The 286,823-nt window shown below is 40.4% G+C and overlaps 19 protein-coding genes across 29 annotated transcripts; 5 read left to right on the forward strand and 14 right to left on the reverse strand.

The window, feature by feature from the left end:
• Positions 1–1,034: 1,034 nt before the first annotated feature.
• Positions 1,035–14,763, reverse strand: inpp5ja (inositol polyphosphate-5-phosphatase Ja). Its single transcript, XM_074617780.1, has 13 exons — positions 14,169–14,763; positions 11,548–12,177; positions 9,864–9,971; positions 9,579–9,687; positions 9,120–9,236; positions 8,562–8,737; positions 7,128–7,239; positions 6,827–6,936; positions 6,519–6,729; positions 6,272–6,409; positions 6,113–6,178; positions 5,918–6,022; positions 1,035–3,743 (listed from the first exon to the last, which is right to left on the reverse strand). The coding sequence occupies exons 1-13, from the start codon at positions 14,174–14,176 to the stop codon at positions 3,258–3,260; spliced, it is 2,376 nt and encodes a 791-aa protein (XP_074473881.1). The 5' UTR covers positions 14,177–14,763; the 3' UTR covers positions 1,035–3,257.
• Positions 14,764–16,739: 1,976 nt separating this feature from the next.
• smtna (smoothelin a) lies at positions 16,740–21,460 on the reverse strand. 2 transcript variants are annotated; one of them, XM_074618173.1, is made up of 8 exons: positions 21,160–21,460; positions 20,488–20,566; positions 20,167–20,242; positions 19,927–20,058; positions 19,806–19,839; positions 18,258–18,375; positions 17,979–18,130; positions 16,740–17,840 (listed from the first exon to the last, which is right to left on the reverse strand). In XM_074618173.1, exons 2-8 carry the CDS (start codon positions 20,548–20,550, stop codon positions 17,693–17,695), a joined length of 723 nt encoding a protein of 240 aa, XP_074474274.1. In that variant the 5' UTR covers positions 20,551–20,566; positions 21,160–21,460; the 3' UTR covers positions 16,740–17,692. The 2 variants fall into 2 exon arrangements, with proteins under 2 accessions (XP_074474274.1, XP_074474273.1); XM_074618172.1 differs by having other exon boundaries at positions 20,488–20,569.
• Positions 21,461–22,362: 902 nt separating this feature from the next.
• On the reverse strand, positions 22,363–31,200 carry slc35e4 (solute carrier family 35 member E4). 4 transcript variants are annotated; one of them, XM_074618167.1, is made up of 3 exons: positions 31,130–31,200; positions 29,553–30,166; positions 22,363–26,210 (listed from the first exon to the last, which is right to left on the reverse strand). In XM_074618167.1, the coding sequence occupies exons 2-3, from the start codon at positions 30,145–30,147 to the stop codon at positions 25,696–25,698; spliced, it is 1,110 nt and encodes a 369-aa protein (XP_074474268.1). In that variant the 5' UTR covers positions 30,148–30,166; positions 31,130–31,200; the 3' UTR covers positions 22,363–25,695. The 4 variants fall into 4 exon arrangements, with proteins under 4 accessions (XP_074474268.1, XP_074474267.1, XP_074474266.1 ...); XM_074618166.1 differs by lacking the exon at positions 31,130–31,200 and adding an exon at positions 30,382–30,994; XM_074618165.1 differs by lacking the exon at positions 31,130–31,200 and adding an exon at positions 30,264–30,994.
• Positions 31,201–35,282: 4,082 nt separating this feature from the next.
• On the reverse strand, positions 35,283–49,825 carry osbp2a (oxysterol binding protein 2a). The gene is made up of 14 exons (XM_074617763.1): positions 49,276–49,825; positions 48,190–48,395; positions 44,162–44,412; positions 43,862–44,030; positions 42,300–42,420; positions 42,149–42,215; positions 41,899–42,036; positions 41,559–41,804; positions 41,301–41,421; positions 40,243–40,346; positions 39,822–39,917; positions 39,094–39,278; positions 38,755–38,975; positions 35,283–38,203 (listed from the first exon to the last, which is right to left on the reverse strand). Exons 1-14 carry the CDS (start codon positions 49,440–49,442, stop codon positions 38,061–38,063), a joined length of 2,235 nt encoding a protein of 744 aa, XP_074473864.1. The 5' UTR covers positions 49,443–49,825; the 3' UTR covers positions 35,283–38,060.
• Positions 49,826–51,978: 2,153 nt separating this feature from the next.
• Positions 51,979–66,438, reverse strand: atp6v0a2a (ATPase H+ transporting V0 subunit a2a). Of its 2 annotated transcripts, none has more exons than XM_074617905.1 (20): positions 65,834–66,438; positions 64,902–64,980; positions 64,610–64,707; positions 62,929–63,066; positions 62,457–62,533; positions 62,247–62,373; positions 61,533–61,615; positions 61,339–61,432; positions 61,043–61,255; positions 59,490–59,640; positions 59,246–59,385; positions 59,004–59,161; positions 58,829–58,919; positions 58,618–58,736; positions 56,671–56,881; positions 56,457–56,576; positions 56,250–56,369; positions 54,802–54,919; positions 54,530–54,701; positions 51,979–52,560 (listed from the first exon to the last, which is right to left on the reverse strand). In XM_074617905.1, exons 1-20 carry the CDS (start codon positions 65,942–65,944, stop codon positions 52,458–52,460), a joined length of 2,523 nt encoding a protein of 840 aa, XP_074474006.1. In that variant the 5' UTR covers positions 65,945–66,438; the 3' UTR covers positions 51,979–52,457. The 2 variants fall into 2 exon arrangements, with proteins under 2 accessions (XP_074474006.1, XP_074474005.1); XM_074617904.1 differs by having other exon boundaries at positions 52,317–52,560; positions 62,457–62,554; positions 65,834–66,087.
• Positions 66,439–68,292: 1,854 nt separating this feature from the next.
• Positions 68,293–73,416, reverse strand: nfkbil1 (nuclear factor of kappa light polypeptide gene enhancer in B-cells inhibitor-like 1). Its single transcript, XM_074617765.1, has 4 exons — positions 72,985–73,416; positions 70,694–70,806; positions 69,576–69,687; positions 68,293–69,492 (listed from the first exon to the last, which is right to left on the reverse strand). The coding sequence occupies exons 1-4, from the start codon at positions 73,265–73,267 to the stop codon at positions 68,906–68,908; spliced, it is 1,095 nt and encodes a 364-aa protein (XP_074473866.1). The 5' UTR covers positions 73,268–73,416; the 3' UTR covers positions 68,293–68,905.
• An 8,469-nt stretch (positions 73,417–81,885) lies between these two features.
• On the reverse strand, positions 81,886–83,837 carry aplnrb (apelin receptor b). The gene has a single exon (XM_074617916.1). The coding sequence runs from the start codon at positions 83,768–83,770 to the stop codon at positions 82,688–82,690; it is 1,083 nt and encodes a 360-aa protein (XP_074474017.1). The 5' UTR covers positions 83,771–83,837; the 3' UTR covers positions 81,886–82,687.
• Positions 83,838–98,126: 14,289 nt separating this feature from the next.
• LOC141757584 (TBC1 domain family member 10A-like) lies at positions 98,127–110,839 on the reverse strand. Its single transcript, XM_074618160.1, has 9 exons — positions 110,147–110,839; positions 107,295–107,394; positions 106,831–106,938; positions 105,576–105,682; positions 105,379–105,493; positions 103,681–103,746; positions 102,823–103,012; positions 100,876–101,030; positions 98,127–100,707 (listed from the first exon to the last, which is right to left on the reverse strand). Exons 1-9 carry the CDS (start codon positions 110,326–110,328, stop codon positions 100,315–100,317), a joined length of 1,416 nt encoding a protein of 471 aa, XP_074474261.1. The 5' UTR covers positions 110,329–110,839; the 3' UTR covers positions 98,127–100,314.
• A 1,270-nt stretch (positions 110,840–112,109) lies between these two features.
• Positions 112,110–121,096, reverse strand: LOC141757589 (protein phosphatase PTC7 homolog). Its single transcript, XM_074618168.1, has 6 exons — positions 120,548–121,096; positions 117,608–117,787; positions 116,459–116,657; positions 115,082–115,205; positions 114,842–114,971; positions 112,110–114,584 (listed from the first exon to the last, which is right to left on the reverse strand). The coding sequence occupies exons 1-6, from the start codon at positions 120,747–120,749 to the stop codon at positions 114,526–114,528; spliced, it is 894 nt and encodes a 297-aa protein (XP_074474269.1). The 5' UTR covers positions 120,750–121,096; the 3' UTR covers positions 112,110–114,525.
• Positions 121,097–123,713: 2,617 nt separating this feature from the next.
• LOC141757585 (uncharacterized) lies at positions 123,714–128,773 on the forward strand. Of its 2 annotated transcripts, XR_012591673.1 has the most exons (3): positions 123,714–123,872; positions 124,444–126,719; positions 126,765–128,773. XR_012591673.1 is itself a non-coding variant. In XM_074618161.1 (2 exons), the coding sequence occupies exon 2, from the start codon at positions 124,448–124,450 to the stop codon at positions 125,834–125,836; it is 1,389 nt and encodes a 462-aa protein (XP_074474262.1). In that variant the 5' UTR covers positions 123,714–123,872; positions 124,444–124,447; the 3' UTR covers positions 125,837–128,773. The 2 variants fall into 2 exon arrangements, 1 of the variants encoding a protein (XP_074474262.1); XM_074618161.1 differs by having other exon boundaries at positions 124,444–128,773.
• Positions 128,774–131,177: 2,404 nt separating this feature from the next.
• Positions 131,178–132,305, reverse strand: sprn2 (shadow of prion protein 2). Its single transcript, XM_074618666.1, has 2 exons — positions 132,175–132,305; positions 131,178–131,664 (listed from the first exon to the last, which is right to left on the reverse strand). Exons 1-2 carry the CDS (start codon positions 132,276–132,278, stop codon positions 131,178–131,180), a joined length of 591 nt encoding a protein of 196 aa, XP_074474767.1. The 5' UTR covers positions 132,279–132,305.
• A 1,429-nt stretch (positions 132,306–133,734) lies between these two features.
• LOC141757489 (calsenilin-like) lies at positions 133,735–153,767 on the reverse strand. 2 transcript variants are annotated; one of them, XM_074618001.1, is made up of 10 exons: positions 153,635–153,767; positions 153,416–153,500; positions 148,132–148,306; positions 139,392–139,516; positions 136,563–136,632; positions 136,347–136,417; positions 136,150–136,257; positions 135,941–136,045; positions 134,371–134,433; positions 133,735–134,275 (listed from the first exon to the last, which is right to left on the reverse strand). In XM_074618001.1, the coding sequence occupies exons 2-10, from the start codon at positions 153,419–153,421 to the stop codon at positions 134,228–134,230; spliced, it is 771 nt and encodes a 256-aa protein (XP_074474102.1). In that variant the 5' UTR covers positions 153,422–153,500; positions 153,635–153,767; the 3' UTR covers positions 133,735–134,227. The 2 variants fall into 2 exon arrangements, with proteins under 2 accessions (XP_074474102.1, XP_074474103.1); XM_074618002.1 differs by lacking the exons at positions 148,132–148,306; positions 153,416–153,500; positions 153,635–153,767 and adding an exon at positions 141,684–143,644.
• A 7,377-nt stretch (positions 153,768–161,144) lies between these two features.
• trim69 (tripartite motif containing 69) lies at positions 161,145–166,863 on the forward strand. The gene is made up of 6 exons (XM_074618153.1): positions 161,145–162,067; positions 162,692–162,787; positions 162,948–163,181; positions 163,860–163,882; positions 163,976–164,091; positions 164,653–166,863. Exons 1-6 carry the CDS (start codon positions 161,435–161,437, stop codon positions 165,195–165,197), a joined length of 1,647 nt encoding a protein of 548 aa, XP_074474254.1. The 5' UTR covers positions 161,145–161,434; the 3' UTR covers positions 165,198–166,863.
• Positions 166,864–168,507: 1,644 nt separating this feature from the next.
• On the reverse strand, positions 168,508–192,706 carry LOC141757571 (bone morphogenetic protein 1-like). 4 transcript variants are annotated; one of them, XM_074618141.1, is made up of 21 exons: positions 192,653–192,706; positions 188,591–188,642; positions 181,666–181,776; positions 181,416–181,565; positions 181,163–181,280; positions 179,360–179,538; positions 179,161–179,266; positions 177,999–178,123; positions 177,677–177,792; positions 176,219–176,321; positions 175,938–176,054; positions 175,612–175,757; positions 175,315–175,510; positions 175,108–175,233; positions 172,881–173,044; positions 172,553–172,733; positions 171,296–171,421; positions 170,792–170,919; positions 169,506–169,719; positions 169,057–169,307; positions 168,508–168,966 (listed from the first exon to the last, which is right to left on the reverse strand). In XM_074618141.1, the coding sequence occupies exons 1-21, from the start codon at positions 192,659–192,661 to the stop codon at positions 168,832–168,834; spliced, it is 2,853 nt and encodes a 950-aa protein (XP_074474242.1). In that variant the 5' UTR covers positions 192,662–192,706; the 3' UTR covers positions 168,508–168,831. The 4 variants fall into 4 exon arrangements, with proteins under 4 accessions (XP_074474242.1, XP_074474241.1, XP_074474240.1 ...); XM_074618140.1 differs by lacking the exons at positions 188,591–188,642; positions 192,653–192,706 and adding an exon at positions 187,432–187,720 and having other exon boundaries at positions 172,881–173,041; XM_074618139.1 differs by lacking the exons at positions 188,591–188,642; positions 192,653–192,706 and adding an exon at positions 187,432–187,720.
• A 103-nt stretch (positions 192,707–192,809) lies between these two features.
• Positions 192,810–208,860, forward strand: antxr1b (ANTXR cell adhesion molecule 1b). The gene is made up of 18 exons (XM_074618152.1): positions 192,810–193,282; positions 195,335–195,406; positions 196,340–196,411; positions 196,520–196,601; positions 196,730–196,763; positions 196,910–196,989; positions 197,987–198,055; positions 198,157–198,237; positions 198,357–198,417; positions 198,653–198,751; positions 200,477–200,546; positions 200,656–200,734; positions 201,455–201,550; positions 201,650–201,691; positions 201,793–201,885; positions 204,981–205,139; positions 206,495–206,575; positions 207,289–208,860. Exons 1-18 carry the CDS (start codon positions 193,128–193,130, stop codon positions 207,664–207,666), a joined length of 1,803 nt encoding a protein of 600 aa, XP_074474253.1. The 5' UTR covers positions 192,810–193,127; the 3' UTR covers positions 207,667–208,860.
• Positions 208,861–214,877: 6,017 nt separating this feature from the next.
• Positions 214,878–241,037, reverse strand: LOC141757570 (AP2-associated protein kinase 1-like). Its single transcript, XM_074618138.1, has 20 exons — positions 240,022–241,037; positions 238,612–238,730; positions 236,459–236,567; positions 236,128–236,270; positions 235,464–235,585; positions 235,005–235,086; positions 234,391–234,523; positions 234,144–234,247; positions 233,736–233,818; positions 233,412–233,572; positions 232,259–232,380; positions 231,762–232,124; positions 230,860–231,005; positions 230,520–230,752; positions 230,344–230,433; positions 227,486–227,581; positions 227,070–227,177; positions 226,699–226,869; positions 224,253–224,360; positions 214,878–217,439 (listed from the first exon to the last, which is right to left on the reverse strand). Exons 1-20 carry the CDS (start codon positions 240,182–240,184, stop codon positions 216,754–216,756), a joined length of 3,342 nt encoding a protein of 1,113 aa, XP_074474239.1. The 5' UTR covers positions 240,185–241,037; the 3' UTR covers positions 214,878–216,753.
• Positions 241,038–246,552: 5,515 nt separating this feature from the next.
• On the forward strand, positions 246,553–257,398 carry anxa4 (annexin A4). Its single transcript, XM_074617191.1, has 13 exons — positions 246,553–246,693; positions 248,163–248,212; positions 249,413–249,500; positions 250,508–250,602; positions 251,495–251,608; positions 252,860–252,950; positions 253,553–253,632; positions 254,086–254,142; positions 254,217–254,310; positions 255,463–255,558; positions 255,967–256,025; positions 256,150–256,272; positions 257,158–257,398. The coding sequence occupies exons 2-13, from the start codon at positions 248,204–248,206 to the stop codon at positions 257,212–257,214; spliced, it is 963 nt and encodes a 320-aa protein (XP_074473292.1). The 5' UTR covers positions 246,553–246,693; positions 248,163–248,203; the 3' UTR covers positions 257,215–257,398.
• A 9,714-nt stretch (positions 257,399–267,112) lies between these two features.
• LOC141757357 (prolactin-releasing peptide receptor-like) lies at positions 267,113–277,377 on the forward strand. The gene is made up of 3 exons (XM_074617793.1): positions 267,113–268,047; positions 272,289–272,772; positions 275,008–277,377. The coding sequence occupies exons 2-3, from the start codon at positions 272,324–272,326 to the stop codon at positions 275,639–275,641; spliced, it is 1,083 nt and encodes a 360-aa protein (XP_074473894.1). The 5' UTR covers positions 267,113–268,047; positions 272,289–272,323; the 3' UTR covers positions 275,642–277,377.
• A 2,112-nt stretch (positions 277,378–279,489) lies between these two features.
• brf2 (BRF2 general transcription factor IIIB subunit) lies at positions 279,490–286,600 on the reverse strand. Its single transcript, XM_074617792.1, has 4 exons — positions 286,260–286,600; positions 282,536–282,592; positions 282,120–282,432; positions 279,490–280,548 (listed from the first exon to the last, which is right to left on the reverse strand). The coding sequence occupies exons 1-4, from the start codon at positions 286,411–286,413 to the stop codon at positions 279,726–279,728; spliced, it is 1,347 nt and encodes a 448-aa protein (XP_074473893.1). The 5' UTR covers positions 286,414–286,600; the 3' UTR covers positions 279,490–279,725.
• Between the last annotated feature and the right edge of the window lie 223 nt (positions 286,601–286,823).

The raw sequence follows: 286,823 nt of genomic DNA on the forward strand, positions 1-286,823 counted from the left end.
GATTGTATATTAGACAATAAACTATATAGAGAGAGTATGGCGGTAAAAGTCAAATGTCAATAAAAAAAAATCTAATTTCTTGCAAGAATATCCACTTCAAAGGACCAGTGTGTAGGATTAATTTAGTGGCATCTAGCGGTGATGTTGCAGATTGCAATCAACTGAATATCCCTCCGCTCACTCCTCCCATTCCAAGCGTGTCGGAGAACTACGGTGGCCCTCAGGTAACATAAAAATGTAAAAGGCTCTCTCTAGAGCCAGTGTTTGGTTTGTCCGTTCTGGGCTACTGTAGAAACATGGCGGACTCTGCTCCCTATGTAGATATGATATAGATAACGAAAAAACAACACTTCTTAGTTTCAGGTAATTATACACTAATGAAAATATTATGAATATTATATTCCATTTCTTCTAATAGATCCCCCGAAATCCTTCACACTGGCCCTTTAATTGATAGATATGCTCTTGAAATATTGACAGGGGAACTTGTACAATGCCATTTTGATTATGCCTGCACTTCATGGTATACTAGCGTCCCTAAGATCCTGAGAATGAAGTTACAGACCTCTCAAAACTAGTTCCTCAAGTGGCTCAGAGTGGAGGAGACAGTATCATATATTAAAATGTGTGTCAATAATGTGGTATACCCAAATATTTATGTATGTATTTTTCTAGGGTTAGTGATGTCCAGTTATCCTGCTGGAGGGAGCGTTACTGATGTTGTGCCACGCTTCTGTAGAAACCTCAAGATCTTCTTTGTCTTCTTTCCATACTAATTGTATGGATATTCCACAAGATTGACATATTGTTTTGTTGTTTCTGTTTGAAAATTGTCAGATTCATTCGTGGCATTTGGTCTGTGTGAAAACACCATCAGGAAATCAATGATTTCATGCTGAAGAAGCTGTTTCCTATCTGCCGCTGTCTTGCTTAACCTTATAGACTCACTTTGTGTCATTATGCAACTCCCATGTACACACAAATATATACTTCCTCTAACAGTGTGAATGAGTGTTTGTCCAGTAAAGCGGATTTTGTCAGTTTTGTTTGTTCTTGTTTTATTTGCCCACTTGTATCCGTTCCTTGAAGCAAAACAAACACATTAGCCTAAACACTCTCTCCAAAATGTTGGTTTCATACATGTATTTTAACACATATCCCCCACCACACCCCCACACACACACAAACACACTCTGATGTGAACTATGATACCATCAATACTTCTGGTCCAGGGTCCTTATTTTGATATGAGACTGTATACATGGATCCATATTGCTGTCAGTAATAACTGGTCACATCCATCACAGGTTTACTCTGACTTTGGTTTCACATTCAATATGTTTGTTAAAGGTATAATATGCAAGAATTAACTAAAAATCAATGCATAGACTGATACAAAAATAATCCCTCTCAATCATCACTTATGCCCCACTAGAAGTGAGTGATGGTGTCTGTTTCTGCAGAGACCCTGCAGCCCTCTGCCTGTATTTTCTCCTTTCTTCCTATATGGCTTTACTTAGGACGCTTTTGGGCATCTGCAAACATCCTTTGGGACCCACGTGGGGGTGTAACCCCCAGTCAATCACCCGTTCAGGCAGTCAAATGCCGCCGCTGTGTCGGCTTCTGACACCGAGGCACAAGTCTCCACATACAAAGCGGCCATATTTCACAATTGAGAACAGGTTGTGTAAGCCTTGGGGCACACATACAATGTCAGGAGCGTGTGGCGCCGCGCGACGCTGCATGTCTGCTGCTGCTGTCAGCCCTTTCCTTATAGAGTTTGCCTTTTAATGGCCATTTAACGTCATGATAAATGAGATTTATATTTATTTTAGATAGAGAAAGGTTAAGAAACGTGTGATAATTTGTAAATAATAGTAATAATCCACAATTAAAACACTGTATTATATTCATTCATGGAGCTCTCCAAGTCACTGCATGTTCTAGAACACTGTCCGGCACATATTTCAGAATAAAAGCCTCGTGTTAACAGATGAAGGAATTCTGTCCACAGAAAAAAACGCTTTAGGGCTTTTATTTTCAAATGAAAGCAGGAAGTGTTGATTTAAACCCCATACTTTATCAATTCATGGAGCTCTCCAAGTCACTTCAAGTTCCACAGCACTGACTGCTCATATTTCAGAATAAAAGCCTTGTGTTAACAAATGAAGGAATTCTGTCCATAGAAAAAACGCTTGAGGGCTTTTATTTTGAAATGAAAGCAGGAAAAGTTGATTTAAAAATAAGTCTTTACTTTTTTTCATCTCCAGAACATATTCTACAGATAGACCTCGAAACTGTAGTAAAGTCTTGCTGGTATGAAGTCAATATACAGTCAATAGATCACTTTCACTGTCTGTGACATATTCTACAGATGTCTAGACATTGAAACTGTAGTAATGTAGCTGATATGATGTCCATATACTGTCAATAGATCACCTTCACTGTCTGTTGCTGCTGTGAGACGCGCAGCTCGCGTCAAAAATAGGCCAGACCTCTGACCGGCAGTGTGGCTGCTCTAACCTGTTAACATGGACGCCGAAATAAAAAACAACACGCCACGCAGCCGCCACGCACTCCTGACGTTGTATGTGTGTCCACGCTGTTATGTGCATGTGTTCCAGTGATCCCCCGGTTCCTTTCTGTGCTGTGAGTGCAGCTATGATCGGTGTGTGTCTGTAGTTTGACGAGAGCAGCGCTGAGCCACAGCCAGCAGACAGGAAGCCTGCATTCATTCAAAATCCGGCAACTCTGCACCTTCCCGCAGAGTTGTGCAGAGTTAGTTGTGTATTTTAGAACATAACCGCCGGGAAACAATCAGAAAATAACGTTTTATTTCTCTGATTCGCTGCTTTGTTCTCACTAACGCCACTCTCTCTCTTTAGTCACTCTATAGCTTGCTCGACCATCGCTGCTCTCTCTCGCCCTCTCGGCTCGTTGAGCTGTGTTTGAATGCGGCGTGTTTACAACCAGGAACCAACAATGGTTACATATTATACCTTTAACTTATGATATAGCTTATGAGTCTATAAAAGCACTTGTCGTCGGGAGTCTGGACACATCTAGGACCCCGAGATACACACAGTGTATGAGATGATTCAGAGAACTGCAGGGCTACAATGTGGAATGTTTGCAAACTACATTAAGAGTCATTAAATGTGCTGTTTCTACGAGCACAGTGACTGTGGGAACAGATCAGATGCTGAATGCATGGATATTGCCGTCATTCTCCTTGTACAGCACCTCCTTTTTAGCTATTATATTCTAGTGTCTGTTTCCCCTGTCTTCCCTATCTGTTTGAACCCCGTGGGGCTAACCTGAGCTGGTCTGTGTTCACCTAAGATGGCAGCGATCAGGGCCTCCGGCGCAGTCACCCCACCGCCTGGAGACACAGGGCTGCGGGGACTGAGCGGGCTGAGGGTGGGGGACGCCACAATGTCGGGAGAGACCAGTCGCTCCTTCTTAGCAGCAGAGCAGGGCGAGCGGCTCCGAGCCTGACCTTCTTTGGAGCGAGGACAGAGGCTGAGGCCCTGCAGGGAGGGGAGGGGGTTGGAGGAAAGGGCAGGGACAGCGGGGCTGCGGCTACGACGGTGGCGGTGGTGGTGGTGGTGGTGGTGCTTGCCGTTTTTAGGGCTCGGGCTGCGGGAGTTTGGAGCCAGCAGAACCAGAGTGCTGTCGTCTTCTGAGCTGACGTCTGAGCTGTCGGAGCGTTGCGCGGTGGGGCTGTGGACTGGTATCTTGATCTGTTTAGGATGGAGAATTCAAGAGAAGATAAGGGTATGAGCAAGGATGCCAAAAAGGAAACTACATGATCAAAAGTATGTGGGCACACCTCTCCATATCCTTTACATACAATGTAGAAATACTCCACTACAAGTAAAAGGGCTGCATTCAAACTTTTACTTAAGTAAAAGTACAGAAGTATTAACAGCAAAATCTACTTAAAATACTTTTGAGCTCAAACTCAAAAGCATAAGTACTAATTGTGCAACAGATGTCAGTGTAATGTTTATGAGAACTTTTTGAGAAACATTTTAATGTTTTAGTTGGTTAAGGAGGAGCTAATTTTAACTACATATATATACTGTTGACAGGTTAACCTATAGCAATGCATCATATTGTATACACTGGTCTTATGTTTTGTATATACAATGCAGATAAATGCAGTAAAAAGTACAATTTCCCTCTGAAACGTAGTGGATTATAAGTATAAAGTAGCATAAAATGGAAATTATCGTATAGGAAGGGCTGCAACTGATGATAATTTTCATCATGAAAAAATCTGCCCATTATTTTCTCAATTAATCTATTAATCATTTTGTCCAAAAAATGTCAGAACATAAAAAAAAAAATGGCCATTGCAATATCAAAAACAATTAACCCCAAATTGACTTATTCACGTCTCGTCTTATCCGACCGACAGTTGTACAGTATTTGAGTAGATGTACTTTACCCCACTGATTAAGGGAAATCTTAATGCAAACAGCACACAATGTTTCTAACTTTGTGGCAGTTTGGAAAAGGTCATTTTCTGTTACAAGATGACAATGCATCTGGGAACACTGTTATTCCCTGTTTGGTGTGGAAGCACTTGACCAGCCTGCTCAGAGCCTGGACCCCAACACGTTTGGGATGAACCGGAACGCAGACCGTGAGTCAGCCTATCGTCCTACGTCAGTTGCCGACTTTACTAATGCTCTTGTCCCTCCAGCCCGGTTCGAAAAGGTTAGGTTAGGAAACAATCATGGGTTAAAATAAGTACATTATGGGTGCCCTGGTAGCTCACCTGGTAGAGCAGGCGCCCCATGTAACAAGGCTGAGTCCTTACTGCAGCAGCCTGGGATTCAGATCCAATCCGTTTCCCTTTGCTGCATGTCATCTCCTCTCTCTCTGGCTCTATCCATTAAAGGCAATAAAAGCCCACAAAACAATCTTTAAAAAAATAAGTACGTTTGTTACGTATGTGGCTTTAGTTAAGTACGCAAGTTATACAATAAAAGCAAGTTAAACTAGAGACCATGGTGCGTTCCAAATCGCATACTTTTTCTTTTTACTTTTAGTACATACTGCAGCTGCCATTACAAAGTACGTACTGTTGCATGCAGTATGCATACAATTGGGACGTACTACTTCGTCATAACATTGCGCCTTAAACTTTGACCCTCTTGCTCATATATCCGCGACGCAGAGGATTGTGGGTAGCCAGAAAAGCATGCTGGTTTGCATACTGCAAAATGAGACCGGATGTAGTAGGACATCCTGGTATTTTTGCCATACATCATTTGATATACCATGTATTGGGACATACTAAACCCTTTTGTGGCCTACTAAATAGTATGGTAGAATGGGTATTGGATTGCACAGCTTCTTGCGATGGGATCATACCAGCCACAACGCCAAATTGGGGAAAAATAACCCCTTCCCCACTTCCTACCCACACCCATGTTCGAACTCGGCCTTCATTTTGATCTCAATTACATCTATAAAGTTTCGTGACTGCATCTTGCACAGTTGCGACGTTAGCGCGGTGACAAAATCTGTCCAAAGACAGATATATACGGTAAACACTTTAACCCGACCTCCTTCCTACGCAGACTTTGTTGCTCTTTATACTATGTCACTTGACTTCCTTAGAGGTAGCCCTCTAAGGAAGCCCTGGCTCACAATTACGTGGGCTATATACAAATTATAGTGCATTACTTTTCATAGTTACAAGTACAAACAGCTGTAATGCTTGGGTGTCCACATACTTATGGACATACATCTTTTGGATGATCAGATTATTTTTTCTATTTTTCAGTTCAGTGATTCAGAGTGTCCTGTTGTACTGCAGCTCAGCCTGGCTCAGTAGTCTATCTGTAAAACTTAGAACTAAACTTTATAGCCAAATCAAAATTTGTCCTCTGACTTTTGTTACCTGAATTGGCGTCGACAGTCCAACAATGCTGTTCATATTATTACTGTAGTAACCCAGGATGTATTCACAATCATCTCTCGGCAAATCCTCCTCTGAAAACGTCACCTGGTGAAGAAAAAGAACGGAGAAATTAACCCTGAATTCAGCTGTGGCACATACTGTAATAAATGTGTCAACTTAAAGTGTGTGACACACCTGTGTTGCATGCTCTCCCTTGGCCCATATGTATGCCTGGTAATCTTTGTGATGTCTGAATCCAACCTGTGCAGAAGTAATGAAATGGACACCTTTTCAAACACTGGGCATCAAATTGTAAGAATTTATCCAGAGCTTTTGAGCAATCAAGAGAATCACCTTGTATATTGCTACCCAGTCCCAAGAGCTGCGCTGATAGGTCGATGCAACAGTGAATCTCGCTGTAGCGTCTGAGACTTTACACCACTCTTTGTTTACCTGCAGCTCCACCAGGGGCATATCCACCTTGAATGGGAACTAGATAAAAAAGAGCAGAATGCAGTTATATAAAGCATAATCAAGCAATACAAAGAGAGATGTCATTAATACATTTGGCTACAGAGTATTTGAGCAAATATGATCTCACATGCAACGAAAACACGGCTGAAACAGGTTTGTGGTCGCTGATGGTGTAGCCCATGTGACTTCGGTACACATGCTGTGTCACTTTGGTCGCCCCACCCAACCATGAAGTCAGACCCCGCTGCAGTGCTGCATTGTGGGTAGGAACTGGGGAGCCGGTACGACGAGGGCGCCAGAGGATGCGATCCGTCCAGGCAGGTTTCCTCTTCTTTGCGCTGACAGAACAGAAGCAGAGAGGGACAGACTGTAAAAGTGGGCAGCAACAGTTTAACAGAAAAATAAAAGTGGAGATGGAGTTTGTGCTGGACAAACCTGGTGTCGTACGTGTGAGTGCCCACATCAAACTTATACGTGGGTGGGAATTTGAGAGGTCCCTCAATGAAGCCGTCAAGGATGGACTCTGTGATTTTAGCCATGTTGAGCTGTAGAGGAGACACATGATGGAGAAGAAGCAGAGTGGATTTCATTCACCCTGACAGCAGGTGATGTTTGTTCACTTTGTGCGACAGCGCCCTCTGCTGGTTGTAGTTGGTGATCAAGAGACAAACAGGTGGTGTAAAGACTACGGGAAAAATCCATCTGTCAAGGGGCGAATGTTTTTAAAAGGCCTCACCTGATCTCGCTCCCACAGAAGAGGCAGCTTATTGCTGTCGATGGCACATTTCACCACATGGATGTCATAGTCTTCAATACGGAAATTTAAGTCCCCGAACCAAAAAACGACACTGGGGACAGAAAGGAATTTACATTTTAAAAAAGGGAAAGATGTTATTTATTTTTTTTTACTTCTAAGAGGCAATTGTAAAGGCTCTATTGAATACCCTACTTTAGTTCATGTTTATTGCTATACCACGAAAGCTGTAACATTGTTGGTCAAATAAAATGTGACACATGAAACATCTTATAGTGAGACTTTTAAGCTCCATCATGTAATATGGCCCATAATATTTATTTATCATTGGTGAGCAGCTGCTGCAATTTATACTTTAGGTCAGGTTGAAAACTACGGAGGAAAGAACCTGCCAAAATAAAAAAATTATAAATAAATGAAGGTATTAATTGATAAAATGTGCCATAAATTGATATTTCTGTAATATTATATTTATTTAATTTGCTTCTATATTTATTTACCTTTGTATTAATGACCCTATCTATCTATCTATCTATCTATCTACTCTTCTATTTAATTTTCCCTTTTTTTGTGCTTTTAACAATCAAAACTTGCAAAATGCAACTGTCCACATGAGGTCATACAAAGTATTATAATTATAATATATTGTAATAAAGAATCTGTCATATAATACAAATTTACAGCTCACAGAAGAGTGTATTGCCTTACTAACAGTCTTACCAACAGAAAAAAGTAATAATTAAAAAAATATATATTTATGTTTAAAATAAATAATATTATAAATATGAAATAAATAAATAAATAAAAATTAAAAATTAAAAAAGGGGGTGGATGCAGATCTGCAGATGGTCTGTCCGAATTCTGTTTCTATAATGAAGTGTGACTAAAGAGTAAGTGGGAAACTCGTAATGAAGATGGTGGTATTCATATTTGTTAATGTTTCAGTTTCTGGTCTGGCTAAATTAATTTATAAAAGGAAACTATATTTTGTAGAACTTACCCAACTGTCTTTTTAATGAGAATTTTATTTTCACAAAATCTTAACTTTCCCTTTTATATATTTACTTTTTTATTGATTACATGTATTTATTTTAAATTAATTGTTCTATGTATTTATTCATTATTAAATTGTATGTGTTATATAAGTATTTATATATATTTATGTATTTATTTATCAATGATTTTAATAACATATTCGGTACATTTAATTGCATATTTATTTATTGAGTTATTTATTTTATTTTTCATTCTATTCAGTCATTTTATTTGGGCACATTCCGTTCTCCATAGAAAAACATTTTGGTGCAAATAACAAAATAAACGGAATATTTTATGAATGCATGTGTGCTTTTTTATGGGTGGGCAATCTTCGGCTAAATTAATTAAACTCGTATATAAAAACATGATGTCACCCACTCGTGGTCCAGTACACCAGTGGCAGTGCCTCCTTCAAACTGCTGCTGCTGCAGGATGCTTTCAAAGTCCTCCACCCGCTGCTCCAGGTTCCTCATGTGAGCTGGCAAGTGACAGTTGAGGAAGCACACCGGGTGGCCAAACATGGTCATCCTCGCGCTGACACCCCCTTTATTCCCCTTAGAGTGAGAAAAAAGGGGAGAAATGGATCCCTTAATATGCATTAAATTAAAAAATGTACCGGCATGTATCTGTGTTCAGGGACAAAGTCAGGATGTGTTTTTCTGCCCCTGAGTCATATAACCAGAAAGCCAGACAGCCTGCTGCTGCACTGACCTCAAAGAGAAGGAGACTGCACCAGCAGCAGCCAGGGGTGATGCTGACATCAACACGCACAGGAAGGTCACACACTGACATATAATGCACCCACGCATGCACGCACCTGCTGGCAGGAGGGAGCACACACACACCCCACCCCCCTAAATCCCACTGACACAAGCCCACCAGAAACGTAATAAATCTCGGAGGTCAGAGCGACGCTTTTCAATGCGTGGCACGTACCCAATATCCCCCAAGTCCTGTGCGCGTACTCTCGGTCTGCACACCTCTGAGGAACGGGAGATGGCAGAATTTAGAGAAAACCAGCAGCAGCACGCCTTGCATACGCTGGGACGCCACCTGAACAGATGGGGCGGATGAAAAATATAATAATCAATGGTAAAAAAAAAAAGATAGGAGTAAAAAAAATAGACAGTATCTACAATTAATTTAATAAAATTCAAATAAATAACTCAATAAATAAATAAATAAACATGCAATTAAATGTACCAAATATAAAACATAAATATATATAAATACTTATACAACACATACAATTTAATAATGAATAAATACATAGAAGAATTAATTTAAAATAAATAAATGTAATCAATAAAAAAGTAAATATATAAAAGGGAAAATTACGATTTTCTAAAAATAGAATTCTCATTAAAAAGAGAGCGGATTTAACTCCCTACTGACCAAAACATATCCAAAAGGACTGAGTGTGTCCATGCAAAGCTCACTCCACTGGTCTGAGAAAAGAGCCTCCTTCAGCCGCTTGTTTATCATGGAGTTAACTTCCTGGAGTCTGTGTGGTGCCAGAAAAGTAGAGAAACGTCATCAACAAGTGAAAATGAAACACTAATAAAAAAGGACAGTGATGGGTAACAGGAGGGGACGCATCAGAATGAAACACAGATGACTGAGTGGGCACTCGCGGCTGTCTCCCTGGCACTGCTGAGCCTGGTGAAAATACTTGCTTACCCGATGATGAACATGTCAACGCTCCCATCTGAAACATTTGGTCCGAACAGAGAAGTGATGTCATCTGGCGGGACGGCTGATCCCACGTTCCACGTGACGATGTACACCCTTTCAGAGGACAGAATCGGTGGAAACGCTGCATTAGGTTTAAGTACTATATGCTGTATACTGTGGAAAGAGGACATAATCTGTGCTGTAATCCTCAGAGAAATAGCTTCCATCAGTGTTGCTGTATATAGAAAAAAAAAGATACGCACAATTAAGCACCCCTTTGTACCTCGATGATGACTAAGGTGTGTGTGTGTGTGTGTGTGTGTGTGTGTGTGTGTGTGTGTGTGTGTGTGAGGGCTAGAAGAGAGACAGAGAAAGAGATGGAGCTAACTATCCTTTGAAATCAAACACTGTTTCATTACAGACACAACAGAAGCACCTAATTTATATAATCAATTAATCATTTTGTCTATAAAATATCAAGAAATAGGGAAAAATTTCAAATATAGTCTCCCCAAAATCCAATGTGATGTCTTCTAATGTCTTATTTTTGTCCGACCAACAGTCCAAAACCCCAAAAGATTCAGTTTATTATTATAGAAGACAAACAAAAGCAAGATATTTGGCATGTTTGACTGAAGTATGACTCAAATGATTAATCAGTTACCAAAATAGTTGCTTCTGATTCGCTAATCGCTAAATCAACCATATCATCATAAAATCTTGCTGGATTCATGATTTCTGCCATCACATGAAAACAGTTTTAGCAATAGATCCAAATGTAATTAAATTAAAAAGGACCACATTGGTGGTTTTGCATGTTTTAGCAAAATAATCATTTATTTGCATTACTGTGACAAACTTTTTCAAAAGCATACCATATGATTTAAGATTGTTTCCATTGATTTCAGTAGCCTACAACATGAAAATCAATGTGCAGTAATTGGAAATTTGCTTGAGAGACAAAAGTCACCTTTGTTTTTGTCAATGTTCGATCATAATCACGCTGTTCGGTGTTTTGGCGGTGCATTCAAGAACACTTTGATATTTAAGATCTGAGAGTTATTTGTGAACAGCATTTTATTGTCAGAATTGACCTAATTCACATTTTCCTTTTCAAAATCTACTTGTTTTCTTACCGTTTGTTTGCAAAATCTAATTTCCACACAACATAAGTTGGTCTATCCAAGTAAACACCACCAAGAACAATTATTTCAAAACGGTACCTGCTCACAACGCTATTACCTGGTGACATGTAATTGAATGTAAAGTATATGTAGTTCGGTAGTAAAACATGCAAATTCACCAGTATGGTCTATCAGAATATAAGCTGTGTTTGAGTTTAACAGTAGGACTAGCAGAGGATGTTGCCATCTGAAGACCTTTAGACATATTTTCTCCTTCATATAAACACAGTTCCGCTGAGTTTTTACAGGCGGTCGTTGTTTATGGGCAAGGATCACAACAAACGTTGCCTCTGGGAAGTCTGCCAACAAAATGTGGCTATGTCACTCTGTCAGGTTCACAAAGCTCTTAGTAAAATATGCAGCTTTGATTCATGTGACATCAGCTTTCAGACTGCCGCTGACTGCAGGACAGCTGCTGCAGCTGTATTTAGACAGGATAGGAAACAACATTCACAGTAATATAAATATATATAAAAATTTTAATAGAGGTGTCACTATTTTCTCACCTGAAGTCATTGTTCCCTCCTGCTGGCTTCTCGGACTGCTCTTGGCCCTGCGTGGAGCTCCCAGGTGAGGAGGTCCTCTGTGGCTGAGGACTGAGGCTACAGGGTTTGGGGCTGAGGCTGGAAGCCAGACCAGGATTGGGGCTCAGGTAAGGCTGGCTGGTGTAAGACTGAGGGCTGCGAGGACTCTGAGGACTGTGACGGCAGACGGAGGACTCCGTCGGGGAATGCGACAGGACGTTGGCACTCTGAGGTCCTGGGATACAAACTGGGATCAAATCGATTTCCTTGGAGGGGTCCACTGAGATCCTGGCCGACTTTGGAGCAGGTTTAGTCCCGAGAGCGGTCGGTCTCGGCCGGCTTATGCTCACCAGCGTCGCTGGATGGGTCCAAGACTTTGGCTGCCCTGACTGCATTTGGTCCTTCCCTTTCACAGGTGCAACTGCAACCTGCACGGGGCTCGATCCAGACTGTTTCTTGAGCACCTCTGACGGGTTGATGAGAGGCAGCTCCTGGATGGCGAGCTGCGGAGGTAAAACCGGACCGACTCCGATCAACGCACAGGGTCCAGGTTGCACTTTGGGCCCACAGGGGTCAGCGCCGATTTGTTTCTGCTGCATGCGATCCATCAACCTGCAAGAGGCAGTGTGTGGATTATTATTATTACACATTTCTCTTCATAGTGTTCGAAAGAAAACACATAAAAACAAGATTGCAGACAGCATAAAAATGACTTTTGCATTCTTCGCCCTCGTCTTGAACCGGCCTGCACTTATAGCTCACAGAGCCTCATCATCAGTCAGTCAGTCTTCGGTAAACAGGTGCCACAGCAAAGGATTTTTCTGCATTGAGTGGAAGCTGAGAGAATGCATCACATTGCATTGAGCACTTGTCCACATCATGCTCCGCAGGCGTCACTGATGACGTTATCATGAGTAGGCAACTGGGCCGAGACAGTGACGGAAGAAATACTCAGATCTCTGTTACAAGTAGAAATCCTGCATTCAAAATTTTAAGTAAAAGTACAGAAGTATTAGCATCAAAAGAAGTGCCAAAAGTAAAAGTACTCATGCAGATCAGATCATATACTGTATATATATATATTAGCCTATATCACTGGATGAATTAAATCTGCAGTAGGCAGAATGTTTTTGGCATCATTGGGCTAAAAACATCCGTGGTAACCTTTCAGCACATTGTAATTCAAGTGTTAAGATTCAAGAGAAAACTAGACTTCTGCACCTCCTCATGGCTCTGTTTTCAGACATTAAAAAATCTATTCAGAGAGAGAGCGTTCCTATTGGCTGTTCATTCAACAGAGGCAGCTGTCAATCACTCGCACACTTCGATCAAACGGTCAAACTAGGCAGCGCTGATCAAATATGAATCAATATTCTGTTACTGTTACTAAACAGTACACTACAAGATGTTTCTGAAAACATTTGAGGGGCAAAAAAATAGGCATTACAGTGACAAAATATTAATTCATATTTGATCAGCGCTGCTTAGTTTGATCGGAGTTTGCGAGTGATTGACAGCTGCTCAGAGACGGCAAGGCTCCAGCTCGGCTCTGATTGGTCGTTTTCCTCCGGTCTGTGGAATCTTGCAGATGCCATTAGGAGCACCGGAGGACACAGAGGACACATGATTTTTTCAGATTACCTGTCTCATGCACTACTGTCAGGATATAGTCACCGTTTTACAAAAATCACTTTTTAAAAAAAATCATATATTTGCTCCAATTCTACCCACTGCTGCTTTGATAAGTAAGCATTATTTTAATGTTACAGCTGGTAAAGGTGGGGCTGCTGAGTAGCTTAATCTATAACATTACATCATAATTGATTAGCTGATTAGCTCTTGTATCAGTCATTTGAATCCACTAAGTAAACCAGTAGCTAAAGCTGCCAGATAAATGTAGTGGAGTAAATGTACTTAGTTATTTTTACACCAGCAGGGCTGAGTAACTCACTCTGTACCTATATGTCCTGGATTATATATCCTTGTTGCCTAGCAACACTAATTAGCCTCCCTGACCTTGTTGGTTCTCATTATGGGATGGCATCAGTGGTTCAACATTTGATCTCAGTCTCAGGGCACAAGGCTCACACACACACACACACACACATAGCTGCAGATCACAGAGCACATCAGACAATGTCAACAGACTCTGTATAGGTCACAACAAGGAAGAAGAGGAGGACATAAATAGGAGGACCAAGGGCCTCCCACCATTTTGTTTATCTCCCAACACCAGAAATTATACACCCTTAATTTAATCATTCATGATATGCAAATGAGGATCTCTTTGTACCAGAGAGCGTCTCATGTGACCACAGTAGTAACCTGCAGAACAGAGCGCTGACTAATGGTGATCAGATGTAATGAATTCACTTTAGAAGTGGAAAAAAGGCAACTTTCAGAGCTTAACTGGGCCCTTTATATACATTTAATAATCCATTTCATATATCCATTTCACATATCTATGAGCATGCAAGACTGAATGACAGCTCCATTATCTACAAAAGGTGCAAGGATTGACTCATGAAAAAAAAACACCACAATTACACAACAATATTACATGCAAAGTCAACACATCTGTATAGTGAAAACATCTGTCTTACCTTTTCATGCGTTTTTTCTCTCCAAGGTGAACCCTAAAGGTTGATCTCACACATCCACACAGGGGAACAGCATCGGTCTCTGTTTGTCTCAATCAACGCGACAGGGTTTGTCACATAAAGGCGAAGGTGGTTTTAGTGGTCCGGACACAGACTGACTGACCCAGCAGGCAGCCTGCAGGACGGACGAATGGACGGATAGATGTACCGAGGACAGTCTCCGTCACGGTGCAGACACCGGCTGGCTGTCAGGACAGCAGGCGGTCACGGTGGATGCGTCCGGACTCTTGCATGTTGATGTTTGGCTGGTTATACCTCCATCCTACTTATTATTGTCAGATGTGCACGTTTTGTTCAGCATCCCGCCTGCACCTCCTCCTGCACACCGGCCGTACAACCAGCCATCATCATGACGCGCCTCTCGGTGTGCAGCTCTCTCTCTCTCTCTGTGTCTCTCTCTCTCTCTCTGTGCACTCTGGGTAATAAAACACACGGGCACCTGAGGGTGGGGTGAGTGGACGGGCATGGAGCAGGAGAGGCAAAACAAAATCAGCTGCCAAAAGTGCATCCGGCCAGAAATAATGAGCATCTGTCCACTCGGTGACGCATTAATCTGGCATCAGTGCGTCACTGGTGGTGGGGGGGATTGATCAGCATGCCAATATTTGAATTTCAGTCTGGCAAAAGCTGCCTATCTGTGATATGCAATCAATGAAGCCACGCTACTTTAAAAAAAACATTTTATTGCTTGTATGCTTATATATATATATATATATATATATATATTTACGTGTATATATACATATATATATATATATATATATATGTATATATACACACACATAAATATATATATATATATTTACGTGTATATATATATATATATATATACACACACATAAATATATATATATATATATACACAAATATATTTACATATATATATATATATATATATATATACACACACAAATATATTTACATATATATATATTTATGTATATAAATATGTATATGTATATATATGTATGTATATTTGTAGACTATATATATCTATATATACATAAATACATATATATATATATATATACATACATGTATATATATATACATGTGTATATATATATATATATACACACATGTATATATATATATATATATATATATAAAATGAGTTGATTAAATGTAGTAATTTCATTATTATAGGTCTTATTGATAACATTTTTATATAAACGAATATTAAAAAAATAATAATACATCTAACGTGGTTTTAGAAATGTGCCGAATACAAGTATGGCTTTTCCCTAAAAAAAAAAAAAAGATAAAGTGAATTAATCATTAAAAATAAACTTGACGGGTCCAAAATGGATGTTTTGTTTATATCTGTGGAAGATATCTGACATTGGGTTCTCACTTCTAACAAGGCTTGTGAGCCAATAGTATAACGACGTTGGTATCACGTGGTGTCTCTCTGTTGTCAGCATGCTTTGCACTATAAGTGTACTATAGATCAACATACTTTTGTGTGAATAAACAGTCATTTATGTCGTCACTTCCTGAGAGCCTGCTTGCCAGTTGAAGACGTGTAACCATAGTAACCCGTGGTTGGTGAGAATCAAAGTCTGAATTAATTTAAATATATATATCACGCCTAGCAAAGTGAAATCTTATATGTTCAGTTAAATTGAAGTGTTATTGATGTTACAGAGCTGTCCGTGGGATGTTGTCGTTACTGCCGCATTGCATTGTGGGATATTCATGCTGCACACTGTAATATTTCACTAGATAGTATGCGATTCGCATACTATTGGTTTCATACTAAGGATCTGCACACACTAAAATATCTCACATACTGTTTTAGAGTACTAAATAGCATGGTATGACTGAATGTTATTAGTATGGAATTTCGGACGCAACCTTAGTGTGGAAAAAAAGTGGCTGAATTTGACGGTTAGTGCCTGGCAACCACTTGTTGTGAAGTATGCAATGGAACGGGGGAGGGAGAATGCAGCATCTAGTGGCTGAATGTTATAAATTGTGCCTTTAAATTGAGATTTTCCTAATATTTTCATGATTTTCCAGATTATTTTAAAAAAGATAACATGTGGCTATTATTATTTTTATTATTATTAATAATAATAATACTAATAATAATAATAATAATAATAATAATAGTAGCTTTAGTTCTGGTCGTGCCTATGTAAAGTACATAAATTATTCAGCACATGAACTGTGCAATGTGTCAATTAGGGCTGGGCGATGATTCAATATGATAATTATCGTCTTTCAGTGGAATCGTATCGAGATTAAATCATATCGAGATATACAATTGCACGTCTAAATTGATAATAACAAGTACATACTAACTCAAATTTCTCAGAAAATTTGATGGAATACTTTGAGGGAATATCATTTGAAGATTGCACTTTAAACTTCCCATTACCACTCAGTTCATTGTGATTAACGAACGATGTTTGTATGGAAATATTTATTCATTTAATCCTCCATAATTTCACTTGAAATTTTGTTTATATTCATTTTGCACTGAAGTTCTTAATTAAATGAGAAAAGTACTTTTCATTTGTCAAGTATTTAATTCACACAGGAGTATACAAAAATAGGCTTTACCATGCGGTTATAGACTATTTTTTTTAACTGCAGAAAACATGCTATATTGTGATATATATCGTTATCGCGATATGAAATTATCTATATCGTGATATAAGATTTTGGTCATATTGGACAGCCCTAGTGTCAATATACCCATTAGAAAAGCTGGTGCAATTATAATTATTTAAGGAATCCTTAGTATTAAATTAAATGTAGTATTGCACCTCCATAAAGTCAGGGGCCTCACAAGAGGTAGATGATAAAAAGCAGAGGCCGAGATAGTTCCTAGTGTCAAGCTCACAAAACACTGGATCCTACCATTTACAATTTACCCTTCCTGTCAGTAAACGCCCCATGTCTTTTAAACTCAAAGCCTCAAGTTTGTAACACAGGCTTTCTGTTACAAAGGTCATAAAGTCTCAAACCCAAGATGAACACAAATCTGAACCATTTATAACAAAGTCCAGGCCGAATAGTTTTCAATAAAACATGAGGAGTTGCTGAATATTGTATCAGGCAAATAGAAGACATTACCATTTAATTCAACCATCAGCTATAGTTAAAGAACAACAGCATGAATAATGGAATGGATATTTATAAAATGTGTCTGTGGTACTCACACCCTCGGGCCCTCAACAGCACACAATTTGTTCCCAGATTCTCTATGGCTCTGACTGGGATTAATACAGATGTGTAATCTCAGTGGAATGTACTGATCTTAAGCGCACAGCTGTCCACTGAGAGCACAGACACCCAGTAGTCCCTGCTAATGCACAAACCAATACAAAAACCACGCATTAGGCATGTAAACATTCAATTGAAAAAGGTGCATAATATTATCTTTTTGAATCTTATGTGTGCATTAATTGTAAAAAAAAAAGAAGAAAATCATAGCCAATCAGGAGACCTGTCAGACTCTATGGTCGCTTTTTGGTTTTGACCAGGCCTTTCTCCACCAGGCAGCGGTAGAACTCCTGGATGTACGTGTACACACACTTCCAGTCGGGCTCTTTCATCCGGACTAAGTCGTCAGCGTCCAGCAGAGGGGGGCAGCCGGCCAGCCTCCTGCAGACAGACAGACAGACAGAGAGTGTCACTATGACACAGAACTGTAAAGACACTTTGTTTTTATCTGTAATGCACTGCTGGAGTTTGTTCCTGACAAGATGCATCTGCTTCTTCATATAAGGAATGACAGCTCACTCTGCAGTGTCGAAAGCCAGCTGGAAGTTCTCCCTGTGCTCGTTGGGGTTGAGGATGGAGTACTCGAACGCGTCGGGGAAGAAGCGGTGCACCAAGGCGCAGAAGGCTATGCCGTCTTTCCAACTTGAGGAGAAGTTATTGATCGTCACCCCCTGTTTCACGCCAGAGGGGAATCCGTTTAGAAGAAATAGTGGCAGAGAATGAGACATAAGGGGGCAGAGCTATGTATAGCTACACTGGGTCATAATTCACAGACAAAGAAAGTCAGGGCATGTTTACCTCATATGGCTCGGTTTTGGCCCTGCACCAGTCCAGAAGCATCTGTTTGACATTTTTAACGTTGGGTGCTGCAGCAGGAGGACAGTTCTGGGCTGAGGCTACAGCGGGACTGGCCTTGCTGAGGAGAAGAAACAAAGACGAGGAGATACACATGCACAAAAACTATGGCTTACCTCATCTTTTAACTTGGCAATTGCTTCGCATAAGAGAAGTGTTTTATTTCCTTTTTTGGTTGATTACTAAACCTACAAGAAGACTTTGCTTTGTAGCTAACAAGCTGCCATTAGAAGTTAACACAATGATGCTGACAGGCTTCAGTAGTGGCGCCACATTAAATTAGGATTCACCTCACAGTTAACACCATGTAACGTTTCGTGGATGTGGCGCTAGGGACGCACCGATCTGACTTTTTCAGTCCCGATACTGATAGCGATACCTGGGCTTTGGGTATCGTCCGATACCGAGTATTGATCCGTAACCATGTGTTTAATTATGTGGAATTGACTGGAATCATTCTTTTATGTGTAAGGCAACATATGGCTTGATTTAAACATTGTTTTTCTTAACTTTGTAAAACTAAATATAACAAATTAATTAGGGGCGTCAAATAACGATAATAACCCGTTAACGATATTCGTTTTAACGCCACTAATTTCTTTAACGCAATCAATATTTTGGAGTTTGTAGCGGGCTCAGTTTTAAAGCTAGAGTGAAGATATCAAATAAAACTAGAAACTAGCTTGTCGTGAAGGAGGTTAAATAATGCTCCAAAGTTACGCTAAATTTTGGCGAGGAAAAACTGGCATGGCCAGGGGTCAAGGGGTCCCTTGACCTGAAAATGGGTTCTATGGGTACCCATAAGTCTCCCCTTTACAGACATGCCCACTTTATGATAATCACACGCAGTTTTGGGCAAGTGTTATGATGTTATAATTTGAGCATATGTTTTATGCTAAATGCAGTAACTGTGATCAAAAAATCTATTTTGAAAAAGTGTGATTCATTTGTGATTAATCACGATTAACTATGGACAATCATGCGATTAATCGTGAATAAATATTTTAATCGATTGACTAAAATAAATACATGTATGTAAATTTGCTACATCTAATAGTTATTATTAAAATTATAAATCATGCAACAGCAACTTGGTAAAAATAAATCTTCAAAATGAACAGGAATTACAGTTCAAGTGTAAACCTTCTTAATGCAGCAACTAATTTGTCAAAACTTAAACAGAAATTAAAATCCCAGTATATAATGTATATAGTATATAAATATAGAACTCAATTGAATAGATCGGCCCGATCTGTGTCACTGATATACGATTCAGCTATTTGAGTCAGTATCGGCCCGATATCGGTGCATCCCTAGAGGCTACTTAAGTTTCAAAAAAAGGTTTTGCATTCAAGGCCAACATTGTTTTTAATAAAAAGGTCATTAAGGTGCAAAAAGAAGCAAATTATTCGGGCATGGCGGGGATTTAATGAATGATTTTTTTAATCTAATGAACCCAAACATGCAAAACTGATCCTCCAATAGACTCACCTGCCTGCTGATGGAGAGGGCTGGCCTGGCATCTCTAACAAGATGCAGAGAATAAAATCAATATCAAGAAGTAAATCATACAAATAACACAGGCTGTCCCAGAGCGTCTTTTTAAACTCACTGTTTGTCGGTGGCTGCTGGTTCATGGATGCTCTGCCTACGCTAACAGCCCCCCCGCCTGTCGTCCCTCCTTTGCTCAGGCCCTGCTGTCTCAGGTCCTGCTGCCTCGACCCTCGATCCTTCTCCCGTTTATCTGATGAGCGAGAGATGGTGGAGGATTTAGAAATCAAGCAAAGCATCAGAGGAATAATGGAGATAGCATTATATGGTAACTTGCATGTGAAAAAGTATCAGATTTGACCTCTCTTTTTCTTGAGCAGGTCCCTCAGCGCAGCACGTAACATCCGTCTCTCTTCAAAATCTGTTGCATTATCCAGCTAAAAAGACAAAGTTATAGTTGATTACTGGGTTAAAGGTCATCTCATTTTCAAAAATAAGAAGTGATGACAGAAAATCTTCAGCACAGCAAATACAAAAGGTTTGATTTTGAATTGAACATTTTAGATTATGTGTAAGATTTTTTCTCTTTTTGCACAAAAGCAACTCCTTTCCTGCTCTTGCAACACTGCTTGCATGACATTAAACATACATGACGCTAAGAGACGCAAAGCCATTGGCTCACCATCTTGTTGAGAACCTCTTCATCCTCAATGGCAGCCAGTTCTTCGCTGGTTTTTGACTCCATGTCTGAAGAGAGAAATCTACTGGATGGTGCGAAAAACAAAACACAGCAGCACTAGTAGTGACACATATTTACATTCCCTGAGAATATCTAACAGGACAAGAACTGAAAGACGGCAAACAAACACGCAGAAACACACTTGCGAAGCATCTTTCTCACATGCAAATTCAGCAACTTGGCCTGAATAAGAATTGGAAATGTTTGAATTATTTACGCAGACCAAACAGACATTATTATTTACACTAAAACAGTGTCACAAACGGAGCATAAAATCACAAAGTAATTCAAATATAAACATTTGTGAGTCTTAACAGACACAAACTGAGCAGCCGTGCAGAGAAATGTTTGTCTAACTGAAGCACCCCTCAGTGTATCTCAGCAACTGGCTGAGTGCAGCAGCACAGAGGGGGCAAAACACGTACAAATATAGTAATGTAGTGGAACGAGACTATTGCTGAAAGAATCTGATAACAGCGTACAACTATGCGCTCAGACACGGGGAAGGAGTCGCAGCAGAGCTTGATGGCACAAGATAGGAAGAATTAAGTAATACAAATGTGAAAAACAAACACTGATAATAGTGATGTGGTGGCTGTTGAGGTGTCAACTCACCTGTTTTCAAGATGCAAACTTTTGTCTTCTTTAGAAGTTTTTTGCCTCTCCTTGATCCTCCTTTAGACTGGTCTAGAGAGCTCAAACCTCACACCGCAGCGCTTCATAAGGATGGATGTTTGGAGAGCAGAGTGGAGGTTGCTTACATGAACCACCCAAGATTGAGGAAGAGGAGGAGGAAGAAGAGAAGTCTCTGTCACCCTCAGCAGAGTCTCTCCTTCCTTGTGTCACTGCATCCTGGATGATGTCATGTGAAACTTCATCACAATCTTCACTTGGTTCTGCGTCATTTGGATGGTGCTGAAGGCAACTCTTTAGGCTGGAAAACAAAGAGTTAACAAGGGGGAGAAAAAGTGAGGAGCACTGCCTTATTGAGGCAAAAGGCTGACCAAGTGGCACTCTGTTTGCAGAAAGAGAGGAATCTGTACAAGACATATACAGAGAGAGCACACACGACACAAACAAATCTGGAAAAAAAGACCATTAGCAAAATACACTCCTCAACTTCAGCAGTGATTATTTAGTGTTTAATAGTTGAGGCAGATTTAGAGAACGATCTAATAAATCAGAAAGCAAGCAAATTGCTCCACCGAGTGGTGAACACTTGCAGCTGCTTCAAAATAGTTTTCACAATGTATGACAACATGCTGATTTCACAGTAGTCTCCTGTGCTTGAATACGGTGACATGTCAAAAATAAGGCTTGTCCCTGTGTCTGGAAAGGCATGTAATGCTGACACTATTAGGGAATTAATTGATTAAGTGATTGACAGAAAATTAATCAGCAAAAATGTCCATAGTCGATTCCTTGTTTAAGTCATTTTATGAAGAAAAAAAAATACAAAATAATCGCTACAGTAGTTCCAGCTTTCCAATCTGAGGATTTGCTGATTTACATGATTTAAAAATTAATATTTTCTATTTTCTATTTTTTTTACTGTTGGTCAGATGAAACAACAATTTAAATGTGTCACTTAGAAATCTGGGGATTATCAATGGACATTTTCCACTGTTTTATAGGCTAAATGCTTTATCAAAATCAACAAATTAAATGATAAAAACTATTAAAAAGAGCCTTTTATAGCATCAAGAAAAAATACCGTAAACATGTATTCACACATTAAAAATCTAAGAGGGGAAAAAAATCAATTAAAATTAAAATATGCAGGAGTTATGACAGTGAGAGGGCAACAACTCTGACTCAGTCCACTTATTTTTATTCAAGCAATTGCAGCTCATGTGTATATGGATCGCTCACATCTTTGCCCCTAAACAGAAGCACCTGCGGCTACTGTTGGCGTTCAAAGTATGAATCCAAAAACCTTTGACAAAATGACAAATCAAATCACTCCTTCCTTATCTACAGTATGTCCAAATAAGGCATGAGGCAAACGTTTCATTCTTCAACCAGCCATATATGACTATAAAATACATTATTATTATTATCATAAAATAACTATTTACACCAAACTAGCTTTGCAAACAATTAAAACCAGTATGTACACAGGAACCGTAGGCTTTGAAGGCAGCGACGTCTTCGTACCTCTTAAGTGCAACAGTTTCTTTACTCGACATGATATCAACGAGAACAAGCAGCCAAACTTCCACCAGCTTGTGACCGTTTTAAATGAGATAAAACTAAAACAAATGGCGGTCTGATCATAGGATGTTAAAATATGTTGACATCTGTGATCTGAAGTGAACACAGTGAAATCCATCATTCACATGCTGCAGTTGTATTGTGGTTATTGAAAAGCTGCTTGATCTCAGTCCAATAGTTAATAATCAATGAACATAACAAGTCCTATATAACAGCTGAGGTATTCAATAATGTAAAACCAGTGAAATGATCTGCTGTACATAATCCTAAAAAAAACTGTAAATATTAAACCAAGAAGCTATTTATCAAAGTGCAAAATAAAACCGTTTAATATCTTTCTTCCACTGTTTTCAACTGACTGGGGGATTATGAAAAGCATCATATATGATGCTCCGGACAATGTAACTTTAAGAATGGCACCCTTGAAATATTATCATGTAACAGTGATACATGAAGCAAAATACAACCCTGCTTGCGGTTATTTTTATGGCAAAATATAAAGAAATTGTGGCGGGTGTCATAAAAGAAATCTTTGACGTATGGCTTTGTTGTCGTCTTGTGAGAACTCAAACTGTATGTGAGAGAAATGTTCGCGTCTGGTCAATGACAGAACCAGTGGGACCAAAACAAGCTTTCAAAGACATTTGGCACACACCATACATGTAGGAGGGAGTGCACAGTACCAGACATCCTGGATCATTTAAGATGCTTTCAGGAGCAGCGGCATGCAATCTTCTGCCTCGGACTTTTCTCTAAAGAGAGAGGGAGGACAGGAGAGACTAGCGCCGTCAAATATTACATGTATGCATGTGCAAGACACTTGAGGACCAAAATCTACAGCATTACAAAGCCAGCGACTGCTACAGTCATTCAAAAATAAATATTTTCTTTCACATAAATATTAAGAAAAGGGGAATAAAATGTGTTTTGTCAGTTAAATAAAATCATGTCAATAAAATGCTCTTCAAATACTGAGAGAAAACATAACACTGTCCAGCAGAGGTCAGCTTTTCTAGATGTGCTGGTGACCAGGGTCTGAAATTAGTACCCGCAGGTAAATTGTCATATGGATAAAATCGTCAGGCCACCCGCCACTTTGGCAGGAAAGGGAAAACGCTGGGGATGGGACTAGAGAATCGGTTTCTGTTGGTTCCTAGTTGTTCGATTCCTTGGCATCTCATGCCTCTGAGACTATCGAAATCTGCTTATTGATGCTTCCCAACAGTTACGCATGCACAATGATGCAACGCACGCTGTATCACGTTTCAGTTTGTTTGGCGGAGAGAAAAAAAAAAGCGCTCAACATGTTGCTACTACTACTAAACCTGTGGGGCGCACCCTATTTTTCTCTTGATAATGTGACACTGTGAACCACAAATCCGTGTTGCAATCAAACGGAGGACAGCTAGTAATGTTACCTGTTAGAGGCCGCTGGGCAGCACGACGTTATCATGCTGTGTTCAAAATGTAATCTTGTAAAATTACGTTTTTGGCGAGAAACTTGAATAAATCCATTTGTTTGTAAGAGATGTTTTCACAGCAATACAAAATAGATAATAGAGAGAGAATTATGACCGGTTTAACTTCCTAACAGCTTGCCAAGAATTTTTTTAAATAAATCATAAATCATTTGAAATTTGTATTTTTATGCAAATAACCACTATAAATGACAATAACAAAGTACAGTTCAGTACTCTGTACAGTACCCTCCCTCCCACGAAACATAGGGCTCCCCCGGAAGCCATGGTGTAATTCGAACACTGGAATTTACCATGTATATAATGTTTTATGTAAAATATATCGAACATTGACATCAGATCTAAAATGTTATTCCTTAATTTTAGCGCATAGATTTCAAAAGTTGCAGATCAAATTTCTGAGTGGTAGGCTTTACTTGCCTGCCACAGTGGCATACAGAGAAAAAATGTTAATTTCAGACCGTGCTGGTGACCAACTTTGTTTAAAAATTAAACCTAACAGATGACATTGGCTGGGATTTAAGAAGCGACCTTAAAAGACATCTCAATCTTTTTTTCTCATCTCTTCCGCAGGGAAAAGACAGCTAAAGTTGAGTGACATTCCTTAGAGAAGCTGTGAACCTAATTATCGAGGCGAGCTGCGGTGTTGTAAAAGATGGAAATAATTGGACTAATTCTACAGAGACTGCCTGAGAACAAAATCTAGGCCTTAAGTGGGAAGCCACACTGAGGTTCGTAAGGGAGGACAAAACATGGAGCCTCTTATTTAAGAGTGTGCTTCGGTAGAGGATAAGAGGCGTCTCATTGTAACGTCTGCCTCTAAATTAAAGATTTAGCGTCCTTATTTAACAAGCTTCACATACTAACAAAAAAGAAGCTGCCAAAAACCCAGTCCCTTACCATGACAGGGCCAGGTGAGTGTCAGGTAACAGTACCATTAGTATATACTTTTTATACAAATTGTGCCCGTTCAGATTTGAGGTGGAGTGCTCTCTAAGCCTCAAACAAGGCTTTCTGCAGCCTGCAAATATCCACGACAGCCACCCAAAAAATATCGATTAGAGCCCTCTGTCAATGAGAACGTTTTCACAGTGTAGTATGAGTGACAGTGTGAATACCTCATGAGGTATCAAACAGTTTAGTGTGCTCGTGCATGCATATACCGCTATAGGCTATGTATGAGTGATTTACAGATGAAGGAGAGAATCTAACTATCATCGCGACACATAAAGGCAACCTTTTCCCTCTCTGCAGACTCTACTTTCTGTGTGACCAGGGGAGATTTAGTGAGGGAGTTAAAAAAAAAAAATACTAAAAAAGATCACATCATCAGTGATGATGGCCATATAAGGTCACACTCCCTCCGCTGCTCTTCACCTCACTGACACACTACGACACGCCAGTGTTCTCTTCCTTTTATCCACGCATTTTATTCTCTCCTTCATCCTTTCAGTTCAGTTCAGTCTATCTTGTCTTCCTGTTTCCCCTCCGTCCGCTGCTGATGATATGTTGGTTCAGATGCACTAGCTTTGTCCTCTCCACTCGCAGCGTGAAAATCCTTTTCAGCTTTGGCCCTGCGCGCGTCCAGGTAGCTGACGATAAACTCAGAGTTCTGATAGATGAGCATGCCGGACAATGTCAGCACGGCGCCGGCGCAGCTGAGGGCGGACAACTCGCTGCCGAACAGCAGCTGAGACAACAGCAGGTTTCCCACCACGCTCAGGTTGCCGAGGATATGCAGAGTGACGGCCGAGGTGAGCGTGATGACGCAGCAGCTGGCCAGGTTGTACATGACTGAGCCCAGGCAGCTGAGCAGGATGAAGACCCACAGGTGGCGGTCGTAGTGGAACGGCGACTCCAGCATAGCCCAGTTTTCTAAGGCCAGAGCTGCCACGGCCAGGATGCAGAAGCTGGGAATGGACATCATGTAGAGCAGGAACACAGAGTTGATTTTCTCCTCCTGAAGTAAGATGCCTGAGTAAACAGAGAAATGTGTTTATTGACATTGACAGTGTCACGTGTAAAACAAAGCTTTGACTGGAGACATTTAAACAAGACATGCACTACAACGTGTGTTCAAGTAAACTGTAACAACAACAAGAGAAAGATAGCTTGCGAAAAGTTGATTTTCTCTACCTGATTTAACACAGAACAATATGCCGCGCCCGTTGCAAACCTGACTATAAAGCAAAAGACCAGAGTGATGTCAGAAAACAAAACTCATTTTTCTTCGACTGCATTTCCTACTTAGAAGAAATATCACATTCTGCAACTACAAGGCCTGTTTCTTTCCTCAAATATTTTGAGAAACATTCAGTATTTTAGTGGACTGTTCAGGTGAATTAACAGAGGGTTGCTGTGTTTATCTAGTCAACATAAGGACAGACTCTATTCTGTTCACTAATCAGCTCAGTCAAAAGTTGACAACGAGCTCTGAAGCTGTCTGAACATGGCAGAAAATTATGCAAAACTCCTGTTTGGAAGCTCACACGTGATATTCCTTGAAGTCTGAACATGTAGGAAGCAAAACACATCTATAAAACCTCTTGATGTTGCTTCACTCAATATATAAACACGTCATAGTGTTTACATACAGTGCCAAAGCTGTGAAAATGCTTAGAGTCCAGGCCTTTAAATAAAAACATGTGCACTACCAAAGAGAAAAGTTAACCTATAAGTGGAAACTGTGACAACAACAAGTGAGAGGAGGATGAAAATAGCTTGTTGAAACTTGAGACAACATCGTCAAGCTGGTTTGGCACCTCGGTATGGACTCAAATGTTTAGTCATGATTAAAAATAAAAGTAATGGGGCAGCAGCTTTGACCTGCTGGACCTTGTTTACAAATTCTGCTCTAAATGCAAAAGCAGGAATTAAATTTCCTGTATATGTAGTTACCCTCATTTAACAGAGAAAACTGACAACTTTCTAAACACACGTCTGCAGTCTGGTACTGCTTGACACCGAGCCGTACTGGAGTATTTGAACTGATGACCCGATAGTCACAAGCCTGTAACCGCGAGGTGCCCCTCTGCTCCTACATTACATCCTTCTGAGCAAAACTGAATATCTGCTAATAGTGTGATGTAACAATACAGGGCCTCTATATATTCTTCCTCTATATATTTTAGAGTCTCATTACCTTCTTTTTTTCTTTTCTGACAACTACAATGTTGTGGAGACTAATGATGTTATACAAACTAATCCTCTGCATACTGAACCAACTTTAAAGCAATTCCTTCCATGAATGCTTCTGTGAGAGCACAGAACATTAGATAAAGGAGAACATTGGATAACTGTGTGAAGGCAGCCCATGTGACATCTATTCAAGAAAGGAATCTGTCTCTTTCCCAGGACATGTTCACTTAAACTAAAGCCCTGGTTTGAATAGCCGGTTCCATTTTGGATTTGTGAAGCTTCGACGATAACAAATCTGCTCGCTCTTATTAGCAAAGAGCACTGGGAAACACATAGATATAGATAGATATTCTGAGCTGACTGTCTCCGGTAAAAATGACACATATCACTGTGGCAGATTCATGTTAAAGCTAATTAATGTTACGGCTAAAATGAAAAATGTGGCTTCTTAAATGTGGATATTTTCTGGTTTCTTCACTCCTCTATGACAATAAACCGAATATTTTTGAGTTATGGAGAAAACAAAACATTTGAGGACGTCATCTTGGGCATTGGGAAACACTGATCGGCATTTTTCAACATTTTCTGACATTTTATAGAACAAACAACTAATCGATTAAATCGAGAAAATAATGGACAGATTAAATCGACAATGAAAATAATCGTTAGTTGCAGCCCTAGTTGTTTTGTATTGACAGTTTACTTTGGATAATCCACTCAGTAAAAAGCAAAGAAAAAGACAAAACACATTATCAATGTTAATAAAAATGAGTCACGATTTTTTAAACTGTTAACTGATCTGCTACTAAACAGTGTTTTATACAGTTTGTATAAATAGTCTATTCAAAAAACAGAGAACATGGGTTGCTAATAATAAAAACCTTTACAAAGCTTCCTTGAACCTATCACTTTTTAAATCAATAAAATAACATCAGCTGACCAGATGATGACTGTGAAAAAGTTCTGCCTTTCTTTGAAAAACCAACGTTACCAGTCAGCATTCCCCAGGATGTAACCCTGCCCATTCTAACTCACTCTTGATGTTTGTATCATGTTCCCTAAGAAACCAGGCAATATGCTGTGCTTTTCCACCTCAATGTGTGTGTGTGTTACTAGTCTGAGGAGTGAATCACTAAAAAGTTCCAAGACCACAGACTGCTATGGTGTCCAGGGGGAAACACTAAAATAAACTCTGATGTAATGAGATGAAATTTCCAGTAATAAAAAGCGTATTTAACTTACAAAAGGCAACTTTCTATAGCGACAACAATAACACAACAAAAACAAAATATAAATGTCGGAGTTGACACGTCGGACAGAAAATAAGCTGCATCGGATATCGGTGACAATGGGGCCGATTTATTCAATTCAATTCTATGTTTTTTATACCATATACTGTGCATTATATTGAGGAATTTGAATTCCTGTTTAAGTTTTGACCAATTTGCTCCTGCATTAAAAAGGTTTACACTTGAACTGTAATTCCTGTTCATTTTGAATATTTTTTTACCAAGTTACTGGAGCATGATTTATTATTTTAATAATAAAAAAACAATTCAGTAAATTTTAATTTGTTACATTTTGTTTTACAAAGTTAGGAAAGCAATGTGTAAGTCAAGCCTGATGTTTCCTTACACACATAAGAATTATCCCAGTCACTTCCACACATTGAGACATACAACTTATCAATTATACCCTGCTATCGGATCGGTACTCGATATTGACCGATACCCAAAGCCCAGGTATCGGTATCGGGACTGAAAAAGTCGAATCGGATCATCCCTAGGGTCCCAAGGTGTAGAACAAAGCGCTACAGGAACAGCTTTGTTCCAGCTGCAATTGTTCATTTAAATAAGTCCTAGCAGCTTTTGCAAATATTTATGGAAAGTTTATCCCTTTTCTCATTTATTATGTCTTTTTTTGTCCTGATATTTCAGTGTTTTTTTATATTGTTCTAGTGGCCTTCTTTTTGCTGGGTCCTGATCCCAGTAAGCCTTTGAGTACTCTTTGTCATGTGTTTGGTATGTCTGTCTCTTGTCTTTGCTCTACCTTATTGTCAATACGGATGTCATCCTCTATTTTTGCTGCAAAACAAATCTACCTACGGTTACAAATAAAGTCACCCGAACCTGAACCCTACAGAAAACACTGAAGTGAGACAATGAAAGTGGTACTCACTCTGCTGAATGGACTTGACACCCCTCAGCATGGTCGCTGCAAACACAAAGATGCAGCCGGTCTGATCATACTGGACCTCTCCCATGATGCTGAAGGAGGCTCCCAGGCAGATGGGCATCATGGCTGTGTATTTGAGGATGTGATGTTGCTTGCCCAGGATCAGCGTGGAGATGGCCAAAGTAAAGAGCGGAGTGGTGGTGTAGATCATTTGTGCAAAGGACAGCTGGACACAGTTCAGACCCATGTTCCCAAAAGCAATGCTTGCACAGAAAGTCAGACTCAACAGGAACACCTTACATTTAGCACTGTGGGTCAGGTGCTGCTCCTCAACCCCTCTGTGGCGGATCACCTGCAGCTTGATCAGCCCATAGTCCACCACTATGGCTGTCAGCATGTGCAGAGCTGACAGCAGCAGAGGGTACCTGAAGTTGTAAACAGCAAAGATCCATTTGTTGAGGCTGGAGATGGTGGTCCCAGTCACCAGCCAGACAATCACAGCTGACAGCAGATGGAGCATCTCTGCAGGTGGCCTCCTCCTCCCGCCTCTCTCTGGCAGAGTCGCCTCGCATTTTGAGAAGCCATCGGCGCTGATCATGTTCGTATCATTGTCCTCTCTGAAAGGAAAACACATGTTGAGTCTCTACCTCTCATCTCCAAGTGAAAAGCATGATCAAACCAGCACCCCTTGAGGCTATAAACCGCCATAATAACCTGCGACACAGCTGTTTTTCCTCCTCCTCCAAGTCTTTTGTTGTTCAGTAAACCTGTATTTTTGCAGCAGCACCGCCTACAGACACGTGTTTCTATTTTGCATGGTTGTGTAACTTACCCGGCGCAGGCAGAATGACTATGTTGTTGGGACCATGGAGGAGGAATGAGCTGTTCAGGGCGGGCTTGGAAAAAACAGTACGCGCCTTCTCCACGACGGGGACTGAGGGGATTGGTTACTACCCAGACACATGCAGCAAAGGACTGACGGTGACGGTGACTTCACTGTGATGCACCAAAAACCTCCCTGTAGTAAACATCATGGGTCGACTTACTCACTGGATATGCCTGTAAATAAATCTTATAAATACCAGGCAGCGCAGAGACGGCGTTTTTCCTCCCTGCTGGCTTTAAATAGCAGCTTACTTCATTGCCAGAGGAGATCTTGTGATTCCCTTTCCGAGCACTGACGGCAGCAGAGGGAAACCCTGCTTCACTAACACCAACTCGCATGTTACACCGCACCACTAACACAAGAATGCCTTTGTCTGACAGAATAAAAGGGTACGTTAACGTTACCTGACCTTCTGCTTACAAACTGTCATTTGACACCATTCGTGTTGTCATGCTAACGTTAGCTTAGCAACCCTCTCCATAACAACAGTGAGGAAGGAGGTCGCGCGCTGGTTAAGCTAACGTTAGCTTAGCAACCCTTTCCATAACAACAGTGAGGAGCTAACGGTCACAAAAACAACCGTCACACTGGCTTGACAGTTAGTTTACAGTTGTAAAGTGACCGTTAGCTACCCGACGACATAACTGTTGGCCAGTGACATTTTCTCAGAGAATGAAGCTTTCGTGTTTTTTACCTTGTTCTTCGACGAGTACCTTGACAGCACTGCTGGCAGCATCCTTTAAACCTCCGTCAGTCGGTCACCGGTGTTACGGTTTATCAGGCGACCCTGTTAACTGGCGACTTTCAGCCGAATGAGTCTGGTTGTCGTAGTTACGGCAGCTGTTGAAAGCAGGAAGAGAATACGTAGCTGTCCTCGTGAATGCCTCTTTGTTTAGTATTTCATTACAATGTTTAAACATACCGGATTGGTCTTTGGAGCTTTGGAGTCTTGTTTGTGGAAACGTGTCCGCTATATTCTGCTCGCGTTTGAAACGTTGCTTGTTATGATGAATATGTTGAAATCAGTAAGAGCAGCGTCGCTCTTCCTGTAAGCTAATACAAGTTTCTAAATACACATATTCGACTTTGGAGCTTGTTGTAGTAAACATGTGTCACGTAGAAGAACTCTTCATCCCTTTAAGAAAAAAAAAATTAATAAAAATGTCAGGTTTTACGGGATTTTAACTCATACCAAAATCACAGCTTGTGAGACAGACGGAGGTTTCCTCCAATGCGCCACCAGCACTGGGGTGGTCACAGGTGAATGTCATATTTATCTCAAATATCACACGCTAAGTAGTCGCTCTGAGACGCAGAAGGCAGCCAGATTAACTTGTGACCACACTGTCCGTGTACTTCACACCATCTGATTTACAACACAAATAAGTGTCTGTTTATGTTTATGTTGTTGTATTCACGTGGAAATATTGAAGTTTGAAGATCTCGCATCAGCTGCACCATAAAGAAAATGTTTTCAAACCAAAAAGGCACTGGATTGAGAATTGACCCAGACAACAACACAGAAGTCAAACACTCAAGTTATTTTTATTTAGGAGAGGCAAACAAATTTCACTTGTAGCCAATCAATCTGCAAAACATATGACCCTCTCAAGGGGAAAACATACTATTTATACAAAGGGAGAAGAGGCAGAGAATATTGCAGGGAGTACATTATGTTATGTTCACAATATATGCATCCATTTTTGACATATGGATTGTCCATGTTATATTTTCATTATATTGTTACTCTGTACACACGGACAGTGTGGTCACAAGTTAATCTGGCTGCCTTCTGCGTCTCAGAGCGACTACTTAGCGGATGATATTTGAGATAAATATGACATTCACCTGTGAACACCCCAGTGCTGGTGGCGCATTGGAGGAAACCTCCGTCTGTCTCACAAGCTGTGATTTTGGTATGAGTTCAAATCCCGTAAAACCTGACATTTTTATTAATTTTTTTTTTCTTAAAGGGATGAAGAGTTCTTCTACGTGACACATGTTTACTACAACAAGCTCCAAAGACGAATATGTGTATTTAGAAACTTTTATTAGCTTACAGGAAGAGCGACGCTGCTCTTACTGATTTCAACATATTCATCATAACAAGCAACGTTTCAAACGCGAGCAGAATATAGCGGACACGTTTCCACAAACAAGACTCCAAAGCTCCAAAGACCAATCCGGTATGTTTAAACATTGTAATGAAATACTAAACAAAGAGGCATTCACGAGGACAGCTACGTATTCTCTTCCTGCTTTCAACAGCTGCCGTAACTACGACAACCAGACTCATTCGGCTGAAAGTCGCCAGTTAACAGGGTCGCCTGATAAACCGTAACACCGGGCTGTCTGTCAGACGAGCTCCAGTATCATTGGATAGTTCACTTAAAGCTGCAGTAGGCAGTGTGTTTTTGGCATCATTGGGCAAATCCATAATAACCTTTCAGCATATTGTAATGCAAGTGTTCTGAGAGAAAACTAGACTTCTGCTCCTCCTCATGGCTCTGTTTTCAGGTTTTAAAGGTCCCATATCATGCAAATTTTCAGGTTCATACTTGTATTTTGTGTTTCTACTAGAACATGTTTACATGCTGTAATGTTAAAAAAAACACTTTATTTTCCTCATACTGTCAGCCTGCTTATACCTGTATTCACCCTCTGTCTTAAACGCTCTGTTTTAGTTCATTTCAACGGAATTGCATTGCTAGGCAACAGTTTGGGTCCATGTTTACTTCCTGTCAGCTGATGTTATTTACATACACTGCAACCAGGAAATAAACGGTGACACATTTAGAATGTTTATGTTTAAAACCATGTAATGGTCTAAATATTGTACATTTGAGACATCACAAATGGACAGAAATCCTAACGGCTTGTGTCAAATGCACAATTACTGACTACGGGCTGTGTGTATTTCTCCGTATATTGAGCGTTCTGATAGTTTAACAGTATTTATAAAGCACTTAAACCTGCTTTATAATATAAAAGACATGAAAATCGTACTTTTTACAATATGGGACCTTTAAAATATCTAGCCCGTGATGGGAGACTTTGATCAATCACAGGTCATTTCATTGAGAGAGCGTTCCTATTGGCTGTGCTCCGGTCATGTGACTGGAACTTGGCGTTCCTTCACCAGATTTTACAATGACGGCTGCGTCACAAACTTTCTCAATTTACAGCTAAACCGTGCACCACAAGATGATTCTGAAATCATTTGAGGAGAGAAATAGGCATTACAGTAACATAATATTGACTCATATTTGATCAGCGCTGCCTAGTTTGACCGTTTGGTCGCGAGTGATTGACAGCTGCTCATAGACGGCAGCTGGATAGCAGACCTCAGATCAGCTCTTACTGCTTGTTTTCCTCCGGTCTGTGAAATCTTGCAGATAACGTTAGGAGCACCGGAGAACACAGAGGCACATGATTTTTTTCAGGTTACCTGTTTCATGTACTACTGTCACGGTATAGCGACTGTTTGTATAAAAAAATACTTTTTTTTTAATCATATTTGCTAATCACGCCTACTTCAGCTTTAAAGGGCAATGCCACTCATTTATGGCCGGATTATTATTATTCCGTGCATGGTGCAAGATGAATGTAACCGCTCTCCTGTGCAGGTTTTGAAGTGTTGGAGCCTCACATGGTCATGAATCATCCAATGAAAATGATGAATTGCGTTCCTGTATTTCCTGTCATCATTTCCCCCCCACAAGATTAATGAATTTACAAACAGTAAGGCAAAAATCATTACAATAACAAAGTTATCATCCTCAAAACTGAGCAGATATCACATTAGACATAATACATTTACACACAGACAACAAATACAAAATAAATAAATACATTTTAACAAAGCATGACATAAATAAAACAAAGTTAAAAAAAGGGATCTGTTAGTTATAGGGTCAAATCATTTTCAAGTAATATAAACAGATCTTTGGTATATTTAGATTCCATTAATTTAAGGGACTTAATATAGAGTTGTTTCATCATAATAGCACATGAAGATGGGTGGGTCTTTAGGAATTTTGCCTTATGAATAAAGCATTTGGCTAAAATTAGTAGAGTCCAATTTTCTGTCTTCAAATAAAACACCAAAATGATACTGTTGTGATCAATAGTAGGCATTGCTGTGGATTTGCTCTGTAGTTTCAATATCACCTTTAGAGAAAACACTCATTGCTCTCAAAGCCAAAATCTTAATCTTAAAAATTCACTGGAACTTTCCTGTCATCACATGAAGTCTTCAGGGTGAGTTAGGACACATGCAGTAGCTAGGAACAGCAAGGTTTCATTTGCAAAATGCTAATTATTACTCATAAAGAATGCATATGTTCTTTGTTTGAATAGACAAACATCAACATTGATTAGACATCATTGCAACCTTACCACTCCATGTTCCTTCATCCCTTTTTTCTCTAAATGAGGACATGAGGTTTGTTAATCATGCTATTTCAGGGTGTAGAGTAAATGTAACTGAAATATCAACCATGAAAATTGTGATGTGGTTTATGTGTAGATGACAGTTGAGTTCAGGTGAAAGCATAAACTATGTCTAGATATCCACATTTCCTTTAGCACATCTTAAAACTGAGTTAGCACAGCCTTTATTTATTGTCAGATGAGACATTTCAGTTGTCTGGTTTGTTATTTTGCACCTATGACAGCAGCTGACACTCAACCTCAGCCCAGGCTTGTGACATTGTCCCAAGATAAATCTATTGGTGACCTGGAGGCATCATGACAGACAGTGTTTCTCTGGACGTCTTCTGTATCGTCTCTCCCTTGTGAGTTAAAAGATATGGACAACATTGTTTCGACAGTGAACAACAGCACGGTGACAGCTTTATGTTTTTATTTGAGCTCAAAAATAGAACATTTTTTGAGGTCATTGGGCACAAAAGGTGAGTTCACATCATGTTTCATCATGTAAGAGTCCACGAACTATGATCTAGGTGAAGAGGCTGTCCACTACAGTAGCACTCTAAAACCATGCATAGCTATATGATGCTATGAGAGATTATGTAGCATGTATCATTACCTGACATAACATTGTGCTTTATTTGAACAACACCTTATTTGCATCATAATTATTACATATCTTATGAACTTATATTCATAATTTCATTCCCCCCAACAGCCCAATAACCGGTACACAATCTTGACTCCATTTAAGATTATGTATACACATATAGAGTTTAAGTAAGTGCCCAAAATGTGAATGTTCAAGTAATGTGAAACAAGATTTTCTAACAGTAATTATACATGAGGCAATTCTATTTCTATTATATTCTTGCTATATACAGGCCAAAAGCAACCAGGCAATTATACATGTTCCATCATGTATATCATGCCCTATTATAATACACAGTAAGATGAAAGCTATAAATAAATAGGTTACTATTGGTTATAGTATGCATATTTACTACTAATGTACACACAAAAACCTCGGCATATGTATTGCTAAGCCTTCTGCAATTGCTTTCTGGTCCTTGACTGATGTGTATAAATTGGATTTCTTTACATAACTATCATTCAACTAATGGAATACTGTAACCAAAACATAGTTTTTGCGCTGCATAAAACACATCTCGGTCTTGGGAGTGTTTTCTTCTCATGTGACTGTGCAGTTTTGACGGAGGGTGATGTGTGCTGTACAGATTGTAATGCCCCCTGAGGCAAATTTGTGACATTGGGCTATACAAATGAAATTGACTTGACTTGTGTTATTGCTGACATGTCCAAATAAAGCAATCTTAAAATAGAAACCACTCATAGAGCTAGCAATTTCTGCTGTTTTTTACTAGGGGAAAAAACAAGTTTGTGGCTACTTACCAAGATGACAAACCCTGATATTTTGGGGGAAAAAATAAACAAAATAAAACTCACCCTGAAGTAAACATGTAAATCCCCTCAAAAGAAAAAATACCCTGCCGGATTTCTATAATCTGTACAGAATCTCAGAATTTAGATGCAGAGGTTAGGGACTTACTACTTCATTACATAATTAAGGCTAACATTACCATTGAGCACCAACATTATTCCTTGCTGAAGAAAATCCCCCGGCTAAGCAGACTAATACTTCAGTGGGACTTCAGAATTAAGATATCTGAAGTGGTACTCCAGCCATTTATTGTTCCATTAAAGAGGACCTATTATGCTTTTGTGCATTCCCATTCCTTTAGTGTGTTATATAGTTTTTTGTGCATGTAAAAGGTCTCAAAAATGTATAAAGGGAGTTACTCTCCCCCATAGAAACACTGCTCCTGAACTGCCTGAAACGCCTTGCTAGAAGTCCCGCCTTTTCTTCCGTAATGTGGTGATGTCACCAAGTAACACATTTGCATAATACCTGCCTAGTAGTTTGGCATGCCCTCAAATAAAGCTAGTTAGAGCGGAGCTGGAGCGGAGTCCGAAGAGTTTGATTCAGTTGACCAATCACAACAGAGTGGGCCAGCTGACCAATCAGAGCAGACTGTGCAGGAGCTCAACAGAGCGTTTCCGACAGAGGGTGAAAAGAGGTGCTGCAGCACATAAAAGTAATGCGTTTTTTGAACATTAAAGCATGTAAACATGTTCTAGTGGAAAACTTAAATAAAAGTATGCACCTGAAAATGAGCATAATAGTTCCTCTTTAAGTTTGGGGATGAAGCAGAGATTGAGATATCTTGACTTTTAGTTCTTAGTACGGGTCAAGTTCCAAAAAGGCTGGGTCCTACATTTCCCATAATGCAACTCAATGGTGTCTTTAGTTAGGACCTCCCAGTTTGGTAAATTTATCAAACTGCACGCCCCCCAGTTTGTAACACAAGCTGTCTGTTACAAATGTGTACAAGTCTGAGCCGAGATTACTGTAATTTTCATTGACTCGACAGAGCTCCTCCAGATCTCTCTAGTAATCTTCATACTAGTAAATAGTGTAGTGCTCCTTTAATGCAAACAGAAACATAATTTCAAGATCATGTGGGAAGCAGCGGTTGTCTATAAAACAGCATGGTGTATTCAGGCAGTAGTCCATCCAAAGTAAATCCTTCAAGATACAGTTTGGGCAAAATAGTAAAAATTCCCCAAAATCCGGGGGAACAATAAATGAAATGCTGCTGTGAAAAAGCCTTTAAGCACAGAAGAATGCGTAGTCCTGCTACGGTCCTTTAAATGCCGGGTGTCTCTGTCAGAGCCCAGCATGAAGAGGAACATGTTGTTCCAACTTTGAGGAGAACAAGACATTCAGTGCTTGTACCAAAACAACTGCGGCGCTCCTTGTCCCCAAGTTATCCCCATGCACACATTGAAACATGTGTGTTTTGGTGCAGCCCCACACACATAAGAACTTGATGTACTCTCATGAATCCGTTCTATACGGTGCTGAATAAGCGTACACACACAAACTGAGGCCATGCATTCTGGAAAAACAAGTTATAGTAGAGCAGAAGAGAGTAGATTAGTAAGTGGAAGCGGTGCTTGAAATTCTGGGAGTGTGACGGCTTCTTTCAGCACCTGGCTCACTCACTCACTCATTCCACACACAAACAACTGTCCATAAGTCACGGAGTATCCTTACATCAGGAGGAACCACTCAACCTGTCTGATGCCACGGTGTAAGGGGAACTTTAGTCCTAGAAGATGTCAGGGCATAGGCTCCAGTCCTGTCTGTCTTTAGCCTCCCAGTAGCCGCCCCTGTAGACGTAGGTGCTATCTCCCGTTGAATCATCTGCTCTCTTCTCAAACCACATTGGCTGGTAGACCTCGATGTCTTGCCCTAATGACACAAAATCATGTTATCTTAAAGAGGTAAGAGCCATGTAAGAGGTAAAAGGCAGAGTCTCAATTGTAAAGATCCCCTCCAGACATGTTTTGTTTGATCATTACTCTACTTTAAATAATAATTTGTGACACAAAAAAAGGTCAATTTCACAGTTCACAGTCATTGAAAAATCCAGAATATGCAAATATTGTTCATTATAAAACACAAGATGTGTCTTACTTCATTGAAATCTTTCAGTGTATGTGCACTGGACGTTTCAAGTTTCGACATCACACTTGTGTAAGCTGCATATTGGACCACTATTGGTGTCCAAACTAATTGTGAGCCTGCTTGTATGTTCACATGTTAAATGATTTACTGTAAACTGAGAAAAGAGAAACTTTCCCCCTTCAGCAGATGAATTTGAAAGCTGCCCTCTAGTGTCGAACTGCACATACAGTACATCATTCTGCACAGTGAGGCTCAAACTACCAAGTGAAAATAACAATAAGTAAAACACATTTTTGAGCAGAGGGGTGCTTTCTCGTTGGTTTCCTTGTTCTTACGTTCCTCCAGGGCCTGATTGGATTGCGCCTCCCTTCTTTTCCTCTCCAGCCTCTGACACTCCTCCAGACGGTGCTTCTGGGTGTTTGCTTCATCCCATACGCCCGCCTCCATGAGCCGCTGGTCTGGCCGCAGACGACTGTCAGTGGGCGCAATGCCCTCCTCTGGCTCGTTGAGAGTCAGAGCCAAGGAGGAGAAGTAATGCATGTTCTCTGCATTATCTCTGGAGAGTGAAAGATAGAAGAGAAATAGGAGCGGGCCGATGACAAAGGGGAGTAGGTTGCAATGCCACAATCAGTCATCAAGGTAAAGTGGAAATGTGTTCGATAAGATAAACATACGGGAGAGGATATTTTTTCCACAACAGTTTGGGCTGAAGAGTCTGATAAACTGTCTTTTGTTTGCCTTCAGAGCCGCCGCATCCTTGGCTGCTGTCTACTATTTTGGCACTCTCCATCTTGTCGTCCCAGGTTCCTGACAGGATGTAATGGGCTGTGCCCTCTCTGTCCTCTATCACCCCTGTCACCTAGAGACACCAGAGTAGATGACACACAGGAAGAGATCAGTTACATGCATGCTCTGGCTGCTATAGGCACTGACATATTCACAGCTGGGTACTGCTTTACTTACTTTTTAAATTCTAATTTGGACAGCTCCTTCAGATTTTGAGTGTGTTTGAATCATGTACCTATTGTGCATAATAGACTATATGAAACAGAGGAAAAGCTCAAAGGATAATATAAACTCTTAGGATCCTGCTCCTCACTAGCTGATGAGTCTGTGACTTCATTGTGGGAAGATGCTGATATTATGACACAACATCTTTCATGAATAATACATCTCTTTAAGGTTATCTGCACTGGTAGACTAAGCACGGAGGACACAAGACTTGTTAAACATATTAAGAACCACAAGAATGACGCTAACAGCGTTTCTGGAAACAGGCTTGTGCAGAAGTAAATGCAATGAAATCTGAAAGAAGACAAACAACAAAGATGATAGCTGTCTGTTTCCCATCTGACATGACGCCCTGTAGAATGGAAAGAATGGAAAGGCACAACAGACTCACTTTACGTGGGACATCTCTGGAGAAGTAGCTGTAGGGGGAGAATTTGAGACGGCAGGTGTCCTTGGTCGTGTTGTTCACAATGTCAATGTCCCCAGACTGCCAACAGCAACAGACAGGAAAACAGCAAGAAAAACAGATGTGACTTAAAAGTGTATGATGACCCGAATTCCTTTCCTCTGCAACACAAACAACCACACACCTACTCATTGATGCAATGCAAATTCAATTTAATTTGTCAATTTTGTCTTTCGGAACAGTAATTACCTCTCTGTTGCCTAATTCAGTTTGTTTCTTTGGAGTGAACTGTTTTTTAGCAGGCCAGAAAAGTTATTATTTTCATATTTTACTGGTCTAAAAATAAGCACACACTCACACAAGGCAGTTTGTGGTTTTGACAGTTAAAGTAGAGAAAGGGGCACACCTGATCAATCCAAAGTTTCCCCACAATGATGTTGTGCACCGTTGAAGTCACTTTGCTCCAAATGTAGCGGTTTCCGCTTGAGTGGAACTGCAGGTGAATGTTTCCTACAGAGAAGACACACAAACATCAAAAAGTTTTACAGCTACTTGAATATGGTGAATTATCCGTGTTCTAACAAATATTTAGTGTGTATTTACAGGTTATATCTGGCTTGTAGTGGTATTTATTATATTTTATAAAACGAGTAGCTTAAATCAAGCAATTTGATTGTTTCCTAGCCATGATATAATACCCACACACCACTGCTATGAGGTCTAATTCCTTTGCACTTTCAGTATCACTCTGCGTCTGGGGAAAAACTTTAGACTAATATGTTGTCATGGTTGCTTAGCAACAGGGTCACAGGGGCTCACTTCCGCCAACACCGAACAGATTACAGATACAAAGTAAGAAAGTCAGCTGCTAAAACCCCATACAAAATGGAAACAATACTTCCTCCACAGCACCACGATTCAGACACTATTCGATGTGGGCCTTGACACCAGAGAAAGTATGGCCGTAAGTAGATTGGCAACCGAAACTTGGGGACCGGAGAAACCGGAGCAACATCCTCGCCATGCCAAACAACACACCGCCACCGAACAAAAAAAGGCAAAACTAGTACAAGCAGTTATCAGAGTCATCCTACTGATGCTGGACAGTTGTGGTTGCACAATAAATGTCAACATACAGATAATGTAAATAAAGAGCCAAATAATGAAATCAATATAACGCTAGCTTGTGATGAAAAAAGAAATATGCTAGCTGCTAGTGTACGTTCCATAGCAACCGCCTTTGTAAGTGCAGGCAGGACGGCCTATTGTGAACATTATTATTTGTCAATAAAAAACTTTTTAAGTTGGAATGTGTCTATAACTTGCCATACTTGATGACCGTTTTATTAACAACGCTCGTTAGCTGTGATTTAATCACAACATAAAATGGCCTGTTATGTAGTGAGCTATTGCTTCAGTATTCTGATTTTTGGCATGAATGGCATCAATTGACTTGTTTCTTACCTAATGGCATGACAGAAATATATTTCCCCCGAAACTTGCTATCGATGGTAATATGCTGCCACAGGGTCCATCCTCGCTGTGACGTCACATGGTGGGCAGCAGCTGGTGGGTGATGACTGACCTGAGGGTGAATGGTTGCAGCTGGTGTGAGCAGGCAATACAGACGGGTATTTATGTTTTTGTCCTTCACTACATGGGGTAATTTTATCTGTGTGTGTAAAATATACCTGTAAGGATATTTGTCTGTGTTTGTCTCACCTGCTCTGAGATGGAGCGATAACCATACTCCTCCAGTCGGTCCAGCTCGTAAGTCTCCCCCAGCAGAGGGTTGAAGGGCTTGGCTGTGCGATGGACTGTGGTGGAGTAGGAGGAGACAGAGAAGGCGGCCACCAGGCACATCTGCTCCAGAGAGGAGTCACAACGAGCCGCCCGGTCCAGGAGCTCGCTGTACTCCAGATCCTCAGTCAGACGCTGTAGCATCGACAGCGGCTCGTTGAAGTTTACCTGCAATCAAACACAGACAGAAAAAGACTCAAATTAAAACTCTAATTCAAAAAACTATATTACAGCCAATTTGTACTGTGCATTTTTCATTTACAGGCATGGGTATCTTGGAGAGGTCTTTGCCAATACAGTTCTTCATGATGCTCCAAAGGTTAAGGGAGTAATTTGGTTTGTCAGGAATACGACTGCGTCTTGGTCTTCGTAGCTGCATGTGGTTTGTGCCTGAGGTGTCCTGAAAAAAATATGACAACATTTTTAATTGTCTTAAATTTAAGTGCATATGGTGTGCATAAGTGTGTGTATAGCAACAACTAGTAAGACAGCTAAGCATGCTTGGGACCTACATTCTCATTGTGAGTCCAGTCATTGGACATCCCTCCGCTCATCATACTCTGATTGCTCCCTGAGCGCCTGAGAGAAAGCAACATCATTTAAACACAATGGCTGATGGAGAACGCAGCTCTGAGATTAGTCTGTATAGAGATGATGTCTCACTTGTGCTGTATGTTGCCACTAGCAGTCACTGTTATGAATGCAGGGGAGTCCTCCATGGCATCGAAGAACTCTGCCTCGTCATTCTCATCGCTCGCGTCCCCCTCCTGAGAGCGCTCCACGCCTGCGGTGACAAACACAGGACAAGGGGATGGGTTATCGGAGTGTCTTCAATCTTTATATATAAAAGTCATACATATTGCAGTGCTGGTTTACAAGGTGGCCAAATAACAGAGACATCTTACCGTAATACACAATAGCTAAAAAACAACAACTTGAGACTCGACTCTGGTTGATTATCATTCCTTAATTGTTTGCAAGTGATGCAACAGAAGTTAGTTGTCCTATTTACAGCTCTGTAAGTTGCTTTATGTTGCCATGAAAAAAAAAAAAAAAGGGAATACCAGTGGCAACTTAATATACAAGTCACTTGTGTATTGACTTTTCTTTGATTTACATTAGCTGTTGCCTTAATTACAGCTATAAATTGCAACCATTGTAAAATTATGTAATGTAGCTAAAAAAAATCTAATAAATTATGAGAATATGTGACAAACAAAAAAAAAACTATACTGACAAAGAGGAACAGTTGTTTCAAGAAGACCTTTACCAACACTAATTGGAAGACGCTTAATAAGATATTTGCTTCACACGCTGAAGCTTTGTTTATACTCGCCTCCACAGATGGCCCGCGAGCTACGAGCACGCACAAAGGCGTTTATGCTCAATGTTGGTCGCAGATTTCTCTGAAACGCCAGAGGGCATACAAAAAAATATTCTGTGAAGAAGCAACAAGTCAACGAGTGTTACTGGCAAATATGCCATGAACCAAACTCCTGAATGCCAAGGAGGAATTGTAATTAACTGTAAACTCATATCTCATATTCATGGATATACTGTACTTTATCACCTTTATACAATCCCTTTAAAGAAACAAGTCAAGTATTAAATGTATTATAATGAAACAAAGGTTGAAAGGTTTAATATTCTGTAAACAATTGGATGCAAAATATTTACTCAAATATAGATATCTCCTGCTTTTAAAGCATTTAAAAACAAATTAAAACACTTTCTATTTCATTATGTTATTTCATAATTTAAGTTATTTGCTTTTATCTTATTGGGGCAGTCATTTCTGAAAAAGGCCTATTCACAAAAATTCAGAGGTGCACCACAAAGTGCTGCGACAACTTGCGGGGGCCTTCACGCTTTATGCACAATACGTGATGATGTTAATTTTGGCTTGCACACCTTTGCACCAGGGACACTACGTCAATCATAAACCTTAATATCTATGAACTCAAAATGTTTGTTAAATTAGCACATATGACAATCAGAACAAAAAACAAACATTATACTTGTCACTAAACTACTATTTTGTTGTTATGCGATTCTTTTACTTCCCATGTAGAAAAATGCACTAAAAATATAGATATGATAATTCTGACTGAGCCACATTTCTGTGATAGACATGCACCACTACTACTGGACAGAAGAGGGCCATATTCCTATTCTGTGAGACTTTACTTTGCCTTTCACACTAAAAAGAGAGTGATGTGTCTCACCTGTGTATGAGGTCGGATTCTCCCTCCAGGCTCTCTCCAAGCTGTTGTGCTGTTTGGCTAACTGTTCGATGGTCTCTTCCAGATGGTGACGCTGCTCTCTCTCATGCTTCAGGGTCTTTTGCCACCTCCGGCTGTGAGATTCTGCTACGTCCAGAAAGTCACGACAAGCCTGAGGTGTGAACACAAAAAACACACATCAGAAAGATGCAGGCAGAGCCCTTGGGCTGCTTTCCACTCATTAGAAGAGATCATTCACAGCAGCTAGTTATACTGGCTGAGGCTTGCATGGCGTGAACTCACATTGATCATAGCATTGGAGGTGATGCGGAAAAGGGTGGCTCGCTCATTAACAGCTTTCACTCTGTCTGTGCTTTCGACGGATCCACGCAGTTCCTCGAGTTCGCTGAGGGAGCGCTGGAGAGCGGCGCCGTGCTTTCCTATCAGCTCATTACAGGTGCTCAGGTCGTCTAGCTTGCTGGCCAGAGTCTTGAGCACCCCTTGGGTTAGGGCTCGGTCCTCCTGGGGTACGGGGCCTTCATCTCCAGAGTCATCTTCACACAAAGACAAAAAAAAGAAAGACAGTAGAGAAATTACGTAATTAACCAAAGCTGACGGGTATCATTAGAGGTTATTATGTCTGTAGTAAACAGCACATGTCTCATCTGACATCGGGAAAGCTATTTTAATACTCTAAATTTAGATTGAAACGAGTTGAGAGAATGTTTGTGGGGAACGGATGGGGGAAGATAATAACACTTCACACTCCGATCCCCCCACACCCCTTCCTCTACAAGATCGGAAAGCTGTGAATGAACACCGTTGCCCTGGAAACATAGGCCCATGCAATCGGGAGGCAGAGCTATTTTTAGAAGAAAAAGGAGAAAAAAAGATGACGCACTACCCTTTTTCTCCTCTCCTCTCTCTACCCCTCATTGGCATGAGCTGAGCTATCAGTCTCAGGGATTTTAGAAGAAGAGCCGACAGAAAAATTATGACATTGACTTTAAAATGTCTTAACTACTTGAAACGTACAGTATTTCTCTTCTAGTTTTTTTTTTTTTTTTAGCTTAAAATTCAGGAAAAAGGCTTCAAAGTTAGATGACATTTTTTCTATATCTACTTGATCTACTTGGTTATTGAAGCTAAATCACTATTATGCACCTTTTTTGTATGGTTGCAGCATGACAACTATAAATGTCAAGATACATTTGACACTAAACCTTGGCTTTTAATTAAATTCTGAGGCTTTGAATAGTGATTATAAAAATAGACCTGGGAAAGAGTCTGTAGGTCGGAGAGGGTAATAGAGCAAACTGTGCTCTATTGAAGAATCTCAGTGAAAAAAGATTCAAGACACTTAAAAAGCTCTACTATCATTTGTACAAATTAAGATAATGTCTGGTTTGCTGTAGACAGTTACAAATGATTGACTCCGTCATATGCAATGGAACTTTTCTGGGTCAAAACATTTCTTCTCTGCTAAAAGAAACAGATTGTGTGTGTAATCTGAAAACTCCCGAGCACGATGACTGAATCTAGGCCAGTCTGCATTGCCTGTGAGTAAAACCAAAGCAGGGAGGCAAACTACTACTACTTATTAGAGGGGGAAAGAAATAAAAAACAAACAATCAGGACAAACTGGTATTATAAAGTCTCAGGAGGGGAAGATTAAAAATGCGAGGGTAAAAAAAAAATCCTTCAGGCATCTGTAACGATTTCATGACCCATATACAGTAGAGAGAAAAAGGATCTCACTCAAGGTGTTAAAACACTATATTCTGAATTTGATTTGTATATATGGAAGTGCATTTCTTCTTACACATCCATGGAAACATAACATACGTGCTGGGGAGAGGCTTACTGGTCTGCTCTGTGTCTACTAATGGGTTATTTTTCACGCAGGACACTGGAGAGTCTGAGACAAACCGGTGACTCATCCATCGTTGAATCATGAAAACACACCTGCAGGTGATAGAGGGAGCACCAGTATGGACACAGCGTGGGAAGAGATCGGTGTTAAAAATCAGGGGATGCACTGTAAGCTTCTGCAATCAGAGTCTGACTGTAATGTGCTGAAAGCTTGCTGTAGCACAACCTGAGCTAGCCCTTGTAAACAGTTATTTCAATTCCTACTCAGAGATGTTAAACTTTCTCCCTGGATTTAATGGGTGTTGGAGAGTAATTTTATATCACAACATATTTATGCATATTCTAAAAATGTTTCTCAAGTGAGGTGCCAGATAACTTCCACAACATCCACTTAATTACTGCTCTTCTAATCCACTTCTAGACAATTTATTTGCCCTGCTATAATTGCCACTAAGCCCATAACCAAAGGCTCATGCAATAATAATCCATAATCACATCACACACACACACTTTACCAAAACACACAAGGATCTGTGTGTGTGCTTAAATTATTCTGAGTCGAGATATTTTCAAGAATAATACATTAGATTAGGATATTAAAATGGCCTTGGTCAGCTAATAAATCTATGATGAAACTAATTGAAAACAATGAAGACAAAACTGAACCGTGGGAAACCTCAGTGAGAAAGAAAAGCTGTGTAAAATCTTCTAAAAGGGCTCAGCTCCTTAAATCTGGTTTAGTATTTTTGCTGTAATCTCTCCCAGTGAGGCCAAGTCCATTCATTGTTATACGATGGTAGATACAGCATAAAACCCTCAAACGGTCTCCATATGCTAATGTGGCCAGACGGACATAAAAACAGTGATTTGCATCTTGCAGGTGAAAACTGTTTACTCCACAGTAAAGGGTGCTTAAAGGCACACACCTTTTATAGGAGTGAATCCTCTAGCAGCTGTATTTACAGTAATAATCCGGAGAAAGCGTAGGATTCAAATCAGTCAAATACGACTGAGACTGACTGTTAAATACTGTCCTGTTGTTCTGCAGTGACTTTGAAAATTGCGATGCCATTTTGTCAACTTTAAAGCAAATTCTGTCTTGTGAGAAATCCAATTTACACAGACATATGTACAAAATACAGCCAAACTTACTGAACTCCATAAACAGACACAGTGCATTAATTACCCACACATGCATGCAGGCAAGCACACAGCTTCTATCTTAATTCTTATTCGGCTCTTAGTAAAAAATAGTTAAAAGGTTACTTACAAGGTGATAAACATTGAAAAGGCTACACTCGCGCCTCCCTATTGTCCACAGAGTGTATGGCGGAAAAATATTTTCAATGAAAATCCTCACACCCTCTCTCTTTTTTACCCCTCCTGCTACCAGAACGGGAGGAGGAGTCTAAAGGAAGGTCATTTCATTCAGCTCTCACTGTCGTCACACTGAAGGAGACAGGAAGGGAGGAAGGAGACGGAGTGGGAGGGAGGGAGGGAGGGAGGAAGGTGGTAACTGCATGTGCATTTGTACACATTTGTGCAAGAGATGGAGACAAAGAGAGGGGGAAAAATCCACTGTGCATTTTTGCTCCTATTTTTTCTTTTAAGCAAATAAGGCTAACAGGCAGCAAACTAAAAATGTCTCCCAGACTCTTAAAATACAATACATATATTATATTACATTATATCAAATTATATTGTGTGATAAATAAAAAGTGAATATTGTTCAGAATAAGCAATTTAAAATGACATGATTAAATGCAGATTTTGCATTAACACACATCACACACTTGCCCCAGCTGACCATCTCCATCAGAACACATGGAACAACATTGCCCTCTTGTGGCTTGTTGTTTATATAACAAATAAATAAAAATATGCATTTAGGTAAATAGGTCTTGAATGAGCCTGGTTACAGCTAAAATTAGTTTGCCTACCTTGGACTTTCTCAGGTGATCTGTGTTGTTTCTTCAAGGTATGTTTGGGGCATTCTGCAAGTTATTTCTTAAAAGGGACAACAAAGCTATCAATTAAAAAAAATGACACTGGTTAGTTTGCCTGCGGGCTGCACGGTGGTGCAGTGGTTAGCACTGTCGCAGGTTCAAACCCGGCTTTGGCCCTTCTGTGTGGAATTTGCATGTTCTCCCGTGTTAGTGTGAGTTTTATCCAGGATCTCCGGCTTCATGCAGGTTAGGTTGACTCTAAATTGCCCGTAGGTGTGGATGTGAGCGTGAATGGTTATCTGTGGTCTATGTGTCAGTCCTGTGATAGTCTGGAGACCTGTCCGGGTGTACCCCGCCTTCGCCCAATGTCAGCTGAGATCAGCTCCAGCACCCCCGCGACCCCGAATGGGATAAGCAGTTACAGATAATGCATGGATAGTTTGCCTGCATGAAGAGGCTGCCCATTTTGAGCACTGGCACTGGGTCACACAGAATAAAAAATATCCATCTCACCTGAGTGATTCATCAGCTGAGTGGAGTTGGCCCTGGCTTGCTGCAGGGCAGAGACCCATCGCTGACACTCTCCCTCAGAGGTGGCCTTCAGGTGGTAGCTTCGGCCTCCACTAGTTAACACCAGGTGGCAGGTGTCGCCCACCTCGATGTGTGCTGTTGCCAAGGGAATGGTGCCCCGGCAGGTATGCGCCATCTCCGCCTGAGTCCTGAGGGAAACAAAAAAAAAACAGTTGGAGAAAAGATGACCAAGGGCAGCTCTACTTTTGATTGATTTCAAAGTAGTTTACTGTTAAAATAGCATCCCATAAGTCTCTCAAACATGATGAAGCCTTTTCTCTGCTGTCATGCTTTGGACAATATGTAGCCTACATTTCTCTAGAGGCTTTAGAACAATATGTACTGTAGCTTAACACTTTGACCTTTAATCTTATATCATTATAGCCGCTTTATATTGAATATTCTTTACAAGGTAGTTTAGCAATCCCTTATGGTTTGTTTATAACATACAAAACAAACATGTTATCTTTATATTATACAATTCGTACATGGACTAACAGCCATATTTAAAATGTATAGTAATATATAGAACAGATGAGTCACTCTTCTTAGGCTATATTTAGTCTTCCTACATCTCTCTCCAGCATTTATCATTGTCATAACACTATATAGGTTACAGTTCAGTTAACACCATCTTTGTCGTTTGATTTCAACTTGTGCAAACAAATAAAACTAAAATTAGTTAGTTAGTTAGTTAACTAACTAGCTAACTAACTGGTTAACTAGCTGGCCAACTATTTGTATTCCTATATGTATTATTCACAACTCATGTCTCTACTCATGGCTAACTACCTACTGAGGTGATGTGTATTGTTGCTAAGCAACAGGCATCACTCAGGGCACTCCCTCCTCGCCGGATGTAACGGTACGTTAACGTTAAAAACTTCACTTCACATCACAAAAAATCCTCTTTTTCAACAAATCAACGATCCAACAAATGTAATAATGATAAACTTCCATGTTAAATGTTAAATACTAGCTCTAGAGAGTGTATTTGTGGTTCAGTGCTCTACTATAGCCGTGAGTTACCTGTAGTAGGACAGCAGGCCGTTACTGAGGACGAACCAGCGCCGCTGGTAGCCCTTCAGGTAGTTGGTCCATTTAAAGAGCCAGCCTTTGTAGGTCCCGGTCAACAAGCACGGCAGCTGGAGCCCCGGGAGGGTCGGGGAGGGCAGACACTTCCCCAGCTCGTTCATTTGCTCCTCTCGGGCCGGGTAACGGTAATACCTCCAGCGGGATGTGCACGGAGAGTCCGGTGCCGGAGTCTGTGGAGTATCCGCCGCCTGTCAGCAGCTGTAGCCGGTAGCTAGCTGCGTGCCAGCTGCAGGGCTGCACCGGATCCTCCGCTAGAGCTGCTGCTGTTAGCTTGCAGCTGTTTCCTCTCTCTACTCTGAGATAGTTTATAAATATCTACGTAGTATCAGCTAGAATGACATAACAGCCACATTATGACACTACATACATAAGGGCTGAGCCTGCACTTTGACTGCGTGTGATAATAAAGCCTGTGGATGTGAAAGGATGTGAGAGAGGAGAGAGAGCAGATCATGATGACGTCCTTATCACAGGATGGTAGCATATGGGTGCAAGTCTCTGTGTGTGTGTGTGTGTGTGTGTGTGTGTGTGTGTGAGTGAGTGTGTGAGTGTGTGTGTCACACATATGGCATGCACTGCAGTTTTCTACATCATCGCAGGAGAGGAGAGAGTTAGAGGATGAATACTGCCAAGAAAAAAAGGGTTTGATATTAATTTCAACAAGGTCATGACACAAAATAAATATATATATATATATTTTTTAGATCTTTCAGACATCTGAGAAAAATAGTAATTAAGAGATTGAATTTTTCCTATTAAAACAGTTGAAAATGTCAGAATTCAACTACTTAAAAGCTGCAGTGGGTAGAAATGGAGCAAATATGATTAAAACAAGTTATTTTTTATAAAACAGTCACTATATCTTGACAGTATTGCATGAGACAGGGTTGGATAAATAGATCTTTCAGACATCTGAGGAAAAATAGTAATTAAGAGATTGAATTTTTCTATTAAAACAGTTGAAAATGTCAGAATTTTAAAGACTTAAAAAGCTGCAGTGGGTAGAAATGGAGCAAATATGATTATTATTTTTTTATAAAACACTATATCCAGTAGTGCATGAGACAGGTAAACTGAAAAAAATCATGTGCCTCTGTGTCCTCTGGTGTTCCTAATGGCATCTGCAAGATTTCACAGACCGGAAGAAAACAACCAATCTGAGCCGAGCTAGAGCCTGCCGTCTCTGAGCAGCTGTCAATCACTCACGAACTCCGATCAAACGGTCAAACTAGGCGGCGCTGCTCAAATACGAATCAATATTCTGTTACTGTAATGCCTATTTCTCACCTCAAATGTTTTCACAAACATCCTGTAGTGCACTGTTCAGCTGCTAAAATGAGAAAGATTGTGACCCGTCAGCCATGTTGAGATCAGTTGAGGAAATACCAAGCACCGCCCACCAGCCGGAGCACAGCCAATAGGAATGCGCTCTCTCTCTCTTTTTCTCTCTGAAATGACCTGTGATTGGCCAAAGTCTCCCATCACATGCTAGATTTTCTAAAGCCTGAAAACAGAGCCATGAGGAGGTGCAGAAGTCTAGTTTTCTCTCAGAACAATTACAATATGCTGAAAGGTTATTATGGAGTTTTACCCAATGATGCCAAAAACGTTCTGCCTACTGCTACTTTAATTCAGCATTTTCAAAGAAATCATAATTCATAGATTATAATCAGATATTCTAAGACATAACACAAACATTTGCTACTAAAGTCAAGTAAATCAGAATCAAATTCTGACACATTGGCTTTAATCATACTATGTAATACAGTACATGGTGCATCTTTGGCACTCAGTTGCACTGTGAGGTTAAAGCACCAGAGGGCACCACCTCCAAAGATGGCTTAGATTTCACACAAAAATATATGCTTTGTTACTAGTTTTATAAGGGTCTACTCTAAAACCTTGTGAATCCTAGAAATTAAGACATTATTTTGGATATTTAAAGATTTTTCCCTGAATTTGCGCACACTTTTTCCTTTATTGTATATTATAATTTATTCTATATTATATTATTTTATGATACGTGCCTCTTCAAACTGTCTCTGAAAAGTAAAATAAATGTGGAAACATGAAATTATCATAGACAGAATATCTCACCAAATTTATATTCTGACAGAACCGCCTTTAAGTTAACAGTGATGGATGATTATTGTATTCATTTTTTGTTATCAATTAACCCACCAAAATTAATAAATAAGGGAGCTAAAAAAATAAAAAATAAATAAAATCACACTGAACATGAATGCTTGCTTGCATTTCTTGAAACCTTTATTCAACACATCAAAATGGTAAAATATTAGACTCTTGTACAGACAATAATTTAAATAAATACCATGATTAATTATCATTAACAAACGCAACAAGCAGTATCATCAAAGAAAGGCCTAACACTTCTTGACTTTTTCTGGAGTATTTGACTATCGATTACAGGGGAGGTTACGCTTAAATAAATACAGTAAATGCTTTAATAAGTAAATAAGCAAACAGCTAACAGTTGAAGATTATTTTCATTTGGCATCATCACAGTCGTCAGTGAAAACTTAATTGTACAATCATTTCTGCAAAGTGCTTTGTGACAGTATGCCTCACAAAAAAGGGTTGTAATGTTGTTTTTTTTTAATCTTTTCTTTAGGTTTTGATGCAGATTTTCTCTCATCAGCATCCCCATATCATCATCATCAGAAATAAATCTCTATGGCACTACATCAGGATGCTTGATATGGTCTCCGATAGATATTTACATTGCACTGTATAACATGTTGTAAATAATACAAAACTGGTTTACACAGCACAATGCAAATAAACTCACCCAACTGATGTGGCAAGTAGAGTTAAGCGATATCTCACCTACAAAATGAAATCAACAGAGGAAGAATTTTGAACCTCTGTATATTCAGAGGTCTGCTGGGTACAGTCGTAAGGCAGTCAGCACAGCCGATAACATTTTAAAAATCGTCACGGTGAAAAACGTTGCTACAAGAGTGAGTTTCAGTCCATTGTCTTGAAGGTCTGTTGTCGTCATCACAGTGTGAATTGTTCCAGCTTCCAGCATCTTTCCCCAATCATAAAGTCTGCTCCCACTCATATGCAAAACTTCAGAGTCCATATTTTTTATTTTAAAGCAAGCCATCTTGTTCAAAAACAGAGGGCAGGAGGGAGAAGTCGAAGGGCAAAAACTTGATGCCGGTCCCGTGGTAGAATTTGTTCTGAAACTCCACCCTGAAATCAAATGTTCACATATTTTTAAAGGAGGACCTACTAAGCTTTTTCCCTTTCCTTTAGTGTGTTATATAGTTTTTTGTGCATGTAAAAGTTCTGCAAAGTTACAAAGCTCAAAGTCCAGGCCAAAGGGAGTTACACTCCCCCACAGAAACACTGCTCCTGAACAGCTTGAAACACCTTGATAGAAGTCCTGCCTTTTCTTCTGTAACGTTGTGATGTCACCAAGTAACACATTTGCATAATGCCTGCCTGGCGGCTAGTTTGGCACGCCCGCAAACAAAGCTAGTTATAGCGGAGCTGCAGCGGAGTCTGAACAACAGAGAGGGCCAGCTGACGAATCAGAGCGGTTCAGACAGAGGGGTAAAAAGAGGTGCTGCAGTACAGCTGGTATGAGAAAGATAAAGATTTTTTTGAACATTAAAGCATGTAAACATGTTCTAGTTTTTACTAGAAAAATCAGAAATACAAGTATTCACCTAAAATAAGCATAATAGGTCCTCTTTAACACATTGACCTAGCACTACATATAACCTGCCTGGGTTTTCTTTCTTACTGTATCTCCAGTTAAGGTCCTCCGTATGGCGTCCCGTGGAATACACCACTCACCCCTCACGCTTTGCATAGCATTTCAGATAATAATGGTATCTGTTTTGTACTCCCTATTCTCTTGGTCTTCTTACAAGTGTGGTCTAGGGATCTTCATGTTGATAACGAATCCATACTATGGAATAGAATATGGGACACAGTGGTAGAGTCCTCTAAGAACCCTGATCATCAGCAGATCCACTCAAACTTTAACCACAGGACATACTTTACTCCAAAAAGCGCCACGAAATGAAGATTATCCCCACTATGTGACCTCTGCCCTGATAGACACATAGTGGTGCAACGGTTCAACAAGCCCACGGTTCGGTTTGTATTGCGGTTTTTGTGTCACGGTTTTGGTTTGTTTTGCAAATTAGGAAGAAGAAAGAAATAACCATTTCCAATGTGTTTGAATACCAAAATATATAAATAGATTGATTGATCGAAATGAATGATATTTCTATATTATATGAAGCCATTACACTGCTTTTATACATGAAATAAAGCAGGCTACTTAATGGTCAAGTAGGCCTTTGTCCAGACAATTGCCTCTTCTATGTCTCTGGAAACTCATCAAATAATAACGTCATTGAACAGTTCGTTTAGGTTCTTTTATATTTTGGGAATACAGCAATGTGGTGTTTTTTTTAATCAGGTGTCCTCTAAGCTGTCAGATGTGTTGGGAACTGTAGTACCATGTTCACCTACAGCCACGCTCTTGATTGATTTCTAGTCATCATATCCTGAAAAACGTCTACTGTTAGCAGGCCTGACTGCAGCAAAAAATGGTGGCTCGTTGATGCAAGTATGATGCTGTAAAGTTTCAACTCTTCCTGAGATCTGTTTTCAATCGTTGTATTTCCTCTGTACACGTGTACCGGATGTAACCTCCTTGCTCTCTTTTGAGAAAATGGGAAACATTTGATCAACAAAAACTCTATATTATTTTAAAGACCCATTATTGAATATCTCATTAAAAAGGGCATTTGGTCTATTTAAATCATCTAGAACAGTCAAAATTGCACCATTTAACTTAATCACTGTCTTACACAGTAGGAAAAGCCATTAACCATTAATCCTTTGCTCACTGCCCCTCAAAGGTAAATATTTGCTATTATTTTAGTCTTCTCTGCTAGTAAATTGTCTTTGGGTTTTGGACTGTTGGTTCAAACAAAACAAGAAATCATCTTTAGTTCTGGGAAATTGTGATAGGCATTTTCCACTATTTTCTGACATTTTATAGACCAGATGATTAATCAGTTAATTGAGAAAATAATAAGTCTAATTACAATAGCTAAAATCCAATACAATGTCTAGTCTCATATCACAGTATTCATATTATATTTCTGAGCTGTGAATATTCAGATCGGTTGAGACTCACCAGTGAAGTCGTAGAGCGTGGAGGAACGCTGACAATCCTTCCATGACTAACAGGATGGACACGGTGAGCACGGCGAAGAGGCCAAACACGGGGACTAAAAACACCACTCCCACTCTGGTGGTGATCCTCAGACCCAGGCGCATCACCATGCCCCACAACACCTCCGACAGCTCTGAAAGCAATACAAACAAAGAACCATGAAGAGGCAATAATACACAAAGACACACAAAAATGAAATCATATCTCAGGTAGAGGAAAAGCAAAGCAATTACGGGCGTGAGCCAAGCTGAGCGCCCAGAGACGCAGGTACGATGCCGTGTTGGAAATGCAGCCCAGGCAGTACTCGATGGTGTGAATGGCCTGGTACAGGAGCACATCCCCGAAGTCAAACTGCAAAAACAGTTCAAATCATATATTAGATATAATAATTCATACAGATGAAAATTAAGTTAAGATAATGTGGCTCTCCTGTTTTAATTCAGCATACAATATTTATGTATTTTAAAATTTACTGGTGATCACACGATAATAAACTAGCTCCACAATTCTTTTCCGAGCCTACTTTCTCCCTTACATATATATTTTTTTCATTTATTTATTTATAAGGATTAATAAACATTGATGTATATTTCCAACTGCAGTCCTTTTAGCAAGATGTTCTAAAACCAATGACGTTACAGGTTAAAGGGACAGTGTGTAGGACTCCTCCCTTTCCAAAACCGTGGTAACGCCGTTCGCCTCGTTCAGAGGACATCCTTACATAATAACACGATTTTAGGAGCAACAGAAGTCAGACGGCAGCTGGCGGTGCCACGGTTTTGCACTCTGCGGCTCACGTTACCACAGTTTCACAAGCGTGTCAGAGAAAAATGCGAAAGGCTCTCACTGGAGCCAGTGTTTGGTTTGTCTCTCCTGGGTTACTGTAGAAACATGGTGGATTCTGTGAAGAACGAATACACAATGATTCTTAGTTTCAGCTGATTATACACTAATGAAAACATAGTTATATGTCTTGAATAGAGTGTGAGGTAGGCATATGTAAGAAAGCTAAATGTGACTGCTGATAGTTTGATGGAGAAGTATGCATGGGCATGTAGGCTGTATACGCGTGAGTATGCAACTGAATATTGATGTGTAGATGTGTTAAATCTGGACTTGTGGAACGGTTTACACGGCCACGTAATTCAGAAAGTGAGGTTGGAGGACCCACAGTTCTCCAGAAGACTGAGTTGACTCACAAGTACTGTGGCATCCACATGCCTCTTTTCGTGCATATGCATATAAACTGTACATGTATATTAAAACGGGAAAAGAGTTAAGTATAACTATCTGTAAAGCTTTGTATACACTGTGATAACGCCTCTTCCAAATAAAAATAAAATAAAAAAAGAAGATATTTCTGCCAATAGATCCTCTTAAATGTTAGATACTGTTCCTTATAAGAAATAAAAACATAAGACAATAAGATGCCAACAAAATCAGCATACACACGACAACAACACAATGACCACATCCACTATTCAGTACATGCAGCCTTGCAAAGCAGTAAACATCTTTTAATGTGCAAATACAGCACATGTCGCATACACTTGAAAATGTTGTGAGTACCGTTCAAAAGAAAATTTCAGTATGTATAATGTCGGGTCATTTAAAGTTACACATATCAGCTGGAAATGCAACATTTAACACATAAAAGGCAGAGTACTGGTGGGTCTCTGACCTCTTTGGGAAGAGCTTCTCTGTTCGGCATTTCATCAAGTCCCTCCTCTTCATCATCATCTTCATAGGATGGTGCTGTGGAATTATCATCCTCACTTACACGCCTCACCCTCTCATAACCCTGAGGTGAGACGACAGCATTGATTTTATTGTCAAATTACCAAAAACTGAACATAAATATATTTCAAATATGTCTGATCACACATACTCTGCGTCTGCGCAGGCCTTTGCCTCCGCGGTACAGCCAGTACAAGTAAAGAGGTTTTCCTAACAGCAGCACAGGAACTGACAGCATCGCTATCACAACTAAGAAGATTTGCAGCCCGGTCTGTGGAATCACGACAACAAAACAATGCATTAACAAGGATCAAAACACATCCAGAGCTGATAATGTTTCAGATGATATCGTCGTCAACACGTACCTGTCCTGGGTAGAGAGGAGTGATGTCCTTCCCCTGCATGACGAACATGTTAATGAAGTGGATGAGGATGCTGGGAGCCTGGCTGGAGTCTTGTGCGCCGAACGCCAGCCACTTGTAGAGAATCATGAAGACCAGATAGCCAAAGAGACAGAGCAGGAAGAGCAGCTCAGGAAGAAATAGCAGATAGACATTAAATTTCTGTCGGAAGTGCCTGAAGGGAGAGAACAAAGTGTGGGAATAGAGAAAGTGATAAGAGAGTGGCATCAATGATTTGACCCATAAATGCTCATCAAAATATGAGTATATAATATACACAATATGTAGCCTTTAAGCAATAATACATGAAATTCTGTGGAGTAATGCACCAATGCCAATATCGCGTATAGCATGCTTATTGATACATTACTGTTCTTATATTACAGATTTATTAGTGACATTTCTGATTAGCTGATTAACTATAACTGTTAAAAGTTTCTTGGAAAGATCTATGTAAATATTTAATAGTACACAGTCGGGTTTCCTTAAAACAATCCTAAAATATTAAGATAAGATAAGATAAGATAAGATAAAATAAGATATTCCTTTATTAGTCCCGCAGTGGGGAAATTTGCAGTGTACAGCAGCAAAGGGGATAGTACAAAAAACAAGATGCATCAGCTAACAGTAAACAAAAAGAGCTAAACAAAGTGTAACAAAATGTGAACCATTTAAATAGAAGGAAGTATAAAAAAAGGAGCAGTATATACAGTATTGACAATAAACAGACTATTAACAAAATTGCACAAGTGGAAATGATATTGCACAGTGACAATGAATGAAATTCCACCTGAAAATATCAGGTTATTGTCAGTTTTTGGTGTGTAAGTGTAAGCGGTCTACTGGGAGCAGTGCTGGTTGTGGAGTCTGACAGCTGCAGGAAGGAAGGACCTGCGATAGCGCTCCTTCACACACTTTGGCTGGAGCAGCCTAATAGTTTTTGTACAACAATGGATGTCTATGGCTCAGACACTCATTCAAATATTTAAAGCCAATACATTTGACAAAATCATTACAGTTAATTTTCATCGAGTAGAACCATCGATGCTGGTTAGTTAGTGCGTTAATAGGTTGCTACAATACAAATTTAGTTGTAACAGTTGTAGTGCTATATCAGAAGATACTAGCAAAATAATAAAGATACCTGTCAGCCAACCACAATGCACAGAATACTGAAATATATATCTATATCAGGAGGCAACCTAGAGTTCTGAAAAGTGAGGCCAATGCTGAAGTGCCTTAAACTTGCATTCTTTCCAATAGCCAGCAGGGGGCGACTCCTCTGGTTGCAAAAAGAAGTCTATGAGAAAATGAGCCTACTTCTCACTTGGTTTATTACCTCAGTATACATTGTAAACATGAGTTAATGGTCTCAATCACTAGTTTCAAGTCTTTTTCAATACAGCATGATGTTCATTTAGTAAATTATGGTCCCATTTAGAGTCAAATAGACCATAAAGCAGGGGATGCTTTAGGGCGTGGCTACCTTGTGATTGATAGGTCACTACCACGGCGTTGTCCGGTCTGGAAATAGTCCGTGTTTTTGTCTTAGAACTTTAACCCTTTCACAGTGTGTTTTCAGTTTATTGAAGTTAATTCTAACCTTTTTGGTCGCCTAAAAAATTCGGTTGTACATAGCTCCACCCTCTTGTGTCACTTCTGGTTGCAAAAAAACAAGGCCAAAATGCCGAATTCAATGCTTCAAAACAGCAGTCCACAAAACAATGGGTGACGTCACAGTGACTATGTTCGCTTCTTATATAAAGTCTGTGTTCTATATATCTAGAAATTAATTTATAGAAATGAATCCGCACATACTGATGCCTGACACTGATGGATACCTGTGCTGTAAGTACATGAAAAAGGTGATGTAACGGTTAGGGTTAGAGACTTCTATGTGGAGCCACTCACAAGTGATTGAAGACACTCAGCACCACTCCAAAGCTCATGTGAATGACCCCGATAACAACCGACATCTTCATCTTGTAGGAGTTGAGGAAGGACAGCCGGTTCACTGCCATGTTCCATATCTGATGGGATATTAAAAAGCATCTCAGTGAAAATGATCGGAAATTGATCATCAATTATATCCTGACTGTAATGTCTGAGTGCATTTACTCACAGGATCGATTCCAAATGGATACGGTCCGCTGAAAACGCCGGTGACGTTGGGGTCCAACGTGAGCAAAGCGTTTGTTTGGAGGGTTTTATTTCTGCAATGTAGAAAAAAAACATCAAAACACCACATGTACTGACAGAAAGAGTGTTTCTGAGTGTGTATTTTACTGCTAACTCACGTCCACTTCTGATTTGTGAACATCGCCTTGACGCTCCACCCAGAGCCAAATATGTTGAGAGACTTCGAGAAACAGTCGTTGTAGATCAGCCCGGTGTAGATAGAGAAAAGACCCATCATCAGGATGATGTAACGCCCATGGAAGAACGTCGTCCATATCTGAGGTCAACAGAGACACGGCTATCAGCTGAAACAAATTCACAATCATCATCAGACTGGATGAGAGGAACAGCTAAATCCCACCTCATTACTGGAGCGTTTCTTCTTCTGCTTTTTCTCCGTCAGCACCATCCACAAGGCAAAGAGACTCAATAGCATCCCGTGGCCGAGGTCGCCGAACATCACGGCGAACAGGAAGGGGAACGTGATGATGGTGTAGGGAGCTGACAGTGAGAGACACATCTTTAATGTACTTAGTCTGAATTTTCTCCAAAGCAAACAAAAAACAGTTTATTCTTTACAAGACACAGACAGTGTGAGTTCTTACCTGGGCTTACCTCGCGATAGTCCCCCACCCCGTACGCCTCCACGATGCTCTGGAAGCCAGATGTGAACTTGTTGGTTCTCAACAACGTGGGCGGAGTGTCGGTACTCGGTATGCGGTTCACAAAAGATGGTACGGTGGCATCGCCTTTTCTCTGTTAAAAAACAATTCTGAAATCAAGTTCTGTATCAACTAGCGTTATTATTATTTACAGAAAAAGACACACTGACGATGTTTGGAGCTCCCTCATGTCAAATATTTACAGGTTTGAGTGATTCTCTGACCAGAGAGTATTTTAGCTGGTGCATTCTGGGTAAGATTGATCTGAAAACTACCAAATAAGCAACCTGGAGCAGTAGGAATTGCTGGCACATACGGTACAGCAACAAAAACTACAACAACAACAAATGATACAGCCAATAATAAAACAAAAAAACATGACAGATGGAGTGGTTCGGGAGAGAGAGTCATCCAAAAAGCCTGCTGCCAGTAATAATGGGAAATAATTAAAAATGCATCTTAGTGATACTATTTGAGTTCTTAACAGCTGATAATCAATGCCAATTCAATTAAGATGCCAAAAATGATTTTTATAACCAGCTCAAAATTTTGTTTTTTTTACATTGCAAGTGTTATTTTAGAGACCAGTGGGATTACCGGCGATCCCAACCAAGATTACTGTCTGTAAAAGGCTGTAGCGGGCTCAGTCTTAAAGCTAGAGTGAAGATACTGGTATCTCCACTTTATGATAATCACATGCAGTTTGGGGCAAAAACCATACAGTGTTTTTGCATGCAGTGAAAATGTGTGATTTTCGCCTATTCTAAAAAAAGCTATATTTGAATATTTCTACATACTGCGGTCCTTAAACAGTCTTGGAATTACATAAATTGGGTATGAATGGAAAGCTGAGACTCTTGTGGATCCAATTGTATTCATGTGGGATGATGTTAGTCCCCATAGTAGCCATTTCATATAGAGATACCAATTTTTGAAACTTGACATCACTGTATAAAATGACCTGTGGTGTCCTGTAGGATAATCACAGCCTCATGAAACTTTACAGCCACAAACTACAGTCCTAGAGCATTCAGAGGATGGATGGCTTTCCTAGCTAGATTGACAATAAGGGGGTTTCTGAGCAGTTTACACAACAGAAGTGCTCACCATCCGATCGCTAAAAAATGCAATTCTTGCAGAAATCTCGAAATGTCAAAAGTTTTTGATGCATGGTGTTCCTCAAAGTCTCAAAGTGTCTTAATGTGGTATTTTGGAGGGATTATTGATCATTTTTATCAATTCTCGAGAGGTAAAAAATTGTTAAATTTAGCACCAAATCTGTGTAACAAATGGTATCAACACAAAAATTGCTGTAAGAATTGACGAGACATAATAGATCATGGGAATAACCATCATATACTTCTATAATAATATTCTAAACCTTATACACTTTCACAATATATTTTAATGAATTAATTCATGTTTATTTCTGATTAATGACGAGAACAACTTGACACACTGAGTTGAGCTGAGCTGCATCTCAAAATTAGTCTCACCGAGCCCTCTTCTAGCGCCCCCCGCAGGTTTGCCAGGTCACTGACGGGACACCACACCTCAGCGATCAGACACTTGTTAGTGACGTCAAAGCTGCAGAGGTTCAGGATGTGGTAGATCGCCTTCATCTTTTTCACCTGCACCACCCAGCTGTAGGCCGACTCCGAGGCCTTCTGCAGGACCTGCCTCAGGTAGTCCTCGGTGCGGTGCAGCACCTGGAGGGAGGAACGCGGCAGTTAACCACAAACTCACTGAGAATTATGTGTTAAATGTTCCCGTCTATCTTCATCAGCCCTACGTTGTTAAGGTCTTGGATGCGAGTCCTTAAGCTGTCCAACACATCCGCCCGCTCCTCATCGTTCTCAGGGTGCGGGTAAAGATGGCAGTGGTAACTGAGGACAACAAAGACAGAGATATGTACGCTGATAAAGAAGAAGAATACAAACAGGAAGTTAAACGTAAAAGTCTTAAATGTGATGATGGCGTTCTTACCAATCGCAGATTTTTTGTACTTTCTGTCCAATCTGGTCTCCCCAGAAAGAGAGGAGGAACACAACGCTTTTGCTGATCTCACCCTGAAACAACACAGATCAGACAGGTTATCACTACAGCTTCATATAAAGTGATGAAAAATTACTTTTATAAGTATCCCTCCCACAATACGTTTTTCCTTTTTGCAGGTACACAAGTAGGATGTCTCACTTACATTATCATCACTACAGCATCATTTGATGACATGCCAGCAACATCATGGTCATGGAGTTCTCATTTAAAGCCCCTGGAAGCTTTAAAACTATCTCTCTATTATTTCTCTATTTCTTTGTAACTTTAAATAACTATATACGTGTTTGAGAGTGAGGTGCGTAATAGGGTGCTCGCCAAAAGTTAAGCCAAAACATCTTGATCTCGGTTAGTTTAGCAAGCGCTTGATTTGATATGCAGCTTTTCTATGAGCGGAGCACAAATTCTAATTGTCAATATCGTAGTCGATCATTTAATTGTGGGAAGCCAAAATCTTGATCGCGATTAACATTCGATTAATTGTGCAACCCTAGTTCATGTTAAGACCCTGTTGCTCAGAGTAAGAAGCTGATAAAGGTTTTCAAGTGCCTTAAATAACAAATAAAAAACAGCAATTCCAAATTGATTTCGACAGGCAGAACAGATGTTACGTCTCTCTTGGCGTCCGTCGTGAATTTGACTCACGGTGTCGAGATCGGCGAGGTTCTCGTCCACCTCTGCGTAGCTGAGGATGGTGTAACCCTTGCACACTCTCCACAACATGCGCTCGAAGGCCTCCACCTTCACCCGCTGGATGAGACCAGAGACAAACCTACAGCCAGGAGAGATTAAGGTTTATTTCTTATTGATAGCACACTTTATGACGTCCTAAATGTACATGATATTGCAGCTCACCCCAGCTTGGCTCCAAGTCTTTGCATACCGGTGCATCCTGTCACAGAGTCCGTCTCCATTGTGGGGAATTCTTCATACTGGGGACCAAGAGCCTCATGCTAATTATAAAAGGGAACATGTTTCATTCATGACAGCTTACATTAACTGCTCCTTACATGGTCCTATACACACACAAAGCCTATGAGGTGTTCACACGCTGGAATGGGATGTTTATTCTCACACAAGCACCGTTTGCGGCATCCCTTTTTAACACGGCAGCCTGGATGAGTCAGGGGGCTGCGCTGTGACCGTGTCTTTAATTAAAGTCGCCTCTAGTGCCACCTCTGTCACCCCGGGGATACAAAACACGTCAGTGACAAGAAAACAAGACGGAGGTGGAGGTGTAGGTGTAGGTGGAGGGGGGGAGCGTGTTGCCTGAGATGCAAATTAAGAGTGTCTGTCGTATATGACAGACGGTTGGAAACACACTCACTCTGGAGCGGCTGTGTATGAAGGTCCGTGTGATCTTCAGCATGTGCGTGTACTCGGTGAGCTCCAGGAGGTTCCTCCGCAGCTTCTCTTTGTTTCGAGTCACCTCGCTGAGCTCCATCTCCAGCCTCTGAAGCTGCTCCTGCACACCCAACACACATCGAACACCAGCTTAAATCTGAATTCAGCAGCGAGATGACTTGTCCAGTTAACCAGCCGATTAGACTGTTGTCAGGCTATTAAATAGGCGATATCAGTCGCTATAAGAACCATAGGTGTGGGTCAATAGGGGCCTACTACACCCACTAGTAGGTTGCATCATCTATTCACATGGTAGTTCACCGAAAGAAGGTATAAAAGAAGACAACAGCGACCTCTAGCGTCCGTAATTAATTATGTTAAGTAATTAAAAAAGTTTGCTCCGGCTGGTCACAAACTTTCTCATTTTACAGCTAAACAGTACACTACAAGATGTTTCTGAAAACATTTGAGGTGAGAAATAGACATTACAGTAACATAATATTGATTCATATTTGATCAGCGCTGCCTAGTTTGACAGTTTGATCGTAGTTTACGAGTGATTGACAGCTGCTCAGAGACGGCAAGGCTCCAGCTCGGCTCTGATTGGTTGTTTTCCTCCAGTCTGTGAAATCTTGCAGATGCCATAAGGAGCACCGGAGGACACAGAGGAACGTGATTTTTTTCAGATTACCTGCTCATGCACTACTATCAGGAAATAGTGACTGTTTTATAAAAATAACTTTTTTTTTAATCATATTTGCTCCATTTCTACCCACTGCTGCTTTAAATCATGGCTGAAATGAAAACCAACATTGTTCTTACACCTAATACCCCTGTAGACAGACCTGTATTTTGTATCTTGTGGATGTTTTTGTGTATGTATTTTTGTGTATGTATTTTCTTTTCTTTTTCTATTTTAACTCTTCTTTTAAAAAGCCCTCCTGTAGACACTAAACACAGTGCATCCGGTCCTTGTGCATAAATGTAAGTTATGTTCTAATGACATGGTGATGTCCATATTAAATAAACTAAACTAAACTATTGTAGCATGTAAACGACTCATCCAGGTTTCTAATCATTCTCCACCGTGCGTGCAGGTGAGTCCTCGACTCAGGTTATGTAGAGCGGGTCAGAAAAACTAAAAATATGAGGATAAGTGATGTAACAATGGGCTACATGCTGTAATTAAAGTGAAAGCCATCAATGTCATCAATGCAAAGGCTCAATTTTCTTGTCTCATTTTCCATTCCTGATGGCTACATGGAGACACTAAATCCAGGCAAGAAATATTATCTATTAGAAGTCCCAACAATTCCCAAAGATACCAAACATGTCAGGCTTAATTTGGGAGAAAATCTATAATATTTCTATTTGATGGATTGGTGCACGCAAGAAGAAGAAGAGCTGAAACAAGATGATGCAGTTTATGTATGATACTGTCAGACAGTGTGGAATAATGTAGGATTTTTCCAACCATAAAGGAAGCTGGAGGAGACAACGACATGCCTGCATCACTGTAGCAATCAAAAACCTGTATATTATTAGGCTCTATATATAAATAGCCAGGTTTCTCTGTGTTCCAAATGTCTACTAGTGTGCATATAAATATACTAAACTAAACTGGTGAAAAGTGTACAAAATGGGTACTTGTAAATGACACTTACCATGATCTCAAGGACTTGTCTGGGTGGAGGAGCGAGCGGGCCCTCCTCCTCCTCTGGCACGGCGATGTTGGCCTTCTGCATCTCCCTCAGAAGGTAACCTGTCCACAAAATATGCTGACAGTTTGTTTCATGGTAATTATTATTATTATTACTGGAGGAGTGTCAGAGCAAGCTGTCTGAATCCAACTCTCTGAGGGACCACTGCTGCTTAACTGCCCCTGGTGATATATCATGCAGGTGTATGCTCAGCTCACCACCCCTGCAGGTGCTCTGCTCTCTCTCTCTCGCTTACCCAGAATCCTCTCCATCTCCTCACATCTCTTGATTTCGCTGACGAAGCGCCGCTGGAATGAGCTGACACTCGGGTTGAGCTGAAACCAGAGAGAGTACCATCACATCATCACAGGTCAGGTGAGCTGCAAGTTACTGCACCAGGCAGCCAATAGCATGTGCAATAATAACAAGGTTCATCATTATCATCATCATCATCATCATCAGGGCATCTTTATACAGTTTCAGACTGGCTCTAATACTGTAAATTTTCCTTCATTATTGTTTAAATATTGTAATAATACTGCTCTACCCCAGTCAAGTACGTGAAAAGTCAGTCATAATGCAGACAGGTAGGTAGGTAGGTAGATAGATGGATAGATAGATGCAGTAGATTGAAGGACAGACAGACAGACAGACAGACAGACAGACAGACAGACAGACAGATAGATAGATAGATAGATAGATAGATAGATAGATAGATAGATAGATAGATAGATAGATAGATAGATAGATGGATGGACAGACAGACAGATATAGATAGATAGGTAGATTTTACAAGTGCACAAGTACATTGTGGTTTATCAGAATCAGAATCAGAAAGGTGTTTATTGCCAGGTGTAAGGGGTATACACGAGGAATTTTCTTTGGCTTTTTGGTGCGAGACAAACAGTATAATAACAAAGAATAGATAAAACGTTAGAATAAAATAAGAATAAGAATTTATAGGAGGACGTCCTCATCCATCCTCCTCCCTCCAACATACATGCACCCAGAGAGAAAGGGAGAGGTAAGGTATAGAATTAATTTATTCTGTATTAAAAAAATAATAAAGACAAACTTACTAATAAACTAATAGCCTACACGTATAAATAAGCATACGGACTTTCTTTAGCTGGTGATAGAATATGTAAAAACAGAGTTAGTGCATCATCATCATCTCTCTATACTTACATCTCTGAACTCGACCAGCCCCAGCTCACCGAGCTCACTGATGCAGTCATACTCAGAGCCGGACTGCAGGAACAATTGCGCCAAGCACATCTCCTCACTCCGAAACACCATCTTTATTTATCTGACAGACAGATCTCCTCCGCTTTATAATCTGTCTGTATGGCCGACTGGAGCTTGGGCACCACAAGCGAAAATAGGACCTCACAGACAATGCAACGAGTCGGTGCGTCGCTTTAAAGCCCCTTAACCAATTAACATCCCCCAAGAGGATTATTAATTATTGTCTGTCAATAAATGACACGTTTTCTCATCCCGACCGTGTTGTTTCCACCTTTCAACGCCGTCTATATAATAAACAACATGAAAACAAAGAGAGAAACCTCCCTAATGCAAATGTTGCATCTAGCGCTCCTGGAGAAAGGCGTCATCCTCTGAGCTCCTCTTCACCTCCTTCAACACCTTTTACCTCATTATGGCGCACAAACACGAACACGACGCAACGCTGAGACAGAAACCGGCAACAGATAAACCATCAACCCGCCATGTCGACGGACGGGGCTGCAGGCAGCATCACACGTTATAAAAAGCCTGTCAGTCAGAAATAGGCTCCGGCCTTTATTCCCGCTACGTCGCCCGGCCGGCAATTGACACAGATCGCGTCTCCTCCGGGTTGCCAGGTTTCGTCGCATCCGCTGAAATCATCGTTTGATTCTTGAATTAGAAAGTGACAGGTTTTTAAGGGGTTTGAGTTGACAGTTATCAGTTCATAAATGTAGTTTTACTGATATTAATTTGTACTAGGGCTGCACGATTTTGAATTTTGCTATTTTTTATTATTATTTAATTACATTTATTATTATTATTATTATTAATATTTATTTTAAGGTATTTATCTACTAATTTGATTTCATTTAGATTTATATAATTTCATTTGCATATTTACCTATTAACTTACCTTTCATTTTTATCAGTCCATAAATGTAGTTTTACTGATATTAATTTGGACTAGGGCTGCACGATTTTGAAAAAGTATCTAAATTGCTGTTTTTATTATTATTTAATTACATTTATATTCATGTTAATGTATTTATCTATTAATTTTATTTCATTTAGATTTATATAATTTAATTTAAATATTTACCTATTCATTAATTTGTAAATGCCAGTCTTTCATTGTTATCAGTCCATAAATGTAGTTTTACTGATATTAATTTGGACTAGGGCTGCACAATTTAGAAAAAAAATATCAAATCGCTGTTATCATTTAATTAAATTTATTTTTATTTTTTGTTATTTATTTTCAATTCATTTATTATTTTTAAATTGTATTTTTTTATTTTAAGGTATTTTATTTCATTTAGATTTATATAATTTAATTTATCTATTTACCTATGCATTTATTTTTAAATCCCCATCTTTCATTGTTATTATTATTTTGAGAAGGGTTGGGGTTTTCATTGAAAAACATTAAAATTATTATGGTGTGATTTTAGCAGGCAGATGTTTTCTTATATCTGTAGAATATGATTTGTAGGCCAGGACATCTCTGCAGCACCACAATATTTCATTTTAAATGGTATTTTGACACATTTCGCCTTACACAAATATTGCGATTTCCTCCTCATCCTGTGATTTGAAAATTGCAGTAGGTCATATTGTGATTTTGATTAATTGTGCAGCCCTAATTAGACTGCATTGACACTTAACCTGTAGCTATCACGCCCTGCTGTATCACAAGCAGGCATTTGTCATACTCTAGACAAAATTTGCTAAACATAATGAAGCACACTAATGTGACTGCAGCTCACATGAACAGCTTTGATACGAGGACGCTGTACTCAACAAAATACAAATATAAAGATGAATTTTCTATTCCAAAATGATAAAATATTTTTGAAGATCTATTAATCACTAAAACTTTTGCAATCATAACAAAGGCCTTGACCATCCATTCTGTATTATACTTTATATATTTTGCTAGCCTATCATCTTTTAAATATATATCATCATAAATGAGAAGAAATAGGTATAATTTATTCATATTTTGCTCTTCTAAAAATAATAATAAAATGATCCATAGTATAAATGTTGGGTGTAAACAATCCAGATAATTCCTTTGTCTCGTTTAAAATTATGCTCGTAAATGGCAAGTTAATAAGGGGGTTAGCCCTCAAACCTGGCAACCAGCGCATCTTCTTATTCTGTTCCATCACTGAAAGCAGGCCGACCATCTGCTCTTCTTTGTGTGTGAAATCCTTTATTTAGGGTGTTTCAGGATTATATGTTCATTTTTGCATTTTTAGAACAAATGTATTAAACTTATATTAAATGATTAATGTGTGCTTTAGTAGACCTGCAGATCACAGGTACGAGACTCTGTGACAACATGCCGTTACGTGCTTTAGGAGTAAAAATACCAGTAGTAGGCCCACTTGACACAACACAACTGTTACTCAGGGTTTGAGAAATCTGGATTATGCATTTCATTTTATTTTCTTTAAATCAGGGATTCAACAGAAGCATGTTTATGCTCAGTGTTCTATCCGGCGATTGGTCTCATCTCTGCTGTTTGAATCCTACAAGTACACACTCATATTTCAGGAAAATGTAAGTGGCAAGGTTTTTTCCATTTTCATTCAACTTCAAGGGCAGAGGTGGCCCTAAAGGTTTTAACCAGAAGGTCGCCGGTTCGATTCCCAGTCTAGCAGGACAGATCCGAGCATTATATCACCACCATTGGTGTGCGCTTGAGCAAGGCCCTGCTCACCGGTGAGACTGGGACTTTACTGGGGAGCATCCAGGTGTATGTGTGAAACCTGAAACCACCTGAAATCGTCTCCTTCATTTGTATAAATGCAAAGCGGTGCCCTCTGATTTGTGTTTTATTTTCCCTCGGCTAAGTTTACATTTACATCGTGGTGCTGTGCGTCTGTATGAATGTCATTCATGAAGGTCTGAGGACCAAAATGTTCGTTATTAAACAGTGTACTGGATTTTATTTTGGGTTCTTTTGCATTAATGGAACAAATTTTTCCAGAAAAGCACAATATATATGATATTATTAGCTAGATTTTAAGTCCTCAGAGTCTGGGCCAGTCTGTTGAGCTCCTGCGACAGAGCTGTAACCGTCTCAAGGATCCGCTGCTTGTCCTTCTCCTCTAACCGAGCTTCACATCGCTGAGCGAATTTGTCAGGATGCCACCGCGTTTGCTGCTTCAAGAGCATTTTCCGAAACACCGGCACGTCCTTCCTGTCCACGCCGTGCAGCATCACATCCAGCATCTCCTTTACAGTGCCTCGTGGAGCCGGCCAGGGGATGTCGCTGTAGCTCAGCTTCGTGCCGCCAGACGAAGAGCCGCCGTCAAAAGTAGCTGCGCACCTTTCGTCGTAGCTGCGCTTCTTACCCTGCTTAGTCTCTTCCTCTTTACGTGCCGCCCGCGCCAGATACTCTTCATGCTCCTTCTGCAGCTTCGCAAGATGCTCCTTGTGGCTCTGACGTTCCTGGTCCGTCTCTTGTTTCCTTTTCTTCCTCCCAGAAGACGCCGACGCCGCCAGCCTTTGAGCTTCAGCGTGCTTTTTATCGAAATATTCTCTTCTGATGCGGTCAGCCCAGTCCCCGAAGTCTTGCTCGTCATCGTCGACAGGTAGAAAATCATCAGCTGTGAAAAAAATGCAGCACCGTTATTATTATGAAGCGAAAGTCAAAATAAAATTCTGCATTGAAGAACGAATATACATTTACCATCATATACTCCAAAGGTCTCAAAGAATTCATCCTCGCATTCACCAAACAGCTTTTCCTGCCACTCCTTCTCAGGGTCTCGGTCAGATGGACGGCTCATGTTTTCTGCAGTCTGAGGGTATAAAAGGAAATTATATGTAAATATGATCCAGTACTAACAAACGGATCAAATTGTGCTCTGCTGACATGCCCACCAGTTTCTGCTGTCACAGCTATCGAGAATAATAATCTAAATAGGTCTGGGTATTTTGATAATTAATTGACAATTCATTATTTTTCAAGCATAAATGACAAAAGTTCCTTGTTCCAGCTTCTTGCGTCTTCTCACACATAATTATTATTTTCATTATTAATCAATCTGCCAATAATCTGCTCGATTGATCTTCAAACTCAATGTGTTACATTAACGCACATTTTTGGCATTCATTCTTTAGTCAATATTTTAAACACTGTACATCTCTTTTATTGTAAAACAGATATATTTATATATATTTTTATTGTAAATTTCTATTTTATATTTATGATTCTTGACTTTTGCAGTAGTTTCTATACTTGCTCTTACTCTTGCTGTGTTTATTGTTTTGACCGGTATGCACCAACATACCAAGGCAAATTACCTGCATGTGAAAACCTACTTGGCAACAAACCAAGATAACTTGTTCAATGTCTTGTTTTGTTCAACCAACAGCTCCGAACCCAAAAGGTATTCAGTTTACAATTATAGAAAACAGAGAAATCAACAATTCCTTACAATGAAGAAACAGCAATTGTGGAGTTTTTGTGTGTCATTTTTACTTGGAAAACATCCAATCCAAATTAGATTCTGATTATTTTTCTGTTGATAATTGATTAATCAATTAATTGTTTCAGCTCTGTCACTGTAAATATTCATGAGAAATATCTGCGTTTTAGTCAGGCAATGCAAGCAATTTGAACCTAGTTGTTCACTATTTTTTGACATTTTACAGACACAATTACTACAGGGGAAAGATCACAAACAGATTGATCTACAATGAAAATGATCATTAGTTACAGCTCTACATTTCTTTTTTTAATAACAGCTATCAAAATACAACATCGGACCATTTCATTGATTCTTATCTAAATGTTTAACTTACGTCTTTCTGTTTCCTCCAGTTCAGCAGGTCTTGAGGTGTGACTCCAGCACTGTTTGGAGTATTCAAAGCGTCTGGGCAGCTGTTTTTCAGAGGCACAACCAGGTCATCATACGCTGAAGGAAAACAACAAATAAAAGCTAAAAGACTCCAGAATAAGGGCCTTGTTTCAGGACAACATGGTTTCTATTACGGCAGCAACATTTTATTGGAGTAGTTTTGTTAGTGATATTGACTGGAGGAAAGTTTGGTCCTCACCACAGAAGTTCCTTCTGACAAATGAAGTAAAAATAGGTGTCATTTAAATTTATCCACAGATTCTATCCAGTGAAACATTTCTTACAAAAAGTAAAAGAGTGACATAGATGTAAATTGTTCTTTCTGCGAATCACATCCTGAAACTTGCTCTCATTTATTTTGGTCCTGTAAATTTACATATGAGCTGTGGAAAGATGTTGACAATTTTACACATTACATTTTGCACTCTACTATAGAAATATTATATTTGGTTGCTATAATTACAGTGACAAAGACAGTAATGCATTTTTTTTATTTTATTAATCTAATTTTAATTCTCGCAAAATTCCACATTCACAAGTGTAAATTTACCAAAAAAGAAAGCCTAATTTCTTTGTATTTATGAAGGAAATGGAACAATATCTGTCAACGATTTCTTCCTCACATAACAAAATATGAGCTGTGGAAAGATGTTAATTTTATACTTGACATTTTCTTAGATTTTGCTCTGTACTACAGAAATATTATATTTAATATATAATAATTACAGTGACAAAGACAGTAATGCATTTTTTAAATCTTATTAATCTAATTTTAATTGTCGCAAATACCCCATTCACAAGTGTAAATTTAACACAAAAAAGCCTCAACAATGAATGTATGCTATATGAAAACAATGAATGTATGCAATATGAAAACAACGAATGTATGCAATATGAAAACAATGAATGTATGCAAATGAATGTATGCAATATGAAAACAACGAATGTATGCAATATGAAAACAATGAATGTATGCAATATGAAAACAACGAATGTATGCAATATGAAAACAATGAATGTATGCAAATGAATGTATGCAATATGAAAACAACGAGTGTATGCAATATGAAAACAACGAGTGTATGCAATATGAAAACAATGAATGTATGCAAATGAATGTATGCAATATGAAAACAACGAGTGTATGCAATATGAAAACAACGAGTGTATGCAATATGAAAACAACAGTGTATGCAATATGAAAACAACGAGTGTATGCAATATGAAAACAATGAATGTATGCAAATGAATGTATGCAATATGAAAACAACGAGTGTATGCAATATGAAAACAATGAATGTATGCAATATGAAAACAATGAATGTATGCAATATGAAAACAATGAATGTATGCAATATGAAAACAATGAATGTATGCAATATGAAAACAATGAATGTATGCAATATGAAAACAATGAATGTATGCAATATGAAAACAAGGAATGTATGCAATATGAAAACAACGAATGTATGCAATATGAAAACAACGAATGTATGCAATATGAAAACAATGAATGTATGCAAATGAATGTATGCAATATGAAAACAACGAGTGTATGCAATATGAAAACAACGTGTATGCAATATGAAAACAACAGTGTATGCAATATGAAAACAACGAGTGTATGCAATATGAAAACAATGAATGTATGCAAATGAATGTATGCAATATGAAAACAACGAGTGTATGCAATATGAAAACAATGAATGTATGCAATATGAAAACAATGAATGTATGCAATATGAAAACAATGAATGTATGCAATATGAAAACAATGAATGTATGCAAATGAATGTATGCAATATGAAAACAAATGTATGCAATATGAAAACAATGAATGTATGCAATATGAAAACAACGAATGTATGCAATATGAAAACAACGAATGTATGCAATATGAAAACAATGAATGTATGCAATATGAAAACAATGAATGTATGCAATATGAAAACAATGAATGTATGCAATATGAAAACAATGAATGTATGCAATATGAAAACAATGAATGTATGCAATATCTCAATACATTTTTAAGTGAATTTATTGTCATAATCTCATGTTATTTTTTATTATTTTCTGTTGGTTTTGTTTCATTTCTGTTGTCCTTTATATGTTTGGCCCTGTTCTTTGTTTATGTTTTGCTTCTTCTGTATGTGAATGGCTTCAATGTTTGCTGTCATTTCTAATTAAAAGCTATGAAAACAACATCTTGGTCCCCCTGTGTGTCCTCCTCACCTGTCTTCCCGTGTTTCAGAGCCCTGTTGACCGCGATGTGTAGCGCCGTGTCTCCCTTGCTGTCCCTCTGGAGGACCTCGGCTCCGTGTTTGAGCAGCAGCCGCAGCACCGCGTCGTCTCCCAGGCGAGAGGCCAGCTGCAGCGGGCTCCTCTGCCTCCGGCCCCGGGAGAAGTTCACCAGGTCCTCCTCCAGGTCGCGGTGCTTCCGCAGGTAGGACTTCAGCTTCAGCAGGCTGCCCTCCTCCACGTACCTCCACACGCGCTGCTGTTTACGAGACAACATGCGGACTAAACTCAGCCCGGACTGAGACACACAGGAGGCCGTTTGAGTTAAAGGGACGGAGGATGTGTTGGCTTCAACAAGGCCTTTAGCATCCTGGATGTAGCAGCATCCATGCTAATCCGGTCCTTCTTCTTAATCACTCCGAAGGTAGCATCAACTCGGACAGACTGGTTCCGGTGCTCTTCTTCTTCTTCTTCTTTGGGTCAAACCAGCTTATAGGTGCATTACCGCCACCATCTGGACTGGAGTGTGGAGCAGTAGATTGGCACGAAAAAAATAATAATAAATAAATAAATAATAACTAACTAAAATAAAATAATAATAATAATACAAATAATTAAATTCTCTCCATTATTCCTGTTGCCCTTAAGTAATTCATTAGAAGATTGTGTACTTTCTTAGATGTCTTTCCTAGCAGAATACACATTGTAATATTTCCATCATCAATCAGTCAATCAATACCTTTTTTTGCCATGTCAACCCACAGTTGATTGGAATTTGTTTCGGTGCAGTGCTCATTAAAAGCAGACAAAAGACAAAAGCACACACATAAAAAACAAAGAAGACAACCACCTATAGACGTAGGCAAAGTTGTTGGTAACGTTCCGTTAAAGAGAGAAAAACCCACAATGGTCACTGAAATAACTTGAAACTGACAAAAGTAATAATAAATAAAAATTTACTGAAAATGAACTAATGAAAATCAGATATTGTTTTTGAATTGTGGTTCAACAGAATCATTTAAAAAAACAAACTGATGAAACTGGCCTAGACAAAAATGATGGTAGCCCTAGAAAAGATTGAAAATAATTTGACCATAGGGACATATTAAACTAAGGTGTGTCCTGTAATTAGCATCACAGGTGTCTTCAAACTTGTAATTAGTCAGTCTGCCTATTTAAAGGGTGAAAAGTAGTCACTGTGCTGTTTGGTGTCATGGTGTGTACCACACTGAACATGGACCACAGAAAGCTAAGGAGAGAGTTGTCTCAGGAGATCAGAAAGAACATTATAGACCTTCATGTTAAAGGTAAAGGCTATAAGACCATCTCCAAGCAGCTTGATGTTCCTGTGACTACAGCTGCACATATTATTCAGAAGTTTAAGGTCCATGGGACTGTAGCCTACCTCCCTGGACGTGGCCGCAAGAGGAAAATTGATGACATATTGAAGAGACGGATAATACGAATGGTAACCAAAGAGCCCAGAACAACTTCCAAAGAGATTAGAGGTGAACTCCAAGGTCAAGGTACATCAGTGTCAGATCGCACCATCCGTCACTGTTTGAGCCAAAGTGGACTTAATGGAAGACAACCGAGGAGGACACCAAATCATAAAAAAGCGAGACTGGAATTTTCCAAAATGCATATTGACAAGCCACAAAGCTTCTGGGAGAATGTCCTTTGGACAGATGAGACAAAACTGGAGCTTTTTGGCAAGTCACATCAGCTCTATGTTCACAGACGAAGAGATGAAGCATCCAAAGAAAAGAACACTGTACCTAATGTGAAACATGGAGGAGGCTCGGTTATGTTATGGGGCTGCTTTGCTGCATCTGGCACAGGGTGTCTTGAATCTGTGCAGGGTGCAATGAAATCTCAAGACTATCAAGGCATTCTGGAGCGAAATGTGCTGCCCAGTGTCAGAAAGCTTGGTCTCAGTTGCAGGTCATGGGTCCTCAAACAGGATAATGACCCAAAACACATCTAAAAACACCCAAGAATGGCTAAGAACAAAACATTGGACTGTTCTGAAGTGGCCTTCTATGAGCCCTGATCTAAATCCTATTGAACATCTGTGGAAGGAGCTGAAACATGCTGTCTGGAGAAGGCACCCTTCAAACCTGAGACAGCTGGAGCAGTTTGCTCACGAGGAGTGGGCCAACATACCTGTCGACAGGTGCAGAAGTCTCATTGAGAGTTACAGAAATCACTTGATTGCAGTGATTGCCTCAAAAGGTTGTGCAACAAAATATTAAGTTAATGTTACCATCATTTTTGTCTAGGCCAGTTTCATTAGTTTGTTTTTTTAAATGATTCTGCTGAACCATAATTCAAAAACAATATCTGATTTTCATTAGTTCATTTTCAGTGAATTTTTATTTATTATTACTTTTGTCAGTTTCAAGTTATTTCAGTGACCATTGTGGGTTTTTCTCTCTTTAACGGAACGTTACCAACAACTTTGCCTACGTCTGAACATTTATACAATCATTCAGACCAATAAAATCCTAAAATGCTAAAATACTGTGAAGAGCCTTGTGCTATTGCAACTTCCCCTAAAGTGTCTAGTGCAAAATATTCCTAAGTGCATATTGGCTGGAGCTCAATTTCCTACTGCAAAGAGCCTATGCATTAGAGTTGAGGTGCCTTATACTGTAACATCAGGCTATGTGCTGTTCCTGAGGCGGGATGTCCTACATCACAGACTCTGAAATCTCCTTCCTTCTGGGAAGAGACAACTAGCAGGGTGGGAGGGGTCAGCAATCACCTTCTGCGCCCTGTGGCCTATCCGTGTGGCATAGATGGAGGCCACAGATGGGATGTCACATCCTATGATTTTCGAGACATCTACTCCTGATAGCAATTCCCTTCTTTCTTTGTCATATTTGTTGCACTCTATAAGAACATGCTTGACAGTTTCCTGTTTATTACAGTGCGTGCATAGTCCAGTTGGGTGCTTGCCTATTCGATGGAGTGTTTGGTTTAATCCTGTATGTCCTATTTTTCAGACGGGTAATGACCATCTCTTCCCTTGGGCTCCCGCTCTGTATCCCACCCGCTCCTACATGTTTCTGAATACTGTACAGATGTCTCCCTGTGTCACTTTAGTCACAGTATTATTGCCAGGTTTTGTGCACGTAGTCCTTAATGATAGTTTTAACCTCTGCTTTACTTAACGGTATTTGTATGTCAATTAAGTTGGTTCCGGTGTTGTCACTAGGTGTCAGTATTGACTATCTTTCTAAATCAGCCATTAATTGATAAAGTCAATGTTACATGCCACTTTTATTTGACTCAACAGCACACTGAAGCTACAGAAGATGCCCTGAAATGCAACCTCGTATTTCTTCCTTCTCTTTATAATGAGAAAACAAAGCCACAATTCATCCTATGTGTCATTTGATTTAGAGAAAACTGGCAATACAGTCAGTAGTGGAAATAAAAAAAAAGAATATTTCCTCAAGTACTGTATTTAAGTACAATTTTGAGGTACTTTTACTTTACTTAAGTATTTCAATATTTTGCTACTTTTTTACTCCACTACATTTATCTGACAGCTTTAGTTAGTTACTTTACAGATTAAGATTTTTTTTTACAAACAAAACATGTGATCAGTTTATAAAATATGATGGCTACTATGCAACAGATTAAACTATTCAACAGTATATAAAATAGTTAAAATGTACTCCACCTCCACCAGCTGTCACATTAAAAAGCTGCTTACGTGTTAAAGCATCATAATATTATGAGAATAAAATCATAAGTTTAAGAAAAAAAAGTCGTAGTATTATGAGAATAAAGTCATAATATTATAAAGTAGTAATTTTACGTGTTATTTTTGAGGGGGAATAGAGCAGTGTGTGAAAATGAGGAACGTGGAGCATCTTGTGAAGTTCTACTCTAGTATAGGTTTCACAAATAACAAAATACTTCATCTTTTGGCACATCGGCACCACATTATCATAAGTATCAGGTCCTTGAAAAGATTATGCAAGAAACTACGTCTATTCCGAAGAAAGAACCACCCAGGAACCACTACGGGGAAATTGCCTCTTCTGTTTCTCGTAAAGTTATGACTTCATTCTCAAAAGCTCAGATTTCTTTTTTTTTCTTTTTACTTGTAACAGAGTATTTCTATGTGATATTAGTATTTGTACCCTACTTCTTCCACCACTGACTATAGTGATGCTCTTCATGCTTTCAAGACTCTTTGGCTACATCTTCTACATGGCTAATTACTCAGTATTCATAAACCCTGCCTGCTATTTTTTGGGTTTCTGTGCCTCAGCCTCCTCTCAACATGCCACCTGCCAGGAAGATGTCATGTAGAGAAGTAACAATAAATACTGTACAAGGCAATCATTGGTTTAAATATATCTTACAACATGTTTGGATGGGAAATGGAGGAGTCTTTCGAGCCACAATCCACAGAGCAAACATGATATATACATGATTAAATCACACACACAGACACAGAGAGAGAATCTGTGTGTGTGTGTGTGTGTGTGTGTGTGTGTGTGGGGCTGCAGATTGTTGTTAGAGGCCTTCAAGATGTGGCTGTAATAACAGAGGACAGCCGGCAACATGTTTGCATCATTAACACCAGTCTAGACAAATTAACATAGTCTAATATGTTGTTTAATAATGTCATCTGCTCTGCAGTTATTACTTAAATCAATGAAAACTGTGCTGTGGTTGTTGTTCTTGCGTAATTTCTTGCTTGCATGTGCAGCTATCTTTACCTGCGATTGCTTAAATCAGTGCAGCTGAGCCTCTGAACTGGCTCGCTCCTGCTGCAGATGACAGGGCACCCATTTAGGCCTCGAGGGAGGGAAGAAGGATGCACAATGGAGAGGATAGAGGAGGGAATGAAGGGACACTTTGTGCCCTGTGAAGAGGATGATCTTCGCTCGAGACTCACATAACCCAAGATCCGGAGTCACCCAAAGCTTGGGCACTTCCGCTCCTTTCTGCTGTCGGAAACGACGTGTCTCCACTAACGATGGCCTTGTCGTTGTGTGAACGAACGCCTTTGAAATGCCTGCCATCTCAGGAGAGACGGAGTGAGAGCAGAGAGTGAGGGAGAAAGAGACATCTGATGTGTCACCTCAGGTGTTTGAGTCACACGTTTGCCATGATTACATCTACTTTGTGTGCTTAAACTTTATTCTCTATAGCTCACCTTCTGAAGCAAGCACCCCTTGTCCTCCAAGACCTCAGGCAGAGCATGCATCTCTCAGAGGGCCCTAAAAGCAGAGAGATGCCTCTGAAAGACAGGATATCCCCGGTCAGGAACCCCTATACTCTCCTTTTCCTGCCTGGCCTGCTGACTCCTATCCTGTCCGTGAGGTCTGTCGTCCTCCTGGGACGCTGCAGGGAGAAGCGCTGCAAGACCAGGGCGGCAGGAAGCTGAGGGTCCTCCAAGACGCTCCAGGGGTCAGCTTCTCATCCTACCGGGCTGCGGTCAGACCGGGCTCAAGGTCCGGTCTGCTGGCTGCACCACTCAGCCTCCATTGTTAGGACGGAGGAGAAACGTGCGCACACTTCCTCTGTCTATTTTCTGCACGACCGGGTTTATTGGGTTCTGATTTATGACAGCTAAACATACAGGAGGCCTGGCTGCAAGCCTGATTTAAAACAACACAAAGGCTATTTGTCACCCATTGATACGACAATGAATGAGTTAAGATGGGCACCCCCTATATAGAAACCCGGCCTTCTTACCTTTGCCTTCAGTTTCTATTGAGATGCATTACCGTAAACATACATTGTCCAGTCTGGTGAAGCTTTTGGGTTTGGCCTTTTCACAGTATGCATTGTGCTGTGTTTATAAATCAGCTCCAAGGGAGAGGAGACAGAGAGGACCTTTTTATACCTCTATGTCCAGACTTAAAGGGTCAGTTCAGGAAATAAAAAAAGAAAAACAAAGAAAAACCAGCAAACATATTCAATAACTTACCCCCAGTTGTATGTGACTCAATGCGTTAGATCAACACACATTTTCTGGATTGTTATCTCAATTGCACATATTATTTATACTTTATACTTTGAACTTTTACACATTCCTTATAGGGATTCACCGATTCGACTTTTTCAGTCTCGATACCGATAGCCATATCTGGGCTTTGTGTATCGGCCGATACAGAGTACCGATCCGATACCAGTGATTAATTAATAAGCTGTATGCCTCACTGTGTGGAAGTGACTAGGATCATGCTGGACTTAAACATCACTTTCCTAACTTTGTAAAACAAAATGTAATGAATAAATATACAGTATAGATGACGTAACATACATTTATTGAATTGTTATTTATTATTAAAATAATAAATCATACACCAACAACTTGGCAAAAACAATCTTCAAAATTAACAGGAATTACAATTCATTTGTAAACCTTTTTAATGCTGCAACAATTTGGTCAAAACTTAAACAGGAATTAAAATTCCAGTATATAATGTATATAGTATCTATCCCAATATAGTATATAGCCCAATATCCGATCCAGTATGGGTATCGGTGCGTCCCTATTAGTCAATATTTTACATATTCCACCCTCTTCCTTTCAAACACAGTAAAGCTCTTTTCATTTGAAAAAAACGTACATATAGATTATATATATTTTTTCACATTTTTTATTGTAAATTTTTCTATTTTCTATTCATGATTCTTGACTTGTGCAGTACTTGCTTTTTTATTTTCTCTCACTTTGTTTATTGTTATTCACCAAAAACACCAAGGCAAATTCCTTATATGTGAAAACCTACTTGACAATAAACCTGATTCTGATCTGTTTTGTGTATTAATGCTATGTTACTAGTTTAAATTAAACAATTTGCACACACAGAAAAAGTCTCCTGTGAGTGTTTTATTGCTGAATATTATATAATTGAATTAGCATTACAGATGCATTGATTTGTAAGCATCATTTTAATATTGCAGTTGGTTGAGATCGAGTACATTTTATTGTGTAAATTGATTGATATGTTTTGTTTGTGAAATCTTACTGTAATCTGAAAAGTAGCAACAGATGTCTAATGCATGTAGTGGAATGAAAAAAAACTGTATTTCCCTCTGTAGTAGAGTAGAGGTATAAAGAGTAAATGTACTTAGTTACAGTTTCATTTGAAACTCTACTTCTCATGAAAACTGCTGCCTCACCCTTTAACTGGTTTCTTCATGTCCACTGGGGCCAGTTGGGATAATGACGACTTTTCTGACATAAAAATGTAGTTCAGAGTAAAGCAGATTAAAAAGGTTGCTGCATCAGGTGTTAACTGTGGTGTTTACAAGATATTATTAAGGATATAATTAGTGGTTAGAGTTTGTTTTCTTATGGAGTTTTGATTTTTTCTTCTCAGCAGTGTTTTAAGACAGCGGTGCTCGTCTTTGCACAAACAGAACTACTGTTGCCTCCTTACAGGATGCAGACTAATGTTTCAGTCACATTATCAATACAGAGAACAATGCTATATTTTAAAGTATTTGGTTGAAGCAAAGCTGTTGTAGTTGTTTGTCATTTCTTAGAGAAAGAGAGGGATGTTTATAACCTCGGGATTCCCGGCAAACAAGCGTGCTTCCACTGGAGACACACCCAATTTTCATTCCTCTGTTATTACAGAGGAATGAAAACATTTGTGTAATCATTTCTAAGCAGTCAACTCAGACAAGCAGCCAGCCTATACAGAGGATCAAAGGCCATAAGTCTCCTTTTCTCTCTGTAGCACGTTGTTTTCTCGCCGTGGCAAAGTTCGTGCCATGAAATCTTGGTAACACGATCGCATTAGCTTCATAAAACTTGAAAACCCATGACAATAATCTATCCAGATTAGCTTTCACGTGGGGCTTTGACTTTGATGCTGACAGGTGGAGGATAATGTGACAAGTCGTCCTGTAAAAATAATAGCTGCTGCATGGAATTTAAAGATTTCTAATGTATATGCTGTTTCACCAATAAAACATGTTTTAATGTTTCGTTTCCAGCAAGTTTGTTGAGAGCAGCTATTTGAAATTATTCGTCTTCTATACACAAACTTTAAATTCAGAGATCTATTTAACAATTTAGTTTGCATGTCTGTGTTTGTATCTTGTGGCTCAGATGAGATTATAGAGCTGAGACGGCGTTGAAGGAGACGGAGTGAATGTCGCTGCAGCTGTTGGCTTTCTTTTCTTCTTCCAGTGACCGGCAAGTTTTTCAGATTTCACCTGTGAAATTAAAGATTTTCCTTCAACGAGGAGTTCAGCTTTTGTCACATTTACCTAAATGGCATAGCGAACTGTAATTGTCGGTGATTTAAACTAAGCCACTCTCCGTCACAGGTATTACACACAGGGACAGATAGTCAACCAAGTAACCAAGGATTAGTCCAATCCTTCTGTCCCCCTGCTGTTGCTGATTACATTCTGTAAAAAAAAAGCTCTTTACAGTCAAAATTTCTAATTTGAAGCTCAGCAACCTGTTGTGGTGTTTGTTTGCTAAAAACAATACATTCAACTATGATTAATCATGACACACCAACAACACAGGGGCTCATTTAGATGTTTTTTGGGACACAAAAAGGAACCCTGAAGTTGTGGTAATTAACCCCTCAGATTTTAACATCCTCCTGGTTGATCCAATTTAGAAGCTTTTGTGCTCACTGATTGTTTGTGTGAGCGACTTGTTAAGGAGGAGAAGAAACAAACATGCTGAAAGAGGGAAACAGAAGTCCAACTTGCATTTCCTGCAGACGCATGCTTTGATTTCGGCCCCACCGAAACACAATGGGAGGGCGACTGCCTCCCCTCCACAATGCACCAACAGGAAGAAGCACATTCACTGGATGGGAGAAAATACATTCCAGCGAGACTCAACGAGTTATCACAAAATGACAGAGTGAGACAACGGAGAGGATGTTTGTGTTTTTTCAAAGCACTTTTTTTTTTATTACAAATCATAAACAATCCAAAAAATGATGTGTATTCACATAATGCTTATTCGTCAGGAATAAATTCATTGATCATTCTGACGCTCAGTAAACACTCATTCCTTCACACACACACTGGCAGACTGTCAAAGCAGTCACCTTTTAATTGGGCTTTCCACCAGCCTGAAAACATTTGTCAGCTGCCATCTGTCTGTCTGTCTGTCTGTCTGTCTGGGACTCACCCCCCCCCCGACTCCCCTTTAAGACTCCAACACCTCTTACAGACTGGCACACCCTTTCTACACACACACAGACACACACATACGTAACACTGCTGGCTGTGATACAGATACTACAGTCTGGTGGGTATCACACCTCAAGTGCTTACAAATGAAAACACGAACAGCGGGGACAAATTCATGAGTAACACACTTCACCGGGACTTGAGGACAAGATTTCAAAAGCTCAGTATTTTGCATAAAAGTCCACAGGAGAACCACATGAGGATACGTGCAAATACATTCCACTTTTTAAATAAAAAAAGTTTGCTTTATGCTTGGTCCCTTGTATTAAACAGTTTTGCTTCCTTGCACCTGAAAGTTTGAGTGTGGTCAGACCCCCAAAACCACAAGTCTGACTGTTGTCTTCAGTCCTTACAATAGTCCACAGAGTCAGAGAGGACCTGAAGACGATCTGTGAGCAAGCACCCATCGCCGTACAGTTTTGATTCACCTGCATTGTTCTGCATTGTTCGCCTCTTCCCCAGCATGCATCTGGGCCCTCAGCTGTCGTCACACCTTCGTGGCCAGAGACTGAGCCTCCGTCTTCTGCGAGGACAGGGAGCCGGCGGGACTGGCGTGCAGGGCCTTCTTCAGGTGCAGCAGGCAAAGGCACTGGGATCTGAAGCGCAGGTCGAAGAAAGCGTACAGGAAGGGGTTGAGGCAGCTGTTGACGTAGGCCAGGCAGGTGGCGTAGGGGTGAGCAAGCAGCAGGAAGCGCAGGAAGTCGCAGGTGGCGGGGAAGAACTCCAGGTAGGAGAGGGCGTCGGCGCTCTTCACGATGTGGAAGGGCATCCAGCAGGCGGCGAACACCACCACCAGCGTGGTGATGATCTTCAGCAGCCTCCTCTTGCGTTGGTCCTCCTTGCGCAGGGTGTTGAAGTGGCGGGTGACGGTGCAGCCGATGAAGCCGTAGCACACCATCATCGCCAAGAAGGGGAGGAGGAAGCCCAGAGCGGAGGAGGAGATGCTGAGACCGGCGACCCACAGGTTCTCTTGCCTTTTCTTGGTCACCACCAGGCTGAAGTCCATGCCGCAGGTCGTGCGGTTGAAGGACGGGTCGCTGGTCGGGTCGTGCTTGGTGGTGCGGAAGAGCAGAGTCGGTGCAGCCAGGACACCAGACAGCACCCAGATGGCGGCCAGGCAGGCTTGCATGTGGCCACGGGTGCGCAGCTGGGTGCTGGACAGGGAGTGGACGATGGCCAGGTAGCGGTCGAAGCTCATGCAGGTGAGGCAGAAGACGCTGGCGTACATGTTGAGCAGCACCACGTAGCTGCTGATCTTGCACAGGGCCACTCCGAAGGGCCAGTGGTAGCCCAAGGCGGTGTACACGGCCCACAGAGGCAGAGTGACCACGAAGGTGAGGTCAGCCAGGGCCAGGTTGCCGATGTAGACGTCAGCAGCTCGCCTCTTGCCCTGGGCTCGCCACACGGTGTAGATCACCACTCCGTTCCCAGAGAGGCCGAGGATGAAGATAAGCATGTACAGCACCGGGATGACGGAGTACGACGGCGTCCACTCGGAATAGTCACACATGGTGGAGTTCTCCGACTCATCGTAGTCGTAGTACTCGTAAGGACCGTCAGTTGGCTCCATTTTTCTCTTCTTATTTGGTGCAGATAGATCCACAGCAGTTATCAGCACTCTGAAGTCTGTTGCTAATGTGAACTCTGCCCACCCTTATATACTACGCCCCCAGACTTGAACCCTCCCAGGACGCCCCCCTCCTCCTCCCCTCCCACTGCCCTCCTCCTCCTCTCTGCTCTGACGCTCTTTCACTGTGTACACGCCCACCTCTCTCTCTCCATTCATTTGATTTGTATACAACATAATATGGGTTGTAATGCTAGTATGTTTTTAGGATATGCACTCTTTTTCCTCACAGTTCGTGCACAAAATATGGGCAACAGGAATTGATCTAAAAATGTGAAAACTCTGTCCAAAGTATAAATCTTGAATCTTTTTGTTGTTCTAATTTCTCCCAGATATGAGTGCAACACTTTTGTTTAACTTTAAGGAACGAGAGTAGCCCATGAGTCAAGTCTGGGCATGACAAGTTTCATGAAGGAGTCAATTTCAATATCAATCGAGAGTCCCTCTGGTATCGGAGCACTCTGCTGAACTCCTAATGGGCTGCACTATTTGCATTTCTATGTCTGCTTTTTCATGTCTGTACATGCTCAGACAAGTAGAACCTCAAACTAAAGACAAAATAAAGATTAGCTTTAATGAACTGCAGGTTAAACAAGACTTTAACCTCAGAACTTTAATTAAAAATATACAATAATGCCAAGACTTAACACAAAGAAAACATGCTTAGAAACATGTTTTATAGTCTTCAGTTGAAGTACAAAATTATATTTCCATTCCATTTTAACTTTTTTAAAGACAATTTGAACAAATTAGCAAGATTTAATAATAGTAAAGTTTAGGTTTTAAGTGCCTAATGAACAACTAAATTGATAAATAACAGCCAGTATGATACATAACAAAATGATTAATTAAGGGCAGGGGTAGCATATAATATAAACAAAGACATACATCAATAAATACTACAAAATAAGATCTGATATGTTTTTATCATTAGGGCTGTTAATCGATTAAAATATTTTATCAAGATTAATCGCCAATTAATCACACATTTTTTTATCTGCTCAAAATGTACCTTAAAGGGAGATTTGTCAAGTATTTAATACTCTTAACATGGGAGTGGGCAAATATGCTTGTTTTATGAAAATGTATGTATATATTTATTATTGGTAATTAATTAACAACACAAAACAATGTCAAATATTGTCCAGAAACCCTCACAGGTACTGCATTTAGCATAAAAAAATATGCTCAACATGGCAAACTCAAGCCCAACAGGCAACAACAGCTGTCATTGTGTCAGTGTGCTGACTTGACTATGACTTGCCCCAAACTGCATGTGATTATCATAAAGTGGGCATGTCTGTAAAGGGGAGACTCGTGGGTACCCATAGAACTCATTTTCATTCACATATCTTGAGGTCAGAGGTCAAGGGACCCCTTTGAAAATGACCATGCCAGTTTTTCCTCGCCAAAATTTAGCATAAGTTTGAAGCGCTATTTAACATAAGCTAGTATAACATGGTTGGTACCAATGGATTCATTAGGCTTTCTAGTTTCATATGATACCAGTATCTTCACTCTAGCTTTAAAAGTGAGCTGCTACAACCTAAAAATCGCAAGTTGTGTTAATGCGTTAAAGAAATTAGTGGTGTTAAAACACATTTGCGTTAACTTGTTATTATCGTGTTTGACAGCCCTAGTATTTATATTAAAGTCCTGGCTTTGGCTTTATTATTAAAAACGTATTCTAAAACTCAAGTGCATTTTATAAAGACAAGCAAAACTGTAATGTAATATAACTGTAATGTGATTTCTTTCCTCACTACTGGCATTATTTTGTGCACGTTTTGAACTTGCAGCCGAACATTGTTTTAAGTTGCACAACTTTATAAATAAATTCTAGTGGGGAAAGTTCCCAAAGATACCAAATATGTCTGCATTTTGGGGGAATGCGTACAAAATGATGCACAAGATATTTCTATATGATTGAATGGTGCCACCATAAAAAAACATGCCTGAATATTTAGCTGTAAACATCCTTTAGCATAGCTTCAATGAAGAGTTGTAACAAGCTGGTACAGAATATATGTGTGATACTGGAATAAAGTCATGTTTTTCAACTTTAAAGAAGGGAAACAAAAAGTGGAGGACGCCATGTTAAGAGGCTATACAAGTAACACTCTTCCTCTCTTTCCCTTCTTTGCTGTCCCTTGGGTGTATTTGTCGTCCCAGGTGGGTCGGCTCAGTCTTCAGTCTGCTCCGTCTCTCAGCAGAGAGGCAGCGGTGGCGCCGGGGCACCGACCTTTAGACACAACTACTGTATCACTCAACAAATCTTTTCCTCCACTGATCCCTTCCTCCACCCCTCCATCCTCCTCCTCCTCCTCTCCCCACTCATCTCCGCCTTCCTCTGATTATGAAGATGAGGATTGATTCCCGTCTTCCCCTCCGCTGCTTTCACCAACGTCATTTACTCTCAGTGAACTGCTTGTTGTTGCCAATTATTGTGATGCGATCTTGGGGCATTTGTTGATCAAACTGTGATTGTGATTGTGTTTACGTGCCTCCTCCTCCTGAACTCTGTCCTCTCTCGCTGCGCTTGATTGTCCGTTCAGCTCTTAGTCCGTCCGGCAGAACAGGAAAAAAAGCATAAAGGGAGCTTCCTATCTGTGCTCTGGCAGGACTGAAGTCTGTTTTTAGCAGTGTTCGCTGACGGGGATGTGAATATAAAGCTAAATAAAACATCAGGCCTTGTTGAATACATCAATCCACCCACTCACTTTTCCCCAAAATCCCCTCATCAGCCTTTATGGAGCAGCTTAACAATCCCAATTCTTCCTCTTTTTGGCATTTAGGAGCGACAAGTTCCAATTGGACTGAGCTTGAACCTCCATCTTTTCATTCAGCATATCAGAGACCCCGTTTCCACCACATCTCAGCTTGTGTTTTTCCTCCTAATAGCCCACCTGTGTCTCAAATTGATTGTTGTTGCTGTCCTCCCATGTGTGGCCCCTTGCTGTAAACCACACACCATGAAGGCACCGAGGGCATTCCTCGTGTTTATGCACTCTTATTTAACCACACCAAGGCGTTTCACCCATCCTTCATCATTCATTCGACTGCCATCCATCAGCGATGAGTCAGTAACAGACAGCATATCCGGGGGACATGGGAAAAGATGAGTTCTTACTTCTCAAAATATACACAAAGACACACAAACACACACACTACAGTGACTGTCTGCACGCTGCAGAGCTTCTCTTTGATCCTTTGTGTCGTGAGTGGTTGCGAGTTTATGAGTTTTTGGTGATACTCGCAGCGCCCCCAAAAGAGCGTGAGGTGTGTGTTTGTGTTGTTTAGGTGTGTTTGTGTGTGTGAAGGTTGGTGGTGGGGGTTTGACAGTTGTTTGATGTGTGTGTTAAGCTGTCACAGACCACATACATGGCACCCCCCCCCCCCTGCACTGAGACAGCTGGTTCCTTGAGGCTTTGTTTGCAATCTGACCAACTCTGAGTCAGGCTACGAGCTCTTCGGAAAAATTCATGATATCACACGTCCGACCTGATAGCAGCTCGGCAGCCCCGATGATAGACGGACCCTCGGGGTAACACCTGAGCCATCTGCACAGTTTACATTACCAATCGCATCAACAGTCTGATCTGCTCTTTTAATTATATCAACGCCGTCAAAGCCAACACCTCCAGAAACTCGGCTGGAGAGCTTGAACATTTGGGGCGTCGTTACCGCCTGCCCGACTCCCCTACTCTCCCTTTAGTATTTTCAGCAAAGACGACGAGGTGATTGACACCAGCTTGTTAAGACACAAAGGCCACCAGGATGGGAGAGGTTCACACCTTTTCTTACAGTTTCAGTGAAGACTAATGTGGCTTCAGCTAGAGGTTTACAGCCCTTTGCATGGATGAAACAGTTCTGAACTATCTGTAACTGACACACCAGCAACGTACTAGTGGCATGTGAGAAAATGTTTTTCTCTTGCAGTGTCTCTTGAAGCTGGCGCAAAGAATAGGATCGGGTATGATTCGACTGGACGGGGAAGGACGGCAGGGCAGCGTAGAATGGGACTGGGCATGCCAGGACAGATTCAAATGAAGGGGTTGTCTGGGCTGACGGATTCATGCCAGATTTGATGAATGCTGCAGCATAATTGTCCCATGTAAACTAATTTGATTTCCAAGTACTGGAACTGGCCAAGAACAGATTCTTAGTCCAAACTGGCCCAGGTCCTTAACCCAGAAACCACCACCAATTCTAGCAGCCATAAACTGAATGGGCCAGATCTGGCTCACATTTGGTCCACTGGTGCCAAAGCACAGAAGTAAGCTGTCGAAATTGGCTCAAATCTGAATCTTACCATGATAATGTTATAACTAGTAATGAGTACTGCACATAGATTATGTTATCTACTGCTTCTTCTTTTCTTAAATCATAGATTTGCCAACAATTATCCACTTGGCTTGTCGTTTTCAGATCCTACGTGTTACTCCTTTTGAAAGGTCAGGAAGCAGCTATGGTGCAGTCTTCTTATCATAGACTGTATATAAGAACTGGACGTAGCCACCATGACGTCACCCATTGGTTTGTGGACTGCTGTTTTGAAGCCTCAAGTTCGGCAATTTGGCCAGCGCCATCTTGTTTTTTTGCAACCAGAAGAGACACTACAGGGTGGCGCCAAGTACAACCGAACGCTGAATAAGACATTTTTAGGTGACCAAAAAGGTTATAAATAGGTTTCATTAACTGAAAACTGTGAAAAGGTTAAAGTTGTAAGACGAAAATATGGACCACTTCCAGACCGGACAACGCCGTGGTGGCGACCTGTCAATCAGAGGTAGCCACGCCCTGCTTTATGGTCTATTTGACTCTAAATGGCACCATAATTTACTAAATGAACATCAAGCTGTATTGAAGAAGACTTGAAACTAACGAAGACCATAAACTCATGTTTACAATGTTTACTGAGGTAATAAATCAAGTGAGAAGTAGGGTCATTTTCTTGTAGACTTCTATACAATCAGACTTCTTTTTGCAACCAGAGGAGTCGCCCCCTGCTGGCTATTAGAAAGAATGCAAGCTTAAGGCACTTCAGCATTGGCCTCACTTTTCAGACCCTGGACTGCTTCTTATATGATAACATGCGCTCTCTTGACCTCACTCAGCACACAAGATGTTTTCATGACCTTGCTGACCCCACTGCGCTGCAGTCCCTCACACATCCAGGGCAACAGCAGCTATTCTGAATCAGCAGCCACCGCACACATGGATGTCCAATCTCTATTTGTGGGTTATGCAACCGGAGGACTCTGTTGATATAAACCTTCCTGCTTTCAAGATGTTGTTGTCTTCTCGTGCCAGTAAAGCAGCTGGACAGAAATGTTTATCAAATATAAAAGGTGAGGATAGGAGAGGGAAATCCCAAACAGTTTTTACGAAAAGGTATAAATAGCTCAGACTTCAGGGTCACCATTATAACTATTAGAGAAAGGCGGGCGCCTCCTCGTCTCTCTCACGCAGGACAGCTGAGGAGAGTTTAAATCAGAGCGAGATCATTTATCATTATAGTAGCGGTGAGGTAACACTGCTGCTGCAAGTCATCATGACAACTGGGGTTTGTTTACAAAGCGGACAAAGAGTTGTATCAGTGTTTGTTTCCACTTCCTGTCTGGCACAGGATAAAATTAGGATTACATACAACATGCTTGACATAAGCTTAGGGATGAAGAGAAGATGACGAGTGATTAGCACCTTTCTCACTCACTGTAATCATAAAACTGTTCACGTTTAGTATGTTCATTGTGGGAATGCTGATTCAACATTAGTATTCACCCAGTATTGTTCTTCTAAGGTTTATTCAACTTCTTCAATCAACTATTTTCAGCAATGCTTTGCAATAAATTTCAGCTGTCAGCATTCCCACGCATTTTCAGCAGGAAATGCATTTTCTAGTTATTATTTGGTGTTGTTTTAAAGCACCAGACTTTGCGACTTTGGAGTTTATGTCTGCCTGCAAGCCAACCAGACTAGGTGTGCATTTCCCCTCAGTTAGTAGCTAATCTAGCTCAATAGAAAAAAATGAGAGAAAGTAGACCTACAAATCTGGTGCATTAAAGCACAATTAGGACCAAGAGAGTAGAAAGCATCCTGCGCTCCTCTCACATCTTACTTTTTCTACCTATTTGGATTATTCTGTTCAGTATTGTGGAATAAAACAATGGACTAATGTTACACTCAGGATGCTGAGCAGGGACAACAACTGTTGAGTGATACATCCACATTTAGTCTTTATTAACTTAAATTATAGTTATGAAGAGATCAGTCCGACTGTTAGATTAATGTGTTGTTTAACTGCCTGTTTATCTCGGCACCTGCGTGTGTGCACATTTTGACCCTGGCACTAGCAAGACGCAGGGCGTGCCTTAGGAGTTATCTGTAGCCTCCAGTACCTCCTCATTTCACTACAGAAACCAAAATAAGGTGTCAGCTGGCTGGAGAAGATCACTAGATAACAACCTACTTGCTCTTGGCTATATCGTATGTTATTTCCAGTAAATAAAATAAAACGTGTGTTTTCTGATAAAAAAACACACGTACGAATGCAGGAAGATAACAAGTACTACTAACCCATCTTTGAAGTGGTTACGTCTTCAGCTCTAGTCTGATCTGGAGCTCACAGCTGATATGTTCCTGGTTTGTTTACATGATGTAACAGAAGTACAGATTTAACATAGTCAGTTTATTTCTTTCATGAAACATGATAATGTTGAAGATACACTTAATAAAGGCTATATGAGGTGAAAAAAATGCCCCCCCCTGTCAAAGCTGAGTGCCCGTCCGCCCCTAATACTCTGGCGCCGACCCTGGTACAGCCTCACAGAGCTGCTAGCATGGCTGTATGTAGAGTCTTAGAGTTTGAAAATTAATATATGCACATAGCTAAAGTTTGCTAACATTAGCCACCATAAGCTACTGGTCAAACCAGACAAAGTAAGGCTGTAACCTTAACCAAGGTTGTACAAAACCCCTCAGTGTACTAAATTGAGCAATGGTGCGTTTATTGCTTATGTATTTAAAGGGGACATATCACGTTTTCAGTGCCTGTTCACATACATTTGGGTATCTGGAGTGCTTACCAACCCACAAACTAAAATAAGACAAAGTCAGTCTTTTGTTGGCTGCTTAGATCAGAAAACATGTGATTCAACAAGCCATTCATATTTGGAATATACCGTCTACAGCATGATATGTCCCCTTTAACATTTACAAACTTTACTTTCAAAATGCTTTTATACTACATCTGTGAAGCTGTTAGATTTTGATGCAACTTTATGGTCAATTTGAGGCCATCGTTAGTGATTGTTCATATCATCATAAGGTGTACATAATATTTTGTCCTGCTCATACTTCTCGCCCATATATGGATGGGACATAACAGCATGAATTACAAATCCAATGCTCAGAACTTAGTTTATAATTTACCCACATTTTCAAGTGCACCGTTTGACTTTTGTCTATGTTATGCATGCCACACTGAAGGCATAGCATGCTTTATTGCATACCAGCAACTGAATTTAGAGCAATATCTCATGCTTCAAATTTAAATACGACAACCCAAACCACTTGTGAAGAACAGAGATAAAGCCTCCCTGCTGTCTAAACACCAGGATGCTGCAGTAAAACCTGCACCCACATTTCCCTCTTCCTGTGAGGAACGTCCAGCAGGCAAAAAAACTTCCCTCTGCTGCACTCCTCCTCCTCCTCCTCCTCCTCCTCCTCCTCCTCCTCTTCCTCCTCCTCCTGGATATAAGACTGATATTATTCACAAAGTCGTGTGAAACAGCCACGGGTCAGAGAACAGGAGGTAAAGTCTAGAAACAGTGTGAATTATTCTAAATGCGCTGCAGGATTTACAAAGTCTTTTATCCTTCACATGTAACATGAACTGTTTTATGGATTTTTATGGCTGTCCCAACTTCACAGAGTTTTGAAAGGCAAGCCTCCAGTTTAGTCTCAAGGCTGAGAGATGTACACACACACACACATACACACACGTGCAAGAAATGCACTCCACAATCCCACAAGTTCACACACACTATGTAACACCCATGACTACGCTGGACGCAATACAATAAGCTATTGTAACCTCAAACCAAAGGTCTTGACGCCCATATGCTTTTGTCATTAGTCTCAATTATAACAGGCTATGAGGTCACTCACTGATGTGTGCTAACACATACATCCTTTACTCTCTCTCTCTCACACACACACACACACACACACACACACACACACATAATGCAAGTATGAATTCTGGCTATTTTGTTGCAGCCAAAGTTGTAATAATCCAAATGATCCTTTAAAAGGCGGGGTTATCTGCGCTCTTGTCCATTGTTTTCAAATGGAAACGCCCACTCAGCCGCAGCAAAAAGCAGCGACGTATGTTAACAAAGTAAGCTAATCGAAGCTAATCAATAAGGTTATGAATAATGTGAACGCTAGCACCAGCTGAGTCAAAGTCAGCTGTACTAAGTTTGGAAATAACTGAAAGGGTTAGTTCGGATTTTTTGAAGTGGGGTTGTTTGTAGACTTGCGCGTGTTGCGAAGAAAAATTACTGCTTTTGTGAATGTAGTCTGGTGTAAACTAGTTGTGTACTCAAAGTTTACTACTCTTACATTTAAAGTATACTTTTATAAACTAAAAAGTGGGCCAATTTATTCCTAAGTTCACTTACAAGTATACTAGTAGTACATTGATATTATTATACTTACAATGTATACATAAAGTGTACTTGGGATAATACTTGAACTATACTTAAGTTTACTTCATAAAATAAACTTGAAGTATACTTCTTTTTGTAAGGGTGCAGAAACCTACATCAGGTCACATGTGAAAAAGGTTTTTTAGAACGACTTGGGAAAATAACATTTTGACGCTAAAACAAACATACTTTGACCAGAATTTCAATGTTCGGATTTGAATACATAAGGAGCACCACTGGAAAGTTACAGAATGATATAGAAACCTATATAACATCATAATAATAATAATATAATAATAATGGACTCGCGCTTTGATAATTTTCACAATGGTACACTTATTTTCTCTCTTTCAAGAAAAACCTCCCGTTCTTTTCTTTGTTGGTCTTTTTATCTGTCTGCTTCTCTCACTGTTATCACAGGCTGCTCGTGTCTCTCCTGCTGACCATCAATATCAGCCTGTCCTAGTTAAGTCTAGCCCAGGTTTATCAGGGCAGGGCTCTCTCACACATACATATATGCACACACAGCAACACACTCACAGCCCTATCCCCCCTCCTCCTCCTGTGTATCCTCTCTGAGCCGCCGGCTTCCTTGATGGAGAAAAAGGGGACTAGATGGACGGGAAGAGAGGAGACAGCGGGTACGTGACACAACAATGGCAGGAAGTGACTTCAGATCAATACAGATTAGTGCAAACGCACACCAACGCAGCAGCACCGAGCTCACAAACATCCCCGCTGAAGAGATAAACATGCAACACAAACAGTGCCAAATATATGTTGCAAGGCCACCAGCAGCTTCACTCATAATTGTTTACAGGACTTTTCTTCTTCTCTCATTACCAACAAATGAGGTTACGACAACATTTTCTTCATTCTGTGAGGATTATCGCAATTTAATCACAATTACTGGGTAAATACCCTCAATTACTGTAATCATACGTTAAATCCAAAATGATTCAACTACAAAGAATCGCTGCTGTGGTTATTTTTGTTGCTTCATAATTCCAATGTGCTGATTGATAATCCGCCACGAGCTGACAGCTTTAACGGCAACAAAAACAGGCCTGCTTATTTATTTCTGTCAACACTAAATAATTAGAAAAAATACTTATTTAAACACAAGCCAAAGTGAATTACGACGCTGCAAATAAACATGTAACAACACATGCGCATTGAAGCATGAAAACAAGTCAAGAAACCTCCAAAATAAAAGCAAGTAGTGTGCAGGGAGTTGAAAGAGTCAACAGTGGGTGCAGCTGGAGAGGGGGAAAGGCTGTTCAGCAGTTCAGAGGTCACAACAAGGTCCCTAAAACAGAAAACCTGATAGGTCTGGAGGGTGTATAATGTGTCACCAGGAGCCTGCTCGACTTCAAACATACTGAAATCAAGCGGAAAGAAGTCAGAAGATCTGTATTGTGGATCAGCTGCAAACTGACCAAACACCAAAGTACAGAGACTCGGAGTAAGATTGAGAATATAACAAAAAGTATGACTTTGTCCTGCAGGTCTTTAAATGAGAGGATAGACTTTGATATATCATTTATAAAAAAAAACGGATTTTACTTGTGCACTGACTTAAAACTACAGGAGACAAAAGTTGTTTAACATCATTTCACTGCATCTCTGTTTTATCTTTTGTGTTTTATAGCTCCAGCTATGGACCATTTATATATATTATAAGAAATTACTTAAATTTCAGTACTGGGAGAATCATTGGGCCTCATGCAATAACATTTTCGTATTCTTGTCTTAACTTTCTTTTACTTTTTTTTCGTACCGTGGGCTCGTACAAGTGTCCCACGTCAGATTCAGCAAACGGTTCCAGTTTGAGATGTTCTTATTGATAATGTAGTGTTATACAATAGCATCAGTGGCCAATTTAAGTCAATGATGATATCGTTAGGCTATATGAATACATTTGTAATTATATTATAACTCGAATTGCAGAGTCAAACAGGATGTCAACATAATTATGAAGTGTAATTTATGTAGGATTTTCAAACTCAAAATTGCTTCAAAGTAATGAATTATGCAATACATTAGTGAAAAACGTTGTATAACAGCAGACTAACTGCACAGGACTCCTACGACAGGTCTGGACCACTCGTAAATTGTGTTGGCGCCTAAGAGGAAATTAAAAATACGAGAAAATTGGTGAATGTGGCAAGTTCTCCTAAATCCCTCGTACAAAGCACTTAAAAACAAATCAGTTCATACGAGTGGTTTTGCATGAGGCCCTTAAAGGTGGAGTCTGCGATTCTAATCTTATACACTTTTGTATTTTATGTAAATTTTGAGAATATCTCCTCAAGTTCGCTAGCTGCCCGTTCTGTATGTTCAACCACAGCCCTGGCTCTGTAAATTGGAAACAAACAAAGTGGCTCGGGCTGAACCACACAACACTATTCCTGCCAGGACAGAAGAAAGGCTGTGGATGTATAAAGAGAAAGGCAGTGGGACCGAGAGGGACGGTAAATGCTAATGTTCTGAAGGAACACTGACAGGGGGGGGGGTATCTGTTTGGGTGTTGAGATCAAATATCAACAATCTTTCTCCAAAATCGCAGACTCTGTTGAATTTGACTATGAAACACTGTTTGAGCAGACAGGAACAATGACTTGGACGTGGATCTGAAGTGGCTCAGCAGTAGCTCTTATGATGATTCATGATTCTGCTTGGACTATAAGAGATCAGGGGGATCCCAGTCTGGAACCAAACAGGTGTGCGTTATCATTTCCTATTACGAATCATAACCCAGTGTCAAAAACCCTGATGGATCTGAGATCATTAGGGGCTACTTGTCCAGCTACCGTTATCCTGAGGAGAACCATAAAAGGACAAACACACATCCTGTCCACTGTCCACTGAACGAGCATCTGTCTGACCCCTGACACCTTCCACTCCGACTCTGCTTCCTGTCCCACACGTGCAGCTCTGCTACTTGAAACTTTTCATCAAAGCCTTCCCCCCAAAACATGGAAAAGTCCCAAATAGGAAGGCCAAAGAGGTCTAGACAAAAAAATCTCATCATGCATACAAACACAAACTGCAGAAATGGCATGGCAGCCGCAATCCAATTTAACAATTCAGACTATTATCAACGGGTCACAGTTGTGTTTTTTGTTTTGTGCCCCTGACCTGTACCCCTTCTTATCCCTTCTTCGGGCAGAGGGCATGATGGGGGGTGGCAGGCCCGAGGATAAAGGTGCAGACCCTCGGCCCTTGTTACCAAAAAGCTTTAGAGGAGCTTTACAGCTCATGAAGCCAGACTTTAATCTGCCAGACGCTTCACACATATGTTCTCATGAGATCATCCACCTCGCTATACTTGCCAACCCCCCAATAAACAGCTACAGTGTATAAACAGACATCACATGGGTGGGGTATCTGTTTACACACACATACAGTGTATGAGCTTTGGATATAGTTGTACAATCAAAAAATATAGAGTTACGCAGTCAGAACTTTTTTTGTACTAAAAAGTAAAACTTGAGTGGAGATTCATTCTTGACACCAGAATATTTTACCACAGAGCAGAAGTACAAGTAAACTTTTCATAGATGTACCATAACAGGCAAATATCTGACCTAGAGGTATACATTTTGATCAACCAGAGAGGTTAAGAAATTTTCTAGTAGTTTAAGGTACAAATTTGTGCCTAGTCTGCTGGTGGTGGTTTGGCGTCATGAAATTCAGATGATCGTGTTCACTGGTGGGAAGCAGGTGAGGGATCTTGTCCTCCAACAGCACTAGTTAAAAGGTGCTATTGATAATATTCACTTAGACACTAGATGTAACCTTCTTCCTTCCCTGTTCCATTGCATTCACTGCACAACAAATGTGAACAGTGAACATTGAACAGGCCTGTTTGTTGCACAACCTGTATATTTTATGGTCGGGTGTAATGACTCAGATAGACATTATGCCAAGTGATGAATCTTTCTGGGAAAAGAATAATTAAATATTTAGCTATACGCCTACATTAGGTGTGTGTGTGTGTGTGTGTGTGTGTAGTTTTGCTGCCGTAGTTTCAGCTGGGAAATCAGCTGTTCTAGCGGCGGAGCATCGTAAAAAACACTTCAGTCAAACTCGACAGAAACAAAATGAAACTCACCAAAACCGTCTTTGTAAGTCTTTGGTTTGGTCAAAATAAACCCTTATTTCACTTATTTTTCAGTCGGCCACCCACTTCTAGATCCCCTCTGATGTGCATCTACATTATACATTGTTTGAGGGAACTATAACGTTACGTAACTGGACGCAACCGTCACTAATGCTAAGATGCGAACGTGGCTCCTCAGGTACTGACGCTGTTATTTTTCTCATTTTGACAATCTGACTGGTGACAACACATTAGTTAAGGTTGTAAGGACTGTGGCTGTTGGTGTCGTTGGTTTATACTGGGAGAAATGGCTGCTCCAGATTGGAAGAAATGCACCAAAACACGAGATTTCCTCAATCTTATGAGAGTGTACCATGATGTTCTTGTATGCAACATTGCCCCAGCAACAAGCTGTTGTGCTACAAAAAGCTACAAATACGGCTCCACTCTTTTCTGAGAGTGCGGTTATAGGGGCACGTCTGGGTCACGTCTTCTCCTCCTCTGCAGACTCGCCATAAAGCCAGTCTCCCATTACACCCACTCTGGTCTCCGCTGTCAATGAGCACCAGCACAGGGAGAGACAGACAGGTGGGGGTTAGGATGGGGTCCGGTGGGGTTGGGGTGGGTTTGGATTGAGGTGAAGAAGGGTGGAGTTGGGGTAAAAAGCTGGCATTGTTTACAGATAGTGAAAGGCACAAAAGCGATGATGAGAGGACCCAGAAATATAAACATGTGTTAATGACAGGCGTCCTCAGACAAGGGACACACAACATCCTTCACAGAAATAGAAAAAGCCACTGTGATGGTGGGAGGCTCAGGAATGTGACATGAAGAGGATGAATCTTTGCGACCAAGTGTATTCTCAAATGACAAGAAAATGTCTCTACTTAAAATGAGCGGAAGTATGGAGACATGATGGGAAGACCACAAGAATTCAACTGTAGTAATGGAATTGTATCCAAAGGCACTCATCTCACACTTAAACAAATTGAAACAGAGTTGGGGTTTCACTGGTTGGGTAAATCAAAATGTAGAGGAGAGCGTTCATAGCTGTCATGTTCTTGGACTGCAGCTGAACCTTGTCGAGGAAGAAAAAGACGAAGACGAAGAAGAAGGTCTGTATACACGCAGAAGACTCCATTCAGAGACCAAAGGCAAATGGCCTGGTGAGGCGCTCTGGACGGCGCTGTGGGAATTCGCCCCATTTGAGATGCAAATTCCTCAAAGAGCTGAAAGAGCCGGAGAAACAGGTGTCCAAGGAAGTGTGCTGCTGCTGCTGCTGCAGCGTGGGTGAGGGAGGGAGGGAGGACGGGTGTGAGGGCGCTGAATGATAACACAGGGTGTATTGAAATCCTGCTTGTTCAGTCCAGTCTGTGTGGCACTTCTTCTCTTGTCTCATTCTCTTTGTTTTTCATATTAAATGACGGCAAAAGAAGGGGAATTTGATGTCAGAATAAAAATGGAAAAAACATGACAGATCTTTAATTTATTTCATTTTATTGATTTAAATGTAATTTGGTATAAAACAGCTTGTAGATATGTTGATTTCAAATCAAAAGAGCAAACAGATCAGTCCTATATACCGATGAAAACAGCAGGATAAATTGGACATTTACAAGCCCCAGGCTTAAACAATGTTCTCTTTAATCATATTAGTTGCAATGATTAGTAATAAGGAGCTTCTCAACATCCTAAATTCATTTATTTTTGATGAATATTGAAACTGAATCTTTAAAAAAAAAAAAAAAAATCAACAAAGTTTTTAGATACAAAACTGCATCCTGTATATCCTGTATCCTTCAGAATGACTGGCCAACTAGTCCTGGATGAAGCTCAGTGGCTCCATCTAGAGGACTATATAGAAAACTCCTCAACTGCTGAACTGCATGTTTGTTAAATGTGATATGTGTTGCTACAGATAAATCTAAATATTAAAAGCTTCAGAGGACATGGCAGGTAAACAGTGCTTCCTAATAGACAGAAAATAAACCCGTAGCATATACTTTAAAAAATGATTCTAAAACAGTGTTTAAAATCCACATTATACAATTTTCCATTATAAAAAGTACAGTTACACATGTAACTAATAAAGAAGTTAAATGCTGATTGTTGGAGTTCATTAAGAGTTTTTCAAACAATTTCTTCATTGAAACATCTCAGATAAAATGAGTATCAACACATACTGTTTGGTCATTATCAAAGGTTTATGGCTCCCTCGACTTTTAATATCTTTTTTTCAAAGTTTAGTTGGACACTGCGGTGGCATAAATATCCCACAAAGCAATGCGGTAGTGACAACGTTCATTACAGATGTTGACGGACAGATCTGTTACAGTAATAACGCTTACATTTAAGTGTAAGTATAAGATTCCACTTTGCTAGGCGTAATATCTATTTTAAATCAATTCAGACTTTGATTCTCACAAACCGTCGTTTTGGTCACATGAGGTTGGCACGGGTTACCATGGTTACACGACTCCAACCGGCAAGGAGGCTCTCAGGAAGCGATGACGTATATTGCTGCTCAGTGCGTCCAAAAAGATACATGCTGCTGTTTATTCACACAAAAGTATGTTGAATAGTAGTTCACATATTGGGTATGTAGTGAATAGTATGCCATTTCAGACGCAGCCAGTGCTTCACTTCATTTTAAGCTAAATAATGCCATTAGAAAAGAACTGCGAAAGATTAAAATTGTACTTCATTATTAGTTTGTAGATTTTGATTTTATATATTTTTTTACTTATTCAAGGCAGTTTTGTCAACAAAGATAACACCAGGCATTTCAGTGAGATTTCCTGGTTTAAGATGTAAAAAAGAAGAAAAAGAAATGGGGGAAAAAGCATATGACACATCTAGACTGGATATCAGACTCTGAGGTTGCTCCTACAGCTGTATTCGTCTTTTATAGCAACATTAGATATCTTTACGTCTAAGGACCCACAAACCTTTAAGCATAATTGTAAACAAACAGCTTTGTATTAGAGTTCTTCAAAAAATGGCATTTTACCATATCTCATTCACGACATAAATATAAACCTGATCCTCTCCCAAATTGAATAAACTATTTGGACAACATATACCTTAAAAATATGCATTAAAAATCTTTGGCTTTAGTGGCACAAAATGTCCCTGCACACTTCTTCTTCCTTCATTGTGTTAGTTTTTGCTCTCTGCTGAGGCTGTGAGATTATCTCAGGACGCCCTCAAGTGTTCAAAGACAGCAAAGACAAATGCAGAATAACAGTCAAATGACTGCGCTCTACAGTCAGACACACTGATAAACTGTGCGTCTGCAAATTAGTGCGAGTCTAGCAAAGCAGGATGAATCTCTGCGTTGGCAACGTACTGACTAACGTCGGCAAAGAGGAAGACTATAAAAGGCAAAGTGCTCTAGAAAAGACTTCATCAATTGAGACAAAATCCGACTTCATTTATAACAAAGGAAAGAATCTAAGAGGTAAATGTAAGAGGTAAATGGCAGCAGTAGTTGTTAACGGTGAGTCAGTGAGTGTACATGCCCACATGTCCAGTCATATGAAGCTAAAAGCTCCAACAGCACCAAACAGGCACATAGTCGCCATCTGTTGTTGCTGCCTGGCAATTACACATTTCTGAGCTCCATATATATTTATGATAAATTTCCACAACTGGTGACACTTACCCGGCTACAGGTACGTGTCGTGCTCTGCACTGCTCAGACTCTCTTTGGACCCTTGTACAGTCATGTGATCGAGGAGAGGTGAGGGGTCACTGGGAGAGAGGGAAGGGTTAACAGTCTCCTGTGGTGGTACGATTGTTTTCTCTCTAGTCTTTCCACTTTCCTTGGCCTTCCCTGCTCTCTCCCCATCTGTCTTGGTTGCCAGGGGAGACTCCACGATGATGGTGGGCCTCTGTTTCAGGTGCTGTCGACTGGGCGGCTCGGCGGTCATGATGGCCTTGGCGCCGTGCATCCTGGGAGGGGACTTGCAGTGTAGATCTCCACGAGATTCTTTCCAGCTCCGCAGCTGAGCGAGATGTTCCTTCTCAATGTCTCTCTCAGACACCACTAACTCAATAATCTGAGGGGGAGAATGAGTGTGAATCACATGTTCTGGGTTTTGTGGTTCCAGGACATTACAGGTTAAGCATTTTTATAGCACAACCACAGGAGGGCAAAGTCAAAGAGAAAGTATGCAGTAGGTGCTGGGTCAAAACAATAAAATGGATAACACAGAGTGTGACTGTACCTCGTGCACCAGGAAGCTTTCTTGCATGTACTGTGGCTGTATGGCTCGGAGCAGCTCCATTGTTTCATAGAGACCTTGAGAGGCCTTCAGTTTCTCTTGGGATCCCAACATGCATTTCAGGAGAACCAGGCCCACTCGAAAGAGGATCTTTACTCCTGAGAACAGCAACACATCAGACAACAAGTCAAGTCAATTTTATTTATATAGCCCAATATCACAAATCACAAATTTGCCTCAGGGGGTTAATAATCTATAGCATATGACATCCTCTGCCCTTAGACCTCAGATTTGAATAGGGGAAAACTCCCCCCCCCCCCCCACCCCAAAAAAAAATTGAAGAAACCTCAGGAAGAGCAACTGAGGAAGGATCCCTCTCCTTAGACGGACCGGCCTTGTCTCCTAAAAATGACGTTACCCTACAATTAAACTGCATTCTCAATTACATTTGGAGGGAAACATATTTTGCCGTGGATTACGTTTGTCTTTGACGTATCACAAATGCGTTTGTAAACGTCTGCAGCAAGTGATGTAGTACAACAAGTGACGCGCAGAGCAGGTGATGAAGTAGATAGAGTGACCATTAATGAAAGTTACATGGTATAATAACGAGTATGACAAGCGAGAATGTCCACTACTGGCGTGTGGGAGGTGTGGTAGATGGGTCGAACAAAAACAAGACTTTCCCCCAGGAGACCGCAGTTTGTGTCACGTGTGAAACTAAAAGTCAACGTTCACTTATATTTGTTGACTAAACCTAAGAAAAAAGTTTTGTTACATTTTTGTTTTGTTTTATTTCAATTTACGTTAACCACATGGTTAAACCTGCGACAGCAATACGGGAGAAAATATGTTTCCCTTGAGAATTCAGTTTAGTTGTATGGGAACATAATTTGGTCGAAGACAGGGTTGGACACGCAGACTAACAGAATAACCAACTTATTAAATGACTGTATACTATAGACAATTCAAATGACAAACAGTACATAGAATCTAAACCAGGGCTGTCAAAGTTAACATTATGATAACGCGTTAATGCAAATTTGTTTTAACGCCACTAATTTCTTTAACGCATTAACGCAACTTGTGATTTTTAGTTTGTAGCAGCTCAGTTTTAAAGTGAGTGAAGATCATATGAAACTAGAAAGCCTAAGGAATCCATTGGTACCAACCATGTCGTACTAGCTTGTTGTGAGGGAGGCTAAATAATGCTCCAAACTGAGGGAAAACTGGCATGGCCATTTTCAAAGGGGTCCCTTGACCTCTGACCCCAAGATATGTGAATGAAAATGGGTTCTATGGGTACCCACGAGTCTCCCCTTTACAGACATGACTCCACTTTATGATAATCACATGCAGTATGGAGCAAGTCATAGTCAAGTCAGCACACTGACACACTGACAGCTGTTGTTGCCTGTTTGCTACAAAGAGAGCAGCAGTCTACACGTATATTTTAATAGAAGGACCGTCTGAGAGCTGCACATAACTGCTGAAGACCAATTCATTTAAGTGGATATTTAGATGATAACTCTGGTGTTGCCACTTGGATTGGGTGCAACAAACCTGCAGTGTGGTGAACAGTTTCATATATATTCTCACATTCCTGATCCCAAACTAAAACAATAGGTAGACTTCATGAATTCAACATTTGCCTTTCTGCTTTAAAAGGTGAACATGCTCCGGTGTTTTACAGGTCAAATTAAACAGGAGGATAATAAGCACATGACAGGGCCTGGAGGAAAATCAAATACTGTTATTGTGTATTTAAATCTGGTTTTATCTGTGATAGCGATCCTTGATTCTACCACATCAAACAAAGCTGCTGTCTATGAGCTAGAAGTTATATTTTCACTTAATAATCTCTGTAAGGGTGACCACTTTCATACAATGTTTTTTCATGTACCCGTATAATAATATATCAGTGAATGTTCTACAAGTGTAGTGTCTCACCGTCACAAAGGAACATGTCCCAGACACGCAGCACCGAGGCCCACGGCAGAGTCCGAGAGAAGGCGCACATGAACCACTCAGTCATGTACAGGATGGGCTCCATCTTGTGCTTCTTCAGGTGACGGTGGGCCACGGGAGACACCTTCCGCAGCAGAGCATACAGGATCTCCCCGTCCAGCTGGATCGCCTCCTGTGGATACAAAATGAAACAGCAGTCAGTGGAGAAATAGAGAGAGCGAGAGAGAGAGAGAGAGAGAGAGAGAGAGAGAGAGAGAGAACAGACACCTTTCTCTTTGCTTAATCTGATTTTCTGATTATCTTGTCCTTGTGGCCTGGTCACCACCTCATGTTATTAGGTCATTAGCATATCATTGTCAAGCTGGAGACAAGCTGGTATAGGAATTCTAACACCACCACCAGCCACATATTACATGTACTGACTCTATGAACTGAAGTTAACGCCCAACTTTATCTTTGAGACTTCCATTTGGCTGGTTAAATCAGGCGATCTTTTCAAAAGCTTGAATACTGAGGCAGAATCTATGTGGGCAATAAATATTGGGTAGTGTAATTTCTGGAAAAATATAAATACATGCAAGGATTCAGTCCTATAATGTTGCAGAAATGCAGCCTTCAGAAACTGAGTGTTCTTGGGCATTGCTACAATACTGTGATTGTATTTTTACTCACAATAGACAATAGATTCATCTTATTTATAGCGTTAGAATAGATAATAATTGACATGCTGAACACTGTTAATATGTAATCTTGTTACAGATTGTACTCAGATGTTCTCAAGCTCTTCTTATGCTATTAAAGTCCTCTTTTCAGAATGATATGACTGTGTCTGATCCTTACCAGCCCTGTACTGTAGTATCCAGGAAGGTATTTCTCACAAATCTGGACAAGAACCCAGAATGCATCCTAGGACAAGGAAAAGAAACAAGGGTAAGCATTTATAATAGTAAAATATGAAATGAAAACAGCTATTATGCATACATATTAGGGCTGCCAATCGATTCAAATATTGATTGCAATTAATCGTATGATTGTCCATAGTTAATCGCGATTAACCACAAATTAATCTCACATTTTAAATCTGTTAAAAAGTATTTCATACTCTTATAAACAGGGGAGTGGGCAAATATGCTTGCTTTATACAAATATATGTATATATTTATTATTGGAAGTCAATTAGCCACACAAAACAATGACAAATATTGTCCAGAAACCCTCACAGGTACTGCATTTAGCATAAAAAAATATGCTCAACTCATAACATGGCAAACTGCAGCCCAACAGGCAACAACAGCTGTCAGTGTGTCAGTGTGCTGACTTGACTATGACTTGCCCCAAACTGCATGTGATTATCATAAAGTGGGCATGTCTGTAAAGGGGAGACTCGTGGGTACCCATAGAACCCATTTTCATTCACATATCTTGAGGTCAGAGGTCAAGGGACCCCTTTGGACCATTTTTCCTCGCCAAAATTTAGCACAAGTTTGTAGCGTTATTTAGCCTCCTACGCGACAAGCTAACATGACTTGGTTGGTACCAATCAATTTCTTAGGTTTTGTAGTTGCATATGGTGCCAGTATATTCTCTCTAGCTTTAAAACTACAACCTAAAAATCGCAAGTTGCGTTAAAGGGACTATTTGTAACTTTGTATGCGCATAAATGTAGCGGGTCATCACACATGCGCGCTCGCATATGCGCGTTCGCGTGTAGCTGCTTACCCTCCTCCTCTGCCTGCTCGCCTTCACTCAGACAGCTCAGCTCGCTCCACCTCTAGACGTGAACGCGCGTTCACTACACACTGCAGAAGAGTTAGTTTAGCTCTGAGAATATCTAGTGAATGTACAGTGGACGTTTGTGCAGAAATAACTGCTGCAGCTCCTCCAGACCAACAGAGGTTTTCCGTGTCTTGTGAAGTGACGGAGCTCTACAGAGATTTACGTAGTCTTCTTGTTACCGACCGGGTGCCGGTGTCTCCTCTGCTCTCTCCGGCTGCGGGCGGAGAGAGCAGAGGAGACATGCTGCAGAGCCCCGCTGCTTCAGCCTGCACTTTGGTAGGAAAAGCCAACACTAGGATCAGATCTAAATCATGTTCATGGAGAGACCTTCGTCTGGTCAGCTAACATTACTGCCAAGCAGCTGAAATATAGAGTGATATTGTGGTTTTAGCTGACGTGTGTCGCCTCACTGTTTTGAGCGATGCTCGTTCAGGTATATTGAGAGCGAGCAAGCGCGAGCCCGATGCTGACTTTCGTTGATTTCACGGCCACAGGTGTCGCTGTTAAGAAGCATTTCTGAAAGTTACAAATAGTCCCTTTAATGCGTTAAAGAAATTAGTGGCGTAAAAACGAATTTGCGTTATTATCACGCTAACTTTGACAGCCCTAATACGTATGTAACAATTTTTGTTTAAGTTATCATTCTTTCACGCTCTTTGCCCCGTTATTCCTCTTAACCCAATCATTACGGCAGTGAGCACCCAACTATATATTATTTTATATTAGAGAAAAAACATTTGGAAAAATGTAATGTGTGCTCACCTCTGCTGGCATATGCATCAGGAGTACAGCAGCAATGGGAGCCTGAGCCTGACAATAACCCTCCTCAGGACGATGAAGAGTGTAAGCCTTCAACACGCGGAGGAGGTCCTGCTGCCTGGATGTATGAACATATAGAAATTATATTCAGAAACTATGTTTGGCCACATTAACACAGAAATCATGAAGGCAGTGCTTACCCATGACCTCCTCTGGCTGAAAACATTTCATGGAAGGGGAATTGTCGATGCAGGTCCCTCTCAATAATATCTACCCATTTAGGATCTCCTGGCTGATTGTCCAGTTCCTAAAAACACAACATCATTTTATCAGCTTTTGTATCATTATACTTTACATTTTTGAGTCAAGAATGTGAATGTGGGAATTGTTAGAATATTTTCTTGACGTCAGACAGCCCTTTACGACAGGGAACTGAACTGAACTGAACTGAACGTGACCTTTGCTGCCTTCAAAGCCAGCAGACTCCGTTGACAAAAACAGTACAGATAAGTTTCACTTTCAGGTCAGTTCCCCATTGTAAAATATTCTAAATATAGCGTACACTTAACCCTCATCCTACCAACCTATTTAACATACAAGAACTACCGACTGGGGTCCCTGGGGTCCCCAGGAATAAACTACTGTAAGAAACAACCATCACAGCAAAAAGTTGACTTATTTCTTCTCAAATAATTTTTAGTTATGTTATTAATGTCATCTGAAGAAAAAAAAAAACAGATAATTATTATTTTAGGAAAGTTACAGTTAATTTGCATATTGTTTAAAATGAAAATAGACAGAGCACATGTGGAAATCTGTGTCTGCTGCATCTATGTCTGTCTCCTTCACAAAGACTGACAGAGTGCCCCTACCCCCCTGATAGTGCGTGATACTTTAAATTAGGACCCATGGCAAACATTTTGCTACACTCGACCCAGTCGGTCGCTATTCTTGACCCAGTTGGTTGCTATTCTCGACACAGTTGATCGCTATGCTAGATCCAATGGGTCGCTATGCTAGACCCAGTCGGTCGCTCGCTCAACCCAGTTGGCCACTACACTCGACCCAGTCGGCCACTATACTCAACCCAGTTGGTCGCTCGCTCGACCCAGTTGGCCACTACACTCGACCCAGTCGGCCACTATACTCAACCCAGTCGGCCGCTACACTCGACCCAGTAGGGCGCTATACTCAACCCAGTCGGTCGCTCGCTTGACCCAGTTGGCCACTACACTCGACCCAGTCGGCCACTATACTCAACCCAGTCGGCCGCTACACTCGACCCAGTCGGCCGCTATACTAGACTCAGTGGGCCGCTATGCTAGACCCAGTGGGCCGCTATACTAGACTCAGTGGGCCGCTATGCTAGACCCAGTGGGCCGCCACTCTCGTCTATGATTTGTTTTCTCAGTCAAATAACTTGATGACAGCAGGGATCCCAAATATACGACTGACCTCGAATTTGCCCTGGTTCTGCTCCCTTCTCACTTTCCCCCCAGTGAGGTAGAGCCAGGCCCGGCCACGCAGGGATGGAGGGATCCCCTTCTGGCAGCGCTCTTTCACCTGTTATTCAACACATGCACAGTTACTCAAACGCCTGCAGAAAGCAAGAGAAACGAAGAACAGAAGAATGCAACACAGACATTGGAAGCCAGTACTGTAAGTACTGCAGCTTACAACATGCCACTGACTGCAACATGACATGCAACTCATCATCAAAGATAAAACAAAAAAAAAAAAAAACTGGCATGATGATGGAATGATTACAGGTTTTCCAGCTCAGTTTTTGAGATGAATCTAGATTGTTCAGTCTATTTCAAAACTGCCGCCACGACAACCAGTGCACATTGGATAAACATTTTCATTACAAAGAAAGAAAGAAGTGAAGTCAGATTTAATTTACAGTTTATAAAGCAGACCTTCTTGTGTTTTTTGGCCATCCATTTGTCCCAGCTGTTGAGCATCTCCAGCCATTTTGCCTCCCGCTGCCGCAGCACATCATTGGGGATTTCTTCAGCACTGTGGAGATGGCAGACAATGTTGTTGATAAAAGCAAACACATTATTTTCATGCAAATGAACAATGGCTATACTGTTCCCTGTACTTATGACAGGGTTTCCCTGTCATAAGTACAGGGAACCCAGTCATAAGGGGGCGGGACAGTGGCTCATCTCTTCCTTGTCCACACAGGAAACCTAACCTCAGACAAAACGGTAGAGCACTTGCCAGCAGCAGCGAAGAACAAGGAAAACAGGAAGCTGTGGGAGAACTTTCCCCTAGTTCAGTTCCCTACAACCTCCTACACAAAACGTAAACCAATATCTCACTTCCCTACAATCCTATCAAAGATCAGAGCTGTCATATTGTTATAGACACACTTTCCCTTCCTGATCTAGCAAACGCATGCCTGGCCGTTTTGGCAAACAAATTTAAACAAACCAAATTAAAGAGCGGACTGACATGCTTTGCAAAAGCTAAAGAAAGTTCAAAAGTTGTCAATCGCTAATCTATAAGATACCACAGTGAGTCAGAGACTTGGCTAAACTAACAGGACCAATGAGTGAGACAATTTCCTTTATGTCTTCAAATAAAATAAGGAGCCTTTTAGCTGCCTGGTTTGCTCAGTTCTTCCAGTGTCACTATTTGGTCAAAATCAAGTCGAGCCACTTTTTCACGTCATCACTAAAGTGCTGTACATTTTTCAAGGAAAGGAATAAAATCAGCCGTGTAAGCAACAAAGATACAGAGCACAAACTGGGACATTATGCAGGTCCAAATGACAAAGAATAAAATCTAGGGGCCACAACAGCATATGCTCAACCCCCTTGCACTTAAACCTGCAGTAGGCAGTATATTTGTGGCATCATTGGGCAAAAATTCCATAGTAACCTTTCAGCATATTGTAATTCAAGTGTTCAGAGAGATAACTAGAGTTCTGCACCTCCAACTGACTGTTTTCAGGCTTTCAAAAAAACTAGCACGTGACAGGAAACTTTAACCAATCACAGGTCATTTCAGAACTCCGATCAAACGGCCAAACTAGGGAGCGCTGATCAAATATGAATCAATATTCTGTTACTGTAATGTCTATTTCTCGCCTCAAATGTTTTCAGAAACATCTTGTAGTGTACTGTTTAGCTGTAAAATTAGAAAGTTTGCTCCGGCTGGTGGGTAGTGCTTGGTATTTCCTAAACTGATTTCAACATGGCTACCGGATCACAAACTTTCTCTAGGCGCTGCCTAGTTTGACCATTTTATCAGTGATTGACAGCTGCTCAGAGACAGCAGGCTCCAGCTTGGCTCTGATTGGTTGTTTTCCTCCGGTCTGTGTAATCTTGAAGATGCCATTCGGAGCACCGGAGGACACCAGAGGCACATGATTTTTTTCAGATTACCTGTAATAATTACCTGTAATAATTGTAAAGTAAATATAAATGTAATGTAAATGTAAATGTAATATAATTTATTATTTTAATGGAGCTTCCCTGCAAAAAGTATTTCACACGGTTGTACCTGTACAACCGGCGTGACAATAAACATCTTGAATCTTGAATCTTGAAAATCTCATGCACTAATGTCAGGATATAGAGACCATTTTATAAAAATAACTTTTTTAATCATATTTGTTCCAATCTGCCTACTACAGCTTTAAACCTAGACCCAGAAACAGCCAGCAGCTTTGGGTCAGAGGACCTCACAGACCTACCTGATATTTGACAGTTTAAAAAGGTCAGAGATGAAGGAATTGGCAATTCCCAACCTGGGGGGGGGGGGCTCACAAGTTAATTGACAAGATTGAAAATTGGAAAATAAAGTTTACTTTTTGTACTTTTCTCCAACATGTGACAAAGGCCAAGTGGTCAAAACTTTGCTTTGAAGGGTCCAGCCAGGTGACAAGAAATTCAGCTCTAAATCAGCCAACTATTTACTTGAATTATCTTATTCTTTGTTTTCCTACTTCCACATAGAAAAATCCATTCAAATGACAGCAGGTACTGTGTCTCTACATAGACGAAATGTCAGATTGTCTCCCAACAATTATCTGATGACTCCAGCAATCACAGGAGGGTTTCGTGACGAAATATTTAGAGAGAGCAATTATTTCTGCTCACCTTTACCTGTCTTCAATTAACTAGATAGATAGATAGATAGATAGATAGATAGATAGATAGATAGATAGATAGATAGATAGTAACTTTATTGATCCCGAGGGAAATTCAAGTTTCCAGTATCACAGTTCCATAGTGCAAAAACATGTTAGTAAAAAGGCAGTAAAAAAGTTAATAGTGCAAAGTACAAAATACAAAACAATATACCAGATGTAAAAATACAAGGATATGAAAAAAATATTAAATATTAATACACTGAATGTGAAATACATTTGTCTGTGCAATATATCCTTGATGCAATAAACACCTCAAGTGCAACTACCTTTGTTTACAGTTTATTTATTACATCTACCCTACCTATTTTACAAGTGCAATTACCTGTTTATACTTCTAGTGTAACACTTCTGTTTATATTTATTTATTATATCTACTCTACCTGTTTTATTTGCTTTATAACTGTGTGTGTTTTACCTGCTATATGTTTTATCTGCCTCGTTTAGTCTTGTCAAGTATTTGTTTTAAAGCACTGACCAGAAGTGGCAACTGTGAATCTCTTTGTATTTAATACAATAATAACAATAAAGCTTTCTATCCTACCCTATTAATTACTAAATTTAACCAAATATTTTAGAAACATGTTATCATTATGAAGCTCCACTTACATCTGTCCTGGGTGCTGCTGGGCTCCTCCAGTGAACCCGTACTTGTCCACCTGTTGCTCCCCGGGGACGGTGCCGTTAGCCTCGGGGTCGGATCCATGTGAGGAGGTACCTCTCCCATCGCCTGTCAGCTTCTCTGTGCTGCCCCGCAAGCCAACTCCATTGCCCTGCTCAATTGTTGCCATTTAATCCACATTTACCTCAGAGCATGAGCCGCCTGTCTACATACAGTGTGCTACTCACATACCTCGCCCTTCAGAGCAGTCTAGAAAGCTTAGCTGACACTTTAAAGCTCTCCATGAAGACAAGTCGGTTGCTTAGCTAACCTGCTGTCACCTAGCCACGGTTGCTAGGGAGCTTCCTAGCTGCTAGCTCGCGCTAGTGCTATATAAAAAACACTAGATAGTTTGTTTCATGATGTGAACCTGTTTGGTCACATCATTAACAACAAAACAAAAAGCGGTCGAGAACAAACGCAGCTATTTCGCAAAATGCTGAATTAGTAGAATATCCTGTTGCTAACTCTGGAGCTAACATGCTAGCATCACACAGCTGTCAGCTGACACACACCTACATGGAGCTGTTTAAACCAGAAGCTCTGCTGTCAGCAGGTTAGCTCATGGCTACAGGAAGAGAAGCTGGAGAAGATTAGTAAACAAAACCATCACCATCCATGACATCCTGTAACTCTACACTGCCATCTACTGCTGGAAATCACACACTCAGGTACAGTCTGTACTCTTATTAAATAGCTTTTAAGGGACTTAAATAACTGGATGTCAGAGTAATTTGGCTTTATTTTAATTCACTTTAATTTGTGATTTAGATGTAAGGTACTAAAAATCACATGCAAAAAAAATACCTGTATGTTTAATTAGGTAAATTTAAAGGTAGCAAACTACTTTCACTCATGTACATTTCTTTTTAACTAGTATAAGTAAGAATATAGGAATAAAAATGTGAGTTTCATTCATTCATGCTCACTGTGCAATATCATTTTCCACTTGTGCAATTTTGTTAATAGTCTAATATTGTCAATACTGTATATACTGCTCCTATTTTTATACTTCCTTCTATTTAAATGGTTCATATTTTGTTATACTTTGTTTAGCTCTTTTTTACTGTGTTAGCTGATGCATCTTGTTTTTTTGCACTATCCCCTTTGCTGCTGTACACTGCAAAATTACCCACTGCGGCACTAATAAAGGAATATCTTATCTTACTTATATTTTTAATTATACCCCCCTTTGAGAGTGCTATTGTTATATTATTGGTATACTGATGCATTAACATGTAAGCAGCATGATATTGTTGTAGCTGCTTGAGGAATTTAAACTGCTTTATATACTCCTAGGTGGTTCAATGTGTAATATTTTATTTGTTGATCATGTTTTGTATGTAAAATCATTAACTGAAAAGTAACTAGTAAACATAGATGTCAAATAGAGTAAAAAGTACAATATTTCCCTATGAAATAGCAGGAAATAGAAATACTCAAGTTAAGTACAGATACTTCAAAATTGCACTTGATTAAATGTACTTTACACCACTAGTAGCCTCTGTAAATTTATTTTTTACTGATTTGAAGTTATCTCAAAGCGTCTTGAGATAACTTCTGTTGTGATTTGACGCTATACAAAAATAAATTGAATTGAATTGAATTGAAACAAGATAAAGCTAATTTTACACTTTATCAATAATTAATGCATTTTAATATTTGCATCGACAGTAGAGTAGCAATCACAGTAGTCATAGAAAACGAGGTAAATGTGTACGGTCAGTACAGAAATTTCAACATCCGTTACTGAGGATGCAGCTGATAAAAATCTTTCATATTTTTACTGCAACACAATCTGATTCTTTAAAGCGGTCGATCACTTTGCAAGATTGGATGCAATTTTTGTGAACGATACATCTGCTTCGGAAGATGAAACATATAAGGACATCATGAAAACACTCAAGCGAATTTAGTATAAATACTAGATTCTTTTATTTAAATATTGTACATATTTTAAAACATATTTACATAAATTAGACCTGCATTGTTACACTGTAGACATAGGTGTATCTTTCATACACACACAAACATTGCTTGCTGAAAAGAGGACAATCATACCATACAGACTGCAGAAGCACCTTTGAGAACAACTTTACAGGAGAGAAAAACTGGGGGTAGGGGTGGGGGGGGAGGGAGGGCAGACTTTCGTTTACATCAAACACCGGGCGACACGACCGAGACGAGACAAGCTTGCAATGACAGGAAAGGCCTCTTGATTACACGTCTAGCTATTTGTTAAGGCTGAAACTGTGCTCACCCTCATACGGTTAGTTCACAGCTCCGTTACCTATCTCACCACCCCTCCTTCTGCATATGGGTTACATATCTGTCAAATACAGGGCTATCTTTGTAAGTAAATACAACTTCAGAACCTTTATATACCATTTATAAACCACCAAGACAAGAACAACTGTGTGAAATTAACTTTGTAAAATGGTAGCCGAGACAGAAACCATGCAAAAAGAACAGTGCAGACAGTAGGACAGATCATATTCGAATAATAATTGTGTCCATTATGTGTATGAGGAGGAAACACAATGTTATCTTTACAGCAGGGCTTACAGAGCAGTGCCCTAATCATGTGTATAATATATGGCTTTCCTTCTTTGGTTTCATAAACCTGTCTTACACTTTGTTGCAACCAGTCACATTTAACTTAAATCAAGAATATAATACAGCTTTTGCTCTGATAAAACAACTTTAGGCATATTTTAATGTCCCTCTGAACATTTCCACCCGCACCATCTGGCCATCACACACACACACACACACACACGATTCAGAGCACAAGGAATTTACAGTATTGCTGTATGATGTTAGTAGCAACAAAGCGAAAAGAAAATGCGTCTTTGGTGCACCTGCTTTTAAACTGTAAAGACATTGTCCAAACCACTTGGGTGAGCTGTTAGACAAAAGGAGACTATCGTGAGCAGAACAGTGTAATGTCTTTGATTAACGTTGTTTGATGCAGCACACACATTTACACACACTCGTTACAATCATGGTGACCATGGTCATATAATGCAAGTCATAAAGAGACATCTGAATTACAAAAGAGAAGCAGCAAACAAATGGAAAGGGAAATAAGGAACTGAAAAAACAACAAATTTGACACACACACACACACCTGATTCTTGTTAAGATAGCTGGATCTTCATCATCCATCACACACATTTCATCAGACACTTGAAAACTCTTACTTTTGAAACTAAATAACGTTAAAAAAATACATCTTTTCCTTTAAACTCGCGCCTGACCTATCATTGCAATAGTAAGCATTCCCAGATGCTAGCTTTAGCTTTGTGAGAGAACAAATATTAACATTAAATACGCCACACATTCCAATAACTCACATGTATACCACACTCACGCACACATCTTTAACATCCTTCCTACCACACGACCGTTGCAGCGATCAGTCTCGGCAAAGATCTTCTTGTTCGTGTCAGCGAGTGGAAGTGTGGGATTGATAAAGCTCACTTCAAGATTAACATCTATACAAGAAAAATATATTTATGAATGCGTGTGTGCATCATCCACAATAGTAACGAAATAGATCTTTGCTTCGACGACCAAAGCAAAGACAACAGAAAGGCCAGAACGAAGCCCCATGAACACAAAAATATTTACAACGTATTATCAGGATGTGCGCTCCGACGTATCCCCCCCGCCAAGTGACAAAAAACAGATCAACCTTCACATGTAAGCTCTAACAAGCGTTATGGTTTCCCTTTACAGGTTTCTCTGATCTGAGCATTCAGTTAGTAACCCAACTCTTAAATCCCATTCTCTATTGACACCCATTCCATTCCCAACATCAGCTTCCTCAGTCCACCTATATGCTTTGTTCAAACACATTTACAACAAGGAACAGATTAACGAGTGGAACAACAGAGACAGCTAGCTTACTACTCCAAAACCTTGGCCTTTTATTAAATCACTTTTATACACGAGGGCTACCAGGTTTTAAAGCCCTCAGTCAAACCAAACTGTCCTCTCAGTCACATCATCCGAAAGACGTCCCTCAGCCCGTCGTCCTCCGCTCCTCCTGCATCATGATCAACATGAAAAATGTCCTAGCTGCCTGCTTCCCCCTCAACCGTTCAAGCACCAAAACAAAAACAGAGGAAGAAAACAAAAAAAATGTACACGGGGTGGACGTCGGCCCAGCGGCGAGGAGTGTGTGTGGCGTGTCGGTGGGCCTCCCCCTGACAGCCCCACAGGATGCAGTGCATTTTTTTGTGAGGGCTGCAGCAGGTGGAAGACTCAGGTGGCAGATGGGAAGGGAGGATCAAGCTCGCACACACACACTCTCAGACACACTTTAGTCTGTATATTCAGCCACGATTGACAGCAGCACCGTGATATCATCTGGTTTCCCTCCTGCAGAACGAGACAAAAGAGTGTGAGGAACTATGCCAACACTTTTTTTTTTTACGCATCAGACAATTTGTAAGGACAGCAAAAATATTTGCAACATGTATCCTCTTATCCACTTACAATAAAATACAACACATCTATAAAATTGTATAATATATCTTATAATAATATATCCACTTAAAATGAGTGCACTATCAAACCAAACCTTAGTATTTCTTTTAAAAAGGGACAACCCGGCATCTGAAGCACAGTTTACTCACCTCTTACATTCAGGCCATTGTCACAGGCAAACTGTGCAAAAGGGGACATATAATTGGGGTCGTAGGCAAGGTCGTGAGCTTGCTTTGCAATGCTCTGTGCAGTCTGCAGGACGCTGTCATAGTTGGTAGTCTGAAACGACGAAAAGTGAAAAGCATTACATTCAAAAGTCGTAAAAAATATGTCAACTAGATGCAGCATGTGTAGAAAGCTTGAATAAACTGATATTCCAGATGTGACACCTTGAGTTTTTTGAGCTCCTGAAGGATCATGTAGTCTGGCATGTTGTCAAACAGGCCATCGGTCGCCGTCAGGATGATGTCACCGAGCTGCACGTCAAAGGAGGAGCTGTCGGCCGCTTCGGGGCTAGAGGAAACAGACACGAGGCACGGAAAGATCAGTCACGAGTGTAACGGGAGCATGCGGCACCTGAGCTGCTGTCAACAGTTTCCGATATGGAATTAAGCGGGTCAGAAGTTACTCTGCCAAATCTTGGGACGCAGCGTGGGCGTTTAATCTGACAGCTGAGTTGGAAGCAGCCTGCTCAGTGTGCCCTTGCAGAGGTCCTGTGGCTTGCTGGCGCTGTACCAAAGACTCAAGTTTAGTTACTGAGAACCTTTAACCTCGTGGTCATGCTTCATCTTGAGGGGTTATATTTTAAGATAAAGCAGTAAATGTACCTTAAAAAGGAACGTTAACTTATTAAACAGCTAAATCTAGACTTTATTTCACACCAGAAAAACAGGATTAAAACCCTGGGGAAAAAAACCCTCAAAAGCAGGACCTCGAGACTGCTCTAAAGGGATTACAGAAGGTTTATCCCTCGTTAATAAGGCTGCCATTGTCAGAATCAAGTTGTGACACCTATCTGGGTAACCTGGCAAGCCTGTATGCATGCTGCTTGTGCATCGTGTCTTGTGCTTGAAGTATTGTTCATGGGGAACATTTTGGAATAACATTCTTGTTGCTGCCAATTCTTTGCCTGGAATACACTTCATGGCAAAATAAGTTGAGATAGGCTATGTCCATCACCATAATGTGTCTGTTTCAAAGATTCTGGTGATGATAGTAAAGATAACAGTGTGTTCACCTTTAAAATGACTGAAATGTGAACTAAAACAATAAACTATAAACAGGATTTTCCATGTGGGCGATATAAGAAAAGATGATCAAGTAGTTAAGACGGCTATATGCGGAGACGTAGCCTCGTTTGGCCAGAAGTGTGACGCTAAAGCAGGTCCTGTTTATTTTGAAAACACTGTCTGAAAGTTCTTACTGTAACTATGTTTACTGCCCACATGAAAGGGTGCAGGATGTTTTAACAAATCCAGTTGGCCTCGAGTTATCTAAACAGTTGTTTGGCAGCAAATGTGAAAGTGAACATGCTGTCCTTTACTCATTTGCTTTGCAAAATGCCGTGCACACCCAACAATGGCACATGCAGAGGTTCAAAGCTGAACCAGGAAGTAGCTCAGCAGCACAACTGAAGTTTACGTAAGGACAATTTAACTCTGATCCACTTGCATTAAAAGATGCCCCGTGTAGCGTCGTGTCAAGCTACCAGTATCACCTCTTCATGCATGACTTGCAAGGATGTATTCAACACTGAGCTTACTGACCTGTCACTGAGCACCACCCCTTCAGCTCCAGGAGGAGCGATGGACAGCTGGAAGGGCGTGTTGAAATAGTGCTGCTGCTCGTCTGAGCGATGGACCACCTCTCCTTCCCGAACCACCAGGAAGCCCGAGTCTCCGAGGTTACACGTGTGTAGTCGGTGACTCCGTCGATCCAGGACCACGATACAGGCTGTGCTGCTCCCTACAAACAGAGGAGAGCAAAGCAACCATAATGAATATATGGAAAGGTTAAATTTGATGAGAGAACATGGGAAAAATAAACTGAATGTGTGTTTCTTGAGGGGTAGAATGCTGCTCAATCTGTACATCACCGCCTTTGTGCGCGCCTTCCTAATGAATTTCATTCCTCCATAGTGAGTGGTTATGCAATTCGCAAGTGAAAAGGGAGAAAACAGACCCAGGGGTCATGGATCGTGCCTGTCCCAGATCCACAGTGACTGCATCTTTAGGTGCCAACAGTCCAAGTAACCTTGAGCAGGGAAGGTCAGGCACAGACCTTGTAAAAGCTTCCCAAAATAAAAGTAGGCAATTTGACAAACATCGTGACATGGGGGGGGGGAGGGCATTTAGTGTACACGCTCGCTGTTAGTCAGAGATACCAAGTCTCAGTGCGTGCCCTTGGTCACATGTTTGTCCTGTGCACAGTTTTAAAAACTGTCTGACCCTCCTGCAGTATCAGTTACAGATGCATTCTTGACCTTTGGAGCTCTGGCATGAGACAAAATGTTCACCCGGCGTAAGCGGAAAACTGTTGAGCCCCACAAGATCACAACTTCCAAGTGGCATAATGAAATACAGTCTGATTAAGTTAGTTAGTTAGTTACCTCACATATATTACATCACTCAGGATGCGGGACCAAACATTTGTGCACAAACATTTTTTTCCCCATCATTATCTATCTTGTTTGCATATTCCAAATCATGCACTTTTCTGCCAGATTGGAAAAAGTTCTTTGCTCTGTCATGACTTTTGTAATGCATGTTGCATAGCAAGACCACCACTCGCATTCTGACTCATCCTGCAGCTTTCCTATGCATTTTTCAGAGTATGGCTGATCACATGGGAAGCATGACTCACTCCACCACCGACTGTGTGTGTGTACCGTAATGTATCACTCCGTGTGTACTCACCTAGCAGGGGAACTTTGTTCTGTAGAAGCTCAAAGTAGCCCGAGGTCAAGATCCCCACTGGGTTACTGGGAGTGAAGCGTCCCTCCTTCACCAGTCGCTCACAGGTTCGCATTAATGTGGCGGAGAACTGAGACGGGTCGACGCCGTAGTCACGCCAACCACCTACGCCGTCTGCAACGCCTGATGGACAAAAGGGGAATGCAGTTTTAATCTAGTTGTTGTTTTGCTGCTCACTCATCAGCAAACAGATACTAGCATTTTTGTCATACTAGGTGATGACGAGTATCAAGGCATAACTGATTGAACGGTTGATTAACCAACTAGTACTACTATTTTGATAATCGATTAGTTGTTTGCATGGTTATTTAAAGAAAAAGTGCCCAACATTGTCTGGTTCTAGCTTAGCAAATGTGAGGGCTTTATGCTTTTATTTGTCTTGTGTGATGAATATCTAGCTCAGACAAAACAAGCAATTTTCTGTCATTTTAGAGAACAATATAACTGCAGCAGCAGTTACTTTCTTTGCCCGTAGAAGGTGACATCAAAATGTCTACATCTCATCATCCTCCAAACCACAGCTGTTGAAATAAATGTAATGGCAACTGATCAAACTAAGTAGCCGATACGTTAGAATTAACCAGGATGATATTGGATGACTTAACTGAATATAGCTCAGCACATACTGTGCAGGAGCACAGCCCTCGATTAAAATGCAGCTATAATACAAAGAGAAAATGCTTATAATGATAATAAGGCTTTAACATTTATTTTCAAAAATAGCAAAATATGTTATAGTATGTGAAAACATCAAGTATTGTTTGTTTCAATGCTCCAACTTTAGTTTAATTTTCTCTTTGTACTGCGGTTGGAAGTTCCCTCAAATAAGAAACTAAAATACAAAATACTCTATCTAATCTAATCTCTCTGATCTCTCTATCTAATCTCCTGAAATGTCCTTCTACACTGCTGGAAGAAAGGACCATCATCCATAACCGTTAAAACTGTCATGATGACCAACCCCAGGCCACTTCAGAGGAGTTTGCTACAGATTTTACTACCACGCCATTTCTGCCTTGCTTGCCATGTGTATAACACCCTGGTGGGGGGTTTTGTTCCTCAGAGATAACATAAGATAAGATGAACCTTTATTAATTCAGGTGTCAAAGGGAAATTCAAGTGCCAAAGCAGCAACATCAGCAAACAGAGTGAAACACAGGAGAGGTAAAGGTATACAAAAATTATAAAAACAATAATAGAGATATAAAAGATACAGTGAATGGGTGAACATAGTGTGGGCAGTCCGTCAATAAATAAATGTAGTATGTGCAATAAATAAATGGAATATGTACAGTCTTTAAAGTGATATATAGTGTAAAGTGTGCCAGTGGTTAGAGTCCAAGATGGTTACAGATAGTGCATGTTTAAAGGTCTTCAAGTCCTCATAGTTCTCATATGGGGGTCAGCCTTGGTTGTGGAGTCTGATGGCTACCAGCATGAAGGACTGACCCAGGCGCTTTGTGTTGCGTTGAGGGGGGGATGAGTTGTCTATTTTTTCACCTTCATATCCCCAGCCTAAATATTTAAGACTTACACATTGCTTGGAATCTGTAAAACACGGCGAGTATGCGTCGACTAAGCCACGTGGTTAGTCAAGTATTTGGCTGTGTTTACCCTCCTGCTGTCAGGAGAGGACAAAGCAATTACACTCAGCTCAGCTAAGCTAGCAGGCTACACACTTTATTTTTTTCTATTGAGAAATTTCCATTACAATATGGCATCGTACGAAATTGGTGTACAGTGCATAAGTGTGTGGATGAAGAGAGAAAAAGAAACCCCAAAACAAACAAAAAACAAAAGTAAGGGAATGTGTGAATAGTGCTAATAGTGCTATGGGGGTTCCCTGTAAGGTTAAGGTCCTCAACTAACATTGAAAGCTTCATAGCAATCCTTTTTCTTCATATGTTTCAGAGATGAAAAGTAAAGACACAGCTCCTTATGAAAAACATAGAAATTTGGTATCGATTTCAGGAATCTATTTTTATGCATAAAAAACTTTCCAAGAATGATTATGGAATTGATTGCCAGGTCATGTACCATGTCATCTTTCACAATTGTACCAAATATAACATTTTCCTTTGTTAGATTAGAAAAATTAACAAATATAACATTTTCCTTTGTTAGATTAGAAACATGTACAAATTTAGTGGACAACCAATAATGCAAATCATCCCAAAGAAACAATAGCAAAAATACATTCATAAAATAAATGTTCTGTAGTTTCAATGTGTTCATCACAGAACGAGCAATTATAGTGATCAAAACCAAAACGGTTTCTTAAGGACTCAGCAGAGGGGAATATTGCATTGAAGCACCAGCAGGCTATACACACTCCTCAGCTAACAGCTAGCAGGCTACTGTTAGCAACATGGCTGCCTCCATGCTCAACCATTCTGACCTTTGCAAGACATTGTGGTGTTAAGTCTGAAACGTCGCAATAAGGGCTTTTTCAGCCCTGTAACACTTAAACGAAGCTCATCTATGCCTCCTACTTTCACGTGTTTAATATCTTGCATTTACAGCAGTGTATTCTTCAGTTGGAGCTTATCTGGGTGAAAGGTCGTCTGATGTTTCACCTCAAAAACGACCCACTTTAAGGCACATAATGGCAGTTCATGCACATAATGAGGTTGTTGCAGGTGTATTAGTCTTCTGTAAAGCTTCCCCAGGGTTTTAAGTAAAGCTAAATACAGTTTAATACCGGTGGTAAGGGGAGACAGGTTAGTTGTGTCAGTGTTTATGGAGGAGGAGGTGGTGTTTTGTTTTCATCCGAGGGGTCAGTCCACGTGCAGGCTAGCTGACTGAAGGTCACCACGGCAACGGAGGGACGGTCTAACATATATGTGTGCTTACAGTGTTTTTAATGCTAATAAAAGAGCTTACCTAAGACATCTGCGTTCTTGTTCCTCGCTATGAAGCAGGCATCGTCTCCGTAGCACATCCCTTTCTTCAGGATCCCCTTGCGAAAGTCTTTACCGAAGCCATAGCTGGCGGAGATCAGGCTGTAGTCCCGACCGTCCGTCTGAGACAGTCCGCCCAGGACAGCCCTGGCTACCAGTCTGCCATAAGACAGTACGGATAACATCACCTAGCGAAGCAGCAGCAAGCAAACCCCCGTCTTCTTGTTTAAGCACCCTGTGTCTCTCTGTCTCTACCGGCCCACCGGCAGCCTGCTGTCTTCTGTTGAGTCCCCTACTGTCTGTCTGTCTTTATCCGTCCATCCGCTCCACACTGGTTCGTGAAATAGTACCCTAACCCCCCTGTAGTTCCGCTACAACGCCTGCGTCTTTATGTCTCAGGTGTACATGTGATGACCGCAGTAGTTCCTCCGCTGGGCTCTCTCCTTACCGACATGTTTCCACCGTGTATACCGGAGACAGAAGCTGCGAGTACATACGGGGTGTTTGACCGTCTACAATGTTGACGTCACGGCTCACCGTGCATCATCCAATGACAGAGCAGCGTGACGTGACCTGGGCCCACGACGGACCTGCGGATACTCCACTGCGCATGCGTTAGATGTGCACTTGTTCTAACTAACTGGACGTAACGGAGGCACCTGGAGCCTATAATATGGCTCATTTATATTAATAATAATAATAAAAAAAATAAAAAATATATATATATATAAAAATTAAAAGTGAGAAGAAAGTGTAAACCCACTAAAATTCAAATGATTTTATTTTTTTATACTTTATTTTTTCCCTTTTTTCAAGGTTGTTTTCATATATGCAATTTAAAGTTCGTAATTACAATAGTTTATAAACCATTTTTTAAGTAGATGAGCTTATAGACAAACTCATTAAGTACACTAGAGAAAACAACTTCAACATTCAAAATATAAATAAAATTAAGAAAATAAATAATAATAATAATAATAATAATGATAAAAAGAAAGAATAGAGTTAAAAAAATAAAAAAACAATAATAATACAAAAATACGGGAGTAATAATAAATTAAATCAACAAATAAGTTAATAGAAAATAAAAAGGGGGGGGAGCGCAAATATATAGTAATATCATTTACATGGGCACACACATGCATCCTCCTTAACGTCAGGTCACCTCCAAGCAAATGCACTGTATATGTGCATGCGTGTTAACCCATGTAACTATATTTTTCCTTCTGTTAGACTCCATCTCTTCTCAAAAACATCTTCAATATTCCTTATTTTGTGAGTTCCCTTTTCCATAACTTTTACTTCTTGAATTACACTTTTCCATTTTATTAAATCCACGTTTCATAAAATTCACATGATTTTAAAAGAACAATTAATCCTCATCCTTTTATACTACTCCTATATATTTTTGTCATATCTTGCTGGTTCTTTATTCTCATAATGTCATTCAAGCACCATTTCGCCTATAATATGGCACATTTATCTTAATAATAAAAAAATAAAATATATATATATATATATATAAAAATTAAAAGATTAAAATGTTTCCTCAGATGACATTATGCGTAGCCTAACTCAGTGGTTCCCAAACATTTTCACGTCAAGGACTCCTAAACTGACACAAATTAGACCACAGACCCCCATTTGATAAGATTTTGTCCCAGGGACATCCTGATAGGATTATTGCTTTTACATGTTTTTTTTCAAAAGTGTATGAAACCCATGATCTGTCATTGTGTTAGGATGAATTACCCCCTGGAGTCCCTTCAGTGACCCCTGGGGGTCCCCAGACCCCACTTTGAAAACTAATAATATGATATTTTGAGGAGAAATAAGTCAACACTTTCCTATGATGGTTGTTTCTTACAGTAGTTTATTCCTGTACTGTCCTTATACTGTTAAATATGTTGCTAGGATGAGGGTTAGTGGTACCTGTTATGTATTTTTTTTCTTCTTCAAATTTCTTTTTTGTAGAAATCATCAAGTACAATGTGTGACAATATGACAAAACAGAGAACATTAGGCATCAAAGTGAGATACGGAAACCAAAACAGGCATGACTCAATTCTTACTAGGTAGATACATTCCCAGGACATAAGGTAATTATAAGAATATCTAAATGATAATAATAATAATAATAAAAGAGGGAAAGGAAAAAAGACAATATGAAATAAATAATACATTAACAGAGATGGTAAGCAATAAATCACATTTCACTCAAAAACATTCAAGCAAATTGAGTATATGAACATGTCTTATTGTTTCTTATTCGGATAGTACTTTCTAAATTCAACCTTGAAGGTTTAAATGATGGGTTAGACCTCAAGAACTTGGCTTTATGGATGTGAAATTTCCCTAATAATATTAATAAATACATTTACAGTGTGTTGAATTTTCAGTTTTTTGTTTATATAGTATAATATTACACCATTGGCTTTCAGCTTGATTGAATGATTGGTTTGAGTGTTCAAATATTACGGATATGTGCAATAACATGCTGATCACTCTGTGCAATAATTATATGATGCTGTGCAATAATTATATAATTATCTGATGGACACTTTGTGCAATAATCTGGCAAAACTGTAATCTGGCAAAACTGTCATCTCATCAATATACATAATGTATTTTTATATTTTATATTGTATTATCTTTTATATTTTTTATATTTATAATGCTAATCTCTTTTTTTTGGTATTATCTTTTCATTAGCACCTATAGGGTTGTTACAATCTAATTTCGTTGTACTACACAATGACAATAAAAGGCTTTAAATCTTGAAATCTTGCCACCCTTCTCTGAGTCTGTGACTGGCCACCCCATCAAACATTTTCTAGACCCGCCCCTGTCCAGTAAGTGTCCATATAAGCAGTATAATAAATGCATAGGCTTTTTAAAAGTGAGTCACAGCAAACAATCCCCTGATAATATGGCACATTTATGTTAATAATAAAAAAATAAAAATATATAAATAAAGTGAAAAGAAAGTGTAAACCCGCTAAAATTCACAATGCATAGGCTTTTTAAAAGTGAAACACATCTGAAAATATGTCTTTTTTGTTTTGTTTATATTGATGTTTTTTGCCTTCATGACGATGATCACCGCTTGGGGCGTCACAGCCAACAGTCTCCACCTCTATTCCCTGCAGGATTCATGCTGCACATATAAATCGAGCGCACCCCAGCTAGCTGAAACCACCCGCAGCCAGAGACACAGAGAGCGCATAACAGGCCGAGAGAGGAGAGAAGACAACAACGCATTATAGACGAATTACCATCGAAGCACACACACAAACCGACTATTCACGGTAAGAAATAACTCTATTATAGTCCATAATGATGTTAGATGTGTCTTTGCGGTTATAGGCTCGACGAAGGAAACAAATAGGCATTATATAATATGATGTTTAAATACGCAGGATAATAATAATAATGATGCAATGATTCACTGTTTTAAAAATAAAAAACAGGTCATCGTTTACGCATAGTGGTTATGGGTGTGGGTAGCATATTGATTTAATTTATTTATTTTTAGATTAACCAAATGATGAGGGAATAATGGCGAGGGTGCTCTGCTTGAAACTTCCTGTTATGATTGTGTTTTTGGATTGAATAAGAATATTTCTCATATGGTTATATAATAATCCATTGCCAAAGAAAAAAGGTGGCACTAGGCCATTTTGCATCCTAAAGAGCAGTTCAAATATCCTCCTCACAAACACCTACCATACACTTCCACGCAACACACACACTTGTCTTTTTTGATATATTTACTGTATTGTTATTGTTGTTATTATATATATCTTGTCCTAAAACATAAGTTGTTTGTTTTTATAATGCTTAATCGTTTTTAATGCTCATTATACCTCCTCTTTATAGGGGCATGATGGGGAGGTTGTGTGAGGTGGCTCTTGTGTCCCTTCTTGTTGTGTTCCTCCTGAACACTGAGTCCACATGGGCTAAGAGAGGGACCGGCAGCAGCAGCAGCAAGAAGACCTCATCGTCTTCCAACAACAGGGGTGGGTCAAAACCATCTCCGTCCTACCCCCGACAGCCACAGAATCCTAACCGGAACACCAATCCGTACCCTGGTGGTGGAAGTTACCCTGGTGGTGGAAGTTACCCAGGAGCAGGCAACACTAATCCGGGAGGGGCTCCCAGACAAAACCCACCGAGTTATCCAGGAGCCGGTAGTAACCCCAACCAGTATCCGGGTAGAGCCAATCCTGCAGGTAATCCTAACCAGAACCCTGCGGGGGGATATCCGGCTGCAGGTGGATATCCGGCCGCTGGGGGGTATCCGAACCAAAACCCGGCGAGAGGGAATTATCCAAATCAAAATCCAGCTGCAGGAGGCTACCCAGCAGCAGGTGGCTATCCTAACCAACCAGGCAGAGCTGGATATCCTAACCAGAACCCAGGAGGAGGCTACCCAGCAGGAGGAGGCTATCCAGCTGCAGGAGGAGGAGGCTACCCAGTCAGAGGGGGAAATACAGGACAGGGTTGGGGTCAGCCTGGGGGATACCCCGGGGGTCAGCCTGGGGGATACCCGGGTGGTGGAGGGATGGGTGGTGGTTCCCCCAACTGGAACCCGAATAATAAGATCCACAGTCCCGGCTATGGCGGAGGAGGCTATGGATACGGTGGTAATCCCGGGATGGGAGGGTCTCCTTTCTCTCGATCTGTATCGAGTATGGGTTACCAGCCCCAGTCTTCAGGTTTCGCCAAAAAAGCCATGCTGGCAGCAGGCGTCGGCGCCGTTGCGGGAATGGCCGTCGGATACGGACTCGGGCGCTTCCCTCGACCACACTTCAACTTCCGCAACCCCGAAGAAGAGCAGCACTACAACAGCTACATGTACAAGCGCTACGGCACCCAATCCACGGATGAAAAAGACTTTGGCCGCGATTACGTCTACAAGCCCCCGCCACGGGCAGAGACTTACGACAAGTTCATGGGTAGCTGCATGAACAGGACTGACCTTCTCAAAGATCAGGGGAGCAGCTCCACCAAGCCTAAAAGTCCGGGCGGAGGCGACGAGGATGATGGCGACACCGTCGGCATTGAGGAGATCGGATACCCGGCCCTGATTGAGCAACTGAAGTCCCGGCGCTGCATTGAGCTGTACATGGTCTACTCCGAGCGCTTTCTGGAGGAACGAAAAGCCGAGCAACAAACCCAGGGAAATCGCAGCAGCCCTCTGAGCGATGGGGTGATCCAACTCTTCACCTCCCTCCTCATGCTTCTCTCCAGCATGCTCCTTCTCCAGTGAGAAAAATTAGGTGTCCTTTTTCCATACCCCAAATGGATTCTACTTCCTTTACTATATCTGCACGTCCACATTCTGCTAATGTAACTCCATAGAAAGCTCTCTGGATCATATGTAGTCAATCCTCTATTATCGCCGCAGAAAACTAGTAACAAAATGCTCATGTGTATATACTGTAGTAACTAAAGGAGTCAATTTTACAGTTAGATCATCAGTTGTGTGTTGTACACAATTTTTTCTGTTAATTCTTTCAAGAATTTATTTAGCATCTCTGTTACTTTGCACTTTTTTACTCCATGTTATTAAGCACTGAATGCATAGAAAACAGATTCATGTGGTTCAGTCATTGTGACAGTACTGTATGTCTGCTACTGTGTAAAATAGGAATGTGACATTAAGGGTTTTTATATATGTACAAAAAACATCCAACTAACATCGTTCATGTAACTGTTTCACCTGTACTGGACAATTCAACAGATAGATTTTTCAATTGGTTAATTTGTTTTCATCAAATATAAAAGGATGTTTAACTTGGATCCATTTAAAAAAACAAAACAACAACTGGGCTTTCAAAGCAGATTTTCAGATCGTCAGTGCAAAGTGCAGGTGTAGCGATCGCTTCCAAATAATATAGTTTGGCAGTGGGAACAAACGGAGAGAGCTGTTTTTCTCTAAGGAGCGCTCACAAAGGCGTCAAAAGAAGAAGAACAAGAAAATAACGTGAAAGGAGAAATAAATGCCTTCGGTCGGTTTGCTCAACACGATGATCTGTGGTGATGTTGGCTCTGCTCAATGTTGCGTAATGCCCAAGAAGAGGCCATTAATGGTCATAAAATGAGCCACATTTTGCCCCTAATGGCAAACTGGCCCTTAATGCTCCAAATTAGTTAACACCAGTTAACCATAATGGGAAATGTTGGAGGCCATTTAGCTTTGGACAAATGGTTTACCATCCCACAATAAACAGTTAATGACAGAAATCTGACTGAAGGTGTCCTCAAAGTAAAATACAGCCCATCTCAGGTAGATGATACTCACACATTGTTTGTTTGTTGCCTGTAAAATCCTGGATAGCACGTATACTAACCCTCGGCAGTAAGGAGGCGTCAGTGAGCATGTGTGCTTTGATGTGCTACCTTGCCTGCAGCTGTTGAGAACAATAGGAGCATTTGTTGACACCGGCGCCTGATGCTTTGAATCTGCTTTGACTACATGTAGTCAGGTGAAAGCTGGGGTTTGGTTGAGGTTTTTTAACAGATAAAAGTCTACAACAATTCAAGGCTTTAATTCTAAATTCTGGCATCTCAGAACTAATTGGAAGCTTTGTTTCTGTACCTTTTACTTTACTCATCACACACAGTGACTTCGTGTCATATCTATCGTTAGTCAGATAAAAGTTAAAGGGGACCTATTATGCTTTTGTGCTTTTTTCCTTTTCTTTAGTGTGTTATATAGTTTTTTGTCCATATAAAAAGTCTGCAAAGTTACAAAGTCAGGGCCAAAGGGAGTTACTCTCCCCCAAAGAAACACTGCTCCTGAACTGCCTGAAACGCCTTGCTTGAAGTCCTGCCTTTTCTTCTGTAACGTAGTGATGTCACCAAGTAACACGTTTGCAAGCTAGTTAGAGTGGAGCTGGAGCGGAGTCCAAAGAGTTTGGTTCTGTTGACCAATCACAACAGAGTGGGCCAGCTGACCAATCAGAGCACATTGGGCTTTTCAGGAGGGGGTAGGCAGGAGCTCAAACAGAGCGTTTCAGACAGAGGGCGAAAAGAGGTGCAGCAGCACAGCTGGTTTGAGAAAATTTAAGTTTTTTTTTTTACATTAAAGCATGTAAACATGTTCTAGTAGAAAACCTAGAATACAAGTATGCACCTGAAAATAAGCATGATAGGTCCTCTTTAACACTGGAACTGGCTTAAAACTGCCTGGAAACAGTGGGAGTTACAGAGTCTGTTGGTTAACTGTCACATTGTGCATGAATACGGCTGTAGCGGTTAGGAGATTTGTATTCTTGTTCATATTTCTAGGCATACTCATACATACTTTAAAGACTTTCCAGTACATCTCAGCATCTTCCAGTCTTCCATCTTATCAGTCAGATAATCACAAACGGGTCAGGTATTGGCGTGTCTGTAAATATCTCTGTTTGCTTTTCACTAACTCCACTGGCTGTCATGGTGTGTCTCTCTCCAGGAATTATATGCTCTCCTTTTCCTCCCAATGGGTTTGTGAGTTTGTGTATAGTGAAGTTTATTTCTTTGTGTTTGTGGTTCTTTTCTTGTTTGAGCTTGTTTTTCTTTTATCTGACTGTTTTAATTATTACTTTCCCTCTGGGTTCTGTAAAGCACTTTGTTAAACTGTGTTTTGAAAACAATGCTACATAGATTAAGTTTTCAGGCTTTTCAAGGGAGTTTCACCCAAGTAAATGTTTAAAGAAAAACTGTCACTGTTCACTTCAGTCCATGTATTCTCTCTGTGGTTGTCGAGTTCACACACACAATATCTGGTGTGTAATAATGAAGAAAGTCAAGTGGACACTGTCTAAATTAAGTGATCATATGCACTGTTTTATTGTGATTTATTTTGTTCTTATCCAGCCAGTGTTACTTCACATTTCACTTTTGTTCTTTTAATCTGTGAGTTAATTCGCTTTCATACTGCACCCAAAAATTGTTTCCTGATTCTGGCAAAATGTTCCCAATCAATTTGAAATAACAATTTGACATTTTCATACAATCTATAGACTGTAGAATGTCTGTAAAGTGCACTTATCTCCCTTTAAGTTTAGATATTCTGTAACTGCGTCATTGAGCTCATATTTGGAGTCTGTGGAATTCTCCTGGTTTTGACTGGCAGTTGTAAACGCTTTGTGTTACTAATATGGTTTAATATGGTTTGTCATGGATGTTTATGTGTTAAATAAAATAAGTAACACAATAACTGCCTAAATTATATCATTTCACAAACACGGTCACATATTGTTGGGAGTTGTCTGGGAGTTGTCTTCGACCAGGATATGTCCTTTAACTCTCACATAAAACAAACCTCACGGACTGCCTTCTTTCATCTACGTAACATTGCGAAGATCAGGCACATCCTGTGTCAAAATGATGCAGAAAAATTAGTCCATGCATTTGTTACCTCTAGACTCGATTACTGCAATTCCTTATTATCAGGCTGCTCCAATAAGTCTCTTAAGACTCTCCAGTTGATCCAGAATGCTGCAGCACGTGTTCTGACTAGAACTAGAAAAAGAGATCATATTACGCCTGTATTAGCTTCTCTGCACTGGCTGCCTGTAAAATCCAGAATAGATTTTAAAATCGTCCTCCTCACCTACAAAGCGCTAAACGGTCAGGCCCCATCATATCTTAAAGAGCTCATAGTACCCTACTACCCCACTAGAGCACTGCGCTCACAGAATGCAGGGTTACTTGAGGTTCCTAGAGTCTCCAAAAGTAGAATGGGAGCAAGAGCCTTCAGCTATCAAGCTCCTCTTCTCTGGAACCAGCTCCCAGTTTCAGTCCGGGAGGCAGACACCGTCTCTACATTTAAGAGTAGGCTAAAGACTTTCCTCTTTGATAACGCTTATACTTAAGCTGCTATAGGCATAGACTGCCGGGGGACTTCCTATGACACACTGTCATAAGGAACTTCCTATAACACACTGAGCTCCCCTCTCCTTATGTATATACTCATGTCCCATGTCCATGTTGTTACTAACTTCATTCCTTCCCGGGAGTCCTTGTGCCTCCTTGTCTCGCAGCTAACCGTGGAGCGGGGTCACACCTGGAGCGAGGTTATACCTGGAGCATGGGTACACTTGGAGCAGGGTTTCACCTGGATCTTGGTGGTCTCCGGTATTGTGGCTGCATCTGCTGCCGCGTCGGTGCCTGCTTGACACCAACTGCTACCATCCCTAATTAACTACGTCTGTACGAGGGACTACCAATGCTAACGAGGGATTTCCAACACCTAGTGACAATGTGGCAGCCTGGAGAATAACACTTCTCAATCACTGCCAAAGACATCAAGAGCTCCCAGCAAGCATGCTGATGCTGCAGGAACCAACGCACGGGCATCGATCGCAGGGACGTCCCACACCAATACACATGGACGTACTGAGGAGAGATGCTGGACAGTGCTGGCTTTCCGATAGTTGTATTATCACTCTTTCCATCCACCACTATTGGTTTTGTGTTATCAGTCCTACTTGTATTAGCTATTACAGCTGCTAGACTGCTATTGTGGCTGCTTCTCTATCTCTCTCTCTCTATCTATCTCTCTCTCTCTCTCTCTCTCTCTCTCACTCTCTCTCTATCTATCTATCCCCCCAGCCGGTCTCGGCAGATGGCCGCCCGCCCTGCGCCCGGTTCTGCTCCAGGTTTCTTCCCAGTAATCGGGGAGTTTTTCCTGGCCACAGTGCGCTTGGTGGATCCTGTTGGGTCTCTAAACTATGGTGTACGGTCATAGACCTGCTCTATATATAAAGCGTCTTGAGATAACTTCTGTTGTGATTTGACGCTATACAAAAATAAATTTATTTGATTTGATTTGATTGTTGTTCACATGCAGTATCCTTAAAGGAACAGTTTGTAACAATTCAGGGAATTTATTAGCAGAAATGGAATATAATATTCATGACAATGTTTTCATTCGTGTATAATAACCTGAAACTAAGAATCGTGTTTTTGTTACCTTAGAATGAGCCTTCATATCTACATAGGGAGCGGGTCCTCTTCATGGTTTCTACAGTAGCCCACAATGGACAAACCGAACACTGGCTCTAGAGAGATCATTTCACGTTTTTACGTTACCTGAAGGCCACCGTAGTTCTCCGTAAACACTTGTGAAACTGTGGTAACGTGAGCAAAACCGTGGTACCGCCAGCCACTGTCTGACTTCCATTGCTCCTAAAGTCTTGTTATTATAGTAAGGATGGCCTCTGAGTGAGGGAAACGGCGTTACCGCGATTTTGCACTCGGCGGCTCACGTTACCACAGTCTTGGAAAAGGAGGAGTGAGCGGAGGGGTACTCAGTTGGTTGCATTCTGCAACCACACCACTAGATGTCGCAAATCCTACACAGTGTACCTTTAATACATTTTTTGATGGCCTAAAAGTAGTCAAATTTAAGTATATTGAGTCAGTAATCATGCTGGAATCAGCCTGTCAAATAACTTCCATGTGCACATTTTTATTGTAGATTGTAGTACCAGAAAAAAATATTGTACCCTCCACTCATCGTAATATTACCATAATTACCATAACCCATATTAAACAATAAAGGACAGGAAGGACAATTTGTGCAAAGGAGCTTTTATTTGATTTGATGTGTAAAATCATCAGATGTCTCTTATCCAGGCTGCTATAAGGAAAGACACCACATGTCCAAGTGTGAGGAACATGTTAGTGGTGGGAGCAGGGGCAGCCGCCTTAATGGCTCTCCACAGAGACTGGTTGTGAGATCTTTGGCCTTCGTCATGGTAATGCCGTTGATCTTGCTCAGAGGAGGACGTCTTATGCCCGTGATGAGATTTGTGCTTCGGCCGACCAAACAACCCCAGCCCGTACCCGGTGCCCGTGCCTCCCAGCATCCCGGCTGCTGCTGCTCCCGCCCACTTCAGGCCCTGCTTGGGGAGGCCTCGGCTCTTGGAGGGAGGCGCTTTGTCGCCGTCGCCGTCACCTTTACCTTTATCTTTATCTTTATCTTTTCCTCGACCCTTGAAGATGCCTCCACGCTTACTGTCTGCTCCTGGGCACAGAGCTGCCATGAGCAGCAGCCAAACCCACAGGGAGAGAAGCTTCTGCTGGCCAGTCATTACTGGAGATCTGCACACCGACATGGAGAAATAAAAAGAGCCTGATCAAATTAAAATCACATCGCTCCGTCTTTGTATTTTTTGCACGGTATATTTAGTCTTCTATCTGATAGACAAAGAGAGGAGATTGTTGGCTGGCGTTCAAACTGGCATTACAGCTTTTGATTTCGCTCACTGCACATCCACAGTCACATGCTCACCAGCACTAACAAAACAGACATCCAGAACCATCCACATACTCTCTGTCAACACTGGGATTAGCTGGGCATTATGTGCGTGATGCTTATTTCTCCTTTTCATGATGCATTTGTTTTCCCTGACTCTGAAAAGCAGTGTACATCACAGAACATATTAATGATGTAGTATCAAAGGGTGTGGATATGCAACTTAATGCAGTGCAGCTAAGGGGTTGATTTATAACTCTTATATCACTCAAGTAAAATGTGCAGATACCATCCATTTTGCAATTAATAACATAAAAATAAAGAATATTAGTTAAATTGTTTTGGGTTTTATTTACCTTTCTGTTGGGTCACACCGAGAGGTCGTGATGCTGGAGCGGCAGTCCTTTGTCAAAACCAGAACACTTGGTATCAGCATCATTTCCACACCAATATCCAACATCAACAGCTCCTCCCCAAAACAAACCGTGCATTGCTATTGGTTCAAGATCAATAATACAGTACAGGTTGAATGATTTTGGCTGATGGTGGCATTTCACATACAGTTGCAACACCTAGTTTTCTCCCATTATTCACTGAATGCAAAGGCTGGTGCAAAAACAAATATAATACTGTCTGCATTATCACAGGTCTGTATGTTTGTACTTCTTTTTCGAGTTATTAGTATAAGACATTAATTAATGCACATTTAATAGGAAAATATTCATTTATATGATATAATATGTACAACTACAACCAGAAATTTACATTTTGTGATTAGGCTCTGATTTACGGGTTTCTGGTCTTAAATAAAAATGCAAACTCAAATCTACCCAAACCCCCTAAGTCTTTGCCCCAAAGCAGAACATAATTTAGAATAAGAATAACACAACAATAACAATACAGAATTGTGGACTAAACGATAAATCAAGAGAATAATCAGCAGACTAATAGATATCGAAGGCGATCGTTAGTTGCAACCCTACATATTTATTTATTATTATAGTCATTATTTTTACTCTCTTATTTTTTTATTTATTATTTTTTAAATATATGTAATTTTTTCCTCCTAATTACCTACTATTATTATTACTTTTTCTGTATATGTACTTTTTAATTCTTTCCTTGTATCTCAATATTGTAATTTATTGTACCATTAAAAGTGTGAAATCCAGAACTTTAAACTGATTAACAACTTTTTAACCTTCTAATTTACAATAATAGATACACAGAAAACAGGCAATAAGAGATGGTTGAGTCATCATATTGAGCCTCCAGTTGTTCCTTCGATGAGAAACATTTCATACAAAATTTGGTCCTGTACGACATCTGTACACAAGATGTTAAAGATATTTGATCCACACGAACAAGCATCAATATGAAGAAAACACTTGTATATAAATGGAAACATTCGTCATGCAGAGCAAAAATAGAGCAAGTTAACTGATTACTGGAACAAGCACAGCAGTCAGTAACAGTGGGCTTTAAGAATGTTAAACTTTTTCTATGAAACATCGAGACCGTGACGCTACAGGACAGTTATAGAGCCCAGAAGATGTAGCACAAGAGAGATGATTGTTTGGCGAAACGAGAGCGGTCAAAATGCTACAAATAAGAGGAAATTCATTCAGACAAAAATCAAAGAACTGTGACTTTTTTGCTTTGTGTCACGGGTCTAGAAGATCTGTCACTTGGACAAGTGTCGGTTTGTTCAGTAGAACGCGAACAATGGCTTAACACATTGAATATTCCATGTAAGCATAGAACTTTTGTTTTATTGCTGTTTTGCAGCCGTACAGTTACACAACTCCAAATATAACACATATTACGGTTTATACTGTATTTAACTTTCAAAGTGGACATCTGACTGCTGCTCTGTGTGTTGTGGAAAAAAAGGAAGATATTCAGTTGGATTATCATGTGAAGGTGTTTATTTCAGCAGGTTTTGGGTCAACATGACAATGACAGGGTTCACACAAAAATCTGAAGAACTTATAAACATACTTATTTCTTTACAGTATGATACAGTAACAAAGTATTCTCATTTCCCAAGTTTAAAAGTGGTCAACGATAAAACCCCTTGTTTGTGTTTTTTAATGTGGTTTGCATCACATGCTTTTTAATGTTGGACAAGCACTCATGCTCATGACATTTTTCACATTTCCTTCATGTGCAAAATCAAAAGTTGTCATGCAAAGAGACTTCTTCTTCGTGTGATTCGGTGAATTCTGCACATTTCTCTGCACAAGTTTGACAGGAAAAGGAAAAGTAATAGTGTTCCACACTTTGTATTAAAATGTGTCAAATGTGTTGCGCGACCCAGTTTTTCCTTTTCCGGGACGGATGAAGTTCTTTCAGCGTGCAGTGGAAGCACTACGCAGCATTACTGATCCACGTCCCTCTATACAGAAACTAGATGACGTTCTCAAAGAGCTGCATGGAAGCCATTATATTTTCATCCTGTTCAGAAAAAGAAAGCAGATGCAAAAGAAAGTGTGTCGTTTGTGCATAAAAGCTGCGTGAACTCGGGTCGATCACAGTGTGGTAAAATCTACCTTTTGGCAGGTTTCTATGAATTCATCTATAGTCACCACTCCGTCTCTGTTCCGATCCATTTTCTGAAAAATGTCAGACATGAAAAGTTATATTTATTTGGTTTTCAGTTTGCAAATTGCATCAAGTTGTACAGTGAATAACAGTTATGTAAATCACAGAAAATGTTTTCCCACCCGTTCGCCCTCTCATCACCCCATCCCTATCAACTGAGTACAGACATAAAAATAATAAATAATACAAAATTATGAAGAAAAAAATAATAAAAATTATAATATTGATAAAATATATATAAACATCATAATAATACAATAAAATAAATAAAGTAAAGGGTGTTTCTCAGATCAACGTGCCCTTGGAGCTTATTTCTACTGGAGCAGGTTACCAACATTAACATCATGTCTTAAAGGGACTGTTTGTAACTTTTTAAGCTTCGCTGCCTGCTTGCCTTCACTCACACACCGGGCGCGTTCTCGCTGTCTTGCTCCACCTCTAGACATGAACGTGCAGACACTACACACTGCAGAAGAGTTAGTTTAGCTCTGAGAATATCTAGTGAATGTACAGTGGACGTTTGTGCAGAAATAAATGCTGCAGCTCCTCCAGACCAACAGAGGTTTCCCGTGTCTTGTGAAGTGACGGGGCTCCGCAGCGAGATACTTTATCAGCGGGGCTGAAGCAGGAAGAGAAATGTTATCGCCTCCGACCAAAACTCCGGTGTCTCCCTGCGGGCGCAGTCGGGAGACGATAACATTTCTCTTACTGCTTCAGCTGAGGCAGGTAAAAGCCAACATTAGGATCAGCATTGATTCATGGAGAGACCTTCGTCTGGTCAGCTAACATTACTGCCAAGCAGGTGAAATATAGAGTGATATTGTGGTTTTAGCTGACGTGTGTCGCCTCACTGTGTTGAGCGATGCTCGTTCATGTCTATTTAGAGCGAGCACAAGCGCGAGCCCGACGCTGACTTTCGTTGACTTAACGGCCACAGGTGTCGCTGTTAACAAGCATTTCTGAAAGTTACAAATAGTCCCTTTAAGAAGTACATAAAAGGCCTCCAGATATCATCAAAAACGTTTTGTTTACCTCTAACAATATACCTTATCTTTTCCATTGACATGTTTCTTTAATCCACATTCTGATTCTTGGCCTGTCAACATTTTGTTCAATTTAGGGCAATTATATGTTTAGCTTGTAATATGCACGTGTCCAAATCTATACTCTTTGCTTTGTAAGCGTGGGTTGGTAGGATATATACCCAGAACAAAAAGCTTAGGATCCAGTGGTAATTTCTTTGAGAGATTTCATATTTAATTAAGTATGAAGTTATATAAAATCTAAGGTACAAAGGCGTGTGGTGTGTCTTTAGAAGAGGTCTGGCCTTCAGAATTTTCTGTCAAATTAGATTTTCTTTTTCTTCATGGGCCAAAAACACCCACTAATACACAGCAAGCTGGTACAGTGACACACACAAGCTGTCGTCTTGGATCAGTATCTGGATGTAATAATACACAGTATATTTAGATGCCAGGTATTAGGCTGTGTGGTTTAGTGATCGCAGAGATAACATACCTGGAAGAATTTCTCCACGTGCTCGTAGGGAGAATCGTCTCGTACACTGGGTAAAGTATACCTGCCCATCATGTCATAAATGGACGTCATTATTGCCATCATTTCCTGCAGGAAACCAAAGAAACATACAGTACATCTGCAGAAATGAGGACACAGACACAGTTGTTGTAATGTTTTTCTCATGAACGAGAGTGCTTTGTTGAACTCACCTCTTTGGTAACGTAGCCGTCTTTGTTGATGTCGTACAAGTTGAACGCCCATCGGAGTTTCTCTGTAACGGAGCCTCTCAGCAACACAGACAATCCTATCACAAAGTCCTGAAAAAGTTGAGAAAATACAAGTTTCATTATCTGCTTTCTTTCTTTTTTTGTCTCTACCACAAACATTCAGTCGGCGGTGAACTCACCTCAAACCGGATGGAGCCGCTTCTGTCCATGTCAAACGCGTTGAACAAGAAATGTGCATACGTGGTTGCATCTGAGAACATAAAATGGATATGCAGGACACTTGAAAAACGTTATATATTTTATATTGATGACAGTGAGAACAGTAGCAAGATTTACAAAGAAATCATAGCAGACATAGTCTTATACGATACCAGTTTAATAGTGACATACTGTACCTCCTTGAGGGAAGAACTGTGAGTAAATGGTTTTGAAAGTTTCCTCATCCACCAGCCCACTGGGACATTCCTATTGAAAGAAAAAAAAAACATTAACTTCATTTAATTCAGAGCTTGTTATAAAGAAATTAGATTTGTTATTCTATCATTGTATCGTGCTGTGCACACAGTCCCTGACTGCAGTGCAGGTTTATGACCACAAGAGGAGAAACAAGCTTCATTAATGACATAGGGAAAATCTAGACTGAGGCCTTTTGTGCTTATTCTATATAAATTCCCACAATGCAGTAGCAATCCAGACTAGTATAGTGACGAAAAGCATCGTGGCACATGTTTACCAGCTGGTGTAACAATTTCTTTCATCCTGTTTTAGTAGAAATCAAGGGAAAATGCAAGTGGTGCAAAGAAAAGGAAATCAGCTCAGTAAAAGTACAAGAATAACAGAGAAAAAAGTCAGATGACATTAGATATTGAAAACTAAAATCTCTTAAAATGTTTTCCATCAGATGTCACTAAACAGAGCAATTTGCCACCAAGAGCAAGAACCCTGTGGAGATTTCATCACAGTTACACTGAACATTTCTCACCACAACTACTGTACTGTAATAGATGTTTAACATCTGCTGCTACAGAGGCCCATGCCTGAACAGTCCTATCTATAGCCTCATGTATTCTAGCTATAAGATTGTTCAGAAAAAACAATGTGTACAGGTGATTGAATGAGGAGGATTCCATCTTAGAGCTAACATTTTTTTTTTGCAAATAAAATAAGAGATTTGGAGGTTGACAGATCCAGTGATGAGGTATCGTTCAAAATCAACAGCCTGGGACAATAGGGTATTTTTATGCCCAATAAGTAAAAAAAAAGTTGTTTTTTTAAGTTTAAAGCTTGCTTTGTGTACATTTACAGTTGCACTCTTCTTCTTCTCCTCTTAAATGGCACTTTGCTATCTTTAAGGTCAAATAACAGTGTGTTGGGAGAACACAAAGATTGAAATAATACAATGCACAATACTCAACTAGAATGGCACTCGGAGAGCGCAGACCTCCGCCAAGGTGCCTGACTTTAAAAACAGATCACAGCTCACAGCTGGCAGTACCATGGGGTGGTCAGCTTATTATTAACACTGCGTGTTTCCGTGTAACGTATCGGCGGATGCCTCTCTCATTCAGCAGCCTTATTATCTGTTATAACGTTACACTATGTTGTCTCTCATCCCGTCATCTACCGCTTTTTTCTTTCTCACCGAGGACGGCCAGCAGCTGCCGCCGCACCTCAAAGTCTCGCCACACATCTATACACAAATCTCTCTGCTCTCAGAAGGAAGAAGGCGGGGTTACGCGTCATCAGTTACACTGCGCATGTGTTATACCCTGTGGTCTTAATACTCAGGCTGATCAGAATCCTTAAAAAAATTCCTGAATCTGGATCATGATCCGGATCGCCACCAAAATCGAATGGATTGTTTATTGTGCTACAGTCCACCCTTCCAAAAAATGTCATTCAAATCCATCACGAACTTTTGGAGTAATCCTGCTAACAGACAAACAAACAAACCATCGCCGGTGAAAACATAACCTCCTTGGCCCAAGGCCTTTGGCCTTGGCGGAGGTAATAATATTGCTCTACAGTGCCACTTGTGGTCAAAACTACACAAGGTACCTTTAATCAGGGCATATAATAAATTAATCTATATCCATTCTCAAATTGATTGGCTGAGACCAGTGATGTCCAATCTTTGTGTCAAGACCTCCCCAAGGGGGTCACAACATAAATCTGAGAGGTCACAAGATAGAAAATAGAGAGGAAAAAAAAGACAAAATGTATTTTTATCTTTGCTTTCCCCCCCTGTGAATAACTGGATGATTTTACCTCTTCAAGCATCTAAATCACATTCAACTTCATTTTACAATATCAAACAAAAAAGATTGGGAATCACTTTTTTCAACAATAGTGTGCTTCCAACTCTGTGGCAACAGTTTGGGGAAGGTCAAGTCGAGGTCCATGAAAAAGTGCTTTTCTTGCACATATTGTACCCATTCAGACATACATGTCAGTGCCGTCCCTAGGCATAGGCGGTATAAGCAAATACTGGCGGCGCCATCCATCCATAGGAGCGCCCCAAATGAGGGAAGAATTGTTTTTTAAAACTTTTACTATTTTTTTTACTAATACTAATTTAATACTATTATTTCAAAATATTACAAAAAAGCATACAACAACATAACTATGTAGCCTAATAAATACGCCATATTTTCTTGGTTGCTCGCAGCATTCAATTTATCAGGGAAAGTTGGAAAGACAATTCAGGTGTTTTGGGAATAACCTATAATATAATTTTCTTTTAGGTGTGAAATGCATAGCTTAATCTCAGAGACATAAAGCTAAGCAGTTTCTCTGTGAGTGTATGGACATATTGATTGTTGGTGGAATTGGCTGCGATGCAAGGGGCACCAGCTAAAATCCTGCCTAGGGCACTAAATTGGTCAGGACCGGCTCTGATACATGTAATGTCTACACATACTCACATACACAGTTACATGCACAAAATACTGCGTGATTACACCCCAAGCCAGGTCCCCAAATCTAGTGGAAAGCCTTCACAGAAGAGTGGAGACTGTACACATACATATCTAGTTTAAGGAATTGTCAATTGTGCCAGAAAGTTGGCTTCATTCATGTCCAGTGATTGCTCAGTCTCAACTGCAGTACTGTTGTTAATGTCTAATGTTATTTGTAAAGATGGAAGCTCATCCTTTTAAATCCAAACCGCATGAGAAGTTATTTGGATGAACAGTTATTGCTGACTGTGCGGATTGTTTTCATACATTTTTGAAGCCTCTGTAAAGCGACTGGAGCTCCTTCCTGGTGAACTGGGTCTGGGCTTGGAGCTGATCGAGGCCTTCGGGTTGGTGACGCACCATCGAGAGCTCAAAGTCGCTGTCACAGCTGTCTGTCGGTGGGAAGCAGAGAGAACAGGGGTGGGGAGGGAAAGAGGAAGGAGGAAGATAACAGGGGAGGGAATAACGGTAAGACAAGAAAGAAAGGAAAAAACAAAGGATGGGGAAGGGAGGAGTTGAAAATACTAGAAAATCAAAATAGATGGGAGGCAAAAAAAATTTACAGTAACTCAAAATGCTCACCATCTTTACACAAACAAAAATGGGGAGGTTTAAGAAGGAAAGTTGAGACAAGGAAATGGGTGGGAGGTGAAAGGGAAGAATGAACAGTGTTGATTAAACATGATAAAAGAAGTTGACACAGAGAGAAAGATTGTAAGTAAGAGGAGATTGTAGCTTGGAGGAAATAAGCAGATATACAGTATAGGAGGGTAAGAGCAGATTGTTAAGGAAACAAGACCTTTCTAATTGTGGACACTTGTGTGAAATAACTCCCTCTTTCACTCATTCTCTTCTCCCTACATAATAAACACACAATAGTTTAATCTAGTAAGGAATAAACTGAGATTTTTGACACAAATCATCATCATTTTGTGCCGTTACTGACAGGTGTACTCTCACATTTTTAGCAAAAGTAGTGTTTTAATCATAGACTGTATATAAGAAGTGGACGTAGTCAACGTGACGTCACCCATTGGTTTGTGGACTGACGTTTTGAAGCCTTGAATTTGGCATTTTGGCTATCGCCATCTTGTTTTTTTGCAACCAGAAGTGACACAAGAGGGTGGAGCTAAGTACAACCGAACGCTGGATAACACCTTTTCAGGCGACCAAAAAGGTTACAATTAACTTCCATGACCTGAAAACACACTGTGAAAGGGTTAATGTTGTAAGACAAAAACGCGGACAACGCTATGGTAACGACCTATCAATCATAAGGTAGCCACACCCTAAAGCATACACAGCTTTATGGTCTATTTGACTCTAAATGGGACCATCATTTGCTAAATGCGATTGAGACCATAAACTCATGTTTACAATGTTTTCTGAGGTAATAAATCAAGTGAGAAGTAGGCTCACTTTCTCATAGACTTCTATACAATCTGACTTCTTTTTGCAACCAGAGGAGTCGCCCCCTGCTGGCTGTTAGAAAGAATGCAAGTTTAAGGCACTTCAGCATTGGCTTCACTTTTCAGACCCGGAGGTTGCCCATTGGTTTTAAACCTATTTTCTTGCTAAAGTAGCGGGATAAATTATACGAGGGAATTGGAGAAATAGTGGTATTAAGAACTTAGGCTGGTCAGAGGAAATAACTTATTTTTGCTCCATTGTGGACATTTATTAGGTCGCTATTGTATATGAAGTATTTATTTCACATTGAGAATCCTGACACTTAAATCAAATGATGGAAAGTAGGGAGTGATTTCAGCCTTTGACTTGCCACATTATCACAGGTGTCACTAATTAACACTGATGAAGTCTCTGCATCAATATGCACAACATCACACCTGAATTCAATGCAGCCATAATTCATCTTAATATTAGTAACACCTGTGTTTGACAAGTCTAGATGTCCAAAAGGGGGAAAAAAGGGGTTATTATATCAGCCAAAGGGACAAAACGGACAAGTTCAGTTCAATAAAAAAAAAATGAAGGGAAGAAGTTTACAGAGACGGCTGATGGGATGAAATAAAACTTAATAATAAAGTGCAGACAGAGGAATACCAGCGGAGGTACTCACCATCTTTATAAGAGCAAAAACACAAATGGAAAGTTGAAAAAGACCCGACCGGGAAGAGATGGCGATGAAGAAATGAGAGGGGAAGAAGAAAGAATTGTTAAAATGTTTGGTTTGATGTCTACGAGTTACCAACATTTACCAACACATTGAACACATTATCAAAGAATAGATTCACATTTTTTGTAAAAAAACAATATGCACGCTGAAAGAGTTTTTGGTTGCAGCAAATGTTCACGGCCAGCATGAACAAGAGGAACAATTACCGCAACCGATAACTCTTTCTATGTACATATGGAAGTGTTAAATTAAGTAGATGTGAACCTGTCCTTCAATATATTACAGCCCGCTCGTGTGACTGCACTTACTCAGAACTTTAGCATCACTGTATAGTCAACAAAATAACAAGAAAATTAAACAAGATTATTGTTCTAATGCTACACATACCACCAAAGACATACAAACATCTCTTTATGTCTTACCGTCGAGGGACAGGGGCTCCCAAACCCCAAACTGTTTGAGCACGACAACAAATAGTCCGATGACAACAACGATGGCAATTACTTCCATGCCATCCAATCCCATTGTTGCCTTGCATTAGATACCGCCTGTGCAAAAGCCCTTTTAAAAAAACTCAATGTTAACTTCCTCCTGCCGCCTCCTTTTTGTCAGTGTGTTTGTACAGGCATCAGCAGTTGCATTCACTTAAATGAAACCTCCTGACTTAAACCGCAGACCAGTTAGACACAAAAGAGCATCTTCCTTTAAGTAAACAAGTCCACCATGTGCAAAGGAAATACTGAATTCATAGATTGTTAATCCCCCGAAATGATCCAAAGCTCTCTCCACTTGCAAACGCTCCATCTCTGTTACTACTCGCCGGCATTTTACCTCCTGGCCAGTTCACTTTAGGATCTCTCCCACAACTCCATCAACTCAGGGACTCCACCCTCCACTCACATCTCCATCTCCTCTCATCTGTCCTGATCTGTGTGTGTGTGCGTGTGTGTGTGTGTACGTGTGGTTGTTACTGAAGGAATTTCTTTACTAATAGTCTCTGATTGACAGTCTAAGCCGTCTTTATTTGCTCAGTCATTTCAAGGATGCAAAGCTGTAAAACCAGGCATTGATCCACATCCGCTGATGGCCGGAATATGAACAGCACTTAGAATGAGGGAGCCTGCCCTGCCCTGTTGTGGCGCTGCTTGTGTCTACTGGGTCGTTCAGCCCACACGAGCGGTCAATAACGCAGCAGGATTCACTCAGAGCTGAAAAACACTGTGACCAGTTGCGAATGTAAAAACGGTGCTTTGTTTATGACGTTGTAGTTAAGAATCGTAAAGTTGACGTGAATTATATCTGAGCTGCGAAGGCGAGCTGCACACCTCAGAGGTCAGATTTGTAGCTTCTGTAAAGTGCTCCGCATACATGCAGAGCATCGGTGGTCTGAAAGTACCTTTTGTTGCCGTTATACGAGTGAGTGTTTGTATGATTATAATGTGCAGGAGGACAATGAGAGTGGAGAAGAATATGAGTATATAGTTCACAGCTGATGACTCTGCACAACATAATGGACTCAGTTAAAGTACGAAGGGGGGCGGAGGGCAAATCAATTGTTGAGAGGTAAAATATTGGTCTTAGAAGAGGGAGAGAAAGTGGGCCAGAAATGCATTTGGATCGCCGGGCGGGGAGGGTTTATGTAAATGCACTTGTCTTTAATGTCTGAGTCAAACAGCTACTGAGATAACTAATGAACTGAGATGATGCCACTCCGAAAATACAACACTAATTTGATAGTGCAAAGCACCTCAAGCAATTGTATGCGTCTATATTTGGAATTTCAGAATGAGATTTTAATGGCGTAGTGCAATGTTCTTTTGATAGAGGTTGTCTATTATGTATTATTACACGGCTCTGTTGAATACTCGATTCTAATTGGTCAATCAGGGCATACGGTGTGTTCTTTCTTTATAGCAGACCTTTGCTATGTATAACAGAAAGTTGCTGTGGATGCAGTTCTGATGTCGGACTCTGGAGGACCATTTTTGTGTTAAATTATTGATTTTTTTAAGTAAGTAGCCGTGTAATAAGCAGGATAATGTACAGCTAGCTGGTCATTGTTGTGAAATAAACCCTGACAGGGTGATGCGTCGGTACATTATCCCTTACTTATATTAGCTCCTTATTGCTTATTCTCTCTAAAAACCTTGCAGAATATCGCTCTTGTGGAGCTCTGATGAAGGCTTGTTTGCCAAAATGCGTCAGCATATGAAATAAAATGGTCATAGCATTACGATTGTTTGTGTTTTTGGAGTGTTGCTACTGTATATTGTCACTTTAAAGGAACAGTGTGTAACATTTAGGGGAATCTATTTGCAGCAATGGAATATAACATTCAGAACTATGTTTTTATTAGCGTATAATCACCAGAAAATAAGAATCATTGTGTTTTCGTTACCTTAGAATGAGCCCTTCCTATCTACATAGGGAACGGGTCCTCTTCATGTTGCTCCACCATGTTTCTACAGTACAACGGACAAACCCGCTCTAGAGAGAGCCTTTCACGTTTTTATGTTACCTGAAGGCCACCGTAGTTCTCCGACACGCTTGTGAGTGCAAAACCGTGGTACTGAAACTGTGTTATTGCCAGCCGCAATCTGACTTCTGTTGCTCCCAAAGTAGTGTTATTATGGTAAGGATGGCCTCTGAGCAAGGCTAACGACGTTACCACGGTTTTGCACTCGGTGGCTCGAGTTACCCGCAGTCTTGGAAATGGAGGAGTGAGCCAAGGGGTACTCAGCTGGTTGCAACCTGCAACCACACCACTATATGCCGCCACTAAATCCTATACACTATACCTTTAACAGAGCACCCATTTCACCCAGACGAAGTGCACTGTCTAGCATTGGACACACTAAAATGACCTGCCAAAAATAATATGCTTAACTTAGCCTTTAATGAGTCAGCTGAGTGTTAACTGTGAGTTCAGACGTGATGGATCGCCCCAGCTAATAAAATGGTGCAACTAGTTACCGTTTGCATACAGATATAGATTTGTTTTGCAGTGTTTTTTGATGTGTGGGTTGCTCCTATCTCATCGGACAGAAACACACTCAGCCATTATACAGAACATGCAAGATGTATGAGCTCATGTGGGAACTCGCCTGCCATAAAAAAATAATGCAGCATTATACTGTTTAATGCACCCTTAAGTGCTGATCTATCCCTGTTCTTCTATTAAATACAGACGAGAGTGAGGTGGCTTAAAGCGTGCAGAGATGCAGACAGTGCAGCCATCAGTCTCACCATCAGGCCTTAATGACTGCAGTGAGAGCAACATTACGACTCGGAGCCCGAGGCCCATCCATCACAAACCGTCACGCGGGTTCTCGTCACACAATTAAACACCCTTAAACTTTGCTCTCTCTCAGCCTTTTTCTTAGCTTTTAGCTCTTTCATTGATTTTTATGTGTTTTATTTAAGGCAAGGAATTACCTTTCTGGAGATGCTTCATACACACACTTTGCATTGTGCAAAGGCGGATTCCACCTATTCTTTCATATGATTTCTGTCCAGGTTTCACCAAACTTTGAATTGCATTGTCAAACGTGCATTGCCAACACTAATTACCTGAGAAACTATGAGTTAAAATGGTATGACAGCCATTCTAAATGCCATTTTTATAGCAGTACTTCCATCATCTGTGGGCTCTCCTTTTAACAGCTGACTGTGATATGATTTGACAGAAAGCATAACTGTTTTCACTCTCTGTAATATTACATGACAGCTAGCTTCCTCTCTGATACAGTTATCAAGGAGAAGAATATGCAAGAGGCCCGGCAGCGGCCACGATAAAACATTAATTGTACAGTTTGAACTCTGAAATATTTGGCCAATTCATACAATGTTGCAGCTGCAGAGGAAAATACCCTTGTTTCCTTTACTAACGCCAAATCAGATAGACAGCTCAAACACAGAAAATGATATACAATATAAGCGACAATATGCTGTGACTATTTGTGGAAGACCACATATCGTCTCACAGATCTTAAGTTATAAAAGGACATTCAAAAAGCCCCTTTTAAAAAGGTACAGTTTATAGGATTTGGCACCATCTAGTGGTGTGGTTGCAGATTGCGACCAACTGAGTACCCCTCCTCTCACTCCTCCCTTTCCAAGACTGCGGTAACGTGAGACGCCGAGTACAAAATCGTGTTAACGCCATTCGCCTCGCTCAGAGGCCATCCTTACCACAACAACACTACTTTAGGTGCAACGGAAGTCAGACGGCGGTTTTTCACTCTGCGGCTCACTTTACCGCAGTTTCACAAGCGTTGGAGAACTACGGTGGCCTTCAGGTAATGTAAAGACGCGCCCTATCTAGAGCCAGTGTTTTTGATTTGTCTGTTCTGGTCTACTGCAGAAACATGGCAGAGCAACATGGCGGACTCCAGGAAGAGGACCCGCTCTCTACGTAGATATGAAGGGCTGATTTTAAGCTAACACGATAAAACACGATTCGTAGTTTCAGGTGATTATACACTAATGACAACATAGTTATATTATATTGCATTTCTGTTAATAAATCCCCCGAAATGTTACACACTGTTCCTTCGAGGCTGAAGACACTGAAAAAAACAAACAGATTTGTCACTTGTCACTGAGCGTGGTGTGGGAGCTGGTCAAGACTGTGCTGTGTTTGCTAATGTTTAGTGTTGAGTAAACTGGGTGATCTACTGGTAACAAACTGATATTTCATATACAGTATGAGGTGGCAAAGTGGAAGTTCTGTCGTACAACAAATCAGTGTTGTAGTCGAGACCACCTAAACCGAGGCCAAGTCATGACCAAGACCAGAGTGTACCGAGACCAAGACAAGACCAAGACTTTGAGGGGTTGAGACCAAGTCAAGACCAAGACCACATCAGACCAGTCTGAGTTTCACACTGCATGACACACTTATGATAAAATGTGGAACATGCGAACCATAGGCACTCCTCAAATTGATCTGAAAGATCCATATTCTCATAGAAACACCGACAGAAAACAAATGTAGATTTCCCTTCATTCACCTCTTCTATTGTTATGTATATACTGTATGTGTAAGTATACCATGAGAAATGTCTTGCTAAAATAATCAAATGGCATTGCAGAGATGAATTTTATGTGTGGCAATTTTCCTTAGTTTTCTATGAGCAATCACAGTAATGATGTTAACAAATAAACCCAAAAATGCACAGGCATATCCCCACAGTTGTGGTCTTGACCGGTCTTGAAATGAAATCCTGAGTCCTCTTTGTCTGAGACCGAGACAAGACAGAGTGAAAAAATGGCCGAGACGAGACCTTCAAAACGTGGTCGTGAGACCGGTCTTGAGACCACAACACTGCAACAAATACATAGTATTAAGACATCTAAAAAAACATAGTTTTCATATCTTACACTACATAAAAGTGCACCATCCTCTGCTGATGCTGTGTGATGATGATCCTGTTATTCTCATCATCATCATTTAACAGCAAATTACACATTTTCCAGCACGATTTCTTAACTGTTAGGAATATTTGTTTCTGTGAGAGCTCCCGGCGTTTTTATTGGGTCGTTCTGCATGACACCTGTGTGAGACTGAGTGCAGTCTACTATATACAGTAGAGACAGTGGTGCAGGAGATGCTCCTATAACCTGCTATAATGTTCACACACCAGTAGATGGCGATCACGTTCTAATAAAGTAGAGGAGATCTGCTTAAAGCCTTAACAAATATTTCTATTTTAATACGAAACTAATGGTCCTGATGGATGAGTATAATAGTAAGTGAGAATAATGATGTGTTTGAGCTCGTAGAATGAAATGCTGACAAAAGTTTCAGTGCAGATATACTTAAAGATTGAGACCATTTCCTTGCTGAAGTCCAAATTAGGGATGGGGTACATTGGTATATTTAAATGATTTAATGTGCCTGTTGGAAGTGATGGTTTGTCAGCCATCAGAGCATTAATTTGTCCTGTTACTGTTTTCATCAGTGTCCTGCCCGAGGCACGTGACCATCTGCCTGTCGGCAAAGAGAGAAGTCAGCAGTAAATGACAACAGCAGACCGCAGAGGAGACATTTTGTCTGCTGTTAGTAACCCTGGCTGATTACAGTATCAGAGGGGGAAATAATCTTTTTTAACATTAGTTGAAATAAGTGAAGTATGAGATATGGCTTTGACGGATTGCAGAAATGAATGTGTGTCCCGCCTGTCAAGTGAATGAACACAGCCTGCACTGTCTGCACAGAAGGACAAGGTCAATAATTTAGATTATCCAAGAAAAAGGGGCCACGTAGGGGCAGTCAGTGGAAGACACTGTGCTCTTCATCTGTGCCACTTCGTCTTTTGTGATCAAAATCTATATATTCTTTAATTTTTATTTGAATTAAGGTTGAAGCTAGACCTGAAGATGAAATCGTTCTTTACCATTTCTAAATTGGTGAAGCGGTCAAACAAAAACAACAACAGTTCTCTGTGTGTGTTTGCGTGTGCGTGAGAGAGAAAAGACAGGGAGATAATTTAGGAGGAAAAAGATGTAGTGGATCAAACTGAATTCAAGCAGAATCAGAGGTGAGAGTGAAAGCGGCAGCGGTCTGTTCATTGACTGATTAGCTGCTGAAATGAAATGGCGTTAGGTGAGGAGAGAGATCTGTGCTGTAAAGACTGAATGGAGGGAAAAGAAGGGTGAGATCATACAGTAGATGTACACTGTAGATGCTTTAAAATGCATGTATTCTGTAGAGCAGGAGATTGAGGGCCTGCCCTCCTAATGTGTCTCCCTCCTGCTTTACTTCGAGTCCCCACTTCCCCTGCTGCCACACACAACCATGCAAATATTCAATACGCTGTGTTGTTGTTGAGGGTGTTAGTGGTGGAGTGTCTGTTGATGTGCTTGTACCTGGCCCTTGCTGCGTGGTACTGGCGATAATCCACTTGACGAGACAACACTTCATCAGGGATTTACGCGTGAGCCGCGGTTTCTGCCACTTGGAGCCGTCTGTCTGTCCGCCCGGGTTTGGATCTGTCCCGTTGGCATCAGGCAGGAGGCCGCCGTCCGCCACCTTCTCATTCGCCTGAAGACAGAAAAGAAACTTTCCTTATAACAGAGAGAAAAGAGAAGCTCTTTGCAGACAGGTGATAGATCTCGTGGTGCTTTTAAAAGTCCCCACCTGAGGGTCAGGATGACCACAGCAGGGAGATGAAAGTAAGCCACCCTGCCTGGATAAGGAGACACACAACCCAGCTATAATTTATTCCATGTTATAGCAGCCAATTTTGCTCACCAAATTCCTTGTATGTGTGTCCAAACCTAGCAAAAGGATGTATGTTCCTGCCCTCCTTTGTTATTTCTTTGTGTCCATTGAGTAATTCATATACATGACTTAAAAGTATAGTTGGGGTGTTTTGAAATGGTGAATCTGAACTAACCAAAGTCACACAATAACACAAACAAACTAACAGATCGAGGCAGCGGTACACCAGAAACTCCGTGTTCTGCGAGGTAAAATTACTGTTTTTTTCAACGGAGTCTGGTGGCTTTGGCGAGAGCATAGATAACGGCTTCAGTTCTGTGTCGGAAACATAGACTGTATAGCTGTCTGATGGCAAAATAAACCAGCAAAAATATTCTAAATGTAGTGTACACCTAAATTAATAGATATTTTTAGGTGGGCCTTTCTTTTAGGTGGCTAAAATACATTTTGCTGCCGGCCCTGTCCACAGCAGTACATTGCTTTGGTTATGTGCGGTAACTCCTATCTTCACTGAACTGGGCGGCGTGCCGATCGTCATCTGTAGGTACAGTAATACACTGACTATGGATAAGAACCTCATACAACCCCACTTCAAAACACCCAAACTATCCCTTTAACATTTGATTTAAGTGTCACAAATTATTTTTTTATTTATTTTGGCTCTAGGGATGGCAATTATCTGGTAGCCTACAGATATTCGTGGAGCCCAGTGGATGAATCCTAATGACTTATTCCTTGAGCGCCACCATGAGGTTCTCGTTTACGATTTTAAGGGAAATGTCTCGACAACTACTGGATTGATTGCCATGAAATTTGCTGCAGTGATTCATGTCCTCCTCAGGATGAATTATAATAACTTTTGGTGATCCCTTAAAGGAACAGTGTGTAGGATTTCAGGGGATCTATTGGCAGAAATTGAACATGATATTCATAACTATGATTTCATTAGTGTATAATCACCTGAAACTAAGAATCATTTTCGTTAGCTTAGAATGAGTCCTTCATATCTACATAGGGAGCAGGTCCTCTTCAGGGAGTCCTCCATGTTGCTCCGCCATGTTTCTACAGTAGCCAAGAACAGACAAACCAAACTCTGGCTCTAGAGAGAGCCTTCCGTGTTTTTACGTTACCTGAAGGCCACCGTAGTTCTCTGACACGCTTATGAAACTGTGTAGTGTTTCAAAAGTGAGCCGCAGAGTGCGAAACCGTGGTACCGCCAGCCGCAATCTGACTTCCGTTGCTCCTAAACTAGTGTTATTATGGTAAGGATGGCCTCTGAGCAGGGCGAATAGCGTTACCACGGTTTTGCACTCGGCGTCTCACGTTACCGCAGTCTTGGAAAGGGAGGAGTGAGCGGAGGGGTACTCAGCTGGTTGCAATCTGCAACCACACCACTAGATGCTGCCAAATCCTACACACTGTACCTTTAACTTTTCATGTAGTGCCATTATCAAGTCAAAATTTCTTTAGTGCTGATTAGCAAATGTTAGCATGCTAACATGCTAAACTAAGATGGCAAACATAATCAACATTATACCTGCTTAACATCAGCATGTTATCATTGTGAACATGTTAGCATGCTGGCATTAACATTTACCTCAACGCACCGCTGTGCCTATAAATACAGCCTCACAGAGCTGCTAGCATGACTCTCAGTCTTGTTAATGGTGTAATTGATTTAGAAAGTTCATAATATTCCTTTTGGCAGAGCCTCAAACCACACATGCAGACAGATATGCAAAGAAAAAACATTTTGGAATTGCAATGTCACTGGTTTGAGTTTGGCTTTTATTACACTTCATCCCTCTCCGTCTCTCTCACGTCAGGTCCTGTCAGTTCTTTTGGAGTCCTGCCTTAAAGGCCAAACTAGGTGTAGAACGTATAATCCACTGTCTGGTATAGGATGAAAATTACAGAAAGCCCTTAATTATTTAATGTGAGACTCTGAAACGATAAGGCAGCATCTCACACGGAACACAATTTAAGCACAGTTTCCTCTGGTTTAACTTCCGATAAATGCCTTTTAGGAAGGCAGTAGTTATATATCTTTAATCACATGGTGGTATGACATAACAGTAGGATTGGCACTGGCAAGCTAGATCTGCTTTCACAGCTTTCTATGGAGAAACGTAGCGAGGCTCTAGTGACAGCTGGACCAGCAGCAGGAGTTACAACCAGACATCCATCCAACTGGTGAGTATGGATGAACAGATCGATACCTCAGAAATCAATATTCAAACGCTGATAAAAAAAAACAAACGTTGATTACCTTTATGTAGTTGCAGGGCTCTCGTGGATTCTTCCAGACTATTTACATTATCGTTAGGAAAGGATCGTAAAATGGTGGTCTTTTCTTTGCATTATAGATTAAGAAATATTAAAGTAAGTATTGAATGTGCCAGAACAAATTTAATATTCCTGTAACATGAGCACTTATGAGAATAGGGACATGCGAGCTCTCTTGTTTCCAGTTATTTTTACCACCACATACTGTAACATCTTCTCATCTCACACTGAATGCACACTCAGTGTTTCTATATTCTTCTGATTAATATTTCAGTGTTAATAAAGCTTTACATTTCTGAATATCTGCCAAGGATGACAACTGTGATGCATTTGAACATTTTGTTTCCTAAATCACCCTCTTTGTTGGACTGTGTTTTTCAGTCCCATGCAGTGTGTTGACTCATAGCCACTGTCAGTTTTATTGTACAATGTGCTGTTCTGCTACATGTTCAGCCTTTCAGAGGATCCTTTTGTTCTTTAGAGCAATGTTTTTTCCCCCAATCCTTTTTCTTTGTCTCTGCAAAGTCTTTTACTTCCTTGTGATAAAGCGCGTTACTAGGTTGTAACGTAAAGAGTTTGTATAGATGGAACTACCATCTGGGGAGCTCCTCCGTCCCCCCTGGTCCCCTATTTGAATATTAAAGGATGCCAGAGAGCATCGAGAATGTCGCTCAATAATTCACAGTCCTTAAAACTGCATCAATAAAAGATCACAGTTGGCTGCCACGGCGAGGAGAAAGATAAACACCAAGACTGACAATTGATGGACCCTCCAACAAACGCATGCAATTGAGAATTCACACAACCTTCTGGGGTTTCCCAGGGTTAGGGTTAACCCCGAAAATATCAGTTAAACTAAAATCATCTGTGACCCATTTAGAATTTATGTGACTCCATGTCTAACTAACTAGTCTAATAGATCTGAAGGAGAAGGTGATTTTAACATCCAGAGCGCTGCATTATTTAAAGGACTGAAGCCGTGTGTGCCGAGTGGTGAGATGCTCCGTGTGATCATCGAAGTCATCATGAACGCTGTGGGCGACCGTCGTCCACTGATCATCACATATGTTATGAGTACAAAAACACACGCACGCACACAATGCTGAAACAAATTCCACATATCAGATAACCTGATATCTGCCAAGATTGTCTGTTTCTTCCAGTACAGTTGCAAAAGAGACATTAGCATCTCTAGTTTCACAGTGGCATTGATTCAACAAGGTGCTGGAAACATTCCTCGGAGACTTTGGTCCATATTGACAAGATGACATGACGCAGTTGCTGCAGATTTGTCGGCTGCACATCCATGATGCAAATCTCCAGTTCCATCACATCCCGGTCTCATGTTCAAGAAACCAGTTTGAGATGATCTCAGCTTTGTGACATGCCACGTTATCCTGCTGAAAGTAGTCAATTCAAATGGCTTTATTGGCATGACGTAACACTCAGAAGATGGGTACACTGTGGTCATAAAGGGATGGACATGGTCAGCAACAATGCTCAGGTAGGCTGTGGCATTTAAACAATGCTCAATTGGTACTAAGGGTGCTCAAAGTGTGCCAAGAAAATACCTTTACCGTTATATCAATACCATTACACCACCAGCAAGCAGCCTGAACCGTTGGTACAAGGCAGGATGGATCCATGCTTTCATGTTGTCATCAGACCAGGTAACATTTTTCCAATCTTCTATTGTCCATTTTTGAAGAGCCTGTGCCCAATTATAGCCTCAGTTTTCTGTTGTTAGCTGACATGAGTGGCAACCGTTGTGGGCTTCTCCTGCTGCTGCCCATCTGCTTCATGGTTCCACGAGTTGTGCCATCCAGAGTTGCTCGTCTTGCGCTCATCTCTCGGTCGTAATGAGAGAGTAATTTGAGTTACTGTTGCCTTTATATCGAACCTGTCTGGCCATCTCCTCTGACCTCGGCCATCAACAAAGCATTTTCGCCCAGAGAACTGCCGCTGACTGGATATTTTCTGTTTTTTGGATCGATCTCTGTAAATCTTAGAGCTAATTGTGCGTGAAAAAATCCCAGTAGATCAGCAGTTTCTGAAATACTCAAACCAACAACCATGCCACATTCAAAGTCTTTGAAATCACCTTTCTTCTCCATTCTGATGCTTTTTTTTTTTACTTTAGCAGAACGTCTTGACCATGTCTACATGTCTAAATGCATTGAGTTGCTGCCACGTGATTGGCTGATTAAATTTTTGCATTAACAAAAATCACAAAAATATATCAACCTGCCAACATAAAAATGCTGTTTATGTTAATGCAATAATAATAATGTCATCCCAATAGTATATTTTAATTCTGCTGATAATACCTCTGTACTTACACTTCAGATACATTTTGAATGCAAGACTTTTACTTGTAATTGAGTATTTTTATATTACTTACAGTATACCTAATGTATGCTTGAGTAGGCTACTTCTTCCACTTGCTTTTTATCTGTAATGTTAAGTGAAATGTTAAGACTTTCTGCTGCTGATAACTTAGAAAGTACAAAGATCATAGGGAGTTATAGCCACAAAGTACCACAGGTACACTATAAGCACTTAAAGGATTATCATTTTTGCATGCAATAGTCTATCCCAGCAATAAGTACATTAAAGCATATTAGTAATAAAAGTGTATTGTACCTGCATTGCGTCTGGATGTGTGTTGCTGTTTTGCAGAATGAGTTGCTGCGATCCTCCTCCGCTCCTCACACGACCCTGAAGTGATCTGCAGCAGCATGCAAGAGAGATGGAGAGAGAACAGCTATGAGAAGGAGGAGCAGGGCTGCTCAGAGAGCTGAGCTCACACGCGGAGGATAAACACCATAAAACTACAATCATCACAGCGAGAGATTAACAAACCTGAGGAGTCAGAGGATTAAAAAACACGACTCAAGTCAGCAATCTGCAGGAGAAGTCGTGATCAGATACAGCGAGGGCTGTTCTCAAACAAGTCTAGAGGAGGCAAACAATTTATAGAGCGACAGAAGGAGCGAGGTGTTGATGAGGTGTTCACATCGTGACACATCTTATTAGAAGTGCCAGACATATTATATATAACCTGCAGTGATGGTGCAGGGGTCCAAAACTCAGACAGGCACTAACAATGTGGCTCTCTGAGGAAATTAAAAATGATTGTTGTGTTTCACATACCGTCCAAATAGATTTTCTGATTTTATAGCTCTGTGTGAGATATAATAATAATAATAACAACAGGAGTATTATTATTAGATTTACAGTCCCACCATCAACAGACAATTTCTCACTTTTATCTAGTTGGTCTTTGGGGGATAAACTGTGATGTGTCACTTTCTCCTGGCTGGAAAAAGTCATACACAGTAATACACTCAATGTAATATTCAGAGAAGATCTTACTTAACTGACTCTTCTCAATGTTTAGCAGTATTTGAGTTATTTCAGTGTTTAAAAATATAAATATTAGGGCTGTGTATTGGCAAGAATCGGGCGATACGATAAAGCAGTTACGATTCAATATATTGCGATGTATTGCGATACTGTAAGCGAGGCGATATATTGTGATTTTTTTCAAATAAAATTTAAGGAAAACTGTCATAGTATAAAGGCATGTATAAACATCACACCATCATATGCATAAAAGATGATTGAAAAGTAAAAAAAAAGTTGACACTGTTTATGTAATCACAACAGTGGGATCTGCATTTGCATTTATCACAGTATCCCTGTAACATCCCGCATCACAGCTCTACTTTTAGATGGCACGTACACTGAGAGGGTGCATATCTTTGCAAATGAAACAAGGTATTGACTTGAGATAATACTTGCATGTAAACTGTTTCATTAAAAATCAATAGTGTTTTTGAGACTCGATACAGTATCACAAAACTTGTGGCACTTGATATTTTCCTACAGCCCTAATAAATATTACAATATTTATGGTGTGGTGGTCTCCCCATAGTACATGACAGTGACTTTAGGTGATTTGTTCTTGCCAAATGTTCTCAAATTAAAGAAAACAACATAACTTCCCATCAAAAATAAACAGACTGCATGTAGGTTTATAACGTACTGAAACCACAGAGTCAAAAGGGCATCATGCTGAAAAAAAAATCCTTTAATTTGACTTTGAAATGTGACATTACAGCCCAGTTAGAGCACGCTATGTACTGTGCACCTGCTTCTGTCCGTGGTTTCACATTAACTTGGAAGGTAAATGAATACGAGTGCAGGAAGCCGCCTGCGGCACCCAAAATATGCTCAGACGTTGCCTCCGCATCTGCTTAAGTGCCTCCTCTCAAATTCTATGAAAGTCATGAGGATGAGGAGGCGTTTTATTGTCGGGGGGAATCTGACAAAAAGCAGAGATGAAGATCAACAGGGAAAGAGGGACAGAATGAAATATGTATTTCACTTCATGGGCATCAAAGTCTTCTTTTATTATTGATAAGAAATCAACACTGAACTAGAAACCAGCATTGTGCATGCTAGTGTGTGCATTCATTTGTGAAAGAAATGCAAAAAATGCATGGTTGTTGACTGAGGGTGACATCATTAGTTTTGCAGGTATTTAATCATAAACCAAAGTATTGGACACATTTTGACTCAATGATGGTGTTAAAGTAAAAGTCAGGGGATTATGAAAGTCATTTTAGCCACTAAAGACTAAACATTTAAGCAATTTGAAATTGGAATTAGACAATTCAAATAATATTCATAATATTTCATTAGCTTAAGATAATTACATGTCAGAGAACATATTTAATTGTAAATAATATCTTTACCACCTTTAACGCCATCATCATAACAGGAGCACTGTTCCTACTGTCTGTCCTTGTGCCTCTTATCTTCCTACAGGTCTCTCACTCCTGCAGACACCGAGGTTATTTTTAGCCTCACAAGTTCCACAGAGCCTCCAGTTTCCCCGGTGCCTTACATCAGCTCAGGGTTTAATTGAGGGTGTGTGTGTGTTCAGTGCAGATGTGCCTCCTCTATGTGTGTGTCTGTGAAAGGGAGCGTCTTATTTTTTCTCTCCGTCCTCATAAATGTTGCACTTTCTTTCAGAATTTGCCACAAACACTCACATGCATGGCTGCACACATTTCATTTGTGCACATATTCACACTTTGTCTCCAGCTGAGCCACAAACATTGACAGCCTCATATAGCAAAGAGGACATTAAAGGTTTCTTGTTGTTTACACTCTGTGGTTATATAACTCGCTCCCCAAAAGGTCCAAACACAAAGCAAAAATATAAAGAAACTCAAATTAAAATCTCCACAGCTATCCAAATAAACACAACTATACAATAAAATACCGTGTATGTTTATTAAAACCTGACTTTGACAAGATATCCCTCTGAGAAGCAACACATGAATAGTCTACAGCCAAGCACATGCTCACAATGAAATGCTAACATGCTGTAAACCATGTTATATAAAATATTATTACACAGCTTTGTTGAATACTCGATTCTGATTGGTCAATCATGGCGTTCTAAGGTCTCTTATTTCTTTATAACAGACCGTTGCTATGTATAACAGACCATTGCTATGGGCTTAAGTAAGTAGCCGTGTAATAAGCGGGATAATGTACAGCTAGCGGGTCATTGTTGTGAAATAAACCCTGACAGGGCGATGCCTTCGCGTCGGGGTCTTGCATCGCCCTGAAGACAACAATGACTGACTCCCTGTACATTATCTCTTACATAATAATACATAATTTATCTCCAACAATTTGACTATAATTTGAGTGAAAAGCAGAAACTGCCGTTGTGTTTTTGCAGTATGTGTTTTAGGGGTTTAGTGCGCCACCTCACTCGCTTGCAGCTCAGTAATCAAGCAAGAATTTAACTTTTTTTTCCACACTGAATGGATGCAACACTAAAACAACCTCACTTATTCTCTGCTGCACCCCCCACTCAAATGTTTCTCCTGACCCATGAGGTTTACAGGAATCACAATGCCGAAGCATGTCAACGTTTTAATTAACTCAACCATCCTAATCTGTCTCCTGTCTTAATTGTGTGTGTGCAGCTCTGAGCAGCTCTGAAGATGGCCATTTTTTATTAGGGACCACCGAAGGTTACAAGTTAATTACATTGTGTGCCATCAATTAACTTATTCTCCACTAAAACCACAGTGAATACAGCAGATAAAAGCTTCATATCATCAGGGGCGGCTTGCCAATAGAGGGCGCCGCCCTCCCTGACCCACACAGCCATACACACAAAAAACATTACTACTACTACTACTAATAATAATAATGGATTATACAAATTGTCAATATTTGTGTGTTTTAAATATGGAATGCACCCAGTAATATGTGTAGAATATGATAGAAAATCATCCGTGCAAAATATATGGTTTTCCTGCACGTCCCCCGCCTGTCTGACTGACTCCTCTCTGCCTGTCTGACTCCTCTCTGCCTGTCTGACTCCTCTCTGCCTGTCTGACTCCCCTCTGTCTGTCTGACTCCTCTCTGCCTGTCTGACTGACTCCTCTCTGCCTGTCTGACTCCCCTCTGTCTGTCTGACTCCTCTCTGCCTGTCTGACTCCCCTCTGCCTGTCTGTATGTCTGAAGTTCAGCTCTTGGGCGACGGAGAAATCGCCCCCAGAAGGTGGGTCTGTGTAGCAGCTTCACATAGCCAATAGCTGATTCAAGCTATGACATTAAAAGGTATGACATTAAATTTAGCCAATCAGCGTCCTCAAATGTAATACTAGAGGGGCGATTATTTTATCACCCCAAGCCAGCTACTGCTAAAGTCAGAACTGCTCTCTGCGGTCTCTACGGCGCCATTTTAACTATTACCATGGTGAGTGCGACCACAACTCCAAGACCGAACCCTAACTCGGTAAAATCTCTCCTCCTGGAGCCGTTTGAGAGAAGAACGTTGGCGGATAAACTACAGGTGAAGGAGCTGGGCCCAGATCAACCCCCAACCTTGTAATAAAACAGCAGGCTAGTGAAAAAGGGAAGAAGTATATGCGAGGCTTCTGTTGTAGCTGGTACACCAGAAAGACCTGGCTAGCTGGATGCGGGTATGCTAATGCGCTATTTTGTTTTCCATGCTTGCTCTTTAAAACGACGGGGACAGATCCAGCATGGACAACAACAAGGGGAGTGAGGGATATGAAGCATCAGATTACTTTTCTTGTATATACAGTATTTTCCAGTCATCGCACATCATAACTAATGCAACACATCCACCACATCTGACCTGATTTATTGCAAAGTGAGTGGTTGGATGGTATTTGACATGTGTTCATCTTATGAAGTATGTACATGTTGTGTATACAAAAGCTCGTACAGGAGAGGCAAGAAGTTGTAAACTCAAGATAAACAGAATTACATTTGCAATTGCCAACCAGTCAAGTTGCAGTTTACATCCATGTCTGTTCAAAATGTCATCACTGAATCTATTTATCCTGTTAGACGTTAGACCTTCCCTCAAGGTGTTTGTGAGATATTGCGTTCACGAGAATGGGACATGAGATAACACAGACCTTTGACCTTTCACCACAAAAATCTAATCAGTTCATCTTTGAGTGCAACAGACGTTTGTACCAAATTTGAAAAAAGTCCCCCCAGGCGTTCCTGAGATATCGTGCTCAGACATACGTACGTACGGATGGACGATGGACAACCCGAAAATATATTGCCTCCGGCCACGGCGGTCGCCAGCACGGAGGCATAAAAACACTGAGGGAGAGAAAGAGTCTGATTGTTATGTCAATCATCCCTATCATAGGTGAAGCAGGAGTCTTTGTGTTATTTGGAAACATGCACACAAATTTGGTAAAATATGAATGTGTAAAATGTTTTGTGATTGTGGAACACGTCAGACATACCTGTAATGTTCAGCACCACGGACAGCTACTGAGTTCACATGATTACATGTTCACAGGGCTCCTTTGGGGGCCACATCTGCAGCACATCTGCAATCGTTCTGGTGACCACAGGGAGAGGAGACAGAGGTGAGCTACTTCTGGAGCCATTACTGCTGTCATAGTCACACCTGCCTCGTCTCTTCACAGATTTATCTTTACCTGCTCCCTCTCACACACACACAGCTTCATCAGCCTGGTCACGATCTGTGCCTCATACTGTAGGTCTGTGATGTGAAACAGACCGTGAGGGGTTTTGGTTGGTTGGAGGATGACAGCACAACGCACCCAGAGAGCATAACTCTTCTTTCTCATTTTGCTTTTCATTATTTACCACTTGTGCACTCATCTGGTTCCTCTCTGCTTTCTGAGCCCCAGGGCCTCCGTGCTACTAGATCATCTACATGTTTGTGAGAAGTTAACTTATTAAATGTCTCCCTGCTCTACTGTACATCATTTATGTTGTACCACCATTCTTTTTTATTTATTTATGTTTTTTACTTTTATCAATTATTTGTCTTTCTACTTTTACTTTTAATTACCAAATATGATTAAGATTTTTCACTCACAAAAAGTAGTATTATGAGCAGAGGTGGGACCAAGTCACTGTCCCAAGTCAAGACAGACAAGTCCAGAGTCAAGCCCTAAATCAAATCCTAAGTCAAGACAAACAAGTCCCGAGTCAAGTCCCAAGTCAAGAGAGGAAAATCCTGTGTCAAGTCCAGAGTCAAGTCCCAAGTCAAGACAGTCAAGTCCCAAGTCAAGACAGACAAGTCCCAAGTCAAGTCCAGGGTCAAGACAGACAAGTCCAGAGTCAAGACAGACAAGTCCCAAGTCAAGACAGACAAGTCCCAAGTCAAGTCCAGGGTCAAGACAGACAAGTCCCAAGTCAAGGCAGACAAGTCCTGAGTCAAGTCTCAAGTCAAGAGAGACAAGTCCTGAGTCAAGACAAAGTACCAAGTCAAGACCCAAGTCAAGACAGACAAGTCCCAAGTCAAGACAGACAAGTCCTGAGTCAAGTCTCAAGTCAAGACAGACAAGTCCCGAGTCAAGACAAAGTACCAAGTCAAGTCCCAAGTCAAGACAGACAAGTCCCAAGTCAAGTCCAGGGTCGAGACAGACAAGTCCAGAGTCAAGACAGACAAGTCCTGAGTCAAGTCTCAAGTCAAGACAGACAAGCCCAGAGTCAAGTCTCAAGTCAAGACACACAAGTTCTGAGTCAAGTCCCAAGTCCTAAACTTTGAGTTTTGAGTCCTTAACAAGTCATAATGCGTTCTTCACCAAATGCAATGGCATTTTAACAACAGAGTAATAATATATTAAATTTACAAAAATCTTGAATGCTTTTAAAAATGTGTATTTATTTGTTAGAACAAGCGTGACTGAACTTAATCATGACAGAAAGATCTGGGAATGAATAACATTTAACTTTTCAGTCTTTGGGCTTGGGGGAAGGTATCAAGTATTTTCAGGTCAAAAGGCTCAAATCCAAGTGAAGTCATGAGTCATCGGTGTTAAAGTCCAAGTCGAGTTGCAAGTCTTTTTTTACTTTGTCAAGTTGAGTCTAAAGTCATCAGATTTGTGACTGGAATCCGAGTAATGTGACTCAAGTCCACACCTCTGATTATGGGCATGGATTTCAATCGATTTTTACACAACTGGTCTAATTTGTTTCTAATCTTAGTATTGTACAATAATTGTTTTAATTCTCAGTTTGGACACCAGATGTCACCATTGTCCTTAACATGACAAGTTAGCTGCTGACCTGCTGTCTGTCTCAGACTTTTACAAGTTCTCTCAAATACTCAAAAGGTTTTAATAGACTCCACACACCAGATAAGATGTTAAATGTGCTATATATGTGTATCTCTCTCTCTCTCTCTCACACACACACACACACACACAAGCATTTTGAAATTTACATAATTTTCCTCTCCTGACCTTTGATTATGTTCCAGTGTATAATCACAGGGTGTCTGTATTGACTTTGTGATTAGCCTGATGTAACGCCCTGTTATATTCAAACTGTTCTCATGCTGATAATATGTGTCAGGACTCTTTTACTTTGAAGTGAACCACATAAAAAACTCTCTCAACTAGCATGTTGTAAGGAAACTCTAGTTTACAGGACAGATGTTCCAGCCCTCAGGGACCGAGCTGTAAATATCTGTTATAATAAGTGGATGAGGAGGATGCCTGCAGTATATATGTATTTGCCCATGGTGGAGCTTTCTGCCTGCAGGACGGGTTTTTTTTTTTTCTCTTTGTAAATCTCTTAATGATCTTGTTTACCCTTCAGCCATAATGATTACTTACTGGGCAGAGAGCGTATAGCCATAAAGAGAAGCAGGAAATCTGTTACTGATCACAAATTTGTTATTGCTCTCGTTAATGTGTGATCTCATACACACACACACACACACACACTAAAAATGGATTTACATTTTTCTGTAGTTACTCTACAGCAGATTAAGAGTTTAGTGAAGCAGGACTTTCTTGCACTTATTACTGGCCAGACTTCACTAGACAAACACGCCAAGGATAGAATATCCACGGTCCGCCTCGGTTTCCTGACTAAGACGTGACGTCAGTCTGGAGGGAAAAGGGGGGAGGCCCATTGAGACTCACTCACTATCTGCCGAGGATGTGAGAGGTCTGTGGCTGCTTGCTTCTGCACCACCCACTTTATTTCCCCACAATCAACAGGAAGACTGGAGGCCAAAGAGAGCAGACGCACACTCAGGAGAGGAAGGACGAGGAGGTCCAGCTGTACAGCCGGAACAAAGGAAAACCAAGAATGAGCAAGAATCAGAAAGAAGTGAAGAAAATCCAGACGGTTTATCTGCAGAACTTGGAGAAACTAAACCAGGGGATAAAGCCAGAGAAGAAAAGTTGGAAACCAAAGGAAGGAGACTTTGCTGCAGCGATGGAAAAGCTGCGACAGCCTCCCATAGCTGGGAAAGTAGTGAACAAAAGCTCAGCGCACAGAATCAGCAGAGATCTCACCTGCTCCATCTGTCTGGATCTCTTCAAGCAGCCGGTGTCCCTGCCTTGTGATCACACCTTCTGCCAGGGCTGCATCGAGGGCTACTGGACCGGGCCCCGGGGCCCCATCCAGGGGGGCACGGGGTCATGCCCCCAGTGCAGGAAGGTGTACCCCGGGCAGAGCTACAGGCCCAACCGCATCGTCGCCAACATAGTGGAGAGCTACTGTCAGGGTCTGGAGGAGAGCGGGACGGGACCTCGCCTGGCAGATGTGGGGGTGGCGGAGAGGGTTCCCGCTCCGGTGCCATGCTGCACCCGACACAGAGAGGAGCTGAAGCTTTACTGCGAGGAGGACCAGGAGCTGGTGTGTCTGGTGTGCGGTCTCTCCCAGGAGCACAGGAACCACACCATGGTGTGTGTCCAGGAGGCTGAGCAGAAGTACAGGGTGAGTTAAGCTTGAACTAAATGAGCGTCAAGATCTTACAATTGAAGTTTGAATGATTTTTGGTTAATTTTCAAAAATTAAGATGCATCTCAGGAAGTATGTATGTTTTACTTAGTGCAGTACATATGGTCATTGTAATGGTTTAAACTTACTAGAGCTGCAATTTATTTGATTAGTTGTCGTCTATTAAATTAATCGCCAACTATTTTGTTTTATAAGTATTTTTTAAAGAAAAAAAATTCTTAAATGTGAATATTTTCTGGTTTCTTTCCTCCTCTATGACAGTAAACTGAATATCTATGAGTTGAGGACATCACAAGATATTTGTGGACGTCATCTTGGGCTTTGGGAAACACCGATCACCATTTTTCACCATTTTATAGACCAAACAACTAATCGATTAATCAATAAAATCATCAACAGATTAATCGACAACGAAAATAATCGTTAGTTGCAGCACTAAAACTTACTTTTACTACATCTTTTTTTTTTCATGTAAGCAGTTTATAATCTGTATCCATCTATTGTTTTTGCTCCAAAACAACTTGTAAGGGTAGATATGACATTGTATTTGAAGTGAGAAGCAGGTCAGTGTGCAATAATGTTGTGTCTCTGTCCTGTCAGGCGTCTCTGAACAGCTCCATGGATTCCCTCAAAGCTGAACTCAACACGGCGCTACAGTGCGACAGGGAAGCCGAGGACGAGGTCAAAAAGCTCAAGGTGAGAGGAAACGCCTTCCAAAACACACATGACACACACACACTGTAATCACTACTGGACTATCAAATGTCCAGTTTGACCTCTTAAAATCAGATTTTAACCAGATAGGAATGGACATATCTGCAAAACAATCATGATAATGTCCCATCATCTTCCATAGGAGCACACCGCTGACCTGAAGCAGCGCATCGAGGCCCAGTTCAGCGACCTGCACCAGTTCCTGTACCAGGAGGAGAAGCTGCTGCAGGTGAAGCTGAAGACGGAGGAGCGTCGAGAGCTGATCCGACTGGACGAGCACAAGGCCCTGCTCTGCGTGGAGATCTCCCGTCTGCAGAGTGCACTCCACGAGATAGAGGACAAGCTGAGAGAGCAGGATGCCTTCGTTCTGCTGCGGGTAAGCTCGGGCTCATATGAACTTCATACACGATGAATCCAAGTCCATCTGGAAATTATCAAAAGCATGATGAGTCAGCTGTGGGGATGATTAATGCAAGAAATGCTGAGCTCTGTATTTCAAACCTATTTGTTTCCAGTAACTATTTATACCACAATGAAGCAAGACAAAGTAGTAAACTTTGGGGGTGAAAGTTGGTTTTATACATCATTTCTGTCATGTGTTTCTGGGCCAACATGTGCAACAGGCTCCAACATCAACAGTCAAGACTTAACTGAGCAGGGTGTGACCATTTTGGCTTTCCTGTTCACACGATTCTTAAAGGCCATGATGATCATGTCAGTTTGGATTTATTTGAAGAGTACATACTGGTAAAAAATGTTAACACTGCTACTTTTCTAATAACAAAAGACTTGAGTAGTGAGTGGAGACAGGATGTAGGCCAGTGATCTCACCCGTTGATCTGGAGGATAAGGAGTTTAGCTCAGGCACGGGGCCGTACTCTCTCTAGGCCACTGCGGCGGGACTTTCCCCCGGCCACAGGGAGATCCCACAGGGTGGGATAGCGTGAGCTCAGACATTGATGTAATGTGGAAAAAAGCCTTCTCTTCTTTCAGATACAACAAAACTAATCACCGGTCTCTCTTGTCCTGTGTTTATTCCTGTGTCTCGTTTCAGAGCATCAAAGTCCTGCTCCAGAGGTGAGCGTGGGAGACGTTTCTCTATCTATTGTTTTTATTCTCTCTCTCTTCTCTCTTCTCTCTTCACTGTTCTGACTTTGCTTTTGTTGGCAGGCCTTCGCTGAAGTTTGAGAAACCTACGTTCACACCGCCCAGTCTTTGCGAGGGCCGGTTTGCGGGGCCCCTGCAGTACAGAGTGTGGAAATCCATGAAAGGAAGCATTTATCCAGGTACGTTAAAGCCACCACAGGAACTTTCCCTGGAACCTTTTGAGGAACTCATTGTGTTTCAACTGCAAGGACCAGGGTCTGAATTAAGTTCTGGGGCCTTTTTACCCTCCAAAAAGGCCCTGGTCGGGGGGTAATACTGGAGTTTGCAGGGATGACCATCGCTGATTGGTCAAACACATAGACACAGCGCTGCTGCTTCAACGGCTTCAACTCGTGTACTGCTTCATTCATAAACAATGAAGTACTCTAGTATCAATTTAGGAGCATTTAATGCCCTACGTCATGTTGCTTTTTCATACGTCAGTGGACTAATTTGCCTAATCTGGAAACGCAGACAACAATGGGCTGAAGGAACCTTTTAGTTCCTTGAAAAGTAGTCCTGGGACTAAAATTACCAGGAGCTTCTTAGTGGAAACGGGGTTTAAGTGACATTTTGGCCCCATCTGACTTTGCAAAATGTAACTGAATTACACAGAAACCAACACTGATCATCTGAGCATCAACACGTGTTATGAAAGAATCTTTTAAATCTTTCTTGTTTCCCACTTTTCCTGTTTTTAGTTCCAGCAGCCATCACGTTTAACTCCAGCACGGCCAACCCGTGGCTCAGCCTGACCTCCTCCCTCACCTGTGTCCGCTACCAGACCTTCAACCACACCGTGCAGGACAACCCCTATAGGTTCAACGCCGCCCTGTCGCTGCTGGGAAGCCAGGGCTTCACCCACGGGCGTCACTACTGGGAGATCGAGGTCTACAGCAGCACCGTCTGGACTGTGGGGGTGGCCCGGGAGTCGGTGCCCAGAAAGGGAGTCATCAAAGCCCTGCCAGCCAACGGCTTCTGGACTCTCTCCCTCTCTTACGGGATACAGTACATGGCCGGCACTTCACCCCCAACAGTCCTGTCCCTGGAGGAGCCGCTGGCCCGGATCGGGGTGTACCTGGACTACAAGAGGGGCCTGGTGTCCTTTTACAACGCAGAGGGCATGACACACCTGTACACCTTCAGGGAGACCTTCAGGGAGACGCTGTACCCGTACTTCAACCTGGGCTTTCTGGATAAAGTGCATGAAAATGAGCCTCTCAAGGTTTTCCTACCAAAGATTTAAAAAAACGGTGACAAAATACAACTGAAAGGGAAAACAAGGGTAAAAAGTTACCAAACAAACATGGTAAAATGTACTTCCAATTAGGGCTGGGCGATATGGACAAAATCACAATATAGGTCATTTCATATCTTGAAAATGATATATATCACGTTTTCTGGTAACGCCTACTTTTGTATATTCCTGTGTGAATTAAATACTTGACAAATGAAAAGTATTTCCTCATTCTAGGAACTTAAGTGTAAAATTAATATTCGTTTGAAGTGAAATTATAGTGAACAAAACGTTTTATATCGTTTTGACGATATATATCGTCATATTGCCCAGCCCTACTTTCAGTTGTACAGAATTAGAATAGTAGATTTGTAATTTTGCAATGTAGATCAGAGGTTTCCAAAGTGGGAGGCAGGCCTCCCCAGAGGAGGCTCAGTGAATGGACGTTATAAAATATTACATTACAGTCGTTATCAAAAGAAGAGCACATAGTATAGCCTAAATATGTGTGATTTGGTTAAAGAGATACAGTAGTTTAGGGGAATTTTACTGTTTTTCACACTTTCCCAGAGAAAGAAACTAAAAAAAAACCCTAGGACAGACCTTTTTTTTATCTATTTGGTTGTAGTCTGAAGTTATGTCACACAGAAATATTAGGCTATCTTGGCTCAACTGAGGAAATATAAGCAAGTAAACTACACTTTGAAAACCCCTTCATTAGATATTAGTAGTATCTGTCCAACAGACAGATGTATAGGTGGCCTATCTTAAAGGGGACCTGTGGAGTTGTCAAAATAACAAAAAGTCATGTTAACATTCAGCGTTACTCACCAAAAAGCATAACCCTTGAGGTCTAATGAACACGTTGAGTGTGTTTCCTTCCTCATAAAACATTTGCAAAGCTGATTTCATTCCAGCATTTTTGTTAGCTGGTGTGATTGCTGGCTTGCAGTCTTCTTCTTCGCTTTCTCTGTTGGCGCATTGCAGCATATCTGTGTGAGTTACCGCCACCTGTAGATCAGTGGTGGGACAGTGCATTACAGAAACAAACACTGACTCACTCATTGATAAACAGCTCCATACCATGACGTCACTAGAAGACTAAAACTCCACAGGGAAACCTTTAAGCAACATTTTTGTAACACATTTTGTTTGTTTGTTTGACAGTTTGTAGACTGGATCTACTGCCACACATTTCATTTCAGAGAAGCTGTGCTTCAGTGAAGAATATGAAACTGTTTGGTTAACTGACTGTTCAAGTGTGCTATTATGTTTATGTTTTTTTTAATGATTTAATAATCTTTCTTGTGCATGATACACTAATACATTCAATAAAATATCTTTGTATACTGTGATTTTATTGACATGTTGAATAATTGTACATTATGTTTTAGTTGATTATATGGTGTTATTTGGTGGGGCATTCAGGGACCTTAGGAGATGTTAAGCTTTTTTGATTGGAACTGGAGGACAATAATAAGACAGAAGCAACTTGGGTTTAATAGTCTTTTTTTTATGTGAACAAATGGTTTTAATGTTGGATATCTACTTTGTAGTTGTCGTGCTCGATGCCTTGACTGTATCTACTGTTTACCTTGGCTGATCCAAGGGCAGATGCACCCAGTTATCACACCGAATCATATGGGCAACATTTTAATAAAAGCATTTCTTGAAACTTTTTTTCCAAAGTGCTTATTCCAACATAAAAATAAATAGAACATGCTTGTCATTTGATTCTGACATACTGTAGATGTTGAAGAACTATTTGTCATTGTTTGAGAGTAAGTGTCCCTGTCACGAGGTCAACATGATCACACCTGAGCCCGGAATACCATACCAATACCCATACTACCATACTATTTAGTATGCCAGAAAAAAAATTAGTATGTCAAATGCAGCCAAAAAAACAGGATACCGGTTGTATTTTGCAGTTTGCAAGCCAGCATGCTTTTCAAGTTTCAACTTTTTACTTCAAGGCGCAATGTTATGAGGAAGTAATATGTCCCAGTTGTTTGCATACTGCATGCAACAGTACGTACTTTCGTAAGGGCAGCTGTAGTATGTACTAAAAGTAAAAAAGTATGTAATTATGGAACGCAGTCATACACTTCTGCCTGGAAAGACAACGCCCCACTCCTCCCCCCCTCAAGTGCAATCACTTCAACTTAATGAGAGGCTTTAGGTGCTGCCTTCCTCTCTTTGTTCTTTGACCCCAGTCATGGGATGTGGTCTAATAGTAAAAAAAAATTGTGTCTTTTCCTAACCACTTTTCCTCGACCTTGATGGAAAACTTCATGAGGTCAAGATGTGAAGGAGAATTCAAATGGACTTAGGAAAAGACAACCACAGTGCTAAGAGAATCCAACTGCACTTACACTAGCCTACGTAATTATGCGACGGCAGATGTTGTTAACGTGGGTCTGCCGTGATGCTGCCGCAAGGAATTGAGGACGGCATTATCTCCTTTCCTTTCGTGAAAGGATGGCCCAGTATATCCTATGCTAAAGGACATAAGAAAAGGAAGCATCGCAGCTCCTTTCCTTAGCATTTAGAGATTCAAACAGCTCTTATAATGGCTGCTACTCAGATACTTCTGGGTCATTTCTCTCAGTTAGGAACCTTTATTACCCCAGTCATGTTGTGTGTGTCTTGTAAGTGAATTTTCTCCTTTAAAACCAGGCTGAAAAGCAAAGCAGTGTTTCACTGTATTCTCTGGTTTGAAGTTTCAAGTTGCTCGTCTGACCACACCCTGTAAAATAATGTGCTCTGTTGCACCTGTAACCACACCCACCGATGACGTCACAATGTACTAATGACCACCAGAGTACACGTCTACATCACTGGTGCGAGTTAAGAAATATAATCAAGACTTTCAGTTGGTGCTAAGTTGCTGCTTAAGGTCAGTATAGAAAATGTTTACTGATGTAGTCTGAGATGTAAAGGGAAAATTTTGGTCGGAGATCGAAAAATATGGCGCTAATGTCATCCATTATCACGCCGTACTGCTGTTTGTTGCAAGAAAATATAAAGCACAGGAACCCCACTCAAAATTCTCACTCAAAATAAACTGTGAGGGAATGTTAATATACTCAAAATCGTCACTAAAGTAAATCAAAGGGAGGTCTGATTTTAAGGAAATAACTGAGCTTTTTTTTCATCTTCCATACTCATTATCATTATTATTATTATTATTATTATGTGCATTTGTCCTGCGATATAATACAACTAAGTGCATTCCATTCATTAGAAATGAATTTCAACCCCAGACAGTAAAAAGTGACACATTATGATTAAAAACAAACAAACAAGAAAACTATACCACAATATATACATTTTATATCTCAACACAGTGCTATGACGTAATCAGCTCATTACAGGCGAAGTCACTGGATTTACTCAAAAAATAATCACTGCAAACTATAGTCCTCGCCTTTCATCCTATACAGCTATGTAATGAAGGAGAGTAAAAGATGCAATTTGTCTGCATGGCTTCACTCTGTCTAACAGATGTGAATGTAAAGTATGCAGGCGGGTTGGTGTTTGTGGTATCAATCCATGCATCCACTCCTCGCCTGGAGATGGGTGTGTCCGACCAAATGTTAGGGGTGAAGGCTCCATTTAGGTTTGAGGCAGTTTCAGAGAGTCACTTGCTTGCGTGTAACGTGTCCTGGAACTTTGTGCTTGTGTAGCGTGCGTGAAAACCTTTTTTATTGATGCTGTCATCTGAGTGAAACTTTAAAACGATGGCATCCCCGGCTGAGTAGACTTCCTCTGGGGCCTGAGGGGAAAGAAAAAGACAAAAAGAGGATGTTTTTGAAGAATAATTTAAACAGTGTTTACTGCATAAGACTGATATTTTTAGCCTTACCCCAGATCCACAGTATCGTCCCAGCCTCGGAGACTTGATGTCAGCGCCGTCGTACAGCTCCACGTAATCATACCCGCAGTCGGCCTCCTCCTCGATCTCAAATACTTGGAAGATGATCTCCACGCCGTAACCCTTCTCAGCGGAGACCACCCACAGGCAGTCGGAGCCGCCGGGGTAGTTGTTATCTCCAAACTGTGCATGAGAGTAGAGATCTTTTGTCTTGACCTCGGCTTTCAGACTTCCTCCACATTCTGGGAATTCACAACCACAAAATTAGAGGGTCAAAAAGAGGATCTCGTAAAAACGTGAGGAAAGAATGCGACTTTCTAAACACGGCAGCAAACAAACCCTTAGCTGGAAATGTCTCATTTTTGGTATTCTATTCTTTCTCTAAAGTGCCATTTTACTCATTTTCCAGACTATTTTGGGGGTAGAAAAGTTCTGCCCACCTGCTCTGTATGACGCCTCAAAGCCTCTCTTCTGCACTGAGTTGTCAGAGAAGAAACGCAGGAACATTTTGTTGCCAGTGGAGATGACTGGAGAGGGCTTTTTGGTGCCACAGAAGCGCCCGAGACTCGAGGCGCGTGAGTCTCGCCCGTCGTAGATCTCCACATGGTCGTAAGTGCACTCCAGATGAGCCTCCATGTCGATCTCGTTGAAAACCTGCGAGACATTTTCATAAAAAAAGCTATGAATTACCTCGATAAGATGCCTTTCAAGTCTTTAAAGGTACAGTGTGTAGGATTTGGCAGCATCTAGTGGTGTGGTTGAAAATTTGCAACCACCTGAGTACCCCAGAATTTGAAAATACAGCCCTCATCCTGCAGCTCTCCTCTCTCTGTCCTAATCCCCTCCCACCAGATTAGCATGGGCATATGCACGCTACCTGTACGAGTACTAGAAATTCATTTCAAACATCATCCTGATCGTGATTGTGATCCCGATGCCGTTATAAAGCGGTACTACCAGTACTACCATCCTGTTTTCAAACTTGTGGGCCTGTAAAGCCGTTTGAGTTGACATACTGAGATTTCAATACAACAATATCAGCAAAGCGTTTCAGAGATGGAGAGAAAGTGTTGTTGTCTGGCCTTCTGCTAACCGTAGCCATCATGACTGCGCCACAGTTGTGAGGTCCGTTCTCTTTGTACATCCACGGTGAGCTCACGCAGAAGGCTAAACTACAAGAGAGATGGAGAGAAAATGATGCTTTCCCCAAGCTACTGTCGTAGCTACGGTAGCCGTGCGCAGAAGGCTAAACTAGTAGCAACATTTTCTCTCCATCTCTGAGACACTTGGCCGATATTGTCCCAAAAGAGGAAGATGGACTTGTCAAAAAGAGAGTCTCTCTTTTTGACAAGTCCATCTTCCTCTTTTGGGTTGCTTTGCGGTGTTGGCAGTTGTTGCCAATGCTGGAATAGCAACTTTTCCTGCAGGATGTTCCGCCCTTGAATCAGGCTTTCTCCATCTGAAGGGACGTGTACACGCATCTGCATTTCTAGAACAGCCAATAGGAACGCTCTCTCTCTGAAATGACCTGTGATTGGCCAAAGTCTCCCGTCACGGGCAAGATTTTTTGAAAGCCTGAAAACAGAGCCATGATGAGGTGCAGAAGTCTCTTGAATTACAATATGCTGATAGGTTATTATGGAATTTTTGCCCAATGAAGCCAAACATATACTGCCTACCCCTGCTTTAAATGGAAAAAAAACCAAACAAACAAACATTGACATACTAGTTTGATACGATGACCCGGGGTTGTGGACAGAGACCAGGTGCAGGCCTTCTTGCTGGGATACTTATCAGGCCAGTTGGGGCTGCTCATTGTGCCTGACACAGTGTTCACAGCATGATCACAGCCCGCTGGAAAACAAAGCGAAACAACATATCAGAACAAAACAATGAAAGCTGCATCACTGAAAGGTCACATCATTTCCTCCTCTTCAACACAAGCGTCCTGGTATTTCCCTTTGAATTGGCATCCATCCAGTCATAAAACTACTTATAAGTAGTCCCTAAGAAGATCATCCACACTGAGAAAATACATGTATGTAAAAATAAGATCTAACAAAGTAAGGAAGTTGCATGCCCCAGCCTCTGTCCCCCTCATGACTTTAAATGATTCCAGCAGCTGATTCTCACGAGGTCAGGGGCGGGCTGATAAACTCAAAGGACTGGATGGAAAAGGTGAAGACTTTCTGTAATTTAAAAACATATGAGTGGACAGCAGAAACTGTACCCTCCTTGCAGTCGTGCTTATTATCGTGCAGCATGAAGCCGCTGCGGCACTGACAGCTGTAGCTCCCGAAGGTGTTCACGCATTCATGCTGGCAGCCTCCGTTTTCTTTGGAGCACTCGTCGATATCTGTTGAGACGTTTCAAGAATTTTAATTCAAGATTCCTTCGCACAACATGTGAATCTGTCACAATAAGCTGCAAAACATCATCAAGTTAACATTTTAGGCCAATAAGATCTGCTGCTGAGTGCAGAGACAAAGGCTTTCTGTGTTACTCAAGGAGGAAGAATCTGCAGTCTGAAAACACACAGCAAAACATCTCCTGGGTTAGAGCCTCATGTTAGTATTTTTGAAAAGCTCAGTTCTTCCTCTCCATGGAAACAAAATTGGAGGGTTGTCATAACAAAGCATATCTACAATTTGCGTCTCCACATGTTTCCACATTTTTAGATGGGCTATCAATATTTTTTTTTAATCACAAAAAAGCAATCCAGGAGGAAATTTATTGGACAAAAAAATGATGATCTGTGGTCTGATTAGCAGAACACATTTATTTAAGATGGTATAAGGACTCTCCATATAATTTATAATTTTGTTGAATAGCATTTTTTTCAATGAAATATTCTTCACAATATTATAAATATTATAAATATTATAAATTAGGGCTGTCAAAGTTGACGCGATAATAACGCGTTAACGCAAATTTGGTTTAACGCTGCTAATTTCTTTAACGCATTAATGTAATCGATTTTTCGGAGGTTGTAGCGGGCTCAGTTTTAAAGCTAGAGTGATATGATACCAGTATGGTACCAACCATGTCATACTAGCTTGTTGCAAAGGAGACTAAATAACGCTCCAAACTTGCGCTACATTTTGGCAGGGAAAAACTGGCGTGGCCATTTTCAAAGGGGTCCCTTGACCTCTGACCTCAAGATATGTGAATGAAAATGGTTCTCTGGGTACCCACGAGTCTCCCCTTTATAGACATGCCCACTTTATGATAATCACATGCAGTTTGGGGCAAGTCATAGTCAAGTCAGCACACTGACACACTGACAGCTATTTTTGAAATCAAAATGAAATCAAATCTTCACAAAGAGTCAAACTGCCTCCATTGTTGAGTCAGACACTGAAGACAGCTGCCTGCTTTGGTATTGGTGTGAGGTGATGGTTTTGCCCTTCTTACTGTACTGTACCATTATTCTTTGACATGATATAATAGTATTTCCTTCCTGAATACTTTCCTCCTCAGGTCTTACCAGAGAAGAAGTGAGCCTTGAAGCCCCTCTTGGAGACGGTGTTGTCAGACTTGAACTCGATCCTCATGTTGTTTTGTTGAGAGGTGATGACCTCGGGTTTCTCCGCTCCGCAGAACTTCCCATGAAGCTCCGAGTCTGAACTCAACCCACTGCGCACCTCCACATAATCATATTTACACACCTGATGGTAAACACTGGACAATTTTACTTACTACAAAGGAAAAGTGGCCTGTGAAATTTCATGATTTCATGATTTTAGCAGGATATCTGATAACATGTCTGCAGAGAGACAATGATATATAGAAAAACATCGCTTTCATTAACTCACATCATTCCCTTCGGTCTCAAACACATCGAACACCAGAGTGATGCGATACTGGATGGGTGCCACCAGCTGCCACACGCAGTTCTTGTTGGGAGGGTATTCTTTGGGCCACCCGGGGGTGGTGAGGGAGCCGTTCAGCTTGGTGATGAAGCCGCCACAGGCAGCTGCTGGGGGGACAAAACACTGATTTTAGTGGTAGAAGTGGGACAGAAAAAACATTTGCATAACATAAATTACATCACTCACTTGTTTGAATTTGTGAGTCTTTTATTTAATCGTTTAACTGCAGAAAAAGATGACCTCTTACTTTACAAAGAGATAAAGTATAAGAAATAAAGTTATAACCAAGTATAATCGATGTAATAAATAATAGTGGTATTAGAATTAATCAATCATGATCAAAGGCTGCAGAATAACATTTTATTTATTTTTATAAAATCAAGGAACGCACCAAATTGTAGAGAAGGGAAATGTAATTCCTATTTGTACTGTTGATATTAATCAAATCAGTGCTGTATCACAGCTCAAGAAGAAGTTGCAGCAGGGGAGCACTGCCCTCTGGTGGTAGAAGAGAGAGAGACTACCAGATAATCATGTCTCAACAGTGCAAAAGAGATGAGACCTCCATCTCACAATGCCTGTGTGTTAGTGTGTTTATAACAAACACACAGGCATTATGAAAGAGCAGCATTTGTACAATTGGATTAATGGAAAACGACTTTCATTTTTCATCATGAAAGATTTTTGACTTTATTGTCAAAGTCGATACTTCCCAGCTGCTCTCCTCAGGCCTGTCTGAGGTTTTGTTGTTGCTTTGGTTGGTGTTTATTTGTTGTTTGTAGGTAGTTAGCTTAGCTTAACACAAAGACTGGAAATAGGTGGAAACAGATGCTAATATATGGATTTTATTATGCTTGGACAGAGCCAGGCTAGCTGTTTCCCTCTGTTTCCAGTCTTTAAGCTAAGATAAGCTAACTCGTTGGAGGCTGTAGTCTTATAATTAACAGAACTCTGATCTGATCTTGAACTTCTCAATTTACTCTCCTCCAGAATGTGAATAAGTGTATTTCCCAAAATGGCAAATTTTCATTTGAAGAACACCACCGTGATCAAAAGGGTGCATTGGAGCACCTGATACGACTGTTATCAGGCCGTTAAAGGGGAACACCACCTAAATTAAGAAAACCAATGCGTTATTTCAATGGCCCCGGGAAGTTCAATCAATAGTTGTGAACATGAGCTACTCTCTCTCTCTCTCTCAAAGCAAGAAACCAGAGAAGTAAGTCTCAAACTTGTGATGTCATCAGGTAGAAAGTCTGCAGCTCCACCATAGACAATGAATGAGAGACTGATTTTATGACCCACAGAATGATTGTTTTCTTTTTTTATACCCAAATGAGCTTTATTTTATTGTAGTTTTCTCAGTTGTGAAACAGAAAATGTTCCCATATACTCAGGACATTCCTCTGGGTGCTCTCATTGTCTCTGGAGCAGCTCCACACGTTATACCCTCTGACATCACACATTTTTAGCACTCTAGTTTTTGGAACTCGGAGAGAGTTGTTCGTGTTTGCTTATGTTTTTTGGACTGTCCTATACAGTAGGAATATCATGCATGAATTTTGATAACAAAAATAAAAAGGCTTCTTTAGGTTTAGAAAACAAAACCACTTGGTTAAGTTTAGGGGAAAACATCGTGTTTTGGCTTAAAATGACTGCTGAAAGTTTAAAAAGTGAAAGCAAAACTCAATACTTGTGAACACAAAGACAACGACACATTGTTGGTTTCGCACAGGATGCAAACCCCTGCCTCCTGGGTGAAAACCCTGTGTTTTGTGTCCCATCCATCACCTCTGACCTCAACCCAATATGGAGTTTCACGCCGTCTATACTACAGCGTCTGACTTCTGCTTCTGCTCCTATCATAATTACTACGGTCACTAGAGGTCTTTGTTGTGTTCTTTTATACTTAAAAGAATATACCATCACCACCATACCATATACCATGTCAATAGATAATAAAACCTACTATTGGGTGTAGTAGGTCCCTATTGACCCACATCTATGGTGCTTATAGTGACTGATAACACCTATTTAATGGCCTGACAACAGTCTAATCAGCTGATTGGATATGTTGCATTGAGAGGAGGCCACCTCCCTCAGAGCAGAGTGCAGACTCGAGTTAAACTAGCTTGCAGGCTTAGTGTGTGGAGTCGTGCTCTACACTCACTCTCACAGCTGCGTCTGTCGGCTGCCAGCTCATATCCGGGGTCACAAGCACACCTGTAGCTGCCCAGCGTGTTCAGACAGCGCTGCTCGCAGTGACCGTTGTTGGGTCTGGAGCACTCGTCCATCTCTGGCAAATGAAAAATCATCAAAAACTAAACCAGGAGTGCTTTTAATTTTGGACAGTTTGTGAACGAAATGACCTTCTGACCTTTAAAAAAGTTGGCTGCAAACCCGGCTTTGTTGACCGAGCCGTCAGACACAAACTTCAGCCAGAGCTGGTTGGAGCTGCTTTTGATGTCGTCGGGTTTGTCGTAGCCGCAGAAACGGCCGAGCAGCGGGCTGGTCTCTGAGCCGCCGTCCCTCACCTCCACGTGGTCGTAGGCACAGCTGTCATGTCTCTCAATCTGAAGTGGAAGCAAGGACACGATAGTGATGTTTCAACAGGCCTCTTCCTCTTTTCGAGGACTGCATAATTTTCTTAATATGGGCAAAAGTGATTTTTTACCTCAAACGACTGAAAGGAGAGGCCGACATTGAAACCCTCTGCTACTGTGATTTTCCACACACACACTTTGTTGGACTGGTAGTCATCGGGATAATTGGGGGACTGGATCTGGCCGCTGTCCCGCTTCACCTCTCCACCACAGATGGCTGCACGGGAGGTGACAAATGATTCGTTTCATCCAGAGATTGGCTTTCTATATTTCTACCTTCAGCTGTATTATACAGTTAAAAAGGAAATGTAAAACCTGCTGCGACTGCTGATGGTTCAGATGAGAATGTAGCATACAAAAAGTGCATATTAAAACCTGCGTATTGTCAGCGTCGTACCTTCATAGACTGCTGAAAAGCCTTTGCCCACCCAGCTGCTGCTGCTTCTGAATTCAATCCACAGTTGACTGTCCGTTGAGATGATCGGCTCTGGAAGTGTGTCTCCGCAAAAACGGCCTGCCAAAGTAAAGATCATACTTCACAGTGCTTAAGGAGTATTTGACACAGGAATGACACTGCATCAAGTTAATGACAGATTTTTGGGTGATACTCAGCGGAGAGAGAGAGAGAGAGAGAGAGAGAGAGAGAGAGGAGGTCTGTTGTAAATCAAAGTTAAAGACCTTTCAGAGGAGCTTTTCTCCAGAACCCGTCTCGGACCTCCACGTGGTCGTACCAACACAGGTGACTCCTGAAGAGGTCCATGGAAGTAAAATTCAGAACAATCTAAAGAGACAGAAGACACACACGGAGGGAGGATTGTTACGAGAAAAAATTGGTATCAAGATTTAACATCTATCAAATTCAAATTAGGGCTGCCCCCTCTTAGTCGAATAATCTGTCGTTTTGGTTTAATCGACTAAGATTTCTTTAGTCCATTAGTTGTTTTTATGCTTTTTAATGCTGAATGTCTCATTTCCAAAAAAAATATTGTATATTTTTTTTACACACATCTGTGCATCATATCACTGCTGGTATGTTTGTAATAATTCATTGAAGTTAAAGAGTCTGGAGTTGACTGTATTTGGGATTGGGACAGTTCATATATTGACCATTGGGATATGAGTACTGATATTCATTAACCCTTTAATATCCACACTAAAAAGAAAGCAATGGAAGAAATTTCTCTTTGCATTTTTAAGGCCTTTGGGCAATTATAACAACGATCAATGTTTCTTTTTTTAAACACACCCCACAGTTTTTTTTAATATAGCCCTATATTTAACGGTTGAGATGACGCTTCAAGGTAAAAGAAAATTGTAAACCATGTACTGTTATTATGCTAGTAATAGGTTAATGTACCAACATGTCAATTTGTTACCATGAAATTAGTAGTATTACCTGTACTAGCATCATTTCCATGTAGTTATTCTAGATATTTACCATATTTACAGTAAGCTACTTTGAAAACGTGAAAAATCATACTGATATACATATTTTTTAATCAAATATTTAATGGAATAACATAAAATATTTGATATTAACAAATTATAATAACAACTGTGATACAAGTTTTTATTTCATAAAAAATGTCAATTTATTATCTTAGCATCACTACTAGAGCATGTTTTCTAGACAGTAAAACATCATACGTATTACAGCAATTTCAGCATATATATATATATATACTGTATATAATGGAATAATATTAAATGTATCATATTAACAACAATGAATGATCAAACATACATAATTCTGTTCAGTAAGACCTCTGAGACTATAGTATTATGAAAATATAACCTAACATAACCTTTGAAAATTAGACCAAACAGAGTCCTTCATGTCTGGAGTAATGTTATTGTTGTTAACTTCCTGTGAGAAGGCGAACTAAAAAGGCATGCTATGTTAAGACACAGCAACATCTAGTGGATTTCTTTTAGCATAACATGCTTAAGCCAAGTGGTAGAGATGGCTCACTGAGGTCGAGTTAAGTTCAACACATTTTTCAGTAAGATACAGTAACTCAAAATGTACTTTACTAAACGGTCGACCAGAACATTAAAGGGTTAAACTTGATAAATTTGGTGAATTGTCTATCGGCCATATTGAATTGATGCTTGCACTTGTTTACCACCGCTCACCTTCTCTCCGGGAGTGACAGAAATCCTCCAGACACAGTGGGCGTAAGCTGAGTAGCCATTCGGAAAACCGGGAGAGGAGAAGTTTCCAGCACTCTCCTGCAGGCTGTCCCCACACCCTTTATACCATAACATACACATGGTTATATATTACAACAGACCGGAGACATAGCATTAAAGTCCCATAATGAACAGAACAGAGGAGATTTTACACTGTTTGTTTTATGATGTGTAATATCTAATTGGCTTTGAACATGATAAAAGTCTAAAATCAAGGTGTTATCATTCGGGTGAATGTATTTTCGACTCATATAATGCAGCTTACTTGCACACTTGTAGAGTTTGCGGGCTTGTGCAATGTCCCCTTTGCTGAGCCTGGTCCTCTGTCCAATAGGTGGCCGGACTCCATTAACGTCATAACGGGGCATGATGGTGTCTAAGAAGATGCCTCTGTTGCAGACAAACCACAATATATCTAATAATTAAAAAATCAATTACAGCACCTGAAGCCTGATGAGGAAAACATCATCTCACTACGCTGATGTGCAGAAAGATGTGTTCACACCGAGAGACAGATTTCTTTTTTTTTTTGATCCGACTCCCACTCAACACCTTGATACTTTATTGATTCTGATAATCTCTCACTGGGTTCGGAGCTCACCCTTGCACAGTTCCCATGGTGATGCACCCATGAATGACAGGCATGTGCAAACAGAGCACTCTGAATGGGGCCTTTCGCCGGTGCCAGCCGGCTCAGTGGAGCCCGCTCCTGAATGCCAGAGAAAAAGGCCACTCCAGCCCAAATTGTTCAACAAAGCCTGAACTGCCAGGCCTTTATTTAGCTTGGCTCGCCTCCATGACCCGGACCAGCAAAGCGGCGATGGAGGTAAAAATCCAAAAGCACAGAGAAAAGCAACGGGGGCAACAACATGCACGAGACAGAAATGAAAAGGAAACTACTGTGAAACTATTTCTGTGACAATAAAGGATCAAATCCCCTGAGGTTCCCTATGGAGGTTGATTAGCGGAGCTGAATGAAAGGACAAACACCAGGTCAGTGTAGTAGCTCAGCTGATAATGCAGCGTGATATTAGGGGCAGTTAGGCAGGTCAAATGACCATAAAACACATATTAAATGCTGTGCAACACAACTGTGAAATATGTAGTCAATTCAAACTCAAAACTTGAGTAATGTAAAGGAGTTTAGTCACAGATTTATAGAAGAGAGGTGGTGGTGATGATGGCCTAGTTAGAGGAGCAGGCTGGCTCACTGTATGTTGCCAGTTAAAACATACAGGCAGGGTGGACAGAGTGAATCACCAAACCTGCTCAAAATGCCCCGCTGGAGCTGTTTAATGGCCTGTTTATGTGAACCAGGGTAGAGCTGAAAACAACCTGGGGAATAAAAGTGATGAAATCCTTGCAGCCACTTTAACACAAAACTAACTATAGGAAAGAAAAGCATAAGAAAGCATCACTATGCCAACCTGGAAAACGTATTCCTTGCGTAATGCATGATGCTGCCAAAGTCGTACACCTCCCCGAGTGAGTCGACCTCGCCTAGCTCCATCTTCAGGAAGTTATACTCCTGTCCTGTTCATATACAGAAAATCAGTGGACTAAATGCAAAGAGAATCATCACACACATGTTTTCACACTTTTTCCATGTCAACACTGTAACAGTACCTGGTTGGATGTTGTCTCTGACGATGCTTACGTGCTCGTCTCGGTCCGGACGCGTGTGCTCGTGCCAGAAACCGATCACGTGGCCGAGTTCATGCACCACAATACCAAACTTATCACAGTTCTTTCCTATAGAGATGGCCTGAGGGCCGCCGCCTCTCCTCCCCACGTAGGAGCAACACCTGCAGGGGGCGACACTGGTTAGCTCCACATAATACAACCTACAGAACAATCACTGATTCTTTGCTTCTAGTGAATATTATAGGACCATACCGCCATGCGTTTGCAAGTTTAAACTCCTTAATTATAAGTTATCTATACTTTTCATTTTTGTTAAGCTTTGTAAAATGCAGGTTTTACAGTGCTTCAGTTCTTGGATGTAATTTTCCTATTCCAGGCCAGCTGGTTGGACTGTTATCAGGTCATTTAATGGGCGTTATCAGTGGTTATCAGCCTCATAGATGTGGGTCAGAAGGGGCCTGCTACATCCACTAGTAGGTTTTATCATCAACTCACATGGTAGATCATCGAAAGAAGTGATAAAAGAACAAGACAACAACCTGTAGCGACCGTAATAATTATGACTGGAGCAAAAGTGGAAGTCAGGTGCTGTATTGTAGTATAGACAGCGTGAAACTCCGTATGGGGTGGAGGTCGGTGGGTGGGAGGTGATGGATGGGGCACAAAACACAGGACTTTTACCCAGGAGACCGGGGTTAGCATCCCATTTGAAACCAACAATGTGTAGTTGTCTTTATATTCAAAACCTTAAGTTTCACTTTCACTTTTCAAACGTAGTTATTTTAAGCCAAAACACGATGTTTTCCCCGAAATCTAACCAAGCTGTTTTGTTTGTGTTCAATACGTAGCATTTCATTCAGTTTTACAACATGTTAGAAGGTGTGCTTTTAAGTTTCACTTTCACATAGGCCCCGAATGACCCACAACTATTAGGTGAATAAGTAAGCGTTAATGTACAGGGAGCCGGTCATTGTTGTGAAATAAATGATGAGGTCCGCTACCTGTACATTATCCCGCTCACTACACAGCTACTTACTTAAGAAATCAATAATTTGACACAAAAATGGTCCTCCAGAGTCCGACATCAGAACTGCGTCGGTCTGTTATACATAGCAACGGTCCGCTATAAAGAAATAACAGCCCACAGAATGCCGCGATTGACCAATCAGAATCGAGTATTCAACAAAGCCGTGTAATGACGACTGATATTGCGCATTTAATGAGCTGATGACATTCCAATCGGCTGCCCAGACAGCCATTGCCTTCTATTTACATCTGTGTATATTTTTTATTATATGTCTGTGTACTTCGATAGTTAATTAGCCGACTTTTCAAACTTGCTTGAGTTTTTAATTTGTTAGCTCTGTTTTGGTCTCCACCAACTCCTGAGGGAAATATCGGCCTATTTTGCTGCAAAATGTTCCACTACGATCACCAGCGACATTATCTGACTACCGTTTGGTGCTGGGCAGGTGGTGTATCTTGTTTTCTTCTTGTTAATTGCCTGCTGTGGCTGAAAATAACAGAGATGAGAACAGTGAGAGTGAACTAGACAGTAAAGTTGTGTGCCGGAAAACATAAACCGTGAGCTGAAAGTAGATAAAACGCTCTGTGACTTTCACATCATATGAAAATGAATGGAAATCATTGGACGCCTTGCACAGCAGAAACAAAATCTATATACATGTCTAAAAAACAATAGTATGGTTGTCTGTGATTTAAGTGGAGTCACTGGCCTACAGGCTGAGGCAAATGCTTTAAATGGTTAATGAGCTCCCAACTCACCCACAAGGTCGGTAGGTGAAAACAATGTAGCTTTCTTCAGTCGTCCTCTCAGTGAACGTTACACAAGTGTGTTTCTCCCAGTGACGCATCGCCTGACGGAAAATGGCTCTCTGACTGCCTGAAAGGAATTAGAGTTTGACAGCTTCAGCAGGTCAAAACCGCAGCAGGCAACGGACACATGGCTGGCTGTATATAGCAGACAACTCCCCTGTAAGAATATAGGAATATTTTTGTGTTTTCAGTCAGAACTCACCGGTGAAATTCCCACTGATCACGTACGGGATGATGCCATCCGGCCACACTCGCTCAGGTCTGGAGGTGGCTGCTCTCCGACGACGACGGAGACCCTGTCTATCTGCAGCTCTGTTACTCCTGACGCCCTCATTGGAAGTGGAACTGTTAACTGTTAAAAGAAATCTGCACTGATCATCAAGCCTTTATTTGAACTCAATAAACAGTCAGTTATTATTCCTAGATTAGTAAACGTATTCCTGCTTTGATACCTGAGTCTGTGTGGTTGGTCTGGACGGCGTGCTGTGCACCAGCACTGATGTGGGCTTCTTTGAACATACGGAGGTCGTCTTCATCAAGGGCGATATCTCCCATAAAGGCAGCTGGGGCAAACCGATGAACACACAGATACACAACACATGAAATTATAGTAAAAAATAAAACAATAAATTGATACGTTTGTTGAATATGAAGCTGCAGCTGGGAGCTGGTTAGCTTAGCTTAGCCTGGAAACAGGTGGAAACAGCTAGCATGATAAACTAAATCTACCTGCGTCTCTAAGACTCACTTATCTCATTCATACAAAACCCAGAGTGTAAAACGTTTTTTTTGGAGGTTTATGTGCGCAACTAAAATAAAAAATAAAAAATAAAAAGTGAATTAGTGGGTGTTGGAGGTTTTTTAACCTTTGGACAGAGTCTGTTTACCCCTTTATGCTAAGCCAAGTTAACCATCTGCCGGCTGTAGCTACATATTTAATGAACAGATATAATAGTGGCATTGATCTTCTTATCCAACGCTTGGCAAGAAAGCATATTCCCAAAATGTCAAACAATTACTTTAAAAGGTGCAGTGTGTAGGATTTGGCGGCATCTAGTGGTATGGCTGCAGGTTGCAACCAACTGAGTACCCCTCCGCTCACTCCTCCCTTTCAAGACTGTGGTAACGTGAGCCGCAGAGTGCAAGACCGTGGTAACGCCGTTCGCCTTGCTCAGAGGCCATCCTTACTATAATAACACTACTGTAGGAGCAACGGAAGTTTACGGAGCACCCCTAGGCCCCTAGGAGAACATTTTTATTAACTCGAGTTCGTAACTCGTTCCCTCAAGTTACTTCATAGTGCACTTCCTCCAATCATTCCTGACAGTCCACACATTGCTGATGTACGGACCCCCCTAGATGATGTACTTGGGTAAAGTTGGAAAGTACTACACTGTATAATACTGAAGTTATTGAATATTTTTCCCATTCAAAATTCAACAAAATTTAGCAAAAGCATATTTTTCCAAACTAAGTGTTGTAGTACAACTATGAGGAGATCATTGATATGTGAAGTAATTTTGGTGGTACAACACTGTATAATACTGAAGTCATTGAATATTTTTCTCTTTTCGGCGTTGCATTTTGTAGACGGTCCCTGACCACTCGTCTCACAGCCGGCTGCGCATAGAGACCAATATAATGTGTTCAGCTCGGAGGACGGCTCGTTTTGATTAAAAGGAGGTTGTAGCTTGTTGTCTACCTTACTACGGTTAGAAAGAGCCCTTGTTTGTGTTTCAACAATGTTTCGTTTATGAGTTATTGATCTAGCAAGTTTGAAACTGATAATATCTTTCCAACTTTACCCAAGTACATTATCTAGGGGGTCTCCGTACATCAACAATGCGTGGACAGTCAGGAATGATTGGAGGAAGTGCACTATGAAGTAACTCGAGGGAACGAGTTACTATCTCGAGGGAACGAGTTACTATCTCGAGGGAACAAGTTACTATCTCGAGGGAATGAGTTACTTAACTTGAGGGAACGAGTTAATAAAAATGTTCTCCAAGGGGTCTAGGGGGGCTCCGTAGAAGTCAGACGGCGAATGGCGGTACCATAGTTTTGCACTGCAGCTTACATTACTGCAGTTTCACAAGCGTGTCGGAGAACTACGGTGTCCTTCAGGTAACGTAACATTGCAAAAGCCTCTCTCTAGAGCCAGTGTTTGGTTTGTCCGTTCTGGGCTACTGTAGAAACATGGCGGAGCAACATGGTGGACTCCGTGAAGAGGACCCACTCCCTAGATATTATGTGCTCATTCTAAGCTAATGAAAACACAACAATTCTTAGTTTCAGGTGATTATTCACTAATGAAAACATAGTTATGAATATTCCATTTCTGCTAATAAAGCCCGAAATGCTACAAACTGTTCCTTTAGGTTAAGTGTGTAATTAGAAACCTTAACCTGAGGAAAACTAAACTTTAGCCCACCCTCATGCAGTAATATTATGCTCTTTGAGTATAGTGGGTTAAATAAATTGCCCCGCACAGGCAGAACCAGTTTCAACTGATTTTTAAACTTTATCTCTGAATTTCAGTAGTTTTTTTTCTCGTGCAAACATGAGCCAGAAGTCACTGCATCCTTTAGTGTATGTCAGTGCATATCTCTGTCCTGGAAAGAGTTGGTCTCCATGTGTCTGTTTGATCAGCAAACACTCCTCCTGAGCACACAAACTGAAACATATTGTGGGGCTGTCCAGCTACTGTGTCATTTTAAAGAATGAAGATGTGAACTGAATACTTTACAGGATTGTGATCACGCTGTGCTGGACTTAGCTAGAAAGATAAAGACCCACTGTAGGAGCTTCATATGAATGGCCTACAGATGACATCGGCATAGTTGTGTGTTTCCAAAATGTACAGAACACAACTTGTAGTAAAGTGCCTTGGTCAATAAGCAGAGATATGTTTTCATATTTATGCTCAGCAACTCATTAACCAGGAGTGACGTCCTTTACGTCGGAGCAAAGACCTTTACATGCCTGATAAGGTGAAGTAGTACATCTTTCAACAGCTTTACTATAAAGACAAAACATATTTCTCAACATGTCAAATTAGAGGAAACTTGTCTAAAATGAATCACTTGTGACCATCTGGATTGTGATTATCAACTGAGCACTCCTGTATGCTTGTTTTGTGTGTGTTTAGCATCATGGAGTCCCCAAACACTATTCTATATCTTTTGTACGAGGTTGTTCTTGGTCATGTTTAACAACATAATAATGTCCGTCAGCCTCAGGCTTCATCTTTTCTACAGTAACATAAAATGCCAAGTATAGACCGCCATGTAGCGAGAACGATGACAATCATGAACTGAGTTTGCCCTTTGACACCAAACAGATTTATAAAACAGTGGTTACTGTAGGGTGATCTTCATCCAAGGTCAATATCAACATCATTAACCACTCATTTGCTGTTTTACTTTACCTAACAAAAGATTCATTACTGCCATCGGTGGGAAGATATTAAGTACAATCACTTAAAGGATTGTAGTTAAGTACAGTTAGTTTATCTGATATCTGTAGTTACTTTTCAGATCAAGATAGTACACATGAAACTTCTAAAATTCGACTTGTTAGATTAAACCACACAGCAGTGTATAAACAATTCACCTCACCTGGTTACAATATTAAAATGCTGCTTACACTTCATTGCATCAGTTTGGCCAGTTGATATTTGAAATCAATATCATCATATTTTCCAGTAATGATGTCAGTAATATATATATCATGATAGGATAAGCAAAATAAAACATCAAATAATCAAACTGATGTTCAGTTAAATTAATGTTTCTACATCAGACAAAACTCTTCACACATGTAAGACAAAAACTTCAGTAACTGATTTTGGTAGTTTGTAATTAAGATTTGCTCAGAACCATTAATTAATATGTTCATATTCTTACAATGTGATCCACTGAAATATATATAAGGTATTCTGTATTCTTCTATATATAAGTAATTCTGCATGAAGAGTACTTTTAATACTTTAAGTACATTTTACTGAAAATACTTCTGTACTCTTCAATTACATTTTAAATGCAGGACTTTTACTTTTAATTGAGTATTATTACGATGTTGTATTACTACTTTTACTAAAGTAGAGCGTCTGCATACTTCTTCCACTGATTACTGCAGGATTTAATGTGTTCTTACATTGCAGCGCAGCACAGAAACTGGAAAATAAAAGCGGTGAAGAGTTGCAAATTAAATAGCTTGATTAGCTACTCAGTATGTGCTGAAATAGATGGTTCCTTTCAGATAATTCAGCTGAAGATTGGGAGACAAAAAAGAGCAATCATAACAAATCAAACATGCCAAAAGCAGGAATGATTGTCTGGAACAGAAATTGGGACTAAAGTTGGGTTGTTGGCAACAAAATGTGTTGAAGAGAGGGAAAACCTTCAAATTCAGCCTTAAAATACAAAGTCGAACCACAAAACACAAGACATTAGAATCACAATGGCTAATTCTGAAGCCAAAATTAGGATTTTCTGGCTCCAGTAACTGACAAAGACGACACTGAGTGGTAAAACTAAATCCAGGCTTCACAATGTCTAAACTTATAGGTGACATCACAGACATTTGGACCATAGTTTTCTGTTCCTTAACAGTTTGTTTCCATCATTATGACCTCCTGTATAAATCAGGATCTCATGTTGTACTAGTTGAACACAACAGCTCACTAGAGTCGCTCCCATTAAATAGCTCATTTAGCCGTGTGATGTAACAACCTTTGAAAGTCCAAATGAAAAGACATAGCAGGCCTTGTGTCGGCCTTTGAAGTGAATTCACTCATGCAAAGGGTGACTGTAAATGACTGTCACCCCTGCAGTGTGCACCCCATGCCCTGAAGCCAGAGGGATTTCACCGGCGTCCAGCCGAGGACTGCGCTGGCACGGCCTCAATGACCTCTGGTCTCCAGGCAACTGCCTCAGAGAAGAAGAAGAGTGGTGTGTTTTGGAAGTTTTCAGAAGTCACAAGTGAAAAGGGACTCCGAGCAGCTGGAGGCCCCCTAATAACCAAGTTGTTTGGCATGTTAGATGACGGAAAAAAAAGTTGTATATTCTTTAACACGGGAGAAGGCTTGTTGCAAAGGGATGCCGATTACTTTAGATTTGATATTTCATTCATGATGCATCCATCAGTAGGCTATCCTGTATATCTGCATGTCTATTATCAATATGTTTTATTGAATGTTTCTTTTTCACATTACATTATTCTTTAGACAAACATGTGAAACTTGAATTATTTTAACATATGATTCCTTTAACTTAAATCCAGCAGTAGACTGTCACTAAATACATTTACTTTAGTACTGCACCCAACTTCTAGGTACTTGTTCTTCACTTGAGTACATTCATTCTTAGATATTTGATACTTCTACTCCACTACATTTCAGAGACAAATACTATATGTTTTACTCCACTATATTTATTTGACAGCTGTAGTTATTACAACACTTCGAAGATCAACATTTTGCTCATAAAATATGATTTGCTGTAGACTAAATTATCATTAGGAAAAACACAGAATGCACTTAAATGCATTCAAATTTTGTTTTTTATATATATAATAAAGCATTATAAAAGGGGTCATTCTGTCACCAAATAAATGCTTTTAGTTATGATACTTGAGTATGATTTTGCTGCTAATAATGTTGTACTTCTACTTAGATTATAAATACAGGACTTTTACTTGTAATGGAGTATTTTCATAGCGTAGTATTACTACTTCTTCCACCACTGCCTTGAACTTGAACATTACTTGAGAGCTGTTGAATTAAGGTGATTTGTGTCAACAATGGCTAAAATACACTTGTTTTACATTACTAGTGAACCAACATTAAATAGATCCCCATATGGAAATAAAAGAGTAAGTAAATATAGTGGTACAGACATTTTCAAATACAGAAACACATGAAGAAAATGTAAGGTTGACTGTGAAAATATTAGTGATTTTGCAGTCTCATCTCATGCAGGTTAACACTTGTTGGATAATTGTTAATTAACTAACAATAAGATGAAAATATGGAGGTTATTTCTTTGCATTTTTAGCATGCAAATATTTGTATAGCCTACATGTAATCCTAAATTGCCAACTGTCTTCCCAAGAGCATTTAACTTTATAGCTCAGGGCCTATGGATATTGGTTAAACACACATTATATATACACCAAAAGTAAATGCAAAAAAATCAATAAATTAAAATTCACTGTACCAGCTTTACAGGGATCCTTGTAGTCGATTGCATCACCGAGGTAGGTTAAATCAGTGTCCACAAACTCCCAATCAGCCTCCAGAGAAACGCGCAGACTGCACAGCAGCAACAGAAACGTTGGAGCGACTTCCATTACTTATGATAAAAAAATATCTACAAGAGGTAAAGTTGGTAATTGTAGGAAGAGGAAAAATAGCGCAAATAATAATAAAAAAAGTTCCTCGACAGCAGCGGTGTGATTTTTAGAAACACAGCTCTGTCTCCATTCTGCTGCTGTGACGCGCAGGACGCAGAGCAGAGCGCACACAGTTCACAGCAAAACACACATGCATCTGCAGCCATGAGGGGCACTTCACCTGCAGGCAGATGGGTTATTATGCACGTTTATATAACGTGTGAGCAAGAGTTAAACCTGATTTAGTGCTTCTTTCTTTCTTACTTTATGTGTTAATTTAGATTTTGTTTAGCTCTGGTGGTCCATAGAGGATCATTTTTGGATAATCAGCTTAAAAACAAGAGAAAAGCTTCAATGTCTACACTGTTAAGAATTTCCCAGTAAAATAACAGTAAAGAACTGGCAGAAGGGTTGCCTTTATGTTACTGTAAAAACAACATGTGAGTGAAGAACAGAGCTAATTCACTGATTTTACAATCATGTACAATGTACAAGCCTCACATGTGCAGATCAGGTCCCAGAATTAAAAAAATACTGCATGAAACTGTTACTGATGATACTTTAGACAGTTGATCAGCAGTAAAGTGCTGTTTTTTAAGAAGGCATTATAGTTCAGTTAAAAAACGGCCTATGAGCGTAATTTAACAGATTTTCTTTTGTACTAACAATTAAGCACTGTTTTTAGCAATAACAGGTTAATACTGTTGAAATCCTGCTGTAAATTAACAGCAATTGTTTACAGTGTCATTTAAAAGATATGCTGTATATATGTTCCAACAAATATCCCAGGCTCTTTCTGGAGACTCCTGCTTCAAAGACATTCTCAATGGGTGTTGATTCTTGACCGGATACACCACCTGCAGGTTACAGGGTCCACTCCACACACACACAGCTATAATGTGTGGAGACACTGCCTCATTAGTGCCAGAGCGGATTGAAGAACAGAGCTAGAGAACAATTTAAGAGAGGAAAGGATCCACTTACTGAGTGTGATGAGTTTAATGTCCTCCTCGGCTGCCCCCAAGCTCATCCATCCCTGTAGATGTCACACACAACTGTTGCATTTAGTTTTTCCACTTAAATTTAGAAAATACACATTTTTACAAGAGATAAATCCTGTTTTCTGCTCTTCATCTGAGCTACCTCACTGCTGCACGGTGCCATGCAGTGATGGCAAGAGAAGATTCAGTCTCCTCTATGAACTGTTTTATGTTGGCACTGACAGAAAGGACTACTGCCATGATTTTTTTTTATTTGGGTGAAAGGCCCAACTGCTGTCACTTCAGTTTAGTTGGTGTCAAATGATCTCTCTATTTTAGCAGCTAATGTTGCTTTGAGATTATCAACAGTGTTTAACCGCGTCTTGTAAAGTCTGATGTAACATTCAGGTCTCAAAATGGCCTGTATATTTCAGTCATATATAAAAGGAGATACAAAACTTATTTTTTCTAACACTTTAAAGGAATAGTTCGACATTTTGGGAAATACGCTAGTTGGTTTCATGCCGTGAGTTACATGAGAAAATTAATACCAATCTCACATCTGCTATATAAATATGAAGCTACAACCAGAAGCATATAGGCTAGCTTACATACTGGAAACAATCTGCCAACCAGCACCTCTAAAGCTCACACATTAAAGGGACTGTTTGTAACTTTTTAAGCATATAAATGTACCGGGTCAGGATCCCATGCGCGCATAAGCGCGCTCACAGACGCGCGCTCGCATACGCGCGCTCGCATACGCGCGCTCGCATAAGCGCGCTCACAGACGCGCGCTCGCATACGCGCGCTCGCATAAGCGCGCTCGCAGACGCGCGCTCGCATACGCGCGCTCGCATACGCGCGCTCGCATACGCGCGCTCGCATACGCGCGCTCGCATAAGCGCACTCGTGTTTGGCTGGAGTCACTGCTGCTCTGCCTGCTTGCCTTCACTCACAGTGCGCGTTCTCGCTGTCTCGCTCCACCTCTAGACGTGAACGCACGCTCACTACACACTAGTAAATATCTAGTAAATGTACAGTGGACGTTTGTGCAGAAATAACTGCAGCAGCTCCTCCAGACCAACAGAGGTTTTCCGTGTCTTGTGAAGTGACGGGGCTCCGCAGCGAGAAACGTTATCGTCTCCGACCGGGTGCCGGTGTCTTCCCTGTTCCCTCCGACTGCGGTTGGGAGGCTGAGGCTGGAAAAGCCAACACTAGGATCAACATTGATTCATGGAGAGACCTTTGTCTGGTCAGCTAACATTACTGCCAAGCAGGTGAAATATAGAGTGATATTGTGGTTTTAGTTGACGTGTTTCGCCTCACTGTTTTGAGCGATGCTCGTTCAGGTATATTTAGAGCGAGCAAGCGCGAGCCCGACACTGACTTTCGTTGACTTAATGGCCACAGGTGTCGCTGTTAACAAGCATTTCTGAAAGTTACAAATAGTCCCTTTAACACATCACAGCTCATTGGTTTACATACAAAAAACTGAGTGTAAATACGACAAGTTGCAGTTTTGCCACAGGCAGCAGAAAGCTGATTTAATTTCTTAAATTGAACCTGGGTGCCCCCATAGCGGGGGCAATTGCGTACATCACAACAAACACCAGATAAGGACATGTTAAACATGTAGAAACATATTCATCCTGCACATCCACATAACAGGAAGAAGCTCTGCTAAAAGCTCATAACCATTTTTACCAAAACAAAACACAATTCCAACACCAACCAACTAAATGAGCACAGAGTAAGAACAAGCTAACAGTGCATGCGCGCACATAGTGGTGCTACCCGCACAAACAATATGCCTTTATGAAATCTGAGACTCCACAGACTCCAACTGTGCAAGCCTTATCACTCTACGACCAAACCCACTGAACCAGCAGCCAAAGATGAGAAAAAATAAACTTCATTTTAAACAGCCAAATCCATAAATGATGTCTTCCCTTTGCTGTTTTGTGTTCAAGGGCATATCAACACTGCTAATGGCTACTCCAATGGATCATTTTTGAGTCGATTCCAGCCGTCTATTTTCATTTGGCATGTCATGAAGGAGCATTTGCGCTCTGCCTTCCTCCAGCATCGACCAGCCTATCCTCAGCTTTCCATGTGAAAATATAATCTATGTCTCCATCTAGTGGATTAATTGTGGTACTGCACTCATTCCTAAAGGCATTGGCCTTCAATACAGGCCTGAGCTGTCATTGACAAAGGGGTTATGATTTTCTTTGAATGGGAACATAGAGGTCAGATGGATTGATTTTTCTTGATTGATTGATGTGAATTAAATTAAATGAGTTTTACAGTTACTTGAGAAAATTCCCACCTTAAAGTAGCAGTAGTCAGTATATTTTTGGCATCATTGGGCAAAAATTCCATAATAACCTTTCATGATATTGTAATTCAAGTGTTCTGAGAGATAACTAGACTTCTGCACCTCCTCATGGCTCTGTTTTCAGGATTTGGAAAATCTAGCCCGTGACGGGAGAATTTGTCCAATCACAGGTCATTTCATTGAGAGAGCGTTCCTATCGGCTGTGCTCCAACCATGTGACCGGAACTTGGCGTTGCTTCAACAGATTTCACAATGGCGGCGGCCTCACAAACTTTATAATTTTACAGCTAAACTGTACACTACAAGATGATTCTAAAAACATTTGAGGTGAGAAATAGGCATTAACGTAACATAATATTGATTCATATTTGATCAGCGCTGCCTAGTTTGACCGTTTGGTCGGAGTTCGCGAGGGATTGACAGACGGCTCTCATAGACGGCAGCTGGACAGCGGACCTCAGATCAGCTCTTACTGCTTCTTTTCATCCGGTATGTGAAATCTTGCAGATGCCGTCAGGAGCACCGGAGGACACAGAGGCTTCATGTACTACTGTCACGGTATAGCGACCGTTTTATGAAAATAACTTTTTTTAATCATATTTGCTCCACTCTCGCCTACTTCAGCTTTAACACGCCTCAACTAAAACCTATCTGAGTTTGCTCTGCTTCACTTTATTAGCATCACTCTGTGCACAGGTATAATGTTCAGGTGTTGTGATATGGTTTGCTAGAGGTTTTGGGCTGCAACTGGATCATTCCAAAGGGATATTCACTCTAGAGTTTTGTTAGGCAGAAATTAAGTCTTTCATTTATGCTGTGTTCCATCTTCATTTACTCTGTTCCAGTAACATATTTACTGATGCTTACACCTCTGCAGAAATATCCCAAGTGTTGCCTTTATTATGATACCAAGATTATTCAAATAGACCTTGTAGTTGCAGAGATATACTCTATTCAGTTTGGGCATAGCATTTTTGAGGAGGGGCCTGAGACAGAGGCCTATTTAATTGAAAGTCCAACATTGTAGTGATGAACTGTCAGAACCTCTAATGTAGAATGACTAAATATCGGAAAAGGAATACACTTGTGCTTTCTTGCAGAGAGTTAGAAGATTGATACCACTCTAATACGTTATGTACAGTATGAAGCTGCAGTCAACAGGTGATTAGCGTAGCTTAGCATAAACCGTGGAAGCAGGGGGAAATAGCTAGCCTGACACTATCCACAAAATCCACCTATCAGCACCTCTGATTTTACATCAACATGTTGTATCTTGTCTGTAGTGCTCCTCAGCTCTCACAGTTGATAATAGATCTTTCCTATCTTCATGCTTGAAAGCTCCTTTTTTTCTGTAATGGAGAAATACTGATTCTTTATAGTCTCTTATAGCTATTGTTATTCCCCTTCTCAGGTCAACCCATTAAGAGATTAATCTGAATACTTTCTTTTTTCTGATTCTTAATCAAACTGGAAATTGCACAGAAATTCACAATAATCAGATTTGTTTGTATCCCTCTCCACCAAGTGTGTATAAATCCTTGTGTAGCCTTTCTTTTCTTTTGTGAATCCCTAAAGGTTTCACTGTGTTTGACATTAGAAGGTAATAAAAGTGTTACTTTAGGAGAGACACAACATGTCATTATTCCAGTTTTCACTCAGGTTCTGTTCTTACTTTTAAATAAACTAAACTGAATGACCATTTCATGTTTAAGTGCAATGACTTACGTGGTGCATGTGTTTACCACTAAGTGGCACTGATGGGTAGGTGTAGAAATCGAACCTGTAAGAAAAGTTAAAGAACAAAAACAAACAAAAGTATTAGCAAGAAGAAATATCTGGAGAAAGCTGTACAGACAAACAGAAGAAAACAACACAGTGAAACAAAGGCTTTTGAAAAGAAATGCTGTTGATGTGAACTCATGGCACCGTGTGCTGAAATGATTAAGTGTGGAGAGAGAGAGGGAGCCGAAGACTCAGTCCCACCAGCTTCACTCCTCCTCTGCCAGCACACATCTGCTGCTGAGGAGATGGGACCCTGATCCAGAGAGGAGTGTTTAATGCCTTGGAGACTGGTCTGCACAGCATGGCTGACCTCATCAGTGTGTTGTGAGAGAGAAAGTGGCGGAAAATCTCCACCTGGAGAGAATTTATATTGACCTTCTCTTTGGTTGAGCTGGTGCTTTCTCTTAAACTTGGGGTGATGTCCCAGTGCTGGTGCAGGCAGGTCCTGCTCGGTGTGGAACTGGGCATGCTGGTGGCGGTCCTGGTGGCCGGCAGCGCGGGGCAGATCCATGACAGGAGGGAGGCAGGGTCGTCCTGCTACGGAGGATTTGACCTGTACTTTGTTTTGGACAAGTGAGTGCTTCTACTTTTACTCAGCTTTTGGTGCATGACTCATCTGAGACAGCTTTGAAAACACAGGTGCAAATGATCTCCAGAAGACATTAATGGGCTACTTGCATGACAAACATGTGCTACTGTACTATAACTAGCAGCTTTAAAAGTAAAAGCAGCTTTAAGTTAACTGAAAATAGGACAGGTTTTTGGGCTGCGTAAAGACAAAAAGAATCAAATAGGTGACAACGAAGCTCAGTGCCTGTCAATCCAGCTGGCACACAAGGATATAATGTCTGTTTATTTTGAAATGTCACCTGTCCAGTTCCTTCTGCTTAAGGTGGCAGGTTAGTTAAATGTTGAATCATAAAAAGGTGAGAGAGTGAAACACTCATTCAGTCATCAGATCTGATGAGTTCTTGTGGTTTAGGATGTGGTTTGTGTCAACCACAACATTTTATAGCTCCATCATTTTCCAATTTTTGAAACCGAGGAGTAAACTTTGTTCATTTATTGTTAATTGATTAGTGATTTGGTCTAAAAATTGGGAAAAACGCCCATCGCATGTCTCAAGTGAGGTCTTCAAATGTCTTCTTTTGTCCGACCAACAGTTCAAAACTAGAAAATATTCAGTTTACAATCATATAAAGCAGAGAAATATTTACATTGGAGAAGCTGGAACTAGAGAATGGTTGGCACTTTTGCTTGAAAATGACTGAAAATGATGGATTGATTATCAAAAGATTAATTTCCTGTCAATCAACCAATCAATTAGTTGACTATTTGCAATTCTGTGTCATTTTGTTTACCAAACCCAGGAGCAGATTTCTAGAGACCTGAGTGCCCTGTCAGTGCAGACATAAGGGTTAAATTAACTGTCCATTAAACTGTCATGAAGCTAACGTGAAGCTCCTGAATGTCAAGTCATGTGTTCTTGTTTTGTTAGCCAGCTCATTTTAATGTTCTCCTGGATTAAGTTTTGTCACCTCCCTCTAAACAATCACATAAAAACACTAGTATCTATAACTTATAAGTTGACAGAAAGTGTCTTTTCACAACGATGAATCATTTGCAAAGTGCTGATGCATTTGCTTGATAAATGATAAAGTACCCTGCAGGGATTCCTGTTGTCAACGTGCGGCCACGTTTCACTGACAGGAGCTCACATTTAGTCCCGACTTCAGCTCTCTCTGCGTCAGTCTGCACAACCCTTTCTCCATTGGAGCCAGATGTTCCAGAGATCCAGAGTTTTTTGGCCGTCTCTGCGCTGGGACTCACATCACAGGATAAATGAAAACATAAGACAGGGAGGAGAAGAAGAAGAGAGGCAGTGCAGCGTGAGAAGAGGTTATGCATATTTGTGCTTTCATAATTGCTGACTTTGCTTTTAAAGCTAGATTCATCTTCTGATTGTTGGACTCGAGTCCGCACCTGTTTTCAACATCAGGAGTTGACATGAAGCTAAGCACATTTGAGAAAACGACGTGGCACTTCTTCACTTTTTGTTTGGTATTTTAAAAATGAGCAGTGAAGCCACATGAGAAAATGTGGAAATATTAAGCATCAGCACTCAGAAGGAAATACAAAAGGCTTAAAACTCACTGGCTTCTCTATGTGAAGTTTCACTATGTAGAAGACACAGATGGGCTTTCTCTATTTTCGGATATTTTATAGACCAAACGATTCAGCAGATTAATTAATAATGAAAATAATTATTAGATGTAAACAGTGCAAAAATGATGCAGTCCTTGATCGGCTCACATCACTATCTCAAAAGCCAACTCAAGCTTCAAAGGGGCATTCCACCTTTTTATGCATCACTTCAGTTAGTTCAGCTTCATCTATTTTGACCTTTTTTCTGTCTTTTGCGAGTCCTTAAACTGTAGCACATGCTTCAATGTTTACAGTATAGAGTAGATGCAAAGTGCAGTGTTTTATCTCGCTATATGATGTACAAGTTGATTCATTGTTTGTGTTCAACTACTAAAAGGACTGCATGACATAGAAACGTAGAAACTGGAGGGCATCTTATAACATTTTAGTTACTTGGTATTCCTTGAATCTTCTTCTCAGGTCTGGCAGTGTGCAACATTACTGGAATGAGATATACTACTTTGTTGACCACCTGGCTCACAAGTTTATCAGGTAGGTCTGCACAGACACATCAGATTTAAGGGGAGAAAAAATGTAACCAATGGATATCACCATGAAACTTCCCCAGTTGATTACTTACATTAAGACAATTGTTTTTAAGTTTTCTGAAAATGTATGTTTATATATGCAAATGATGTATTATCTTATCAAATTTGTGCTTATTTGCATAAATTTCCAGAACAGAAATCTGAACATTGGATAAAAACAGGTTGAAAATTCTTATATAATTTTGTTGACATATTAGAGTCAAAGGTTTTTATAGAGGGAATGTTGGATATCTGTTTTTTATCAATCAGAATCAGAAAATAATGTCAACAGCCATACAAAAAAAAACGTTTTTTAGGAATAAAATGTTCTATAAATCAGGCTATGAATGATATATGAACAACCCCCTCTGTAAAACCTTCAGAATATAGATAGGAATGAAATTGTAAAGTTTGGTTGGGTAAAGTGGAGATTTCTGGCTCAGAGTATGCAGAAAGACCTCATTTTGAGAAAACGGCCTTTAAATATGCATTGTAAAATTCCATACATTTTGAAGACACTACAGGGTAATAGGGTAAACATTTTAACCAACAGATATCACCAAGAACCTTTACCAGACAATTATCTTTTGTATCACAAGTTTTCTGAAATGTTATGTTTAAATATGCACGAGGCATTATCTAATGCTAAGTTTTGGTGAATTTAGGAGAAATCTACAGATGCAAGTAGACAAAGTGCAGTAAAATAAACACCTAGAGGTGTATTTTGGATGTTTTCTTTCGACTAGTCTGAAAGAAGACATGTTATGGAAGCAAAATATCCCAAAATATCAAAATGACCAGTGCATGAAAACACTATGTTTTTGCCTGAAATGTCTCACCTCAGAGAAAAATAACAGAATGTAAAACGTGACAGTCGTCTCTTCTTATTATTTTCCAGTCCTCAGCTGCGGATGTCTTTTATTGTATTTTCAACAGACGGAAGGACTCTCATGGCACTAACAGAAGACAGGTAGCCTACATACATGCGTAGCCTCACTCTTTTATTTATGTCTGTTGTATTTATTTGAGTGTAATTATCTCTTCCATTTCAATTAATATACATTCTTATTCTCATCAGAGAACAGATTCGGGCCGGACTGGAGGAGCTAAGCATGGTGCAGCCAGGTGGAGACACCTACATGCACAGAGGTTTTCAAAGAGTAAGACATCTGTTAAGTCAATGGGAAACTGATCCTACTTACCCAACAGTATGGCATTTAACTCTTTTTTAAATGAGGCCCATTTAAATTTATAGTCCGTCACTGACGCCTCTAATCTTCTCTCTCAGGCCAGCGAGCAAATATACTACGGGACTGGAGATGGTGAGCAGAACGTTTTCCTTTTTAACACTTAATCATTCCTTCTACTTTTTTTATCCATTCAAACATGTGGTAAAATCTTCATATGAAGACAGAATTAACAACAAAAACACGGCTATTTTTTTCCAATCTGTGGCTCTGACTTTCAGGTTACCGGACAGCCAGTGTTATCATCGCCCTGACGGACGGTGAACTGAGGGAAAATCAGTTTGACCTGGCACAAAGAGAGGTGACTTGAAAACCAGCTGAGTGTAATGCATAATTTAAACATTACAATAATTAACTTTTGTACCTTTCCTCAAACCAACCCTTTTCCCAAAAGCTGTTAATAATAATGCATAATGTGGCTTCATCAAATCAAATCAAATCAAATCAATTTATTTTTGTATAGCGTCAAATCACAACAGAAGTTATCTCAAGACGCCATGTAATAATGATTCATGTCACTTATGATTCATGTCACTAATGATTCATGTCACTTATTTTTCCCCTCACTTTGTTACTTGACTATAATATAAAATTACATAACTTAAATTGTAAATTCACAGTCAATTACCAACCCGGTCTCACAGGAAGGCGTATAAATAGCATGACATTACAAGGACATTCCGCTTGTCATAAGGACGCATTTTAGGCTTTTCTCGCGTCATTTGCACGCCACAAAACAAAACTAAGGTAACGTCCTCAGTTAGGTTGAGGTAACAAAACCACTTAGTTAGGTTTAGGAAAAACATCATGGATGGCCTTAAAATAAGTACGTAAACTAAGTAAAATACGTACAGAAACAACATAACATAACTCAGAGCGTAGCATATTTACGCAGATGTCAGTACAGACTACATAGCAAGAAGAACACAAGAAAGGCGTTCTTATTGCGTGCTAAATGCTTTGCGCATTATTGTGTAATTCATACGCTTTTTCGTACTAACGGGCTGGAATTACACACGACAGAGACGTTGCTGTGTTGTCCTCTTTGGGTTAAAAGCTTCCAGGTTTGTTTTGCTTGTGGTCACATGACTCTCAGTGATGTCACAGCAGATGTGTTCCAGCAGCTGGCATAATAACATTAGCAGCAACATCACTGATGGAGGCTTGTCCACAAGTGGAAAAAGCTTTAAAGTTTCGACCCATAAATAGCAGTGCAACTGCACTTTTCTCCCCATTGTGATTTACTGATTCATTCATCATTTTACTGAAGCTTATTTGTTGTTTGTGTAATGTCTCAGGCCGGCAGAGCGCGCCAGTTGGGCGCCACTGTGTACTGTGTGGGAGTAAAAGACTTCAATGAAACCCAGGTAAACCAATATGTCAACCAATAAACCAGTTAACCAGCGGATGAATCAATCAGTCCAAACTATAAGACATCAGTTAATCATTCAGTAATTTGTCTCGACAGCTTTCAACGATAGCTGACAGTGCGGAGCACGTCTTCCCGGTGAATGATGGATTTGAGGCGCTACAAGGGGTCATTGACTCGGTGCGAAAGACACAAGCATGGCACTTTCAGATCACAGAAAGATGATTAAATACCTCATCGCATGATTTAACCTACTGTACCTTTAGTTCAGCTTTTTATGTTATTATTTTCCCTCTCAGATCCTGAAGCGATCATGCATTGAGATCCTGGCCGTAGAGCCGTCCAGCATCTGTGAAGGAGGTAAAGAAAACACACAAACACCTGTGTTATTTATATTATACCATATTTAGTTTAGATATGACACTGTACTGTAATTGAAAGTTACATACAAGCATACAGTATATATATTACCAGATTACATTTATGACTATGTAAGCTTCTTCAAAAATACACATTGCACATCCTCCTGTAAAGACAAATGATATGATGATTATAAAATATTAAATATGTTCCATTTAATCACACTTCTTTCCAGAATCTTTCCAGGTGGTAATCAAAGGAAATGGTTTCCTTCACGCCCGAGACGTACAGAAAGTGCTCTGCAGCTTTCGCATCAATGACACAATTACTTTGAGTAAGTACATGCTCCAAGGTTTTACTAGAATTGAAACCAAAAAAAAAATAGTAGAATTGAAAACTTCTAATTTGAGATTAAAAAGGTTTTTTATGATGTCTTTTGTGGTTTTAAGATGTATTAATCCATACTTTTATAAATACGATGGGTCAAATCAGTGCGTAATGTGAAATGAGTAACTTGTATAGTGACAAACCCACATCAAATTTTCACCTGACTCTGCAGTCCTCCTCAGCTCTACAGAGCGTTTTAGCATCTTTCAGCTCATTGTTTTGGTTTTATAGCTTGCAATGCAACGTGCCCAGCACCAAACGGCAAACAGACAAAGTTAGCAACTAGCTGGTGAACATAGTGGAGTATTTAGCAGCTAACAGTTGTGGAAGAAGTACTTACCACAGTGTAAAATTAATCTATTACAAAAGTATTAGAATCAAATATAGACTTAGTATATATACAATATACAAGTATTAATAGGAAAAATACTTATTATTATGCAGAATGGCCCATAATAATAATTATTATATATTGGGTTATAATTATTGATGCAAATTTTAAATATTTAACTGCTGGGCAGCTTAATCTACAATAATATATAATAATGTATTAGTTGATTCAGATTATTAATACAAAATATACATTTGTACAGTAAATAAAGCTGTCAGAGAAATGTAATGCAATAAAAAGTACAATATAAAAAGTAGTATAAAGTACAATTATAAAGTAGCAGAAAATGGAAATACTCAAGTAAGGTACCTAAAAATTGTAGTTAAGTACTCTACTTGAGTAAATGTGCAGCTAAAGAGATGGATACTGTTGGTGGAGACCAAAATGGAGCTAAAAGAGAGTGAATATTGGAGTTACATGTATCAGTTCGCCAGACACATGACTTCAGATGATTGCTGTGTGTCTGCTGGATTTGTAAATAGGCAAATAACAAGTTAGCCATATTAACTTTACAAGGCTGCAATATGTTAAATGTGAGAGCTTGTGGTGCAGTTCTGCCCCAAAAGAGAAAAAAGACTGTAAACAGAAGGAAACGACTAGCATGGATCTGTTCAAACATAACATATTAACCAGTATACGTAACTGTATCACCTCATCCTCTGTTGTCCACGTTATATCGTGAAGCGATTGACTGAAGACAACAGGAGGTGTGTAGGTGTGTGAATCCAAACTATTAATAGATAGAATAGAAAAGCAGCAGTTTCCCTCAGCAGCCATTAACATCATTGTTCCAAGTTAGTTGTGGCCATACAGATGGGGACGGGCGGGGGGGAGAGCGGCTCTTTGCGGCTCACAATGATTTAAATCCCCGTCCTCCCCTCAAAAACCATCAACACCATCTTCCCCTTCTTTAAATCAGCTGGTATAACGCTCAACGAGTCTCAGATGTCTGCAGGGGAATGTGGATCTCATCAGGGACGAGCACTGTCTTTGCACACACTAGACACCCACTCAGCCAGGGTAAATAAACCACAACCCTCCCTCATTTGCTTCGTTTTCCATAAGGAGAGGAAGTCCAAGGATTCAATAACAAAAAAGAATATTTTGAGGCTTGAATCTCCTGAAGTTGCAGGACTGGTAGAGAAGAATCAAGCAAACGTTTTTCCTTTGCATCACTTTACTTTCTTTTTCACCAATGATTCTGACTTATCTTGTAATTTACCCCTCAAATCACATCATTAAAGCATATCATGATACAAATTCTTCTGTTAATTTCCGCAGTGAAAAGACCGTTGGTGGTGAGAGATACCTACCTTTTGTGCCCAGCTCCCGTTCTGGAAAAAGAGGGAACGTAAGTGATTACTGTTACCGTTCACAGACAGCCTGGGTCGTATTAGACTGAGTACTGAATGGGCCGACTTTCATCGCTCTAATTTACCATTCTCCTACCATTCCTACAGGTCTGCCACTCTCTACGTGAGCATGAATAATGGCCTGAGTTTCATATCAAGCTCCATCACAATTACTGCAGTCACTTGTGTGAGTACAATGTAAAGCAAGATCCGAACAGCCCTTTTTTTTTTTAAATCATTAGGTCCTAAAAGAGGTAAAATGCACTAATAGCTGAATCCAGAGTTATTTATCTTCCTCCGTTCATGTGAATGAGACCCAGACTGAGGGCTGGGAGGCGGTGTTAAAGGAAACGCTACTGCGCCTGCTGTATGGGCCCAATGGATACGGAAGATTGCTGGATGATCCGGGTACTTTTATAGTCAGAAGTCAAGCTTTTTTTTGCTTCATGCGCCACTGAGCAACTCTCATAGGAATGAACTCCGCCCCCGCCTCCAACCCTGAATCCAGTTCCCTTTATTCATCCATGGTGTGCGCCAGACGAGCAATTCTCATTGGAATAAATAGGCGCCATCTTGGGGTCTGGTATCCAGTTCTTATAATACATCCCTGCTTGACGCTGACAAGATGTTATACAATTTGAAAGTAATCCATAATGTTCTCTGAAACTATTTCTCACCCTGATAAATATTGTTCAGAAGACATGAAATAGCCAATTGATATGATGACTAGCTTTGGTTGAAAAGTGAAAGTTGTATCGATATAAAATAAATATAAAAATCATTTAAACACAAAAGCAAACTATGACGTTTTGACAAAGCAACATGAGGTTGAGTAAAGTTGTGTACAGGTTTGGTGCGGTATATACTCACCCTGGTTATTATGTCCTGTATCTATTCTCCCCTCTAGTCTGACGGGACCTTTGTGGCCATCGCTCTGCTCATCCTGCTGCTGCTGCTCACCATCCTTCTGCTGTGGTGGTTCTGGCCTCTCTGCTGCACTGTGGTACGGCGGCGATCATGGATCCTCTCGGACTGAAGAACATACAAATGTGTTTATGTTATAGGACACACCGACGCATATTACTTTTTTGTGTTTTTGCAGGTCATTCATGAACCACCTCCTCCAGTAATAGACGACAGCTCTGTAAGTAGTTTCTTCACATTTCTGCACCCATATTCATTTCTTTACAGTAATCATTACCTTGTTTGTGAATCATGGTCTCATGTATTTGCTTTCATCTTCAGGATGATGAGGATGGTTTTCCCAAGAAGAGGTGGCCCACGGTGGACGCATCGTACTACGGAGGACGTGGAGTCGGAGGCATCAAGAGAATGGAGGTAGAAAGAGAGAACGGCAACCCGGATAGCAAATGAATTAATATGTATTGAAAGTTAGTGTTCAACAATGTTTTCCTGATACTTTGAAACTGACTTAAAGTACATTCTTTAAGGGCATGTTCATGCATGTGAGCGTGCCCCACTGGCTAGCTCACGGCCGCCGCTCTGCACCGCTCTGCACCGCTCTGCACCGCTCTCATACAGCGGTTACAGCTGATAACGCTGTTGGGACCGACGGTGTTTGGCGTAGCGTAGCACCCACCCTCCGGTTCCACCCCAGGTTAACACCGTTAGCTCTTTCAGCAGTTTTGCCGTTGTTTTCACTGTTAGCACTGTTAGCTATGAGCCGCTGATTCAGCCGTCGCCATGTTGAGAGCATTGCAGAGGCAACAGAAATGCTCCCAATCTTGCATATAGCACCTTTAAATTCACCAAAATAGTGGAAATCTTAATCTTTAAAATCTCAATCAAATCATATTTATGTGTACGTTGCACAGAGGTCTTTCTTACACTGAATCAAACCTATACATGTGTTTTTAGTGCAACTAAATTCTGCTTTTTTCAATATCAAACATGAAATCTTTAAAATATTCAAATGAAATCGACTGCATGTCTGTATCCATGAACCGTCTTCAGGTTCATAGACGAAACACGTGGCGGTCTCGAGTCTAGCACGCGGCTACTTTGAGAGAGATCAAACACAAATACAGCAGGAATACAAAAGGAGACAGGAAGGGACTCATTCCTTAAAAAAAGATGAGTATGCAAGTCCATGCTGGAAGCGACTGAGTCACTTTGTTGCTGCGAGAGTCCAGATGAGGCCATCTGGCAAGTAAACTGCAAACATGACAGATTTACCAAAAGTCCGGAGGCTAGGATGTGTTCTCTGTTAGCAAGCTTGCGTGATTTGTTTGTGGTTGGTTACACAACAGGCCAGTGTCTTTGGTTTTTTGGCAGTCTGCTCAGGAGAAATGAAGGTGAACTCTTGTGTAAAGGCTTGGATTTTTGAAAGGAAGGAAAAGGTAAGCAGTGGAAAGAAAAGTCACGTTGTCAAGAGATTTCTTGTGGAATGAGAAGAGGCAGTCAGACATTTGAGCCCTGTGCTACCCGATACAGTATGTGAACAACAAAAAATGAGATGTCCGCAGGTCAAGAGGGACCAGATGTGTCTGCTGTCTAAGAGGATGAAGGTCAAGGACACAGAAGTGTGAAGTGCTTTACACACTGGTAGTACAGGCTGAGGAGTCTGTGCTGTGAACTCGAAGCCTTGAAGCGCCACCGCTTCCAAACAGAGCAACGGAAAATATGCACAGCTTCATTTAAGTGCGTTCTCTGCCAAGTTAAAGCCTTCATGGCCCGTCTGTGGCAGCTGTAAGGGAGTAAATCTGAGTAATGAACTTCCAAGGTTGCTTTGACAGAGCTGGTTTCACTCCCGACGTGATGGATCGTTCTCGACATTTACTTTAGCTTTTTTAGTGAGCATCGAGGTAATGATAAAACAACTTGAAAAAGTGCTTTAGTGAAACATTCTTTACATTTAAGAAGACAGGCTTCCTTTGGCAGTGGGTGTCTTGTGGAATTTTGAGGTTTTATGTTATAAAACAGGTTTAAATTAATTGCTGTTCTTTGAGAGGCTTAGGAAAAATCCCAAATCGGAAACTTTGGAACAGAAATTGTCGCAATTAAAATTTAGAGGTAAGGGAGCCAACTTCTGATTTCTTGCGGATTTCAGAGGACTGGGTTTAATTAAACTCCATGTAGACATGCCACAGACATCTGGATATGCAAGGAAAGAGTAATTTTTATATGTAAAAATAAAGCGTCAAGTTGTTGCGAAGATTGACATCATTGAGATCATTTACGACAGTCGCAGTCATTTAATGCAGAAGCAGAGGCATTTGGTAAAAATGGGTTCTCCTGGAGCTGATGTGATTAAATTGTCTTATGATCTCAAAATAACAATTTAAAAGTCAGCATGCCAACAAGCTCATAATGACAATGCTAGCAGGTTTAGCAGGTACAGTGTTGCATGATCACCATCTTAGATTAGTGAGTTAGCATGCTAACATTCACTACTTAGGACTAAATGCAAAGTATAGCCAAGGCTGATGGGAATGTCATTAGTTTTACAGGCATTTGGTCATAAACCAGCTATTGAACAACTATTGGAAAACCTGTCTATGGCGCTGCAGAAAAAGTTAAAAGGTACAGTGTGTAGGATTTGGCAACATCTCGTGGTTTGGTTGCAGATTGCAACCAACCGAGTATACCTCCGCTCAATCCTCCCTTTCCAAGACTGCGGTAACGTGAGCCGCCGAGTGGAAAAACCGTGGTAACGCCGTTCGCCTCGCTCAGAGGCCATCCTACTAGACCTCTTACCATAATAACACAATGGATGTCAGAGGGCGGCTGGCGGTACTATGGTTTTTTACTCTGAAACTCTCATTACTGCAGTTTCACAAGCGTGTCGGAGAACTACGCTGGCCTTTAGGCAACATAAAAACGTGGAGGGCTCTGTCTAGAGCCGGAGTTTGGTTTGTCCATTCAGGGCTACTGTAGAAACATGGCGGAGCAACATGGTGGACTCTGTGAAGAGGACCCGCTCCCTATGGAGATATGAAGGGCTCATTCTAAGCTAACGAAAACACAACAATTCTTAGCTTTGGGTGATTATACACTATTGAAAATGATATTCCATTTCTGCTAATAGATCATCCGAAATGCAACAAACACACTGGACTTTTAAGAAACAATGACAATCCATCCAATAGTTGTTTGAGATATTTCTCTAGAAACCAAAAAAGCTCATGGTAGCATGGTAGTAAAAGTCAGTGGATCACCAAAGCCAGTAGAATTCATCATCTGGTAACAATGAACTTCATGGCAATCCATCCAACAGTTCTTGAGCTATTTCGGTCTGGACTAAAATGGTGAAACATTACCAGAGCCACACTGCTAACGTGGCTAAAAATAATTGGAAACATGGCAGCTCTCTGCTTCCATAGCGAATGTAACCAAATATGATGGTTGATTTCCCATGCCTGCTATTCGTCACTGACCACAGAACAGTGCTGAAAGCTTTTGTTTCTGTTTAGGTCCGATGGGGAGATAAAGGCTCGACTGAAGAAGGAGCCAAATTGGAAAAAGCCAAAAACGCTCGAGTTGTGATGCCCGAGGAGGAGTTTGATCCACCACGGCCGTACTACAACGTGCACAAACCTATCCGCGCGCAGAAGTGGTACTCTCCCATCAAGGTGCTCCAGTTTTTTATTGTGTTATCTATTAATTCACTCAGGACTTTCGGGATTCGGTGCATGTTAGTCTTATTTTGTGCTTGATTTTGTAATTTGTAAGATGTCTGTTCATATTTTGCTTATTTTAAAGTTTTTTTAAGAGTATTAAATACTTTAACAAAAACTTCTGAGCTTAAGGTCCACTGCCTAGCTTTTTCCAGAGCTTTAAACCACATCTTATGGTCTTCCTCAGTTTGCTCAGTTGTCATAGAGACGTCTAACTGTCAGCAAATCTACTTCACAGCATGAATTACATAATGTTGACATATGTAATATACAGCATGATGTAAGTTCCAGATGTTTTAAAACACAAAGACCTCTTCCTTATGATGGCTACCATCCACCATTATCTAAAAATATTATTTGTCTGGGGAACGATGTGTGACCAGGAAATAGTTAATAAAATATGTTTCCTGACATATTAGTCAGCTGGATGGAGGGTAATACGAACCAGACATGAACCGAGTTCACCCCTGAATATGGAATCTGTTGAGCGGGTGTTATTTCTAACTAAATACAATCTTTGTTTATCTGTCGCTCTATCATTTAAAGCTTCCTATGCAAGAATCAAAAAGAGGCATCTGGAGCACAAAGTGGAGCAGATACAGTCTGGCAGTCACAAATAAACAGACAAACCCTGCTTGTTATTAACACAGTTTTCAAAAGGATTGTTGGTGCTGCACTGCCCACAGATTATGTTAAGGAGGACCTATTATGCTCATTTTCAGGTGCATACATATATGGGGTTTCTACTAGAACATGTTTACATGCTTTAATGTAATTAAAAACGCTTTATTTCTCTCATGCTGTCTGTGCTGCAGCACCTCTTTTCAACCTCTGCCTGAAATGCTCTGTTTGAGCGCTGAAAAGCCCAGTCTGATCTGATTGGTCAGCTGGCCCACTCTGTTGTGATTGGTCAACCAAACCAAACTCTTTGGACTTCGCTCCAGCTCTGCTCTAACTAGCTTTATTTGAGGGTGTGCCAAACTAGCCATTAGGCAGGCATTATGCAAATGTATTACTCGGTGACATCACCACTTTACAGAAGAAAAGGCGGGACTTCAATCAAGGCATTTCAGGCAGTTCATGAGCAGTGTTTCTGTGGGGGAAATTAACTTCCTTTGGCCTGGACGTTTGGCTTTGTGACCTTTGTAGACATTTTACATGCACAAAAAAACTATATAACACACTAAAGGAAAGGGAAAACGCACAAAAGCATAATAGGACCTCTGTAATATTACGGTTGTTATCAGAGATCACTGATATGATATATTGTTTTTTTATTTGTGCTGCCATCTGTGATCATCTCTCTACAGGGCAAACTGGATGCTTTGTGTGTCTTCCTGAGGAAAGGCTATGATCGAGTGTCTGTGATGCGACCTCATCCTGGAGACAAGGTGAGACACAACGACAAGCCAGAGACGACAGAATAATGGAAAGTTGTGACTTCCTCTAAGGAATGATGAAAAACAGGATCATCTCTTTACAGCTGTAAGATAAGAACACATTCAAAACAAAGCAGTTAATAAGATTGTAACCCGACCATGTCAACTTTTGGCAGACAGATGTGATAAAGAATTTACCAAGAGCTCAAATTCATGACCTCTGGAAATGAGGCACAAAGGAAGTTTGGAGCGAAGGATCACGGATCAGCAAAGGATCAGAATAATAGAAATCTTATCTGCAAGACATTAATTACACGTTTTCCATGGACTAAACATTTTTAAAAAGTCAAAGCTGCATCAAAGTGACTTTGAGCAAAACCCTCAAGTGTCAAAGAGAGTAGACAAAAGGTAAAAGCAACTGCAGTATTGTCTGGAGGAATGCTCTCGTCTGCAGAAGTCATTTAGAGTAGATGCTCCAGCTCCCAGCGTCAGCTCGACTGGGCTGGCAGGAATGCTGTTTCCTTCCATGACACTCACTAACGGAGGAATTTCCTCTTTCCATCTGTTGAGAGCTGTACCCCTCCAAGCCTGCCAATCGCTGTGCCACAGTAATTGTTCATGGAATATCTGCAGTTTAGCTTTTCTTTTACATCTCACATTGCACAGTTCATAAACAAAACCAGCCTCAATGATCTCTGATTACTTTTTGTTCTTCTTCATTACAGGGCAAGTGCATAAACTTCACCCGCGACAAATCCTACCCTGCTCCTCGCTATCCCATCTACAACCATGACTCCATGCCCGTCTACACTTTGCCCCACAGCTACCGGCGTCGTCCGTCAGAGGGCAGCCAAGTCTTCCATCTGCCCCCTTCGCCAACTTCAACGCTCCCCCCTCTGCCGTCCACTCCTCCCCCGTCCTCCACCACCCCTCCCATGTACACGCCACCTCCAAACAGAGCCCTGCCTCCTTCCAACATGGGCTCTATCTCTGCACCCCCGTCTCCAACTGGCACCCTACCGCCTCCACCTCAGGGTCCACCCCCGTGTAGAGCGCCTCCTCCGTCACGCCCTCCTCCACGCCCCACTCATGAGGACTTCTGATGATTAAAAAAAAAACACAAAAAAGGATCCGAGTTCTGCAGGATGGAAACCTGAAAGGATCCTGTTTAACTGTTTGACTGTTTAACGTTGAGGCTGCAGCCGGTGATTCAACTCAACACGCATGACGTGCCACGAACGATGACTTGAACATTTAGTGTATAGCGAGCACAGCTTTGGCTATTAAATGCTATTGGAGCTAAGCAATTTATTCATCTTTTAAGAACTTTTCTTACTAATATCAAATCAGACACATTGGTCAAGCATTGCGATGCGCTACAGAGTCGTATAAACTTGCATTTTAGCCTTTGCCTGATGTGAATCTTTTGATTCGAACGAATAGTTCACTGCTTTGCGCAGTGAAAAACTATAATCATTACTGAGTTTAAAGGGACTATTTGTAACTTTCAGAAATGCTTCTTAACAGCGACACCTGTGTCTGTCAAATCAACGAAAGTCAGCGTCGGGCTCGCGCTTGCTCGCTCTACATAGACATGAACGAGCATCGCTCAAAACAGTGAGGCGACATACGTCAGCTAAAACCACAATATCACTCTATATTTCAGCTGCTTGGCAGTAATGTTAGCTGACCAGACGAAGGTCTCTCCATGAATCACTGCTGATACTGTGTTTGCTTCTCCTGCCTCAGCGCAGGCTTCAGCAGCGGGGCTCCGCAGCGAGAAACTCGTCACCCTCCGCCCGCAGCCGGAGTGAACAGGGAGACACCGGCACCCAGTCGGTAACGAGACGACAAGGTTTCTCTCTGCAGAGTCCCGTCCCTTCACAAGACTCGGAAAACCTCTGTTTGTCTGGTGAAGCTGCAGCATTTATTTCTGCACAAACGTCCACTGTACATTCACTAGATATTCTCAGAGCTAAACTAACTCTTCTGCAGTGTGGAGTGAGCGCGCGTTCACGTCTAGAGGTGGAGCGAGTACGCGAGAATGCGCGCGCTGTCTGAGTGAAGGCAAGCAGGCAGAGGCGCGGGGACGCCAGCCACACGCGAGTGCGCATATGCGAGGGCGCATGTGTCCCGACCCGGTACATTTATACGCTTAAAACGTTACAAACAGTCCCTTTAACAGCTGAAAATCCAATGGCTCAGCAACTGCGTCATGTGTTTTATACATGCAAGACAGTGCCGTCTTGGAAAATGTATATTTTGTGAATGAATATTCATTAAATCACAGAAATATATACAGGATGTATATTTTCATGATCTTTTTAGGTAACAGTATGGAGGGCAGTTAAAGGAATAGTTTGACATTTTGGGAAGTAAATTTTTTTTGCTTTCTTGCCGAGAGTTGGATAAGAAGGTCGATACTACGGTTATGCTTATGGTAAATATAGAGCCAGCAGGTGACTTGTTTATGAAGTAAGTGACTATAATAGTTCCAGTGTGTCACTCCCCATTAAACTGCAACTTGCTGTTTTGACATTTATGTTTGTGTGTATGGACACACAAGGTTTAACTTGTTTATTGGTGAGTTTTAGAGCTGCTGGTAGGGACATTTTTTTATAACTTTTTCAGTGTGTAGACATGAGTGGTATCAATCCTCTCATCTAACTCTTAGCAAGAAAGTGTATTTCGCAAAATGTCAAACTATTCCATGAAGATTTATACATTAATGTCATAAACAGAGTCCCCTACAGAGAGACAAGCCCAATGAATGCTAATAAGATCTAAAACCATACAGTTAGAAACCAGAGACTTTAATTTGTAAAGCTGTCTGCAAGAAGCTCTCTAAACACAGGAGTTACATATTTGGCTGACTGTAAGTAGCTATTTAAAAGGGGACACACCTTTGGGACTGTCTATCAACCCACAAACTGTGAAATAAGACAACCCAGTCAGTTTTTTGTGGACTGCCTACTGCTTGATTCAACAAGCCATTCAGATTTGTCTCCCCTTCCTATGTGTCACATGTAGGATCATTAGAATATACCGCCCACAGCTTGACAACTACCTTTACAAAGGTGCACCATGTTTTTTTGCAAGCCAATCAGAGCCGACTGTTTTTTTTTGGGAGGGGGTCTTAAAGAGACAGGCGCTAAAACGGAGCATTTCAGACAGAGGGTGAATACAGGTATATTTAGACAGACAGTATGAGAAAAATAAAGTGTTCTTTGAACATTAAAGCATGAAAACATGTTCTAGAATTAACTAAACTTGCCACGGCAGTCGGTGTTACCGATGTTACACGGTGGTCGGGCACACACCGATTACATTATGTACCCACCGACCCCACTGTCGTTTTGCTTTTTTTTACAGAAATAAAACCCATTTAGTTCATTTTCGTGAAGTGAAAGTGTCTGCTCTGTACGGAGTCTCAGCTCAGAGTAGCAGGTGTCATATTTCACACACACGGAACGAGAGAGTTGAAAGACGAGACGATGGCGGAAGATTTGGTGTCGAAGCGATAAGCAAAAGCGCCTATTTGACAATATTTCAGATTTAAACCCAATGCTAAAAGGGAACCATAACGTTAATGAGGCAATCGCCGTGAGGAGGACGGAGCGGTCGCAGCCGGTGTGTGCGGCGGAGCAGCGCCGGGTGGAAACCTGCGGCCCTGCAGCGAAAGCTCTACCAGAAAGGCCAGACACCCGACGTTAAAGATCAAAGTAAGCGCGCTACACATATTGACCATCATCTTTTCTCGTAAAATGTCCGGTGTAATCGGTAACACTGGTGTCATAAGTTTATTAACCGGTGGGAAAATCCCTAGGAGAAACCCAAAATAAAAGTATGAACCAGGATATGAGCACGATATGTCCCCTTTAAAGTTACGTATAGCACCAACAAAAGTGACCTTTGGAAAACCACATTAGACTGATTTAGCGGCCAGGGCAGAACAGTGGTATTTAAGGAACAGATAAAAGATGTCTGTCATGCTGGCTCGCTGTCATGACTTACTGTCGGCCTACAAAGACCCTTCAATAGAAGAGGCATCGTTAATGTTATTAGTTACACCTGTGCTTTCACTGCTATGACGAGTCTAAATGTTTGCTATGGGAATTATTTGTGAGGCATAGAGGGAATACATTTTACACTCAGAATGATCTCACTCTCAAATAAAATGGGGGATAAATATAGCGTAATACATAGTATATAGGGAGGGATTTCAGACACAGAGCAGGACTTTTATTGCTTGGTTACATCATGTAATAAACCCAATCTGAGCGGAGGTCTAATCAACAATTAAAAGCATAATGAAGCATAATTAAAAACACCTGCGTGGGTGTGCAGGGCCTTTAACTTTAAAAACAACTGATCAACTAATGGTGCCTTCAAATGAAACTCGTGAGCTTGTGTTTACAACATGGGAAGTCGTGTACACGGTATTCGTGGCATTCAAGTGGTTAAGTCGAGAAGAACACGGCTGCTAAGCAACCGCATTATTAACGTTACTGTTGGCGTGTAGAAGCCACAGAGGCTAAAAATTTAGCAAGCGGGTAACATAATGAAGGAAATGCAAAGGCATAATGTATATCAACATTTTCCACACATATAGTATTACGAAGAAAATCAATATGACTAAAATTGGAATATATTCACTTATTATGTACCGAAAAATGAACTTTCATGGCCTCCGCCATTTCTGACATCATTACGTCACAACTTGTGAAACTTACCACTCACAAGGTTGTGAATACCACAAGAGGGGGGCGTTCATATGGGCTAAACTCGTGAACACGATAAACACGACCTCATTTGAAGGCACTATTTGTCCTAACAATGAAATTAAAGACGTTTTAAACCAGGCCCCTGGTTACAACCAGACAAGTTAAAGGTGCAGTGTGTAGGATTTGGGGGCATTTAGCCGTGAGGTTGCACAATGCAACCAACTGATACATCTCTCATGTGTGTACGCAAAAACCGAAATGTCCCTATCTAGTGCCAGTGTTTGGTTTGTCCGTTCTGGGCTACTGTAGAAACATGGCGGCCGGCTCTGTGAAGAGGACCCGCTCCGTATGTAGATATAAACGGTTCATTCTAAAGTAACGGAAACACAACGATTCATATTTTCAGGTGATTATACACTAAAGAAAACATACTTATTAAGATTAAATTCCTTTTCTGCCAACATATCCCCTAAATGTTACACACTGTTCCTTTAAAGGCCATTAAATATATTAGGATATATGAATTCACTTTACCTAAAGTATTTGCTCTAAACAGATTTAAATGGATTTTATAAATTGTAAGTTTGCTTTGATGCCTGCAATGCTTTCAGAAAGTACACAATAATAATACAAACAACAAATATAAGGCTTTACATCTTTGACAAGAGGAGTTGAGCTGCGGTTGAGATGGTTGTTACACCTGGTAAAGATGCCCCCAGAATGTCTCCATACAAATATATTTTGGTCACCACCATTATGGAGAAACTGGAGGAATTTGCTGTGAAAAGCACATCTGGGCTGCTCTGCTTTCCTGGCTGGCACTGCAGGAAATGTACAAATGCTAGAAAGTGGCTGGATTAACAGAAGGATGAATAACGTGAATTATTTACTTTATTTATAACTCTGAACAGTTTGGAGTAAATAGTTTCCATTTGGGGTAAAATGTGTGTAGACTCTCTAAATAAAAAACATTTGAGAATTTGAAATTACGCAACAAGCCAAATGAGCGGCGAGTCAGCTGACTCTTTTTTCCACTCAGATCTACTAAAATAAATCCTAATATAGCTTTTCCATGTGCTTTTAGATCTTTCTTCATTTGTAAATGCTTTCACAGATGCACGCATACGGACTCGCAGACCTGTGGGCAGTGAGCTCATGGAGGCGTTTCTGAGAGGACTGCCAGGAGCCAAGGCAGTCGGATTCAGGGCAGACAATAAAATCAAAATCCAACTATGATGCCATGGAGATCTGGAAGAGGTATTCACGCAGCTTAACACTTTACGGTTGAGGTTAACAAAATGTTTACCTTCCTGTTGAAGAGCATATAACTGGAGCATAAAGATGGGGCAAGTTGAGCCCTTTGGGGCCACTTAAAAGTATTTTTTGTCTATTTTTAATCCTTTTTCTGCCTGTTTTTTAGCTTTGTTTTGGCGGTTTGTCCTTTTTACTGTCAAACATATAACACAATATTAAATTCTCACATTTCTAACAAAACAAAACCATATGAATGATCAAATCAACTTCCTTCTTGATCTTCCTTTACTAATTTTTAGACCCTCAATGTTTAGTGCCATCTGTGACATCAGTAAATAACCCCAGAGCACATGAATATGTTTCACTTTAAGGAGGATTGGAAGTGGCCTCAACTTGGCGTAGTGACACAGTCTACCTTGGCTGCACAAACAATGGCAATCACTGACGTCACACAGCTAATCAGCTCCACGGTGAAGCAACCTCACAGTGTAGCTTTACACACATCCATGAGCTAATTCACAGGAAAGCTTCAGACTTATCTATTTCCATTTACGTACACAAATCCTGACATGTTTACTCTGATGAAATCAGCTCACGACCTGGCTCGCTCTCCTCTTTTTCCAGCTCTTACTAAATCTACGCTCACATGACGTTTTACGTATTGTTGAGTAAAAACAAGCAGCTCATATTTCACACAACTCACCCTTTTCCTCCTCAAGTATGTAGAAGTTCAAGCTGCATGTTTTAGTGCTGGTTTATTGGGGGATCAGATCTGACAGTCACCTGTGTTTATAGTGTTTTCCATTTTACCTCTTTATTTTCTTTAAGCTAGCATGAATAAAAATGAAGATAAACTAAAAAACTTTCCTGGAAATAGTCTACCTTTGGCTGCCCTTCCTCAGAGTCAAGGACAAGACTGCAATAGTAGCATGTGGAGCCACAACATCCTGCTGCATCTACAGTAGAATAAAGAAGAATAGGGACTCATCATCCACACAAAGTTAATCTCAGCAAGTCTATCAACACACTAGAGACATGAAACAACGTCTTCAAAACCCTGCGGCACTGTATATTGTTGTCTTCTTAATCCATTTGTGCCTATAACTGGTGTGGAAGTGTTCTCTGGGCTTGCCTATAGCACAAATGTGAAGCAATTTTCGAAAACAGTCAAACTATATCTAGTCTTTGGGCACATGATGGGACTACTGTTTTTCTATATACTCCATTATATTTTAGGAAAAACAGTAGTGCCCATACTACATACTAGTAAGAAGAAAATGTCTATCTTAGAAACTACAAGGAGCACAATCAAGTATTTGGTATCTATGAACTCATAACAAGTTAAATATCAAATATGTGCACACATACAGTATGCAGTTTAAAAAAAATCATATGGAAAACCTTTAAAGGGACTGTTTGTAACTTCTTACACGTATAAATCTACAAATCTAGCGGGTCGGGATCCCATGCTCACCCGCGTGTGCACGCTCGGTGCGTGCGCTCGCAAGTGGCTGGAGTCTCTGCTCCTCTGCCTGCCTGCCTTCACTCACACATCGCGCGCGTTCTCGCTGCCTCGCTCCACCTCTACACGTGCATGCGCACACACTCCACACTGCAGAAGAGTTAGTTTAGCTCTGAGAATATCTAGTGAGTGAATAAATAAATGCTGCAGCTCCTCCAGACCAACAGAGGTTTTCCGTGTCTTGTGAAGTGAAGGGGCTCCGCAGCGAGTTACGTTATCGTCTCTAACCGGGTGCCGGTGTCTCCCTGCGGGCGCAGTCGGAGACAATAACGTTTCTCTTCCTGCTTCAGCCCCGCTGCTTCAGCCCCGGAGGCTGAAGCAGGAAAAGCCAATACTAGGATCAGCAGTGATTCATGGAGAGACCTTCGTCTGGTCAGCTAACATTACTGCCAAGCAGGTGAAATATAGAGTGATATTGTGGTTTTAGCTGACGTGTGTCGCCTCACTGTTTTGAGCGATGCTCGTTCATGTCTATTTAGAGCGAGCAAGCACGAGCCCGACGCTGACTTTCGTTGACTTAACGGCCACAGGTGTCGCTGTTAACAAGCATTTCTGAAAGTTACAAACAGACCCTTTAATAAACACAATGTTTTTCGTCATTTTTCATGTGATCTAAAAATTTCAAAAGATGTACTGTTAGATACTTGCCCAAAGTATGTCCGTAACAAATGTCAAGACTTTTGAACCAATCAGAATAAATGTGGTATTTTTCCCCTATATCACACTAAATATATTTTGGGCACAAATGGGTTAAAAGCCTGGATCCCCTAATATGAAACAAGTTGGCAATGAGGCACAAGTAGAAAGGATGCCATTATGTTTACAAACCTTTAATATAATCAGTTTAATGTTTTCACTGACAACATGTCCTAATGTCCAGTATTAATAGCCACATAATATAGAAGTATACTGTAAGCATGGTAAGGCAGCACGGTTTACAAAAAGTCCTCATCTTTGACAAAGTATGAAGCAAAAATTAGAAGCAATCAAAGAAATCTTTTCACTTTTAAGAGAAACTTACTGAAAAGTCGGCACGGTAGAGATGATGTTTTTTTTTCTTGAGAATCCCTTCTGACCTGTCACTTTATGCTGCAAGACATCAGTGAGTTTGAACCACAGACATGATATGTTTCATTTAAAATACCAAATAAATATAAAATACCTTTCAAGAGAACTCTAAAAGGTCCATTAACACTGGTGCAGTTTGTTGGAAAATGGCAGCACCAACCTGCGAACAATTACTAAGCAGTAAAGTAGGTAAATTGAGCTTGAAATCATTAAAGTCCAGTACAGCTCTCTAGTGACCAGCCATTTGGGATTTTGCGTAACTTTTCTTAAAATCTTTATAGAGTTAAACAGTGCTTTCACCGTAAATATGAAAGTAATAACTGCATGAATATTTTTTGTCCTTCAACTGTGTGAAAAAATGTTTCACACTATTACATTTAATCTCCCATGATTTCTTTGGCTTGAGCAGAATATTCAGGTATCTTTTGCAGCACTTACCTGCAACCATTTTGGAACAATAACACAACTGGTATTAAAGGCACAAACCGTAATCTCAATCCAAACAAAAGGGTAAGAAACTAGAAAGGGCTCGAACCTGCAATCACTGCCAAATCCCCTGATTCGACTGTTGTCAGGCCATTAAGTAGGCGTTATCCGTCGCTATAAGCACCATAGATGTGGGTCATTAGAGGCCTGCTAACTTGTAAAACTGAATGAAACGTCACGTTTTGAACTCAAACAAATGGGCTTCTTTAGGTTTAGTCAATAAAACTACAACTTCTTTAGGTTTAGGCAATAAAACTTCAACTTCTTTAGGTTTAGGCAAAATAAAAACACTTTGTTAAGTTTAGGGAAAAACAGTGTTTTGGGTTAAAATAACAACAAACTCAAAGATAACTACACATAGTTGTTTTAAAACTGTCTATACTACAGCGCCTGACTTCCACTTCTGCTCCTGTCATCATTACTACGGTCGAACTACTGTCTACTACGGTCGCCGTCGTTTTCTTTCCTTCTGTGATCTACCATGTGAAGTAGGAGGCGTAGTAGGCCCCTATTGACCCACATCTATGGGGCTATAGCGACCGATAACGCCTATTTAATAGCTTAATAACAGTCTAATCGGCTGGCCAAATTGACTGACATGTTTTTAATACAAAGACTAAATCTGAAAACTTCATCTCCAAGTTAGCGTTTTCCGATGCTGTTAAATATTACAGCAAACAGTAACTTTTGTAAAGGTCGGAGTAAAACAGACCCATATTTTCAATTATGAAACACACCAAATGTTTTTCATTCATTACTTGAATAAAACTGTTATTAACATGGTTAAAAAAAACAGATCGGGCCTTTAACAAAACCCTTTTTCATATCCTAAATTCAGTTTTAAGTCCAGGACCAATCCTTCACGTTCATCATAAGAACTTCTCAGTCCAAGTTCACACTGTTTGTTAACTAAGTGCTGAAATGATGCACTGATATGCTCAGACTGAAAGCGAAACACATGACTGAGGTAGAACATTAAGTTTAAACAAGTAAATAATAGGTAAAAGATTACTTTACTTGTTTTAATACTGCAGTAATAATAATAATAAAAGTAAAGCTACATTTGAATTTTGGGTAATACTGCGACTGAACTCTACTTGAGTTGACAGAAGAAAGCTCTGATTTTGATTATATAATCAAGGTTTCCCTTGAGAGCATCTTGGTTGAAAAGGTGCAGCAGTGAACGGGTCATCCAGAGGTCTTCCCCCGATGGTCCAGGAATGCAGAGGTCCCACCGCTACCGAACCCACGGCGGCCTGCTGACCGATCCTGGAGACGACCCGGTGCACCGTCACCGGCTGCTGGAGCATAGGCGCCTCTCGAACACCAAGAGACCGAGGACCAGGAGGAGCTGATACTGGGACCAGGTGACACTGTTTGCTGGTTCGAATCCGCTGTGTACCAGATGTAAATATGTGACTGTTAGTAGGAACAGCTTCGGTGGTTTCCTGCCTCTTTCCAAACGGCGCCTGGAGGAAAACATCAGATGCCTCAGCAGGTTTATGAGATGTAGAAAAGGAGGATGCCATCGTGCTTTCTTTTCCCGGCGTTTTAAAAGGGGCCAGCTGGAAGACATCAGAGGTGACCGGGCTGTTTGGGGGCTGGAACTGGGATACTTGGTCGACAGGTATGAAAGGCAGGTCGGTGGAAGCGGCTGGTATTGCACGGTGTTGTTTGCTCCTCTCGTCTGATGGCGACATGTGTTTGTTATAGACACATGCAGCAGTCTTCTGCTGGATCCTTTGATTCTCCTCAGCGAGCTGCACAGAAGCCACAGTCTGAGCAGCTCGCAGTACATTACTGCTGAGCTCCCTCTGCAGGTCTGTGTGTGGAAAAGAAGGGAGAAAGTTCAGATATGAAGATATATGACAGCTTTGCTGAACTCAATCTATGCAAGATATAATATTTGCTATCTATGATATCAACCATCACAGAAAGGAATGTTAAAGAATGTTATTTGTATACTTCACTTATGTGCTTTTAGACTTCTTCAGTGGTTCCCAACCTATTTTCCTTGAAGCCCCCCCTACTTGCATCTAAGAAAAGCTGAGCCCCCCACAACATCATCAAATTTAAAGAAATTAGAAAACCTCGAACAAAATCCTCAATTTCAATAAAAGTGATTCAATGTATTAAATGAGTTAGTCTTTTTTATGAAATCAACTTTCTTTAATGAATCGAATACTTTTTGCCAAGTTATGACATCTTGACAGATTCGCTATATGATTTTTTGTAACAGCTTCATTAATTTACTACAAAAGCATTAAATCCCAAATTGATTTTTTTGTTATTGTGAAAAGAAAGAGAAATGGATTGACATTTCAATGGGGCATGAAGGTCTTACCTGAGTAGAATAAACCTGCTAACTGAGCACAATAAGAATGATTAGTGCATTACACATTTAAATCTCCCCTACTATATTATGCTACAAATAAACAAATCCTTTATAAGCCCTTACTATCTCACCCAAAGTACTTCGTGCAGATATCTTTGCTTGCAAGTCTGATGGGAAGTAATTAAAGGTGAACTCCATCGATTTAGCGTCGCACTGCTGTTACATCGTCAGACTCAAAATGGAATGTTTAGGAACTAAAAGAATAAAAATTGATGCAGTAGAAACAGAGATATTGTCTTCTTCCTCGACAAAACCTGGTGCCTACATTACCCACAATGCAACTTAAACCGTAGACAGTTCGGTCAGAGACTTTGGTGTGTTGTGCTAGTAGCGGCTAATGTAGCCTAGAGCCGCTAGCTTTGAGCAGAGATGAGGAGCGGTCTGCAGAGGTCTGGTAAGATCAGTTCTTTCTAATTCCACATCCCCAGATTTTTGTCATATTCAAACTTGTAGTTTTTCAGCCCGACTTTATCAGGATTTACAAAACTTTGTGCAGCTCCCTCTGGAGCCAGAAAAGGCTTTTTTTTTACGTACATATACAGTAGTACTCCCCAAGGCTTGTAAACAGACTGTGAGATCAGACTATGTCTAAAGCAAAGCTGTTATAAATGTGGAATATACTTTTAAATGCTGACATTTTTTCCTTTTACTGTAAAAATATTATGAACCCAGTAATTTTCAAAAAGTAGTTCAAAGTAGTCCATCGTACATTTGTTAAGTTACATCAACCAATATTCTGCACAACAAAGGAAATCTTACAATCAATACTCAACACGTTGACATTCACATTTGTATTTTATTTGCCATCCCTTTATAATTCTTTAATTATCTCACAAAAATAGAAGGAGCACACGATACCACAGCTCTGACGCAGGTTTGGGCCATAAAGACGAGAGGCGTCTCAAAAAAAACACTCAATAGTATCAGATAAAATCGACAGCTTTCATTTTTGGCAAAACAACAGAGAAAATGAGGGGCGTCTGTTTCACATCGAGGACTAATCTCAATACCCGCTTGGCTTTACCGGTTACAACAGCACACTGGCGGGCTACAGGGAGAAAAGCTCGGGAGTTGCATAGGTTCAAACAGTAACTGCAAGTTGTTCAGAGGAAGGATCATAAAGAGGATGATGAAAACAACATAAACCTTCAGTTGCACATGCAGCACCTACAGTAAATACACCTGGGAGACGGATGTTTGAAACCAGCCACTCTTTTAAGTTTCTGCAAATATATTTCAAAGATAAAATCCTAAAATTTAAATCAGGAGTTCTACTCAAAATACTCTCAGTCTCGGGGGGTTAATTAATAAAATTGACATAAATGATACAATGATCATTAAAGAACATGTGAATCAGTCACTAATTGTGCTTTTGGCACCGTTATTCTCAAATTCTGAATTTTTAAGATCCAGTTTTGAGGTGATTTATTTTATACTGCTGCCTTTACTTCAGTCATTCAAAAGGTAACTAGACACTGTATTCAATATTACAAGTATGCAAGAGGACTATATCTAACTAGCATGTCGAAACCCATTAAGATTTGTGCACTTTGTCAGCATTAAACCACATTACGGCTGGGCGATATGGGGAAAATCAAATATCATTCATATCATTTTTGACCAAATACCTCGTTATCAATATTGCGACGATATTGTAGGGTTGACTGTTGGTACTTTCACAAAATATTTAGACAATAATATCTGAGATAAATAAATAAAACAAAGAAAATACCGACCGTTGGACCGTTGCCATGGTAATCCTAATCAGTATTTGAATGCTTTGTTTTTTGTTATATATATATACACAAGTATGTAATTATAATGTCTAAATCCCCAAATAGCCCATGAAATAAGGAATAATCCCACAACATTAATTATTATTAATTATTCTCAGACGGATATCGCTGTTTGTTGTGTGTAGAGGTGCGTGTGTGTACAGTAGTTCGGGACAGCCCGACACTTATGCCATATTACAATATACAAAATCTAAGACGATATCTTAGTCGCATATCACATTATCGATATAATATCAATATATTGCCCAGCCCTAAACAATATGACTAATTTGTTATCATTCAATACCTTGTTATGCTTCAATACCAATTAACAAAAAAATAAAAAAATAAAATCCTGATTATTTCTGTTGAATCTCTGAATTACTCTGCCTCCTCAAGAAGGGACTATTTTAAGTAGACCTCACAAAATCACTTTCTAACATGACCAAATGAAAAGATGGAGGCAGTCTTCCCACTGTAATCATGCATCGAGAAGCCAAATCATTTAGTTTGATCCTACAGAAACATTTATATTGCTGATTGGAGCTGATTTTTTTCAAACCCTGGACTTGATGCTGAGTGTTGTATGTCAACCTTTTCACACAGAGCCCCTCACACATTAAACCCTATCAGACAACTTGTCCTTACTTCCAGAGGACAGTGAGACCGGGGAGCGGTTAAGCCAATACAACTCTCAGATGTAGCTCGCACTTCCTGAGAGAATTTAGAGGGGGGGGGCTGTGCTTTCAGAAGAGATTTTGACGACAACGTGACCGTCGCCATATTTGCAGCAAACAACAACACAAGTAGGCTACTGGAAAACACATCCAACAAATTCTGACTCCACGCACACACATACATACTTATCATAACACTGTATACCAACACACATGAACAGAACATTCAACAACACTGCCATGCTTTTTGATATGAGTTTCTGTGATCACTAAAGCCGGTAAAGCGAAAGCAAAGCTTTACAAAGCACACATTTTTCCAGAAAAGAGTTCTAGTTTAGCAATGAAATGAAAACAGGACTCAAGAGGTTAAGCTCCCACTTTTCCAGAAAACCGTCAGCTGTTTTTGAATAAAAATATAATCCTTCATCAGTCCGTGTAAACAAACAGAACACAGGCTCACGTTCTTTTCACAAAAGGTAGAGGAGGTGGATTAAGACATGGGATTCAGCCTAATCTCCAGGTTGAACAAAGACTAGGATTATCATCTATACATTTGAATGTACTGACAATAATTGAGTAGATATAACCAAGAAAAGAAAACTTTCTCAACACACAATTCCACAAAGAGGAATGAAATATTTATATAGAGTATTCTTCAATATTATTCAGTGATTATGGTGTCAGAATCATAGATATTTTTTTTTATTATAGACTAATATTTATTTCTTACATTCATTCTCTAACACTCTATTCATATTAACATTTATTAACAGGAAAACAATGTCATTTTCAGTCATATATCGATCGCATATATGTATATATATATGGATGGATGTATGAGATTTCACAAGTAAAGCAATATGTTTTCCACAAGTAAAGCTTTATGACAAATGACTTAATATATACACGGGAAGAAGAACCAATTCTATGGTCTGGATAAGAGCCTGCAGGGGTTTGCAGATATCTATTTACATAAATTAGGAAATGGCAGGAATGTAGGAAGGATTGCACAAATGTGGAATGAATGCTCGTGTTGATATTCAAACGAAAAAGTGCAAGTGAGTGAAAATCTTTTTTTTTTAAAATGCCATATTATCATTTATTATTAGTTTCTGTTAGTGCCGACAAGTTACCTGAATAGTCATGAATGGTCTCTCTCTCTAGATAAAAGCTACTTTATTTCCTATTACTGCTTATTATTCAAATCATTGTCATGATTTCATGCATCTTTTATTGATATGGCACACCGCTATAAACACTGTTAAATGACCCCGATTCGTCATTTAAATTCCAAAACAACCTATTGCTTGCCTCGAGGATAAAATGAAAGATAATAGCAAATGAGAACGAGGTCCTCGTTTGAAAAGTACAGTTTTGTCTGTTGGACATTATTTTGTTCTATAGTTATATTTAGAGTTTAGCTGATATACTTTCTCCACCAGTCAGCAGTTTATTCACAGATTATTTGATGGCACTTCACTGATCAGGGAAACGTTTAGTGTACTCCTCTTCTCTTCATCACAATAACTCAGTAAGGTGTTTATGGCGTTTTTTGTTTCCAGATTGTAATTTTTAATCTAATCTATAGCAGCTTTAAATTGTTAAAGATATTCCATCCAACGGCCCTGACAGAGGTCACGTTTATGCTACTGTGCAAATCGTCTCCATGACTAAGTTTCCCTTTTATAGATGAAATAAACTGACCTCTCTTGATCATTTAACTTTTCCATGGTTTCTACTTTTAAAATGTGCAAATAAATCTGGGGAGGAGAATTTAAAAAAAGGCAAACGACGACAATTTTCACTTGTGCACGATAATAACTACGACCACTTATAACTATGCCTATTGTACATTACGACAATGATCTTCTATTGTTTTGCTATTAGACATTATGCAACATTGCTCAAACAAACTGGATAGCGATACTATATCCTGATTGACAGAGAGAATGTAACGGTTAATCTTTAGAAAAGGATGATGTTAGTGTTCTGGCCACTCTTTAAAACCAAATGGACGATACATGATGTGTACAACAAAGAGAAAAAATGTGAGTGAGAGGGTGAGAGATGAGAGGTGAAAAGAAGCCAGATGATGCGATTGATACGGCGGAGAGGACAGGTATGAAGAAGCACTGAAAGGCGTTTTCTACTGTAGGAACTAGAAATGGAGATGACAGCCGAGGGGGGTGCAGGGAGCTAGCTATGACAACAGTGCTGATTGCCGTTATGCTATGCCAGTCTATAATCCAGTGTTACAGCTTCTACAGAGAGGGGCAAAGGGGGGTTGGGGGGGGGGGGGGGGGGGCGGGGGGGGGGCGCCTACAAGTCGATGAGCTGATCCACCAGCAGCAGGGAGCGGGCCAAGCTGGGCAGGCTGGATTCAGAGCCGCCACTGTTACTGCGCGAGTGGCCTCCTGAAACTGGCCGGAGAGACAAGGAGGGGAGGAGGCGGGGGGGACGAGACGAATACAGGCAAACAGAGAGGGGGGTTGTGGGGGGGGAGGAGCAGAGGAGCGGGAGTCACAGAAAGCAAACAAAGCAGTCAAGGAGGGAGAGAGAAAGAGAGAGAGAGAAAGAGAGAGGGCAGAGTTTACCCATTTACCTCTACTGGTTTAAAAACATTCTGAGGATGCAAAAATAGTGCAGGCACCTGATCCTGTTATCAGTAGGACCATTCACCAATACTTGGTCACGGTACTTGGGTACCAATTCGATATGTATTGCGAATTCTACAAGTATTGCGATTCGATATTATGATTTATTGCGACTTTTTTAACACTAGACCATGGGAAAAAGTTGAATCATACACTTCTAGAGACTTTTAATTTGAAAAATATCTAAATTTATACATTAAAATGTCTGATTTTCAGCATGTATGTAGTCAGACATGTCCTAAGTCACATTAATCAAGTCATTGTCAGACATTATTTATTATTTTTATTCTTCTGGTGAATACAATCTATCAATTTCATTTCCATATATGTATTTTGTATATACAGTTCCCTTTGTTAACATCTCATTTTGAAAACTGGACGTAGTCCCACGTGTATACTTGCACTAACTTCGCCAAGTCCGTCGCTAGCTCTCCTGTCAGCTCCGTTCTCTTTATACATCCATGGTCAGCTCCGTTTGAATACATTTAACATTAATGTCAGTATATAGGTGCTGTACAGTTGTAGCGTCGGCCAATTCGACCACGGAGATGAGATTGGCGGCTGACTTGACCGCACGTTACCGCAATTCGATAACGTCTCCTTTCTGTGACAGAGTTAACATGCAGTTTTAGCCGTGATGTCTTGCTCTGCTTTTCCTGACAATGTGTGAAACCCAAAGTGTTTCCATACTTTACTGGATGTGTAGTGTTTACCACTTTGGGTTTAACATGTGAGGGTTCAGGTCGTATCCACGCGGACCCTCCAACGTTTTCTACTTTCTCGTTTCGGCTTGCTGTGGTTTGTTTTGGTTGACGGATACGGTATGGATATGACGTCACGTTACTCTGACTACAACAATAAAAGCGGTAACTTCCTTCTACCTCCACATAGACTCAAATGAAGCAAATATATCGATTCTGACATTATAAAATCGTCAAAAAAAAACGCGATACATACAGTAGGTGAATCGATTTCCCCCCCCCCCATCCCTAGTAGGTTTGACTATTTCATTCATTATTTAGCAAATCAGCATGCAACTGAGGAAAACCCAATAAAACAGCCAATTTCTGTGTCTTTAATCCTAAAACCAACTTGACCCACCTGTGTTTCCTGGTGGAGGATGTAAAGACCTACCTTGGGAGTTCTTTCGGCCTGTGACGGGAATAGGATCAAACTCGTCCTCTGTGCCGACGTCTGCAGCGGCCTGCTGGGGCTCAAAGTCTGAGATCAGGAGGGACGAGTCTGCAGAGGATAAAAGAAAGTGAGCGTAAAAATATGAAAGCCCAATTGTGTCAGAAAAAGGTAAGTATGAGAAAAGTAATGTGTTTTTATGAACATTAAAGCATGTAAACATGTTTTAGTATAAACCCAAGATACAAGTATTCACCTGAAAATAAGCATAATAGGTCCTCTTTAATAGAGCATTGTAGAGTAGATGCTTCATTTACATAAAGTTAAGGCCAACAACAATAAGGTTCAATACCTTCATCACCATGATCAACATTTTCATAGAATCAGCGGTGACATAAAACAAATCGGAAGCTCTCCGGTGTTTCCGCCTGTTTGATAAGACATTATGAGTTGAGATCAGCAGTAATTAGGATCATGCAGCTGCTGCACACAGTCAGGCTGTGATTCAGAGGTTGGCACCGTCGACAGACAAATGCCTTCGTTCACCAGCCAAGAAGCAACCACTAAACCACAGCTGTGGAGCTCTCAATGTGGCACACACAATGTGGTTTTACAGATTATTCCATTCAAAAGAAGCACTTAGCAACTTTTTATTAATGTGAAACAGACATTTAAAGCTGCAGTAGGCAGTATATGTTTGGCATTATTGGGCAAAAATTCCATAATAACCTTTCAGCATATTGTAATTCAAGTGTTCTGAGAGATAAACTTCTACACCTCCTCATGGCTCTGTTTTCAGGCTTTAAAAAATCTAGCTCGTGACAGAAAACTTTGACCAATCACAGGTCATTTCAGAGAGACAGCGTTCCTATTGGCTGTGCTCTAGACATGTGACCGGTACTTGGCGTTCCTTCAGTCTATCTCAACCTGATCTCGACATGGCTGCTGGGTCACAGACTTTCTCATTTTACAGCTAAACCGCGCACTACAAGATGATTCTGAAAAGATTTGAGGCGAGAAAGAAATCGGCATTAATGTAACATAATATTGATTCATATTTGATCAGCGCTGCCTAGTTTAACCGTTTGGTCGGAGTTCACGACTGATTGACAGCTGGCTCTCATAGACGGCAGCTGGACAGCAGATCTCAGGTCAGCTCTTACTGCTTGTTTTCCTCCGGTCTGTGAAATCTTGCAGATGCCGTTAGGAGCACCTGAGGACACGGAGGCACGTGACTTTTTTCCAGGTTACCTGTTTCATGTACTACTGTCAGGATATAGTGACCGTTTTATAAAAATTACTTTTTTTTAAAATCATATTTGCTCCAATCTCGCCTACTTCAGCTTTTAGTGGGACCATCGATCTATTGTACACAGGAAACCCATTATAATGAATAGTTACAGTTTTGAATTTTATTTACTTAATTATTGTTGAAACTTTATTAAGTTATGATGTAACAGTCTGTCGAGATGAATTTGTTCAGAAGGTGGAAATACTTCTGCTGACACCCAGCTTGCTGCACAAAATGTTAATGTCATGTAACGCTACATTGCACTGTGACAATGTTAACATCAGCAGCACAAGAAGTTGATGTAGTTTAAGAAGGCTCTCTGCTCTAAGTTTGTTTTGGAGATGTTCTGCCCTCTAGTGTTGACAATAGCTTAAAGTCCACCTGAAATTAAATTGCATTATTATGCCTGCCACAGCATGCATATCAGCTCTGTAAATAACTTGTCCTGGGTTATCCTTTTAGAAAAAAAAATATCTGAAATCAAGGGGGAGAAATTCATATTTAATAGTTTAAGGTTTCATGATGGCGCCCCTTTCTTTGCATTGATTCATCAGAATCCCGTTAGGTATATGTCTATGTAGATGGGGAATTAGTTTCTATACAGAACAGTTAAATCTTTGCATGATGCAGTAACGTCAGCGTCCTGTCATAGGCAGAGCAGACGGTCCCACTGAGCCAGACAGCAGCCTGCTACACAACACAAAAGCCACAGAGTTTGACCAACAACCCACATTAGCTTTCCTGCTAAAGTCTCCTTCTACGGTATAACTTCCTAACATGGACATGCGTCTTGTCCTGCCTCCTTAGCTTGCTAAAGGTGGCTAAATCCTTTGGGCCCAAGGAGCCCTACTCAGTGATCCCCTGGGTGGCCTACGATCCAAGTTATATTCCAAACGGGCTGGATGCAATTTTTCCAAAATATGGCAGGAGCGAAGTCTGAATATTTTTTTGAATTTCTTTGAGAAAACCTCAACAAGGTTCCAAAATCTGAGGGAGCAATACTAAAGATACTCTTTAACAAAGATGACGCATTTCAAGCTCCGCCAATGGTTTGAAATGGTATACCCTTCCTGTCTTCGAAGTAGGCGTGGTTATGGTGTGTTTGCCCTCGCGAGCTAAGTGTGGTGAACACATCCTACATAAAAGATTACAGCTTACCTGCGATAGGCTGTGTGCAGTCCCCTGTCAACAGACTGAAATCATCCAAAACAGAGGCAGCGGAGGTGGGAGCAGAAGAGACGGAGGAGTTGGCACTGCTCGCTGCCGGAGGGGCGGACGGACCGGAGATCAGAGAGCAGCCCAGGAGAGAGTCGTCTGCGGTCAGAGGGTCTGGGGCGGATCAGGAGAAGCCAACAGTAGACAGAAAAGAGGATCAAGTTCAGTAATGGTTCTAGTACAAAGAGGACAAGGACACATGACTAAGATGCATGCACTAACCCCTCTGACTGAGGTTACTTCTACTAGTTACAAAGCTGTAATCTTTGAAGATCTTTTTAGCTCTTAGAAACAAAATACACACACACACCCACCTTTTGCAGACTCTTCCACAGAGCCACCGAACGGATCAGACAATGACAAGAGGTCGGGAAGCATGAGCGAAGTTGTGTCTGGAGATTTGAGTCCTTCAATCAGTTTCTCTGAAGAATTAAGAGACGATAAAGGAGACGTACTTGAGAATAGCAATAACAATATCAGCTGTAGCGAAAAAATGTAAGAGGCCCAAATAAAAATACTGCCACTATAGCAAACAGACAGATGAATATACAGTCTGATTTGGAGCCAGATGTACCTAATGTTTAGATCATGTACTTCCATACTATTATTTATTCATTATTATCATTTATTCATTTGACTAAGGATAAATGAGGACAATCAGCTCATGCTCTTTTCAGGTATTGAAGACTATCTATATGTGTAGTATGGATCCACGGAGAGAGATATTTACCTGGTGCATCTGACAGTTCGAGGAGACCGAAAGGATCCGGAACAACCAACAGTGAGGCTCCTGAATCCACATCAATGAGTGTTGTTGGTCTTTCAACTAAGAAAAAGAAGCAGCAAAGATTTATAATACATTACGAAGCCGGACAATTAGCCTAGAAATGCATTATGGGAGGAAGCTGATTCTTTCAGTTGGTGTGTTTCAATACAAACTTGGCTGAAGTATTTCATTGCCAATTACAACAAAATCAAGTGTGTGTTTGTCATCTCTAGCTGGTATTAAAAAGTGACTATGTGTGCTTTAAATCCGGTTTTCCAATGTATTCACTTGCCTACATAAACATCAATTCCGTATGTGCATTTGTTATCACTCCAACAGACCAAATGCAACTCTATGAGCTCTGTCTCTAGACTGTGTGAGACTAACAGTGCTACCTAATACCGTTTATGAGCAAATCAATTTCTCCTTTCACATTAAAGGAAACACATAAAAAAGAAATCAGTGGCTATATTTGCTGAGCACATCAGCAGCTCTATCAGAACTCTTTACAGTAACATCATTACAGTAATGTCATTTAAATGTTGGCATTTCTCTCATTCTGACCAAACCTTTTATTTTATTTATGTGATGCACATCGGCAGCTTGCTTTCGAAAGCTTCTTAAAGCTATCAGATTAATGGAGCAGGTGCATTAACAGGTTTACATTACATTCCTTTAGACCCGTACGGTACGATGCATTATGTGGCATCAGTACAACAGTGAGGTATTAAAGTGGGGAACGACTTATCAAGATATCCTTACAGTAAATCTCATTCTGAGCTACCTCGCCAAAGAAATGCTATAACAAGCTGTGGGCTGTGGTGGACAGAGGGGGGTCATGTCCCCAAATTTTTGGAAGTTTGTAAAGTTTTTAAGCTTGTTATCATGTCCATATTGTGTTTTTTATATGCTACAAGACATATCATGAGCGAAATAAGCACTAAACGCCAATGGCTGAGCATTTCTGCCTTGGAACTGCAGTGTTTCTCCAAAACACAAGACTCAGATAGCCATGTTTTCATACGTCACATACCTAAAGAACCAATCCCGTCAGTTTGCGGTTAGGCTTTGCATATCCTTAACGCTAAGGTGAAACGAGGGGTGTCAGAGAGGAGAAGCAAAGTGTTGCTATGTGACGGAATTTTTACAAGCTAGCTAACTGTGGCCCTGTTCAGACCGGGTATTAACATACGTCCTCAGTGATCGGATCACAAGTGGACAGCTCTAAGTACAGGTGTGAACGCACTCAAGACGCATTGAGATCCGATCACTCAGACCACATTCAGAGGTGGTCTGGGCCACATGTGACCACATTCTTTTAGCAGTGTGTACGTGAATGTGTCCTGGGCCACATTAAGGACCGCCTACTCAACTGACGTCCCGCTGGGATCCAGGGGGTCTCTGCGTTCCTCATGTGAAGAGACGGGCAGACGCGAGCGCTTATCTGCCTCGAGGCATGGAAACGGCTTCTGTGCTCTACTGTATCCTGTCGGTACAACTGTATTTTATTAAAATATATCTTATCTGTAGGCTACATATCTACAGACTATCAGACTAGGGACGCGAAGTGTATTATTATCATACTGTCAGAGACGTGTCGGTGTTTTTGTTCCGGTACTTTGCACGGAGCTGACGCCCGCCTGCTTTCTCTCATTCCTGGCTCTCTGAAGCTCTGTATAAGACAGCGGTGCCGTTGGAATGGATGTCCCCGGGGACCGCCCGTACAATAACCTTATATTTTGATGTTAATAAAATGTACACAAATCCAAAAATATGTAGGACATATCAACATCACAATGTTTGCTGTATTAGCCCTGTGTTTACTACGTGTTTATTTTGCATATAGAGCGGGGAAGTGAGATCGGGTCACAAGTGGTCACTGGAGACGCATTCTAATGTCAGGTGTGAACAGACGTACTTAAAGCCATCCACTTGAGATCCGATCACTCAGGACGCATGTTAATGCCAGGTCTGAACAGGACTTAAGTACTATTTTCTAAGGACGACAGAGACATGTTATGTTTTCAGTTGTAAAGTTGAAAAAAGAGAAATGGTGAGCCAGCATGTTTTACCAAAGGATCAGAAAATTAGACAGAAATGGGTGCAGTTTATTTAAAAAAAAAAAATCGTATCCCAGCTAAATTTCCAGAAAAAACTTGCATATGCAGTAGATATTTTCCACAACACCGTTCGATAAATTTACCCCAACACAAGATGGGTTGTCCCACGAAATTTATATTGAAGCCTGACGCTGTGCCGTCCATTTATCCTGGAGACACAGCAAGTACGAGTCAACCGTTAACCATCAACCGGTAAGTGTATTTTTCTTGTGTTTTATCCGTTGAATGTGTGCAGAACGCTACATAATGTTTGCCGACGTTAGATTGCCAAGATACATGATGATTCATGTCAAATGAAAAACAGTTTAACAAGATTAAATTCATATTGTGTATTTGTCTGTTCCAGCCCCTCGTTGCCTGCTTTCATTAAGTGTTTCAAGCTTTAAAGCAGCTTTTCAAGCTCACACTTTTCAATCTTGCCTTTATTGTATAATGAGTTAAATAATGAAGTCCAAAGACACCATGTTTTGAGGCAGAACCATGACATTAGAAGGAAAGTAGCTGTCAGATATACAGTATTTGCTTTTATGAAAAATCTTAGAATGTGTTATGTCAGTCTGAACTGTGTTTGCAGGGACAGCGTGAGTTAGTGATGATGTTGCTAAAGGGTCTGTGGAGTTTCATAGGTCTGAGTACATGGAGAGGCAATAAGAGAAGAAAAACACTGATTCTGTAGAATCTAAAAGAAAGAATGTTACATACGAGTATTTTGGGGTGTATTATCCACAGTTGAGGCCTGCAGGCCTGGTATCAACTCCTCTGAGGATGATGGCTCAATTTCTGAAGGTAGGTCTGGAAAAAAGGAAATGCACAGTTATTAACATTTTAGAACATAAAATAATACAACACATACGCAGACAGTTGTACAAATGTAGTACCAGAAGGCATTTTGTCCTCAGTTTTGAATTCCTCTGCAGTGAGGTTGGAAAAGAGGTCATCGTCAAATGGGTTCCATGCAGGCTGTGTGGGCGTGTTGGTGGCATCGCCAGTGGGTCCAGCTTTGTTCTGGTCCTGACCTGCATCACCAAAACCAAGCTCAACAAGCTCTACAAGCTCTACAAGCTCAACAAGCTCAACAAGCTGGACGGTGCTTGGTGGAGACGTAAGTGATCTACGGGTAAAAAAAATATATATATATATCATAAATATAACAAAGAGGAGAAGACTTGAATTTGAACTATTTTTCAAGTTTATTCCAGTACATGTTGTGCAACTTACTGGTTGAGGGCGGCGTCTCCATTAACTCCTTGTGACTGCTGTGGGGAGTCGCTCACTGGAACTCCAGCAACGCTGCTCGCTGTTGCGTCACTCGGTGTGCGTTGATGGCCTCGTTCTTCAGTTGTCTTTGGAGAAGCGAGTGGAGTCTGATCAGAAGGGGCACGGAGGGAAAGCAAAACCGGGGAGATCAAGACAAAGTCCAGAGAGGATCTCACAAGTCACAGAAAGTCTCACGGTGTTTAAATGTTAGACACAAATGTGTCGACAAGGGCTGTCCTCAACCAAAGAAATAGATAGTCGACTAACACGCAAACGATTTGGTCGACCAATTGATTAGTTGATTTAATCAACAAATCTGTAAAACTGAGTTTCTCCACAAAGAATCACACAAAAGCACCACTTGAAATCTTGTGTTTACCAGAGATGTGCTCATAACTTTCTTGGAAATAAATCATTCAGCATGAAAAAAAAAAAGCATAAAAAAAGACTTATCGATTACAGAAATCTAAACGACCGATAAGTCGACTAACCTACTAGGAGGAGGCAGCCCTAGTGTCGACAAGCCATGTTATGAAGTTTTCCTTTCACTCATAGTCACATTTATTGGAGGCATAAAGTCTCAGACCAAAGAAACAGAAAAGGAGCTAAATGATTGACAGATTTAGAACGTAACAAACAGGGTTAGTAAATAATATTATAAGACTTTTCAACTTTTTTCTCTCAAAGTCATACCTAAGGAAAAATGGAAACAATAGACGGATGAAAAGAACACCAGGCCATGTCACTTAAAAAATGACGGTCAAATAAAAAGGAAGGAAAAGTAATTCATTCTGACAGCTCTGCAGTGATGACGCTCAGGCACTGTTTGAAGCTGGATGGTGACGAGCAGAAAGGCCACTTACCGTCTCAGCTGCTTTTTGGCTGATCTCAGAGGAGGCGGGCTGAGCCGGGGCTGCTGACGGCTGAATTATCTGCTGCTGCTGCTGAGATACAGGTGGCTGACAGGAGGCCGGTTTGCTGGGTGAAGGCTGAGCCGCCGGCTGCTGAGCCTGCTTGCGTCGAGCCGGGCGTTGAGGTGGTGCCGGGCTCGATGGCGTCTGAGCTGCCTGCTGGGAGGTGGCGCCGACCACGGAGGGAGGTGTGGTCTGTTGCTGGACCACTGGCTGTGCTTGTGGTTGGACGTCAGCCTTTGTCACTGGTGACACGACTGCTGCTGCTGCTGCTGTTGTAGTCTCTGCTCCTGTAGCTGCGGCTGGCTGCACTGGCTGTTACACAAAGATATATGTTGTCACTCAAAGATTACAAACCGTCTCAATTAAATACAGAGTTTGCTTCTGTCTTTATCCTTTTTTTTTGCACATTTTTGTATAGAAAGATGTGTTTTGTTGTCAGTATGTACCTGCTTCTGTGGAGCCACAGCCTGACTTGAATTGTTTTGTGACTGGATGAGTGGCAGAACTGAAGTCTGTGCCTTCTGTGACTGCAGAGCTGCAGCAGGCTGAGAGAGGTTCAAGCTGACTCCTGTGGGGATGTTAAAGAGAGCAACGACTAGGAATTACTCAACAGCATGGAAACATTTAATCTTAAAGTGATAGTTACGGTGTTTTGAAGAGGGGCTGTATGAGGTACTTATCCATAGTAGGTGTATTACTTACAGTAGATGACGGACACCGGAGCAAAGCAATACAGTGATGTGGACGGGACAGCAGAAAGATGTATTTTAGCCATCTAAAAGAAAGGCTCACCTAAAAAATTGATATCCGTGTAAGTGTACGCTATATTTAGAATATTTTCCGATGAGGAACTGAACTGAAAGTGAAACGTATCTATACTGTTTTTGTCATCTGAGCCTGCTGGCTTTGGAGTGAGCATAGATATGTTTCACTTTTAGTTCAATTCCCTGTTGAAAAGGAGAAGGAAAGGGCTGTCTGACTGCAAGATAAGGCGGTGAAAATATTCTTAATATAGCGTACAGTTAAAGGGATATACATTTTTTTAGGTGAGCCTTTCTTTTAGGTGGCCAAAATAAGTTTTTCTGCCGTCCCCGTCCACAGCACCGTATGGCTTTGCTCCAGTGCTCCTGTCTCTTTCTTGATGCTGGGGGCACGCCGGCTGTCATCTACTGTAAGTAATACACCTGCTATGGAAAAAACACCCAAACAGTCTCTTTAACACTCATACAGAGGTGTGACAATGTAAAAATCAAGCAACATAAACAGGTTTATCAGAGCCTTTGATGGGATTATAATCTGTTAAATGCTGATAAAAGACATGAAAGTGATTCGCAACAGGTACAAAACTGATATCAACTGAAGCAGCGTATCAGAGTGTGTAAAAATCATTAAACAATCACTTTGGACCGGTGGTTAGATTGCTTTAATTTGCTTGAGCCTTAACCTGCATACTTGATCTGCTCCTGTAGAGAATTGCGGTATTCAACATGTGCACAAAGGATTAGAGGCATTCCTGTTTTTATGTACATCTTTATTCAAAAGCTCAGTTTCTTTTTTCCTGTGATGGAGAGGAGAATAAGGACGGAGTACCGTACGTACCCACAGGCTGAGCTGCACCACCGGGGAGATTAGCCCGCTTGCGAGGGGTGAGAGCAGCAGGCTGGATGGGTAAGATGCCAGCCGCGGGCTGAGTATGGGCTGCTTTGGGCCTCTGGCGAGGGGTGATGGAGGTTTCAGTGGTGGGAACTGGATCCGTCAGTCTGGCAACAAGAGAGCATGTTGGCCTTCTTGTTAATCACGGCAAATAGTGTTAACATAATTATTTAATGAGTATCAGGATACTGACTGTACCCTAATTACTTCCACAAAATGTTGTGTTACTACAGCTTTAATGGTGACACAATGTAAGCAGGTCATGCTTGCCTGGATTTAGCCTGGTTCTTCTTTGCTGCTGCAGCCTCGCTCGCTTTGATTGGCTCAGGAAGTTTAGAAGGAATCTGAGAATTCTGGATAATAGAAAGAAAAATGCAAAATCTTTAGAGGCAGCAGACTCAATGACAACAGTACAGACACAATTTGACAAAGCAAACTTCCTGATTGTGGCAGTTGGTAGCAATAATGAAGAACATCATCAGTGCTAACAAGCGTTTTTTCTACTGTTTACAACTGATGAATTGGTGCAGATTATCCTCCCACAGTGTGACAACTGGTTGGCGAGGCAGCCAGCCCACAGCCGATTCCACTGAATACGACATGAAAATCAATTCCTGATGAGAGAAAGCCGAGCATTTCCAAATGTTTCAGCTGACGCTGGTGCTGAGAGAGACTGACCTTCACATTCTGAACAGGGCAGGTCCGCTGAGCTAGTTTAAAAGCAAGGAAGGACACCTGGTAGATATCTGGTCTTTTCTCTGGGTCTGGCTCCAGCATGTACCCTGAAAAAAACACCAACATAGAACCAAGAGAGTTTTGAAAGTCAGTAAGCAGATACTCACACTTAAGCCAAAAATGCATGCCTTTTGTAAAAACTGAATTAGATGTTGTTGAAAACATGAATTAGTGTTTAAGAAAGACTAACGAATGAGGCAGTGAAGATCATAAGAGTAGCGGGAGTTGTCTGGAATGGTGAAAGTGCCATCACAGATGGCCACCTGGCTTTCACCAAAGGGCAGAGTGAAGAAGCACACTTTGTACAGCAAACAGCCCAGCGCCTGGAGAAGACAATCACATGTAAGACCCACCGTCACACCAAGCACAAAGAAACACAGGAGGAGAGGAGAGGAGGGAAGAGGAAGAAGAGAAGAGAGGATAAGAGAAGAGAAGAAAAGAGAAGAAGAAAGGAGAGGAAGAAGAGGAGACAACAGAAGAGGAAAGGAGAAGAAGAAGAAGAGAAGAGGAGAGAAGAGAAGAGGATTGTTTGTTTTTTATAAAGAACAAACAATCACTAAACATCTGCTACTTAACAAGCCTACAGGTTTAATATTTTTTCTATTGGTTTTATTACTCATGGGCCATCATATCTACTATAAATCAGAACCATAAAAACAGCAACCATAAAAGATCGGTATTAGTTTCATAATCAATACTTTGATCATGTGTTACATCAATGGAGGCTATGGTGTTTAGTTTTACCAGCTATATTCAGTATGATATCATGATCATCAGAGAAGTCTCGTCTTCCTCCTCACTCACCCAGACATCTGCTTTTGTGGTGATTATCTTGTTATTGTAGAGGTTCACCATCTCAGGGGCACGATATGATAAAGTGGTGTACCTGAAAGGAAACGGGAATAAATTGGTGTGAATAAATCAGGAGCAAAATTAGTAAGAAAACTACCAGTTTTTAATATGGCAGGGAAATAAAAACAGCCTACGCAGTATTGTGTGCTCATAGATGCACATCAAATGCTAATGAAAGTAGTGACTTATTACATTTTTGCATCAAACAAAGCCTGTTTTGCGCACACGTCAGTGCTGTGCGGAGCCATATGAGGAGGAGGTGAAAAATCCAATTAGTCTATAAAATGACAACAAAGCTGCTCATGAATGAAAACCTGCTGACAGTTTTCTGTGCAGCCATAGCTACAAGGAGTGTTAATGAATGAGGGCGGCAAATATCGCCAAAGCAGACGAAAAAAAGGGGGTACACACTTTTTGATCTCTTCCTCCACAGTAGCCACTCCTTCAGTCTGCGGGCTCTGGAACTTGTTAGTGGCGCTGCCGAAGTCACACAGCACATAATGTCCCTTGTCGTGCAGGAGGATGTTCTCCACCTGTAGGTATATAAAAAGAGATGACACTCGCACACAGTCGCGTCGGAGAGCAACATGAAAGGAGGCGACGCAGTGATTGACACCATTCTGTTAAATCAAACATGGGAGTTTCATGCCTCCTGCAACATGTACACTTGAGATAATCATGAACACTCGAGGTGAGGCCTCCTTCACATTATGACATGCAGCTTTAAGTCAGAGTCAAAAATCTGCACTGCAATAAAATGTTTCCATATGGATTAAATCTATTGAGTGACAGTGACTTCCAATCTATGCGACAGCCACACTGCAGTTGACTGCGCTCTGCAGAAATGGAGAGGCATTTGAAGTATTTTGACAACTGACAATCTCCCCTCCTATTAGAGCTATCCATAATTAAACTCAGCTTCAGCTCACACAAACATATCAATCATGACTCTTCAAACACACAAGCGTGGTGATCCACAGTAGGTGTTGCCCCCTGAGTTAACGCAGAATGAGCCGCTCGTCCCGTCCGATAGACTGCAGAGCAGCAGAGCATTACGCAGGAGAAAACGTGTCACCTTAAGGTCTCTGTGGATGATGGGTGTCTTGCGCTGGTGCAGGCGAGAGACGGCATCGCAGGTGTCACAGAAGATCTGCAGCACCTCGGCCTCGGTGAAGCCGGTCTGCAGCCTCTGATTCATCAAATTGACCACCTGTCCCCCTGCAAAACAATAGAAAATTGATTCAGCTGAACAAACAACAAGGGGAAAATAGCCTCACTGGTGTATGATTAAACCTTAACTTGCGTGTGTTATTCCTTTAAAACACTGATATTGTTCAAATCATTCTGAAAACTGCTACGCAAACTCATTCAGTGCAGCCGCAACACACTTCCCTTTCAGCACTCACCCTTGCAGTAGTCCATAAGTATGAGAACCTCCCATACATCCCTTGATCCCATAGCTGTGATACTGGAGTCCAGATAACCAACAATATTCTTGTGACCGACAAGGTCTTTCTGCAAGAACACAAGCACACATTCGAGAGCATTAACAAACCGATGCTCAGTAAGCACAACTACTGCTAAGCTGTTGCATAGTGTGCACATACAACAACGCGACCGGTAAAGTGAATGGAAGCATTTCATAATGACTTGATTTTCTACATTCAGAAAAGATGCCACAGAGGTGACAACCTGATTTGCAACCCACAACATTTTTTTCCCATATTATATAAAGAAGTTTAATACCATAATAACCCTTTTAATTTCATCTGGTCAGTGTTTTGTGATGCAGTGTGAGGCCATCGCCTGCAGAGGGAGCTGCAATGGAGAGCTGAAATCAGGGACCTATTAGGTAATGAAAAATGTCAAGTACTGCAGCTGAGGTGAAGCACTGTCTGTCTGTCTGTCTGTCTGTCTGTCTGTGAGTGTGTGTGTGTGTGTGTGTGTGTGTGTGTGTGTATGTGTGTGTGTGTGTAAGAGAGCGAGTGAGCGAGCGAGAGAGAGAGAGAGAGAGACATAATGAGACGGAGACTGAGAGGTAAACAAAACATGGCATGATGAGATGAAGGAGAATGACACCAGACATCTTTAAACCTAATTTTAAGTCAGTTTGTGTTGGTTCCAAAAGCAAAACTAAGACCTCTACGTAGAGCTGTCCCGAACACCATTTGTTGGGCTTCGAAGCTTCGGCGAGAAATATTCGAAGGTATTCGAAGCTCAGCGGAGCACCGCAGCAGGCCGACATGTTCTTCTGTCTGTCGGCCTCCATCTCCCGTGTGCTGTCCCGGGACAGTGCCGCTGCCGCACTACTGTGCACGCACCGAACCTCTACACATAACAAACAGCGATATCCATCTGAGAATAACTTAGAATAATTCATGTTGAATATGAATAATGAATTATGTTGTGGGTTTCTTCCTTACTTCATGGGCACATACATTATTATTACATGCTAAAGTATATCCATCCATCTATCTATCTATCTATCTATCTATCTATCCATCTATCTATCCATCCATCTATCTATCTATCTATCTATCCATCTATCTATCCATCCATCTATCTATCCATCTATCTATCCATCCATCTATCTATCCATCTATCCATCTATCAAATTAATTTTAAAAACGGAACCTTTGAATAGTGATTTGGAGGTTGAATACCATGGCAACGGTCAAAGATTCAAAGCTTCAAAGCATTCGGGTCAGCCCTAGACCTAAGTTGTATTCTGTTGAATGCTTATACAATCAGCCATTTTTTGTAATTTGCTTCCATTACTTCCTTCCTTCCTTCCTGAGCGGTCCTTCAGACAGAAAAGAACAAACTCTGTCTGTGAACTCACTGAATGTCCAGCTACAACAAAAAATGCTTTAAAATTAGGAAATAACTCTTCAAGACTGCTGATAGAATATTTACATTTTGTGGTAGGCTACCGTTGCTTACATGACACTTATGCACTAAATAAATCACAGTCCTGGCTCTGGCATTTTTACCAGGTCAAGAGGTCAGGCAATGCAGAGATAGTCTTCCTTTTTTACCAGCATACGATCCTCATGTACATTAAATTTAAAGCAGGGACACATTCAGCTTTTCAGACAGCATTTGTACAAAGAACTTCAGAGCGTTTTACCAATCTCAACAATGAATGCTTAAAAACACAACATGTCATCATGAACTCGATGGTCCCTAAGAGTTGGTGTTCATACAAATCACCACTGCAACTCATTCAACAATACACCTCAGGGGGGAGAGCAGAACATGCAAGACAATACTAAGAAAACAAAAACAAAGCACACCAAGAACCAGATGAATAAATACAGTACAGCAATCCAAACCGCCCTGCTGCAGGCTGTATGTGAACCCAACTCAGCACATGTTGTTAGTCATTCTTGACAGAATAATCGAGAGCTTGCATGTGTGGATTTCTTGGGAAATTTTAGGCACAATGAGTTTCACTTTGTTTTGTAGTTGCTTTCCACCCCCATAGAAACAACAAAAAAAAACAAACACACAAGCTCAGTGTGAGAACAAGCAGAAATATTTTATCTCAGCAACTCACCATTATTTGAATCTCGCATTTGCACACCTGCAGATCATGCTCATTGTTGACATACATCCTCTTCAGGGCGCAACGCACCCCTTGATTTGTTCGCACGAGGAACACAATTGCAAAGCCACCTGCAAGGATTGAGAAAGAGAGGAAACCGTCAGTCCTCAAAGAGATGATAGACACATAATACACACATTAGAAGATCATTACCAGATTTCACTACAATCAATAAAATATGCATAAGACTCTCACAAGTTTTCTTAGTGCATCGTGGTTTTGGAAATGTAGCCGACATGCTAATTTTTTTACACCCAATTACTTCCACAACTGTTGCAATCTGTGTCCATGTAGCCTTACATCAATCCGGACAATCGGGACCAAATGGTGCAGCCTTATAGCGTTATGTATTAGTCATGTCATCGCTGCAGGGTTTACGTCGAGGCCTACATTGAGGCCTAACCATCTGGTACAGCTCAGACCACAAATTCACTTTGCCGAGTTTGGTTGTGACAGAGTCATCAATTTTCAGGCAGACATTGCGGCTTATGCTGCATCCTCAACTTGACACGAGTGAGATGGTATTGTGTGGCACGGCAGCACTATAAATCTGCAAGAGATACCTACGAACATGGACGCAGGTTCAGGCTGAGGGTTTGCATCGATACTAATAATACTGTAAGGGAGATGTAGTAACCACAGCCTATGTGGTTAAGACTAGTAGCTTATGTTCAATCAAAAGTCAATAGAGTTAAGGAATGTCTGAGTTTGACGATAGTCGCAGTACATCACTTCTCTCAATTTAATCTTTATGCTGTACTTGCATTAGCATGTACAAAAACTACCAAGTACTGTTGGCTCACATGAAGTTCAGAGAAAGTGTTATTTAAAACACTACAAATAGAAATATAAGAATAACTAAAAGGTTGTATTCAAAATGATGAATACGATTATGTTGTTTTGGTCAAGTACAGGCCTCCACTTCAGCATCAGTACTAGCAAACAATCCTGTGTGATCTACACAGCTTGCACTGTACACTAACCCTTCATTTATTCTTTTTAAAAAAAGGGATCATATTACTGCTTTAACTGTCCCGGCACCAGGTAGGTCTCCATCTCCTTGAATCACACTTCTGAATCACAAAACATCTGACAGGACACTGTTGTATTAGTCAGCTGAGCGAAAGCAGCAGGCCTCTTTCTTTTTTCTTTTTTTTGCATTTATGTATCCAGGATACATAAGATGCAAAAGCTGCATCACTCCTGTGGGGATGGCATAAGGTTACATCCCTCTGTCTCTGTCATGTGACTGGTGCATTTGGGCTTGAAAGGAAACACATCTAAGCTTCATGCATGAAAATATAAAAAGAAAACAAACAAATGACATCATTCGGCCCAGTGCAAACCCCTTCTTCTTCTCACCTTCAGCAATTATCTCCTCAACAGTGACTTGGTGGCGCCCGACAGTGAAGGCTCTGCCAATGAAATTTCCTCCTGCATGGCTGGACCCAGAGCTGCTGCCACCTCCTCCAGAACCAGGCCCAGAGTTCACCAACTCACGACGAGAATCAAAGAACTTCCTCATGTTGTCAGAATAAATGACAGACAGGAGGGAGGGGAGATTTGTGGCTTCAATCACACACACACACACACACACAGATGAGGTTGCTTGTTTATAGATAGATAATGCAGGTCAGATTGTAAAAACCTAACGAAGTCTATTTGCAGTGATGCCTCTTTGTCACTTATGATGTGGAGACAACCCAGATTTCTGGTGGCCAGTTGGTGATATAGCTAGATAGCTGTTATGTAAGTGAATTACACCACCCAGGAGGCTAAAGCATCATCTCCAGGAGAAAGTATTTTTCTTTAGCTATCCATCCAGCTGTTCCAGGTGTTCAGGGCTGCTGCTGCTGCTGCTGCTGATGATAACATGAGGTCCTTCTCCATCTCGTCTTCCAGCCATTACAGAGCGAGCTAGCTCAGTGCTAGCTACTTAACGCGCTATGACATTTCGTGTTAAGGTTATCCAGGTTATCCTCTGAAGATAATGTCTTCCAGTGCGATGTGTCCGACGTGTAATGTGTCTTGTAGCGTCACCAGAAACAGTCTTTCCATCCTCAGTGCAGAGAAGCCGCGGTTAGATGGCACATAGCTGAACCGTCGAGCTATTTAACTAACATTACATTAAACTGAGATTTCTTTTGGGTTAAGCTAACGCATTAGCCTCGATGAAGCCTTTTCATCAATAACAAGACGACAGAAAAACCTCCCGTCTGTCTGTCTGTCGCACCTGGAGCTGCGGAGGATAATCTGACATCTACTAAAACAGTATAGAGGTTTCAGCCCAGCAGCCTAATCTCTGCAACCACAGCAATCTTTGGCTGCCAGCAGATATCGCAACATCCTAGCTGTTGCTGTTGACGCGCGGACGGAATTGTGGGTAATGTAGTTCAGAGCGCAGTTGCAGCCTTCCACGCCCCTCCCCCTTTGACGTAATGTGGTCATAATGCTGCGTTCAAGTCCTATCGCTCAGCCCCGTATTCAAGAAGGTTTTTTAATTTAAAAATGAAATCCAAAATAAATCTATATCTTTCAACTTCTGTTTGAAAGAAATAAAAAAGACCTTTTAAACAACATCATTGAAAAAAATATTTAAAAAAATATTAAAGTGTTATTTACTGTGGTGGCAGTTTCTGTTAAAACAAGACACAAACCAACGTAACAACTTGTCTTTCAGTGAATTTAATAAAAAGGCATACATTAATAACTAAAACATCTGCAGATGGACTGCAGATGGACTCACGAGCACAGCCACCTGTTGTGGACTGTGGCAAGTGAGCCCCGAATACAAAGAGTAGTCAGTATTTATACATTTAAAGCATAACATGAAGATAAGTGCAAAGAAGAGAAGGATAGAAAGTATATCAATGCGTCAGCACACAGCAGACAACAGAGCATCACAAGACATAACAAGTATTTCAGCAATCTGTTGTTTGCAGTTACAGAGAACTAAAATGTCAGGTCACTGTCCTATGGTGACGAAATTGAACATGTGAGGCCCTGAGATTATCTAAAGGTACAGTGTTAAACTGCAGATATGAAAATTGCCATTACATTACATAAATGGAAATTTAGGAGTTAGGGTTTGGGAAAGCCACTTCCCAATAGAAAGTACCCTATAAATCAGGGGTTCTCAACCTTTTGCAACTGAAGGCACACTTGTGATTGTCAAAACATTTCCGAGGCACACCTTCCCAAATAAATGAGTAAAAAACCTAACATGTTTATACAACAAATAATAAACTGGGCTGTAGATATGTGTTATGCCACTGTCAGCTGTAATGACCAAAATACATATTCTGCTTACACTCAGTGAGACACTTGGGCTTGCCTCTGGGAAATAATGAGATCAAGTCGTGGTGGGATGGGTGAGAGGCTGACACGCAGAGTAGCATTCAAAGTTGCTTTCAGTTTGTTCCTTGCCTTTGATTTTGTGACAGTCACAATGGAAAACCCTGACTCACATAAATAGGTGGTGGTGAAAGGCAACAGAAATTTGATTGCCCGTAAATCATCATTTAAAGTATAAATGATGATTTTGTTTATATTTAGCTTATTACTATTACATTCAATGCATTGGGTTTAAATAGATCATAACACAATCTTACTAAATATCTAAGGTTTGAACACTTAATTGTTTTGTTTATAATTTATTTTATTGTGGGGCCACAGTTTGCACCAATTCGGTAGAATGGCCCATATACAGTATAAGATATATTTTTGTGTGAGAAGGTGTTGTGTGAATTATCTATTTAAAAGTGTCTGTCCTCCTCAGTTCGGTATATACAAGCAATAAAAAAAACGTTCACACCACACTGGATTCAGTTCGGATATACAGTATATCAGGAATATCATTATCTGCAAAGTGTCTGATGTCTCCCACTTGGTGAAAGGAACTGCAGAAGAGTCAAAACATTACATACACGTACAACAACATACGCGTTGGTCACTTTTGTGTCACTTTTGCAATGTAAATACTGTATACCTACTGTTACGGATATAAGATAAGATAAGATAAGATAAGATGAACCTTTATTAATCCCCGGAGGGAAATTCAGGTGTCAAAGCAGCAACATCAGCAAACAGTACAATACTGAACAGTAGCACTAAATGAATGGAGATGCTGTGGATTGTTTTATGGATGTTTTAGGTTGTTTTATGTTTTTTTTCTCAGGTATTGTCTTATTTATTGTAGTATTTATCAACTGTACTATTTTATAGATTTTAAGGGCTAGAGAGAGATCCAGGGTAAAATGCATTTCATTGCATTTCACTGTACACTGTACTTTTAAATGCATATGACAAATAAACTTGAAATTGAAAAATTGAAATTGAAAACAGAGTGAAACACAGGAGAGGTGAAGGTATACAAAAAATTATAAAAAAAAACAATAATAGAGATATAAAAGATACAGAGTGAACGGGTGAACATAGTGTGTGCAGTCCGTCAATAAATAAATGCAGTATGTACAATAAATAAATGTAATATGTACATATGTGCAGTCTATAAAGTGGTATATAGGATGTATAGTGTAAAGTAAGTGTAAAGTGCGCCAGTGGTTAGAGTCCAAACGTATACAAGCATTAAGAAAAAACGTTCACACCACACTGGATTCAGTTCGGATATTATCAGGAATATCATTATCTGCAAGTGTCTGATATCTCCCACTTGGTGAAAGGAACTGCAGAAGACTCAAAACATTACATAAACGTACAACAACATACACGTTGGTCACTTTTGTGTCACTTTTGCAATGTAAAAACTGTAAATCTACTATTACGGATATGTGCAATAACATGCTGATCACTCTGTGCAATAATTATCTGATGCTGTGCAATAATTATATAATTATCGGACGGACACTTTGTGCAATAATCTGGCAAAACTGTCATCTCATCAATATACATATTGTATTTTTATATTTTATATCATATTATCTTTTATATTTATATTGCACTCTCTCTTTTTATTGTATTATCTTTTCATTAGCACCTATGGGATTGTCACAATCTAATTTCATTGTACTACACAATGACAATAAAGGGCTTGAATCTTGAATCTTAAATCTTGAAACCAGTGGAAAAATGGCTGCTGGTGGTTACATGGTAAAGAAAATTCAATATTAGAAATAGGGCTGTCACGATATCAGATTTCACTACACAATTATTGTGGACAAAATAATTCATGATAACGATAATATCTATAGAATTATTTTTTTTTTTAAAATGCTATCCGTAAAATTCAGCTTTAACTTTGTTTATTGTGTGTTTTTTTTGTTTTTTTGTCTCTTTTTTTGTGCAAATTAATTACACTAAAAAAAAATGAGTGTAGGCAGGTGGAGACAGAGAGAGTCAATAACCATAACTGTATATATAAAATTATTTAAGAGGCACTGGTGATATTATCATGTGTATTATTAACATGATATCAATATTTCCTTTTTAAATATCATGGTTATTGTCAATACCGGTATATTGCGACATCCCTAATTAGAAACGATACACACAGTCTGTATCTAGATTCACTTGTTTCTCTACAAATGATAATCTAATTTAGCCTATATGGTAGGCCTACAGTATATCTACCAGTGGTAGAGAATTACTAATAGCCTACCACTGTAAAATACTTAAAGGGATTAAAAGTACTCAATGCAGAAAAATGATATCATTAGATTATTATTACCCATGCATTAATGTAAAAGTAGGATTGTACTGTTTTAGTTGGTTGAGGTGGAGCAAATTTTTAAAATTATTTTGTATAGGACTGCAACTAATGATTATTTTCATTATGGATTAATCTCGGGATTACTGTTACTGTTAAAGCCTACTATTATACCCTGCTATTATGTATTATGTCATTATATTATTATAACTCGTCCATTAATGTAAAAGCAGGATTGTACTGTTTTAGTTGGTTGAGGTGGTTGTGTAGGACTACAACTAAAGATCATTTTCGTTATGGATGCATCTGCTGATTATTTATTTGCTGATTGTTCGGTTTGTAAGAATTCTCAAAATATTGGGAATTGGCGTCATAATTACCCAGAGCTCAAAGTAAGTACTTTATAGCTTTTTTAAAGAAAAGGAAAAGCAGCAAATCCTCACATTTATGTAGCTGAAATCAATACATTTTCTGTCAATCGACTAATTTATTAATAGGGGTGTAAGAAAAAATCAATACACGAGTATCATGATATTATGTTGTGTGATACTGTATCGATTCTCCAAAACACTGGATTAATGGATTTTTAATTAACCTCTTAAAAATCCAACGTTGTAGCGGGCTCAGTTTTAAAGCTAGAGTGAAGATACGGGTATCATATGAAACTAGAAAACATAAGGAATCCATTGGTTGGGAAGGAGGCTAAATAATGCTCCAAAGTTGCACTAAATTTTGGCGAGGAAAAAACTGGCATGGCGATTTTCACAGGGGTCCCTTAACCTCTGACCTCAAGATTTGTGAATGAAAAGTCGTTCTATGGGTACGAGTTTCCCCTTTACAGACATGCCCACTTTATGATAATCACATGCAGTTTTGGGCAAAAACAATGCAGTTTTTGCATGCAATGTTATTTTTGCCTATTGTAAATGCTGTTTTTCTGGTATGATCTCTTAAAAATTAAATTTAAAAATAATCGCAATATATCCCCTTGCTTACAGTATCGCAATATATTGAATCGTTACCCCTGTATCATGATACGTATTGTATCGCCAGATTATTGTCAATACACAGCCCTATTTATTAATGGACTAATCTTTTCAGCTGTACTGTTGGATTGTTTAATTTAACAAAACATCATGTAATGTATTTCAGTCTGTGGGGTGGATTTGTGGAATGGGTTAGGTGATGGGTTGAAGCGGAGCACAAATATAAATCAATTTAAAAAGCTATACAAAAAAGATATTTTTGGGAGGTATATGGTTGAGGAAGAGTTGTGATAAGGGTTGCGTTAAGGGTTGGTTTATATCTACTTTTTAAACTCCGGATGGATATGTGGGTTGTAAATAAACTTGGGATGCTGTTCATATATTTAATTTGGAATGTAAATAAATCTGGGATAGTTTTTTTATATTATATTATATTATCATTCTATGTTATATGAGTTAATAGAGGAGAAGTGAGAAAGGGGTAGGGAAATATAAGTTTTACTTCTACCTACTCCTTTTCGGACACTATTACTCTTGTTTTGTTTGTTATTATTTTGTATCTGTTTTTATTTATTTTTATGTTCGAAATAAAGTCATTCATTCATATTTTATAGATCTTGTATGTTTTGCATTTTAAGTTCTAGCTGTGGAAATGATTCTCGTAATAGATATACAAGTTTGCAATGCATGTCTGAAAAAGAGATTTCACAGCTCTTAACCGTTGCCCTGTGTTTTTTAAATCATAAAACATCTCTTTCTGACACATGAATAGGGTTGTAACGGTACGAGATTTTCACAGTAGGCTACAATAACCATCATCAGAAAATCACGGTTTCACGGTATACAGTACAGTATTACACTATTATTATTAGTAGTAGTAGTAGTAGCAGCATTATCATTATGTTATATAACTAAAGTTATTTTAGTTAGTTTACATGTTAGCAGCACTATAGCATGTTAAATTAACTATTAAATGAAAAATAACCCCAGCTTTGAGCTTATAAAATAATGTCCTATGATTATTAACAATTAACATATACTGTATTTATTTATTTTTATGTTCGAAATAAAGTCATTCATTCATATTTTATAGATCTTGTATGTTTTGCATGCAAAAATCTTGATTTGTAAAGTAACTCAAGCTGTCAAATAATTTTCGTATTTTGAAGTAAAAAGAAACAAAAAACTACAATATTTCCTAATAGTTGTAGTAGTGCCGACAGTCCATGAACGCAGCATCACAAGGAGGTTCTGTTAGTAATTAGCATCCCAGTGGGTGGGACGTGAAAGCAGCTGGAAGTTTTATAAGGTTTAGTTTTCCGGTACGTTGACGCTTTAACCTCTTCGTCAGGCTTCACTCGGAGTACTTTGTCTTCAGGACAGGTAGGTGTTGTTCAGGGTGCAGTCGGTCATGTTTTCAGGGTGGTTTTCGGTGTTTAATTCGTCAGAGTATAGAGCTCAGACTGAGGCGGTGAGTCTTCTAGTCTGCAGGGTGTGACCACTAACTTCATGCCAACTGAAATGTTACAGTTCTGCTTCCTGGATCACTTTAGATGAGACTTTTTTCTTTTGCATTTTAATAATTACTCAATTAAGCTATCCTGAACATTATAGTGTATATTTGTACTGCTTTGGGTAATACATTTAATCATAATAGCTGGAATAACTTTGGAAACATAGGGTGAAGCCTTTTCAGCGTACAGAGGACTACCCTTTCCTACTATTGCTCAATTTTCAACTCTCTTACACAATAAAAATAAATTAATAAAATGTACTTGTTAGAGGGTTATCATTGCTTTCAAAGTAAAAAAATAAATAAACATGAAATATACTAATGAATTTGACATTAATGCCCATTAACAGGAAAAAAAACAGTTGCATCCAGATATAAGTTTGACAAGTTAATGACCTTCAAACACTGAAAATTATCAATGTACACATTTACACAGGAGTTAATTTGAATACACTGTGTTGACACTGCTGTGGAGCTACTGGGTGTTGTAGTCAGAAGAGGATTTTAGTATTTACACCAGTTGTCCTTCTAGAAACATGATCCACTTTTGTGGTTATTTACACTCTGTGGTGCCTTACACATGGTGTGAAGCGTTTTGTAGGAGTTACCTGGCCTGTATTGACATCACAAACCACTCTGTTGACCTACACACACACAGTTCAGGCCACTATGTTTGATAGGTAAATGTCTTTTTTTGTCTGATTAGTAATACAAACTGTAATTTAAAAGGGAAGTCTTGTCAACGTCTCACCTTTTTAGAACTGCTTTTAATGTGTAATTAATATTGTGTGTTTTATATTTTTATGATGTCCTTGTTTTATGATCATTTTATCTGTGTAAAGTGTTTTTGAGTATCCAGAAAAGCGCTATATAAATAAAATTGTATTATTATATATAAAAACATCTGGGCTGTTTCTGCAGGCTTGTAAACTAAATGAGTCTTCTCAATATGTTTTAAAACGTATTGGATTTTGACAGATATATGATAACTCCCATCAGTGGGTAAGTTGATCCCGTCCTGCAGGAAAACAGGAAGGAGTGGAAACCCTACTACCTGTGCTCTCAGTGGAGTAATTACACAGGTGTGTCCAAACAAACACTAAATGAGATTAGCTCCCGGGACGCCGGCACAGATGTGGGACACAAGAGAGCCCGTGACCAAATGTGTGTGACGGGAAGCCCTCTCTGATGAAACGCGCATACAATATTGATCAGAGGTTAATGAGGGTCACGTTCAGAACTAGCCCCTAAAACTTGATGCTGCCGCTAATTAGTTCTTTTGTTGTGTTATAAACCGGTTCTTGTGTGACTGACAAATTATGTATTTACTCTTTTGTAGCTTTCTGCACCTCCAGTTTGGAAATCTTCACTCTTCCTACAATGGCAGCGGTAAGTCCGTCCCATGGCTGCTGTCCCACCTGTGTGTGCACAACAGACAACTTATGTAAACAACATTTACATTTATTTGCATCACCAGTAGAGACTGTGCACTGGACATAGTACGGCTATGTTGTGCTTGGTTTTGAATCGGGCTGGGCAGCTATTAAATATTATAATTCTACTGTAATGATATGGTGCTGTTGACATTCACAATTGCTACTGCAACCGGTGATAGAAGTCTGTTGTCATGTTTATTTAATACTAAACAGAGACACAAATTGTGTGAATTTATAATAAATGTTATTTCTAAGTTTGCATTTAGACATCCAGTTTAGCCAATTTCATCAATGTGAAAACTCATAAAGCAGTGTAAAAAAAATCCTTTTAGTTATTTTGATTTCAACTAAAATTGCCTGATGATTCTCGTAATAGATATACAAGTTTGCGATGAAGGTCTGAAAAAGAGATTTCACAGCTCCTAAACGTTACAACCCTACTCATGAAAAGATGATGCTGTTTACTTGCTTTATGTTTTAGCATTATAGATTTGGCTTTCAAAAGGTTCCCTCCAGATGTTAAATACTCTGCTTTGAATTATTTGTCGTTTTTTTTTTTACAAAAAAAGCTCCATAAACTATTTGCACATTCTTAAAAGCACATCTTCTCCTTCCTATATAAAAATCCAGAATCTTTCAATATGCAAATATAGTTTTCATTTCGGGCTGCACGGCGGTGCAGTGGTTAGCACTGTCGCCTCACATCCCCCCGTGTTAGTGCGGGGTTTCTGTTCCTCCCACAGTCCAAAGACATGCAGCGTAGGTTCATTGACTCGTAGGTGTGAATGTGAGCGTGAATGGTTGTCTCTATGTGTCAACCCTGCGATAGTAGTTAGTTAAACTTTTGAAATGAAAACATTCTACTGTTTCCTACTTCACTGAAAACATGTCAAATATGTGCAATGGATGTTTCAAACCCCTACACCTTGAACTCAGATTCACACAGAAACATTCTCCCTTCGGCACATGCACATGAAAACAGCCTTCTAGTGTCAAACTGCAAATACATCATTCTGCACAGTGAAGGTCAACCATCCAAGTGAAAGTAACAATAAGCAAATCACATTTGAGTGAAAGGGGACTTTAAGCTTTGCGTCTGCTCATTTTATTTTGTTTTAATACTATTAACTGTTTTTTTGTCATTCATGATCAGATTGGAAACCGTGGAGTGGTGACTGAGGCGTCTGGTTTTAACGCAGAGGCGGATGCCGCGACTCTTAGAGAAGCCATGAAGGGAGCTGGTGAGTGATCCACAAACCGTCATCAGCTAAAGATATGTTTCACCGTGTCATTAAGACTAAGCTTCCATGAGGGGGAAAAAAAATATTCTTTCCTCTCCAGGAAAGTTTGAAAGCTAAATTCAGCGTTGCTCAGTGCTTGTGTTGTCATGGCAGCTTTCAGTTTTCATAGCCCATTCATTCGGCTGAGTGCGTCCTAGTACTTTGCCTCACCTCTACACACTGTGTTGTAAAGCTTCCTCTTCACTCCCGATATGGAGGGAAATTAATCTGGACTTTGATGATCATGCAAGAAGTAGTAGTAAACTAATTTCATTATGGGTGGCACTGTTCTGAAACCAGGTATGTGCCACTCAAAGAGGTTCACCCTAACAAACATTCAGGAGTGCATAACAAGAAATCATTTATTTCACTGACAGCTAGTTTATAGCGTGGAATGTTGATGCAGTTAGCATTTGTTAGCTTAATCATCTTCCCCTGACTCTAGTTTGAGCGCTATTGGAAACAGATGGTTTCCATGTCGATGCCAACAAACAACTGTGTGTTAGGATCATCTCCAGGGTTGCAGTGCTCCCGCCTGATTCTATGTCCTACAGTACACACTGGGCTCCAAGAACAGGAATATATGAATATATTTAGAGCTGCAACAATTAATCAATTAGTTGTTGACTATTAAAATTAATCAACAACTATTTTGATAATCGATAAATTGGTTTGAGTAATTTTTTAAGAAAAAAAAAAAAAAAAATCTCTGATTCAAGCTTCTTTAATGTGAATATTTTCTGGTTTCTTTCCTCCTCTAAGACAGTAAACTGAATATCTATAAGACATTTGAGGACGTCATCTTGGGCTTTGGGAATCACTGATCAACATTTTTCACCATTTTATAGACTAAATAACTAATCAAATAATTGAGAAAATAATCGACAATGAAAATAATCGTTAGTCGCAGCCCTAAACATTTAAGATGAATATAAGTTAAGGTTTCTATATTGTATTATTTCTTGCAGGCACTAATGAGGCAGTCATCGCCGAGGTCCTAGCACGCCGTACTATTGCCCAGAGGCAGCGCATTAAAGAGGCCTACAAACAAACAGTGGGGAAGGTGAGTGTTTTGACTGAGCTGTACTCAAAGGCAGCAAACAAATTCTTTTTTATGAGTGTGTTTTTCACCATAAGTCAACATGCATGGAGAAGCAGAAGAAGAAGCAAAGAAATGACAGCTAGAGCCGCAGAAGAATTTGAAAAAAAAAAAGCAGCTTTGTTGCAGACTATTGGCAGCAGCAGTGGATGTGTCATCTCTTATTCCATTGTGTTGGCTCCCATCACTCTTTCACTTCAGGTTGCTGTGCTAACATAGAGCTGATAATGTGTAAAGTTAACCATTAACTGTAAAGCAGAAGTGAATACCCCCGTAAACAAAGATCAGGACAGAGAGAGCCTTGTCTTCTGTAGGAAGGGAAAATGTTTCCCCCCATAAAAAAAACGTACGCTTCTCACTGACCGTTTCTCTGTTTCAAGATTATATGGATCAATATATTAACTATTAAGGAAGTTGGATGTTTATTTTATTGACATGATGAGATAATAACCAGCCCGCTGTGTACTGTCCGGCAAGAGGTCGATAAAGTTATCTGAAAGCTCCACTGAGGGAGCTGCAGTGAAAAAAAGCAAAGATTGTGAGAGGAATCCTCGCAGGCAGAAAGAGTGAGTCATGTTGCACACGGCGACGCCCACATGTGGTCGCACAGGCCAGTTTCACAAAACTGTGTCCAGAAACCACACCCTCTAGCGGAGACACATGTCCTGCTGCTGGAATGTGTGAAGTCATGTCTCATGATGTCCACGCTGGCAGCACAAAAACCCCACACATAAAGCCAAGATTTACTTACTTACAAGCTTTAATTACCTCTTGATTGATATTATTGAAGTGCTGGGGATGACTGGTGGGCTGGTTTTTTTTCCTGTTTAATCCATCTGCTCCCGTCCTCCTGCAGGACCTGGCTGATGATCTGTCCTCCGAGCTGAGTGGGAACTTCTGCAGCGTCGTTCTAGGTCTGCTGATGCTGGCGCCCGTGTACGATGCCTACGAGCTGAAAAGTGCAATGAAGGTCAGAGATTAGGATGAGTCTTGTGATAGTCTATGTTTTTCCCCGTTGTCAACAAAGCCAATGAAAACACCAAAACCAGCAATGAATTCATCCTCAAACAAATGTTGTACAAAATCCAATTTATCTTATTCCTCTGTGCCGTAGAGCTTCATTGTTGTCCAAAAACACATCAGTCAGACACCATTGCACTTAGGGATGCCACGGTACCAGATATTTAGAAGTCAATACCAATACCAGTAAAATTCCACAATTCTCGATACCAATTTGATACCACGGTAAAAAAACTAAAGTAAAACAATAAATCCCATGTACTTCAACATACACTCCTTTATTACCGTTTGCATACTAGTTTATGGAAGTTGGTTTGCTAGGAAGTTAAACAGGTCATAATTCCCTCTCGTTTATCTATTTTATATTGCTGTGAAAACATCTCCTTTATGTTACTGTATTTAATTATTAATTCATGAATTAATAATTAATTCATATTTTATTTATTATTGAAGAATATTATATTTTAATTAATATTCAAGTTTCTTGCCAAAAATGAAATTTTACAAGATTACATTTGAACACATCATGATGCTAGAATTTACCTTACCTTTGCCCAATACGCCAACATTTTTACTGAATAAAGCCTGAACGCATCATAATGTAAATCAATGGCACCTCCTGTTAACATTAACTAGCTCTCTTCTTGCCAATTTCGGATTTGTTGTTCACAATGGTGGAAAAATAGGACGCACCCCCTCGACACGTCGATAGTGAGTTTATTGCGTTCCAAATACATTTTCTATATCGTGCCCAGGACAACGTTAGTCTCAAACCCTAATGGTACCTGGGGTACTGTAGAAAAATGAGTACAGAGTTCAGAATTTATCGGAAAGTATCGGTTCTCATGACATCCCTAGTTGCACTGTGTGACATGTTCCTTCATTGTGTATTAATCCGTGACTGAAAATAGTCCCAAACACAATTTACACCTGTTTGAGTAACATTTGCTAAAAACTACAGTGCCCAGCTGTTTAAGAAAATATTTTTTGTTTGTTTGTATTAGTGACATGTCTCTTCAGTACATGTAGGAACAAATGGGCTTGGGGCCGAGAGCCACAGTGCATATTTATTTTTGCTTTACACAGCCTTTAAGCTACGTTTCCTTTAGTTCATAAACTTGTCTCATGTTTTCAGTGAAAAGCATCACACCCTCCTCGTGTCTTCATATCTTGTTTTTAACCCATAAACGTTCATCAACAGGGGGCTGGAACAGAAGAGGCCGGTCTCATCGATGTTCTGGCTTCAAGGTCAAATGCCGAAATAAAAACCATCAATGCGTTCTACAAGAAAGGTAAGTGCGTCACTTCTGTGAATTTATGACATCAGGTCGTGGTACACCTCAGTGTCTGTTTGGTGCCTATGGGTTCTGTATGATATCCGATATTGTGTATCAGTGACTCAGCCTCTGTTCTTTATTTGGAGAATCCGAGATGCAATGACATCCGTTACTAGAAAACAGTGGATGGCATAAATTATTCATAAAAGCCATTGCTGCTCTCCATGTGGCTCTATTTATTGTTTGGGTATTCGTTCTTGTGGTTGCAATGACAGCAGCCGGCAAGTATTTTTAAAATGTCTTTCAATGTGTATAAATAAATAGTTTATTGTGTAGTGTTTTGTTACATGTTTTGTATCACTTAATCCAGCATAGTTGGTGAATTTAGATCACAACACAATGAATATTAATGGAACTGTATTCAGTTGTAAATGTGCTGTCCAAACATTACTTTTTTTACTAATCTCATAGATACACAGCCACCACATACCAAATGGCTTTCTATGAGATTTCTGTCAGTTTCTATTGATTTTTTTGCCCAATAGTCATTACAATTGAACAGGTATTCGATTCCATGCTTTATATTTTAACTTCTTTTCTTATGCGTTTCATGGCAGAACATGGAGAAGACTTGGAAGATGCCGTGTGTGGGGACACATCAGGAATGTTTCAGAGGGTTTTGGTCTCTTTACTGACGGTGAGCAAACGTTAATAACCTCTCCTAGCTTGGGCCAATGTAAATCTTATATGCCACATTATTACAGATCATATAAAAATGGATTATATGAAATTTTGAATAAAATTCAAGTTGATGAAATATTGCAGTTCAAGTAAAAACAAAGTAAAGCTTATAAAAGTAGAGTATAAGTATTCGCTTCCTTGCTGGAAAACTTTATGAGATTGATTTCCATTTCATTTAGAGATGATTTATAACAATGAAAGTATTTTGAAATTCTTTTGGAGTCACAAGATGACTTGTAAAATGTCTGCAGGAAGTTCAACTACCTTATCAACCATTATCTGTTTTGGTAACAGGAAGCTAGAGTCACTTCTGCGTCGTAAACATGTTTTACCTCTTTTTTTTTCGTCTCCAATGTTGTGCAATTCTACTCTGGTTCTCTCTTAAGCTGCTTTGTCTTCCGCATTGCAGGCTGGACGGGATGAAAGCGACAAAGTGGACGAGGCCCAGGCTATTTTGGATGCCAAGGCAAGAGTTCAGGTTCTTTAAATGAAAATATGGGTTTCAATTATGACAGTTTTTTAAACATCTGTTATTTACAGGATATCTATGAGGCTGGTGAGGCTCGATGGGGAACGGACGAGGTTAAATTCCTCACGGTGCTCTGTGTGAGGAACCGAAACCATCTGCTGCGAGGTATTCTTACAGCATATTCACAAACTTAAGAACCTTGTGTTCATAAGTGTTGTGTGTCACATGAAAATACTTCCTTTTACTTAAACTAGCTACAGAAGTCATGTAGTAGACTGGGGATTTTAGGGACCCTTTGTTCCAGTTTAATGACCAAACACTCACTCTCTTTAGCCCCTTTCTCACTGGACAAAAAACCCACCAACACCCACTAACATCTGGCTTTTGCCATCAGAGGGAAAGGTTACAAACGCAAGTTTTTTCTGTGAATCATGTATCTAGGCTTGTATCGTTTTAGACCAATGACGTCATTGAAGACGCCCACAGCCGAAATACAGTTGTGAACTTGAATCCTGAATAAAAACGAATAATGTCTCCCATCTATCATTTTCCTTTAGTTACACAACCACATTCACTGCCCTCTGCCCGGTTAAACCACTGCCACATATCTGGAATATATATGTGCCTGTTTTACATTCTTTGACCAATAGGTGGTTTCGTGTGCATATAAAGTCCAGATGAAGCCTCGTGAAATGAACCCTTTTGCGAACCGATTTGCTGGAGAGCTTCAGAGCTTCATGAAGCTTCATCTCGCCGTCACTAATGGAATCATGACACCCGGGTGGACACGCTAATTCTCTCCCCTTTTCTGATGCGATGCTTTGTGACGCACATTGAAGTGAATATATAATAAATGAAATCAACAGGGACATACAATTAATATGCTTTCTTCAAAACCACCATACTCCAGTCAGACAACAGTCATTTTACCTCGCTGATAATCTTAAATCTCTAAAAACACTAAAATATAACTAATCAAAACCATCTTTGTCGGTCTTTCCACTATCCCAAAAATCACCAACTCTGGTTTGAGAGTTTGAATAAGAGACTGAATAAGTAACATTTTCAGTTTACCAACCCTGCTTCCAGTGCCAGCCGGCGCGTCTTTGACGTCGAACGTGACACATCAGCAAAAAAACAACAACAAAACAGTGCAAAGGCACGGCATACTCGCAACGGGAAAGGAGTCTATCGCCTATTTTTAGCAGGTTTTCCTGCATATACGTGCCAATATTGGTCTGAAAAGGGTATTTGTGTCATGAGTTTGATAATGAAAAAAACAATGTGTGACAGTGATTGTTGTTTTCTTCCTTTCAGTGTTCGACGAGTATCAGAAGATTTCTGGGAGAGACATTGAGGACAGCATTAAGAGGGAGATGTCTGGCTGTCTGGAGGACGTCTTTCTGGCCATAGGTCTGTTTCTGCTGCGACACGCTCCATCAAAGAGACACCTATTGCCAATTTATAAAGATTCAAACCTGTTGTGAAAACATTCAATTTGAAATGATCACAGTCACAGACAAAGCAGAACCCACCACTCAAACTTTACAGGCAGAAAACACCGAACAATTCAGTACTTGCAGTGCAGAAACACACTGCAGTGACTGGCTGGCACCAAAGATGTCACCAAAATCTAAAAAATTAGGAACTTTCAGCCACAAGAGGCAAAATGTTTTTTGATTGGAAGCGTCTCTTTTATTCTTTTCCACCCTCTGTGTGTAAAGATGGAAGCGACTTTTAAAACACTGAGCTTACACACATAAGTCAATTGTATTCATGTTGTGAGAGCATTGCACCTCATGCATTTGTTTTGCTTTACAGTGAAATGCTTAAGGAACAAGCCCGCGTTCTTCGCAGAACGATTATACAAATCAATGAAGGTAAATATTTCATGCTTGTAATGGAGCTACCATTAAAAAAAAGCAAACTGATGTTATCATACTTTATGTAGTAGGGATGAACTCCAACGCCATGCATATTAACACAGTGTGTGTCTCTTATCAGGGGCTGGGCACCACAGATAGTGTCCTCATCAGAATAATGGTTGCGAGGGCGGAGATCGACATGTTGGACATTAAGGCGCAGTTCCTGAAGAATTATGGCAAGACTCTCCACTCCTTCATCAAGGTGAGGCTCTAAAAACGAGGGGCGGGGAATATTGTAGTCAGCAATACATCAGCTGTGATATTGTAATAATAATAATTGCAATTCTAACTTTCTGTATTGCCTTAATGTAGTTTTGAACTGTGATGAGAATTCAGTGTATCACCTTTTTCTCGGGCTGGGCAATATGGCCAAAATCTTCTATCACGATATAGGTCATTTCATATCTCGATAACGATATATATATCAAGATATAGCATATTATCTGGTAGTTCAATAATCTATATGAAATAACCACATGGTAAAATCTATTTTGTATACTCCTGTGTGAATTAAATACCTGACAAATGAAAAGTATTTAGAAGAGCATTTTCTCATTTACTTTGGAACTTCAGTGCAAAATGAACATAACAGTTTCAGTGAAATTATAAAGAAGAAAAAATAAATATAAATATATATATATATATTTATAAATATATATATATATATATATATATATATAAATATATATATAATATTTCCAGCTTAACACCAACTATGTTTACATGCATGCACACAAATATAGCGTAATCTGATTAAGACAATAGTTTGATTTAACTGAGTTTTATCAGATTTTCTTAGAAATTTTAGATAGTATGTGCTTGTTATTATCAATTTCGATGATTGTGTATCACGTTAGTTACGATTCCATTGAAAGACAATAAATTATCATGTTGAATTATCGCCCAGCCCTACCTCGTTCATTTCACTTTATTAGCTGAAGTAGTCATATAATTTGTAATATCTGGTGTTGGAATCTGATATAAGAATATCAGAGGGCTTGTTGCCAGTTTGGCCTCATGAGACTGCGCTCAGTTATTCCCTACACTGGTCCTTTGAAGTCTCACAGATCTTTCTCTCACTGCGTAGGGAGACACATCTGGCGATTACCGCAAAATCCTGCTGGAGCTGTGTGGAAGCGAGTAAAAGAAACAGCAGACCAACACCCAGCTCTGTCTTTATTCCACATTATGAGCTTTTATTCTGTTGATGACTTCCTGTATCTCATCTCTTCTTCTATGCCCTTTACATTTCACTTCTTGGCCGCAGTGTGCCTTGTTTCACTGTTTGTATTGTAATACCGATTAAACCAAAGACCAGTGACCTTTTACACATGTCTGTGTTTTTGTTATTGATCCTCTGTTAAGGATTAATTAATGGTATTAGTCAGAGAGAGATATATATATATATATATATATATATATATGCTTCTCACATCTTTAAGAACATAAAATCTTAGTTATTGGCCTCCGGCTCCCGGTCTTGTTACAGCGCAACATTTTAATCACTGTCCAGTCAGAGAAGTCCATTTGTTTAATTGGTAGCAATTACTCATTTGTTGAGTCAGCCCTTCGTCATTTGACTCAATTACATTAACGGGATGCTAGCGTGATTTGGGAGGCAGTAAAGTGTGCTCTAATCAAGTTAAAGGAGAACGTCCCATAGCTCATACTAACTTACAGCTCCCATCTCAGAGCAATAAACCTGCAGTGGTTGTACTCAAGGTGACCACTAGGTGGAACCAAAATAACTCCATGAAGTTTGTCTGAAGCAGTGTAGGAGAATCAGCGTCCTTTATGAAAAGTATAGCGCTCAATGTCATGTTTTACATTGCAAAATATGACTCATCTGAAATTTAGTTTCTCAGTAAAACTCTTGTTTCAATGCAGCACACAGAGTTTAATGCAGAACCAGTTAGGCTTTACAGCAGAACGCTCATCCCTGACAGCCAACAGGAAGAAGGAAACATCACTAAACCCTCATGAGACCGGTTGCTCAACAGTCACCATATTAGACAGCCACAATGACTGCATCCGTTTATGTCTTTATCCATTTATGAGGGGCTGCCACCCTCTGTGGCCATCTGCTGAAAGCCTCATTTAGTCATTTCAGAGCGTTCAGAGGTTTTTAAGGCAAAAACTGTGAAGCGGACGCCAGAAGTGTTGATTTGTAAAACATTGTCTCAGTGGTACATTTGTTTTGTGTGACGTTGTTGTTGTCTTACGTGCAGCAACTAAATGTTAAAAATATTTTATGATAGGAGAATAGTATAAAATGCTTGCACACTGTTTTTTTTTTTTTTTTAAAATGCTTCTGCTTTGACGTGTTCAATATAAATCCTTTTTGCGAGCACCTTCATTTATTTGAATTCATGGCATGAAGTCTCTTCATTAGACACAAAGAGGATTAGTTTTTTCATTGTGTACAATAAAACATGATCCAATGAAAGTAAACACTTGAGTGTTTCAACAGGACCCCCGGAGAAACCACTTTCTCTATCAACTATTTTTTGATAATACTGCAAAGAAAGGTTATAGATCATAAGTGTTTTATTTTATATGTCTGTACGTTCACTTTTGATTACAAATAACAAGATGTTGAGGCGTGCAGGGAATCCTTGAGAAATTTAGAAAAACCCTAACAGGTGTGATAAACACGTGAGACAAAGCAGGTACAGAAAACAAGAACTTGTAACACCTCATATCTGAAGGAATGTACTGAACCTAAATTTGTTCATATCCACATTCACTGAATATCTCTTAATAATCCATATACGAATGAACAATACTGCAGGTGTTACCATGGCAACAGAAATAACATGCAGGGCAACAGCGGACCTCCTAATGCATACTGTACACTCAACGCTCTGGCTTCTGACACATGTAGGTGGGAAGATGAGACATAGCAGAAGATAATTAATATGAAAACAAACAAGTCAAGACTCTGACTGACTAAGAATGTCGAGTCAAAGGAATACAACTGAAGCATCAGTGTTACTTGGAGAAAGCTCTGCAAGATCGAAGTGTAAAGATGCATCGATTGCAATTTTCTTAGACGATTCAGATTTTTTAAAAGTCTGACCTGCTGATTCCAGTTCTCTTTCTTTTCTTTCTAAGAACTATAATTGCCAGCGAGGCTCCAGACTAACGTTTTTCACCGCCGTCCCAAAAAACAGTTTCAACCGCCCCAAAGTCAGTGTAAACCGTCAAAAATTCATAATGTTATCCTTTTACTTTGTTATTGTCATCTGTAGAGGTTATTTGCATAAAAACCCAATTCAAATGAATAGCAAATACAAGATGTATTTCTTTTTAAATATTTGCTTTGACTCAAAAAATATTGCCATTAGTAGTTTTAATTATATATTATGAGCTGGTAGTGTTAGGAGGTTAATTCCCTCTCTAATATCTATTTTATATTGCTGTGTGCTCTGTGACGATTACTCTGAGCAGCATCATGGGAATGAATTACAATATAATAAGTGTATGTTTTGATCGGCAACTGATCGATCGGTGCATCTCTACGTCCATTTTTGGTTTCCTTCCCTTTTTCAATTCCTTTTTAATATTTGCCTTTTTCTCCTGGCCTTCCAGTCACAGTGCAGTCCTGCAGTAACTGGTTGAGTGGATATTAAGACACTCTGGAGAAATCTTTCACAACCCATCTGTAATATCCACAAAAGCCAAGGAGAGAGCGGAGAGCAGTGATGTTCTCTGGGCATGGTCACGATTTCACAGCTTCAATCTTTGAAGGGTCTGTAGCAATGCTATTAATAGACACAACATGACCATGGTAGGTTACTGAACAGACATTTATCCAAAGAAAACTTTAGTCCTTCCTCCGTTAATCTGTCCAGCACTTTATGAGGGCGCCGCTCATGCTCCTCCAGTGTTCGATTACATCATCGAGCTACACCCGAACTTCCAAATGGTTCATATCACAAACAGTCTTCTCCGTGACTTGTTGAAATGTGGCTGGTGCCCTACAAAATCCTTTCAGCATCCGCTCAAATTGATAAAATCCTGCTGGGCAAGTGAATGCTGTCTTTTCTTTGTCAGCAGGGATCTGATAATAGCCACTCCTGAGATCACTGACTACCATTCAGGCAGGACAGAGCATGTTCCACACGAGGGACTGTGTATTGGTCAGGAATAAGCATAGGGGGCTTCTGGATTCTGAAATGATACTCTCTTTGCGCCATTGGCAATTCATTTCTGACTCATGTTACATTAGCTTCACACATATTGAGTCATAAAAAGCTCCCACGAAATACACTTCCGTGGCTATACCTCATTTAGTATTGGCTACCCTTTTTTACATAAATATGCTCCCACATATTAAAGAAACGGTAAACACAATCCTGGATGAGTCCCCACGTGTAGCCCACATACTCAATTCCAATTTTGTTACAGGATTATCATGCATACCCCTTTAATGAGTTACATCTGATAATCCCTTCACATCAGAGGTTAATTGGTAAGGGTTACTAAAATATTCAAATTAAATTGTGTCTACAGTACCTCACAAATTTGGGGCATACGACCCTGACTAGGGTGCAGAGAGGCCAACTGTTGATCAGCTCTTTAATCAGGCAACAGCCAGGCGTTTCCCATAATGCTCTGGGTCTTGCAGTCGGTGGAGAGCAACTGCGGCGCCTGGCTCGAAAAAACTGCAGGCACCTCGTGAGGTGAGGATCTGTTGAGGTTATCGTTCGTTACCCACGTGTGCATGACGTCAGAGCAAGTCGGACACAAATATAAGCAGCATGCATTGTGCGCCGATCACCGGTGATCGATTCTGCACAGGCTTGGCTCATCTTGAACGAGCCTATAGTTTGTCAAATGCAGTATGCCAAAAATACCAGGATGTCCTACTACTACTACATCCGGTCGCATTTTGCAGTATGCAAGCCAACAGGCTTTTCTGGCTTTTCTGACCCACAATCCACTGGGACACAGATATATGAGCAAGAGGGTCAAAGTTCAAGGTGCAATGGTATGACAAAGCATTATGCCCCAATTGTATGCATACTGCATGCACCAGTACAGACTTTGTAAGGGCAGCTAAAGTACGTACTAAAAGTAAAAAGAAAAAGTAATTCCAAAACCAGCTTAACTTGCTTGACTGTTTCATTTCCACTTTAAGACTCCCACGCATTTTTACGTAACCACTTTTATTCACCACATGAATCACATTAATATCAAACATGCAATAAACCACAATGATTGAATGCAATAACAAAGAATATTTTATTACAGAACCAGGTGATTCACACTTCTAAAATGCCCTGACCAAAAGAAAATAAAGCAAACACCAGGGCTTTTCTAATTAAGTTTATGGTACCACATCACTGGCGGGCTTGTTGGAGCTCATTTGAAACTGTCAAGGAGATTATTGTCTGTACCATAATAGACAGTATATAAGAAGGTCTGTACTCACTGTTGCTTGTCAGATCTGTCCAGCAGTGTGCAGTGCAATGAAGGAACCCGTCCTGCTCTGTCCCTGTGCAGAACACAGGTTCCTCTGGCATCCAGCTCCAGTCCTGAGCTCCTCTACTGCAGCAGCATCCCATGCATACTAGCCTGGCTAGAACTAGCCAATTAGCCAATTAGCAACAGTCCACAGGTGGCTGTGGTAGTTGGGGTAGTTTAGTAGAATAATTGTATGAAAACAGCTTAAACACACGACTCACTCTGCAATTTTAGCAGGTTACACGTATAAAACCCCCGGCTCTTAAGTGTGATGGTCAACAGGTAAACAGATTGTATTTACAGCAGCCTCTTTCGCTTTCCGTCGCTCTCTCTAGCCCAGCCCCCTCTATGAACCCGGTAGGCTACGATACTCGTCTCTGATTGGCTAATAACAAATTGACACAGTAGTGTCTAGAAGGGAGCCCGTAAACTGCGAAATCTGATCTGAGATCTGTAAAAATCTCTCGCGAGACTTGCTGCCCCGACGACCTATCCTAACCTTAAAGGGACTGTTTACACCGGCACCCGGTCGGAGACAATAACGTTTGACTTTGCGGAGCCCCGTCACTTCACAAGACACGGGAAACCTCTGTTGGTCTGGAGGAGCTGCAGCATTTATTTCTGCACAAATGTCCACTAGATATTCTCAGAGCTAAACTAATTCTTCTGAAGTGTGTAGTGTGCGCGCATGCACGTGAGGTGGAGCGTGCTGAGTGAAGGCAGGCAGGCAGAGGAGCAGAGTACAGCAGAGTTTTTCTTGTTTTGCAAGACAGGCTTCACTAGATACAACTTTGCGGTTTTGGTGCGTCTGTGTAGTTTGTGTTGGGGTCTTGTCTGACAAGCATAGCCACACACGAGCGTGCATATGCGAGCGCGCATGGAACACCGACCCGGGTGATTTATAAGTGTAAGAAGTTACAAACAGTCCCTTTAACTATTTGTGGTCAAACCTAACTTTAACCATTCGAGGTCAGTGCCTAACCTTAACTATTCGAAATCAATGCTTAACCAAAATAATCTCGTGAGAGTTTCCCCAGTTTGCGGGCTCCCTTCTTGTCATAACCAATTGGCCTGAGAGGTTCAAGGGCTACTCTAAACAGAGGACATTTCATTAACTTACCAAACTATACATTTCTCCACAGTAATGCAAAAGTTATTCCACACCAGTGATAAATCAACCAGCCCACATTTCAAGACCGACATATTTGTTAACATAAATATATATCTAAGAAACAATATGTAAAGAAAATTAGCAGGGTACTACATTTATAAATGGGGTGGGCAAAACATTAGAAACATCTCTCAATATAATCCAGTCCAGTTCAACACCAGTGCAAACTACAACCTCAATAATAAAAAGGCAAAATAATGAACTGTTCCTTTAAGGTGTATTCACTGTTCAAATATTGTATTCTGCCCATGGGAGACAGAAGAACAACCGGGAAGATAATGTCAGACAGAGGACAGACCGTTGTTCTAATCACAGGGGACGGCAGAAAACAAGAGGTGGTGAGACTCAGTTGAATCCCCATCAGTCCACAAAACGATGGGATAGGAGGGGGGAGAGGGAGCCGATCATAAGACCTTCAGCCACCACAGGACCCTGCAAAAGTCATGAATAGAATTTGCATTTATTCTAAGAAATGAACATCAAAAGACCGATCCGTTTTCTCACGTTAAATTGCTTCAATCATGAATCAAGGACATAATCTGGACTCAGGTAAACCACTATACTGCTGCTGAATACAGGGGAAGTAAACATTCAAACTCAAAGCCATTGAACTGCGGGCGTTAACCTCCACCACAGACAGCAGCAGCATATAAAGGTGAATGTGACAACTGATGAGTCAAGGGCAAGCTGTCACAGACGGTGATTATGAAGAACATGCGGGGGTTGACAAGCAGCATCAACATATGTGGAGCCAAGTGTTTTCCTTACTCTGTCAGCCCGGATGTTCTTGTTGTGTTGTGCAAACCAAAGCACATCAAGCTCTGATTCCACATTTAGAGCAACATGACAAACAACTTGCATTTTTGGATGCAAACCAAAGTTTGTTGTTTTGTCATCTTTCCTCAAGATGAGGCTGACAAGACTTTGATGAAGATGTAGTACATTTTCTATTGTTAAATCTGACATTTTGCATGTAAATATTACTGTAGGATAAACAGTAAGCTATATGAAGGATATATACACCTGCAACAAGCTCAGCTGCGGCTGACTGGGTGAAAATTGCAAAACTGAGAAGAAAAAACCGTGAAACCCTGTGTAAGAGCCAAAACATGATGTATGATGTATACATAGGTTGGTGTAATTCACTTTTAGGAACACTAGGTGGCACTGTATTAATTGATTGACCCAGCCACGGGTATATAGGTAAGGAGGTGTGTTGTTGGCGTGAGGGTTTAGCCCGGAAGGGCAAATGGTTTTTGAACGCAGAGACGCTGAAATGTTTGCTGTGTAGTTGTTGTTACTCGTTGCTATGGTAACCGAAGCATGCTTCCTTAATACCATATTAGGAATAAAGGAACTGTTATTGTAAACCCAACGAGCGGACTCAGGAGCATTTGTACAGCACAACAGACAACTAAAGGACCATCTACAGCGAAAAGCGCGTCAGTCCAGGGCTAATCACCTCAGTAGCTAAAGTATCAGACTTTAGCTCCTACACCCTGAAACCCTGCGGTGTTTTGTTCAAATGATGCATCACACTTCACATCCTGTCTGTCCTCACAATCTCCACCTGTAAGTACTTTCTCTGCACAGATAAGTGTGCCTTAATGCGACTGGAGAAGTACAGATAGCACACAGCCTCGCTCTCACTTGCCTATATTGTTTTGTTGATAATGGGTTATTTCGAGTTGTGTTATGTTGTTATGTTATTTTCTGCACCATTACAGTAATTTGCTATTGCCAGTTATCCTTGGCAGCTCCTCTAAACTTCTTCTTTTTTTATCAGAGATTATTTAAGAAGGTGAAAGGTGAAATGATATTTCAACTGCATTTCACTCTCTAATGGTTACAGATGGACAGTTTTTGTTAGTACTTCAAGTTCAGAGTGACAGCCCCCCCCATATAACCACAGACAACATAACAAGTCAAGACTGGTACTTTCACCTGGTGAGAGCTGAACCGGTGGGATATTGGTGTTAAGTTATTAACACTCTTATAGTTTATATAGGAGTCATATTTTTTTTCTGGCACTTTCATGCTACATCAGACTGCTGTGGGTGTTCTCATACTGTCCATCTGAATATACCTGTATCATAGACTGTATATAAGAAGTGGATGTAGTCACTGTGACGCCACCTATTGGTTTGTGGATTGCCGTTTTGAAGCCTCAAGTTCGACATTTCGGCCGAAACAAAATGTTACAATTAACTAATGAACTAAAAACACACTGTGAAAGGGTGAAAGGGTTAAAGTTGTAAGACGAAAACACAGACAACTCACAGATTGGACAAGGCCGTGGTAGCGACCTGTCAGTCACAAGGTAGCCACGTCTTAAAGCATCCCCTGCTTTATGCTCTATTTGACTCTAAATGGGACCATAATTTACGAAATGAACATCATGCTGTATTGAAGAAGACTTGAAACTAGCGATTGAGACCATAAACTCATGTTTACAATGTTTACTGAGGTAATAAATCAAGTGAGAAGTAGGCTCATTTTCTCATTGACTTCTATACAATCAGACTTCTTTTTGCAACCAGAGGAGTCGCCCCCTGCTGGCTGTTAGAAAGAAAGTCACCTCCGCATTGGCTTCACTTTTCAGAGTTGTCCACTGACCTGTATTGACCCTCCGTCTCAAACGCCCCATTTTAGCGCCTGTCTCTTTAAGGACCCCTCCCGAAAAAAGATGATTGTGATACTCAGATTGGGAGGCAATATATTCTAATGAGCCTGCATGTGACACAGGAAGGGGAGCCAAATCTGAACAGCTTGTTGAACTACACATTTTCTGATCTGATATGTCCCCTTTCGGATGATTTTGTGTAAACATCGCAGTTTATGTAATCCGTGTTTTTCATTTTGTGAAAACACTTTGAGACACACTTACATGAAATTCAGTTTTTTAAAGTACACTTGAGTATTGATAATGGAGCCTTGTGGGCCCCTGGCAGCAGGTGGTTCATCTCCTTGACTACTGATCACTCCACACTGGACGTATTAGCATTAACACATCAACATATTTTAGCATCTTTTAATAGGCAGGCTTTTTTTTCTTTTAAAGGAAACACTCCCACACATGCCACTACCTCCATCTGGTTTGTGTGTTTTATGATCTCTGCAGCCACAGGCATGCTTTTCTGAGTAAACGCATTGCACTGGTAGATAAATATGTTGCTTCCTACAATGGCGTCCTCTAAAGCTGTGAACATTTTGTGACTGTGAATAGATTCCTTTTCCTTTTACCCCATGAATTGATTCGCTTTTTCCTGTCTCACTAATTGACAACCTTGGTGATATAAGATGGAAGTGCTGTCATTAAAATGCATTACATATGTGATGTAAACATACAGTGTAATGTGTTTGACGTGGATGTTTTCACAGGAAGGAGGAAGCAGCAGAGGCATAACTGCTGTCTGACTTCCAATATTCATTCTCCATCTGCAGTGAAAAGGTCATTTTCACAGTGCACTTTAAAACCTTTTATCCAGGGAAGGTTTTCAAACAATGGAATTACTGCAAGCACTCACTTGTCAAGGTGGGAGTTCAGGCCATAATGCTCTAAATGGAGACATCTTTCAAAAAGCTGCGTCTTGCCATGTCACTTGCAATCATAATTGGTTTTGTAGGGGAGAAGGTTTTGATACGGAGTCCAGGCAAGTAATTATCAGGGTTGCACAACTTCTGTTCTACTGAAAATGTATTGTAATCGGCATGTTCTGTACATGACGAACTTACCGTCTTCCACTGAGCTTAAAAAGCAATTATATCTATGAATAGCAAGAAATGTTAGCTGCGTCTTGCCATGTCACTTGCAATCACAATTGGTTTTGTAGGGGAGAAGGTTTTGATACGGAGTCCAGGCAAGTAATTATCAGGGTTGCACAACTTCTGTTCTACTGAAAATGTATTGTAATCGGCATGTTCTGTACATGACGAACTTACCGTCTTTCACTGAGCTTAAAAAGCAATTATATCTATGAATAGCAAGAAATGTTAAACCTGCAGTAGGCAGAATATTTTTAGCATCATTGGGCAAAAACTATAATATAATAACCTTTCAATATATTGTAATTCAAGTGTACTGAGAGAAAACTAGACTTCTGCACCTCCTCATGGCTCTGTTTTCAGGCTTTAAAAAGTATTTGGCCAATCACCGGTCATTTCAGAGAGAGAGCGTTCCTATTGGCTGTTCATTCAGCGGAGGCAGCTGTCAATCATTCCTAAACTCCGATCCAACGGTCAAACTAGGCAGTGCTGATCAAATATGAATCAATATTTTGTTACTGTAATGCCTATTTCTCGCCTCAAATGTTTTCCGAAACATCTTGTAGTGTACTGTTTAGCTGTAAAATGAGAAAGTTTTCTCCGGCTGGTGCTTGGGATTTCCTCAACAGATCTCAACATGGCTGCCAGGTCACAAACTTTCTCATTTTACAGCTAAACAGTACACTACAAGATGTTTCGGAAAACATTTGAGGTGAAATATAGGCATAACAGTAACAGAATATTGATTCATATTTGATCAGCGCTGCCTAGTTTGACCGTTTGATCAAAGTTTGCGAGTGATTGACAGCTGCTCAGAGACGCCAGGCTCCAGTGCAGTTCTGATTGGTTGTTTTCCACCGGTCTGTGAAATCTTGCAACACCGGAGGACACCGGAGGACACAGAGGCACATGATTTTTTTCAGATGACCTGTCTCATGCACTACTGTCAGGATATAGTGTTTTATAAAAATAACCTTTTTAAATCATATTTGCTCCATTTCTACCCACTGCAGCTTTAAAGGGCAAATGGTAACAGCTCACAGCTACGAAAAGATTTTTTTGGCCACCTTGCAGATCATTTTCTGTCTGTATGCCAAAGCTTGTTTCAAATCACAACAATTAAAAATCCCCACTTTAAGCAGCTCCATCCATAATCAATGATCAATGCACAGTTTGTGAAAACAGATGAAGCACTAACGGCAATTTAATATGGTGTTAAATCTACTGGCCATGCAGCTGTGCGTGCATCAACAAACAATATCTCTCAGATAGAGTCCTGCACATGTCTGTGAGCAGATCAATAATTACCATTAATGTCATTACAGAGATCTATCAGTCCTGACCACTAACTAATCAGTTCAAGATCCAACATCAAGTCCAACCCAGACATTAATCTTTTTGGGTATCGGCCATCTTATTGGCTTACTGTCATTTCCACAGACATCTCTCTCTTTCTTCCTCCCTCTCTCTGAAACAGCAGCAGCTTCAGCTCACTCGCTGAGGAGAAGCTCACACGTAAGGTCTGCTCTTCACACTCACAACTCGCCTTTACACTGAGAAACACCAACACAGGTGAGTTTCTGTGTGCTTTCTCTGCATTTGTTTGAATGTTTGTTCATTTATTTTTTTGCATGCCTCAGGTCATAGTATAGTGGCAGCATCTTTTCTCCAAGAAAGAACTAAATAAGTGAACAGAAGTATGATCACTGAATAACTAGATTTCTTAATAGTTGCATGTTGTATTTGCACACCGTTGATTATGCATATCTATTTCTAAAATGCCCTTTTCTTTATTTTTTTAAAAATGCATGTGTATTTAGATATTTAAAAATATATTTTTCACGACTTGTGTACACAACAGTCCTGTCTATTCCTCACCTTTATTTGTCCAGCTTTGCTGTCCTTGTTCCTTGTTGTTATTTTTATTCTGTGTAAGTACACTGAGAGAGCTGCATAAAACTGGAGTCAAATTCCTTGTATGTATGTATTTGGCCTATATCTAGATGTCTATGAAAAAGCTATGCAAATAATGTGGGCGATGAATTATGAGTAAAGCTTTGAATAATTATTAATAATATTTAAATAGTTGAGGAGGGTACAGAGTCTGTGAATGTGAACACATCATGTGTTTTTTTATTACTCTATTATTTTGTATTATTAATGTATTGTTCCATTTGGTTTGAGTTCATCATCATATTCAAGGAAAATCACTGTGGGCACTAAGTTTCTGCTTTAGAAGAAGAATTACTTTATCAATATCTGGGGGGAAATTCTTTTTTTTCTTCTTTTATAAACACACACCAGCCTGGAGTACAAACACGCATAATAGACATGCAGTTGGAGAGATGTTAGAGTTAGCAGTTAAGGGTTCGGTGCCTTGCTCAGGAGGTGAACTTGCACCTCTCCAGCTACCAGTCCACACTCCGTACATGGTCCATTCTGGACTTAAAGCGACAACCATCTGGGTCCAAAGTCCCTACAGACTGAGCTACTGCCGTTCCATTTTAAAATAAAAGTACTAATTTTGTTTATGAACCTGAATATCTGAGCATTTAATTTCTGCAGATATGATATTTTTTTATTATTATTCTTTTTATCCCTTTTTTTCCAAACATAGCATAACAAACATAACAAAACATAACACCAGTGCCATAATAAAAAAAAAAAGATATCTTACATTTAAAATGTAATATGTACATACATAAATACACACATACACATCGCCTCCCACTCCCACACAGAGACAGGTCCAGCCGTCTTCCCACCCCTAGAGATAAAGTTACAGAAAAAAAATAACATAAAAATATTTTTTTAAATAATTTAATTAGTTAGTTGGAATTAAAAGTAATAAGTACTACAGTAGTGTAGTTCATGGTGGTAAGATAGAAACCTTAAATAAATAAATTAAATAAATGTAGAGAAAAAAGAAAAAGAAAATGCAGATATGATCTTTTGAACTGGATTCAAAACAGAATTGTTCCACTGATAAATGGCGGTCACTCCATAAAATGGGCAGTAAAGTCAGCTTCCTTTTAATAACTTTGCATAAAAGATATTCTCTACATGTAAGTGCAAGCCCTTACCCAATTATGTGGTAATTCATTAGTTCTATTATGCGAGTTCTGTACTTACTATCCTGTAAATGTGCAGTAGATGTTGAGCATGTATCTAGTCTGAAACACTGAGACTTTTATTAAAGTATGATGATTAACGAGCAGCCAGCAGGCAGAAGATAGAATCTCTAATTATCTTTCAGTAAAATCTCTCTTCCTGATGACACGTCTTTGCATCAACTGTTGCGTAAATTAATCTAATATGGACAAAAGGTCCCAAGGTACCTCTGAGTCACAAACTCATCAGCTGAAACAGAAACCTGACAGCAACATGAGAGCTACAGTGTAGACTGGCCAAACAGTCACAGTTGATGCTGCAGTTGAAGCAAAACTAAAATCTAGGACCAAAATATCACCGTCCACATCTGAAATGACTTTGCTGCTCTGCACACAGAGATGTTTTCAGATGCAGGGGCTGATCTCACACATACAACAGCTGTCTTTTACGACAAAGGTTGAGTGCCGGCTAAAAGCAAAACAGAGCTGTATCCATGTTTAGCAAATTGTACTGTAAATTACCAAAGTGTATTGGTGTTTGTGTATTAGTGTATTGTGGTAGGCTATGTGTATTGTATGGTCTCTTTTTTATTGTAATTTCATATTTGTAGTGTATTGTGGTTTATAGATAAAACCATATAGAAAGTTGTATATTTTAATTATACTGTACATGTAAAAGCCCAACTAAGGACAAGAGTTGAAAATTAGCCATAGCTATAAACTCATCAGTTTCATGCCGTGTATTGGAACTATGTTAAATGGCATCGTCTCTATCAAAAAATAAATCTAAATCAAATTATGCAATGTGGCGAGGTGAACATTTTTTTTTTTTTTTTTTTTTTTTATACTGCGATTAAATTATGTGCAAAACATAAAAACACATTGACAAAGAGGAACCATGGTCACAAGGAGACCCTCAGCAACGCTGACTGAATGACTCTTTACGGGACATTTAAAAAAACAAAACAGTGCAAGCTACGGCTTCAAGATGATTTGTCACTGCAGGAGTATTATTTTCTAAGGTCTTTCTGTTATTTCATCCACAACTTGTAGTTTAAATTTGGTAATCTGATCCACCCAGAGGCATTGCATGTGAAGCATTAGGACTAAATCAGATACTAAGTGTGCTCTTATCACAAAATGTATGTAGCTAAAATAAATATATATAAATATGGATACATATTAAAACGTAACACCTGTTCTACATTCTCCTGTCAAACAATCAACAGGAATACATTGATTTAATACAAAAGTAAAATCCTGAAGACACTAAAGAACAAAACCTCTCATCTGAGAGTGTCTTCATTCACAGCCGAGACAATATGTAGTTCAAAAAGCACTTCTTCTCTTGTTTCTTAATAACACATTTTAATCCAGCCATCACATCAGAAAAGATGGCTCAGAGTTCAACATAATGCTTTGAAATGATTTTTCACAGGAGATTTAATATTTAGAAATCTCATGCCAACAGGAATATTATGTTGCAATTTTACCTTCCTTTAATTTCCCCTGTAATTCATCCTCTGCTTAGCAGCCAGTTGTCAGCAGCCAACAATGCTATTTACACCCGACCTCGGCACACATTAGATACCGTATGGGTATATGTAGTGTATGTATATTTTTCCTAAAACTAACCATGTAGTTTTGTTGCCTAAACCTAACCAAACTGCGACTGAAAACTGACCCTAACACTTCGGAGCTTCAACCGTTGCCATGGTAATCGACCTCCGAATCAGTATTTGAATGCTTCGTTTTTTGCTTTTTTTTTATACAAGTAATAATAATGTATAAATCCCCAAATAACCCATGAAATAAGGAATAATCCCACATTATTATTCATATTCAACATTAATTATTATTAGTTATTCCCAGACGGATATTTGTCGTGTGTAGAGGTGTGTGTGTGTGTACAGTAGTGCGGCAGTAGAGCCCTACTGAAAACAATCATTTAAAAAACAGAAAATAATAAGTCAACTATGTGAAAAATAGGCTTCTCACAGGACTCGAGACCCCAGACTCTGGGGTCAAAGCGTTGACCCATCCGTCCTCCACAACCAATTTCTTGCATGTATTACACTCTTTACTATCACTGGGTGTAAATAGCCAAATAGCTGTCGTGTGACTATTCTCACTGTAGTTGCAGCTCGCTATGAACCGTCCTCGCCACTTCTAGCAGGATGTAAAGGTTTCTTAAAACACATATCATCGAGTCTAAATGGATCAAAGCCCATTCTATGACATGACTAATTGACCTTAATTCTAATGTATGTCAAACATTTTCGATGGCATAACACAATGTACTTTTTAAATGATAATCAAATGCAAAAAAACCTGTAAATATTACAATATGGCTCTTACACAAAATGCATCGAAATCCAGCACCTCAGTCATGTTGAATAAATATCCCACTGATGCTGTCAGCTGGTCTGTAATCACAGTAATCCAGTACTGTATGTCATATGCAGACATAAGCCTGTGACATTTTCCAAATGTGGAGGATGCACAATGTTGTGCAATCAAATGTCTTCATAATTATACACCCTGTAATAATGTGCACTTAGTGTGAAAATTCAATAATGGTCTTCCATTTTGTAAATGTCACGAATAGAATATTGTTTATATTACATTTTGCATGCATCCTTAGATTGAATAGACTAACTTTTGACCTTTTTCTGTCTGCAAACTGTTGTGTTTTGAACACAGTGCAGGTGCTGGCAGGTTGAGCTTTTCTTGTTGCCATGGAGGGTAACCACAGTGGCTCGGCTGGAAGCACGCATTCGCCTGCGTCGGGAGAACAGACAGATGGACACGTTTACGAGGTCGCGGTCCAGAACACCTCCACCAACCGCACCTCCCAGTTTGCAGATGTGGCCCTGCTGCAGACCTTCAAGCCCCTCATCATCCCCTGTTACGTGCTCGTGGTGGTGGTGGGCGTCTTCGGGAATTACCTGCTCCTCTACGTCATCTGCCGAACCCGCAAGATGCACAATGTCACCAACCTCTTCATCGGAAACCTGGCCTTCTCTGACATGCTCATGTGTGTCACCTGCGTCCCTTTCACCCTCGCCTACGCCTTCAACCCACACGGTTGGGTGTTTGGCCGCCCGATGTGCTATCTGGTGTTCCTCATCCAGCCGGTCACAGTCTACGTTTCAGTCTTCACCCTCACTGCTATCGCTGTGGACAGGTGGGTGGATCTCTGTGCACTGCAGGAATGATGCCACTAAGGTCACAATTAAGTTTTTTTCCCCCCTTCTTCTTTTCATCCTCTAGTGTCTGCTGGTTTGTGTAACATGATTGTGCTGCCATTTTGGCCAAGAATCTCTTGAAAAACAGATTTAGACCTCAAGGGGCCCATCCTGATTAAATAAATGTCAAATAACATAAAGTGATTTCCCTCTCTAAATAATTTATTTCACATTACACACCATTCTCAGTATGATTGGAGTGTAATTGACATGCCAGAAAGGACATAATCAGGAAATTCAACCATTATCTGTCATAATTTTTCATTCAAACTCACTTAGAAATGACAGAGAGGTGCAGATAGATCGCACTTCTAACAGTACCACTTTAACAATAAGGGTGCACTACTTATGCTGAATGCTTAAGAAACGAATGACTAAAATATGAGTCATCATGATTCAGTGTATGCTATAATACATGATGTAACAAAGACTCCGCAATGATCGGGCTTTTGTCAGCTCGTGTGACGGATCGACAAATTAGAAACTTTAATTCAAAGTTAAGTTACAAATTAATCAACAATATAATATAGCTGGATGAGTCTAACTCGATTTGTAAACACAAGCTTGTGAATCCATTTTTGAATTCCTAAACAAATGACCAAATGAAAAATGATTTGGGCTTCTTGCAGCAGTTTGTGATAGGACCACAGACCAAAATCCAATTATCCAGTTTTATACTTCGTGCTCAGAGAGAACAATCAGGTATGTGCTGCAAAGACACATCCCCCGCTAGACCCCTTAAAAATCCAAACAGCTACAGTAAAGCTTCCTTCTGCAGTTGTGTTGATTTCTCCGCCTTCTGAGCCGAGGACAGCAACATCAATGGAGGCTTGAAAACCCGCCTTAGCTTATTACTGCTGTTTTATTATGTTCACCTCCGCCCGATCTTAAAAGTTTAAAATTTAAATGATTTTCCTCTTTTTCTTACAGGTCAGATTTAAAGTTCTGTCTTTGTAATTGTTTTCAGTTGTCTTGATGTAAAGCACATTGTGCTGCATATCCTCCTTAAAAGGTGCAATATTAATAAAGGTGACTATCAATATTATTATTATAGTTTTGTTTTTTGAAAAGGTAAATTAAACGCACTGCTCTGAGATTCTGTGCAGTAACTTTTACACATTAAAGGTGCAGTGTGTACGATCTGGTGGCATTTAGCGGCGAGGTTGCAGATTGCAACCAACTTAAACTTCTCCCGTGTGACGCAAATTTAGGGCCAGTGTTTGGTTTGTCCGTTCTTGGCTACTGTACAAACATGACGGCCGGCTCTGTGAAAAGGACCTGCTCCAAAGAACGTATATTGCTAAGAAGTGAAAGTTCCATTGCAACGTCAGCGCCCAGCAGCAGAGCTACGCTTCCACCATTTTGGACTAAAAGCGAATAATGCAAGTAAAACGTCCGTCTACAAAGTGCCGTACAAAAGTAAAACAAAATTAATTCTATTCTATTGCCATAATTTTAATGTCTCTATACCGAAATGGCCTATGTTGAACAATAAAAATATTATAAATATGCATACTACTATAACTATTTACTTACTTATTTATTGAACTTTTTTGCACAGTCGCTTCCCAGAGGAGCATAAAGTGAGCGATGGACATAAATGGAAGTTAGAAAAATCCAGTACACAGATTTTAAGAGCAATCTCAAACTTTTTCATGTCAAGGACCTCCAAAATAGATGTCCAATAGACCGCAGACCATGGATGTATAAGAGGTTGTGTCCTGTGCTTTTGCCTTGCGTGTTAGTAAATAGCCTACAACTCCATTAAATTCTGTTTTACGTCGTGATACTAGCACTACTAGCTACTGGCCGATAGCCGGTTGTTTGGGAACAGAGACGTTAATACATCCACCACGGTACAGGCTCTACAGCATACAGCCCATGGGTGTATTATAAGATACTAAAAGTGATGAATTACAGCCAATATATCCATTATTACAGCCGCATACAGCTAGCAGGAAGCTGGCAGAACCGGATATGCACGTTCATTATGCCGAGGAAAATAACTCTGGATTCAGCTATTAGTTAATTTTACAACTTTTAGGACAATGATTTAAATGAGGGCTATATAAGTGTTCGTACTGGGAGGTTAAATCATACATTGGATCATGATAGATTAATTAAGCATGAGTTTTGTAACCTCATTAAAAAGCACTACTCTCTCTTTCCTGCAGATATTATGCGACCGTTCATCCCCTGAAGAAGCGTACCTCTGTGGCCACCTGTGCCTCCGTCCTCACCGGCATCTGGCTGCTGTCCTGCGGGCTGGTGGCTCCGGCGGTCACCCACACCTACCACGTAGAGTTCAAAGAAGAAGGCTTCACCATCTGCGAGGAGTTCTGGTTGGGTCAAGAGAAAGAAAGACGTGCTTATGCATACAGCACCCTGCTGGTCACGTACGTCCTACCGTTGTCAGCTGTCTTTGTCTCTTACCTCTGTATCACTGTCAAACTGAGGAAGTGCGTGGCACCGGGCCACAGGACACAAGGCCAGGCGGGCGCTCAACAAGCTCGCAAGAGGAAGATCTTTCGCCTGGTTGCACTCCTGGTGTCCGCCTTTGCGGTGTGCTGGCTTCCTATTCATGTATTCAACGTGCTGCGAGACATAGACATTCACCTCATTAACAAGCGCTACTTTTTACTCATCCAACTGCTGTGCCACCTGTGTGCCATGAGCTCGTCCTGCTGTAACCCTTTCCTCTACGCGTGGCTGCACGACCGCTTCCGCACCGAGTTACGGAAGATGTTCAAGTGCCGCCATCGCATTGGAGTGCCTGCTAATCACTGTGCTGCCAGTGTGGTCTTGTAATGAAGAGAATCCTTTGACATTATTTCAGTGTAAGTTGCTTATTCATCTTGAGTTAAAGTGGAAACGTTGGTGTGTTGAACTAATGGAGGTCATCCTCTGGCCAGTAGTAAAATCCATTATTTATTGGCCAGGATCTATTGAGGAGAGGTCAATCTGTTGGGCAGCATGAAGGTGTTCAGTCAATTCAAAGGTAATCTCCCCATTAGACTTTGAAATATGAAATTAAAAAGTAGAACAGGGGCCAATTGGTGTTCATCCTCTGTGGACCATGAATATTCATTAATTTGATTGCAATCCAGCCATTAGATATATCTTGTGTGAAGGGTCCAAAGGGGGAAAAGGTTTATCCACTTAGCAATCTGCCAATTTCATGAATATATAAATGAATATAAGAGAACATGTTGTCACTAGATAGAAGGTCAGTGGGTCACCTGTAACATTATGAGTTATCCTTTGGGGACTATAAATATCAGCAGCAGATTTTTCATGAAAACCAGGCCATTATTTTGCAGACAGCCTGGCTGAAAGATAAATGTTTACTACAAATTTACTACTCTTTGTTTATAAATTATGTCAATGAAAACTGAGAAAGCTGTGAGAAAAAACTGTGGCGACATGCATGCTTGCGTATCTGGAATACTTAAAGGTGCTAAATGTGAGATTAAGAGCATTTTTATTGCCTCTGCCCGGCTCTCAATATGTCGACGGCTGAGCTGGAGGCTCATAGCTAACACTTCTAACAGTGAAAACACCAGCAACAGTGCAGACAGAGCTAACAGTGTTTACCTGGGGGGGGGGAACCGGAGGGTGGGCACTACGCTTCCGCAATGACGACGCCGGTCGGGACGACGTTATCAGCCGTTACCGCCGTATGAGAGCAGTGCAGATCGGTGGCTGTAGGCTAGCCAGTGGGGCACGCTCACTTGCACGAAAAGGCATGCGCGGCCGACCGGCTATGTCAACAAAGTGAGGAGAAACTGATTACAACACGCACACAGAGCGAGAGAGACTTCATTCTCTGCTCAGGTAGACATTACTCCTCTATATCTTTACATAGCAAACAGTTGTTTGCTGCTATATTAATGCTCTGGATATCATATAGGGCACCTTTAACGTAGTATATTGTATATATGCTGCACATATCAGACCTGTATGTAATGATGAAACTTACTTGTCACAAGATTTTGATACAGAAGAGACGAAATCTTTCCCTTAACAAATGAATGAGGATAAAAATGTAACAATACATAGAAAAAGTTAGATCAAAGTTGTGCATGATGAGCAAAGTGTATCTGTATTGGATATGAATAGAAAATGAGACTGTTAGTTCAAATTGGAAATTGTCACTGCAGATGTGATTGTTTCCACCGATGTCGGAACGAATCCTGCTGTGGTGGAATAAATTTAATTTATTAACCTGCTCCCGGGGGCTTTAATTTTCTTAACGTCTGTTAGTTGATGAATATGCACCTTAACATTACAATTCATCAAATTACTTCTGATAGCACTGTATAATGGCTGTAAAAAAAAAATGTAATCATCGTAGTGTGGCGGTTGGTTCTGTGTTGCTTTGTGCACTCTGCTTGCGTTTGCTTCTTGGGATTTTATACTAAATGTGCAGGACTGATTGTTTCATTCCACTTTTATTATTTAGTTTGCATGATAGCCGTCATGTCACCTGGTCTCTATTCTCTGTATTCACATTTGTCTCCATTCTGCAGACAGACGGGACAGATTTATCTTTGCAGCAGTAATAACTCAACAAAGTCAACAAGTGTCACTAAAGTTATTAAACCTCCTCCACGGCGGTGTGGATGTAAAACGCGTGCCATTATGTTTGCTCTTTTCCCATCAGCATTTACTTGTATGAAGGGGACTCAGTGATTGAATGGTTTTGGGTGTACACACTGTATACAGTGTACTGTCCTATAACTACCGCAGTAAGTTGTGTTTATAATTTGTGGTGTGACATGCAAAAGAAGGTATCATTTGATCTGTAGCCTGTACTAACAATACACTGTGAAAAATTGTGAATAAAAATACAGTGATCGAATGACGTCTCTGCTTCAGATCAGTGTGATGAAATTAAATTATATCCGACTCGGTCAGAGCGAGGTCGCTCCGCTGAATTTACTAATTAAATAACGTGGAGGACGGAAGTGTTTTATGCAAATCAACTAGACCTGTTTAGGACATTGAAACAATGTGAGAATTTATTGATCGTTTCAGGATGCTTGGTGCTTGCCAACGATGATGTAAATCTCCTGCAGTTGAATGTTAATTATTCAGGTTTTCACCCTGTGAAATTCATCCAATTTAGACCAATTTGGCTTCTGTTCATCACATTTCTGATCAAAAACTGCAAGGCTGCAAAACATTAGGTGAGTTTTAGTATTTCATGTGGGCCTGAATGCTGCATATATTATCCTCTGTGTTCTATATACGCAGTGGGTAACATTGAATCATGGTCTATACTAGATTATATTCCAAAAATAGCTCAGCGCTGGCAGGAACATATCAATTATTAAACTTAATAAATCCCAGTGAAACCAGCACTCCATAGTTGCTCTTTTCTTTGAAGAATTTGACAATTACATCACATACTCTGGCGATGAAAAGACTCAAAAGATGGATTTTTAACAGGAGTAATCAGTCACAAGCTAATATTCAGAACGTTATACTGGTATTTTCATTGAACGTGTAATGAAGAAGTAATACCTTATAAATGTTTTGTTGTAATCATTGTTAAGTAGATATTCAATCAACACAACAAAAGGCTTTATTGGAGGATTGGCATAATAGACCTTTTCCCCAGCAGACGTCTTGATTTGTCATAGCAGGAAGAGCGCAGGTGTTTACGCATAACATTAGTCATGGCTCTGTTGTGTTCAAGTGTCCCAGTAAGCCATGACAGTGACTACGTTTACATGCATACTAATATTCCACTATTATTTTGAATATTACAAATATTTCAAATTTGATACGGATCATGTAAACAGCATATTCCGTTTGGATATTCTGAATTAGGCCTTATTCTGAATGGAGCATTTTCCGATTAAGACACGTGGGATATGCCGATATTATTAGGGTTTTAGGAGCATTCTTGTATACAACGCATTTGGAATATATGTCTCAATTGGGGTTTTTATGGCAGTTTGAGACACATGGCCTCTTGCCTGTTTGTGGCCACCTCTGTGCGCTGTACGCAAACCAACTAGCAAACAGTTTGCAGAAACGCACGCCCAAAAGAAAAGCCCACATTTCTGGGCGGAAGGAGAAACACACCTACTTTTAAACATTATGAAAGACTTGGAGATCAACAGGTTTTGGATATGCGCAAATATCCCAACGCCGACCTTTTTGAAGAAGTTGGTTGAATGAAAGAACAAGTCCGCCACCGGTTATGTTAATCGGAGTATGCACGGTTGCATGTACACAGGAATATTAGTGGAATATTCATTTTCATTAGCCATGTAAACAGCTTAGTAGGAATACTGTCTGAAAAACTGAATATTTTGTGCATGTAAACGTAGTCAGTGACAGTGAGCCAGCAGCATGAACAATATCTGGAACCTGAAACTGAAGCAGCTAAATGGAATTCAGCTAACAGTGCTTTCCTTACAGTGACACGTCAAAATGTCCTCTGTGGAAAAGACCTGCTTAAAAAGGAAAGTTGGTCTAAATGTGCAAAACCAAAAAATGACCCTCACATCACACATTGTAAACAAGCTAAATGTGTTCATATGTGATGTGGACGGTGTTCAAAACCAAAAACGTAATTAAATTATTATTATTATTATTATATATATCCTTTAAAAGAAAAGCATTTTGGAGATCTTCGTACTGCATTTTTCACTGATTGCACATCATGTGGTGTTTTTTTAATCGCTTCAACAAAACTTTATTTGAAAGTGAACTAAGTATAAGCAGCAAAAACAAAACAGCTACAATCTGTTACTGGATAAAACTACATAAATAAAGAGCTGTAGCATCTCTTATCATGAACCAAATCTTATGGACATTGAAATACCTGCATCCTTATCAGAATAGTCAGGTCTTGAGGCGTAGCAGTGGTAACGATTCCTCACACTGAAGATAACATCTCCTGTGTGAGAGCAAACTCTCGAGCTTCCCGAGGAGTGCGGATGTATGAGTCAATTTCACTGTCAGAGATTTCCTCATCACCGGTTACATCCTTGAGCTTTGGCTGCTCCACTCTCCTTCTCTTTGCATGAATCACACATGGGGGAGCAAATAGCACTCTCTTCCCCCAGTTTGGTGCTGGATCTTGGCCCTCGTCAGTGTCACTGTGCAGGTCAGGCACCGTGCATGGATTATCGTCTCCATCTCCTGGTCGTTGAGCCCTTTCAGCATTCAGTTTGCATTGTTCCACAGAGGATGCATTTGAATTCTGCTCTGCAGGCTCGGAGATTTGGGAAGGAGCCGTCTCCTCATTTAGAGAGTCCTCGCAGCTGGCCTGAGAGTCTGCCAGCAGAGTGTCCTCGTGGGTCGCGAGAGCCCTCCTCAGCAGGGCGTACCTGTGCTGTAGAATATCCTCCACCTGCCGAACGACATTGTCTGGCGTCACCGTTTCCCCGACCCAGGGAATCTCCTTCCCCAGCTTACACAGCACCTCCTTCATCTCAGTTATCCTCTTCATAGCAGGCTTGTGCTTTTTCACTTTGGCCATCTGACAGAATTTGTCCAGAGAGAATTTCAGGCGGTGCTTGGTGGGTTTCAAGGACTGCCAGGAGAGATAGATCGCTGCCATCATGATGGGGACGGGTCTGCGGCCGGTCACGATCCACGTGTCTGCTGCCAGCTCCACCAGCGCCACGGCACGTTTGGTCAAGTCCTTGGCGTTCTCAGCCAGTTCTTCAGGAACATGAAGTGAGCTAATTTTGTACCTGATAGAAAAGGAAAAACATTTTTAGTATGCAACTGTAGACAAAATCTTTTTTAGAAATGTTTCATTTAAAGCACCTCTTGTGTATGATTTAGAGCACTGTTGGTTATCTTTTTCTGCCTGATAGCTTTCCAGATTGACAATTAACTTTAAATGACTCCAATGAGATTGACTGACATTTGCAACTCTCATCTAGGTTCAATCATAGACTGTATAAAAAGATGGACGACGTGACGGCTCCCCAAAAGTGAAACCAAAACGTCTGGTGGCTGGCTGCAGTATAGGTCATAAAGCCCGCCTCCTCCATGTTAGCGGATGGGACATGGGTCAAACTAAAAAGTCAAAGTACACGTCAAATAATTTTTTTCCAAAGATGGTTTCTGTCATTCTAAGTAGTTCTTATCACGTTGATGTAGTTTGGTTTTAACAAGTTATTTGATGCTATAAGAAGGGGGTGAGATGTCATGATTGACAGCTGTGATTGACAGCTGCTCTGAGTGAAGTAGTGTCACAGCCGGAGGCTCGGGTATCGTACCAGAGAGATGTAACTTTAACTTTCCATAACGAGTCTGTATAATAGAACATGTGTCATCTTGATCAGAAAAGTAGTTATAAAGATATTATGGTTAGTTGTTGAAATGGTATAAATATGAATGGGACAGCACTTTGCGGCGACATATGTTACCGTTTTTATTTTACGTACTTTACTGCCTATTTGAACGTCTTCCAGGATCTTGCCTTACGAGAAAAGAGGAAACTGTCAAAAAATCACCTTACCTGTTTACTAATGTTTTTATGTACCCTCTTAAATCCTTAATATTAATGTTTCTGTGCAAATTTAAATATGCCTGGCTGAACACCTGCGTGCCATCCTGTTTACCTTTTGTTTTAAGTCTCCGGGCTTCCCCTGGAAACCGTGGTAACCCTGTGTTTAACGTCACAACGCTATGAATTGTGGGTAAATTCCCTCAAGCAAAGTCTGCAGAAATGCGGACTTACGGAAAGTCTTCATAAAGGGCTAAAAATGTCTGCGAGAGAGCCCTCAAGGACTTGACGATTTGACAGTGGGACAGCCCTAAACCCTGAGGGACTTTGCGGGAACACGCCTCAAAGTCTGTGAGCCTGTGAGTGGAGACATTGGGATTGAGCCTCTGGCTCCAAATAACGCCAAAATCTGAAGATGGTAGCTCTCGTATCCGGGATATTTTGGTGTGACTTTTGTACAGAGGGAGGAAGTGGAGACGCGTCGTCCATCTATACAGTCTAAGAGCAGCACCCCTAAAGTCCCGTCAGGCCAGAGATAATTCAACATTTAATTTTAGAAAGATCAACTTTTTAACAAAAACAAATAAGAATAATCCCAGTCCACATGTGAACATTTGTAAATAAAAGCTAAATGAGTCTGTCTAAAGGGTTTAAGGGCAATTTATAGTAGATCTGGGTCATAAAAACTCTACAACAGGCTGTAACATACAGTAAGTTTAACTACCAGTCAGTCTTCTATAAAATGAGAATGGATGCTGATGGTTGGATTGGTCAGAATGAGCTGTTATTTATCCGTCCTCCACTTACTCTTGACTGTGGGACTCCAGCACATCTGTGACGCTGACGAGCGGAGCTTCAATTTTAAGAATCTTCACCAACTCTTTGTAAACCGCTCCGGGGTCGGCTTCCAACAGGCAGCCGATGGTTCCCATGGTTATGGGCCAGTTGAGCAGTCTGCAGCTCACGAGCACACAGCAACCGGCGAGAACCTCCTTCTTCTGCAGGCTTACTCTGATGAAACTCTCGTGCACGTAGGCCTTGTTGTAATAGGTCTGCGCGAGGTCCTCGATCTCGCGGTTGACCCGGAGAATCCGACACATGGCTTTCAAACGTTGCAGACCTGTAGAGGTGTAACAAAGATGTTATGAGCATGTGAGAGTGGTGCGATCACCTGTATGTATAGAACTATGTAACAATACCTCCCCTCATAGAGAAGATCTCACCGTTTATCAGGTTCATACAAGGCTTTTTGACAGCGGTGGATCGGCTGTAGCTGACTTCTGTAAAAACACAAAGAGTCAAGGACAAAAGTCAATGACAAAATCTAATGGGAAATGTAAAAGAAGTGTCAGAGGGATGGGGTTAGCAAAGATATCAACACTATTACACCATACTATTTAACAATATAGAAACACTTTAACAATTCTACATTTTTCTGTGCAACCTGGTGTAGGTGCCACTCATCTGATTCACTTTACACAAACAGCCCAGATTATTATTACTGCATTATGTATGAAGCGGTAGACAACTCAGTGCTACCCCAAGCAGAGCAGAGTTTTCAAGTTTCCCAGAGCTTTCCGGAAACCTGATCTGGACTGCCAACCGGACCCTCAATTGTCTTACAGGTCCCATATTCACTATGTGCATAGACTGTATATAAGAAATGGACGTAGTCACCTTGACATCACCCATTGGTTTGTGGGCAATGGGTTTGAAGCCTTGACTTCGGCATTTTGGCCGTCACATTCTTGATTTTTGGCCATTACCATCTTGGATTTTTGCAACCAGAAGTGACATGAGGGGGGAGCTAAGTGCCACCGAATAAGACATTTTAAGGCGACCAAAAAGGTTAGAATTAACTTTCATGAACTGGAAACACACTGTGAAAGGGTTAAAGTTCTAAGATGAAAACATCTATTTGACTCTAAAAGGGATCATAATTTACTAAATGAACATCATGCTGTATTGAAGAAGACTTGAAACTAGCGATTGAGACCATAAACTCATGTTCACAATGCTTACTGAGGTAATAAATCAAGTAAGAAGCAGGGTCACTTTCTCATAGACTTCTATACAATCAGACTTCCCTTTTGCAACCAGAGTCGTCGCCCCCTGCTGGCTGTTAGAAAGAATGCAATTGAATGAGGTTGAGTTAGATCTACAATAACACGAGGGTGCTGCACACAGTGGTTGTCATCTTAGGGGTCTGAGTGAGTTCAAAGATGACACAGGTGATTATCTTAGTGCTTACAGGGTCAAATCAACAAAAGTAAATTTTCTCACTTACCTGTAGTGCTGTCTAGCCATGCAGACAGATTTAGATATATTTGCCCAGGTTTTCAGATATCCGTCTCTAAAATGTCTGTCTGTCTCTACTTGTGGGTACAAGCCTGCCATTGGCTGCGCATTTCACGCGGCATTCTCCTCCTCTTCCGCTATCTATATTGAAAGGGAATCGTCCCTGCATACTGGGCTTAGCGCCGCCTAAGATGATTGTGATTGGTTTAAAGAAATGCAAACAAGCCAGAGCATTTTTCCCATGGAGCAGAATGATAATGTGTGGAGCCAGACCTATCTGCACAGCACCGAGATACGTAGTCACCCCAATAAAATGAAGGTGATTGGGGTTTGTTTATGGTGCTCAAAGTATTGAAAAATTACATAAAAAAAATATTTAGTTAACAAAATAATAATAATAAAAAACAGATCTGTGGATTTTGCTGTTGAGTAACACAAGCATTGTTTCTGGAGAGACATACTGTTGATTTTCTTTTCATGTATATTTTTTTAAAGCTCTGTTTTCGTTCACTAAGTTGGTGCAATATCCTACAAAATAAAACCAGTACAACACAATACAGAACGTGATGAACCCTCAACAGCACAAAGTGAATACAGTGAAGTGTGTTCAAGCTGACACAACAAACGAGAATATAAATCACATTAAAAAAACAACAACAATCCTCTAGGAGTTGTCTGATGAAGATGGGAAGTTGTTTTTCGAATTTATGACTTTTTCTAGAAAAGCAATGAAGGTGGACCACATTTTCCTAAAATCTTCACGTTTGTCCTTCATAGCAAACCTGACTCTTTCAAGGTGGAGTGTACCCAATAAGTCTGAAGGTGGGTCTGGTGTTTTCCAGCCAAATTTTCCTCTGCTGTTATGAGGCAATAAGCAACAGTCTTTATGGTACCTTCCAAGTAGTTAAACTGATCAATGTTGGGTCTGGTTGCACTGCAGTATCAGTACCAGTATTCAGAGTTAAGTCTTGGGAATAGCATCACCTGCGTAAAACCTTAAAATTGGATAAATTGGCCAATATTTGCTTATTGCAGATATATCATATATGTTGGCCGATAAATAAGAAGATATTGCAGTACAGAAAAGCCAAACTCGGTTTGAGATCATTTAGAAACAGTGTCTCCATTACATAGTTTGTCCACCAGAGAGCATTGACAAGTGGATTGCTACATTTTGGTGGAAGTTGCAAAGTTGTAGCATGTACGGCTGATTTGTTATGAATTTTCTAAGTTTTGAACTTTAGGTGTTTGCTGTAGCGCTACCATTAAAGGTCCCATATGATAAAAAAGTGAGATATTCATGTTTTTTTATTATAAAGCAGGCTTAAGTCCTATATAAATACTGTGAAAGTATCGAAACACTCGATCCACAGGGAAATACACACAGCCCGTATTCAGAAACTGTGCGTTTCAAACAAGCTGTAAGGATTTCTGCCCATTCGTGATGTCACAAATATACAATATTTAGACCCTTGACACATTTTAATCGTAAAACATTCCAAAATGTGTCCCAGTTTTATTCCTGGTTGCAGTGTATATGAATGTCATCAGCTGACAGGAAGTACACATGGACCCAAGCTGTTGCCTTGCAACGCAATTCGATTGCAATTTCGATTGTCAAACGGGGTCAACTAAGGATTAATTTAATGCGGAAGCTAAATTCTTTTAATGTCTGTGATACGATCTTATGTAACTTTTACCATTCTTTTATTGAAAGCCTTTTAACCTTTTCTTTTACCTGCTGGTTGAACGGGCTGTCTGTGAAGGACAAGAACAGTCTAAATAGTATAGTCAACGTGTGCTCCAAGATTAGTGGAGTTCAGCAGAAGGACTTGGGCACAATTTGGGAGAAACAGGTGGCTGAGAAAGCAAAAAAAATGATCAGCCAACCAGATCACATTGTTTCGGCTGAATTCTCTCTGATGCCTTCAGGCCGACGTTATAATGTGCCCTTAAGGAGAACAAATCGTTACTCCAAGTCCTTTATCCCTTCTGCTGTTAAGCTGCTGAAACACAGACCATACCCATTTTAAATAACTGTTATTTAGAGGAACTTTAAGATATGTTGTTCTCATATATTGTTTATTTTTGTTTGGCTTTTATTACCTATGTATTTATATGGTTCTTATTACAACTTGTCCCTCCAACTGCCCCATGCCTTTAATATGTTTCCTTTGACTTAACTAATTATTGGTTGTCTGTTGTATGTATGGATGGATGTATGGACTGTGAATGCTACAAATTAATTGTAGCATTCGATAAATAAATAAAGAAGCGTATTAAAACAAATATAAATTTATGTCACATTTTATCAATTAATGCCTAGATTTATTTTTAACATTTTTGAAACATTTAATGGCATATCATTTATTTATTGGGGGGATAAATAAAGTTGTTTGAACTGAACTGAACCGAACTGAACAATTCTGTTGCAATTCGGTCAAAATGTGCTAAAACGGAGCGTTTCAGACAGAGGGTAAATACAGACATATTCAGGCAGACAGTATGAGGAAAATAAAGTTGTTTTTAACATTATACCATTTAAACATTTTCTAGTAGAAACACAACATACAAGTATGAACCTGAAAATGAGCATGATATGGGACCTTTAAGTATGTTTGTGATGCCTCCGTGTCTCACTGTTCATACCTGAACCTCCGACGTGGACGGGGTCATCGGCCAGATGTCCTTCTGACACCACGGAGCCGCAGTCCACACACACCAGCTGGACCTGACAGTACAGGTCATCATCCACGATGTTGGAGGAGCCGCAGCCCGGACAGCTCAAACCAGCACGAGGCATCTCTCACATCAACTACAAGCAATAACACTATGAGGTAACAGGTACACGATGAACCAGGTGTGGTCGGTCTGAACACCTGCAGCACTCAGGTGGACTCGACACACGCATGGGGGAGAGAAAGTGTAAACAGCCGCTGAGCTGAACGACCAATGAGCGTTTACTGTCGCCGGAGCGCGTACCGTTAAATGTGCCCGGGTAGATACAAATGTTCCGGTTGTCGATGGTTCCGCTTGGTCCTGACATCCTATGTTACAAAAACTGATATTTCTCTAGATATCCACACTGATAATAAAACTATAACGTTAAAATTTAACTTACAGTACATTATGTGAAGACTAGACAAGTATTTTCAAGACAATCCTACTTTTTTTTTTGAAGAGATGGAATAATAAATAAGTAAATAAAGGACA

The sequence above is a fragment of the Sebastes fasciatus genome, chromosome 19 (genome assembly GCF_043250625.1).
Source record: "Sebastes fasciatus isolate fSebFas1 chromosome 19, fSebFas1.pri, whole genome shotgun sequence".
In the NCBI taxonomy this organism is placed as follows: domain Eukaryota; kingdom Metazoa; phylum Chordata; class Actinopteri; order Perciformes; family Sebastidae; genus Sebastes; species Sebastes fasciatus.

Bases quoted from the DNA above. Each gene is read 5' to 3' on its own strand.
- LOC141757585 (XM_074618161.1), top strand. From the start codon at position 124,448: ATGATGGGGAGGTTGTGTGAGGTGGCTCTTGTGTCCCTTCTTGTTGTG.
- LOC141757589 (XM_074618168.1), bottom strand. From the start codon at position 120,749: ATGTTATCCGTACTGTCTTATGGCAGACTGGTAGCCAGGGCTGTCCTG. The intron at 115,206-116,458 runs GTCAGTAAGCTC...TGTTTCCTCTAG, and splicing joins GGGGTGGTGCTCAGTGACAG to CCCCGAAGCGGCCGACAGCT. The intron at 114,585-114,841 runs GTGAGTAAACTG...CTCGTTCTGCAG, and splicing joins CAATGGCCTGAATGTAAGAG to GAGGGAAACCAGATGATATC.
- aplnrb (XM_074617916.1), bottom strand. From the start codon at position 83,770: ATGGAGCCAACTGACGGTCCTTACGAGTACTACGACTACGATGAGTCG.
- atp6v0a2a (XM_074617904.1), bottom strand. From the start codon at position 65,944: ATGGTGTTTCGGAGTGAGGAGATGTGCTTGGCGCAATTGTTCCTGCAG. The intron at 61,433-61,532 runs GTAAGAACGCCA...TGTTGTCCTCAG, and splicing joins GTACAAAAAATCTGCGATTG to TTACCACTGCCATCTTTACC. The intron at 56,882-58,617 runs GTGAGTGGCTCC...CTCTCCCTTCAG, and splicing joins CTGAGTGTCTTCAATCACTT to GCACTTCCGACAGAAATTTA.
- anxa4 (XM_074617191.1), top strand. The intron at 250,603-251,494 runs GTGAGTGTTTTG...GTCCTCCTGCAG, and splicing joins ACAAACAAACAGTGGGGAAG to GACCTGGCTGATGATCTGTC. The intron at 255,559-255,966 runs GTCTGTTTCTGC...TTTGCTTTACAG, and splicing joins GGACGTCTTTCTGGCCATAG to TGAAATGCTTAAGGAACAAG.
- LOC141757584 (XM_074618160.1), bottom strand. From the start codon at position 110,328: ATGGCAACAATTGAGCAGGGCAATGGAGTTGGCTTGCGGGGCAGCACA. The intron at 107,395-110,146 runs GTAAGTGGAGCT...CCATCTCCACAG, and splicing joins CAGCAGCACCCAGGACAGAT to TGCTGAAGAAATCCCCAATG. The intron at 105,494-105,575 runs GTAAGCACTGCC...TCATACATCCAG, and splicing joins TCAGCCAGAGGAGGTCATGG to GCAGCAGGACCTCCTCCGCG.
- LOC141757571 (XM_074618139.1), bottom strand. From the start codon at position 187,564: ATGGAAGTCGCTCCAACGTTTCTGTTGCTGCTGTGCAGTCTGCGCGTT. The intron at 179,267-179,359 runs GTACTGTTACAG...GTATATGAACAG, and splicing joins CAGAGACAACATCCAACCAG to GACAGGAGTATAACTTCCTG. The intron at 176,322-177,676 runs GTGAGCGGTGGT...CTGTCTCTTTAG, and splicing joins CTGTCACTCCCGGAGAGAAG to ATTGTTCTGAATTTTACTTC.
- trim69 (XM_074618153.1), top strand. From the start codon at position 161,435: ATGAGCAAGAATCAGAAAGAAGTGAAGAAAATCCAGACGGTTTATCTG. The intron at 162,068-162,691 runs GTGAGTTAAGCT...CTGTCCTGTCAG, and splicing joins AGGCTGAGCAGAAGTACAGG to GCGTCTCTGAACAGCTCCAT. The intron at 163,883-163,975 runs GTGAGCGTGGGA...TTTTGTTGGCAG, and splicing joins ATCAAAGTCCTGCTCCAGAG to GCCTTCGCTGAAGTTTGAGA.
- sprn2 (XM_074618666.1), bottom strand. From the start codon at position 132,278: ATGTTGGATATTGGTGTGGAAATGATGCTGATACCAAGTGTTCTGGTT. The intron at 131,665-132,174 runs GTAAATAAAACC...GTCGGTGTGCAG, and splicing joins CGGTGTGACCCAACAGAAAG to ATCTCCAGTAATGACTGGCC.
- osbp2a (XM_074617763.1), bottom strand. From the start codon at position 49,442: ATGAACGAGCTGGGGAAGTGTCTGCCCTCCCCGACCCTCCCGGGGCTC. The intron at 44,413-48,189 runs GTGAGATGGATA...CTTTGTGTGAAG, and splicing joins TCAGCTGATGAATCACTCAG to ATGACTCTGGAGATGAAGGC. The intron at 38,204-38,754 runs GTAAGAACAAGG...TTGTGTCATTAG, and splicing joins CAATCAGGCCCTGGAGGAAC to GGCAAGACATCGAGGTCTAC.
- brf2 (XM_074617792.1), bottom strand. From the start codon at position 286,413: ATGCCTCGTGCTGGTTTGAGCTGTCCGGGCTGCGGCTCCTCCAACATC. The intron at 282,593-286,259 runs GTATGAACAGTG...GTGTTTTTACAG, and splicing joins CGTCCACGTCGGAGGTTCAG to AAGTCAGCTACAGCCGATCC. The intron at 282,433-282,535 runs GTGAGATCTTCT...ACACCTCTACAG, and splicing joins TTGTATGAACCTGATAAACG to GTCTGCAACGTTTGAAAGCC.
- nfkbil1 (XM_074617765.1), bottom strand. From the start codon at position 73,267: ATGTTGTCTCGTAAACAGCAGCGCGTGTGGAGGTACGTGGAGGAGGGC. The intron at 70,807-72,984 runs GTGAGGAGGACA...GTTTTCCTTCAG, and splicing joins TCTGAAACACGGGAAGACAG to CGTATGATGACCTGGTTGTG. The intron at 69,688-70,693 runs GTAAGTTAAACA...TTATACCCTCAG, and splicing joins ACTGGAGGAAACAGAAAGAC to ACTGCAGAAAACATGAGCCG.
- LOC141757570 (XM_074618138.1), bottom strand. From the start codon at position 240,184: ATGAGGAAGTTCTTTGATTCTCGTCGTGAGTTGGTGAACTCTGGGCCT. The intron at 234,524-235,004 runs GTGAGTGAGGAG...TGTCTTCTCCAG, and splicing joins CCACAAAAGCAGATGTCTGG to GCGCTGGGCTGTTTGCTGTA. The intron at 233,819-234,143 runs GTCAGTCTCTCT...TCTATTATCCAG, and splicing joins GCCCTGTTCAGAATGTGAAG to AATTCTCAGATTCCTTCTAA.
- slc35e4 (XM_074618164.1), bottom strand. From the start codon at position 30,183: ATGTGTTTTCCTTTCAGAGAGGACAATGATACGAACATGATCAGCGCC. The intron at 26,211-29,552 runs GTGAGTACCACT...CTGTTTACTCAG, and splicing joins TGTCAAGTCCATTCAGCAGA to GCATCTTACTTCAGGAGGAG.
- antxr1b (XM_074618152.1), top strand. From the start codon at position 193,128: ATGTCCCAGTGCTGGTGCAGGCAGGTCCTGCTCGGTGTGGAACTGGGC. The intron at 193,283-195,334 runs GTGAGTGCTTCT...TCTTCTTCTCAG, and splicing joins CTGTACTTTGTTTTGGACAA to GTCTGGCAGTGTGCAACATT. The intron at 198,238-198,356 runs GTGCGAAAGACA...TTTCCCTCTCAG, and splicing joins TACAAGGGGTCATTGACTCG to ATCCTGAAGCGATCATGCAT.
- LOC141757489 (XM_074618001.1), bottom strand. The intron at 139,517-148,131 runs GTACAAGCACAT...TCCCACCGACAG, and splicing joins TACCACGCAGCAAGGGCCAG to ACAGCTGTGACAGCGACTTT. The intron at 136,258-136,346 runs GTGAGTTCACCG...CAACTTTTTCAG, and splicing joins GCGGCTCCATCCGGTTTGAG to GACTTTGTGATAGGATTGTC.
- LOC141757357 (XM_074617793.1), top strand. From the start codon at position 272,324: ATGGAGGGTAACCACAGTGGCTCGGCTGGAAGCACGCATTCGCCTGCG. The intron at 272,773-275,007 runs GTGGGTGGATCT...TCTTTCCTGCAG, and splicing joins ACTGCTATCGCTGTGGACAG to ATATTATGCGACCGTTCATC.
- inpp5ja (XM_074617780.1), bottom strand. The intron at 8,738-9,119 runs GTACGTGCCACG...TCTCACTCTAAG, and splicing joins CAGGACTTGGGGGATATTGG to GGGAATAAAGGGGGTGTCAG. The intron at 6,179-6,271 runs GTGATTCTCTTG...ACTTCTGCACAG, and splicing joins ACTGGGTAGCAATATACAAG to GTTGGATTCAGACATCACAA.
- smtna (XM_074618173.1), bottom strand. From the start codon at position 20,550: ATGGAGTCAAAAACCAGCGAAGAACTGGCTGCCATTGAGGATGAAGAG. The intron at 19,840-19,926 runs GTGAGTTTAAAA...GCATCTTGTTAG, and splicing joins CCAGCAGCCACCGACAAACA to AGATGCCAGGCCAGCCCTCT. The intron at 18,131-18,257 runs GTAAACATGCCC...GGCGTGAAACAG, and splicing joins CCAAAACCGAGCCATATGAG to GGGGTGACGATCAATAACTT.